The sequence below is a fragment of the Oncorhynchus mykiss genome, chromosome 6, assembly GCF_057628025.1.
Source record: "Oncorhynchus mykiss isolate SJ-2025 chromosome 6, ASM5762802v1, whole genome shotgun sequence".
In the NCBI taxonomy this organism is placed as follows: domain Eukaryota; kingdom Metazoa; phylum Chordata; class Actinopteri; order Salmoniformes; family Salmonidae; genus Oncorhynchus; species Oncorhynchus mykiss.
The window spans coordinates 81,481,013-81,769,370 of NC_143027.1; the positions used below are offsets into that span (position 1 = coordinate 81,481,013).

General features: G+C 44.0%; 9 protein-coding genes, 1 long non-coding RNA gene and 1 pseudogene across 25 annotated transcripts in view; 5 read left to right on the forward strand and 6 right to left on the reverse strand.

The window, feature by feature from the left end:
- The window catches only part of LOC110526974 (inositol hexakisphosphate and diphosphoinositol-pentakisphosphate kinase 1), a 51,828-nt gene extending 10,093 nt beyond the window's left edge, over positions 1-41,735 (forward strand). For 2 of the 9 annotated variants that reach the window (XM_090239056.1, XM_090239055.1), the window contains exons 3-31: positions 723-918; positions 1,367-1,457; positions 1,940-2,025; positions 6,965-7,119; positions 11,439-11,540; positions 11,677-11,838; positions 12,419-12,540; positions 13,365-13,466; positions 13,739-13,825; positions 14,120-14,195; positions 15,154-15,266; positions 15,813-15,898; positions 16,559-16,684; positions 16,767-16,888; positions 16,976-17,158; positions 17,865-18,006; positions 18,505-18,728; positions 20,044-20,171; positions 20,423-20,537; positions 20,645-20,752; positions 20,833-20,949; positions 21,428-21,568; positions 21,910-22,003; positions 25,657-25,782; positions 28,256-28,318; positions 33,091-33,270; positions 36,471-36,608; positions 36,802-36,915; positions 37,583-41,735. In XM_090239056.1, coding sequence (XP_090095182.1) covers positions 723-918; positions 1,367-1,457; positions 1,940-2,025; positions 6,965-7,119; positions 11,439-11,540; positions 11,677-11,838; positions 12,419-12,540; positions 13,365-13,466; positions 13,739-13,825; positions 14,120-14,195; positions 15,154-15,266; positions 15,813-15,898; positions 16,559-16,684; positions 16,767-16,888; positions 16,976-17,158; positions 17,865-18,006; positions 18,505-18,728; positions 20,044-20,171; positions 20,423-20,537; positions 20,645-20,752; positions 20,833-20,949; positions 21,428-21,568; positions 21,910-22,003; positions 25,657-25,782; positions 28,256-28,318; positions 33,091-33,270; positions 36,471-36,608; positions 36,802-36,915; positions 37,583-38,223 — 4,140 coding nt within the window. In that variant the 3' untranslated portion in view covers positions 38,224-41,735. Of the gene's footprint in view, positions 1-722; positions 919-1,366; positions 1,458-1,939; positions 2,026-6,964; positions 7,120-11,438; positions 11,541-11,676; positions 11,839-12,418; positions 12,541-13,364; positions 13,467-13,738; positions 13,826-14,119; positions 14,196-15,153; positions 15,267-15,812; positions 15,899-16,558; positions 16,685-16,766; positions 16,889-16,975; positions 17,159-17,864; positions 18,007-18,504; positions 18,729-20,043; positions 20,172-20,422; positions 20,538-20,644; positions 20,753-20,832; positions 20,950-21,427; positions 21,569-21,909; positions 22,004-25,656; positions 25,783-28,255; positions 28,319-31,923; positions 31,981-33,090; positions 33,271-36,470; positions 36,609-36,801; positions 36,938-37,582 lie in introns of all 9 variants that reach the window. The other 7 variants (XM_090239062.1, XM_090239061.1, XM_090239063.1 and 4 more) reach the window with 6 other exon arrangements.
- Positions 41,736-50,002: 8,267 nt separating this feature from the next.
- LOC110506834 (microtubule-associated protein 1A) lies at positions 50,003-114,678 on the reverse strand. 2 transcript variants are annotated; one of them, XM_090239053.1, is made up of 7 exons: positions 114,423-114,678; positions 113,105-113,206; positions 64,983-65,065; positions 64,637-64,777; positions 56,535-64,347; positions 56,035-56,261; positions 50,003-54,672 (listed from the first exon to the last, which is right to left on the reverse strand). In XM_090239053.1, the coding sequence occupies exons 1-7, from the start codon at positions 114,673-114,675 to the stop codon at positions 54,517-54,519; spliced, it is 8,775 nt and encodes a 2,924-aa protein (XP_090095179.1). In that variant the 5' UTR covers positions 114,676-114,678; the 3' UTR covers positions 50,003-54,516. The 2 variants fall into 2 exon arrangements, with proteins under 2 accessions (XP_090095179.1, XP_090095180.1); XM_090239054.1 differs by lacking the exons at positions 113,105-113,206; positions 114,423-114,678 and adding an exon at positions 85,827-86,016.
- Positions 110,689-116,422, forward strand: LOC149983124 (uncharacterized). The gene is made up of 2 exons (XR_016496899.1): positions 110,689-111,397; positions 114,447-116,422. It is a non-coding gene; the product is annotated as an uncharacterized LOC149983124 (long non-coding RNA).
- An 8,253-nt stretch (positions 116,423-124,675) lies between these two features.
- Positions 124,676-128,153, reverse strand: LOC110506149 (uncharacterized). Its single transcript, XM_036981131.2, has 2 exons — positions 128,021-128,153; positions 124,676-126,396 (listed from the first exon to the last, which is right to left on the reverse strand). The coding sequence occupies exon 2, from the start codon at positions 125,993-125,995 to the stop codon at positions 124,742-124,744; it is 1,254 nt and encodes a 417-aa protein (XP_036837026.2). The 5' UTR covers positions 125,996-126,396; positions 128,021-128,153; the 3' UTR covers positions 124,676-124,741.
- On the forward strand, positions 127,557-193,089 carry LOC110506150 (TP53-binding protein 1). 6 transcript variants are annotated; one of them, XM_090239065.1, is made up of 29 exons: positions 127,557-127,618; positions 128,009-128,229; positions 129,212-129,299; positions 129,906-129,954; positions 130,305-130,372; positions 130,561-130,689; positions 131,075-131,135; positions 132,006-132,181; positions 132,420-132,546; positions 133,857-133,948; positions 134,045-134,226; positions 135,172-136,597; positions 138,547-138,663; positions 139,070-139,261; positions 140,052-140,118; positions 143,531-143,650; positions 146,760-147,117; positions 147,433-147,501; positions 147,951-148,103; positions 148,244-148,467; positions 149,195-149,365; positions 150,438-150,829; positions 151,568-151,837; positions 152,807-152,959; positions 188,614-188,802; positions 189,489-189,583; positions 191,453-191,649; positions 192,186-192,322; positions 192,637-193,089. In XM_090239065.1, the coding sequence occupies exons 2-29, from the start codon at positions 128,047-128,049 to the stop codon at positions 192,831-192,833; spliced, it is 5,682 nt and encodes a 1,893-aa protein (XP_090095191.1). In that variant the 5' UTR covers positions 127,557-127,618; positions 128,009-128,046; the 3' UTR covers positions 192,834-193,089. The 6 variants fall into 6 exon arrangements, with proteins under 6 accessions (XP_090095191.1, XP_090095193.1, XP_090095195.1 ...); XM_090239067.1 differs by having other exon boundaries at positions 143,546-143,650; XM_090239069.1 differs by lacking the exon at positions 149,195-149,365.
- On the reverse strand, positions 193,079-216,472 carry LOC110506838 (tubulin, gamma complex associated protein 4). Its single transcript, XM_090239072.1, has 18 exons — positions 216,162-216,472; positions 215,664-215,792; positions 214,119-214,241; positions 213,975-214,028; positions 213,268-213,324; positions 212,425-212,504; positions 211,879-212,080; positions 211,119-211,284; positions 210,620-210,744; positions 210,362-210,412; positions 210,034-210,139; positions 209,541-209,648; positions 207,780-207,924; positions 204,115-204,292; positions 203,421-203,555; positions 202,958-203,074; positions 202,679-202,818; positions 193,079-193,423 (listed from the first exon to the last, which is right to left on the reverse strand). Exons 1-18 carry the CDS (start codon positions 216,237-216,239, stop codon positions 193,417-193,419), a joined length of 2,001 nt encoding a protein of 666 aa, XP_090095198.1. The 5' UTR covers positions 216,240-216,472; the 3' UTR covers positions 193,079-193,416.
- A 48-nt stretch (positions 216,473-216,520) lies between these two features.
- cdkn2aip (CDKN2A interacting protein) lies at positions 216,521-221,807 on the forward strand. The gene is made up of 4 exons (XM_036981132.2): positions 216,521-216,645; positions 217,502-217,751; positions 218,331-218,446; positions 219,138-221,807. The coding sequence occupies exons 2-4, from the start codon at positions 217,504-217,506 to the stop codon at positions 219,677-219,679; spliced, it is 906 nt and encodes a 301-aa protein (XP_036837027.1). The 5' UTR covers positions 216,521-216,645; positions 217,502-217,503; the 3' UTR covers positions 219,680-221,807.
- Positions 221,808-226,123: 4,316 nt separating this feature from the next.
- Positions 226,124-227,260, reverse strand: LOC110519456 (cocaine- and amphetamine-regulated transcript protein). The gene is made up of 3 exons (XM_021596562.3): positions 226,943-227,260; positions 226,732-226,815; positions 226,124-226,485 (listed from the first exon to the last, which is right to left on the reverse strand). The coding sequence occupies exons 1-3, from the start codon at positions 227,105-227,107 to the stop codon at positions 226,378-226,380; spliced, it is 357 nt and encodes a 118-aa protein (XP_021452237.3). The 5' UTR covers positions 227,108-227,260; the 3' UTR covers positions 226,124-226,377.
- Positions 227,261-259,372: 32,112 nt separating this feature from the next.
- LOC149983125 (tripartite motif-containing protein 29-like) lies at positions 259,373-262,283 on the reverse strand (annotated as a pseudogene). The gene is made up of 2 exons (XR_016496964.1): positions 261,589-262,283; positions 259,373-259,780 (listed from the first exon to the last, which is right to left on the reverse strand). The product of XR_016496964.1 is annotated as a tripartite motif-containing protein 29-like (transcript).
- Positions 262,284-271,062: 8,779 nt separating this feature from the next.
- On the reverse strand, positions 271,063-273,884 carry LOC118944568 (cocaine- and amphetamine-regulated transcript protein-like). The gene is made up of 3 exons (XM_036964584.2): positions 273,417-273,884; positions 272,729-272,806; positions 271,063-271,572 (listed from the first exon to the last, which is right to left on the reverse strand). Exons 1-3 carry the CDS (start codon positions 273,552-273,554, stop codon positions 271,465-271,467), a joined length of 324 nt encoding a protein of 107 aa, XP_036820479.1. The 5' UTR covers positions 273,555-273,884; the 3' UTR covers positions 271,063-271,464.
- A 5,017-nt stretch (positions 273,885-278,901) lies between these two features.
- The window catches only part of LOC110506160 (ras GTPase-activating-like protein IQGAP1), a 66,097-nt gene continuing 56,640 nt past the window's right edge, over positions 278,902-288,358 (forward strand). The window contains exons 1-2 of the mRNA XM_090239074.1: positions 278,902-279,250; positions 281,838-281,940. Coding sequence (XP_090095200.1) covers positions 279,205-279,250; positions 281,838-281,940 — 149 coding nt within the window. The 5' untranslated portion in view covers positions 278,902-279,204. The remainder of the gene's footprint in view (positions 279,251-281,837; positions 281,941-288,358) is intronic.

Consider the following 288,358-nt stretch of genomic DNA (forward strand, 5'->3'; position numbering starts at 1 on the left):
ATGACTCCAAGCATACTTCCAAAGTTGTGGCAAAATGGCTTAAGGACAACAAAGTCAATGTATTGGAGAGGCCATCACACAGTCCTGACCTCAATCCTATAGTAAATTTGTGGTCAGAACTGAGAAAGCGTGTGCGAGCAAGGAGACCTACAAACCTGACTCAGTTACACCAGCTCTGTCAGGAGGAATGGGACACAACTTATTGTGGGAAGTTTGTTTTGAGGCTACCTGAAACGTTTGACACAAGTTAAACAATTTAAAGGCAATTCTACCAAATACTAATTGATCGTATGTCAACTTCTGACCCACTGGGAATTTGATGAAAGAAATAAAAGCTGAAATAAATAATTCTCTCTATTATTATTCTGGCATATCACATTCTTAAAATAAAGTGTTGATCCTAGCTGACCAGGGAATAATTTACTAGGATTAAATGTCAGGAATTGTGAAAAACTGAGTTTAAATGTATTTGGCTAAGGTGTATTTAAACTTCTGACTTCAACTGTAGATACCATCACATTGGAGGCTACAGATATTAGGGCTAATTCCACAGCACAAGATCATGTAAGACATCATGAGACTACTCAACTGTAAAGCACTTTTGTGACAACTGTTGAACCATTTCATTGACTAGTTGGTTGACTGGTTGTAAAGCTACTCAAGACTGTCGTCAATAGACAAAGTAGCCTAACTCAATAAAGTGATCTCCCCCCCCCTCTCAGCCTCCGGAGCGACAGATCGTGGTGGGCATCTGTTCCATGATGAAGAAGTCCAAGTCAAAGCCCATGACCCAGATTCTGGAGCGTCTGTGCAGGTTTGAGTACATCACTGTGGTCATCTTCCCTGAGGACGTCATTCTCAACGAGCCCGTGGACAAATGGCCCCTGTGTGACTGCCTCGTCTCCTTCCACTCCAAAGGTGGAACACACACACACACACACACACCAACTCTGTTCGCTGATGAAATAACTGTATTCAACTTAATTACCCCACCCATTATTCTATAGTCCAAAAAGTGATTACACATATTTAAACACAGTCACATGCACACTACATCATACACACACACAGACAGCCCGTTCTCGTACCACGCTGTGTCAGCATTACTCGTCTTCAACCCATCTTGAGTAATTCTGTCTGACACCACAAACAGCCTGTTTTGACTAATGTGACTAAATTTGCTACCATTGATTTTAGCAAAGTGTTGGAGAAACCCAGTTGAACAATGTTTGCCCACTCATTTCAATTTCTTTCACCTGTCTGTCTTCATTAATGTGTCCCATTCTTGCCCCTGGCGAAGTTTACACATACTGTGTAGCCTGCGTATAGGATTTGCTAACAGTTGGTGTTGCATTTGAATTTGTAGGATTCCCGCTGGACAAGGCAGTGAGCTACGCCAATCTCCGAAACCCACTGCTCATCAATGACCTGAACACACAGTACTACATACAGGACAGGTACAACCAAAACTAGAGATGCATACTGTAGGGTTGTCATGACAACAGTATCACAATACTCTGATTTAGAAGTATCATGGCAAGCTAATAAAACAAGAAGCAGACTTCATTTCTTGAGGAAAACAGTCCTGATGTTGGGAAACAAACGGCCTTATTCTGTTACCCAGAGTCACGTGTTTATTATCCAAGTAATAAGACACAATATTTACCATATTTGCCATGTATCGGGACAACCCTAGCGTTCTATATAGAGGGGTGTAGCTATCACAGAGCATCATGGTTAATACTGTGCTGTTCTGGAGGTCTTATGTGGAATAATGATGTTATATTATGGTGATTACTGGTGGTGATGTGTGACCAGCATTGTTTGGACTGGTGTCACGTGGTGATGTGTGCTGCCTTCGATATATAGCGTTCATGTTAAGTGAGATGGCTGACTCTCTCACTTGAATGCTGAATGTTATGTTTTGTCTGTTTTGTAGGAGGGAGGTATATCGTATCCTGCAGCAGGAAGGCATCGATCTGCCACGCTACGCTGTGCTGAACCGCGACCCAGATAAACCAGACGGTCAGTGTGTGTTCCCCATAGGTCAAGCGTTGACTGTCCCATCAGGAATGGTCAATATTCTGTCCCTGTCGCCTCTACTGGTGCTATAGCTTTCTTGTCACTCTTAACTTTGTACTGTTTTCACAATACTGAGCCAAGCTGTACTGTACTGTGTTGGGCTGGCCTGGTTATCCATCCACCACAGTTGCTGGAACTCTGCTGGAAAGGACAATGTGAAAATAAAATAACTGAGCCAGTACAGTTCTTGTTCTCGGCCCTGTAGTGTAAATCAGTCATTAGGGTTCGAAGATAACTGGGCGTGTTCAGCAGGGCACTATGTTTTAGAACGTTTTGATAGAAATACATACACTTCCGTTCAAAAGTTTGGGGTCACTTAGAAATGTCCTTGTTTTTTTGAAAGGAAAGCCATTTTTTTGTCCATTTAAAATAACATAAAATTGATCAGAAATACAGTGTAGACATTGTTAATGTTGTAAACGACTATTGTAGCTGGAAATGTTATTTACATGTTTAAAAAATAAATAAATGGAATATCTACATAGGCGTACAGAGGCCCATTATCAGCAACCATCACTCCTGTGTTCCAATGCCACGTTGTTAGCTAATCCAAGTTTAGTATTTGAAAAGGCTAATTGATCATTAGAAAACCCTTTTGCAATTGTTAGCACAGCTGAAAACTGTTGTGCTGTTTAAAGAAGCAATAGAACTGGCCTTCTTTAGACTAGTTGAGTATTTAGAGCATCTTTCTTTCTTCTGAAACTCGTCAGTCTCTTTTTGTTCTGAGAAATGAAAGCTATTCCATGCGAGAAATTGCCAAGAAACTGAAGATCTCGTACAACGCTGTGTACTACTCCCTTCACAGAACACCGCAAACGGGCTATAACCAGAATAGAAAGAGGATTGGGAGGCCCGGTGCACAACTGAGCAAGAGGACAAGTACATTAGTGTCTAGTTTGAGAAACAGACACCTCACAAGTCCTCAACTGGCAGCTTCATTAATTAGTACCTGCAAAACACCAGTCTCAATGGCAACAGTGAAGAGGCGACTCTGGGATGCTGGCCTTCTAGGCAGCGTTGCAAAGAAAAAGCCATGTCTCAGACTGGCCAATAAAAATAAAAGATTAAGACGGGCAAAATAACAAATCAAAATCAAATGTATTTATATAACCCTTCGTACATCAGCTGATATCTCAAAGTGCTGTACAGAAACCCAGCCTAAAACCCCAAACAGCAAGCAATGCAGGTGTTGAAGCACGTTGGCTAGAAAAAACTCCCTAGAAAGGCCAAAACCTAGGAAGAAACCTAGAGAGGAACCAGGCAATGAGGGGTGGCCAGTCCTCTTCTGGCTGTGCCGGGTGGAGATTATAACAGAACATGGCCAAAATGTTAATTTTTTTATTTTTATTTTACCTTTATTTAACTAGGCATGTCAGTTAAGAACAAATTCTTATTTTCAATGACGGCCTAGGAACAGTGGGTTAACTGCCTGTTCAGGCAGTTACTAGTCCAGCGCTCTAACCACTAGCTTGTCAGCTCGGCTACCAGCATGGTCCCACTAGGCTACCAGCATGGTCAAATAATAGGTCTGGGACAGGTAGCACGTCCGGTGAACAGGTCAGGATTCCATAGCCACAGGCAGAACAGTTGAAACTGGAGCAGCAGCACTGCCAGGTGGACTGGGGACAGCAAGGAGTCATCATGCCAGGTATTCCTGAGGCATGGTCCTAGGGCTCAGGTCCTCCGAGAGAGAGAAAGAGAGAATTAGAGAGAGCATACTTAAATTCATACAGGATACCGGATAAGACAGGAGAAGTACTCCAGATGTAACAAACTGACCCTTGGCCCCGACACAATCTACTGCAGCATAAATACTGGAGGCTGAGACGGGAGGGGTCAGGAGACACTGTGGCCCCATCCGATGATACCCCCGAACAGACACTGGACAGAGGAACACACACACCTCCCAATTCATCGAGCCATGGACTCTACAAGGTGTCTAAAGCGTTCCACAGGAATGCTGGCCCGTTGTCTCACAGTTCAGATGCTCCCTTACTTACCCCTGTGCGTCTTAGGCAGGATGTATTTCTCACTACTTACGTAGTGTTGTATTCTCCCCAGGAACTTATACAGTATATCATATAGAACAAACATCACATCTCTGACATGTGGAATAAGGAATCATGTAAGCTCCATTTCTGACACATTTTTTTCAACGTTCCCCAAATGACTGATTGGTTGAAATAAGTTGATAATAAGAAGATTAAGGGAGCTGTAATGTTAGATTTCAGTGCAGCCTTTTGATATTATTGACCCTAACCTGTTGAAAAAAATATGTGTTATGGCTTTCAACCTTAGCTCTGAATCCACAATATGGCAATCTATCTAATAGAACTCAAAGGGTTTGACACTTCCATTAAAGAAAACATGTAAAGTGTGGTGTACCGCAGGGCAGCTCTCTAGGCCCTTTACTCTTTTCTAATTTTTCCAATGACCTGCCACTGGCATTAAACAAAGCATGTGTGTCCATGTATGCTGATGATTCAACCATATACACCTCAGCAACCACAGCTAATGAAGTCACTGAAACGCTTAGCAAAGAGTTGCAGTCTGTTTTGGAATGGGTGGCCAGTAATAAACTGGTCCTGGACATCTCTACAACTTAGCGCATTGTATTTGGTACAACTCATTCCCTAAGTTCTAGACCTCAACTGAATCTGGTAATGAATGGTGTGGTTGTTGAGGAGACTAAATTACTTGGCGCTACCTTATATTGTAAACTGTTATAGTCAAAACCTGTAGATTCAATGGTTGTAAAGATGGTGAGAGGTTTGTCTGTAATAAAGAGATGCTCTACTTTTTTGACACCACACTCTAAAAAGACAGTTCTGCAGGCTCTAGTTTAGTCTAATCTTGATTATTGTCCAGTGCTGCAAGGAAAGACCTAGTTAAGCTGCAGCTGGCCCAGAACAGAGCGGCACGTTTTGCTCTTCATTGTAACCAGAGGGCTGATATAAATATTATGCATGCCAGTCTCTCTTGGCTAAGAATTAAGGGTAGACTGACTGCATTACTTATTTTTATGTGAAACAATGTGTTGAAAATTCCAAATTGTTTGCATAGTCGACTTACACACACACACTTTACCCACCAGACATGCCAACAGGGGTCTTTTCACAGTCCCTTAAATCAAGACAAAATTAAAAGTGTATAGCATTATGGAGAGCCATTATTGCATGGAACTCTGTTCCATCTCATATTGCTCAAATAAACAGCAAACCTTTTTATTTATTATTTTTATTTTTTATAAACGATTAAAGGAACGCCTTTCCCCTATTTGACCTAAATAGTTTGTGTGTGCACTGATATGTAGGCTACATGTGCCTTTTTTAAACAAAAGAGCAAGATTCATTTTGAAAACGGAAGCCGGTCATCATGTCACCAGAAAAAGACCCTCAATATTTATTGGAAAGGAGCATCAAGCGCATCACTGCACTTTCACCACCCTGTGAAATTCATCAACTTATTTCATCTGTAGCCTAATACACTGCAGGCTTTCCCATGTCGTAGTGGGAGGACCACACAGTCATTGTGACTTCAAATTATGGGTATTATATGTTTGCGCATAAAGGTTTTTCCTCTGCAATTTCTCGCATAATACATTTTACAGACATACAAATATCTCACTTTGTCTAGCGAATCTTGTTTTGTCGACATTTGAAAAATGAACCAACAAATTAACAGTTTTCTTCAGGCCTGTTGTGACTTTTTTTAAATTTGTCTGACATACTTTACTCGCATAAAAAGGTTGGATGGAAACCTGGTTATAGTCAGAGAAAGAATAAAACCACTTTCCAGTGAGGTCTCGGTTTTTCTCTCTTAAACACCAGACAGACTTCTCCAGCCTTAGAACAACACTGCCTTGGGAGGATGTCGGACAATGTCCCAAATGGCACCCTTTTCCCTTCATCCCAATGGGCCCTGGTCAAAGGTAGTGCACTATATAGGGAATAGGGTGCCATTTGGGACACTGACTTGATTTACTTTGGTTGAGGTTGAGCATTCTGTGATTATATCTGAGTGTGGTGACGTGACTTGGAGGCCATTCATTTTCTCTTTTAATGCTCTGATTGAACACAGTCCCGCAAGGTAGAGTTCACTAGATGGGTTAGGTCTTCTTCATCCCTGATGGGTGTAATGGCGGTAGAATAGCGACCTCAATTTACAGTTTAAAAGTCACGCCAGTAGATGTAACAACGAGCTTGACCTTCATGACTAATGTTTGAACTTAGTCTATCAAGGTTCTGGTCTAATGCTTCTAAAATGTTACAACCCTTTCTCAGTAAAGGTAGTGAGTTAGTTAGTGTTATCATGATACTTGATTTTCAATGTCAAAAAAAGAACATGAAGCAGACTCCACTCAATGGTCCTTTTAAGAACCTGCTTTTTGTCAAATACTGTGTGCTGTAGCTTGAAGAGTAAACATGTGACCAGCTGTTAGTTTCTAACATTAGGACTCTGATTTCCTCAGGGAATTCAGTCTGCTCAATGTTTTGTTTGCTTGCCATGATACTTTGAGAATTCTGATAAAACAACACTATTCAGTGTATGAGGGCATGGTTGTACGGACTGTCAATGGTATACTAAGACATGTAATTGTCTGTTTTTGAAACGGGTACTATAATGTACAGGTTCAACTGGTTGAATCCTACTATTTACAGTTGAAAGGGTTGACCATCGTCTGAATATGACGATGAACTGACAATATGCACCTGGTTCGTATTTACTACAAACTGAATGGAAGAAGTGGACCGAAACTAAGAGGGGCTACCTGAACTTGTCCAAAAAAACACATTTTCTTTGTACAATGTTTTCTGTTGCAAAACATTTAGCTGCGGTGTGCAATAATGAAAACAACTTTGTGTTGGTGTGTCTTCCCCAGAGTGTAACCTGGTCGAGGGAGAAGACCATGTGGAGGTGAATGGGGAGGTGTTCCCTAAACCCTTTGTGGAGAAACCCGTCTGTGCTGAAGACCACAACGTCTACATCTACTACCCCACCTCAGCGGGAGGGGGAAGCCAGCGCCTCTTCAGAAAGGTCACATTCTGATCCCTAAGCCGTTAAACCCTTAAAAAAATGACCCCAATACGTTCCTCTGTCTAACCCACATGGGAAAGCCCCTGGGGTAGCTTTTTGACCAGGCTTCTTTCTCCCTCACACTTCCTCTCCTCCCTCAGCCCCAACTGAAGAGTTCCTCATAGCCATAATAGCACTTATTCTAAAGCACATTAAGGGTACTTAAATAGGCACTCACTCTGGCTGGGCTCATCAACAAGGCAGGAACACGATAACATTAGAGCTGTGTCGACACTTGACATGCAACCTCTGCTATCAGATTACGAAGATTGCATTGAAAAGACAGGTGGTCGTGTGGTCAGATTGCGTTCAGATCTGGCTGACCACTTCAGGAGTTGGTCAGGGATGTATTGTGGGTGGATTTCTCCTCAGTCTGGACGCAATCAGGCTACCGAAAGCGCATACAGTGGGTAACGTCATCAGCAGTCTGCCCACAGGTCTCCAGAAATGGTGTGTTTTTTGGAGCGAGAGGCACCTTTTTTCATTAAACATTGGAGGAAATGCATTCTTAGCATGTGAGGAACGTGTTTGCTGGCTTCAAATGCTAGCCAGCTAGCTTATTTAGAAAACATATTTTTGGTTTGGCTAGAGTTATGCTAACCTCTTTGCAATCCCTTTAACGTTGCTTTCTGGCTAGTTAGAGGTTAGCTACAGTAGTTGGCTACTGCCATCCAGTTGTTGTTATCAGATTTAGCCAGTTCCACCGTTTGCAGAATTAATACATGCTTTTGAATATTACGTGGGAAAAGGGAATCCAGACACAATGTGGACACGGTAGACACATTTAAATGGAGGTCTAGAATTCCATGGTCAGAACTCTAATCACAATACAAAAGCTGCATGTGTAACAGTATAAGTTTAGACCGTCCCCTCGCCCATACCCGGGCGCGAACCAGGGACCCTCTGCACACATCAACAACAGTCACCCACGAAGCATCGTTACCCATCGCTCCACAAAAGCCGCGGCCCTTGCAGAGCAAGGGGAACAACTACTTCAAGGTCTCAGAGCAAGTGACGTCACCGATTGAAACGCTATTTAGCGCACACTGCTAACTAAGCTAGCCGTTTCACATCCGTTACACATGAACTGTCAAGTGTAGACACGGCCTAGGTTTTATCTAGTCTGCGTCCCAAATGGCACCCTATTCCCAATATAGTGCGACACTTATGACCAGAGCCCTATGGGCCCCTGTAGTGCACTACATAGGGAAGCAGGGTGCCATTTGTTATGCAAACCTCCTATTCTGACAGTGGGAGGAGAACAACCATCACTTTACTACAACAGTATTTTCAAACGAAGAAACGGAACCTGTTATTTTCTGATCTGACGGATGGTCCGGATTCAGTTATCACCTGTTATGCTACTGCCAGTAGGGTATAACACACACCGTGCATTCGGAAAGTATTCAGACCCCTTGAGTTTTACCACATTTTGTTATCTTGCAACCATATTCTAAAATGGATTAATTACTCCCCCCCCCCCCCATCAATCTACACACACACTGCCCCATAATGACATAGTGAAAACAGGTTTTTAGAAATTTGTGCAAATGTATAATAAAAAAAATATGCTTTATTTACAAGCATGCAGACCCTTTGCTATAAGACTCGAAATTGAGCTTTGGTGCATCCTGTTCCGTTGATCATCCATGAGATGTCTCTACAACTTGATTGGAGTCCACCTGTCGTAAATTCCATTTATTGGACATGATTTGGAAAGGCACACGCCTGTCTATACAAGGTCCTACAGTTGACAGTACATGTCAGAGCAAAAGCTTAGCCATTAGGTTGAAGGAATTGTTCGTAGAGCTCTGAGGTAGGATTGTTTCAAGGCACAGATCTGGGGAAGGGTACCAAAACATTTCTGGATAAAGTTTGGAACCAAGAATCTTCCTAGACCTGGCTGCCTGGCCAAACTTAGCAATCGGGGGCAAAGGGTCTTGGTCAGGGAGGTGACCAAGAACCCGATGGTCACTCTGACAGAGCTCCAGAGTTCCTCTGTGTAGATGGGAGAACCTTCCAGAAGGACAACCATTTCTGCAGCACTCCACCGATAAGGCCTTTATGGTAGAGTGGCCAGATGGAAGCCACTCCTCAGTAAAAGGCACATGACAGCCCACTTGGAGTTTGCCAAAAGGCACCTAAATGACTCTGACCATGAGAAACCAGATTGAACTCTTTGGCCTGAGTGCCAAGCATCACGTCTGTAGGAAACCTGGCACCATCCTACGGTAAAGTATGGTGGTAGCAGCATCATGCTGTGGGGATGTTTTTCAGTGGCAAGGACTGGGAGTCTAGTCAGGATCGAGGGAAAGATAAACGGAGCAAAGTACAGAGATCCTTGATGAAAACCTACTCCAGAGTGCTTAGGACCTCAGACTGGGGCAACGGTTCACCTTCCAACAGGACAAAGACCCTAAGCACACAGCCTGGAGAGACCTGAAAATAGCTGTGTAGCAATGCTCCCCATCCAACCTGACAGAGCTTGAGAGGATCTGCAGAGAAGAATGGGAGAAACTCTCCAAATACTGGTGTGCCACGCTTGTAGCATCATACCCAATAAGACTCGAGGCTGTAATCGCTGCCAAAGGAACTTCAACAAAGTTAGGGGTCTGAATACTTATGCAATTGTGATATTTCATTTTTTTTATTATTAAACTTTTTTCTTTGTCATTATGGGGTATTGTGTGTAGATTGAGGGGAATTTAAAAAAATATATTTTAGAATGAAGCCGTTACCTAAGAAAACGTGGAAAAAGTCAAGGGGTCTGAATACTTTCCGAATGCACTGTAGATGATAGAACTAACGGTCATGTAAAGATGGTTTAGTTTTTTGTGTCTTTAGTCATAACATTCTTAAAGGGGTACTTCAAGATTTTGGCAATGAAGCCCTTTTTCAGATGAACTCGTGGATGAAAAAAAATATTCTCTGCATGCATTTTGAAGGAACTTGCTAACATTACCAATATAGTTTTAGCGCAATGACTGGAAGTCTATGGTAACTGATAGCATGCTAGGTTATACCATAGACTTTTAGTCATTGTGCTAATGCTAGTCTCTTGAATTTCTTTCATACTTGATGTAGAGACTTTTAAAAATGGTATCCATGAGTTCATCTGACTCTGGGGAATTAGATAAAGGGTTTCATTACCAAAAATCCAAAGTATCCCGTCCCTCACAGTTGTTTTAAATACTGCCTGAACTGTGATACTTTCAGTCAACTATTATGTTTTCTATATCTAGCTATATTCTATTGGGCTGTTTCCCAGACACAGATTAAGCCTTGTCCTGAACTAAAGAGCAAGCACTTTTTAATCCAAGGATGTATTCACTAGGAATGAAACGGAACCAAGCCGACTGGAATGGAACGAAACTGGGATGGACCAACCTTTAGTTTCAAAACATCGTCCGACACTTTGCTACGGTGTGCAACTAATGAATTCACCCCAGGACTAGGTTTCGTCTGGAAAAACGTCCCGATAGAATATAGCTATCGTGATTGGCTCTATATGTTCCATATTCTATTTGTATGTGTTTAACTGTACACACCAGTTGCTTGATTATGACAACTGCCAGGCTTACCTCCTGCTCTATTAACAGGCTCTGAGGTGAAACGTCATCTAGGTACAGATCTTGGATCAACTCCCCAATCATAACCTTAACCATTAGTGGGGAAAATGCAAAACTGACCCAAGATCAGCGTCTTCCCCTTACAATAGTAATACATAGTCCTCCAAATATACAACAGCAAATTATATTTGACTCAGTCTGTTTTATTCACTGTGATCTCACCTAACATTCTCAGAGGGCTTTTGGGACTTTCATAAAACGGACCAATGTTTTTTTGTCAGGATTTATAACCATTCGATCCCAATAGCTGATTTTATCACACACATTATTAGCATCCCAGTCGACTGTAGTAAGCTGCTCTGTGTTCTTCCTCTGAAATGGAATAGATCATAAGTGATGTGCAACACTGTCTACTGATGAATGAACCCTAGTCTCTTTCTTTGACTCTGGTTACAGTTGAGTATTATGGCGGACGTTCATTCAGTCCTAATGTTATCCTATCGTGTGAAGAGCAGCGTTTCCCAAGTGTTTAGTCCACTGGGCGCCTGTTGGTGGGTGGTTTTATTCTGAGTTGTAGAATAATTGGTCTGTTTAGTTGGTGGTTCACACCAACAGCTTTCAGTTGATCACAGAGCTAAAGGAGTTTGGGAACCACTGCTGTAGACAGTACGTAGTTCTCCCAGTTCTGACGCTGTTGCCTCTGTCCTGTAGATCGGGAGCCGGAGCAGTGTGTACTCACCAGAGAGCAACGTGAGGAAGACTGGCTCCTACATCTACGAAGAGTTCATGCCAACGGACGGGACGGACGTTAAGGTGTGTGTTATGCGTTTGTCAGTCTGTATTTCTGTGTGTCTGTCTGTATCTATGCATGTTTGTTTATTTGTCTTATGCGAGTGCACTGTGTGTGTGTGTGTGTGTGTACTAAATCTCCATGTGTATGTGTCCTCAGGTGTATACGGTGGGGCCTGACTATGCCCACGCTGAGGCCAGGAAGTCTCCTGCCCTGGACGGGAAGGTGGAGAGAGACAGCGAGGGGAAGGAGATCCGCTACCCCGTCATGCTCACCGCCATGGAGAAACTAGTGGCCCGCAAGGTCTGCCTGGCATTCAAGGTCAGTTATGTCTCAGTTGGTTGTGGGTTCGATTCCCATGTGGTGCTGAATAGATTGCCACATTATACTGAATAGCCGATAGGTGTGAACTATTTACTGCTCTGGATAAAATCTACATCAAGTGCCTCTGGGTAGGGGCTATGGGTCAACGTGCAATTGGTCATTGATTTGCCCCTCTTCTATTTAATGAGCTGGTACACAGTTCAGACCTGGATTCAAATGCTATTTTAGATACCCTATCTGTGCTTGCCTGTTGCAATGGAACCAATAGAAAAGTGCAAACCCCACCCACCTAGCACCCCAGGCAGGCTAAAGAAAGGACTTAAAAAAAAGAACCCAGGTCTGACGTACTGTAGCTCCAGGCAGCCTGTTGAGTGCACTCTCAACTTGATCGATCACTTTGATAAGGGAAGTGACAAGAGAAAACAGAACAGAGGCTGAGGTCATATAAAGGAGAATCAACAAATACAGACCCTCAATAAGTACATTTTCCCCCTCTTACCCTGATTTATATTCTTGATAATGCCACCCCCAATTACACTACATGTCATTACTATCTGACTGTCTTTTCCCCCTGCAGCAAACAGTGTGTGGCTTTGACCTTCTCCGAGCCAACGGTCACTCCTACGTCTGTGACGTCAACGGCTTCAGCTTCGTCAAGAACTCCATGAAGTACTACGACGACTGTGCCAAGATCCTGGGGTACGATGTGCCAGAGGGCTATTTCGGTCATATTGTGTTTTCATAGGGTTACATTATGCCAGGGCTATGCCGGTTCTGACTCCTGGTCCAACAGGGGCATAGTGTTCTGACTCCTGGTCCAACAGGGGCATAGTGTTCTGACTCCTGGTCCAACAGGGGCATAGTGTTCTGACTCCTGGTCCAACAGGGGCATAGTGGTTTGAGTCCTTGTCCAACAGGGACATAGTGGTTTGAGTCCTTGTCCAACGGGCATAGTGGTCTGACTCTTGGTCCAACAGGGGCAGACTTCAGATCCACCCCTGCTGTAGCACAACTGATTAGACTAATTGTGGTCTTTGTTGAAGACTGGTTATTTGAGTTTAGTGTTGGTGCTAGTTTGTAAATTAACCTGGCACCCTCCAGGATCAAGGTTGCCCCACCCCCTTCTGTAAGCCAATAACAACTAGTCCAGATCAGCACAAACTGATTAAAGGTAGCCTAGGGTGTTTGGGACAGCTGATCCTGAATCATTTCAAGTTTTTTTTTTTTGTGATTTTTAGCAGACGCTCTTGTCCAGAGCGACATGTAGTTAGTGAATTCATCTTAAGATAGCTAGGTAGAACAACCACATTTCAGTCATAGTAAGAACATGTTTCCTCAATAAAGTAGCTATCAGCAATGTCAGTGGGGAAACAAATGGTACTACAGATGACTTGCTATTATTATCTCACTAGTTACATAGAAGTTAATAATCCGTCAGAAGATCCAGATGTTGGTAAATGTTGACTGTATGTTAACCATAATGTATTTCTATGATGTGAACTGTGTTTCCTTGTCCTCTGCAGTAATATAGTGATGAGGGAGCTAGCTCCTCAGTTCCACATCCCCTGGTCCATCCCCACTGAGGCTGAGGACATCCCCATCGTCCCAACCACATCTGGCACCATGTGAGTCTTACACACACAGACTAGTATGTAAGTGCATATGATCGGTAAAACGTTGCCAAGACAAACTTGTAGGCGCAAAAACTTTGAGGTAGACAAATGTACAGTTTTACTGTAGCCGCAACATCAAAACCACTGCTGTCTCAAAGATATTTGGCTTCACTGTGAAGTTTCTGCTTATTTAGACATGCCAGTGATGGGGTAAAAGTCATTACCCCGACTTACCATCATTGTTCACTCATATTCCTTTTTACTGTCACATTCCTTCCAATCAGGATGGAGTTACGCTGTGTCATCGCAATAATCCGCCACGGAGACCGAACTCCTAAACAAAAGATGAAGATGGAAGTGCGGAATCCCATGTGAGTTCTTTGGTAACCCTGTATGTAAAGTCTAGGTGTAATGCCTTAGATGTCATGATCGTCAAGGACCCCTTAATTGTGTTTAACATTTTTAATTGAACCTTTATTTAACTCTTTTAAATCTTTAAACCGTGTCATTAATCCTGACAAATTACCAGTCATTAAGTTTCATGACATCCACTGTTCCATGACGACTCGGCAGGTAGCCTATTGGCCATTAACCGAAACGTCAAAAACAATTTATATATATATATATTTTTGGTATAAAATACAATGTCTTTCTCTCTTCAATAGGTTTTTTGAATTGTTTGACAAATACGGGGGTTACAAGACAGGGAAATTGAAGCTGAAGAAGCCAAAACAACTGCAGGTAACTAAATAGAATGAGCGACCAACAAAGCCACACGAGAAGAGGGCATTATAGTTTCAGCGTTTCAGTACAAAGGCCTTTCTGGTCTTGAGAGGCTTTTGTACTGGAAGGTTGATATTATACAAACTATATCCTCTTTCCTTGTTTATTCTATAGTATGTAGCCCTTTAGGGGATATACTTCACTGTTGTTCTTTATTTTACTCACTTTAGCCAAGTAATAAATCAATTCCTGTCACATGTTTGTGTGAATCTCATTTTACATGGCTGACTTTACGTAACTTTTTAACTGTACTTGTCCATGTGTTTGTGTTAACCACGAGACTGTGGAAATAATTTCCTCCTTGGAGGAGGACAATACGCATGGAAAGTGGATTAGTGTACGTCACATTTTGGTCAAATGTAAACACAACTGTGGCCACTTCGTCATTTTTGGAAACGTGTTACGGTAGCTAGCGCATGAGTGTAACGTGTTACGGTAGCTAGCGCATGAGTGTAGGAGGGATTGTTAACTAACTGTAAATAATACATCTGGCTAGCTTACTTACAGATGCGGTCAAATATATTGGCACTCTTGCATGATTCACTTTCTTCTAAAATCTGTTAATTGTTGTTTTGTTTACATGTGTGTGTTTGATTAACAACTGCATAGGATCAAGAAGAAGAAAACAATTGTAAATTGCGTTTTTTCTCTTCATTTGACTACATCTGTACTTAGTAAGATATAACTAACTTGGCTAAATGTGGGTTGAAAGAATTCACTTACTTAGTTAGCTATCGCACCGCTCTTTGATCGCAAATGTATCAATTCCTGTGTTTAGATGGTCGAAGCCGTATGTAGGAATCCCATTTTGTTTGTGTAAACCACAAGACTGTTCAAATAATTTCCTCAAAGTAATACATTCTATTCCATCTCTCTGATGGCTTTGTCATTTTGTCCATTTCCTTTGTGTGGTTAGGAGGTACTGGACATAGCTCGGCAACTGTTGCTAGAACTGGGTGATGGAAGAGAAGACTGCGAGATCGAAGAGAAGAAATCCAAGCTGGAGCAGCTGAAGACCGTTCTGGAGATGTGAGTGACATGTCTAACTAGGCCAATGTGTTATTAGGCACACAATCTCACCTGGGGCTTCTTGACTTTCTGGGCCATCGTAGTTCTATCGAAATGTCATCAAAACTAGATTGCGGAAAAATATGAACTGGACAACGCACATAATGTCCAGTTTTGTCTGTGCAATCACAAAGCTGTAAAGTAGTGTATGGAACCTGTAGGTTAGTCCAATCAGATGTAATTCTTAGACATTTGAAAGATTGAGGAAGAGTGAATCAGTTCTCTTTGAACTGGTAACTAGTTTATGATGATGACAAATGATCTACAAGCAGCCAGAACAAAGTTGAGGCTGTTAAAAAAAAATGTCAGTGACTAACTGGTTCTGCATTCAACAACACTATCATTGCGTAGTCCCTGATTTCCAGGCACGTTTTGGCTAGCTAGACAATGGCAAGTTGGCTGAAACAGACAGACTGACACCCAGGCTATTCAATGCATGATTGACTGAACATGGATGACAGTCATAACACATGGTTCTCCCTTTTTTTCTATTCCTGTCTTTTCCAGGTATGGCCACTTTTCTGGGATCAACAGAAAAGTGCAGATCACCTACCTGCCCCACGGGCAGCCCAAAACATCCAGCGAGGAGGAAGGTAGGAAGCAGGAAACGGGGAAACGGAGGAAGCATTTCACCTCTACTGCTTAGATCATAAGGGGGCAGCTTTCCCCCAGCCACCAGCACCATGTACTATATGTCTGAGTTGTATTTGTGGAAAAGGTGTTCCATCGTAAAACGTCCCTTACGCGCCAAGCCTCCAGCAAGCATCAGTGTCTTATGGTAGCCAGATATCACTTGACATTCCAGCATAAACACTGGTCTCTAGTAAGAGCTGGGTATCAGTTTCTCCTCACATGAACACATCAAATTGCGACTCTGCTCCAGTTCATAGTCATTGTTTCTCTATCTAGCGCTAGACGTTTGAGCCCTGCATGACAAAAACACTGTCGGTATTGCCAATTAGTGAGTTTTATCACAGAGTGGTAGGTAGGTTATCTGTAGTTACTTTTGCGTAATCTTCATTTTTTTCATTTTGTAACAAATGCTTTGTGTGCTAATTGTAACAAAAGTGTTGTCAATTTTAAAATGTGCTATCAGTGATAGGAATTGTATTAAATGCCTGAGTACAATACGTACTGGTCTCCAACCAAACTCAACTTCACACACAGTTAAAGCCAGCCTGGGCATTCAATTGAGGTTTTACGATACGTAGGATTGAATTGATTGCTAGTTAAGCTGATGTGTTGTTCCACAGACACACGTAAGGAGTGCCCTTCTCTGCTGCTGGTGTTGAAGTGGGGAGGGGAGCTGACCCCAGCAGGCAGGGTACAGGCTGAAGAGCTGGGCAGGGCCTTCCGCTGCATGTACCCCGGAGGACAAGGTGAGAGACACACACACACCAAAACACTGTTGCCAACTATGTTCTCTGAAAAAAAACATTTGATCATTGTCTGTCGTTCTAGGAGACTATGCTGGGTTCCCTGGCTGCGGGTTGCTACGGTTACACAGCACGTACCGACACGACCTCAAGATCTATGCGTCTGACGAGGGCCGAGTGCAGATGACTGCCGCAGCTTTCGCCAAGGTAACCACTTAAGCGTCACAGGGGTCAGAGGTTAGAGGTCAAAGCTCTTTGTGTGTAAATGTGTTTACCTGAGTGTTTGCCTGGCAGGGTCTGCTGGCGTTAGAGGGAGAGTTGACGCCCATCCTTGTGCAGATGGTGAAGAGTGCCAACATGAACGGCCTGCTGGACAACGACAGTGACTCGCTTAGCGGCTGCCAGCACCGCGTCAAGGCCCGTCTCCACGAGATCATGCAGAAAGACCAGGAGTTCACAGAGGAGGACTACGATAGGGTAATTGATTTTATTGAATTCCTGCTCAGCCAATCACCAAGTGGAACTGACCTGGGTAGTGTTCATGGCACACCGTAGCAAAACTGCTTTTGTGCCTCAGGTATCAAACTCAGGTCGTCTGTGTGCCCTAGCCTAGGCATTAGCTTGGGGAGCTAACATGAGTGTTATCAGGCCTAGGCATTAACTTGGGGTGCTGACATGAGTCTTATCAGGAAAGCATGGGTAGATCACCATACTTACCTCCATTACAGACACAAGCTGTGAAAAAGAAAAAGGCATTGTTACAAAGTCTAAAGTAAATCTAGCCTCCGGAAGGGCTTATTCCTAATGAGGTTTGGAAACGGAACAAACTCCCTTTTCCACAAATCCTTTCTGAAGCTTTTAGTTTCCTTTTTAATGCGTCTTACTGAATGGGAAGGGACAGAAGCTAGGCTAAATCAAGCTAGAGCTAGGCCAAATCAAGCTGGAGCTAGGCTAAATCAAGCTGGAGCTAGGCTAAATCATACATGAGTGAGATGATGTATAGAAACTAGTAATTGCTACAGGAGGGTGGAAATTGTTCTACAATGTTATTGCTCTGCTCTTTGGTCATTCTGGGCTTTGTAATTGGTTGTAATGAAAGCAAAGCAGATTTAGATGTTTTAAGCTGTTCATTATTGCATAATGTTCTTTAGCGAGTTGTGTGTGTGTGTGTCCATCCATCCAGCTGGCCCCTACAGGTGCATCCTCTGTGCTTAACTCTATGAGAATTGTGGAGAACCCTGTGATGACATGTGACCAGGTCTACACACTCATCCAGAGTCTCACCTCCCAGATACGCAAGAGACTAGAGGACCCCAAATCTGCAGGTACACCCTTATGTTAACATAGTATAGCACTGTGATGGTGTTATTTCAGCTCGGTACAATGTTGAACGCTAACCATACATTGGCAATCAATACAGCACAAGGCGAGGTGGATCTGCTGCTACTCTCTGTTATCATCTATGCATAGTCACTTTAATAACTCTACCTACATGTACATATTTCCTCGAGTAACCGGTGCCCCCGCACCTTGACTCTGTACCAGTACCCCCTGTATATAGTTTCGCTATTGTTATTTTACTGCTGCTCTTTAATTACTTTTATTTCTTATTCGTTTTTTTAATTTTTTAACCGCGTTGTTGGTTTGGGGCTTGTAAGTAAGCATTTCACTGTAAGGTCTACCTACACCTGTTGTATTCAATGCATGTGACTAATACAATTTGATTTGATCTGTACCAATCCCAGACTACTGTGTTTCTCCTACCTGCCCTCTACTTCCTCTTCTCCTCCATCTCCTTTTCTTCCTCTCCTCCTGACCGTCAGACCTGCAGCTGTACCACAGTGAGACTCTGGAGCTGATGCTCCAACGCTGGTCCAAGCTGGAGCGGGACTTCCGGATGAAGAGCGGCCGCTACGACATCAGCAAGATCCCGGATATCTATGACTGCGTGAAGTACGACGTGCAGCACAACGCCACGCTGGGCCTGGAGGACACACTGGAGCTGTTCAGGCTGTCCCGAGCCCTTGCCGACATCATCATACCACAGGTGAGGGAGGGAGGAAAGGAGGGGTGGAGTGGATGGAATGGTGAGTGGAGAGAGGGGTGGGTGGATAGATGGAGTGGAGAGAGGTGGGTGGGAGGGTGCGTGCATGGATGTTTGGAAAGATGGATGGATGGATGGATACTCTGCAGCTGTTCAGATTGTCACACCCCCTCACTGATATTATCATACCACAAATGAGAGAGGGAGAGTTGGGTGGGTCAGTTCTAAGCGGTAGATGGATACTCTGCAGCTGTTCAGATTGTCACACGCCCTCACTGATATTATCATACCACAGATGAGAGAGGGAGAGTTGGGTGGGTCAGTTCTAAACGGTAGATGGATACTCTGGAGCTGTTCAGATTGTCACACGCCCTCACTGATATTATCATACCACAAATGAGAGAGGGAGAGTTGGGTGGGTCAGTTCTAAGCGGTAGGTGGATACTCTGCAGCTGTTCAGATTGTCACACGCCCTCACTGATATTATCATACCACAGATGAGAGAGGGAGAGTTGGGTGGGTCAGTTCTAAGCGGTAGATGGATACTCTGGAGCTGTTCAGATTGTCACACGCCCTCACTGATATTATCATACCACAAATGAGAGAGGGAGAGTTGGGTGGGTCAGTTCTAAGCGGTAGGTGGATACTCTGCAGCTGTTCAGATTGTCACACGCCCTCACTGATATTATCATACCACAGATGAGAGAGGGAGAGTTGGGTGGGTCAGTTCTAAGCGGTAGATGGATACTCTGGAGCTGTTCAGATTGTCACACGCCCTCACTGATATTATCATACCACAGATGAGAGAGGGAGAGTTGGGTGGGTCAGTTGTAAACGGTAGATGGATACTCTGCAGCTGTTCAGATTGTCACACGCCCTCGCTGATATTATCATACCACAGATGAGAGAGGGAGAGTTGCGTGGGTCAGTTGTAAGCGGTAGGTGGATACTCTGGAGCTGTTCAGATTGGCACATGCCCTCGCTGATATTATCATACCACAGATGAGAGAGGGAGAGTTGCGTGGGTCAGTTGTAAGCGGTAGGTGGATACTCTGGAGCTGTTCAGATTGGCACATGCCCTCACTGATATTATCATACCACAGATGAGAGAGGGAGAGTTGGGTGGGTCAGTTGTAAGCGGTAGATGGATACTCTGGAACTCCACAGGCTGTCAGAGGCTCTGGCTGACATCCTCATACCTACTGTTGATGGATACCAGTCACTGTTTATATGCTCCCAGACTTTGTATATAGCAACGCTCTGACCACTGTGTGTCTTAGGCAGGGAGTAATTCTCACGACTTGTGTATTCTCCTCAGGAATACGGCATTAACAAAGTGGAGAAGCTGGACATAGCGTACGCCTACTGCCTACCTCTGGTCAAGAAGATCCAGCTGGACCTCCAGAGGACCCACGAGGATGAGTCAGTCAACAAACTCCATCCACTGTGAGTCTTGACTCGCAGGGCAGCAATAGTCAAGTTGCACCTAGACGCTGATTTAAGGTCAGTTGCGTTTCCTCTCTCTGAATGGTTAAGATTTGGAAAGGGTGAGCTGATCCTAGATCTGCATCTAAAGGCAACTGCAACATGAAGTTGTAGCTCAGTCAATTATGTCCCACATATGTCTTTGTTCACACGGCCCATGTTTGACGGCAACTTAAATAAAACATTGATGTTCTGTTTCTCTGGCGACTCAGGTACTCTCGAGGAGTGATGTCACCAGGTCGCCACGTGCGGACACGTCTGTACTTCACCAGCGAGAGTCACGTCCATTCTCTACTCAGCACCTTCCGCTACGGAGGCCTGCTCGACGTAAGCACACAACTACCACAGAGGAACTACGGTTACCTAGAACTACATTTCCCTGAACAACAGCAACAGAACTACATTTGATCCAATAATTGGTGTGTGTGTGACAGGAGGAGAAGGATCAGCAGTGGAAGCGGGCGATGGACTACCTTGGTGCCGTTTCTGAACTCAACTACATGACCCAGATAGTTATCATGCTGTATGAGGACAACAACAAGGTAGTGGTGTGTGTGTTTCTGTAGTAGGTGTGTGTCTGTTTCCCTTTCTTTCACTAAGCCCTCTCTGTGCTGTCCCTCAGGACCCGTCGTCAGAGGAGCGTTTCCATGTGGAGCTTCACTTCAGCCCTGGGGTCAAAGGTTGCGAGGAGGAGGAGAAAGCACCAATGGGCTTCGGCTTCCGCCCCGCTTCCGCAGAGGTAAGTGTTTAATGTCTGGTCCTAATGTTAATCTAATAGGATGTTTTCACATATGAAAGTCACTACCCTGGTTTGGTTTTGAGGAATTTCTGAGAATTCTACAAAATATGTTATGGTTTAACAAGAACTGAAAATAACCGTTTCACGGTGCAATTTGCAAGATGTACATTCTACATGACTTAGCAAGCTAGCTTGTTTACAACGGGCAGAAGTTTAACCCTACTCGGGCTGCCATGGCACAAAGCCTGGTACTCTGGTCTTGGATTCATTCAACCAAGGTTTGTTTGAGTTTCACACATGCTTTATAGCGCGGATCAGGGTACCAACCAATCTAGCTTCCGGATCATACAGGGAAATGTGAAAGTGCCCATAGGGGTACATCAATGCCCTGTGAAGTGTGTGGGTATGGTATATTGTGTTTTTTAAATGTGTTGTGTGCACGCGCCCCATGTCTGTGGCACCCTTCTTCCTGGTTCAGAATGATCAGAAACAGACAGACCCCGGCAGCTTGGAGGATCTATCACGTGACGAGCCCGACCGGGCACTACCACTCTCTGAGCCAATGGGCATCCACCGGAGATCCCCTCTGATTCGCAACCGCAAGACTGGGTCTATGGAGGTAAAATCTCTCTCTCACACACACACATACACAACCTTCTATTGTCAATAAAGCCAGAGGTAGGAGTAGTTGTAGTGATATTAGTGGCAGCAGCAGTGAAAGATGAGACAAGGATTGCAAGCATATTTTGACTATAGAGATATACTATAAGACTTTTGTGTTCCGTGAGTTAGGATGCAGCCATAAGCCAGGGCTTTCCTGCTGTGTTGTTGCTCTGAGTTACCTCTGTCTGGCAGAGGTCACATGTGGTCCTTCAGTCTGGCAGCCAGTGATGGAGATCTGTGTATGGTGTCAAATGCTCTGAATTTGCTCCTTACCATATAATGTGTGTGTCACCCCAGGTCCTGTCGGAGACATCTTCATCCAAAGCAGGCAGCTACCGTCTCTTCCCCTCCTGCTCTCGCCAGTCCCCTGAGATGAAGCAGAGTGGTCTAGGTGGGTGTCTCCTTCCTCCCTGCTCCCTAACACGCTCAGATCTAGGATTAGTTTCCCCTCCCCAATCCTAGCCTTAACCGTTAGTGGGGGGAATGCAAAATGAACCTAAGAGCAGCGTCTAAGGGCAACTTTACCCAATCCTTCCCTTACACTGTAGCTATGGCAACTGTGTTTACCTATATCACCCCAACTGTCATTAAAACCTATGGTGGTAGAGGGAGGGGTGGCATTGGTGCTCTCACTGTCTATTTCTGATAGAAATCAACCTGGAGTTAGATACTGTGCTAGAGGCCTAGCTAGGTACTAGTCCCGTGTATCTCTGTTGGTAGAGCATGGCGCTTGCAACGCTAGTGTTGTGGGTTTGATTCCCACGGGGGACCGGTATGAAAATGTATGCACTCACTACTGCTCTGGATAAGAGCGTCTGCTAAATTACTAAAATGTCAAATGTACTATGGACAATAGTACAGGCCTAGCTAGGCACATACGGACCATGCTAGAGGCCTAGCTACTGTAGGTACATACGGACCATGCTAGAGGCCTAGCTACTGTAGGTACATACGGACCATGCTAGAGGCCTAGCTACTGTAGGTACATACGGACCATTCTAGAGGCATAGCTACTGTAGGTACATACGGACCATTCTAGAGGCCTAGCTACTGTAGGTACATATGGACCATCCTCGAGGCCTATCTACTGTAGGTACATATGGACCATCCTCGAGGCCTATCTACTGTAGGTACATACGGACCATGCTAGAGGCCTAGCTAGGTACATACGGACCATCCTAGAGGCCTAGCTACTGTAGGTACATACGGACCATGCTTGAGGCCTAGCTACTGTAGGTACATACGGACCATGCTAGAGGCCTAGCTACTGTAGGTACATACGGACCATGCTAGAGGCCTAGCTACTGTAGGTACATACGGACCATGCTAGAGGCCTAGCTACTGTAGGTACATACGGACCATGCTAGAGGCCTAGCTACTGTAGGTACATACGGACCATGCTAGAGGCCTAGCTACTGTAGGTACATACGGACCATGCTAGAGGCCTAGCTACTGTAGGTACATACGGACCATGCTAGAGGCCTAGCTACTGTAGGTACATACGGACCATGCTAGAGGCCTAGCTACTGTAGGTACATACGGACCATGCTAGAGGCCTAGCTAGGTACATACGGACCATGCTAGAGGCCTAGCTACTGTAGGTACATACGGACCATGCTAGAGGCCTAGCTACTGTAGGTACATACGGACCATGCTCGAGGCCTAGCTACTGTAGGTACATACGGACCATGCTAGAGGCCTAGCTACTGTAGGTACATACGGACCATGCTAGAGGCCTAGCTACTGTAGGTACATACGGACCATGCTAGAGGCCTAGCTACTGTAGGTACATACGGACCATGCTAGAGGCCTAGCTACTGTAGGTACATACGGACCATGCTAGAGGCCTAGCTACTGTAGGTACATACGGACCATGCTCGAGGCCTAGCTACTGTAGGTACATACGGACCATGCTAGAGGCCTAGCTACTGTAGGTACATACGGACCATTCTAGAGGCATAGCTACTGTAGGTACATACGGACCATGCTAGAGGCCTAGCTAGGTACATACGGACCATGCTCGAGGCCTAGCTACTGTAGGTACATACGGACCATGCTAGAGGCCTAGCTACTGTAGGTACATACGGACCATGCTAGAGGCCTAGCTACTGTAGGTACATACGGACCATGCTCGAGGCCTAGCTACTGTAGGTACATACGGACCATGCTAGAGGCCTAGCTACTGTAGGTACATACGGACCATGCTAGAGGCCTAGCTACTGTAGGTACATACGGACCATTCTAGAGGCCTAGCTACTGTAGGTACATACGGACCATGCTAGAGGCCTAGCTACTGTAGGTACATACGGACCATGCTCGAGGCCTAGCTACTGTAGGTACATACGGACCATGCTCGAGGCCTAGCTACTGTAGGTACATACGGACCATGCTAGAGGCCTAGCTACTGTAGGTACATACGGACCATGCTAGAGGCCTAGCTACTGTAGGTACATATGGACCATGCTCGAGGCCTATTCAAGTGGTAGCCAGGTTTTTGGTTTTAAGATTGTAGGGATGTGTAGTTATCTTGTCACTGATTTTCTTTTCTTTTTTTATCAGAGTTTTGGTAAAAATGTATGTTTTTATGATTAACCATCCTAATGACAATTCTTTTGAGTTTCCAAGTGCATCTACTCAAATTTAGGATTTTCTAACAATTGAGAAACTTACTTTGAACTTACTGGTTTGAATGCTAATATTAGCTTCATAACATTGAATCAGCTGGGCCACGGTCATGAACACCATATTAGGAAGGAATAGGGTTCAATTTTCTCAATGGTGTTTTCCTGCTTTTTAAATGGAGGTCAATGGAGAAAGATTTTTAAAACTGATTGAATGGCTATTTTTACCAGGTAGGCACCAGCAACTTAAGTAAATAAATTACACATAACCAAGAATCACTTGCCTCCAACCAATTTAATTAGAATTGTGTAATTTAGTCCAGGCCATAATTATTTATTTTACAAAAGAAGACAATTAGATTTTTCACTTCAAAGTAAAATTATGTGCAGTTGTAAACTAAACAAAAACACGTGTGCACAAAAAATGTCAACTTATTTTAGAAGAAATAGTGAAGCGTGCAAAGCTGCCAATATATTTGACCGCATCTGTGTAACTAGGAAGTGACATGTACCGACTTAAACCCATTTCACACCACTCATCTGAGCCAAGCTGAGCCATGCTGGCCTGGTTTACGCACCCACCATAGTTGCTGGAACTGTGCTGGAAAAGAACATCACAATCTAAATATAATGATAATATTCCATTTAGCAGATTTTATCCAAGGTGACTTACAGTACAGTGAGTGCCTCCATTTCTTATGCGTGTGTGTGATACCTTTAGGAATTGATCCTACGACCTTGACATTGCTAGCGTCACTCCCTTACCAGCTGAACCATATATTATCAGAGCTAGTAAGGTCTGGTCGGAGCGCTATTGTGAAAAGGGTATTAAATAAGCCTAGTGGCTCATAATAAGTCTATTTACAGTAGTTCCCTTGGCCTTGCATAGGTTAGGAGTCGGGATGTTGAATGACCTTGGTATGGGGAGTCATGTGACTACTACACCTGGGTTCAAACACTATTTGAAATCTTGCAAATACTTGTGGTGTTAGCTCTAGTCTGCCTAGAGATGTACGCGGTTGTATTTATACATTTTTTTAATTTAATCTTTATTTAACTAGGCAAGTCAGTTAAGAACAAATTCTTATTTACAATGACGGCCTAGGAACAGTGCCTTGTGCCTTGTTTGGGGGTAGAACGACAGATCTTTACCTTGTTAGCTCTGGGATTCAATCTATCAACCTTTGGTTACTGGCCCAATGCTCTAACCACTAGGCTACCTGCCGCCCACGGTTTCCACTTTAAAATGGTTCTGTTGGTTCCTTTGCGCCAGACAAGCTCAACAAGCCCAGATACCGTATTTGATAGGATTTCAACCCAGCTCTGCTAAGTACCTCTCTCCCCTCATGCTAACTGAGTCAGAGCATTGTTTGAATAACTGCATGTTGTGTTGTGGTGACTAAATCCCCCACCGCTCCCACAGGATCTCAGTGTGCGGGACTCTTCAGCACCACTGTCCTGGGAGGCTCCTCTAGCGCCCCCAACCTGCAGGACTACGCACGCACACACCGGAAAAAGTTCTCCTCAGGCAGCCTGTCCTATAAAGACGGTATGTGGCCAAGATCCTGTTTCTAATTCCTCTAGCCTAGAGAGAGACACAGTGGATGGGTATTGTTAGACCTGGGGTGGGCAACCCTGGTCCTGCATACCCTGTGGCTATCTAGGACCATGGTTGTCTAACCCTGCATTAGACTGCTGGCCACCAGACCTCCATACCATCCCTCACATTGCATAGTCGCACACCAAGCAGGGCAGGATTCCCTTCACCTTGGTTCTTTTCACACTACTGAGCTGAACCGTACTGAGCCAAACTAAGCTGAGCTGGTCACATCCACCGTAGTTGCTGGAACCATGCTGTAAAGGAGAAATATGAAAATAAATTATCCAAGCCAGCACAGTTCGGGTCGGCACGATAGTGTGAAAATGGTCATTTCTAGCCAGTAGCCAAGTTGTTGTTGTCTTGCCAAGACCACGATGCAGCCTGCATTGATACACGTAGAAACGGTGTGGCACCCAGGTTAAGGAGCTTTGACATTTTTGGAATATGGAACATAAGTTTGTCAGATGACAATGGCATTTCTTCCTTAAAGACTAGCAAAGCACAAAGCCTGAAAAGATCAATTGGGGCCACAAGGTAGTAGCCACAGCTGAACATATTCCCTTAGAAACCCTGACCTAAACCACATGTTATACCACTGGTGTGATCTCATATTTGTTGCATGGTTCATATATGTTTCACATGGTCTTACAACTATTTACACGCAATAAGGCTAACGGAACACTTATCTAACTCACTACTGTAGGTATCCTGCCTCCTTCAATATCAACCTGCTGGCACATAGTGCTGCAGTATAATTAAGAAATATCTGTATAGACTTCATGTGAAATATCTGTAGTGCTTCCATATCAAGTGTCCAGTAGAAACTAGGCTAAATGTCAAAGCTGTATAAATTATCTTCAGTTGAATGGAGAAAAAAATAATCTGTAGGCCTATTTATAATGTTGACTTGTAAGACATTCTAAATGGACTTGTAAGATTTATTTATATAAATATGTATGTTTTCAAATTATTTCTAGAACGTTCCCATGGTTTCCTGATCAGAGTTGAATGTATTTATGAGACTCGGTCAGCAGATGGCTCTGGAGCTCTAGTAGAAAGTCCCAGTAGTTGATTTAGCAGAAGTCCCATTCAATGATGAGCACAGTATGCCATTGTCCATACTCTTACTTGGCCATGTTTGCTCTTACAATACGCACATATTTGCATATATGCACATATTTGCGCTGATATCACGACGCACACATATGAGTGATTAGGCCATTCTGTATTTGGATCTGTTTGAGCCTAAATGACAGTTTTTTTTTTGTTTTTTTATGGAGAGGACGCCCTCGTCATTAATTGCTGTCATTGACGGTCAAGAGATGCCATTTTGTGTTTACCTGTACATACCAACTTTACGTAGCGCTCAAGCTTTTGAGTTGTTCATTGTCTTTTGTGTTGTCTAAACCAGCAGACATGGGACGACAAAGCTGTCTGTAGTTGGCTGTCCACATGGTGTCACTGTGATGTTGTCATAGCTGTTTTCCTATTGGGCTGCCATCTTCTCGGTTGTCTTGTTGCGTCTCACTCAGTGTCGAGTCACACTCATCATGTCTGCTGTTCCATTAAGTCTATCATTTGCGTCCTTACTCTTGTTACTGATCATGAAAACATCTGAATCGGAGATCACTGTGATCTTTGGTGTTCTCATACATAGTCCCTTTTGAAGAACCTATATTGACATGATTAGTGCTTGTGTGTGCGTGCATGTGTTTGTGAAGCTGGCCTTCCAGAAACATGATGTTGTTGAGCAGTACTTTGCTGCTGTCAGTCTTGATGCTTTTTTACTTCGAACAATACTCCAAGCTTTTGATATAGTTTGCCCAGCACCGTGGCACACCTGGAGGGCTGATAACCTAATTCACAATGGAATGGGCAAGCTAAATCAAATGCACCATATCTCCTCCTGTATTTGGGATGCAACACATCTGAAGGGAGTGGTTGGTGTTGGGGGCGTGTATAGGCCTACATCATAATTGTTGAGAAGTTGTCAAGATGGGAAATGGGTTTTTGTCTTCCTTTTTTGTCTTCCATCTCCTACATTTCCAGCCGTCTCATTTCGTCCTGTCACCATGAGAGATTTTCATCCAATGTGCCTGTAATTTGACCTTGAAAGTGTCCGCACTTCAAACACACATGTCAATTATAGCCCATCTAGCATGTTCCTACAAAAGATCCTGTCTGTCCCTCTTATGTCCCTTTTTAATCTTAACTCCTCTTAGAACCACAAACACTTCACATGGAGTAACTTGTGGACTTTTCTGCTATGGCCCCTAACTGCTTCCCACTGTACCGAACGCCAGAAACTCTTCTTGAAATAGTTAACACCCCTCCCACCAAGACCTCCAGTGTACACACACAAACCCTTTGCAGGTGTTCTGTGACCGATGGTAACACTAGTGACCTTTCTCTATTTCCTCAGAGTTGTTGTCTATGCCGGCAGTAAAGAGATTTTCTGTGTCGTTTGCAAAGCATCCGACTAATGGTACGTCTGCTTCTTTCCGGTATATTTCCACTTCTCCACCTCCGTTTGTCTTGCATGTCTTTGGAAATCTCTCTTTATTTGTACATTTCGGTTCTACTTCACGTGGCCGTTACTACCATGTTTCCCAACCCTCTGGGGTTTTTAGTTTTTCTGCTGCCTTCCCATTCACTTTATCACTACCCCACATTCTCTTTGTTACAACATGGTCACCCTCACCTAATGATTCAAAGTTTGTCAGTGAAGTGTGTGTGTGTGTGTGTATACACACACACATCTATTATTTATGTTGACGATGTGTATTGAAACCATCTCTTGAAAACACCAACCAAAAACCCTCACCAACTCCTAACCCTTCCCCTGTTTCTTGTGACTTCAGTCCCCACTATTCTCATGTAATATTCTGCATTGGCAACCTAAGCTACAACTTATACCCTACACTTTTGAATAGGTGACTGGATAACTGAATAAACTGTCTTGACTGGGACAGAACGATTGGCGGTTACTGCTAAACGGGGAAAGGGTTCATGTGGTTTTTTAGTTTTTTGTTTTGTACCAGGTATGGTTGTCATGATATGGATGAATCTGCATATGACCAATGTGTTTTGATTGAAATACCTAGCTCATTGTTTTCCAGGACCTTTTTCAGTACCTTGGGCTTTTGAACACTTTCCTTGAGACACCGGTTATATTCACTGGGTAGTGGGCACCAAACAGAAGTCAAATGTTTTTAAACAGAAAACGAGAATTCTAATCACTCTTCTGTTTTCTGAAAATATGTTCCTCCTGGTTGGGTCTACAAGCTATGTAGTGAACGTTTAAACATGATCATTATATTGGAGGGGTTTAGACATTTTCTTTGCAACACTGTCAAGGAAGAACTGGTTTTCAAGATAAATTTTGGAAGCTCCTTTATCCAAAGTGTGCATAATTTTTTGTGCAAGTACCCCCAGGAAGAATCAAACCCACACTCCAGGCACCATGCTCTACCAAATAAGCCACACAGGCAACTACAACACAAAACAGACTGCTGTGTATCAACTGTATATTTCAGAGGGTCTATGTAGTGTATACTGCAGGGCTCTCCAACCCTGCTGTAGGTTTTCATTCCAACCCTAATATAACACACCTGGAATTAAGGCTTGTATTTACGGTCTTGCATTCGTTGCAGTCAGGAGGAACTCCATGTCCAATGCTGAAAAATGATAATTAGATTGACACATGAAAACAGTAGATTACCTGCTCTGAGCACACTTCACACTCTGGGGTCCAGTATTCTGACTGTAGGGATGTTGGTTAGGGACAGGTGTACTTTGCCACTGCCTGTGGGGTCCAGTATTCTGACTGTAGGGATGTTGGTTAGGGACAGGTGTACTTTGCCACTGCCTGTGGGGTCCAGTATTCTGACTGTAGGGATGTTGGTTAGGGACAGGTGTACTTGGCCACTGCCTGTGGGGTCCAGTATTCTGACTGTAGGGATGTTGGTTAGGGACAGGTGTACTTTGCCACTGCCTGTGGGGTCCAGTATTCTGACTGTAGGGATGTTGGTTAGGGACAGGTGTACTTGGGTAACTGCCTGTGGGGTCCAGTATTCTGACTGTAGGGATGTTGGTTTGGGACAGGTGTACTTTGCCACTGCCTGTGGGGTCCAGTATTCTGACTGTAGGGATGTTGGTTAGGGACAGGTGTACTTTGCCACTGCCTGTGGGGTCCAGTATTCTGACTGTAGGGATGTTGGTTAGGGACAGGTGTACTTGGGTAACTGCCTGTGGGTTCCAGTATTCTGACTGTAGGGATGTTGGTTAGGGACAGGTGTACTTTGCCACTGCCTGTGGGGTCCAGTATTCTGACTGTAGGGGATGTTGGTTAGGGACAGGTGTACTTTGCCACTGCCTGTGGGGTCCAGTATTCTGACTGTAGGGATGTTGGTTAGGGACAGGTGTACTTTGCCACTGCCTGTGGGGTCCAGTATTCTGACTGTAGGGGATGTTGGTTAGGGACAGGTGTACTTGGGTAACTGCCTGTGGGGTCCAGTATTCTGACTGTAGGGATGTTGGTTAGGGACAGGTGTACTTGGGTAACTGCCTGTGGGGTCCAGTATTCTGACTGTAGGGATGTTGGTTAGGGACAGGTGTACTTTGCCACTGCCTGTGGGGTCCAGTATTCTGACTGTAGGGATGTTGGTTAGGGACAGGTGTACTTGGGTAACTGCCTGTGGGGTCCAGTATTCTGACTGTAGGGGATGTTGGTTAGGGACAGGTGTACTTTACCACTGCCTGTGGGGTCCAGTATTCTGACTGTAGGGATGTTGGTTAGGGACAGGTGTACTTTGCCACTGCCTGTGGGGTCCAGTATTCTGACTGTAGGGGATGTTGGTTAGGGACAGGTGTACTTTGCCACTGCCTGTGGGGTCCAGTATTCTGACTGTAGGGGATGTTGGTTAGGGACAGGTGTACTTTGCCACTGCCTGTGGGGTCCAGTATTCTGACTGTAGGGATGTTGGTTAGGGACAGGTGTACTTTGCCACTGCCTGTGGGGTCCAGTATTCTGACTGTAGGGATGTTGGTTAGGGACAGGTGTACTTTGCCACTGCCTGTGGGGTCCAGTATTCTGACTGTAGGGGATGTTGGTTAGGGACAGGTGTACTTTGCCACTGCCTGTGGTGTCCAGTATTCTGACTGTAGGGGATGTTGGTTAGGGACAGGTGTACTTTGCCACTGCCTGTGGGGTCCAGTATTCTGACTGTAGGGGATGTTGGTTAGGGACAGGTTGTACTTTGGTAACTGCCTGTGGGGTCCAGTATTCTGACTGTAGGGATGTTGGTTAGGGACAGGTGTACTTTGCCACTGACTGTAGGGGATGTTGGTTAGGGACAGGTGTACATGGGTAACTGCCACCATTGGAGCCAACGCTGCTGGAGAGCAGAGCCACTTCTGGAGAGTAGCAGGTTCTGGAGAAGACCACCTGTTCATTTGGACTGTGTATTATATACTGCGCTGCCTATGGGATCTCAAAGCAGAAGTTGAAATACTGTACATAGTCTGTCTGTTTAGGACTACTAGGATATTCAGTCCAGTTCAATGAGAGATGGCCGTGGTCCTTTGTTTTATGGCTACTTAGGGAATAGGAACCCATCACAGCCAGAAAAGGTGAGGAATATATTCTGCAATGGTTATAAAAAAGAAATGCATTCCTATGTCCGATTTTTGTTTTGGATTCCAAAAATAAAAAAAGATTTTCTGCTCTTTTCACTAATGGAAAATGTCTGCCTCTTGTTATATTTTCCAGTTTTTTAGTAGTTTTTTGGATAAGAGCGTCATCATATCCTGTATTTGCACAAAATACTTGTCTGCTTGCTATACAACCACTAGAAAATGTGTGTATGCATGGCCTAAAGTTTGCGGGGAGGTAAGGAAAACTCTCACTCATATTTCGGGGTATATTTTGTGCATACCAAACGTTTATAAATGAGGGCCCTAAAATGTAATTCCAGTACATGAACACAGCACCTAATTGCTTTTATGGGATTTTTTTAATGACAGTCATTTCATTTTAAGCAACTTGAAGCATGTCAATTCACAACTGTGTGTATATATTGACTTTGATAGGGACACAGGATGACACGTGTGCTGTGGCTGTTCCCCCTCTGTGGTGGCCTGTGTCAGGTACAGTAATGAATGAGGCTAAGGTTTACATCCAACTGCAGCTTTATGCAACCTGTCAAACAGGATTGATTGTACAAAATGATTGTGACACGGCAGAAAACGCTATGCACGCTGGACCGCTTTCGTGTAGTGTGTTTTTATTGGACACCAGATTGAGTTCTTTTCTCTCTAGGATTTGAATGTATTCACAATGACACAAACATATTTGACATATCTAAGCATGTGTCGCTCCACGTCTCAGCGTTTTGAACATCTTCAGTTCTATCACAAATGCTCCTATGTGGTCTCTCAACTTGAAACTAGTCAATGCTGTTAAAAAATGAAATGCATTAAATACAAACGCAATATTGACATTTCCTCTGTGGATTTTCATTGGATTTGTTTTTCTGTCTTCTAAACCTATAGATTGTATCCCAGAGCTTTTTCCGTAACCAAGATGAGATTGCAGTGGAGCCATGTGATACGCTATTCTGTCTTTTGGAGTTTGAGGCGTTTCTCTCTGTCAATGCTGGGGACAGTTGGATGGAGCAGATTTTGCTGAGGTCTTTGTGCAAACCTGTGGGATGATTGGGTTGGATGGGGTCTGCTGAATGTTGCTTGAAGCTTTTTGCCATTTCTGGTAGCTGGTCCAGAGCATGGAGGAATGGAATGGTTGACAGGAGAAGGTTGGCTGTTAGAAATAGCAGTAATTTACTGTACCTCCAAGTCACCCATCTCTGTCCACACAATGGGTGATACCTCTCCTCCCTCCCAGTCACTCCTTTCTGTCCGCACAATGGGTGATACCTCTCCCCCTCCTGCCAGTCTCCCCCTCTGTCCACACAATGGGTGATACCTCTTCTTTGTCCTTCCCCCCCATTACCTCTGCTGTGTCATTCATCCACTCCCTCTCCTAATTTTACCCCCCCCCTTACTGTCCTTCTTTCCTCTCTTCCCCCTCTACTTTCTATCCTCCTATTCCTCTCTTCCCCCTCTACTTTCTATCCTCCTATTCCTCTCATCTTCTTCCCTCATCCTTTATGGTCATCCTCTGCCTCCCCTCCTCCTTCCATCTCCGCCTCCCCTGCTCCATCCGTCCTATCCTCTCTCCTCCTGTTCCTCCTTCCCCAGAGCCCTTGGAGGAGCACCACGTGGCCCAGCTGTTGAGGCGCTTCTCCACTGATGCCAGCCTGTGCCGCCCTCTCTCTCTGGACGGGGCGCTGGCCCACCACCTCAACCAGTGCTCCTACCACCTCCGCCTCTTCCGTAACTGGCTCATCTCTGGCCAAGACCCCCTAGAGTACTTCTACGGTCAGCCCCCCAGCCCCTCTTCAACCCCCTGCCCTCCTATGCCCTTTAAACCCTCTGCTGTACTGCTTGCAGATCTGAGGTTTGGTTTGGTACTGGTGTGCTGCTAGTTACTGCCGCCGCAGTTGACTTTTGCCGCTTTGCCTTCGGGGGTTTGTTTGACGCATGCTTGCCTGAGACTTTTGGGAGAGCGGCTTGTCATTGGTGTGGTTTGGCTTTTTCAGGTGTCTTGCATTAGTTATCTTAACTGAATCTTATTTCCTCCCTGCAGTTCAGTTCTTATTTGATCTTGCTTCTTTTTAGTGCTAATGGTCTTAATTTGAGTGACTGTTGCCAACGTAGATCTTTTGAACCAGGACCTGGCTGCAGTTTGGAATGTAGCTGAGCTAGTGGATGGATGTTGTCAGATGCTGTTTGTCTGAAATTAAACCCATTGTGTTGTATAAAACTGCACAGCCTGTGACTAGATCACTTGTCTGAGATTAAACAACTACCGAGGTATTACTAGAAAATGGCAATTACATATCAACTAGTTTCTGGTTATAATGACATTAGTTCAACCAGTTTTGCCCACTAGGATGTTCCTGATACAACATACTCAAACCGTGTGGCAGTTCAATTTTGCATAGTAACGGCATCCCTGTCTGGTTGGTGTAGACTTTGGTTAATGCTTTTCTATCCAATAGAGTGAACTTGGTTGTAAACTGTTTTTCGCGATTGATGTGAAATGTACACGGATTGCAGTGAACAGTGAATGGATGGTCTATCAACTGGACTGATTTGATGCTTTGTAGACACCTTGGGCTGTATGATCTGAAGTGTTCCGGTGCTTTACTGACTGTCAATAAGACCCGTTTCACACTACTGAGTCGAGCTGAACTGTACTGCCCTGGTTACACATCCACCATAGTGGCCGAAAAAGACAGTGAAGAAAATATTCAAACCAGTACAGTTGGGGTCGGTGCAGTAGTGTGAAAGACAGCGTGCATGTCTGTCCTGCTTCCTGGATATGGTTCGAGTCGTGTGTCCACTACAATGGATAAAAATGTGTTGTACAGTAGACAGAAAGCGTACCCAAACTCGCTTCAACCCAGCCTGGACAAAAAAGGGAATCGAGTGCTCGACTGAGGGACTGGAAAATCCCAAATAGCTTTTCTTACCCCAGGACACTTCAGCAGGTGACAATATATAAAAAGGAGCGCTCTGTGTCTGCATTGATCTGAGTATGTATTTATTTATGGGACATACGTCGGCTTTGGGGGCCTTCTTCAGAGACTTGGGTAGGAAACCCACCTATATAGCTGAGCCATGATTAATACTCACGTAGTGCCGTGTGATCGCATCTTTACTCTCCTGTTAGTGTCCTGGGGTAAGGGATGCTTTTTGTGTTGTACAGTCGTCTTGAATGAGATGTGTCTTGTACAGTAGCAGTCAAAAGTTTGAACACACCTACTCATTCAAGGGTTTTTCTTTATTCTGCTGTCCAACTCATCCCAAACCATCTCAATTGGTTTGAGGTTGGGGGGTTGTGGAGGCCAGGTCATCTGATGCAGCACTTCATCACTCTCTTTCTTGGTTAAATAGCCCCTACACAGCCCGGAGGTGTGGCCTGGGTCATTGTCCTGTTGAAAAACAAATTATAGTCCCACTAAGCGCAAACCAGATGTCGCTGCAGAATGCTGTGGTAGCCATGCTGGTTAAGTGTACCTTGAATTCTACATTTATCACAGACAGTGTCACAAGTAAAGCAACCCACACCACCTCCTCCATGCTTCACAGTGGGAACCACACATGCAGGGATCATCTGTTCACCTAATCTGCTTCTCACAAAGACACTGCGGTTAGAACCAAAAATCTTAAATTTGGACTCATCAGACCAAAGGGCATATTTCCACTGGTCTAATGTCTATTGCTTGTGTTTCTTGTCCCAAGCAAGTCTCTTATTATTATTATTATTATTATTATTATTATTATTATTATTATTATTATTATTATTATTGGTGTCCATTAGTAGTGGTTTCTTTGCAGCAATTCGACCATGAAGGCCTGATTCACGCAGTCACCTCTGAACAGTCAATGTTGAGATGTGTCTGTTACTTGAACTATGTGAAGCATTTATTTGGGCTGCAATTTCGGAGCCTGGTAACTCTTATGAACTTATCCTCTGCAGTAGAGGTAACTCTGGATCTTCCTTTCCTGTGGCGGTCCTCATGAGAACCAGTTTCACCATAGTGCTTGGTGGTTTTTGCGACAGCACTTGAAGAAACTTTCTAAGTTCTTGAAATTTTCCGCTTTGACTGGCCTTCATGTCTTAAGGTAACGATGGGGACTGTCTTTTCTTTCTTCTTTTTCTTTCTTCTTTTCTGTTTCTCTTTGCTTATTTGAGCTGTTCTTGCCATAATATGGAATTGGTCTTTTGCCAAATAGGGCTATCTTCTGTATACCTCTCCTACCTTGTCACAAAACAACTGATTGGCTCAAATGCGTTAAGAAGGAAAGAAATTCCACAAATGAACTTTTTAACAAGGCACACCTGTTAATTGAAATGCATTCCAGGTGACTACCTCATGAATCTGGTTGGCAGAATGCCAAGAGTGTGCAAAGTTGTCATCAAGACAAAGAGTGGCTACTTTGAAGAATCTCAAACATAAAATACATTTTAATTTGTTCAACACTTTTTTGGTTGCTACATGATCCCATATGTGTTATTTCATAGTTTTAATGTCTTCACTATTATTCTACAATGTAAAAAATGAAAAACCCTGGAATAAGGTGTGTCCAAACTTCTGACTCCTCCTGTATGTGGTTACATGAATCAGACATGTCCAGTGTCTGCCCCCAGTATTGTTTGTGTGGAAACCAACCGTAGCAGAAATACACCATAATATTAGGGCAGTGTTCACCTTCCACCTCTAGTTCCAGAGAGTTACCCGGTGTGCAGGCTTTGGTTCCAGCCCAGTACTAACAAGCAAATGGAACTCTTTGTGATCAGCTGATGATAGTGCAGGGCTGGAACAAAGAACTAGGACGGCCGGTGATGACTGCAGTAGGGTGAGTGACTGGCCTTGGGGACTGGGGAGGTGGTTTTGGCTGTAGTAGTGGTCCTGCCTGCTCCAGAGACCCCTCTAACCACCTCTCCTAGCCCAGTCTGACTGAAGGATGGTGGGGCTGCGGGCCTGGGTCTTTCCCCTCTCTGACTGCAGGCTTTGAAGGCTGCTCCATGGTGCCCTCCATCTACCCACTGGAGACGTTGCACAACTCGCTGTCCCTCAAGCAGGTGGATGAGTTCATCACCGCCGTGTGTGAGACTGGTGGAGATGCCCACTCCAGGACCACAAGAGGTAATGGACTGTTACACACACACACAGGAAAACCACATGGAAATGTCTTGACTTGACAGATATAAGATATCACTGGTTAATGAAACGCTTACTGGATCACAGTCCTGTGTCAACCGCTCTCCTCCTCACAGTCCTGTGTCAACCGCTCTCCTCCTCACAGTCCTGTGTCAACCGCTCTCCTCTCTCCTCACAGCTCTGTCGGCCATGTTTGACTCTCAGAACCAGCCGTCGGTGGACTCCTACATGCCTCAGAGAGTCCTCTCCTCCTCCGTATCCCCCCGACAGCGCTCTGACAGACCTCCCTGGTGTGAGTGTCCATTCTCTTTCATGTAATTCATTTACCTTTTTAGTTTGACCGGTTAAGTTGTTTTTAGAGTTGCAATGGAGTATTTGAGAGTGTTGATTTGGGTTGGTATCTAGCATCAAATGACTGTCAGTAGGTCTTATTCTGGTGTGTGTACATGTACATTCCAAAAAGTGTTTATTAGAAGTTGGACTTGAAATTTCTCATTTTAAAGCTTACATGTAATTGCCTACCACAGTATCCCTAGACTCCACTGTCTGTGGGCTATTTAAAGTGATTTACTACTACAGTGGCCCACCACAGCCTGTGTTGACTATCTGGGTTTCCAACCCTCTCCCACCGCTGTCTTCTATCCTCTTCTGTAAACCACTTATTTCCTGATTTTCAGAGGTGTGATCAAGGACAGAAACGTTCTGTGTTTTAATGGTGGTTTTGTTCTAAGTGAAATCCCCAGGTACCATTTTCCTTAGCGGTGGGTAGGTTTGGCTTTTTTATGTGCTAACTAGCTCACAGTTCTTTCCTCTCTGGTCATGTCTTTCCCTGCACTCAATTGTAACCTATTAGCCACAATTTCAATATGATTAACATTACCTTAGTAAACATAATTGAATTGATAGATGACTGATTGCTTGGTACATTGATTAATTGATCATTTGTTTGGTCTCTGCAGACAGCAGCGGTCCATCCAGTACAGTGTCCAGCGCTGGCCCCTCCTCCCCCACCACGGCAGACGCCTCCCCCCATTTTAGCTTCAGCGACAAGACGCCCTTCACCCCCGAGAACAGCGAGGAGATCCACTCCTGCCATCACAACACAGTTCAGCAAGCCTCTACTGCTGGCCCCCAAACCCCCAAATTCTCCAATCCCACCAGCCCCATGGAGGACCCGACCACCCCCTGCCAGACACCCCCAGAAGACAATCCTGAGGCACCAGCCACCCCCAGCCACCTGCCCCTGAGTGGAAACTCTGAATCAAGGCAAGAGGAGCCAGGCGAGTCCCCTGCTTCAACTGAGGCCACTTGCGGTGAAGTTCCAGACCTCAGCCAATTGAGCCCGTCATCTTCCCCCCTGGCAGACCTCTCTCTGGGCCTTTTGGATGGATACCTCCCCGGTTCTCTCCCGGTGCTCCTGGAGCTCAGAGAGAGCGGCAGTGAGGCAGGATCCAGCGCACAGACGCCCCAGTCCCCAGAGGGGCCTGATGAGTTCTTTGACACCCAGGAGACAGTGGAGATGTGGAGGGGCAGCACGGGGAGCCTCCCCCATCCTGGGACGTCACTGGAAGTGGGAGCCCCTCACGCGTCAGAGCCCTAGGTGGGGGCTCAGAGAACCAGAGAAGGAGCCTAGGTCTTCTAAGAGGCTAGAAGGAAGTAAGGTAGAACTTCTAGGGGGCTGGAAGGAGGCTTCCAGGAAGCCCTTCAAAAACTCTCCTCTGCCAGTTCCATATGGTGAACCCCCAGTGGAGCATTCTAGTGACCTAGTCTTAGACCAAGGCCCTGTGGCTTGTAACTTATGTCTGGTGAATAGTGGATCGGGCTGCTGCTTCTTAGTGCTTCTCTACCCTGGTCGTGTTCATGAGGCACAGAAACTGAGAAAAAGGGAGAGTACTTCCTTTGACTTGTCCATTAAGATACGCGCATTTTCCATTTCCGTTACATAATGAACACGACCCCAGTCCCTATCCCACAGCTGTCTGTGAACCAGCCGTTGTAGGAGAACTCAGTGTGACCATAGAACTACCACAGAGTACAGTACAACATCCTTATCATGACTGTCATGTATGGATGTTTTTGTCCCTGTGTCCGATAGAAAGCCACTTGTTCTGAAGTGAACCTTTGTTGCTGGTGTAAACAGTCTATAATGGGTGACATCTTCTATCCACTGAACAGCCCTCAGTGTGCCCCATCTTCTATCCACTGAACAGCCCTCAGTGTGCCCCATCTTCTATCCACTGAACAGCCCTCAGTGTGCCCCATCTTCTATCCACTGAACAGCCCTCAGTGTGCCCCATCTTCTATCCACTGAACAGCCCTCAGTGTGCCCCATCTTCTATCCACTGAACAGCCCTCAGTGTGCCCCATCTTCTATCCACTGAACAGCCCTCAGTGTGCCCCATCTTCTATCCACTGAACAGCCCTCAGTGTGCCCCATCTTCTATCCACTGAACAGCCCTCAGTGTGCACCATCTTCTATCCACTGAACAGCCCTCAGTGTGCACCATCTTCTATCCACTGAACAGCCCTCAGTGTGCCCCATCTTCTATCCACTGAACAGCCCTCAGTGTGCACCATCTTCTATCCACTGAACAGCCCTCAGTGTGCACCATCTTCTATCCACTGAACAGCCCTCAGTGTACACCATCTTCTATCCACTGAACAGCCCTCAGTGTACACCATCTTCTATCCACTGAACAGCCCTCAGTGTGCACCATCTTCTATCCACTGAACAGCCCTCAGTGTGCACCATCTTCTATCCACTGAACAGCCCTCAGTGTACACCATCTTCTATCCACTGAACAGCCCTCAGTGTACACCATCTTCTATCCACTGAACAGCCCTCAGTGTGCACCATCTTCTATCCACTGAACAGCCCTCAGTGTACACCATTGTGGAGATCTCGCCAAAAATAACTGAAACAACATTTCAATTTGACAGGTGGGCTCGCATATTGCATCATGTACATCGCTACATACATACCGTTTACTATAGCTAGAATTGCAGCATGTCCACCAACTCATGGACATTGTAAAATAAGATGGTTTGAGAGACATCTCATTTCAAGTAGTGTGAGTAATACATTTATTTTTCCTGCTGGGAAATGTACATGTCAAAATGTCATCAAGTCGTTTTGAAATGCATTTTCAGTTGGCAACTTTATTGCAGTATATTGAAATCATGGTCTTGTCACACATTGAAATGATAAATGCACCACATGACTGGTCTGTGACATTTCATCAAACAGAAGATGTCACCCTGTGTGTCTCCCCAGTTCTCCTATTCTAGGCTCTCCTCTCCCTGTGATGGTCTGTAACACCGTAAAGGTCTGTTCACTTGATATGCGCCACAACTGTATTGCATCGAGCCAACAATAGCCACGGTAGGCTCTTTCTTGTTACTCTGTTCTTGCGCTGCACCCGACCAAGCAGCGCTCCACACCTTGTGCCAATCAAGTGAACAGGCCTTAGAAACTCCTGACTAGCAGCTGAGGTCTTTTCTTAGGGGTAAAGAAGATCTCCACTACATGTGTGGTGAGATTTATTATTTCCGTTTCCTCTTTTGAGATTCAATATACTCATCCGAGCCTGGTCCCCCACTGCACAGATGTAGGATCTTAATTTGAACCAGTTTGCTACAGCAGGAAAATCATCCTGCAGGAACTGGAAATGTAGATTATTATTAATGGACATTTTTGTAAGGAGTCATTTGATACATTTTAGGTGGAAATCACAAACTTCAGAATCCCTTTTAAACATCAAATACACTACACAATTTACATTTCCTGCATTGCAGGAAAGTTCTCCTGCAACATCGTGATCAAATGAAGATCTTACATCTATGTGCTGTAGCTAGCTCTTCTATTGTTGTCAAGCCATACATGTTGTCACGACAATGAACGCAAACACACAGGAGTTGGCTAAAGCACAAACGGACTGGAGCACCAGGCTACTATCCCTGTAGCCCCTAGTCACTTCCCCTAGCCCCTAGTCACTTCCCCTAGCCCCTGAAGGACCTGCATAGGAGGGAGCAGTACTCTACTGACTGTAAAAAATAATCCACGTTTGATTCGATCACAACTTGTGCACTGCTTTTTTTTTTTGCCAAATTCCTTAAACCTTAACTACCACTTTAATATAAGTAATCATATAGAAACCATATGAGGAGAGACCTATATTTAACTTTGAATGACTCCTAGTGAGGTGATATTTTTAATGCAGAGCCATCAGATTTATTAACAGTTTTAACTTGTATCATAGCAACTGTATATTTTTGTAAAAGATCACCTCAAACATTACTGTATTAAGCAATCTTTTTTTTTCACTGAACAAAGGAGGTCGGGGTATTTTTGGATGGTTCTCTGTGGTTCCATTGCGTTAGACAGTTTTTGTTGCAGGGCCTGTGGACTGTTATCTGTGTGTGTGTGTGTGAGAGAGAGAGTAAATGAGATTCTGTATTTGACTATTGGGGTTGGTACAGTCGTATTGTGATGTACTGTAGAGATGATTATTTCTGTCACGTAACACAATTTCATGTCAGTCAAAGAATGAACAACACTGCTGCTGCATAGAAGCAACATTAACACTGTAATCTGTCATTGTTTCAGTGGACATGTACAGATGTGTCAAAATCTAAACAATGAAACTATATCTGATTGTGTGTAATACCTCTGGTCTGTGTCTCTGGCCTACAGTAGTGGTTAGTGTTGTCTGTTGTAAAGTGTTTGCAACTTTCATCTGCAATTCAGGATGCTAAACTACACTGAAATGCTATATCTGTTTGGTTTGGAAAGTGTGATTCATTTTGAGTCAACTTTTTGAAGGAGATGGAAAGTGAGTAGATAAAATGAAATAGCATAATGAAGAATTCCCTGTTTAGCTGCTATGCACTTCTAAACTCTTCATGAAGGCTTTACGAATGAAAAATGCACTTAAATGCTTTTGGAGCTCTCAGTGATTTCAGCCTTTTAACTTAAAAGATTCAGCTGAGAAAACGCACTCTGCTTTAATTTCTATGCTATTTGCTGTGTGGGGTAATCGGCTCTATGGTTTCTACAAATGCAGCTTTATTTCTCTCAATGATGTTCTGAATAAAATGTCCTGTGAAATGATATTTCTCCCTCTGTGTGGATTTGACTTGCATGGCATGTGAGTACATGGCTGTCTGAGGAATGACTGGCCTTTTCATATAACCAGGCTTTTCCTGTTTTATATTTGTGAGCATCTGGCCGGTACACAACGATTCCACAGCAACCAAAAGACAGTATGGTGGATTGTACTTGCAGTACATAGCAACCCTTTACCAGCAGATAACAATATGGTTTACATTGACAATGCTTTTGTCTAGATAACATAGCTCAAATCATATATTCATAAAAATGTCATCTAAATTGTGATTTGAATTGGTATGTTGGTGGCAGCGAGCGGCGGGTTATTGACTGATTGGGTCTACAGGGGTGCATCCTCACCCCTTTTTACGTTGACAGTATTTCCCATCCCCCAGTAGGTCAGTGACGTGAGCACTAGCATTTTGTTAATGGTGTCATACAGCCCAGTAATGTCATTGGGGCAACAACTGCCAGATGCCTCGTGCAACAGGGGCCTGTTCAATGAAACAGAATGTTCTGATAAAAATGTGTTGTCTCATGTACCATTGTCATGTATACCAAACAAAAATATAAACGCAACATGTAAAGTGTTGGTCCCATTTTCATGAGCTGAAATGAAACAACTAAAACCAGATAAAAAGTAATGGAACAATTACATTTTGTAAATACGATAGTCTTAGAGAACAAACGATCAGGGTTCTTCTAAAATGTAAGGAATGGCATTGAATTTGTTCCAATATTTGAGTCACTCAGATACTCTAAGAACAAGGCAAAGCCATGAGAAAATGTGTATTATTGAAGAAAATTGGCTTTAAAACTGAATGTGTTCTCAGCCGCATGGTGCGGCAGGTAGCCTAGTGGTTCGAGCGTGGGGACAGTAACCAGCAGGTAGCCTAGTGGTTAGAGCGTGGGGACAGTAACCAGCAGGTAGCCTAGTGGTTAGAGCGTGGGGACAGTAACCAGCAGGTAGCCTAGTGGTTAGAGCGTGGGGACAGTAACCAGCAGGTAGCCTAGTGGTTAGAGCGTGGGGACAGTAACCAGCAGGTAGCCTAGTGGTTAGAGCGTGGGGACAGTAACCAGCAGGTAGCCTAGTGGTTAGAGCGTGGGGACAGTAACCAGCAGGTAGCCTAGTGGTTAGAGCGTGGGGACAGTAACCAGCAGGTAGCCTAGTGGTTAGAGCGTGGGGACAGTAACCAGCAGGTAGCCTAGTGGTTAGAGCGTGGGGACAGTAACCAGCAGGTAGCCTAGTGGTTAGAGCGTGGGGACAGTAACCAGCAGGTAGCCTAGTGGTTAGAGCGTGGGGACAGTAACCAGCAGGTAGCCTAGTGGTTAGAGCGTGGGGACAGTAACCAGCAGGTAGCCTAGTGGTTAGAGTGTGGGGACAGTAACCAGCAGGTAGCCTAGTGGTTAGAGCGTGGGGACAGTAACCAGCAGGTAGCCTAGTGGTTAGAGCGTGGGGACAGTAACCAGCAGGTAGCCTAGTGGTTAGAGCGTGGGGACAGTAACCAGCAGGTAGCCTAGTGGTTAGAGTGTGGGGACAGTAACCAGCAGGTAGCCTAGTGGTTAGAGCGTGGGGACAGTAACCAGCAGGTAGCCTAGTGGTTAGAGCGTGGGGACAGTAACCAGCAGGTAGCCTAGTGGTTAGAGCGTGGGGACAGTAACCAGCAGGTAGCCTAGTGGTTAGAGCGTGGGGACAGTAACCAGCAGGTAGCCTAGTGGTTAGAGCGTGGGGACAGTAACCAGCAGGTAGCCTAGTGGTTAGAGCGTGGGGACAGTAACCAGCAGGTAGCCTAGTGGTTAGAGCGTGGGGACAGTAACCAGCAGGTAGCCTAGTGGTTAGAGTGTGGGGACAGTAACCAGCAGGTAGCCTAGTGGTTAGAGCGTGGGGACAGTAACCAGCAGGTAGCCTAGTGGTTAGAGCGTGGGGACAGTAACCAGCAGGTAGCCTAGTGGTTAGAGCGTGGGGACAGTAACCAGCAGGTAGCCTAGTGGTTAGAGTGTGGGGACAGTAACCAGCAGGTAGCCTAGTGGTTAGAGCGTGGGGACAGTAACCAGCAGGTAGCCTAGTGGTTAGAGTGTGGGGACAGTAACCAGCAGGTAGCCTAGTGGTTAGAGCGTGGGGACAGTAACCAGCAGGTAGCCTAGTGGTTAGAGCGTGGGGACAGTAACCAGCAGGTAGCCTAGTGGTTAGAGCGTGGGGACAGTAACCAGCAGGTGGACTAGTGGTTAGAGTGTTGGGCCAGTAACCAGCAGGTAGCCTAGTGGTTAGAGCGTGGGGACAGTAACCAGCAGGTAGCCTAGTGGTTAGAGCGTGGGGACAGTAACCAGCAGGTAGCCTAGTGGTTAGAGCGTGGGGACAGTAACCAGCAGGTAGCCTAGTGGTTAGAGCGTGGGGACAGTAACTGGAAGGTTGCTGGATCAAATCCCTGAGTCAAAATCTGTCGTTCTGCCCCTGAGCAAGGCACTGTTCCCCAGGGGCCGAAGACGTGGATGTTGATTATGGCAGCCCCCTCACACCTCTGATTCAGAGGGGTTGGGTTGAATGCGGAAGACATATTTCACTTGAATACGTTGTTGGGCAACTGACTAGGTATCCCCCCTTTCACAAAATGTGTAGAATTGCAGCAAACTATCTTTAAAAAAAAGCAACATTTTGTCTCATTCTGAATGCAACCTCCCAGAATAGAGCCGACAATTGATCAGATACATTCTCCAGAGCTGTGTCCACGGAAGTGAGGAGGCTGGTAAAACCAATAACCCAACATGTGAACTCATTCAAACACTGCATGCTGGCAGTGCGAAGACCATTTTTGTTGTGTGCTTTACCCCGTTAGCCTCCATATGCAGATTTGATTGAATAAGGCCTCTGAGTGACTTGGCTGAAAAAGAAAGTGGAAGCTTGTGAGACGTTCTTTAATCGAAGTGCAAATCACGAACGCTGCAGTAGGGATTCTATTGATTGCCTCTGCTCCCTTTGTCTATCTGTGAGGCTGTGATTGTGTTAGCAGGAGACAGACTGCTCATAATGATTTCCACCAAGGCTGTGTCTGTCTCCTGCCTGAGAGAAATGGCGAGAAAGGGGTGGAGAGAGGCCATCTGGTGGGAAAGGCCAGCAGCGCTAGCTAGCTACTGTCTGTAGCTAGCTCTTTGTTCTTTACACAAGTTCAATGATGACTCAGAAACCAATCCAGCATTAATCTGTTGCTATGACATTAACCCTCGCTCGTTGCTGCCACTATAGAGAGGTCGGAGTAGACCGCTGTACAAACGCTGGAGGGAGGAAAAGTAATAACATGTTATTAGGTGCGGCAGGTAGCCTAGTGGTTAGAGCGTTGGGACAGTAACCAGCCGGTAGCCTAGTGGTTAGAGTGTTGGGTCAGTAACCGAAAGGTTGCTAGATCGAATCCCCGAGCTGACAAGGTAAAAATCTGTTGTTCTGCCCCTCAAGGCAGTTAACCCACTGTTCCTGAGCCGTCATTGTAAATAAGAATTTGTTCTTAACTGACTTGCCTAGTTAAATAAAGGTTACATTAAAAATAACCACGACATCGTCCAATTTAATATCAATAAAAGCCTTTATCCCTTGAAATGCTGCCAGCTGCTGACTCAGCAGTCCAATGCATTTAACTGTAAGTGTTAACAGCAGGGAGGTGAGTTAGTTTCCGTCTAGTGCTCTGTATTGTCCTCATTGCTCCATTGAGAGTAGTCAGGTGGGTCGTTCTTCAATTGCTATGGAATTTTGAAAGAAATGTACTTACCTTTCCAATTCCAAATATGGTAGCAAAATTACTTTCTTTTAACAATGCATAAACAAAGTTTAGCAGTATAAAGGACTTGCATTATGTTTTATCATTGATAACCAGTTCAATACTCTGGTCAGCAGGAAAAAATGATGTTGGAAACATCCTAAAAAGGTCTTTAGGGACATCCTGAGCCGGGAACTAGATAAAAACCTCTAGGAGACTAAGACAGAGCGTTCTAAAAACGTGACATTACCCCATTGCCCAGTACTGACAGTTGGAACACAAACACACAGGAACACTGCTCCACATTCATTCCATTTCAGAAAAGAGAGGAGAAAAGGAAGAACAGGCTCCGGCTACATCTGTTGGTCCTACTACATCGAGCTCATGTGACCCTGCGGATGATGTCATAATTGTTGCCATTCAGCGTGTGCCAGCTGGGGTATTCAACAGATCGCTGCTCATTCGCCAGCCGCTCAAAGCACGGATTGTACCCCGAGTTCGCCTCAAGACAATGGCTGATAAATTGTGTAAGCACAGTGGCAGAGTATTTGATCAGATCAATTCAGGCACAATCTAGACCTATTCCAAATACTAATTATACAGATCGAATAACTGCTCTGTTGTAGATTAACTATCTTTCCACCATGTCAGTTTTACAATGTTAACACTCATCACTGTAACTGATCTCAGTGACAGTAGAAAAAAAGGGCCTTACTGCCTTCAACATTACATCCCTTGCCCAAATTGTGGAAATTCCCCCCACCCTCCTAAAGACAGACACTGATGTGCTGCCAAGGCTGGCCAATCTGCACATTGTCCCCCTGTCCAGACCTCCTTTCATATGCAGAGGGAGATTATTCAGGGTTCAGTCTCCCCTTCTTCACCACAGCATGACATCATCCCTAAATTCACTGTGACATAATCCCCAAATTCACCATGACATCATCCTTAATTCACCATGACATCATCCCCAAATTCACAGGCATGTTGGGATACAGACGTGGGGTCCTCAGCCAGTGCTATTATACACAAGGCTATATGGCTGTGTCCCAATTCTCCCCCATCTCCTGAAATGTGCACTTTCTCACATGGATTTAACAAGGTCAGATTTGCGCCATTTAAAAAATAAATTATTTCACCTTTTATTTAACCAGGTAGGCCAGTTGAGAACAAGTTCTCATTTACAACTGCGACCTGGTCAAGTCTAAGCAAAGCAGTGCGACAAAAACACAGCGTTACACATGGGATAAATAAACGTACAGTCAATAACACAATAGAAACATCTATATACAGTGTGTGCAAATATAGTAAGACTAGGGAGGTAAGGCAATAAATAGGCCATAGTGGCGAAATAATTACAATTTAGCATTAACACTGGGGTAATAGATGTGCAGATGATGATGTGCAAGAAGAGATACTGGGGTGCAAAAGAGCAAAAAAATAACAATATGGGGAGGAGGTAGTTGGGTGGGCTATTTAAAGATGGGCTTGTGTACAGGTGCAGTGATCGGTAAGCTGCTCTGGAAGCTTCAGTGACTTTTGCAATTCGTTCCAGTCATTGGCAGCAGAGAACTGGAAGGAAAGGCGGCCAAAGTAGCTGTTGGCTTTGGGGATGATCAGTGAAATATAACTGCTGTAGCGCGTGCTACAGGTGGCCAGTAAGCTGAGATAAGGCGGGGCTTTACCTAGCAAAGATTACCTGTAGCCAGTGAGTTTGGCGATGGATATGTAGCGAGGGCCAGCCAATGAGAGCATACAGGTCGCAGTGGTGGGTAGTATATGAGGCTTTAGTGACAAAGCGAATGGCACTGTGATAGACTACATCCAATTTGCTGGGTAGAGTTTCGGAGGCTATTTTGTAAATGACATCGCCGAAGTCGAGGATCGGTGGGATAGTCTTATGAGGGTATGTTTGGCAGCATAAGTGAAAGATGCTTTGTTGCGAAATAGGAAGCCGATTCTAAATTACATTTTTGATTGGAGATGCTTAATGTGAGTCTGGAAGGAGAGTTTACAGTCTAACCAGACACCTAGGTATTTGTAGTTGTCCACATATTCTAAGTCAGAACCGTCCAGAGTAGTGATGCTAGTCGGGCGGGTGGGTGCAGGCAGCGATTGGTTGAATAGCATGCATTTAGTTTTACTAGCATTTAAAAGCAGTTTGAGGCCACGGAAGGAGTGTTGTATGGCATTGAAGTTCGTTTGGAGATTTGTTAACACAGTGTCCAAGGAAGAGCCAGATGTATACAGAATGGTGTCGTATGCGTAGAGGTGGATCAGAGAATCACCAGCAGCAAGAGCGACATCATCATTGATATATACAGAGAAAAGAGTCGGCCCAAGAATTGAACCCTGTGGCACCCCAGAGACTGCCAGAGGTCCGGACAACAGGCCCTCCGATTTGACACACTGAACTCTATCTGAGAAGTAGTTGGTAAACCAGGTGAGGCAGTCATTTGAGAAACCAAGGCATTTTAGTCTGCCGATAAGAATGCAGTGATTGACAGAGTCGAAAGCCTTGGCCAGGTCGATGAAGACGGCTGCACAGTACTGTCTTTTATCGATGGCGGTTATGGTATCGTTTAGGACCTTGTGCGTGGCTGAGGTGCACCCATGACCAGCTCGGAAACTAGATTGCAGATCGGAGAAGATACGGTGGGATTCGAAATGGTCGGTGATCTGTTTAACTTGGCTTTCGAAGACTTTAGAAAGGCAGGGCAGGATGGATATAGGTCTGTAACAGTATGGGTCTAGTGTCTCCTCCTTTTGAAGAGCTTTAGGGATCTCAGATGATACAAAAGAGAGGTTGAACAGGCTAGTAATAGGGGTTGCAACAGTTGCGGCGGATAATTTTAGAAAGCGAGGGTACAGATTGTCTAGCCCAGCTGATTTGTAGGGGTCAAGATTTTGCAGCTCTTTTAGAACATCAGCTATCTGGATTTGGGTGAAGGAGAAGCGGGGGGAGCTTGGACTAGTTGATCCAGGGGGTGCAGAGCTGTTGGCCGGGGTAGGGTTAGCCAGGTGGAAAGCATGGCCGGCCGTAGAAAAATGCTTATTTAAATTTTCGATTATCGTAGATTTATCTGTGGCGACAGTGTTTCCTAGCCACAGTGCAGTGGGCAGCTGGGAAAATTTGGGGAATTAGTCATACAGGATGCAAATTTCTGTTAGGAAAGCAAAGGCTAGCTTTTTCAAACTGATTGGTTCCTGACTTTCCTGAAAAGTTGCATATCGCGGGGGCTATTCGATGCTAATGCAGTAAGCCACAGGATGTTTTTGTACTGATCAAGGGCAGTCAAGTCAGGAGTGAACCAGGGGCTATATCTGTTCTTAGTTCTACATTTTTTGAATGGGGCATGCTTATTTAAGATGGTGAGGAAAGCACTTTTAAAGAACAACCAGGCATCCTCTACTTACGGGATGAGGTCAATATCCTTCCAGGATACCCCGGCCAGGTCGATTAGAAAGGCCTGCTCGCTGAAGTATTTTAGGGAGTGTTTGACAGTGATGAGGTGTGGTCGTTTGACCGCAGACCCATTACGGAAGCAGGCAATGAGGCAGTGATCGCTGAGATCCTGGTTGAAGACAGCAGAGGTGTATTTGGAGGGCAAATTGGTCAGGAGGATATCTATGCGGGGGCCCATGTTTACGGATTTAGGGTTGTACCTGGTGGGTTCCTTGATCATTTGTGAGAGATTGAGGGCATCTAGCTTAGATTGTAGGACGACCGGGGTGTTAAGCATATCCCAGTTTAGGTCACCTAACAGTACGAACTCTGAAGATAGATGGGGGGCAATCAATTCACATATGGTGTCCAGGGCACAGCTGGGGGGTCTATAACAAGTGGCAACAGTGAGAGACTTATTTCTGGAAAGGTGGATTTTTAAAACTAGAAGCTCGAACTGTTTGGGCACAGACCTGGATAGTAAGACAGAACTCTTCAGGATATCTCTGCAGTAGATTGCAACTCCGCCCCCTTTACCAGTTCTATCTTGATGGAAAATGTTGTAGTTGGGGATAGAAATTTCAGAATTTTTGGTGGCCTTCCTAAGCCAGGATTCAGACCAGGCAAGGACATCTGGGTTGGTGGAGTGTGCTAAAGCAGTGAACAAAACAAACTTAGGGAGGACGCTTCTGATGTTAACATGCATGAAACCAAGGCTTTTGCGGTTACAGAAGTCAACAAATGAGAGCGCCTGGGGAATAGGTGTAGTACTGGGAGTTACAGGACCTGGGTTAACCTCTACATCACCAGAGGAGGAGTAGCATAAGGGTATGGCTAAAGGCTATAAGAACTGGTCGTCTAGTGCGTTGGGAACAGAGAATAAAAGGAGCAGATTTCTGGGCGTGGTAGAATAGATTTAGGGCATAATGTACTGAAAAGGGTATGGTAGGATGTGAGTACAGTGGAGGTAAACCTAGGCATTGAATTCAACATTTGTATTTATTATGGATCCTCATTAGCTACTGCCAAGGTATCCAGGCACTCATTTCAGAAGTTACCTGAAATCAGACACAGTTGAGGCTTTTTGTATTCTTCAATACATGTTTTATTGATGATCACCACACTTTCCCCCTTTGACAATAAATCTGCTGAAGTTCTATGTTCCTAAAGATAGATAGAGAAGTATATTGCACTTAAAACAAAAGATTTAAGAACAGTCATGAAGCTTGCAAAAAGAAAGAGGAAAGCGATCCCAACGCCTTCCTTCCAGCACAGCCAGTGGAGGCAAGACGACGACCTTGCACCAGCCTTCCCCATACCATCCACAGTTAGCTTTTTAAATATGCATCTTTTAAAATAGCCTTTCTATTTTATTCATTTTTAAACTATTACCTACAGGATTAGAACCAATAAGGTAGCATGCACAGACAAGCAGAGTTTATTGGAATGATGGACAATCTTCATGAGGATTTTCTACATCAGGATTCTGAGGAGTTTTGGAGAATTCAACTGAATTATTATTTTTGCACAATACATTGTTACTGTTTTTGTTCTTAGTTTTTTTTATTTGGAAAAATTCACTGTGTGAACCATTATAAATACCCAGATATAAAATGTATTGATATAGTGATCCGAGTCACTATCTGGCAGTCAGTTTTGTGTGTTGTGGTTTGTGTATGTCTATGAATACAATGTTAATTCTAGTCTTCAGAATGACGCTGACATGAGTTAACAGTTGATGTCTCTGTTAAGACAACCTTGAAGTCAAAGACCACAGGAAAACTGGTTAAATTACAGCACAGGAAGATTGAGCATCTTCTCATATAGTTGCTGAGATATAAAGGGATACTGTTGTTCTGAATCCCATTCTCTACATGAAAGCCAATTGCAAGCACTGGAAAATGATCCAATCTTTGTTATACAGAATGTTCTCTCAGCTAAACAATATAGCAGGCATGTTAGTTTCCCTTTGACTGTTAGTAAGACAGTTAGTTACCTGTACGGTCAAAAATCAGTCTCTTAAAATGTAGAACTTGTCCAGTTTTCTTTAATCAATCGCTGACTAATTAATTCCCCTCGTTTCTCAGGGCAACCATTAGAAATAGACAGACTTCAGACAAGAGTAAGGAAATAAAATAACAGACATTCTGCCCTAAAAATAAGTTTGATATGCACTGTATTCACACACAATAGAGGAGACAGTCTGACTTTGACTGACAACCCTTTTGAGTTGATGGAGCAGAAATATATACAACTACTAACTAGTATGTCACCAAGGCAACCAAGATATCAATGTCCTCCACGGAGAACGTAAAGGTTAATCTGCTTCTTCACATTCGGATCAGCTGGATCACTCAGAACTAGCCTGGTTAAACCTCTCAGTATTGTTATCGCAGCCTGGTTAACAGACAGAGCAGTTCTGTCTCAGAACTAACCTGGTTAAACCTCTCAGTATTGTTATCGCAGCCTGGTTAACAGACAGAGCAGTTCTGTCTCAGAACTAACCTGGTTAAACCTCTCAGTATTGTTATCGCAGCCTGGTTAACAGACAGAGCAGTTCTGTCTCAGAACTACTCTCTCTGATAATCTACATGGTCCGGTACATTTGAGCATCGGCAACGAGAAGAAAAAGACATTGCTGGATTCAAAGCATGTTTACTGAAAGCATTTGACAATTCATTCTATTTTCTTTGTCTCTATGATATTACTTACGTGTGTGTGCCATATGTGTCTCAGAAAAACTGGAATACATTGCTGAATATTCTGATTGGCCTCAAAGATTGCGCAATGGTACAATTTGTCTAGACCCTCGAACAAGGCATGTTATAATTTGTTCTTTGTAAGCCTCAACTCAATGTCATGATGCAATAAAATGGAATTAAAACATGTCTCTTTGTCTCGTTTTCTAACAGTTAGTTTCTAACAATCTACTTAGTTAGTCCCAATTCACAGTAAAACTAAAGGATACAATTAAACTGTGCACACAAATGAAAACCCATCTTAAATAACACTGAAAATTACATTCTAGACACACTGACTATAATCACATAAAATCAAAAGCAAATTGTACATTTTGTCTTTAAAAACATTCCAAGGCATTGAGTCAAGGTGAATGTGGTAGAGCAAAAACCTTTTGGCCTCTGGTCCCAAAGTTAACGATTCTAAAACAGCCCTAGAGCAGAACACCTATTTCCCTTTCCATGGGCATCATAAGGATGAATAAAATAATTCAACTCAATAGGAAATAACACGTCTGTCTGTGAGTTAACATTTCCAACAAAGCTCTCTCTTTTTCTGATTAAAAATGACTGCTTTTGTGTTAAAGAACATAAACACAATTGGTAGAAATCCCAAATTAGAGTATTTTCATATGATGAGGCCTAAAAGTTCTTAGAATAAGGGTTTGATCACAGTTGGTTCTTGTTAAGTTGTTTGATCATTTGTGCTTCATGTTCACTATCGCCGACAGAGAATATCAGACCCTGTGATCACTGACTGGTAAACGAACCATGTTAGTTTGCTAAGTAGGATGTGCAAATCATATTTTTGGACCTTTGCTTTTAGTTTAGTGATCATACTACAACACTGACCTGCCCACCTAGCCACTACTTTACCATGGCAACCCATCCTCCATGTCTGCACCAAACATGCCATGATGAGAACATTCTAATCTGCATCTTGAAGCTTTCAGTGCCAACATGGCGTTCGTTCAAATTCTGAGACTGAAACGGTGTTTGCTGAACACTGAATATCTATGGCTTTGCCACAAGGGCCATTTCAAGCATCTGAGTCTTCCTTGAACATACGACAGGACAGAAAGGCACATGTGGGTGACAGTCAAACCTCTATCATCTATGGAACCGCCCCACACTGTTCATCAACGTTTCATCAACGTGGTCTTAATGCACGGCGCAAACACCTCACAGACAAGTCTTCAGACACTCAATCAAACTATTACCCTGTACAGGTGATGAGCCATGAGCTCACAACCACATGGTCCTATTGCTGTAGTCATAACCAGGTTAGGTATGACTGCTCCAAATGGCACCCTATTCCCTATACAGTACACTACCGTAAGGCTCTGGTCAAAAGAAGTACACTACATAGGGAATAGGGTGCCGTTTGGGACGATACCATGATGGTCATAGCTGGAGTACATACCACTAGTCTACACTATCTTCACCAAGGGTCAATACTAAATGTGAGAATAATCATATAATCTGTGATACCTTCCCAAAGTGTGGACCTACTCCAGTTCCCAGACAGTGTCGCTCTGTAGCTCTGTAGTTAAATAGCGGAGGGTTGTTGTCTTTACGTTGCGTAACATCTTTTAACCTGACAGCCTCCTTTCTATCAATGAGTTCATGAACACAAACCAGCTGCTTAAGCTATTTGTCATTTAGAAAGCCACACTATTCAAAGCCAATGTGTAATGCTTACAGTATGTTATACATGCGTATAAATGCTATGACGAGGAAGTAGTACATTGAATGTAGCAACATTGCAACCTGACATACAGTCATGAAAATGTTGCAATGAGAGTATTCTCCTTTCCTTTCACACAATAGCATACGTTGGCTTGGTCCAAGATATGTTTGTGGATGCAAGCTTGGAAAATAAATGCAAGGGAAATCTACTGTGCATGTTGTATATTGTACAATATACACCAGCCCTGTTCAACAGATCCGGATGTGTTCTGGCTGGGAACATTCTCAAAAGACTTCACTTTACAACCAGACAACACTGATAGTTCTGATTTACTGTACGCAGTATGGCGCTTGAGAAATCCATTCAAAGTGAATTTCACCTTGCAGAAATTACATGAAAACTGAATGGCACACACAAAACCTTTGAGAATGACTCGATTTGTTTTTTCCACCCTATTCTACTACAAACATAATTATTCGACATCTAAAAGACTCTTAGAGACAATCTACTTAGAATATCATCTATGTCAATGTGTCAATATTAGGCACAAAGTTCAATGAGTGGCACGTGGATGAGAAAAGTACCATTGGCATTAGCATGGTGTATTCAGTTCTACAAAACATATAAACACTAAAGTACAAAATGTGTTTTGATGTTGTAACTTCTTTAAACAAAGATTAAGTCTGTTGTTGATGACTCTAACATTATAATAGGGCATACTTGTGCATGAGTTATGCCTATTAGAAGAAAATCTGTCTTACCTTGAAGGAAACAGTAACCATTGCCTGGACATTTTGCCTGGATTTCTACCGTATGCACAACCATACTTGTTTCCTTGAATAAACCTTATAATTATAGTAGAGGAGCGTTAAAGTCTGAAGAGCACCTTTATAATACAAACAATGACACTAACCATAATCAAACGTGTGGTTGTTGAATATCTCTGTGTCTAAAATGACACCCTACTCCACATACAGTCCAGTGCACTACTTTAGACCAGAGATGGTAGCTGTAAGACCAATAGGGTGTAATTTGAGATGTACTGTTATGATTTACCGTAAGAAATAAATCCCTAGAAAAGGCAGATCCAAAATATTTAAACAGACAGACTGAACCAGGGGAGCTGTGTGTTGTCCTATTACAGAGGGGAAGAGAGGGGGGTGGGGCTTAAAATTCGATCTTGCAGGCGGGGAAAGACTCATCCTGCATGACCACGGTGCTGCTGGAGGCCAGGACCATGATGTTTAGCTCCTGTTGCCGTTCATGGGTTTGCTGGTACCACTCCCGAGTCACATCTGTGTCATGGGTGGGAATCAACGTCACCTGCAAGAGAGAGAGTGAGAGGCAGAGAGATTGAGGTAATGGATAGAGGTAGGAGGAAGAAAGGAGGAAAATCAGAGGAGAAGAAGATGGGGAGAGCATTAGAGAGAGAAGGGAGAGATGAAAAGGAGTAGGGGGAAAGATGGGAGATGGTGATTTAATCAGGTGTTAAAGCAGACAAAAAAATCCCATGACTGAAACTGAAGTCCATCTCAGATGGATTGTCTGGGGCCAAGTTCATTTCCCCTTTCATGAAAAAAGTCATGACCATCGTGCTTTTATGGAAAGAGGATCATTTTGAACATGTATTAAACTACGAGTTTGATCAATTCTAGTCCCCTTGATCTGCAGGCCCATAAAAGGTCCTGTCCCTTGGTCTATATTACCAGATGTGCTATTAACAATAAGCTTTATCACCTGTGGCCCACCTGATGCAGCATAGTGTCTACACATACATAGGCTGAAGTATGGGGTTTATCATCTGTATTTACCCCATTGGACACAACATCCTGATTGATATTATTATTATTTATAATTATTGTTAATAATTATTCATTATTATTAAATCGGAAAAATCTGTTTTATTTCTTGGTTTCTATTGCAAAGTATGTCATTGTCCCTTTAAGAGCTCTGTTGCACAGCTGTGCCTAAACCATAAGAGCTCTGTTGCACAGCTGTGGCTAAACCATAAGAGCTCTGTTGCACAGCTGTGCCTAAACCATAAGAGCTCTGTTGCACAGCTGTGCCTAAACCATAAGAGCTCTGTTGCACAGCTGTGCCTAAAACATGCTTGAAACTCAGGTTGTAACTGCATTTTTTAAATGATGCCACACTGGCAATTGTGGGAGTAGGGAAATAAATGTGGCAGCAATGGAAAGCTGGGATTCCCCTCTCTTTAAACAAAAGCCCAAACTGCTTTCTGAAGTGTTTTCCCCACGCTTGCATTAACAATGGTTGTGCATTGACTGCTTGTCAGAATACGTTTCCCTCCCTATGGCTCTCGCAACTTAAATGCTCATCGAGAGGAATATTTCTCCCGCATAGAACACACAACAACAAGCCGTCCAGGTAAATAGGTAAACTATTCTACTATGGGGTTGTCTGATTGTTTTAACAACACCATTACATGGCAGAAATAGTAGCACTGGTTCCATCCTGAGTAATAAATTAGAGGCTTTGAATTCATTTGCAAGGAGCAACAGTAGGCTACACTCCGCTGTTTGAGTTGAGCGCCACAGGTAGTCAGGTGTGCTAGTTAGTTAGTTCATTAAGATGCATAGGGAGTGAATGTCATGCACAGGTGATGTATTGATCCATCAACTGAATGATTGAGCTCCATCTAATTCTATGGTAGTGATTTGTTACCTGTAGGTTGGATCCCCACTGGGCTTTGCCCTCCAGTAGAGCATCCAGGACCACTCGGCTGGGCTCGTCATTGCCCACATCGTTCCCGCTCACCACGTAGTATGCAGAACGGACGCGTTTGAAGAACTCCTGGTCCACGTTCTTAGAACTGCAGTGGTTGGGGATGTAGGCCAAGTCTACGTAGATAGGAGGGCCTTGGGGAACCACGGAACTGGACCTCTGAGAGCCTAGGGGGAAGGAAAGATGTTTCCATGCAATTTGATGCTTTCCACAAGATCGCTGGTTTAAACTCTGCTCCAACAGCTTATTTCCTCTCTCTCCCCTCCTTTCCTCAATCACTTTCCACAGCCTAGCAGCCTTGACTTAGCCTGGTCCCAGATCTGTTTGTGCTATGTTGTGCAATGTGTAATGCACTGTGCTGTATATTACTAGTCATTTTATGAATAACATAATAATACGATTGTTGAATAAATATACTGTATAATGGGAACCATTGTTACCTGAGGTGCTCTTAACTCCGTTGGCCACCCTGCCGGCGTTGTAGCTGGACCTGGAGAGGTCATCGTCTCTGGAGCCCTGTCCGTCTGACAGATGGGACATCCTCAAGCTCTTCTCTGTCTCCTTCTTCTTCAGCGAGGCGCTGCGAGGGGATGGCAACTGCTTCACTGGCATGGGGGACCGCTTGCGGCGAGCCGGAGATGCCGACTTGGGTTTCCCTGTCTTCCGCACGCCTTTCATCTTGGGGTCCTTCTTGAGGGGCGACTCTGAGGTTGCCCGGTTCTGGTCATTGGCCAGAGCGTCGGGGTCCACCATGCAGACGTCGGGGTGAGGGGGGTTGGGGAAGGGGTCCATGAGGGGGGCGGGAGGGGGGTCCCGGGGGCTAATCCTGGAGGAGGAGGAGGAAGAGGAGTGATGGTGGCCCCCTCCCATCGTGGAGAACTTATCCACAGGCAGGTACTCAGTGTCCTCGTCCGAGTCCATGTTGCTGTTGCCCGTGATGAAGGGGCACTCCTTTGTCCCTGGGGGAACGTCTGAATCTGACTGCGACGGTATAGACTCGCTGTCGGAGGTTGGGGGGGTGTCTTCTCTGGCTAACCCCAGCCCAGCCGTCCCGGCGTGGGGGACCGAGCCGCCCTGGAAATGGGGGTGGTGGGGCTGTTTGTTGGCTCTCTTCTTGACTGACAGGTCATGTTCGTCCCCTTCCTGCGATTGGTCGCTCCTGCGTCCCCGCTCCTCGTCTTCCTCATCGCTGGACTGCTGTTGCATACTGGGATTGATGAAGGAGGGCGAGAGGTCTCCCTTGCGGTGCCTGTGTTCCGAGGAGGAGTAGCCAGGGGAGGCTTTGGAGGAGGACGTGGAGGAGGAGGCGCCCATTTCAGGAGGGAGTTCCAGGTCGCTGTCATCATCATCATCTCTTCCTCCTGCTTCTCCTCGGCACGACGTCTCCGTGTAGAAGGGGGAGCCGAAGGTGTGATCAGTGGAGGAGAGGGAGAGCGGGCGGGCGGGGCACTCAGGTTCCATTTCGCATTCCTCCTCAAACTCGTCCTCGTGGCGGTAATGAGGCGGGGAGTCGCCAGGAACCATGTCCATCTGGGGCTTCTGCATGTTCCACTCATAGGAGCCCCTCACCTTTTTCTCCTCAGCTGTACCCAGACCTGGGCTCACGCAGCTGGCTGCCGGCCCTGCACTGATGGGGGAGCTCATGCTGCTGACCTCCATGGGACCATTGACTGTGTCTGGCTTGGTGGGTAGCAGAGAGGAGGGTATGTACGAGGTGAGCACATCAGGGAGACCAGCGCCATCTATCTTACCTGAAGTGGTGATGCTGCTGCCGTGTTTTTCGGAGAAGGACAGGCCCATCTCACGCATGTAACCTTCCTCGTCATCCTCTTCCTCAGTACTGTCAGAGTTTTCAAAGTAATGTTTGCCTGTTGAGTCAGGCCGTGGGGACGAGGTGACACCAAACAAACCCATGGCGATGGCATCCTTCTCCTTGGGTGACTGGGAGAAAGGCCCATAACCCCCTGCAGCCTGCAGCTTGGACTCATCCGCCCATTCCGGTTTATAGAAGCAGTCCGACTGGGGGCTTTTGTTCACAACACTTCCTTCCATCGAGGCAACATGCTCCTTTTTGTCTTCCGAGGAGGAAGCGGAGGAGTGTGAGTGGAAAGGTTTGATCTCCTCAAAGGGGCTGTGAGGAGAGAAGCGGGCCAGCCTGGAGGTGGATTCTGCGGTGGTGGTGGTGGCCATCGTCATCTGCTTCTCCGAAACCTCCAGGTACTCGTTCTTAACCATCCCGCAGGAACTGGAAAAGGGGGAGGAGTCCATGGCCGGGGAGTGTTCCTCTTTAAAGGAGGAGTGTTTGTCTTTAAAGGAGGCGTGTTCATCTTTAAAGGAGGCGTGTTCATCTTTAAAGGAGGCGTGTTCCTCTTTAAAGGAGGAGTGTTCATCTTTAAAGGAAGCGTGTTTGTCTTTAAAGGAGGCGTGTTCATCTTTAAAGGAGGCGTGTTCATCTTTAAAGGAGCCGTGTTCATCTTTAAAGGAGGTGTGTTCATCTTTAAAGGAGGCGTGTTCATCTTTAAAGGAGGCGTGTTCATCTTTAAAGGAGGTGTGTTCATCTTTAAAGGAGGCATGTTCATCTTTAAAGGAGCCGTGTTCATCTTTAAAGGAGGAGTACTCGAAGCCGGCACTGTCTGTATCGTGTTTGAAGATGTGGTCGGAGGCGTTGGCTGGGGTCTCCAGCTCCTCGCCAAACTGCCGGCTGGTGGAGAGTGACGGACCGGACGTAGAGGAGGAGTAGCTGTAGGAAGAGGAGGACGAATATGCCGTGGCAGAGGTGGTGGTGTAGTGGAAGCCTGATGAGACTCCTACTGTGTCTCCTGTTTTCTTACCACCGTCAGCTCTCTCACTGTGGAAATAGTCATCTTTTCCCTCTTTGTCCTTCATCTGGCTGGACTGAAATGTGTCTTTCTCCCCACCGTAAGAATAATCAAACCCAGAGGAGTACCCAGAGAACGCTGTGGCGCCCATGTCACCTTTGCAGGTGGTGGAAGAAGGTGGTGAAGTCGGCTTCGCCTGGCTGTTGTAACCGTAGCCTGCCATGGAAACCATAAACTCTGGCTCATTCGAGCTCATGCCGTCTGATGAAATCGGCTTTGCCTGGCTGTGTGTGTCACGCTCTTTGTTGTACTCCTCATCATCGTCATCATCGTCATCATCATCCATGTCGGCACCCTCATCCTCAGACTTCTCTCCAAGTTTGGCTGGGGATTTAGTTGTTATCACCTCATCAGGGAGTTTGGAGTCTGTGAAATCTGTCTCTTTTGAGCTCATGCCGTCTGGTGAAGTCGGCTTCGCCTGGCTGTTGTAACCATAGCCGGCCATGGAAACCATAAACTCTGGCTCTTTCGAGCTCAAGCGGTCTGGTGAAGTCGGCTTTGCCTGACTACTGTAACCATCTGCACATTTATTTAGTACATCCCTCTCTTTGTTGTACTCCTCCTCATCATCCTCATCATCATCCTCATCATCATCCATGTCGGCACCCTCGTCCTCAAACGTCTCTCCAAGTTTGGCTGGGGATTTAGTTGTTATCCCCTCATCAGGGAGTTTGGAGTCTGTGAAATCTGTCTCTTTTGAGCTCACACAGTCTGGTGAAGTCGGTTTTGCCTGACTGTTGTAACCATAGCCGGCCATGGAAACCATAAACTCTGGCTCTTCTGTGCTCATGCTGTCTGGTGAAGTCGGCTTTGTCTGACTGTTGTAACCGTAGCCAGCCATCGAAACCATAAACTGGGGCTGTTTTGAGCTCACACCATCGATGAATGGACTCTTGACTTCCTTTTCCGATTTCTCTTTGGCACCTTTCTCCATGTCTGAGTCAATAGCATCCTCCTCTTCATCGTCCTCATCCTCTTCTTCATCATCTTCTTCATCATAATCATCGTAGTCTTCCTCATCCCTGGCTGTTAGCTTCCTCATGTCTATCTCCAGTTCCACCTCTTTGTCATGGTAGCTCATTGAAGAGGGTTTGGCTGCATTACTACCTGTTACAGAGGTGTAATCACTGTGAACTTTATAAGGGGAGGAGTCTCTCTCTGATGATAAGGATGTGGTTGAAGCCTCTGGTCTATCAGCCATTGATGGGAATCTGCTCTCTCTGCTGTATCCACGTGGCTCACTTATCTTCTCTATTGATTCAGAGCCATGGAGCCATGGAAAGGGGGAAGAGGAAGAGGAGGAGGAAGATACATCTTTTCCATGAGAGCTAGTGAAACCCTCCTTGTCTGAGGGGAAAGCGGAGTCCTTTTTCTGTGTGTCCATCTCCTTCATACTGTCCTTCCCCATTTTTTCTGACTGGTCCTTCTGATAACTGGTTTTGTTGTCATAGATATCACTGTAAGAGAAAGTCTTGCCGTGTACATATGGGGTGTCCTGTCTTATTTCTTCTTCTGAGCGTTTCTCTCTACCCTCTCGCTCCGGGAAGTCATACAGATTGAACTGGACACTTTTCTCTGGCTCTTTCAAAGTTACATGGTTCTTTTTTCTGGATAATGCTGCATCCTTTTTGTCATCTTCAGAGTCCAATTTACTTTGCTCTACTGATAAAGCTCTAGACCCTGTTCCACTTGGTTGAACAACATCATCTTCATCATCTTCCTCCACCTCGTCTTGCTCGTCGGAATGCATGATCTGGGGTTTGGTTGTTTGCTCCACGTAACCAGAGAACTGTGTCTCGTCTGTCAACCCCGGTTTATTCTGCAGATACTTGGACTTGATGTCATCCTCTGCTAGTCCTTTGTCCCTCTCAGACAACTTCTCTTCTTGAGGTGATTCATCGTCCAAGAACCTACCCTCCTTCTGTTCCAAATACTTAGCTTTAACACAGGGTTTGAGATCCCTTTTCTCATAATAGTCATCATCATCATCATCATCCTCATCTGATTCTTCAAAGGGGGTCTTGTCACCAGAAAGCCCCATTTTATGGAGCTCAGTTTCAGTGTTGTCCATTTTGTTGTTTTTCTTCTCCTCTGTGGGGGAGTAGCCACTGCTGATGGGGACCGACTGGGTGGGTGAGGCCAGTTTCCCGGTGCTGTCGCCTGGGCTAAGACATCTCTCTTCACCTTCAAACATGGTACTAGGCTTAAACCCGCTGGAGAAAGAGGGAGGAGAGGGAGGTGCAAAGGCAGTGGAGGGGGATTTATCCTTGTCCTGGAGCAACATGGCTGCCGTCGCCTGCTCGTAGCCCTCTTGGAGTTTCCCCAAGGGGATATCAACGTTGGGAGTCTGGTCCTCGTCTTCATCGTCCTCTTCGTCATACTCCTCATGGACGGGTTTGGTCTTCCTCCCAGCCTCCATCTCGGTAACAAAAGGCTGGTACTCCTTTGAAGGAGGAGAACTGAAGTTCTTGTCCTCCTCCAGGGAGGAGGTGGGAGAGATGGTTCCAGCCGAGTGGAGGTAGTCCTTCCCGTGGGTGGCCTCGGTGCGGTAGGGGATGCTATTGACCGTGTCCAGGTGAAGAGAGCTCCTCCCTGTCTCTGTCTCTGTCTGCGGGGCGGTCACAGATGCGATGGACTGGTCGTCCGCCATGGAAGTGGCGAACGAGGACAGTTTATCGTACTCTGTGATGGACGTGGCTGAGGAGATGTGCTCTTCCTCGGCGAGCGGAGCTGTGATGATGCTTGGATAGGCTGCCAACACTGGGTCATGTCTTCCCACAAAGCCTTTGGCTTTGAAGTCTGAGGCGTCAGACGTAGCCGAGGCTCTCATCTCCCTAACACCATACACAGAGTCAAAGGATCCTGGAACGTCGGGAACGGTGATGTCACAGGAAGCAACGTCGTAGCGGAGGTGTGGGATCCTGTCCTCGGGTTCTTCATGGATCTCCTCATCGGAGATGGTCTGTTCCGTTTCGGAATAAGCGGGAATAGTCTCATCTTGGATGAAGGACACTTGCTCAGAGGCAGCGGTAGTGGTTTGTCCAGAGGCGACTGCGGTTGAAAACGATTTAAAGTCGGTTGACTTGGTGTCCCATTCTTTTTTATCTTTTTCTGAGTTGTATTTATCCTCATAATCCTCAATTCCCTCCAGATCTGCTTTTTCGATAACGTCACCCTCCTCTTCTGAGCTGACACTCTTCTTCGAATTCATGTCTCCCTTAGTAGAGTAGTCGTCGTCGTCTTTCTCCATTTCATCCTCATATTTCCTATCCATGCCAGCATTTCTTTTAATGTCCTGCCATTTCCCGACATCTGCACCTTTCTTTAGTACATCACTCTCTTTATTGTACTCTTCCCCATCATCATCACCATCATCCATGTCAGCACCCTCATCCTCAAACTTCTCTCCAAGATTGGCTGGGGATTTAGTTGTTATTCCCTCATCAGGGAGTTTGGAGTCTGTGAAAGCTGGACTTCCAGACATGACATCATTCTGAATGGGTTCACTCCCTAGCTTCGAGAGCTCATCTCGTTTTAAAGCTTCGAAGTCCTTGGTGAGGTCTTCTGGAGAGGATACAACGGACCCGTCTGCCAAAGCAGCAGCGGATTTTGGGGGGGCTTTCTTTGGGACAGACTTTTTCTCAGCTGTTTTCTCTTTGACCGGTTTGGCTGTTATGTTTTTGTCAGTCTTGTCCGTCTTGGGTTTGGCCTGTGTCTTGTTTGCCTTATGGAGGGTTTTCCTGACTTCTGGGGTAAAGGGTTTCAGGTCTGGTTTGGTGATCTTCCTCAGCTCTGGCTTACTCAGATCCTTCTTTTTCTCCTCCTTCACTGCTTTTGTTTCTTTTTTCTCCTCTTTTTTAGCAGTATCATCTTTCTTCACTTCGCGTTTGTTGTCCTCTTTCTTTACTTTACTGATCTCTTTCTTCTCTTTGTCCTTTTTCTCCTCCATCTTAGATGGTCGTTCCTTGGAGTGTTTCCTCAGTGTTTTCTCCTTGGACAGCTTCTTTCTCTCCAGTTTGGCTGCTTCGGGTACTGCCTCACTGTTTTGTTGTTGTTTGGTGGCTTTGGTGGATTTGGTAGCTTTGGCGCTCTCACTCTTCACCTTCTTCTCCTTCTTCTCCTCTTTCTTTTCAATTTTGTTCTCTTTAGCCGAGTCATTCTTGGACTCCTCTTCCTGCCCTTTAGCTTCCTTCTTGCTGGCTTTTGAGGCCAACTGTGTTTTGGTGGAAGATTTCAGGCTCTCCTTGCTTTCTGTTCTTGATCTCATCTTTGTTTGTTTTATGATTGGAGGCGGGGCCCCAGAGGATATGTCTTTCTGAGTGGCTACTGGGTAGCGCAGGAAGTCCAGGTGCTTCAGCTTTTCAAGCCCCTCCAAGATTTTGTTCTGCGGTGCATTTCCAGGGAACAGCACCCTGACTATCTTCTCTGTTGGACTATGCGGGATCCATACGATAAGAGCTGTTACTGAGGTCAAGTAAGGGACGGATATTTCTCCTTCTTTGCCATTGGACATCACAATCCCAGTCTTGGCCTTACTGTTCCCAGCCCACTTCTGCATAAGGAACTGCATCTCCTTGCTTTCCTTCACAGGGTTCAGAATGTACATGTCTAGCTTGCCAACGCCCAGCTTGTGGAAAAGCGTGATGGGCTCAATGGTGTTGCTAACGACCCTGTAAAGAGGTTCTGACTTGATGCCAAGCTTGTTGAGATACTGCAGTGTGAGGGATGCCTCCTCGATGCTCCGTTTGACCTTTAGCGTGGACTCAGGCATTCGTAGCTTCTCGGGGACGTTGAAGAACACCACACCGAGCTCGGGCGAGATCAGGTTCTTCATCCAGTCACCGTATGTGTTGGAGCCGCCAGATCCCTGGGACTGCTCCTCCTCCTGCTCAGCAATCTTCCTCTGGAGCAGCCCGTTGATGCCTGGGAGGTTGTCCGCCCCAATGTGGGTCAGCAGGACTGAGTCTATCCTGTCCAAGTGCCTGACCAGCTTCCAGAAACAGGACCTGCGTTCGGACCCTCCATCCACCAGGATGTTGAATCCGTTCACGGCGAACAGGGCAGAGTCACCCCTCCCTCCGGGGAAGATGTAGCAGCAGGGCTTGGATAGCTTCAGGAAACCACCCGAGGTGGGCGGTTCCAGGTTGTCAAAGGGTGACGGGACGTCCACCGTCTCCGAGACGTACTCTGTGAACTCCGCGACTCCCTCCATGTCAGGAAGCGTGGGCTCAGGGTTTAGGCGGTATTCCAGAAGGTTCTGGAGGTGCTGCTGCTCCTGGCTGTGGCCCAGTGAGCTCCAGCCCCCGTCTCCCAGGCACGATACTGTTAGCCTGGGCCGCTGGTCCGATGCTGAGTTGGACAGGACCTCAGTCACCTGGAGGTCAGACCACAACACAACATAAACATACTGTTAGACATAGCTTATGTAAAGAAACATATTTTAATAGCAAGTATACCTATTTATCAAAACAATATTTTATTTGAGCATATAACAAGAACATATTTAAATGAATCAACCCCTCCCTAAAATAAAAGAATCACACATATTGATTGAGAGAGTCAAGTCTGGATACTACTAACATAACAACAGAGTAACTAAACAGTGTAGTCTATACAGTGTAACGTCAACTTATAGTAAAGTAATGATGAACAGTTGATCTTACTCCAGGATCAGAGATGATGTCAGAGAAGTGTCTCCAGGTGAAGGCTCCACCCTGCAGTGTGATGTCACCTCCCTGCTCAGAGCTCTGGCCACTTAGGACTAGTAGCTTGTGTCCAGCAGAGTCAGTGACCAGAGAACGGATCTGGACGGGAGGAGGAGAGGGACAAATAGAAGAAAAAATGACATTAGTGGATTATCATCACAGTTGATTGACCTCATCAGTAAGCAGTATCTTTTCAAAAAAGGTTTCCATTGAGAAACTTCAACCGTACCATATTTTGTGTATAAAGGTGGTTTCTGTGAAGGCAAAAGCCCTCAGTTGTCTGATATGTCTGGGTCACACCTACCTCTGAAGCAGTAGTTTCCTCTGACGGGTTCACCAACACAACTGTCTCAAGGACATCACTCTTGTACTGCAGGGTCCTCTGTCCTGGAGAGGAAACAAACACAACAAAACACAGGGATAAGAATGATTAAACAACTAAAACAACAGTTCAGTCAGTAGTCAACGTTCCTACAATATTTCTGTGCGTGGAAATACTAAATATTGTAACAATCCTCGCTACATAAGGCATGTTACAATTCCCACCAAGTGGCTTAACCCTAATGATGCAATGGGTAGGGTGTTTGCCTTTCTCGCCAGTGACCTGGGTTCGCTCCCCTGCACCACTGTTCACTATAATACTGCTTAGAATGCTGCATGTGAAAATAGACTAGACTTATAATTGAGGAATTGTATTATGTGGTGATGTGATAAGCCTTAAGCATTGAGGGTCCATTAAGGAACATGACCAGCAGTTTAACATGTGAGACCTCATGTTTTCCATGATAAGGAGATAGCTAGAAATGTACTGCAGTGATGAGTAACTTAGTCAAATGACAGTACAAAACCATTGGAAAGCAAAACCAGAGAACATGGATCAGAATGATCCTCTGCAACCGTGCTTTAATATTATTGGAAGCGTAGACGCCATAAGTATTGTGGCCCATCATTATTGTTATTATTAGTAGTAGTAGTATTACCATTATTATTATGATAATTATTGTGATTATTATGATTATGATGATGACGATGATTATTATTCTTGCTATAAGATGAGTGTTCCTACAGTGTCTGACAGGGACACTTCCAGGGTGCACTGCAAGTCTACAGCGGCATCACGGCAGACAGGGCTGTCTGTGAATTTCGCATATTAGACAAGCCAATTAACAAAAACACCAAAACGCTGGGGCTGTATGAAAACTTGGCTGAAACCGATTACTGATAATACAACATCTGGGCTTCTAGCATTAGTCAAACACAATTAGCTGCAGACTAACACTGTGAGCCATACACAGGCTTCCCCTCCCTCCAAGGTCCCCTCACTCGCCATCCTATTTCCTCTCTGTTAATGTCTTGAACCCGTATATACATTCTCTTCCATGCCACGTAAACAACAACAATATTGCAAAAGCCTGATTAGCTGCAGCCTGCAAACCCCATTGGCTGTTGCCATGGGGATGCTAAGCTAGCTAGCTATGTTGCCGCTGGCTGAGTTACACTGACCCACTCTTGGCTATGGGAGACGCATTGCAGCATTTCTGAGGGGGAGGGAGGGAGGGACAGGAGGGAGGGAGGGCCAGACGTGCTGCATGGGAGAATAGACAGCAGAGTAACACAGGAGGAGACAGCAACTGCCAAGGCAGCAGTAGAAGCAGCATCCTGATCCTGCATGCAGGTGCTTCATCAGGGAAACTATTTTTAGCACAAAATGGTTTACTGGCTCATCTCCAACTGGAAGAATATGAGAGGGGTTTAATATCATGGGTGTTTTTTTCTTCACTGCAGAGGGGAAGCAAGGGCATTATGAGGGAAATAGATGGAAGACGGAAGGAGAATGACGTCTTGTTATCCAGGGGTTACGTGTAAGGTCAAAAAAATACGCCTCACCCACATAAACGAGATGCACAAGCTACCGCCACGGGTGACATTTAACACTAATAGCTTTTTCAGCATCTGTGCCTAGTACCAGCTGATGACTTCCTCAAATTATGAGCTAGTTTGTGCTTACAAATGACCAGAATGTGCTCTGTAGTGTGTACTTATCAAGTAAGCAGCACATATTGGCCTAGTTTTGGAGATTTATTTGTAGTTTTAGTTTCACGTTCGGCTCCAAAAAAGGCTAACTGCTGTAATTTGCTCAGCTGCCGAGAAAGTAAATAGAGTGGAATGAATTGTGTTGAACCTCAGGAGACTGGGGTTCCGTCCAAAATGGTACCCTATTCCCTATATAGTTGACTACTTTTGACCAGGCTTAAGGCTCTGGTCAAAAGTAGTAAATAGGGAAAAGGGAGCCATTTGGGACTTATGTTGGGATTGTGAGTGTTAGAATAACAATGCCAGCGGAAAGGCCAATGTGTGTACATTTTCATGCTGGATGAATACACTACAGGAAGAACAACAGTGGCAAATCAGACATTTTTACTTTTTCAAATGAAGCGTGGAACTTCTCTAATGTGAATGTCAATGATACTGGAGGAGCCTGGTAATGTTCACTGAGGGCTAATTCTCAAAAACTACCCACCAAACTCTCAATACACTAACGCTGGATACAATAGACTACAGTTTTTGACTACGAGTGGCAATGTCTTTGGGGATTGAGTTAACTGGTAAATGTTTAAATCACATACGCAATATTACGCACCCACCTTACACAAATACACATGCACCCACACACACACCTTTTTCTGTTACAAAGGGCTCACGAACTCAAGGTACAGTATATAACGTAAACTCACCCCATTCCGTACAAATGTGCTTAACCGCAACATCCAAACGAGGCTTCAAAGAAAACTAATGGGACTGTAGCGACTCTGTTGACTTCAAAATCGGGGGTGTGAACTAGGTTTCTATTCAAGCGTTGATCGACATGGTAACGGCTCTATAGTATTGGAGAAAAGTTGAAAAAACAGACCCTCAGTTACATCTAGACGTGTCATGTCGTAACGTACAGCACGCATAAAACAACTATTTCTGTCTTACAATCTCTCTCCACCAGGTGTAGCACTTCTCTCATCCTTTAAAAACAAGAAATGGACAGTGACGGGGGTAAGGGGGATACCTAGTCATTTTTTTGCGTCATCATTGCATGTGATCATCATTCTCAAAGCCGCTGTTTACTTCTAAGATCACTTTAGCACCGCCCTAAAAACCCGATTCAAATCCGACACAAACCTTCAAATAGGTATGTAATGACAGATTATATAAACTCTTTATAGTGTTTTATTTACATTTTAGAGGCAATAAGGTGATAAGTTGGACAGATCGAGTGAAAAAAAGCAGTTTTCCCACACATCTCCTCTCCTTCTCACTACCACGCATTAGTTTCGCTTCCCCACCCGCCATTTTTAAAAAGACCCGACGGGGCTCATTGCCTGCTTGAATTATGCAGAAACGGGCAGTGTTTAGGTCATGCAATTGATTCTGTTGGAAAGGGGAGAAATTGTGCTTTACAATGGTATTGACATTACAGTTGATCTGGAAGTATTACGTTTTTGGGTTGCTAGAATAAGGGCAATTGTACGGACCAAGGCGATGTACGAGTTTACGTGAGTTTACATTAGAGGCAAAATGTATTCACTATTTCTAAAAAGCTGTTCCTGTTGTGTCTTCTGTTACAAGGGACATACCAGGGGTCCAAGAGGTTAAGCTGCATGAGGAAACACAATCATGCTTTGAGCCTTTTCCTCACCCACATAGGGTCTATAAAATTCCCGGTCTGTTATTCTGCCCATGGGGTCTCATTCAATGAGCAGGGCCCTGTATCTGAGAGGATCAACCTTATCTCTACAATCAAATTGAAAATCACCAGGATAGCTCGGCCACTGTATGACCTCCAGATGTGTCTTCTTCACAGAGAATAATAGAAAGCGCACAATAGCATCACTTCCTGATCTCGGAAAAACACTCTCACCCACTGACATTGAGAATGAAGACAACACAGAGATAGAAATGTCCAACAATGTAATCCACAGACACAGCAGAGATTTGATTTGATTTGATTAGGATCTCTTTTAGTCCTCATTCTGACTAATCTTCCAAGAGTCCTCGAACATTAAAATACAATTTATAATACAATCACATTTTCTCATATAACAAAGTGTTACAAACAGCAGACATAATACCCTGCCTTACTGATCAGATAAATACTCTAACAGTGTGAAAAGATTGGTTCCTTCATCTACCATGGTCCTGCACAACCTTCCAATGTATTATATTTAAATGCTTCTAAAGTATTGTTTGAATTTATATATTGAAACGTTTCTGGTTTGCTAAATTCTTCCATTTCTTTAATGCTCTGAATCTAAATGTTATTTTGCCCACTTCTCTTTTCTCCTGGGATAACACATACAGTAGATGACTAACAATCTATTCCTAATATTGTCTGTCTCTTACCAACTGAATACTGTTGTGAATGGAGTTTGGCCGTTTTAAATGGGGGAAAGAAACATGTTTTTTTGTATTATCTTGTTGATTAATGAGCACCCAAGAGCATTGTGCATGACTACAACAGAATAATCATATCTCCACCTTAAAGCAATCCTTGCTGCTTTATTCTGTGCAATCTGCAGCCTCCTAATTTCACTTGCTGATGCATTTTCCCAGAACACAGAACAGTGGTCACCTGACTCCCAATTAATGCTTGGGTTATTTGCTTAAGAATCTTTCCCGGTAAATATTTAGCTATCCTTCTGATCATGCATGCATATATATATATTTTTTTACATAGATTAGTTATTTGAGACAACCATGATAAGCAGTTGTCTAGCTGCACGCCTAGTAGTTTGGTTTCTGCCACTTCCTCAATTTGTACTCCCCCATACTTATTTGCATCCCATGTTGTGTTGGCCTTTTCCCGGTGGAACAGACCAACATAACTTTGGTTTTCTTGGCGTTCAAAAAAGTTTGTTCCAGCAAACCCACTCCCTGATATTTCCCATATCTACTTGTAGACCTTGCTGTACCTGTTGAACCGATTGTCTTACTGTATAAGTTGTTGTATCATCTGTAAATATAGTAGCTTGAGATAAGGCATAAGGAAGATTGTTGGTATATACTTTGTATTAAGTAAAGAAGTGGCCCAAGGCAGCTGCCCTGCGTTATTCCACATGGTAAAGCACGAGGGGAAGAAAACGACCCAGTGATATAGGTTAACTGTTTCCTGTTAGTTAGATATGACTGTACCCAATTCAATGCTGCCTCCCTAAACCCATAATGCAATATTTTTGTCAAAAGTATTTCATGATCCACTAAATCAAATGAAATGCTGCACTGAAATCTAAAAATAGTACACCCACATACCTGCCATTATCTGCCATTATCCATAGCATTGAGCCACTGGTCAGTCATGTCAGTGGAATGTTTTTGCTGTAATCAAATCAGAGGGATGGTTCAGGTGATATTCCACCCACACTCTGTATGCCATGGGCTCTCCAACCATGTTACTGCAACTACACAGTGCTTCATTTGGGAAACCAAGTTAAATCTGTTTGTGAACATCGATGGTAACATGTTTTCACAACAAAACATATTTCATTAAACTGTTGACAGACCCTCTCTCTGCGTGCTTGAGAAAGGAATTGTCACGTTGGGTGAAGGATCGGGAGACAGGCGCAGGAATGCGTATTATTTGTTTTATTTCACCCAAATGACAGCGTGCCATGTAAAAGCACGGGGACGAAGACCAAACAAACACGTATACAGACCCCCAAAAAAGAGGAGTAGCTCGAATAAATACACAAGCGCACAATGATACCACACGGGACGAGACCCGTAATCATCTGCGCAAAACAAGCAGCACGAAAGCCAAAACAACAAGGCACAGGTACTCACAGGCAAAACAGACATTGGAACAATAATCGACAGCCCAATGGAAACCAAAGGGCAAATTTATACAACTACAATCAGGGAAATTGGGACCAGGTGTGCGTAATGACACAGGTCCGGAGGGATCCGTGACAGGAATGAAGGAGAGATGGGAGGAGATGGAAACACACGGTGGTGAGATATTCTTTAGGCAATTGTAGGCTAACTCTGTAAGCCGCCCTGCACAATCAATGAACCAACAGCATTGCCTTGGCCTATACGTTCTTTCCCAGACTCATGGATAGAAGGTTTGGAGGGTAGCACAAGGTCCATCCAGTATGCAGAATAATACAGTCCACACTCAAAGGCGATTACTAGAATTTGTTTCATTTTGGAGTACGTTAGACCAATTATGTACCAATGACATCTTAAATCAGTTTTTTGTAATGTTTTTCTGCCGTGCATAATATGCGGTAGGGTATGTATTGTATAACGGCACAATCGTTATTTCAATTCCGTTTTTTCCCTGGGCTCATAGATAGGCCTGTGCGTATGTACGTATGTGTGTTTTGAATGAATCATCAACTTAGAAAGCACTATCCATTTTATTTAGTTAGGCTCTGAAACAGCGTCCATAACGACCATAACGACCATGTTTTCCTCTCAGTTTCAACCCGTTACTGAACATCTTTCTTCAAATGGATCAATCACAGAAAGGTGAGTTTTATAAGTAAAATACGGTTGTGATGATAAGTGTTTGATGTGATTCTGAATTGCATTTGCATTGATGTCAGAGTGGTTAGAGGTGGTTAGAGGGACAATAGAGCCCTGGGTACCAGGCCATTAGGACCTGATGGAGGGACAATAGAGCCCTGGGTACCAGGCCATTAGGACCTGATGGAGGGACAATAGAGCCCTGGGTACCAGGCCATTAGGACCTGATGGAGGGACAATAGAGCCCTGAGTTCCCGCCCATTAGGACCTGATGGAGGGACAATAGAGCCCTGAGAACCAGGCCATTAGGAGCTGATGGAGGGACAATAGAGCCCTGAGTACCAGGCCATTAGGACCTGATGGAGGGACAATAGAGCCCTGAGTACCAGGCCATTAGGACCTGATAGAGGGACAATAGAGCCCTGAGTACCAAGCCATTAGGACCTGATGGAGGGACAATAGAGCCCTGAGTACCATACAATAGAGCCCTGAGTACCAGGCCATTAGGACCTGATGGAGGGACAATAGAGCCCTGAGAACCAGGCTATTAGGACCTGATGGAGGGATAATAGAGCCCTGAGTACCAGACAATAGAGCCCTTAGTACCAGGCCATTAGGACCTGATGGAGGGACAATAGAGCCCTGAGTACCAAGCCATTAGGACCTGATGGAGGGACAATAGAGCCCTGAGTACCATACAATAGAGCCCTGAGTACCAGGCCATTAGGACCTGATGGGGGGACAATAGAGCCCTGAGAACCAGGCCATTAGGACCTGATGGAGGGACAATAGAGCCCTTAGTACCAGGCCATTAGGACCTGATGGAGGGACAATAGAGCCCTGAGTACCAAGCCATTAGGACCTGATGGAGGGACAATAGAGCCCTGAGTACCATACAATAGAGCCCTGAGTACCAGGCCATTAGGACCTGATGGAGGGACAATAGAGCCCCGAGTACCCGGCCATTAGGACCTGATGGAGGGACAATAGAGCCCGGAGTACCAGGCCATTAGCAACCTGACGGTCATTAGCAAGTTGTGTGCTACCAACGCATGTCCAGAATGCATAAGAGGAAATTACCGTGACTCAACAGTCACATGGAATTTTTCTGCGGTCATGACTCATGACTGCCGGTGTGGCGGTAATACGGCCACCGCAACAGCCCCAGTTCTATATCCTTTCAAATGCCGGTTTCCATTTTCTCTCGGCTTGGCTGCAGGGGAGGCAGAGAAGCCTGACAATGGCGCTGTTGGCTGTAACGAATTCAGCTGCTGTAACAAACATGGGAGTGTAATAGGTGAGACGACCACTGTCTCCCTCTTCTTTCCTTTGTGTTAGAAGTGCCTCCGACTGAGATTCAACAGGTACTGAGGCTGAGCTGACTGTCTGAATATTCAAACATTAACATTCAACTTCCTCCCCCAGCTGGATCTACTTGATATGCTGATTGCCAAAACATCTGAGAGACAAAAAAATATGCTTACTGAGGAGAACACTTATATAACGCAAAAAAACAAGGACCTGCTTAAAATCATAATAACATCATACTGATGTTAACCTTTTACACTCCTGTGAATTGACCTATATGGATAGGGATAAATTGAAATGTTTCTTACAGAAGAAATATGAAAAGCAAATGCATAACCATGGTAGCAATTGAAAGGGAACAGTTTGGAGATTATGGGGAAATGATTAGACCAAAGGTGAGTACACAAAAGTTCACCTGACACGAGACTGAATCCAAACATTGATCCAAACATGATTTCATGGGCATTTTACCTTTTCTGTACTTTTTGCAGAATTTTGTTGATAACGAAATCAGAAAATACTAAATTCAGAGAAACAGATGGTAATTTTGGTGCACATAGAAATGAGTCATGTCATGAGTGCATTCAGGTTCTCTCACAATAAACAAACATTGGTTTGTTCTGTTCAGAACAACCCAGGGTATGATGCCATGTCATCTTGTAACTGAACATCAAACATAGTGATTATAAACGTTGACACTGTATATGACATTAGTTTTTTATTCAGAAATGTGAAGTGCACATTTGGACTGTATGACATCAAAGCAGTATTTATTATAATCCTCAACGTCTCATCTTTCAAAATACATTGAGTCCTCTTCATTTACAGCATTTACCCTCACACAGACAATAAAAAGTTGCCCAATTAGCGGGAGGCGCGTTGCTCAAGTTCAGAACAGCAGTCAGTCAAAACACATACAGAGCTGTGAAGCGCAGAGCCTGAGCTCTGTACAGCCACTATGTTCCAAATCTGCCATTTTGAACCCGTATACGGGTGTGAAGGGCAGAGCCTGAGCTCTGTACAGCCACTATGTTCCAAATCTGCCATTTTGAACCTGTATACGGGTGTGAAGGGCAGAGCCTGAGCTCTGTACAGCCACTATGTTCCAAATCTGCCATTTTGAACCCGCATGCGGGTGTGAAGCGCAGAGCCTGAGCTCTGTACAGCCACTATGTTCCAAATCTGCCATTTTGAACCCGCATACAGATGTGAAGGGCTACTGAAAGATGTCGTGCTCTGATTAGTCCAAAAGACTAATTAACATTTCCAACCCAATAATTATCAAGTCCAAGGACAATCTCCAGCTAAGCCTCTTCCTCTTCATGGAAAATGGGCCTGTGAGCCCACATCAGACCTGGGTTCAGATTCTATTTCAAATCATTTCAGATACGTTATCTCTGCTTCTTTGACCTTGTCTGGCTTAATGGACCAATAGAATAGTCCCAGAACTGCTATACCTGCCCATCTGGCACCTTAGGCAGGCTAGAGCAAAAGATATCAAATAGAATTCGAACCCAGGTCTCGCCCCCCACACCAGCCTGCAGAGACAGCCACATTATTTGAAAGTGTATCCTTCCTCCCCCTTCTTTGACATAACCACTGACTAGAAAGGACTGGACAGGTGAAATCTGTGGTGAAGTCCTTGCGTTCACCTGTAAAACCATGTTTAATACATGATTACTTCAATGAAGGGAGGAAGGGAGCATACAGACTCACACAGCCCATCAAACACATTCTTCAGGCTCAGATATTCGGTCTGATATTAATAAAGGGTAGGATGAAGTAACCCTTATACAGATGTAGGATCTTAATTTCAGCTAGTTTGCCACAGCAGGGAAATAATCCTGCAGCAACAGGACATTTGAATTAATATGTGGATTATAAATAATGCACATTTTTGTAAGGGTTGATACATTTTTCTTTGGGCTATATCAAGTCTGAAATGGAAAATAACAAACTTTAGAACTTTAAATTAAAATACACTACAAGTTTGCAAGGAAACTTCTCAACAAAAAAAGAGTCATCAAATTAAGATCCTACATCTGTATGATGATCTGTGGTCAGCTTTCAATTGTCCCATCTAATGGTTAAGGTTGGGATTGTGGAAGAGTAAGTTGATCATAGATAGATCATAGTCCATGTGGGTGACTGTCACCCAGAGCATCATAGTAAAGCAAGGAGTACAACTGTTAGATGGAGTACAACAGTATTTGTTCTACAGGTGAATACTCTTATGCTTTTATTACTCAGTTGGAACTCTTGACTATGTTTAGCAGATGCTTTCATCCTCCTGTAGCTTGATAACTCACCCTGGAAGAGAGCATCTGTTAAATAAATGATATGTAAATATGGGGTGGGTTGTAGTGGGTCCATTCTATAGGCCGAAGCCTCTTATGGCTCTGGAAAAACATGTCTGTGTCCAAATTGCACCATATCCTCTATATAGTGCACTACTTTTAACATGGGCCATAGAGCTCTGGTCACAAGTAGTGCACTATGTATGGAATAGGGGGCCATTTGGGATGTACTGAGGGTCTAATTAGAATGGTGTCAGGCTCAGAGCTGATCCTATTGTCCAGCTAACACCCTACTCTAACACTGTATAGTAAACACACTGAGGGTGTTTTGATTAACTGTATATGCATGATTCTATTCCTCCGCTCACTGTGTTGTCACATCATGACACATGATATGGACAGTGTAACAATGATATATAGCTAAGGTCTTATACAACCTAAAATACAGGTAACTGCCAGAATAAAGGAAACACTAACATAGTGTCTTAATAGGGCTTGGGCCACAACGAGCCAACAGAACAGCTTCAGTGAGCCTTGGCATAGATTCTACAAGTGTCTGGAACTCTATTGGAAGGATACGAACCTATTCTTCCACAAGAAATTCCTTCATTTTGTTGTTTTGTTCATGGTGATGTAAAACGCTGTCTCAGGCACTGATCCAGATTCTCCCATATGTGTTCATGTGGGTTGAGATCTGGTGACTGAGACACACACTCACACTCACACACACACACACACACACACACACACACACACACACACACACACACACACACACACACACACACACACACACACACACACACACCCTTTAAACCCTCTATGCTTCTTTGAGACCCCTCTTTTAAAGTCACTTAGATGTCTTTTCTAGCCATGGTAGCCAAAATAACGATCAACTGGGCATTTTCTTACATGACACATGGGATGTTTAAATTGCTTAATTAACTCAGGAACCACACCTGTATCGAAGCACCTGCTTTCAATATACTTTGCATCCCTCATTTACTCAAGTGTTTACTTTATTTTGGAAGTTACCTGCATATCTACCATAGCCTACTTATGCCACTGCCAGTATTCATTTTGGATGTTTTGGGGTTGTTAATCTCTCGTGGACAGACACACGTAGCATATTTTAGCGTCTCTAAACAGATTGTGCGATGCGACAACTAACGAGGAACATTGTTCCGCTGGATTTTCGTCACTGATCATTTGGACAAATCACAATTTTGAATTTCAGAAGGGAAGGGAACATTTGGCCCATAGACTTTCCAGAAACATGCAGAGAGAGGGGGGTGGTGCTAAGGCCCTGCTTCTGCTGCTTGTTCTAGTATATTTTGTAATATGTCACCCCCCCCCCCCCCCCCCAGAACTAAATCGTGTAGCTGGCGCAAGATTTTGGTTCTGGGTTGGCCAGATTAGTGGGTTGGAGATTCAATCTTTTTTTTCTGATTGAAAGACACAGCCATACTGCTGTATATCCAGAGATGTAAAGCTCAGTGCCAAGCTCTTCCTAATCCATCCCCAAAGAGCAATAGCTGGCCTTCTAGTAGGTAAACATTTAATCCCTCAAAACTGCATTATCTGCGCATCTGAAGTCCATAAAAAATGATTATCATCATTTGTGGGATCCAGATAAATTGCTTTTCGAGGGCAGCTTAAGGTTTCTGCATTAGTTTATTCCCCAATCATAACATGAGTACTTTTGTTGTAAATAACAAAATGCCCCTCATTAGATATTGCTCCTCTCACTTTCAGAACCATGGACAGCGGCATTTGCAACATTCTTTACGTCGCATCACAAGGGAAGTTATGGCTGATTAAAGTCAACATTGTTACGTTCAACCCTATCACTTTCATAGTCACTTTTTATCACCATTTTCTTCATTTAACCTCTTGAGATGGAAATGTTTTTATGAAGTTGAACATGTGCTCTTTATGACAGAATGTTAAAATTAGGTGAAATAAAGAGTTATTTTATAAAATTACTCTGCCCAAAAGGTACTCTATTCTGAAATGAGCCAAATAGTGAGCAGATATTTATTTTATTTTCAGGAACTGGAGGTTGTGTAATGGATCTCACTCTCCTCTTCTGAGGAGGAGTAGCGAGAAGGATCGGAGGACCAATGCGCAGCGTGGTAAGAGTCCATAATGTTTCATCAAAATCAGCACTGAAATACAAAACAACAAACGTGAATAAACGACACAAACAAAACAGTCCCGTGTGGCACAAACACTGACAATAAACACCCACAACTCAAAAGTGAAACCAGGCTACCTAAGTATGATTCTCAATCAGGGACAACGATTGACAGCTGCCTCTGATTGAGAACCATTCTAGGCCGAACACAGAAATCCCAAATTATAGAAAAACTAACATAGACAACCCACCCAACTCACACCCTGACCATACTAAAACAAAGATATAACAACAGAACTAAGGTCAGAACGTGACAGGGTGAGCACAGGGTGACTGCACTAGGCCACGTGTAAGGCTTTTCTGATGTGACAGTGTGTTGTTTGCCAGAGTTGTTTGATGACTAAACATAATAGAATATAGCCAAGGAAGCAGTTTAGGCTATTTTGCTGAGTCAAAGTGTGAAGGAGACATACCTTTATGTGAAAGACACTGGGCTCTATTACTAAATAATTCATGCAAAGATTGTGTCATTTTCTACTGTGACAAAAGCTGAAATAATATTTAGCAATTAAGTATTGTATACAAATGCTTACAAACACAGACATATATCCTTGTTGGTGATAGAGGTTTATATTTGAGTTGAGTAGCAATGCAATCATTCTGAAAGAACTCTACACAGTCAGACTTCCATAACATTCCTTTCATAAAAGCTGCAAATGATCAATCTCATTCTAGCTAATTATTGCCCTAATTCATCCAGTAAATTACAGGCCAGGCAGGAAGCCATTTTGTGTCTTCGCTGCCATGCTGATGGACATAAAAAGGATGTGTTACCAAAACAACGTTTTGCTGGCTCCATCTCATGCCCTTCTCTTTTTAAAAGAGCAATAAAATCCAGCCAAAGCCTTGGACTCACCACTTGATAAACACAAGTGAGATGTCTAAGAGTGAGTTGGTGATGGGAAGGCGGGTGGGGGAGTCAGCAACGGCCCTCCACAAGGCGTCAAGGAATAAGAGAGAGAGAGAGAGAGAGAGAGAGATAACTCAGCCTCTGACTGATGGCTGATGGGTGATGGCTGATGGGTGATGGGAAGGTGGGTGGGGGAGTGAGCAACGGCCCTCCACAAGGCGTCAAGGGATAGAAGATGAGAGAGAGACAGAGAGAGAGAGAGAGAGAGGGGAGAGAGAGAGAGAGAGAGAGAGAGAGAGAGAGAGAGAGAGAGAGAGAGAGAGAGGGGGAGAGACAGAGAGAGAGAGACAGAGTAAGAGAGAGAGAGAGAAAGAGATACAGAGAGAGAGAGAGAGAGAGATAGAGAGAGAGAGAGAGAGAGAGAGAGAGAGAGAGAGAGATAGCTCAGCCTCTGACTGATGGGTGATGGGTGAGCTTCAGGCTGCATCTCAAATTACACTCTATTCTCTTTATAGTGCACCTCTATTGAACAGGGTGCATAGCGCTCTGGTCTAAAGTAGTGCACTATATAGGGAATAGGGCCTTTTGGAATGCACAACAATAACAGAGATGCATTTTTTCTGCCCACTCATCGCTGAGTTGAGTCCAGCAACTCTTGATGTGCTCTTATGCCACCTGAGCGATGTCAACTGTGAGCATTTGGCCTGGCAGCAAAGGCAAGAGGATTTGTGTGTGCATTTGTACACTGAGTATACAAAACATTAAGAACATCTGCTCTTTCTATGACATAGATTGACCAGGTGAATCCAGGTCAAAGCTATGATCCCTTATTGATGTCACTTGTGAAATCCACTCCAACCAGTGTAGATGAAGGGGAGGAGACAGGATAAATAAGTATTTTAAAGCCTTGAGACAATTGAGACATGGATTGTCTATAGTGTGCATTCAGAGGGTGAATGGGCAAGACGAAAGGTGCCAGGCACAACGTTTTGTGTCAAGAACTGCAACGCTGCTGGGTTTTTCATGCTCAACAATTTCCCATGTGCATCAAGAATGGTCCACCACCCAAAGGACATCCAGCCAAATTGACACAACTGTGGGAAGCATTGGAGTCAACATGGGCCTGCATCCCTGTGGAATGCTTCGGACACCTTGTAGAGTCCATGCTGTTCTGAGGGCAAAAGGGGCATACAATTCAATTAGGAAGGTGTTCCTAATATTTGGTATGCTCAGGGTATACACATTTGTGTGTATGTCTACATTTGTGAGTGTGTGTGTGTGTGTGTGTGTGTGTGTGTGTGTGTGTGTGTGTGTGTGTGTGTGTGTGTGTGTGTGTGTGTGTGTGTGTGTGTGTGTGTGTGTGTGTGTGTGTGTGTGAACTGCAGTGGCAACACTAGGCCATGTCCAATGTATTGTATGTAATGTTCTCTGACTCCGTGGGCAGGATTCTCCTAGAACCCTGCTTCACCACACATTGCATGCAATGTTGAGTGGGTGAGAAACGTTGCTTGCGGCCATTCCAGAGAAGGATTTACATAACTCTGAATAAATGGTACAGATAACATAGAGGACAATGACAATATTTGCTGAATGAATACAATACTCAGAAAACCAGGCATAGATCAAACATTGCCATTGCTCACTAAATCAAAAAGAAAATGACACTTTTTGGCAGCATACCTAGCAAACCAAAAACATTCCCTGGACATTAGGTGAAATTCCCATTAACATTCCCTATATCAGTGTGTGGGTATGCCTTTCAAATACTTAATATTCCAGTCACATATTATATCACAACACTAGCAGCATTGATGAATGGCATGCCCTTGATATGACCTGAGGGGTCCTGAGGGGTCCATCACTGCCCATATGGGGTTGATGGGAGAGGAATGGGGGTAAAGAATGAGGGGGTGGATCCATACAGTCATTGGGTTTACCCCCTACTAAGTGTCACACTACCAGAGGTGTGGCTACCTCTTAGTGGCAGTATGGAGCAGGATAATTCAGAGTACCTGATAATTCTCTCCTGTTCTCTGCTTAATCAATTAGACCCCTGCTCCATCACCCTGTCATATAACTAGCTGGCTCAGGAGAACCTATAGGGGACACACAGCTCGGGGAGACTACTATCAGGGAAATCACATACTAGGACGCAAAGCAATGACGGACTGCAAGTGTAAACAAAGGAGTGTACTCCCCCCAGCACTCACACACTTCAGTCAACTAATTGGTCAGCGAAGGCAAGTTAAACCCCAACAACAACTGTTCCCTGGGCACCGATGACATGGACGTTGATTAAGGCAGCTCCCCAGAATGGCTGGGTTAAATGCGGAAGACACATTTCGGTTGAATGCATTCAGTTGTACAACTACTAGGTATCTCCTTTTCCCCAAATGATCCGGTCACTGTAATAACCATTCGAATAGCAACAACAACAAAAACATGCACATTTTCTCCTCTTCTCTGCTCGTGACTGCATGTGCTGCTGCGTCAGGGAGGGGGGCATCGCCTAGGCAGCCAAAGACTTGTTTTCTACAACAACTTGCTTGTTTCAGCAAGGAGCAACGTTGTAGAGTTCACGTTACAGCAGAAACGGACTCATCCTCATGAATGCCCGGCCGTCATGATGGTTATTTTATTTTAATGACGATCTTCATCCATAACCGTCTGTTACAGGATTAGAAATGAATTGTTCCAGACATAATTGTTATATTCTTAAAGCTGCAATATGTGACTTTTTGGGTGACCCTCCAAATTCACATAGAAATGTGAGTTATAGATCTACATACTTATTGAAAGCAAGTCTAAGAATTCGTATATCTGTTCTATGTGTACAATTTCTATGGTACCTGTTCTTAAGTTTTGTTTTTGCATCTTTTTCGGATTTGTACACCAGTTTCAAACAGCTGGAAGTACAATATTTTGGGTTGTTGAAAATATATTTCACAGCGGCTTAGAAGGTACAATGATTTAATATACTTGTTATTAGAATTTTAGCAAACAGGAAATGGTGGACGATTTCTGCATAGTGCATCTTTAAATGGAATAAACACAGACCTAGTGTCGATAATCCTGATTAGATTCATATCTGTAAGAGATCAATAACTCAAACACCGTCAGTGTGAAGAGGCTGTGGGCAACAACCACGCATCTCACCTTAATCACCGCTCAACGAAAACTAAGCGACGCAATTGCAACCAACAGGCAGAATTTAACCCAAACTATGTGTTATCGCTGATTTTTTTTAAACCCAACTAACAGGGGATTACATGCACCTGCATGCTAAAATCATCTTGATTTCAACCAAAAACCCACAAAAATTAAGTAGCAGATGAGCAGATCTCCTGTTGTTGCCATGCTACTTGATTAGACTACAATTTAATTTGATTAGAAAATAGATTATATAACTCAATCACGATTGGCTTGATCTAGTTCCACATTTTATATGTGGACAGTTCAGGGATATTTTATTTTCCTTTTTGAATGGCCATGCTTTATTAGACAAGTTGTAATTAATGGATTACATAAATGACAAATTAAAAAGTAATATGAGTTTTCCATTGATATAACCTGTATGATGATATTGATATAACCTGTATGATATATTGATATAACCTGTATGATGATATTGATATAACCTGTATGATATATTGATATAACCTGTATGATGATATTGATATAACCTGTATGATATATTGATATAACCTGTATGATATATTGATATAACCTGTATGATGATATTGATATAACCTGTATGATATATTGATATAACCTGTATGATATATTGATATAACCTGTATGATATATTGATATAACCTGTATGATGATATTGATATAACCTGTCTGATATATTGATATAACCTGTATGATGATATTGATATAACCTGTCTGATATATTGATATAACCTGTATGATGATATTGATATAACCTGTATGATATATTGATATAACCTGTATGATATATTGATATAACCTGTATGATGATATTGATATAACCTGTATGATATATTGATATAACCTGTCTGATATATTGATATAACCTGTATGATGATATTGATATAACCTGTATGATATATTGATATAACCTGTATGATATATTGATATAACCTGTATGATATATTGATATAACCTGTATGATGATATTGATATAACCTGTATGATATATTGATATAACCTGTATGATGATATTGATATAACCTGTATGATATATTGATATAACCTGTATGATATATTGATATAACCTGTATGATGATATTGATATAACCTGTATGATATATTGATATAACCTGTATGATATATTGATATAACCTGTATGATGATATTGATATAACCTGTATGATATATTGATATAACCTGTATGATGATATTGATATAACCTGTATGATATATTGATATAACCTGTATGATATATTGATATAACCTGTATGATATATTGATATAACCTGTATGATATATTGATATAACCTGTATGATATATTGTTGATATAACCTGTATGATATATTGATATAACCTGTATGATGATATTGATATAACCTGTATGATATATTGATATAACCTTTATGATATATTGATATAACCTGTATGATGTATTGATATAACCTGTATGATGATATTGATATAACCTGTCTGATATATTGATATAACCTGTATGATATATTGATATAACCTGTATGATATATTGATATAACCTGTATGATATATTGATATAACCTGTCTGATATATTGATATAACATGTATGATATATTGATATAACCTGTATGATGATATTGATATAACCTGTATGATGATATTGATATAACCTGTCTGATATATTGATATAACCTGTATGATGATATTGATATAACCTGTATGATATATTGATATAACCTGTATGATATATTGATATAACCTGTATGATGTATTGATATAACCTGTATGATGATATTGATATAACCTGTCTGATATATTGATATAACCTGTATGATATATTGATATAACCTGTATGATATATTGATATAACCTGTATGATATATTGATATAACCTGTATGATATATTGATATAACCTGTATGATGATATTGATATAACCTGTATGATGATATTGATATAACCTGTATGATATATTGATATAACCTGTATGATATATTGATATAACCTGTATGATGATATTGATATAACCTGTATGATGATATTGATATAACCTGTATGATGATATTGATATAACCTGTATAATGATATTGATATAACCTGTATGATATATTGATATAACCTGTATAATGATATTGATATAACCTGTATGATATATTGATATAACCTGTATGATGATATTGATATAACCTGTATGATGATATTGATATAACCTGTATGATATATTGATATAACCTGTATGATATATTGATATAACCTGTATGATATATTGATATAACCTGTATGATGATATTGATATAACCTGTATGATATATTGATATAACCTGTATGATGATATTGATATAACCTGTATGATGATATTGATATAACCTGTATGATATATTGATATAACCTGTATGATGATATTGATATAACCTGTATGATGATATTGATATAACCTGTATGATATATTGATATAACCTGTATGATATATTGATATAACCTGTATGATATATTGATATAACCTGTATGATATATTGATATAACCTGTATGATATATTGATATAACCTGCATGATGATATTGATATAACCTGTATGATGATATTGCCACAGTATAAATGCTGTCTTAAATGAGAAATTACTTTTTTTTAGTTGTACATTTAAATCACCTTTGAGTCTGCTCAATCACCAGGTTTTTTTTATTGATAATTTAAAAGATAATTCCCTGTAGAGGGTGAAAATCTAAAGCTCAGCTTTTAGGGAGCAGGAAATGTTGGAAGCAAGCAATTGAGATCAGCTGTGCTGGGGATTACAATATTGTTTACAATGATTTTTCTTGTCAGAGTGCACTTACCAGACATTTATATCATGAAAGACACTTGGTGGGATAGCTCAGAGAGAATAAAACTGTTGATAGGCTGCAAAGTTTCTGAATATGAGACATATAAAACCAGTTAGCACATCTTGCCCCTCCTTAAAGATCTTGGTTTTGGAACTGAAAGTATGTCTGTGTGGCAAATGGCACCCTATTCCCTATGTAGTACACTTCTTTTGATGATGCACTAGGGAATATGGTGCCATTTGGGATGTAGACTAGGAAACACTGACCCAGTGTCACAGGTGTGGCATACTCAAGAGTTAATAGCTTTCATATAGGGCACCAAATGGGACACACCTACAGATGTTGGATCTTAATTTGACCAGTATTGTAGCAGCAAAAGAAAACTTCTGCAACAGGATTTTAATGTTTAGTCCATAACATTGTTTGATCGGTGGTTAGGCTATTAGCTGGCCAAAATTAGGCTACATGAAAAGTGCAATACTATGTGTAAGTGCAGGTTTTCAGTGAATTTATGTAAATCATGAAGTTCATCTGCAGGAAAATTGTCAGTGAAAAAAGAGTGATCAAATTAAGATCCTACACCTATGGAGGTCACTATGTTCTCTGTCATGGTATCTGCTTATTGGACACTGAGATAGGCCTGAGATGATGGTTCTATTAAGAAGAGAAAGAACCCATAACTGATATGAACCATGTATGTCCAAAAAAGGTAATTCCACTAAAAGCAAGAAAACGTTTAATGAGTAAATGTCTGCAATAAACTAGGCCTGCTCATTGTATTTAATATGACTACATGGACTCTACGATGTATGATCCTCAGGTGTGTCTTTGCCTTTGGGAAATAGACATTTTCACTATTGGTTTCTTCTGGTTTCTTTCAGAAGCCTATTCAGAATTGATATGCAGTCTAAATTCCAATAATAACAATGATATGATTCTTAGTATATACTAAAGTATTATCCAGGCTCTATAACTACAGTACCAGACCTAGAATGAAACCATTTCAGCCATGCACATCCTTGTTTTCACTGTGATTGTTGCATTTTAGTGTCATTCAAAGCGCCCTGTCCTACTCAAAGACATATCTATTTATGTAGCCTTGTCGTGTAGTGTATACCTACAAATATGCTGCTGTGTTGACGTAACATTCTTTCTGTGGAATGAAAGGAATGGCAGCATGTCAAGAAGCATCTACACTGCATTTTGATGCACAGTGGGTTACTTCGGTTTGTGATTCATAGACCATTCGGTTTTTATTTTGGTTATGAAACTCCGCTGCTGCCTGGGCCTACAGGTCGGCAGATACGCTGTTTATAGACGGTTGGATAAATCTCATCGACATTTGGGTCACCCAATTCTTCTCGTCCGAATTACCCGCAAGACAGCGCCATATCTTGACACTTCGTTAATCATGCTGTGGACCAACATCTTCGACATATTGTAGTGCTCGTGTCTAATAAGGGTGGTGAATATGCCTATTTTTGTGCTTTTCAAAATCGGTATATTTCACATAGCCTAAACTACATCGCCATCGTTTTATCCCTTTTAAAATCTACCTGTTATGTGAAATAGGCTATCATTCACATTTCCATACAGAGCTGCTTCATCCTAGTCTGTGTTTTTCATACAGGCCTTTAGCTCTTAAAACCGGGTGTAATATTAACAAACGGGCAAATACCCAAATGTGTTAATCCTTCCTTTCCTATGCAATCGGATTCGGGATTCCTCCACGGTCTCTATACGCAGGGCCAGAGTAGCGATAGCTTTTTTTCAAATTTAGACTACTACAATAACCTACAAAATATAATTATATTGTATTTCATTTTGACCGTACAAATAGAGAACACAAGGCATCTTCACTGACACGCAATCCAAATCAATGCAGAATATACTAGCCTACCATTACTGTCCAGTAGGCTAATTCCTTTTTTTAGGAAGGAACCATGCAGTCCCGCGAGGTATAGAACATCGGAAATATGACATGACACAAATAGGCTATGGAGGTAAAATACATATTCCACTAACACCTACCTTCTGTGATGCTGGGGAGAGAGCGCGGCACGAAGGGTAGCGAACGGGGAGTGAGAAATCTCGTAGTGTCATTTGAGTGTGCGTGGGGCTGTGGGCGAGTGAGTGAGTGGGAGGGGCACCAATGTGAGAGAATATTGAACTTGTCGATAGAAGGCTGTACGGTATGGTAAAACATTGACCCAACCGAGCCGGTGTTCGGCCGATGGTCAGGGACAAGCTCAGTGCCCCAGCAGACATTTAACCCTTTTCACTGGCAGAGAGAGGAGTGTGGCCATTGACTAGCCAGTATTTTCAGAAATACATTCTTATCTGTCTCGTATCTACGGCACGATCAGAGCATGTAATTAAATGTATATTATTATATATCTCTACGCCCCAGTGTGCCCGGGCCTAATCTTGGTTAACCCAGAACTAAAACCTAGAGTCATTTAGTCAGAATCTGGCCATCAGAGATTAGCTCAGACCCAGGCACATTTTTAGTACCCACTTCTGTTAAGGGGTCCCTCCTTTCCATATACTAAACATCACGTTCTTGTTTTTTCTTGGACATGACAGTCTGGAACTCATTAGTGGTACTGGCTCTCATTTTATAACACACTGAAACAAACACAGGTCCAAGATCTAAAGGGGAGGCAATCAAATATTAAACGATAGGTTAGTGAACCGCCATCGAGAACCATTCATAATCTGCCGTAAAGGTGCTTTTCAAAGATGACAATTACAAGTAGCAAAAATACTGAGAAACAGAGACACCCATTTCAGATCCAGTCAAAGGTTCTGGTTCTGTATTCATATCTGTGTTTTAGTTTCCCTCCATCAGCCCGACTGTATGTGTGCTACTGTACTGAAGGCCGTATCTGCTAAAATGTGCTGTTGGCAGCCAATTCCCTTTCTGATGGGGATTTAGCATTAGTCCACAGGCTCAGTAATCAGTGTTGTGTGTGTGTGTCTGTATGTGTCTGTCTGTGGGTAAGTGAGTGCATGCAAGTGAGCAAATGTGTCTGTGTTCGTATTGGTGTGTGTGTGTGTCAGTCTTGGATCAATACAGCCAATGAAATGTTGGGCTGGATGGAGAGGAGAGAGGGGTGTGAGACAGACAAACCCCTCACAAACCAGCTCTCCAACTCCCTGTCAGATTAACAATCTTTGTATGCGTCCCAAATCGCACCCTATTCCCTAGCTATGTAGTGCACTACTTTTGACCAATGCACTACCTTGACCAGGTCTAAAGTAGTGTACTATATAAGGAATATGGTGTGATTTGGGACACAACCATTCTCATTACCCCTAAATGGCTGGTATGCATCAGCTGCTGGAGTGGGTACACACAACTACTGAAGGACCTGAAAACAAGATTGGTCATCAAGCTTCAAAATATCTCCCAATCTACCCTGAGCCCTGGCCCTGTTATATCCAAACACCCAATCTACCCTGAGCCCTGGCCCTGTTATATCCAAACATCCAATCTACCCTGAGCCCTGACCCTGTTTATATCCAAACATCCAATCTGCCCTGAGCCTGTTTATATCCAAACATCCAATCTACCCTGAGCCCTGACCCTGTTTATATCCAAACATCCAATCTACCCTGAGCACTGACCCTGTTATATCCAAACATCCAATCTGCCCTGAGCCCTGACCCTGTTTATATCCAAACATCCATTCTACCCTGAGCCCTGGCCCTGTTATATCCAAACATCCAATCTGCCCTGAGCCCTGACCCTGTTTATATCCAAACATCCAATCTACCCTGAGCCCTGGCCCTGTTATATCCAAACATCCAATCTGCCCTGAGCCCTGACCCTGTTTATATCCAAACATCCAATCTACCCTGAGCCCTGGCCCTGTTATATCCAAACATCCAATCTACCCTGAGCCCTGAGCCTGTTTATATCCAAACATCCATTCTACCCTGAGCCCTGGCCCTGTTATATCCAAACATCCAATCTGCCCTGAGCCCTGACCCTGTTTATATCCAAACATCCAATCTACCCTGAGCCCTGGCCCTGTTATATCCAAACATCCAATCTGCCCTGAGCCCTGACCCTGTTTATATCCAAACATCCAATCTACCCTGAGCCCTGGCCCTGTTATATCCAAACATCCAATCTACCCTGAGCCCTGACCCTGTATATATCCAAACACCCAATCTACCCTGAGCCCTGACCCCGTTTATATCCAAACACCCAATCTACCCTGAGCCCTGACCCTGTTTATATCCAAACATCCAATCTACCCTGAGCCCTGACCCCGTTTATATCCAAACATCCAATCTGCCCTGACCCTGTTATATCCAAACATCCAATCTACCCTGAGCCCTGACCCTGTTTATATCCAAACAGCCAATCTGCCCTGAGCCCTGGCCCTGTTATATCCAAACATCCAATCTACCCTGAGCCCTGGCCCTGTTATATCCAAACATCCAATCTACCCTGAGCCCTGGCCCTGTTATATCCAAACATCCAATCTACCCTGAGCCCTGACCCTGTTATATCCAAACATCCAACCTAGCCTGAGGCCTGACCCCGTTTATATCCAAACATCCAATCTACCCTGAGCCCTGATCCCGTTTATATCCAAACATCCAATCTGCCCTGAGCCTGTTTATATCCAAACATCCAATCTACCCTGAGCCCTGACCCTGTATATATCCAAACACCCAATCTACCCTGAGCCCTGACCCTGTTTATATCCAAACATGCAATCTACCCTGAGCCCTGATCCCGTTTATATCCAAACATCCAATCTACCCTGAGCCCTGACCCTGTTTATATCCAAACATCCAATCTACCCTGAGCCCTGACCCTGTGTAGCATTTCGCTACACTCGCATTAACATCTGCTAACCATGTGTATGTGACAAATACATTTGATTTGATTTGTTTATATCCAAACATCCAATCTGCCCTGACCCTGTTTATATCCAAACATCCAATCTACCCTGAGCCCTGAGCCTGTTTATCTCCAAACATCCAATCTGCCCTGAGCCCTGACCCTGTTTATATCCAAACATCCAATCTACCCTGAGCCCTGACCCTGTTTATATCCAAACATCCAATCTACCCTGAGCACTGACCCTGTTTATATCCAAACATCCAATCTACCCTGAGCACTGACCCTGTTTATCTCCAAACATCCAATCTGCCCTGAGCCTGTTTATATCCAAACATCCAATCTACCCTGAGCACTGACCCTGTTTATCTCCAAACATCCAATCAGCCTGTTGATGAATGCTCCCAGTCCCAGGTGGCTCTGGTCGTCATTTAATTTCCCATCCCAGCAACATGGTGTCTTGATTACCATCTTATTGGTTATTGCAGCGACCCTTCCCACACCACTCTGTTGAACTGGATGGTTGGGTCTAGGTGGGGGGAGGAGAAAAGCCTGCACTGCGATTGGCTCATATATAATCATCTAAATGATACACATATTGTATCCTACCATTGTGTTGGATAAAATACAAATAAGTAATACATAATATTCAATAAAAACATAATGATCACCTCAATAACCTAATAGTCCGGACTCCTTTTCCTGGAGTGTTTGTAGAGCTATAGTCATCATAACATTGTTAGAGATGTAAGACTCTATAGGACCTCTTTTAATAAATACAGTGGAAATGGTCTGTCGTGGGTAGAATGATGCTGATGGGAGGGGATGGGCTGGACCAGTGGAAATGGTCTGTCGTGGGTAGTGTGATGCTGATTGGAGGGGATTAGCTGGACTAGTGGAAATGGTCTGTAGTGAGTAGAGTGATGCTGATGGGAGGGGATTAGCTGGACTAGTGGAAATGGCCTGTCGTGGGTAGTGTGATGCTGATTGGAGGGGATTAGCTGGACTAGTGGAAATGGTCTGTAGTGAGTAGAGTGATGCTGATGGGAGGGGATGAGCTGGACTAGTGGAAATGGCCTGTCGTGGGTAGAGTGAAGCTGAATGGGAAGGGATGGGCTGGACTAGTGGAAATGGCCTGTCGTGGGTAGAGTGATGCTGATGGGAGGGGATGAGCTGGACTAGTGGAAATGGCCTGTCGTGGGTAGTGTGATGCTGAAGGGAAGGGATGGGCTGGACTAGTGGAAATGGCCTGTCGTGGGTAGAGTGATGCTGATGGGAGGGGATTAGCTGGACTAGTGGAAATGGTCTGTAGTGAGTAGAGTGATGCTGATGGGAGGGGATTAGCTGGACTAGTGGAAATGGTCTGTTGTGGGTAGAGTGATGCTGAAGGGAAGGGATGGGCTGGACTAGTGGAAATGGTCTGTAGTGAGTAGAGTGATGCTGATGGGAGGGGATTAGCTGGACTAGTGGAAATGGCCTGTCGTGGGTAGAGTGATGCTGATGGGAGGGGATTAGCTGGACTAGTGGAAATGGTCTGTAGTGAGTAGAGTGATGCTGATGGGAGGGGATGAGCTGGACTAGTGGAAATGGTCTGTTGTGGGTAGAGTGATGCTGAAGGGAAGGGATGGGCTGGACTAGTGGAAATGGCCTGCCGTGGGTAGAGTGATGCTGATGGGAGGGGATTAGCTGGACTAGTGGAAATGGTCTGTAGTGAGTAGAGTGATGCTGATGGGAGGGGATGGGCTGGACTAGTGGAAATGGCCTGTCGTAGGTAGAGTGATGCTGATTGGAGGGGATGGGCTGGACTAGTGGAAATGGCCTGTCGTGGGTAGAGTGATGCTGATTGGAGGGGATGAGCTGGACTAGTGGAAATGGTTTGTCGTGGGTAGTGTGATGCTGATTGGAGGGGATGAGCTGGACTAGTGGAAATGGTCTGTCGTGGGTAGTGTGATGCTGAATAGGAGGGGATGGGCTGGACTAGTGGAAATGGCCTGTCATGGGTAGTGTGATGCTGAAGGGAGGGGATGGGCTGGACTAGTGGAAATGTCTTGTCGTGGGTAGTGTGATGCTGAATGGGAAGGAATGGGCTGGACCAGTGTAAATGGCCTGTCGTGGGTAGTGTGATGCTGAAGGGAGGGGATGGGCTGGACTAGTGGAAATGGTCTGTCGTGGGTAGTGTGATGCTGAAGGGAGGGGATGGGCTGGACTAGTGGAAATTGCCTGTCGTGGGTAATGTGATGCTGAAGGGAGGGGATGGGCTGGACTAGTGGAAATGGTCTGTTGTGGGTAGTGTGATGCTGAAGGAAGGGGATTTATTTATTTTTTTTATTATTATTTTTTTTCACCTTTATTTAACCAGGTAGGCTAGTTGAGAACAAGTTCTCATTTGCAACTGCGACCTGGCCAAGATAAGGCATTGCAGTGTGAACAGACAACACAGAGTTACACATGGAGTAAACAATTAACAAGTCAATAACACAGTAGAAAAAAGGGGAGTCTATATATACATTGTGTGCAAAAGGCATGAGAAGGTAGGCAAATAATTACAATTATGCAGATTAACACTGGAGTGATAAATGATCAGATGGTTATGTACAGGTAGAGATATTGGTGTGCAAAAGAGCAGAAAAATAAATAAAGAAAAACAGTATGGGGATGAGGTAGGTGAAAATGGGTGGGCTATTTACCAATAGACTATGTACAGCTGCAGCGATCGGTTAGCTGCTCAGATAGCAGATGTTTGAAGTTGGTGAGGGAGATAAAAGTCTCCAACTTCAGCGATTTTTGCAATTCGTTCCAGTCACAGGCAGCAGAGAACTGGAACGAAAGGCGGCCAAATGAGGTGTTGGCTTTAGGGATGATCAGTGAGATACACCTGCTGGAGCGCGTGCTACGGATGGGTGTTGCCATCGTAACCAGTGAACTGAGATAAGGCGGAGCTTTACCTAGCATGGACTTGTAGATGACCTGGAGCCAGTGGGTCTGGCGACGAATATGTAGCGAGGGCCAGCCGACTAGAGCATACAAGTCGCAGTGGTGGGTGGTATAAGGTGCTTTAGTGACAAAACGGATGGCACTGTGATAAACTGCATCCAGTTTGCTGAGTAGAGTGTTGGAAGCAATTTTGTAGATGACATCGCCGAAGTCGAGGATCGGTAGGATAGTCAGTTTTACTAGGGTAAGTTTGGCGGCGTGAGTGAAGGAGGCTTTGTTGCGGAATAGAAAGCCGACTCTTGATTTGATTTTCGATTGGAGATGTTTGATATGGGTCTGGAAGGAGAGTTTAGAGTCTAGCCAGACACCTAGGTACTTATAGATGTCCACATATTCAAGGTCGGAACCATCCAGGGTGGTGATGCTGGTCAGGTGTGCGGGTGCAGGCAGCGAACGGTTGAAAAGCATGCATTTGGTTTTACTAGCGTTTAAGAGCAGTTGGAGGCCACGGAAGGAGTGCTGTATGGCATTGAAGCTCGTTTGGAGGTTAGATAGCACAGTGTCCAAGGACGGGCCGGAAGTATATAGAATGGTGTCGTCTGCGTAGAGGTGGATCAGGGAATCGCCCGCAGCATGAGAAACATCATTGATATATACAGAGAAAAGAGTCGGCCCGAGAATTGAACCCTGTGGCACCCCCATAAAGACTGCCAGAGGACCGGACAGCATGCCCTCCGATTTGACACACTGAACTCTGTCTGCAAAGTAATTGGTGAACCAGGCAAGGCAGTCATCCGAAAAACCGAGGCTACTGAGTCTGCCGATAAGAATACGGTGATTGACAGAGTCGAAAGCCTTGGCAAGGTCTATGAAGACGGCTGCACAGTACTGTCTTTTATCGATGGCGGTTATGATATCGTTTAGTACCTTGAGCGTGGCTGAGGTACACCCGTGACCGGCTCGGGATGGGCTGGACTAGTGGAAATGGTCTGTCGTGGGTAGTGTGATGCTGATGGGAGGGGATGAGCTGGACTAGTGGAAATGGTCTGTCGTGGGTAGTGTGATGCTGAAGGGAGAGGATGGGCTGGACTAGTGGAAATGGCCTGTCGTGGGTAGTGTGATGCTGATGGGAGGGGATGAGCTGGACTAGTGGAAATGGTCTGTCATGGGTAGTGTGATGCTGAAGGGAGGGGATGGGCTGGACTAGTGTGAAGGGACTTTCAGCTGTGACTCAAGCAGCAGCTGCTGGGTGGGACAGCCCAGACTGAAATAGATTCACAGTGCCACAACATCCACACTTACACTTGGCATAGAGGGGGAGAGAGAGAGAGTGAGTATGGGAAAGGGAGAGAAAGCGATGTATGGGAAAGATAGAGAGTGGGAAAGAGAGAGAGAGAGAGAACAGATAAGCATAGGCAGGAGATAGATAACGCTAGAGAGAGAGGGTTTGTGTATGTGTTCACGTGTGAGTGTGTGTAAGAAAGAGAGAGAGAGAGAGAGAGATAATACAATTCCATGGACCAATTTGAAGTGCCTCTGTCTCACAGTAGGAAAGGCAGTTTCGACATTGTACACTGTCTCTGTTTTGACTGGATTATAACATGACTATTCTCTGATGTAAAAATAGTCTTCAACAATGGGTTCTGGGAAATAAAAGCAATCCTACAGAGGGACAATATTAAATAATATTACTACTTGGGAATTACAATGAATATCTCTATCGGTTCTTCCTGTATTTTATCAGCAGATCACCCCAGTATCGATGCAAAGAATAGTGAGGTATTACTATTACTGGAGCCTGTAACTTCATGTTAATTACAGTTAACGTGTTTTATATACATTGTATGTTGTGAGCAGAATCTTTTGCTATAACCCCATCTCTCTCCCGATTGAAATTCATGCAGAGTACTAACAACACCCAGGGCTGGCTATAGGCTACAATACCGTACAACTGCATCACCTCAAATGAGTTATGGGCTAGTTCTAACCTCAGACAACTGTTAGAGCACAGATCAACCTGCCCGCCACACCCTTTCCTCCAGACAGACATGCTGCTTCTCTCCTTTATGAATTATCTCAGCTATTCCGTCCTTCTTCCTCCTCCCTCCCCTCCTTACCATCCCTCAATCCCTCCAACATACACACTTCTGAATGCCCAGACAGACAGACAGACAGACAGACAGACACAGACAGACAGACAGACAGACAGACACACACACACACACACACACACGGCAGCTGGCCAAGGTCAGTGGGCTGTCCACAGCGTGTATGTGTTTCTGAGAGGCTGAAGCATTAACACCCTCTCTATAAACAGTAAAGTCAAATCAGAATAGTTTTCAACTGTTGTTTTGTAATTGGATCCTATCAACTGTGATTCCATGGGGGAATTACTGTCATTTGTCTCTTCCAAGTATACAGATCAGAGAGTTAAGGGGCAGGGTGGTGTGATATTCTTTATTTTACAATCCCAAGATAAATATATTTAAAAATATGTGCGTTATCCAGAGCCATATACTATAAATACAACTCTGGTTATAACCATTAGTTAACCATGAGTTAATAATTAGTTATTGATTAGTTAACATTAGTTAATCATTAGTTAACCACTAATGAACTATTAGTTAATCATTAGTTAACCATTAGTTAACCATTCATTAATTATGAGTTGACCATTAGTTAGCCATTAGTGAACTATTAGTTAATTATTCGTTAACCATTAGTTAACTACTAGTTAACCATTAGTTAACTATTTGTTTTGTAATCTGAAGTCTTTTAGTCTTTTCTTCTGTAGAGAGTGTCACTGACCGAAGTGGGTGTTACTCATGGAGATTCTTTAGTCAGAATAGAATATCCCATTGTTCAACTGTCCCAGGGTCTCCTTTATGAAATGTTCTTAGACTTATAGAACCTTTTCTGTGTACAATAGTTTCTTAAAATATGAGAAAATCAGGTTTATATAATGGATACACCGATGAATAAAGTTGTGTTGTTCACAAATTAGCATTTATAAATTACACAATTTCATTCAAATTTTTCACACAATTTCATTCACATTGTTGCTATCTATGGATGAAGGTTTTTATAAATGCGTCCCCAGGACCCTTAAGCTGCTATTTCTGAGCTCAGATCCTATTGTCTGTCTGTATGGTCTTGTCCTTCTCTAAAGACATCCTAACTTCTGTTTCCATCAGATTTCTCTATTGACTGGGCCCAGCCCCTCTGGCTGACATCAGAACCTGGGTAGGATTTGTGTGTGTGTGTATATACATGTGTGCCTTCCTGTATGTGTGTATGCGTACTTTAGCGTGTGTGTGTGTGTGTGTGCATGGTGCAGCACCCAGCAGAGCAACAGATCAAAGGGACCGGACCAGAGGAGACTCTCTCTGCTGATCTACGGTCCTCGGTCCTCCTCATGTGTCGACTGCAGGGGACCAGAGGAGCAGATCAATAACCGGACTCTGAATTATTAATCAGACGTTATAATGCTGAAAAGACTGATGATGTCTTCACGAGGACTGGGATTTTACCAGAGTGATACGTTTTTGACAGTACGGCACTTAACAATGATTAAAAACCTAACGGCATGCTCTATAATGACTCTATGTCTTTGTCCCAAATAGCAACCTATTTCCTATAGTGCACTACTTAGACCAGGGTTTTTTCCCATAGCCTGTAGTCAATAACTTACAGTAACGGTAATGTAGAGGTAAGTAGATTTATATGATTGTAATTGAGCACTAAATACACTGTGTGGATATGAGTGAGCTTTACATTACATTTTTTAAGTAATGTATTTGAATGAATAGCGAAGGCATGGGCTCTTTGTTAGTCCATTTTTCTGCTTCCTATCTCCTTGCCTCCTTTTCAACTGTAGTGGAGGAGAAAGTCCCTCAGACCTTCTCATCCAATGCCTTTTGAGAAGGAGGCAAGACGAGAGGATGTGAGGAATCGAGGAAGGATACATCGAAAAAGAGCCATGGTGATTTGAATAAAGCTGTGAATAAACTAGAATAGAAATCAATGTAGCTGTAGATGCAGTGGAGGAAAAAGTACCCAAATGTCATACTTGAGTAAAAGTAAAGATACCTTGATAGAAAATGACTCAAGTAAAAGTGAACGTCACTCAGGAAATATTACTTGATTAAAATTCTAAAAGTATCGGATTTTAAATATACTTAAGTATCAAAAGTAAAAGTACAATTATAATCATTTAAAATTCCTAATATTACGCAAACCAGATGGCACCATTTTATTTTGTATTATTTGTATTACAGATAGCCAGGGGTACACTTCAACACTGACAACATTACAAATGAAGCATGTGTGTTTATTGAATCAGAGATCAGAGACAGTAAGGGAGGTACTCTTCATAGGTGTGTGAATTAGACAATGTTTTTGTCCTGCTAAGAATACAAAATGTAATAGTACTTTTGGGTGTCAGGGAAAATGTATGTAGCTAAAACTACATCATTGTCATTAGGAATGTAGTAAAGTAAAAGTAAAAGTTGTCAAAAATAAAAATAGTAAAGTAAAGATACCCCAAAAAACAACTTAAGTAGTACTTTAAAGTATTTTTACTTAAGTACTTTACACCACTATGTAGATGTTGTATAGAAAAAACAAGAACCGGCCACTATAGAACAGGAATCATTCTGGCGTTCTACCCGGTCAGCATTATGATCAAACAGTAGAATGGAGGGAGAGGTAGAAGGAAAGTGTGATCATGGTGTTATAAAATGACATCTCAAAGCCAGAGAAAGACAGCTTTACTGACACCGTGATACCATGTCACATAGTGAGGTTTGTCTGCGTTCCCAAAGGAGGGTGTTTGTTTGTGTCTGTGCGTGTCTGTGTGTGTACGTGAGTGTACGTGCGTGCATGCGTGCATATGTGAATTCATACACAGCAGCCTCACTAAAGGCTGTGGGTGTGTGTGTGTGTGTGTGTGTGTGTGTGTTTATGTGTGTGTGTGTGTGTGTGTGTGTTTATGTGTGTGTGTGTGTGTTTATGTGTGTGTGTGTGTGTGTGTGTGTGTGTGTGTGTGTGTGTGTGTGTGTGTGTGTGTGTGTGTGTGTGTGTGTGTGTGTGTGTGTGTGTGTGTGTGTGTGTGTGTTCTAATGAGCTGGGGTTTAAATGTGGAGCTCAGCTCTTCTGTGTCAGCCTCTCTTCTCTGGCGGCCATCCATCCCTCATCACTTCCTGCCTGTCGCTTCCCCTGGTTACAGTGTCCGTTATTCCTCAGACGCCCAGTCAGCACTGCAGGTGCTGTGTGTGTGTGTCATATTGCGTAGCATCTCAACATTTTAAAGATGCTTCCTCACTGATTTAGTGGTCCTTATTTCCCAGAAAGACAGACGGATAGATATAGAGACAAACAGGCAGAAACAGACAGACAGAGAGACAAACTGACAGACAGAAAGAGAGACAGACATACAGACGAACAGACAGACAGACGGACCGACGAACAGACAGACAGACGGACGGACGGGCGGCCAAACAGAGAGACAGAGAGACCGACAGACAGACAGAGAGACAGAGAGATGGACAGACAGAGAGACGGACAGACAGACGGACGGACGGACGGACGGACAAACAGAGAGACAGAGAGACGGACAGACAGAGAGACCGATAGACAGACAGACAGAGAGATGGACAGACAGAGAGACCGACAGACAGACAAACAGAGAGACAGAGAGACGGACAGACAGAGAGACAGACAGACGGACAGAGAGGCAGATGGACAGACAGAGAGAGAGACAGTCGATCAGTCGATCTCTCAATCCCTCAATATGCAATCAGTTAGTGGATAACATAGGGAAGGAGTTCCAGACATGTCGTCTCCAACAGCATTGAGCTCCACTGCCACTATTGGCTCCAGTTCCCCTGAGAGCTCCTCCAGAACGGTGAGGATGGAGACAGCCCGGCTTTGTGTTTACGCCATCAGTCTGTACTGTAGCACTGTTGATCCTTAATTCATTGAGCGGTGTGGTGGTGACAGCTGTGTGTGTGAAGACCGCCCCTGCCTCCCCTGGCCCTCGCTCCTTTCCCCTCCTCTCCCCCTGCCTCCCCCTCCTCTCCCCCTTGCCTACCCTCCTCTCCCCTCCTCTCCCCCTGCCTCCCCCTCCTCTCCCCCTTGCCTACCCTCCTCTCCCTTCTTCTCCCCCCTACGTCCCCCTCCTCTCCCCCTGCTTACCATCTTCTCCTCTCCTCTCTCCCCTGCCTCCCCTCCTCTCCCCTCTTCTCCTCCAGGACAGTAAGTGATTGTCTATGTTACCAGATTCTCCCTGAGCAACATCAGTCAGAGGTTGTGTCCCAAATGGCACCCTATTCCCTATATAGTGCACTACTTTTGACAAGCAGAGCCATATGGGCCCTGGTCAAAAGTAGTGCACAACATAGAGAATATGGTTCCATTTGGGACACAGACAGTCAGTCCATGGTAAAGGAAGTAATACAGTAGACTGATATTCACTTACTAATGAGCAGACGATGACGGGTAGGTTGATTACATACGTGAATGTGCTGGTGTCCATTTCATCGTGACGTTATGCTGTCTGTCAATTAAAATGAATCTAAACCATTTGAAATGAGGGGGTGTTGTTTATGCTATCTCATGGAACACTCCTAGACGTTACAAGCCGAAGTAGAAAGAATGACAACAAATGGTCGGTAAGAGGAGACAAGGAACTATGTCCCCTTAATCATGTTTGGCCACTTCCTTGCTGGTTGCATCTCAAAGACAGCGCCCGAGGCTTGACATAATAAAAATAATGAACTCAATAAGGAATTAATCAAATGTGATGTGGGTTTTCGTTTAACGCCTGGTTGTCTCACTAGCCAACAGACTCCATCACCAGCATGACCTCTACTGTCACACTGAAGCAGATCATTACATCTCCACACAGAGACACCACTGACCTCTCTGTCTCTAGGAGTCTGTCTGTCTGTCTGTCTGTCTGTCTGTCTGTCTGTCTGTCTGTCTGTCTGTCTGTCTGTCTGTCTGTCTGTCTGTCTGTCTGTCTGTCTGTCTCTCTCTCTCTCTCTCTGTCTGTCTGTCTGTCTGTCTGTCTGTCTGTCTGTCTGTCTGTCTGTCTCTCTCTCTGTGTCTGTCTGTCTGTCTCTCTCTCTGTGTCTCTCTCTCTGTGTCTGTCTGTCTGTCTGTCTGTCTGTCTGTCTGTCTGTCTGTCTGTCTGTCTGTCTGTCTGTCTGTCTGTCTGTCTCTCTCTCTCTCTCTCTCTCTCTCTCTCTCTCTCTCTCTCTCTCTCTCTCTCTCTCTCTCTCTCTCTCTCTCTCTCTCTCTCTCTCTCTCTCTCTCTCTCTCTCTCTCTCTCTCTCTCTCTCTCTCTCTCTCTCTCTCTCTCTCTCTCTCTCTCTCTCTCTCTCTCTCTCTCTCTCTCTCTCTCTCTCTCTCTCTCTCTCTCTCTCTCTCTCTCTCTCTCTCTCTCTCTCTCTCTCTCTCTCTCTCTCTCTCTCTCTCTCTCTCTCTCTCTCTCTCTCTCTCTCTCTCTCTCTCTCTCTCTCTCTCTCTCTCTCTCTCTCTCTCTCTCTCTCTCTCTCTCTCTCTCTCTCTCTCTCTCTCTCTCTCTCTCTCTCTCTCTCTCTGTGTGTGTGTTGGAAACCGTGGCTGATTTCAAATCAAATTGTATTAGTCACGTGCCGAAAACAACAGACCTTACAATGAAATGCTTACTTACGAGCCCCTAACCAACAATACAGTTTAAAAAATAACAGACCTTACAATGAAATGCTTACTTACGAGCCCCTAACTAACAATGCAGTTTTAAAAAATAACAGACCTTACAATGAAATGCTTACTTACGAGCCCCTAACCAACAATGCAGTTAAAAAAAAATAACAGACCTTACAATGAAATGCTTACTTACGAGCCCATAACCAACAATGCAGTTTAAAAAAATAACAGACCTTACAATGAAATGCTTACTTACGAGCCCCTAACCAACAATGCAGTTTAAAAAAATAACAGACCTTACAGTGAAATGCTTACTTACGAGCCCCTAACCAACAATGCAGTTTAAAAAAATAACAGACCTTACAGTGAAATGCTTACTTACGAGCCCCTAAACAACAATGCAGTTTAAAAAAATATGAATAAGAATAAGAAATAAGATTAATAAGATTAAGTGCCATCTCCCCCTGCCCTCCGTGATCCTCCATGGTCCCTACCAAGACTAGCCAGCCTTCCATGTCTGCCAGGGAGAACCTTAGCCTGGGGGAGTCTGTCTGTAAGGCAGTGGGGTATTCATGGATCAACCAATGGTTAAAGCATAGTCATGCAGGTAAACTATAGTCACTAGTGCTGTTACAGTAAACACTATGTTGCAATTCTGACTCTGACTCTGACTCTGAGTCCATTTTTCAGATGTATGTTTGGCAGTGAGGGATAAATACAGACACGTTAGTCAGTAGGAGAAAACCTTTCTGTTTCTGTCACTGCGACCACACCACTCCACATGCTGCAAGACAGAAATCTCACACAGAAAACAAACATTCCTAAGTACTGCTTTAAACTGGATCTATCACGACACAAGATGAGACCCAGATGCAGACACAGGAGGCAAATGGTTGGAGTCTTACAATCTTTATTAATCCAAAGGGGTAGGCAAGAGAATGGTCGTGGACAGGCAAAAAGGTCAAAACCAGATGAGAGTCCAGACGACTGGCACAGAGAGACAGGAGACACAGGGATAAATACACTGGCACAGAGAGACAGGAGACACAGGGATAAATACACTGGGGAAAATAATCAGCACCTGGAGGGGGTGGAGACAATCACAAGGACAGGTGAAACAGATCAGGACGTGACAGGATCTGCTTTAGCTGAATTAAAAAGGTAGCACTCAGCCAAACTGGATATCTGGTGATATCTGGTGAGGAAGGGCCTCGACTGATATAGCTGTGTTCCTTGGTATCCTTGTACCATGTAGCGCCAGCTGTGTCAGCGGTCCTGTCTAGTTGAGTCAGTGGTCATATCGAGTTGAGTCAGTGGTCCTGTCTAGGTGTGTCAGCAGTCCTGTCTAGTTGAGTCAATGGTCTTGTCTAGGTGTGTCAGCAGTCCTGTCTAATTGAGTCAGCAGTCTTATCTAGTTGAGTCAGTGGTCCTGTCTAGGTGTGTCAGCAGTCCCGTCTAATTGAGTCAGCAGTCCTATCTAGTTGAGTTAGTGGTCCTGTCTAGGTGTGTCAGCAGTCCTGTCTAATTGAGTCAGCAGTCCTATCTAGTTGAGTCAGTGGCCTGTCTAGGTGTGTCAGCAGTCCTGTCTAATTGAGTCAGCAGTCCTATCTAGTTGAGTCAGTGGCCTGTCTAGGTGTGTCAGCAGTCCTGTCTAATTGAGTCAGCAGTCCTATCTAGTTGAGTCAGTGGCCTGTCTAGGTGTCCTTATTTTACATCTCTACATCTCTTGTTACTATTAGATGTCTGGTTAGACTGTAAACTCTCCTTCCAGACTCACATTAAGCATCTCCAAATCAACAAAGCCTCCTTCACTCATGCTGCCAAACATACCCTCGTAAAACTGTCTAATCCTTCACTACGGCGATGTCATTTACAAAATAGCAAATTTGATGCAGTCTATCACAGTGCCATCTGTTTTGTCACCAAAGCCCCATACACTACCCACCACTGCGACCTGTATGCTCTCGTTGGCTGGTCCTCTCTACATATTTGTCGCCAAACCCACTGGCTCCAGGTCATCTATAAGTCTTTGCTAGGTAAAGCTCCACCTTATCTCAGCTCACTGGTCACCATAGCAACAACTACTCGTAGCACACTCTCCAGCAGTTCTATTTCACTGGTCATCCCCAAAGCCAACACTGCCTTTTGCCTCCGTTTCTTTCAAGTTCTCTGATGCCAATGAGTGGAACGAATTGCAAAAATCACTGAAGTTGGAGACTTATATCTCCCTCACTAACTTTAAGTGTCAGCTGTCAGAGCAGCTTACCGATCACTGCAGCTGTACACAGCCCATCTGTAAATAGCCCATCCAACCAATTACCTACCTCATCCCCATATTTGTTTTGTTTTTCTGCACTTTTGCACACCAGTATTTCTACTTGCACATCCTCATCTGCACATATATCACTCCAGTGTAAATTGCTAAATTGTAATTACTTCGCCACTATTAGCCTATTTATTGCCTTACCTCCTTACTTAATTTGCACACGCTGTATACAGATGTTTTTATTGTGTTATTGACTGTACGTTTGTTTATCCCATGTGTAACTCTGTGTTGTCTGTTCACACTGCTTTACTTTATCTTGGCCAGGTCGCAGTTTTAAATGAGAACTTGTTATCAACTGGCCTACCTGGTTAAATAAAGGTGAAATATATATATTTTTTAAAATGGTACCAGTGTGGAAGCATCGATGTACTGTATCTTTCTCCCACCATACTACAGGTATGAAGGCTCTGACCTGGGAATGGTATGATCTGGATCTAAATCCATCTTTCTTTTCTCAGGAACTGGAGCTGTCCAGCTGTTTCAGTCCTCCATACACGCTCTTCAGAAAATATTCTATGGGCGAAGTAATACTAAAATGAGGAAAAGAGATGCACAACAAATATATAGGGGCAATAGATTTATCCAGAAATCGGGGAATGATTAGGCTACACTGATGATGATTCTATCTGTCCAGCAAAATCAACAATTTATTTGAGAAACCACAATCTTTTGGGTAAGACCCTTCAGACCTTAGTACACACTTCAGTTGATAGCCAATCACAAGTGAAGTGTGCTTCCTTCAGCCCCTTGTTAGCATAATGATTGTATTAATCTGCAGATTTACACATGAAGCCAAATGGCAGTTCAAAACTGAAATGCCAAAATGCCAAAGCCAATAATAATGAAGCATTTGCTTTATATTGAATTGCCATTGTCCTCCATGAGAGGCTGGGTATTTACACATGCCTGAGACAGTCGAGACGGCCATGATGACTATGCACTACTCTACCAGGCAGCTCAGTATTAGTATTCTAGTCACAGACGAGGGAGGGAGAGAATGAGGGAGAGGAGAAGAGGAAGGAGGAGGGAGAGAAGGGGGGCACAAGCAACATAAGCTATTGACTGCTCCTGCATTATCTTGAAAGCACAGAGAGTGATTTTCCACAAAAGAAGTAGCAGTCTCTCTTCTGTCCAACAGGTTAAGGCAAGTTGACAATAGTTTTAATTGTCTGAAATGCAGTGGACCAATTGAATTGCAACAACAAATGGCAACAAGCTGAATTACTAGCACAGGTGACACTGAAAAGAGCATAACAAACAACACTGACAAATAAAAATCTAATTGAAAGTTTGTGTGAGCATGGAGTAGCTCTCAGTAATGGGACCTGGCATGTTCTTTTGGTTAGAGATGATCGAGGCAGACACTTCTACGTCTCTCTCTCTCTCTCTCTCTCTCTCTCTCTCTCTCTCTCTCCATCCTCTCTCTACCTCTCCTTTTCTCTATTTCTCTCTCCCTCTCTCCCTCTCCTTTTCTCTTTCTCTCTCCCTCTCTCTCTCTCATTTTCTCTGTCTCTCTCACTCACTATGTCCCTGTACAGTTCTCTCACTCTCCCTACAGCCTCCTGCTAGAAACAAACTGTCAATCATCCTATGTGTGATGTGTTTATTAACAAGATGATTCTCAGGAAGATGACTCTAGACTGTTCTGACTTAGAATACGTGGACAACTATAAATACCTAGGTGTCTGGCTAGACTGTAAAATCTCCTTCCAGACTCACATTACGCATCGCCAATCCAAAGTTAAATCTAGAATTGGCTTCCTATTTAGCAACAAAGCCTCCTTCACTCATGCTGCCAAACATACCCTCGTAAAACTGACTATCCTACCAATCCTTGACTTTGGCGATGTCATTTACAAAATAGTCTCCAACACTCTACTCGGCAAATTTGATGCAGTCTATCACAGTGTCGACCCAAACTGTACTGTGCTGTCTCAGATATTTTCATTTCACCTTGTCCTTTACATAATGGTTCTACTTTAGCAACAATGGTGGATATGTAACCAGCTCAGTAAAGCACTAAAGTCCAGCTCAGCTTTGTTCAGCTCAGCTCAGCTTTGTTCAGCTCAGCTCAGCTCGGTTCAGCTCAGCTCAGCTCGGTTCAGCTCAGCTCAGCTCGGTTCAGCTCAGCTCGGTTCAGCTCAGCTCAGCTCGGTTCAGCTCAGCTCGGTTCAGCTCAGCTCGGTTCAGCTCAGCTCAGCTCGGTTCAGCTCAGCTCGGTTCAGCTCAGCTCAGCTCGGTTCAGCTCAGCTCGGTTCAGCTCAGCTCAGCTCGGTTCAGCTCAGCTCGGTTCAGCTCAGCTCGGTTCAGCTCAGCTCAGCTCGGTTCAGCTCAGCTCGGTTCAGCTCAGCTCGGTTCAGCTCAGCTCAGCTCGGTTCAGCTCAGCTCAGCTCGGTTCAGCTCAGCTCGGTTCAGCTCAGCTCAGCTCGGTTCAGCTCAGCTCGGTTCAGCTCAGCTCGGTTCAGCTCAGCTCAGCTCGGTTCAGCTCAGCTCGGTTCAGCTCAGCTCGGTTCAGCTCAGCTCAGCTCGGTTCAGCTCAGCTCAGCTCGGTTCAGCTCGGTTCAGCTCAGCTCAGTTCGGTTCAGCTCAGCTCAGCTCGGTTCAGCTCAGCTCAGCTCGGTTCAGCTCAGCTCGGTTCAGCTCAGCTCAGCTCGGTTCAGCTCAGCTCAGCTCGGTTCAGCTCAGCTCGGTTCAGCCCAGTAGTTTGAAAAGGGAAATAGACATTGAACATTTTGGCATGAATAGAAATCTCTTGTCCCAGTTAGTTTTTTATTTACCTCAGTAAGGTCTTACATATGGTTTAGGCATTGATGATCACTGTCTTGTCTGTATAATTATGATCTACAGTAACATCTTCTTCCACATGAGTGTGGATGAAGGGAAAGATACGAAGGAGAGGAGGCATATTTAGACTATATTTAGACTATTGAGTTGCACCCCATCATGACCTTAGAGAGTCCATCCTGGTTAGGGTGGGGTTGACAGGAAAGGAGCGATAGCTCGGCAGAGGACTACTGAAGAGCAGTGACACACACACAAACACAGACACACACACTCTCTCTCTCCTAGTTTCACTGCATTCAACGTCAAATCGATTTATCCTCTGTGACCTTTCTAAGCCAATGAGAGTCATTTCACGTAATTCCCACCTTCTTCCCACAAGGCTCACTGCTTACTGGTCTGTGAAAGGACTTTCCTAAGGGTCTAATGGAGACCCAGTCAACTTCACACACAATACGAAAAACCAATACACCATGAAATAAAACACAATACATTTCTGGGTACAGTAAATGACCTATAGGAAGCAGAACATACTTCTGACTGAAACAAGCACCCATTTACTGCTATATAGATATGTATTACTATATTCATTATTATGTCATTTGCTCAGCGCCTTCAAATTGTATTGGTCACATTCACGTGATTAGCAGATGTTATTGTGGGTGTAGCGAAACGCTTGTTCTTCTAGCTCTGACAGTGCAGTAATATCTAACAAGTAATATCTAACAAATTACACAACATATACCCAATACACACAAATTGAAGTAGGAATGAATTAAGACTATATACTGTACATATGGACGAGCGATGTCAGAGCGGAACGGACTAAGATACAGTAGAATAGTTCTACTGAATAGTTCTACCTTCCTGTGACATCGGTTGCTGTAGGTGTCATGGAGGGCGGGTAGTTTGCCCCTGGTGATGCGCTGGGCAGGTCGCACCACCCTCTGGAGAGCCTTGCGGTTGTGGGCGGTGCAGTTGCCGTACCAAGCGGTGATAAAGCCCGACAGGATGCTTTCAATTGTGCATCTATAAAGGTTTGTGAGGGTTTTAGGTGACAAGACAAATTTCTTTAGTCTCCTGAGGTTGAAGAGGCTCTGTTGCGCCTTCTTCACCACACTGTCTGTGTGGGTGGTCCATTTCAGTTTGTCAGTGATGTGTACGCCAAGGAACTTGAAGCTTTGATTGATCCCTCTCTCATATTCATCCAAACCAGTGGAGTGAGTCAGACTCGCCTGAGATTTTCGGTCACCGTGGTAACATCGCCTTAGGGGAGCACTGTCCCAACCCAGAAGAAATTAGTCATTGTGATGAATTGATTCCCCCTAACCCTTTAACCAACATCTCTGCAGGGATCCAAATCATGATGACAGTTAAAGAAACACATCTGATATTTCTGGAATTATCTGTTTTCCTTTGGTGTCAGGATCATTGTTAGCCTCCAATACTGTACATACAACACATGTTTTGTATTCACAGATAATTCTGAATGAGAGCGTCCGCTAAATGACTAAATGTAAATGTGTGTCTTATAAGAGCTGGTTTGGAACAGACACTTATTCTTAGGTATCTCTTGATGTTGTTGGCCTATTTGAAGTGCTGACTGTGGGGCAAAGCCTTTGAACCTGACCTTCTAAACCCATTTTATGTTGAGAGATCTGTAGGGACCCTTAAAGGCTGAATATCCATAGTTCTCTCTCTACTTAAACATTAGAGACTTCCCTGTAGCCTCACATTCTATGTATGTCTCTTTCTCTCTCTACCCCGTCCCTTGCTCTCTTTCTCTCCCCCACTCCCTCTGTATCCTCTTCTCTTTCTTCCTCCAGAAGTTGGTCCTTCCCTCCCTCTTCCTCTCTTTTACACACACCACAGGGTCTTTTCCCACTGCCAAGTGACAGAGACAGCCGCACAGCGCCTCTCCCTGGCTTTAAAGTCCCATAGTCCTCTGGGACTCTGCACTCAGACTCTGTTTCTTCCTGCCTCATTCTGGACACCCATCTCATTCATCTGTAGTTTATGCTTTCTACCATTTGAGTCCTCTCACATTCTCTGGAGTTGGGGGGTGGGGGGGGGGGGGGGTAAGAAAACATGGTTCATATTCAATCAAAAGAAGAGAAGGGCTGAATGGTCATACAAAGTGTTGCACAACGTTTTAACGAGTGCAAGGCTGTAGTGTGGTCATCCGCAGTGCTACTTAAATCATTTAGAAGGATCAACTATAAACACAATTTATTATAACAATATGATCATCTTTAACAAAACTGGCAAGCATTGGTGCTCTTAATCTCTGTACACATCCAAACACAATCTGAACCAAATCCTCAGATTCTCACTTTCTATATTTGGCCAGCGCTTCTGGTGCAGTGATTAAACTACACACTTCAATTTCCTGGCAGTGTTGATTTAACTCTGCTAGAGCAAACACACCTCCATTCACACGGGTGATGAACTGTTTAGCATGGCAGGTATTCAACTGCATTTTCTATCAAACCTGAGAATGTATTAGATAACAATTCACCTGAGTGAGGCCCTCGTTCATGTACTTTATCTGGTTGTCTAAAAGGAACCAATGAACTGAGAGGTTGTAGTTATGACGGTGTGTGCCACATGATGTATTCTTTAGGATGATCATCAGTGAACACTAGTTCCTATAACATATTTAGTGGTAGAGAGAGGAATGGAATCAAGAAATACATCAGAAAACAGATCAGAACCTTTGACAGGGGTGTTCAAATCTTACCCTACGACGTCCGGACAACTGCTGCTTTTCTGTTCAAAAAGGTGCTATCTAAAACCTAAACGGGTTCTTCGTCTGTCCACATAGGAGAACCCTTTGAAGCACCATTTTTGGTTCCATGTAGAACCTTCTTGGGTTCCATGTAAAACCACAAAGGGTTCTACATGGAACCAAAAAGGTTTCTACCTGAGGTTCTTCTATGGGGACAGCTGAAGAACCCCTTTGGAAACCTTTTTTCTAAGAGTGTACCTGAAAATGACTTGCACCCACCTGGTATCCCAGGTCTAAATCAGTCCTACTCCCTGATTAGAGGGGAAGAATGAAAGAAAAGCTGTGGAACTGGCTTCGAGGTATAAATGATCATTTGAGGGACCTATACTGAGCATTAATGCAGCACTAAGCATCATTTCAGTTAGTTAGCTTGACTAGTTCTAGTCAGATGATACAGCTAACCTGCATACTGTACACATGAGACAACACATTTAATATACAGCAGTTACCAAACACAGTCCTGGGGAGCCCAAACCTTCTGTTTGTTATTCCCTAGCACTACTGTACACAGCTCATTCAAATAATCAAAGCATGATGATGAGTTCATTATTGGAATCAGCTGTGTCGTGTTAGAGCAAAACCCTAGGACTAAGTTTGGAAACACTGACGTACAAGGTGATAAACTGAAGAACATACAAGGTGATAAACTGAAGAACATACAAGGTGATAAACTGAAGAACATACAATGTGATAAACTGAAGAACATACAAGGTGATAAACTGAAGAACATACAAGGTGATAAACTGAAGAACATTCAAGGTAATAAACTGAAGAACATACAATGTGATAAACTGAAGAACATACAAGGTGATAAACTGAAGAACATACAAGGTGATAAACTGAAGAACATACAAGGTGATAAACTGAAGAACATACAATGTGATAAACTGAAGAACATACAAGGTGATAAACTGAAGAACATACAAGGTGATAAACTGAAGAACATACAAGGTGATAAACTGAAGAACATACAAGGTGATAAACTGAAGAACATACAAGGTGATAAACTGAAGAACATACAAGGTGATAAACTGAAGAACATACAAGGTGATAAACTGAATAATATAGAAGCTCTCTCTTATTGTCCCTGCTGTGTTCTGGCACTTGCCAGTAACAGTCTATGGGGGTCTGCCAGTAACAGTCTATGGGGGTCTGCCAGTAACAGTCAATGGGAGTCTGCCAGTAACAGTCTATGGGGGTCTGCCAGCAACAGTCTATGTTGGTCTAACAGTAGCAGTTTGTTGGAGTCCGCCAGTAACAATCTATGGTGGTTTGCCAGTAGTAGTCTATGGGGGTCTGCCAGTAGCAGTCTATGGGGGTCTGCCAGTAGTAGTATATGGGGGTCTACCAGTAGTAGTCTATGGGGGTCTACCAGTAGCCGTCTATGGGGGTCTACCAGTAGCCGTCTATTAGGGTCTGCCAGTAGTAGTCTATGGGGGTCTGCCAGTGGTAGTCTATGGGGGTCTACCAGTAGCCGTCTATGGGGGTCTACCAGTAGCAGTCTGGGGGTCTGCCAGTAACAATCTATGGTGGTCTGCCGGTAACAGTCTATGAGGGTCTGCCAGTAGCCGTCTATTAGGGTCTGCCAGTAGCAGACTATGGTGGTCTGCCAGTAGCAGTCTATGGGGTTATTCCAGTAACAGTCTATGGGGGTCTAACAGTAGCAGTTTATTGGAGTCCGCCAGTAACAATCTATGGTGGTCTGCCAGTAGTATTCTATGGGGGTCTGCCAGTATCAGTCTATGGGGGTCTGCCAGTAGCCGTCTATGGGGGTCTGCCAGTAGTAGTCTATGGGGGTCTAACAGTAGCAGTTTGTTGGAGTCCGCCAGTAACAATCTATGGTGGTCTGCCAGTAGTAGTCTATGGGGGTCTGCCAGTAGTAGTCTATGGGGGTCTGCCAGTAGTAGTCTATGGGGGTCTGCCAGTATCAGTCTATGGGGGTCTGCCAGTAGTAGTCTATGGTGGTCTAACAGTAGCAGTTTGTTGGAGTCCGCCAGTAACAATCTATGGTGGTTTGCCAGTAGTAGTCTATGGGGGTCTGCCAGTAGCAGTTTATTGGAGTCCGCCAGTAACAATCTATGGTGGTCTGTCAGTAGTAGTCTATGGGGGTCTGCCAGTAGTAGTCTATGGGGGTCTACCAGTAGCCGTCTATTAGGGTCTGCCAGTAGTAGTCTATGGGGGTCTACCAGTAGCCGTCTATGGGGTTCTACCAGTAGCAGTCTGGGGGTCTGCCAGTAACAATCTATGGTGGTCTGCCGGTAACAGTCTATGGGGGTCTGCCAGTAGCCGTCTATAGGGGTCTGAATGTAACAGAACACTAAGCAGTAACAACACAGGAACCCACCGCTGAGTTGAGGTCTTATTCAGTGCTGGCAAGGGTTAATGGTAATGCCACCTGCCAACCTCAGAAATATGGTGTCTTTCTCAAAGCAAAGCCTGGATCCAAGGCTGGGCTGGAGCAGGTCTGAGTTATTGCTCTCTGCCTGAAAACAGGGGGCTCAGGGTGAGCGATGCTATTTTATGCAGACCTCAGCACTGGCGCCTACAAGCCCCATCGTGCTTTAGTCAAGCTTCACTCACCCAAAGAGAGAGAGAGAGTGTGTAGAAGAGAGAGAGAGAGAGAAGAGAGAGAGGTGGGAGGTGGGAGGGAGAGAGATGAGAGATGGTATGTAAGAGGGAGAGAGAGAAAGTAGGGAGTGTGCAAAGAGAGAGGGACTGTGAGAATAAATCAAATGAGGTGGTGAGATGGAGGATGACAGAAAGAGAGAGGTGAGAAGGAGGCATTTAATTACTGGTAAAATCCTCATTAGTGTAGGACATTGTTTTGTTCATGAGAGAGCTGCAAGTATAGAGGGAGAGTAATAATGTAGGGATGTAAGATAGAGGGGGACAACAAGCAAGGAAAATATAGGAGATAAAACTGTCAGAGAGACAGATAGAGAGATCCAGGTAGGTAAAACAGTCAAGTAAAGGAATAAGTGTTTGTCAGGTGTTGACAGACAGAGTACCCAAAACAGGCACAGTGCATCCTAATCAAATGGATTTGGATTGGTGGATTGGTCCAATAGCAACCTGATGTGAGATTATGTAGAGATGGAGGATCAAACAGCGGTATGCAAATGGTGAGCTGTCAGACAAGACATGTAGTCTGGCATACCAAACTAGAACGTCGCTGTGCTCAGTATTCAAATCCACTTCCTGAGGGACAGAGGCTATCATCTTTCCCCATGTAAAAATGTGTTTGTCATGTATGCCCCCCCACTCACACACCTTTTATATTCACCTCAGTAGGATAGGGTTGTGTGTATGACTTGCTTTAGGTTTCACTTCGGTTCTCAATAGATTTATTTTTATCAAAGCCTTGCAGGGTTATGGTATTTATTTTTAGGTAAGACATATTTTATACCCCCATCATTCATATTCCAACCCCTTTAGACAGAGCTGTACAGTCCCAAGTGGCACTCTATTCCTTTTATAGTGCACTTCTTTTGATCAGGGCTCTCTGATCTGAGTAGTGCACCAAAGTAGTGCAGCTGATGGACAGGTCCACCAGCTGGTCCAACGTGAGGGTGGTGTCTCGGCAGGCCAACCCCCGATGGACGTCCTCGTGCAGACTGCACCGGTAGTGATCGATCAGGTCCCTGTCGTTCCATACCGCGCTGGCGGCCAGGGTCCGGAAGTCCAAAGCGAAATCCTGCGCGCTGCTTGCCCTCTACGTTAGGTGGAACAGACGTTCACCCGCTGCTCGACCCTCAGGCGGGTGGTCAAAAACTAACCGAAAGCGGCGGGTGAACTCTGCGTAATGGTCCAATGCTGCGTCTCCTTCACTCCATACGGCATTTCTTATTCCAGGGCTTTGCCTGAGAGACAGGTGATGAGGGCGGACACGCTCTCACGTCCCGAAGGAGCCGGGTGGACAGTCGCAAGGTAGAGCTCCAGCTGGAGTAGGAACCCCTGGCATCCGGCAGCCGTCCCATCATACTCCATCGGGAGCGTGAGCCGAATCCCGCTGGGACCGGGTGAAGGAGGGGTGGACAGTGGGTCCTGCTGTAGTGGGGCTGGTGGAGGCGCTGGACGACCTCCTCCTCTCTCACAACAATCCATCGTTTGCAGCACGCGATCCATGGCTGTGCCCAGACGTTGCAACATGGTGGCGTGCTGCTGGACGCGCTCCTCTACTGCCACAGGGAGGGCGTCTGCTCCTGCTGACTCCATTCCAGGTGAGTAATTCTGTCATGCGGTCTGTGTGTAGCTGGTGTAGAGGAGTCAGGTCGCAGGACAGCAGATATGAGTAAATAAACTTACTTTACTCAAAATATACAAATGCGATACAATAAAGAGAGCCCACATTAACGGACCGTACTACATACAAACAATTACTCACAAACAGACATGCTGGAACAGAGGCTTAAATAATGAACAAGTAATAGGGGAATTGAAACCAGGTGTGTAAGACGAAGACAAACCAAATGGAAAATGAAAAGTGGATCGGCGATGGCTAGAAGACCGGTGACGTCGACCGCCGAATGCCGCCCGAACAAGGAGAGGGACCGTCTTCGGCGGAAGTCGTGACTATGGCAGAACTGAAAAAACGTGTGCGAGCAAGGAGGCCTACAAACCTTACTCAGTTACACCAGCTCTGTCAGGAGGAATGGGCCAAAATTCAACCCCATTTATTGTAGGAAGCTTGTGGAAGGCTACCTGAAATGTTTGACCCAAGTTAAACAATTTAAAGGCAATGCTAATAAATACTAACTGAATGTATGTAAACTTCTGACCCACTGGGATTGTGATGAAAGAAATAAAAGCTGAAATAAATCATTCTCTCTACTATTATTCTGACATTTCACATTCTTAAAATAAAGTGGTGATCCTAACTGACCTAAAACAGGGTATTTTTACTAGGATTAAATATCAGGAATTGTGAAAAACTGAGTTTAAATGTATTTGGCTAAGGTGTATGTAAACTTCCCACTTCAACTGTACGTAATCAAGGCATTTTTTATTTGTTATTAATTTCAATAATGTTCTATCCTTTTTCCTTCATTTTGAAAATGTTAAGCAGGTTGTGTAGATTCATTTTTTAGATTTAATTTTAAGTCAGCAAAATGTGACAACTGTGCAAGGAGTGTGTAGACTTTCACTAGGCACTGTAGATGTGTATATGTGTCCTTCAGCAGTCAAACCGCAGACAGACAGCCAGGTGGATGTCAATGATAAGGCCCCTCCCTGCAAGTTCTTGCAGCAACTAACTACAGCTCTGAAAGAACCCTGTTCTTTGGCCGAAGTGTTGGTAAAAAAAAAACACAGCAGTAGAGATGAGTGTGCGACTTCCTTTTAGAGCCCTTTAAGGAACCAGGGCTCTGGTCAAAAGTAGTGCACCAAATAGGGAATAGGGTACTATTTGGGACGTAACCCATGAATTCTCAAACGGCTCCTGTCACCAGGAGCAAAACCTTTCAAAAGCTAGTTAGTGTAATAACAGAGCAAAGCTGTCCAGACGGCATCAGGGCTGATGTATCAACTTTTTATCGATTAGGCTCATAAGGAGGAAATATGAGGAAACGTTACATCTGTTTTTCAGCTTTTTCTGTAAAATGTGGTAAACACACAAACCAAGCAGACATGACACACAGAAACACTAGACTCAAGACAATGGGATGACACTGTTCGTCAGTTCCTCTCCTCTCGTTAGTATGTATGTTTGAGATTGACTGACTATATTGCAGTTGGACTGCTCAGAATCACTGATCGACAAATTCCCTTGCATCCTGAAAAAGGACTCATTATGTGATCAAGATGAGTGATTCTGCGCCTCGCCTTCCTCAAACTGATCCCTTTGAACGTGCTAATTTATTGCAAGGTCCGTTTGTCTATGTGAGTTGTGCAACCCCAAACTGTCACCTTTGATCCTGAACAGGACTGACCTTTGACCTCTGAGGAGAACTGGGCAGAGTGTCGCGTCGCGAAGAGCTGTAGCTCTCTGTTCAGGTCGCACAGAGTCAGATCGATGTCCCACGACCGCAGTCCTGTTAACACACAATAACAAATGTAGCATGATGCACTACATGACCCATAATGCTCTGTAACTATACAACAAACTGTTGGAGTGGAGGGGCCTGTCTAGGGTCTGATTTCTATTGCGTGACCAAATGAACATGACCCTGCTGGTTGTTATTGCTCCTTGGCACTGATTGGTAGATTTCTACTAATAGGCTGGAGAGGGAACACACCTGTCTTTCACCATCTGCTGAATCAAAGGCATGGAATAAAAACCATTAAACACCATGGCCTTCGACCACTGAGCTGATAACCCCTAATGTACAATAACATCGGAAAATGACTGGGTTGGGAAATAACCTCTTGTAGGAAGATGATTGTTATTAATATTGGCAGTTATATGTTGAACCTAATTACGCCCCCTGTAAACAGTGAGCTACTCAGTATGCAAGCTGTTTCCCTGAATGATGCCAGTTCTTATTTAATAGAGTGTCTATTGAGTCAGGAAGAGACATCAGGGCAGGGTTTGTTTTTTGTCTTGATTGGCCAGTGTGTTGCCTCCATGCACAACAGTATTCAATGACCCGTCACACTTTTCTCTAGAATAATTTAACATCACATTCACATCATGTTTTTTTTGTCTGGAATGATTTCCTTTCATCTATATTCCAGTGTTTCAGATAACCCAGTAGGGCCTACTGATTGCACATTTGCAAATTCTTAGTTATTCTAGCCAACTGCAATAACTATGGAGAATAATCCATTGCAAACTATAAAGAGTAATTCAACCCTTTATACCAGAAACCATTCAGGATCTCACATACAGTAGAATAGTTTTGTGTTGCGTATTGCTATATTCAGCCATATAGGGGGCTATACATCTGGTGCAGTGTCCTCTATGTATGCGTTACCAAACAGCTCTGTTCAATGTGAAATCCAACCCACTCATGCTGCAGCCTACGTTAGAGATGTAGTCGTCATCCGCTCCCTTTTAGATCCGCTGCAACGGATGAATTAGATGACAATATTCCTAACAGTCACAGCTTGTTCTAAAAAACTCTTTGGTTTGACTTTTGTCGTACATTTGAATATTGCAAGTGCAGGCCAATGCATAGGGGTCAAGCCTCTGACATTTAAACAAACTACATTTTTACATAAAACAAAATCTTTGTGGGCAATCTTGAACTTCAACAGTTTAGAAAGATGTGTAAAGACTTATAATACCCAGTCAAGTAGCCCACTCACCCTGTTTTATGTGTTTTTTGGCAGACTGAAGGTGGTGGTCCGTTGAGATTTCTCCGATAACTATCAGCATATAAAATCTCCCGTGGTTGAACGGCGGTCTGGTCCTATGGTGCTGTCCACGGTGCTGAAAGGGTAGGGCGGGCTCGCGCTGCTCCTCCGTCTCTCCTGGCGCTACAGAGAGCGATGCTGCTGCCACGGGGATTTCCATGGCAACAGCACGATGAGTGGAAGCTGGGTCCTTTTCCATCTCCATGACAACTGCATCCGGTGGCAGCACAGTGCATGAGGGATGGCTGGGGGGAGGACCAGTGGGTGTGGCTCGTGAGAGGGACGCGATTTGATTGGTGCAGGGTTATGTGGCTATTTGATGTCACAGCACGCCATTGGCCAAATCCGACATGGGGATTATGATAATGTTTATCAAGTTTATCTGAATCGACTGTCTTGTATAGGTAGTGGTTGTGATGATGATGATGAGTGGTATACTACATGGTCCTCCTCATTTGTTACATAGCTGTAAACCACCAGCATTAGGCCTACTACAACTAGTGCTGTAGTTTCCTAATAGGCATACTACAACTAGTGCTGTAGTTTCCTAATAGGCATACTACAACTAGTGCTGTAGTTTCCTAATAGGTCTACTACAACTAATCCTGTAGTTTCCTAATAGGCATACTACAACTAGTGCTGTAGTTTCCTAATAGGTCTACTACAACTAGTCCTGTAGTTTCCTAATAGGCCTACTACAACTAGTGCTGTAGTTTCCTAATAGGTCTACTACAACTAGTCCTGTAGTTTCCTAATAGGCCTACTACAACTAGTGCTGTAGTTTCCTAATAGGTCTACTACAACTAGTCCTGTAGTTTCCTAATAGGCCTACTACAACTAGTGCTGTAGTTTCCTAATAGGTCTACTACAACTAGTCCTGTAGTTTCCTAATAGGCATACTACAACTAGTGCTGTAGTTTCCTAATAGGCATACTACAACTAGTGCTGTAGTTTCCTAATAGGTCTACTACAACTAGTGCTGTAGATTCCTAATAGGCCTACTACAACTAGTGCTGTAGTTTCCTAATAGGCCTACTACAACTAGTCCTGTAGATTCCTAATAGGCCTACTACAACTAGTCCTGTAATTTCCTAATAGGCCTACTACAACTAGTCCTGTAGTTTCCTAATATACCTACTACAACTAGTGCTGTAGTTTCCTAATAGGCCTACTAAAACTAGTCCTGTAGTTTCCTAATAGGCCTACTACAACTAGTCCTGTAGATTCCTAATAGGCCTACTACAACTAATCCTGTAGTTTCCTAATAGGCCTACTACAACTAGTCCTGTAGTTTCCTAATATACCTACTACAACTAGTGCTGTAGTTTCCTAATAGGCCTACTACAACTAGTCCTGTAGTTTCCTAATAGGCCTACGCATCAAATATCTCAGGGAACAGGTGTTCCTGTAAGACTGTCTTTGATATATCTGGATCTAGAGGAACTGAAGTTGTTTCTCTGGAATAAATAGGTGTATTTATATCCCTGTCTCTGGATGTACCACCAGGAGATGTTTCCAGTAGGCTTCCACACTGACACCTCTTTGTTCCCTCCCTGAACACAACAACCCTTCATCTGTGCAGAGACGTTCACAACAAAAGGCCTCAGAGACAAAGTGGAATAGAATATGTTTTTGTACAATGTTAATGTATTTGATTATCTCCTAAAATAGCTGGAAAATAACCAAATTAGCTACAGAGGGGAAAAGCTGGCATGAAATTACCTGAAAATTGGAGAATGTTGATTGAGTTCTCCACTTGCCATGTTTTATAACAGGAAACTCAGTTGTTGTGGGACATAAATGATCTTGAATCAGGATGCATATTAGCCTACATGTACAGTTGAAGTACATTGACCTTTACTTTGGAAACTGAGAACTAAATGAATAGTAAGACTTCATTCTTTTCACCTTTGATTGACGACAATGAATTAAAAGGGTTGTTTGTCCTGATAGTAGATCGTGTAACTCATATAGTCACCCTATGACAGAAACATTCAGGTAGAGATGAAATTCAGCGCCAGAATATGAACATTTATTTCAGATTTCGATCTGTTTGATTGTCATTTTAAGGCCATTTTGAAATTATAATTTAAAGACCAAAATCACTGTTTGACTTTAACCCTTATAGTTGACACTATTGTACTATAGGTGCAGTTTCTATGTCTGGTAATTACAGCGTATAGGTGGTTTAGGAGCTATATGACCAGGAGCTTTACGTCATATAATCTCCCTGGAGAGTACTATGCACTGTACCAAACAGACCAATCTGGGCAATTATCCAAGAAAGAACAGGAGAGAGAGGGTGGAGGACAGGACTGGAGAGATTTGGGGAGTAAAACAAAGATTTACACAATTTGTGATGTCATGCTCAGCATTTGAACAGCTATCTCAGAACATAAATAATTGCTGAGTTATAAATACATTCTCCCCATGGAGGTTTTGTTTGACAACCTATACCACATGACCTAATCTGAATATGAAGGGACGTCTCGTTTTTTCATCATTCACTTGATTGGTCTCTGATCTGACGTTCAATATCTGACTGTATTATACACGTATGAATAGTTGAACATTGAGCGTTGAAAGGACACAGCAAATCGGGAAGAGGTTGTATTAGTATTTAGTATTTTATAAGTATCTCCATTAGCTGTTGCCAAGGCAGCTGCTACTCTTCCTGAGGTCCAAACAGGAACAAATCAACACATCACAAAAAATCTAAACAACAGTCTACATCATAAATAAAACAAAACATCACAACAAAACAAAATAACAGTCTACATCATAAATAAAACATCCCAACAAAACAAGTCTACATCATAAATAAAACAATACATCACAACAAAACAAAACAACAGTCTACATCATAAATGAAACAACACATCACAACAAAACAACAGTCTACATCATAAATAAAACAATACATCACAACAAAACAAAACAACAGTCTACATCATAAATGAAACAAAACATCACAACAAAACAAAATAACAGTCTACATCATAAATAAAACATCCCAACAAAACAAGTCTACATCATAAATAAAACAATACATCACAACAAAACAACAGTCTACATCATAAATAAAACAATACATCACAACAAAACAACAGTCTACATCATAAATAAAACAATACATCACAACAAAACAACAGTCTACATCATAAATAAAACAAAACATCAAAACAAAACAACAGTCTACATCATAAATAAAACAAAACATCACAACAAAACAATAGTCTACATCATAAATAAAACATCCCAACAAAACAAGTCTACATCATAAATAAAACAATACATCAAAACAAAACAACAGTCTACATCATAAATAAAACAAAACATCACAACAAAACAACAGTCTACATCATAAATAAAACAATACATCACAACAAAACAACAGTCTACATCATAAATAAAACATCCCAACAAAACAAGTCTACATCATAAATAAAACAATACATCACAACAAAACAAAACAACAGTCTACATCATAAATAAAACAAAACATCACAACAAAACAATAGTCTACATCATAAATAAAACATCCCAACAAAACAAGTCTACATCATAAATAAAACAATACATCACAACAAAACAATAGTCTACATCATAAATAAAACATCCCAACAAAACAAGTCTACATCATAAATAAAACAATACATCACAACAAAACAACAGTCTACATCATAAATAAAACAATACATCACAACAAAACAACAGTCTACATCATAAATAAAACATCACAACAAAACAATAGTCTACATCATAAATAAAACAATACATCACAACAAAACAATAGTCTACATCATAAATAAAACATCACAACAAAACAATAGTCTACATCATAAATAAAACAATACATCACAACAAAACAATAGTCTACATCATAAATAAAACAATACATCACAACAAAACAATAGTCTACATCATAAATAAAACAACAATCACACAAGACATTGTGCAATATACACATGTTCACCACTCCACCATTACAAATATACAATATCAAATGTACAATATTACAACAATACCATTTTTAAAATGTGTGTGTGTGTGTCTTTTGATCTTACTTTGACATGAAGTATGATCAGAAAAAGTTTGTTGATGGTGAAGTGAGAATTTAAATACAAAGAAAGCAATATTTGTAAACAATTAGTAAACAGGAAGCAGTAGGCCTATAGCCATTCATTGTCTTTTCACATGGTGGCATTTTATTCACCCTAGCCTTCCTTCTTCGACACATTTACATGTGCATGGATGCTCTCACCTTATATATCTACCAAGCACACCACAGTGTGCTTTAGGTTACTCTAAGGCTGCTGTGTTTGGGAGGTGCCTGTCAGATGGTGACGTCTCCCACAGCAGTGAGAGATGGCTGGGGTTGTTAATACACCACGTCCCTGCTCTGGAGTAAATCTCCCTCCTCTCAGCAGGACAGTGTTTGTGTCCCAAATGGTACCCTATTCCCTATTTAGTGTACTACTTTTAACCAGAGCCCATAGTGAAAAGTAGTGCACTATGTAGGAAATAGGTTTCCATTTGGGACACAGCCTGCCAGTGTTACATCCCTCAATGAGTCAGCACTCCTATCGATCTCACACTGAGACAGGCCTGAGCCAAAGATCCTCTAAAACTGAACCTGCTGTGCTTGAGAACAAGAGTATCTACTGCCCTCTGTAGGACTACATGAGAACCCTTTTGGTTTGATTGCTTTAAAAAGATTTCTTAAGAATAAGTGTAATATTAAGTCCATTGGTTTACTAATAGACAAATCAGTACCGTAAATTAAAATATTAATGTTCATTTTCTTACATCATTTCTCTAAATGAAGTAAACGACTGTTACAATGTTGATTGGTATGCAGGATGTTTCAGAATCTGGTTTAGGTTGTACACAGTTAAAGCACAGACCAAAACCAACATATTGGTGTGACAAGTTGAAATGTTTTTAAAACAGTCCCGTAGGCCAGTAGACTCTTATAAGCTCTTAGCTTGTGAGATCAGGATGGTTCGTACGTGGCTAGTAGGCCAGTGGTTCCCAACCCTTTTCAGTTACTGTACAACCAACTGAATTTTTCTCTGCCAGGAGTACCCCTGAAGTACCCCGTCATATGCATTTTACCAGTAGACCCATGGTCTCATGGTACAGATTCAGATTCAGAGTGTTTAATAGTCACGTGTACAGGGTTACAGGTGTGATGGCAGGGTACAGTGTTTAATAGTCACATGTACAGGGTTACAGGTGTGATGGCAGGGTACAGTGTTTAATAGTCACATGTACAGGGTTACAGGTGTGATGGCAGGGTACAGTGTTTAATAGTCACATGTACAGGGTTACAGGTGTGATGGCAGGGTACAGTGTTTAATAGTCACATGTACAGGGTTACAGGTGTGATGGCAGGGTACAGTCTTTAATAGTCACATGTACAGGGTTGCAGGTGTGATGCAGGGTACAGTGTTTAATAGTCACATGTACAGGGTTACAGGTGTGATGGCAGGGTACAGTGTTTAATAGTCACGTGTACAGGGTTACAGGTGTGATTGCAGGATACAGTGTTTAATAGTCACATGTACAGGGTTACAGGTGTGATTACAGGATACAGTGTTTAATAGTCACATGTACAGGGTTACAGGTGTGATGGCAGGGTACAGTGTTTAATAGTCACATGTACAGGGTTACAGGTGTGATGCAGGGTACAGTGTTTAATAGTCACATGTACAGGGTTACAGGTGTGATGGCAGGGTACAGTGAATATCTTAGGCTTTGAGCTCCAACATGCAGGACTAAGTGAAATACAATAACGAAAATGGTAATAAAACAACAACAATAGTAATAGAAATAGCACTATATAATAATAACAACTGTAGCAGTGATGAATAAATAAATGTCCATGGGTTGGCGGCAGAGTAAAGACTGTTGAGGGTGTGTGGGGAATGACCACAGGGGGAGCAGCAACATGATCATTGAGGGGGTGTGGGGAATGACCACAAGGGGAGCCGCAGCATGATCATTGAGGGGGTGTGGGGAATGACCACAGGGGGAGCAGCAACATGATCATTGAGGGCGTGTGGGGAATGACCACAGGGGGAGCAGCAGCATGATCATTGAGGGCGTGTGGGGAATGACCATAGGGGGAGCAGCAGCATGATCATTGAGGGTGTGTGGGGAATGACCATAGGGGGAGCAGCAGCATGATCATTGAGGGGGTGTGGGGAACAAGTGAAAAAAAAACAATACAAATTATTATAACAAAAATCTAGAATATATACTGAGCAAAAATATAAATGCAACATGGTCCCATGTTTCATGAGCTGAAATAAAAGATCCCAGAAATTGTCCATTTGCAACAAAAAAAAAGAATAGCTTATTTCTCAAAAATGTTGAGCACAAATTTAATTACATCCCTGTTAGTGAGCATTTCTCCTTTGCCAAGATAATCCATCCACCTGACAGGGGTGGCATATCAAGAAGCTGATTAAACAGTATGATCATTACATAGGTGCACCTTGTCATGATGCTCCTGTACTGCCCGTGTCTGAGTGATTGAAGAGGGGAGAACAGGGCATGGCTTGGATGTCTGGGGTCTCTGGTGATGTTCTTAGCTTTTCTGCGACACCTGGTGTCGTAGGTGTCCTGTAGGGCAGGCAGTGTGCATCCAATGGTGTGTTCGGCTACATGTATCACCCTCTGAAAAGCCTTGCGGTCCGCAGTGGTACAGTTGCTGTACCAGACTGTGATATAGCCCGACAGTATGCTCTCGATGGTGCTCATGTAGAACACTATGAGGATCCTCAGGGACAGGACGTATTTCTTCAGCATCCTGAGGTTGAAGAGTTGCTGTCGTGCCTTCTTCACCACGGTGTCCATGTGGTTAGAGCATTTGACCTTCTCTGAGATATGTACGCCAAGGAATCTGAAGTTATTAACAGTCTCCACTGTGGACCCGTTGATGAGGATGGGGGCGTGTCCAGCCTGGTTCCTCCCGAAGTCCAGACTCAGCTCCTTTGTTCAGCTAACATTGAGGGAGAGGTTGTTTACCTGGCACCACACCGTCAGAGTGCCTACCTCCTCCCTGTTGGCTGTATTGTCGTTGTTGGTAATCACGCCTACTACTGTTGTGTCGTCAGCGAACTTGATGATGGAGTTGGAACTGTGTGAGGACCCTCAAGTACCCCTGTGGATATGCCAAGTACCCCCAGGGTCCTAGTACCCCTGGTTGAGCACCCTAGATTTTACAATTCTAAAATCAGTGAATCAGACAGCCTAAATACATTGAATAAATTGGATTCTCAAACTTGAGCTGTCCCAGTAGGCTACATCATATTTTCTTCTGGATTAGATATTCCATAAACCTGTACCATACAGCTAATGACAGTACAGAATAGTTATAGAACCAACCACAATATAGAACCAACCACAGCATTACCCTACTTGTATTATTTTAGTGCACATTTTTGTTAATGCTGACTTTGCCAAAAGTGATGAAAATATAGCCTAACATAATTACATGATCAACATTTTAGATGTATTAAAAGTAATCCCAGTCCCACAATAAATAACACATGTGTTGTCCTGCACTTTTAGAAGAAACAAAGTTCCAAAAGGGGTCTTTGGCTGGCCACATAGGAGAACCCTTTTTTGTTCCAGGTAGAACCCTCCGTGGGAATAGTTCTAGATTGAACCTAAAAGGGTTATACCTAGAACCAAAAAGGGTTATTCAAAGTGTTTTCCTATGGGGACAGTCGAATACCCCTTTTAAGTTCTAGATGGCACCTTTTTTTCTAAGAGTGTGCGCACCTCAGCACCTACATGCACTAATTATGCCAACATGTTAAAAATGCCATTGCATCTTTAAGTGGTAGTGTCTGTATCCACACCCTCCCTGTCTTCCTGGAAAAGAGAGGAGGAGGGGGGGGGGGGGGGGGGCGAGAGAGAGAGATGTGAACGCAGTCAACGCGCACCGTTATTGCTGCAAAGGGGGCAAAACAAATCTCATACTTTCTGCTTGCAAAAGAGGAAATCAACTTTTCAGGTAAAGCAATAGTTTGTACTTTCTAGCGCCTAATACATTTTGGAGGGAAACGTGTCATCATATAGGCCTATTTGAGCATCAATGTCACTGGTTCGTGTTCAAGGACAGGTTCAGAATAGTGTCTTGCGTTTGGATTTTCGTTCTCCAGCTGCTGCGCATTTCATATTTTCGGTTCCAACTCAACTGGTCAGCTTGGCGATATGACGCGCCAGCACGATGCACCGCACCGTGTACGTATGTGTCGCCTATAGCCATATGATTTCCATATCAGTGGTGCTGTGTTTAGGGTTGGGCTTGAAGAAAAGTATGCACGATCTAATGCTGTTGTTCCGTTATTTTTTTTTTTTTAAATTAAAATAGGTAAATCATATTTATGTATAGGCTAGCTTATTTGAAACATTTTGATTAAAAATTTTATGCATATATTATATATTGTTTATCAACGAAATTAGGCTATAAATAATATCAGCTCATGAGGTTGAATGCTGTCCAAGGACAACCCAAAATGTGTCATCTTCATTGCAGGGTAGGAGTGTATTATGGGTGCCTCAATAATGTGCCAAAGATAGCCTACTTGTGATTGCTATTGAGTTGTACTGGCTCAAAAACATTTCTGTGCTGCATGTAGATACACGTTTAAACAAATCTAATAATTTGAATAAACTATCTCAGCCTAAGCTATTCATTCCCATGCTACACTAAGGGAACGATCATACGCTGTTCTTTCTCAGCTGAGGTGGTTTATGAAGACTCAGAGTGCCAGTGGGTCAACTAGACTCAAGGTTCTCTGTGTTAAGATGTAAAGACTAAAGACCTTGTTATAAATACTTATTTCAATAGTTGCCATAGCATCACTAATGGACTTGGTGTCCTCTGACAAAAAATAAGTGAGACATTTCAGAGTCAATTCACTGAGGATGTGGGAATTTGTATAAAGCGTTTTCCTACATTCAAACATCAAGCCCTTTTCTGTGGCCTCTCTTAGAATGAGATACAAATGTGCCTATGGTAGCATTTTAAATGGCACCCTATTCCCTAGCCATTTCAGACACAGCACATGTCTGGGTAGATGATAGTAGATTATATAGTGGAAACTATCAGTAACCGTAATGTACCATCCTACATCTGATCCAATTGATTTCATTAGGCACACATAGGTAAGCAACTGCATGCTGATTACATACTTGGTTAGAGATAAATGCTAAATGTCCTGGGTCTTGATGCATGAGAAATATTTTCTAATGCCGCCCTACTTTTGTGAGGAACAGATTGTGGCGTCACCATAGAAACAGAGGGAGGTTAAAGTAGTCCTGAGTATCCATGGGACTGGTTTGATTAAACAGATAGTTCACCTATGTCATGAAATTAAATGAAAAGAAGTCCATGTTAGACGAGACAGCAATCCACACATTGATTTTGTTTACATAGCCAGGGCTGCCACGGTGCCACCAGATGCAAACGTTGGCAATCTTTACCCTAACAAACTGGCTGAGTGAATGAACTCCAGGCATACAGGAATCCTGTTAAAATAACTTGAAATAAAATAATTCATCTATGTACAGATTATATACCTAGTATATTATGCTCAAAATGTGTGTATGAGTTATTTCACTCAGCTCCCTTATGGAAAGACTATCCACCTTTGGTTTCACTTCTAACATGCTCATAATGGGGAGAGCCAGCAGGAATTCACTTCTAACGTGCTCATAATGGAGAGAGCCAGTAGGAATTCACTTCTAACGTGCTCATAATGGAGAGAGCCAGCAGGAATTCACTTCTAACGTGCTCATAATGGAGAGAGCCAGCAGGAATTCACTTCTAACGTGCTCATAATGGAGAGAGCCAGCAGGAATTCACTTCTAACGTGCTCATAACGGGGAGAGCCAGCAGGAAGGAGATGAGGAAAAAGAGGCCCTTTCATAGCCACCGACAGGTCTGATTGGAGTGCCATGTTATAATGATGGATTGCATTTAGGTTTTTTACCAGTGTCTCAAGCACTTCATATTCTGGGGGCAGCTCACCCCATCTATACAACTGCTATTGAACACAGCCTGTGACTAACCCTAACCTAACCCAGTGTCCAGTATCCACACATCACTCCTTCAAAGCTCCACTCTACCACATGTAGCCGATACATCAACCAAAGTTCAAATATACATTGTCAGTCATATTATATTTTTTTACTCCCAACAAACTGTTTATTACAAGAAAATGCAAACATCATTGCAGATATTGTGTAACCTAACTCTCCAGACAGAGGATCTCTTCTTCTTCTGTTGGGTTGTAGAAGGCAGCTGTGTGCTGTTGGGAGATCGAGGGGAATGAGGGATGCGATGGCTGACGGGGTAAACTCTGATCCGTTAACACCTTCTCTATCATACAAAGGTTTCCTGAGAGCCCCCTCGACTTCCTGTCCTCCTTCCGAATGTTCCGGAGCATGCTGGTTATCTGGCGCCGGCACTTGACCCAGTCTTTACCACATTGACGCATGTCTAAACGACGAAACTTGGTGACAAACTGTCTTATGGCAGAAAGTTTGTCCGGGTCCAGTTTGTTAAGGCCCAGTGCAGGAATGCCCTTGAGATTGCTGGTGGCGAGTTCACATTGGGAGAAGACCGCGTGTAGAAGGTATTGCACTGTTGCCCTAGGCGTCTGAAACTTGTGTGCGGTTCTAATTGTGCTTGCAGGAAGACGCACATTCCACTTCATGTAGCCCAGCCAAAGCAACTCATCCCTCTCTGTGTGTGTTATGCTTCTCTGAATTTGTTTGCCTGCAACAGGTGTCCTTTGAGCTGACAGAGGAGTCTTCTGTAAAGGCTCAGCAGTGGTTTGGCTGCCAGGCAGATGGTTCGTCATTAGGTGGCTTTCTACTACGGCTTTGGCAAGCTGGATAGTTTTATCCTTGGGGACATGAATTGGCAACCTGCGAGAGACATTGGTCACTTTGTCTTGACTAGCCAAGGGGCTACAGATTTCTATTTGGACCTGTTGCTCTGCTTCCTTAATCGACATTTGATCATAGTCCACCTCAACCTTCACAAAACATGACTCCTCAACCTTCACAGAACATTGGTTGTTGGTTTTGGCAAGCTGGATAGGTTTATCCTTGGTTACCTGACTTGGGGGCCTGGGGGCTACCACCCCGGTGAGTGACATTGTGTTGACTATCTGGATGGGTTTATGCTGAGCTAACAGACATGGTCGCCTGGTGGCCTTCATAATGTTGCTATGCTGGGTAGGTTTATCCTGGGAGACATGGGTCACTTTGTCCTGACTAGCCAAGGGGCTACAAAGTTCTATTTGGACCTGTTGTTCCTCTTCCTTAATCAACACTTGATCATAGTCCCCCTCAACCTTCACAGGACAAAGCTCCTCAACCTTCACAGAACATAACCCCTCAACCTCCATAAGACAGGGCTCCTCAACCATCCCAGTACATTGTTGGTTCATACCATTTGGTTTAGCCATGCTTGGCACTTCTCTCACTGTATGCATTTGATTGTCTCTGTCTGTAAAGGTGTCAACAAAGAGAGAGGATTGAGATGTGTTATATTTGTAAAAGTCTCTCTCCGCCCTGAGATTGACAGCTTCGACTTGCAGAGCATCATGCCTGGACTGCAAATAATTTAAGGACTTCCTCAGGACCTCACACGATACACAGGTGCCCAGGTCCTGCTCTTCAGTTTCTTCTGTGGTGTCAGCATAACTGTCCCTCAGGTCAGCACCTCCAACCTCACTAAGGTCAAGGCACTTCTTCTTCTTCACTGCCCTGTCATAGCTCTGCAGGTTTCTTTTCCCTTCTGTCTGAGCTGTGTTCGGACTCAAGGCATCGTCCTCTGGGCGAAGGAAGAGGGATGGGGCAAAGTCAGGGTGGTCCGGATGTAGGTTTGGTTTTTCTGAAATATGAACTCAAATTAGATTTCAGTCTCTTCAGACAGACACTTAAATTATTGCACTGGAAATGTGGTGTTCTATGCAGTTGCCTGTGTGAACTGTCTGACAGTTTACCGTACATCACTTCCTTCATGAAAACTCTGTAGCTTGCTAGCTCTTTGTCGGGAAGCCAACCACTGTCATAGGAAATGCATCAAATTGACTGGCCAGCAGATCGACCAGCTTGCTTACAGCTGCACTAGGGTCAGACAGGCTTGTTTAGATTAGAAATGGCTTGTATAATGTACCTCAATCCAGGGATGGAAAATGAGTTGTTCTCCGAATTGTCCCATCATCCCAACTGTTACACCGAGAAGTTTGAGCTGCTATTTTTTTGTTGCATTTGTTCAATCTTCTAGGTGTAACAGTTGGGACAATGGGCCAATTCGGAGAACAACGCATTTCTCATCCCTGGATTGAGGTATGTTTTCCATGCCATACCTCACCCCCCTCAATTGTCTTAATCTACACCGGAAGCCTGTCCTATCCTAGCGCAGCTGTAAGCAAGCAGGTAGGGTCTGTTGGCTACGAACTGACCATCAACTTACTTAAAACAAAGTGCCTCCCACAAATGCGAGAGGAGGTAGTGGGGTGCCAGTCGTTTCCCATTTGGAGTACCAATTTACCACCCAAACGGGAAGGCAGATCTGGTTCGGGGTTTTCAATCTTCACCATTTTTATCCAAGTTTTCCTTTGATTTTGAGCAATTTCGTTCTCTCCAGTAGGGAATCGGAAAAACCCTAACCCTCCTCCTTTCCGATATTGGGCCTTGCACCCCCAAACACAACATTGCATTTTGAAGGTCCGTAGCTAGGTGTTCAATTCTGGTTAACGACGTTAACTAACTAGCATTAGATGGTTAGCTAAGCTGTCGTATGTTTATGCCAAATATTTCCCCTGTGAATGCGTTTGCGGGTTTCCGATTTCGAAGTTCTGCTGCCAGAACAGCCTTGTTTACAAATGTTACGATTTCGTGAAATATAGCTAGCTGTAGAGTATGACGCTAGTAGTTTTGCTGTTTTATGTTTTACTCAGCAAGCGTCTCAAACCGCGTATTCAAACTGTTTTGGTATGACGACAGAGCCAGAAGCGTCCCAGATAAATCATAACCATCCTTATGTGTAGTTTTACGGCGAAAGGGGGATGGGCTAATGAAATGATTGGGCTAGTTGTTGGACCTCCAAGGTAAACTAGCTATGCCAAAAGGACACCAGCTCAAATTGTGGTTGCAATCGTAATTCGTATTTTTTTTAGCAGACTAGCTAGCTAAGTGAATAAATATTATACATGGCTGTTTTTTTATGGACTAACTAGTGTGCTCAACGTTTTGCTCTCAGTCATGTGCTGTGCTCTCACTTCCTAAACGTAGCTAGGCTAACTCGTTATCGGTAGCTAGCTTGTTAGACTAGCAAATTCTGTTATGGTCTTCTAACTAGCTATTTATCGGAAAGAGGACTGCAAGTCCATGGCACCAGACGGATCGATTCAGTTATTATATTGATCATGTTTACCTAACACTCGGGCAGTTGTTCCTATAATATATTCCTATAATATTCGCTCTTTGTTTTGGCGCAGCAGCTACGCTACCTGCTGTCCTTGCATGCCATAACCCGATGGATCCTAGCGGAAGTGACCTGGATTCGAGTCTGCCCCATGCAGAGAACCCGTGCTTGATCGTGGAGGACTCCCAGCCCGACAGTGCGGCACTGGAGGACGACCCGGACAGTAGCTACCGCGCCTTGCTCGCCCGCCGCTTGTCCAGCCTGCAGCCTGCCACCTCCCACAGCCCTGTACTGGTGAGTAGCACCGTGTAGAGACAGCGGGAGGTAACGAGTGAAGATGGGCTTGAATCAGCAGCTGTGGTTACAGTTACAGTAAACCTCCTGTGCCAAAATGATCCATGTCTACTGGCAGGAGTAGTACCGTAGATGAAGAGAGAGAGCCATAACGTTAGATTAAAATATCTCTAGGATATATATGACTGGGGGCTTGGGAGGTTGCCCATCTGTAGAATTACTTTGCCCTACTTGCACCAATGTCACTTGATGTATCCATAATTCTATGCAAAGATGGTCATTTCTGACTGCAGCGTGGGTATCGGGAGAGTAGCCCCCGAGGACAGCCAGCCAGAGCAGGGCTTGAACCAGCGACTCGGAGGGCAAGTACGCTAACGTTGCATCCTGTAACATAAAGGTCTAGAGATCTTTTGAGAGGCTGTAATATGCTTTTCAGTCATACAGGGAGGGGAGACGATAGGGGTATTGTTTTTGTCAGTTCCTCCTAGCCTGGTAACAGATCAGTTTGTGTTTTTGCCCACTCCATTGTCAAGCAAGAAAGCAGAAATAGACTGTCACCCAGGCTAAGTTCCTCCTGCTACCTTAGTTTGTTGTCCGATGACCTCAATGGAACTTTGGGACATATCAACTTAGGTTGTGACATGACATTACTTACTTACTTATAAGTCTTTACAACTGATCTAGGACTGGTTTTGTTGTGAAGCTCATATTCATTCATGTTAGAAGTCTGGGGATAACAGATCTCAAGTCAGTTGTCAAAAGCAAAAAATATCACTTGGCTCAATTTGAATCCATTTAAGATGCATCCCTCCATCCTACCTGCCATGGAGTCAATACTGACACAATTGGATAGGTGACAGCAGGGTTTTCATCAAATAATCCAGTCATGTCAGATCAGTACTTGTCCTACTTCATGGGAAGGAGTGATACCTGTTGTTCTAATATGAACAGGGCCACTGAATCCAGCCTTCTCTCTCCCCAGGAGCTGATGTCCTCTCCGGCAGGAAACCGATACTCCGAGACAGACAGCCAATCAGAGAGGGTCCAGAACAACAATCACAACGGGCCAGGTTGGTCTCTCAAACTGTGACCACAAAGGACAGAGATTGGATACCTGGGGCCGTATGTATAAGGCATCTCAGAGAACGAGTGCTGCCCCCCCCCCTCTCCATGTAATCCTATTCACTGGGATCTAAAAGGCCAAACTGATCCTAAATCAGCACTCCTACTCTGATACGTTTGATACATACGACACCTCACCATTTGAAGCTGTGGTTCTCTGTATGTGACTGCTGTGATGAGTATCCTTGCCTGGGACCTGAAGAGTTGCATTGGGTTTTTTAGTGGGATAATGCACTCTTATGGTGTGCAGAAAACTCGTGTTCGAACCCTGCCGCTTACATAGATTTGGAACATTTAGTGGGGTGTTGGTCACTCCTATAGCAAACTAATGTACCCTCACAAACACTAAAAGTCCAGGCTGCTAAGTTAAGGGCACAGAAAATATTAAGTGTGAAATGTAAACTCTGGTTTCAACCATTGCAGCCATTATCATAGTAATAACAATGATATAGCCTATTGATAGCGCTGGTAACATTGAAAGCAGTTGATAGCATTTGTCTCCCCATAGCAGACATTGTGTTCTGTCTTAAACCTATTGAATGTATTTCCTTTAGTCAACCAGGAGGAAAGTCAAGTCCTAGAAGTTTGCTCCAATACAAGGAGGTAGGTACTAGGATAACATTGTCACCAAGATGCAGTGAATTGAAGCGTTTGTAAGAGCATTGAGACAGCCAGCTGAGATGTTTGAGAAGTATGCTGCATTCCAAATGGACCCTGGCCCCTGTCTACTACCTAGACAATACTGTAGATCTGAGAGGATTGGATAGGTGGACGCAATATGGTGATATTTCCACCTAACCAATCAGAAGGCAAGATGACTCTATAACGCTTATATCTTTCCAATCACCTCCAATCTACAGAGGTAGCTAGGTTGTAGGGGGCAGGCTAGGGGTCGGTTTGGAATTCAGCAATAGTCTGCTTTACGTTGACATCTTGATCCCTGAAACCATCAGGTGTTCTACAGAAGACATGGCCACGGAGTCTGGGGCGGACTCCACTACACACTGCGCCCAGCCTGAAGGTATGAGCAGTTTTTAACAGAGAAAGAAATAACCATCTGAGACATGTCTCTGAGATAATATACTGTAGCTGTGTAAGTTTTGAAATGCTCCATCAAATGCTCTTGTTGGAAACAAGAGATCAGAATCACCAGATCAGTATTGCATTTTATGAATCATGATTTTGAGCTGTATGTTGTGTGTATTTTAGGGGGAGTGTCCAAGTTAGATTTTCTGGAGCTTTCTGAGAGCCAGGGTCCGGGTGAAGTGGTGGGGAACAGTCAGGAGGAGGAGGGCCCTACTGCTGCCCAGACAGACAGCCAGAGACACAACCAGCCAGGTAACAATACTAAGTTATCTTTACTTCTCTTGAGTCCATGGTCATGTTTAGTAGGTGGAAAACCATTTTAAATGGGGAGAAACAGGGTGGTACTACCTGGGTCGTATTCATTAGGCAACAAACTGAACTTCTGAGGAAATAGGAAAGGAACTACCTGAACTTGTCCAGTAAGAAATGAGCTTTTATTTAATTTTCTGTTGCAAAATGTTTTGCTACAGTGTGCCTAATGAATATGACCCTGAACATGTCCATGAAGAATAAGAACACAGACTTATTTTTATTTTACATTGCAAAATGTTTTGCTACAGTGAATTGGACCCAGTTGAAATCTTGACCAAAGTGAAACATGTATTTTGTTGACTTGTCATTGTTTTGTTGTCACTAGGTGAACAGAAGAACACAACCAGGGGCTTGCCTTCAGGCAGTCAGGACAGAAAATCCAAGAGGTGAGAATATCCATATCCAGGATGCGTACCTACAAGATCATATTTCGTCATAAAGCCTCCAGTGCAGTCCAAAATATGATTTCCTGTGTTTTATATACATTTCATCATTGTCTGGTTTGAATAATCCTGAGATTGTGAAAATTATGATGATGCCCTTTTAGCGTAAGAGTTGTTTGAAAAGGCCGCCTGAAATTTCTGCCTGTTTTGGTGGGATGGAGTTTTCACCTGCCTGGTGACATCACCGGGAGGTTAATTAGTTAACTTTTTTCTGAAAAGCCATTTTTGTTTCTTCTGACCATTTTAATTGAAAACATTCACAGTAAGATACTTAATTGTTACCCAGAAATGATTTGATATTGAGATCAAAACGGCTGCATTGGGCCTTTTAATAAGAAGGGTTGAATCTGAACATGAAAAGTGCACACCTTAATTGGAAGATTCACGTGAATCACACATTGATGTTAGTGGGACATTGGTAGTCATTTTATAAAGCTAGGATTCGGCCCCAAAATGATCAATCCATACCTCACAGATTTACACATGCTAGATGAGGCATAAGGACAGTGTTTAAATCTTAAGAAGTTTGACGTTAAGACTTTGACACCACATCAGTATCATGTTGTATTTCTCTTTGTGCTCAATCCCAAATCGACTCCTAGACAATATCTTATGCACATGTGGAGCTCTGGGAAGATTTGATAGATGTAAGCAATATGGTAATGAGTCTAAGTTGCCCAATAGGCTAGGTGGAATGTTCACCATATTGCTTTACACATCAACTTCTCTCACATCTCCAGAAGTAAATAAAAGGTCTAAGCGTTGATTTGGAATTGTGCATGAGTTAAATAAAGTGCCTGGTTCTTGCCCCAGGTCGGAGGTGAGCTCTAGCAGCTCGTCGGAGCCCCTGGGTCGTGCCGGCCGGGAACTGAGTGTCCAGGCTTTGCTCCACTCCCAGGGCCTGCAGGCCTCCGAGGACCAGGGTCCTAAAGGGGAAGACTCTGAGCTGCTGTCCTCTCAGGAGGACCTCTTCGACACTGACAAGACAGGTGGGCCATCCATCTATCCACCCATCCAAACTATCTGTCTGTGTTATAGACATATACTGCCAGGGCTTACAGCACTTCTCCAGTTTGAGCAGCTCTTGTTGGAAGAGGTTAAAACAAGTGTAGTCTGTTGTTCACAAAACAATTTGAAGGCGAGCAGTCACAACTGTTATCAACAGTTGACATGAAGAATTGATCACAAAATTAACAGATGATAATGGAGTTCTCTCTCTCTCTGTAGGCACAGGGGTGGACAGCACAATGTCAGAGGCAGAGAACCAAGGTGTGCCCACCCTGACCCCTGCCCACACCCTGCGTCTGCTGCATCTCTCTGGGCAGGGCACCCTGGTGCAGGAGAGCCTCTCCCAGTAAGACCTCTCGCCTCAACACTATACTGCACACTCCCACTGAGTTGCAGGGATACAAGCTAGTCACCTTTCGGTGAAATTTGCCGTTTTGAAGCCAAAATAGGTGACCTACATGATTCATGTAGATCAGATGAGAAAAGTTTGGGGGGGGTTGGATCACTACTGGCTGTAACGATCGAGTGATGCGCGTTTGGAGCAATACTGTCTGTATCCAAGGCTCAGCAGATCGTTTACATAACAATAGAATGCAGCGCAGCACGCGACTGAAGAAAGAGGAGACAAACAATTTACTAGTTACAGCATCGGCGCGCGCTCTGGAAAAGCAGCGCGTCAATTATAGCAGCGCGCCCCCTGAACGAGAAAGAAGAGGTACGTTAGGCAAGAAGCCTGATCACGGGGTGAGAAGGTGATGAAGCAATTGAGTTTATGGTGTGAAAATTTGCTTGCTAATAAAGTCAGACAGCTAACGTTAGCTAGCTAACATTAGTAACCTAACCAATTCGCTATAGTATTAACTAATATTCGACTCCTTGCCGTTCCTCAAATTATAACGCGTTAGTTGCTTACTGGACCCTGGAAATCTGTGAAATGTTAACTAATGTTTCTCCTCTACAGTATGTGGTTAATTTTCAGAATGAAAATAGAGGTGAAAGGAACACGACACTTTCCCTCTCACTTTTCCTGGCACATTGTAGAACAGATGTCCACAGGCAGAAAGTGTACAATGTAACACTATTCAGAGTAGCCCAAAGATGTTGTGTTGAACTTGACAGTAACATATGTGTGTGAGTGAGGGAGGATTCTATATTTTTTTACTCAGTGAAAGTTATTTTTGCACACATAACCTTGTGCACTTGATCACTTGATCGATGTATATATTGGCCACTATAATAGAGCAAAAATCAAATGAAACAAACAGGCATTATATTTCTACTTTAAGCAGATTTTTTCCCAAGTGCAATATTTATACTGATCATGTAGATCATATTATTTGTTGTTTTTAATTAGTTAAAACCTGCATTTCCCCCTGGCAGGGATTTTTTTTTGCATGTTTCAGTGCAAATAAAAAGTGTCACCTTTTTGGGCCCATCACGAGTTTGCATCCCTGGAGTAGTTGGCCTGTTGTTTGGGTTGGCCTGGGTTGTGTTCAGTAGGACAATAGGAACATCTGTGTTCCAATCGGTCAAGTTGAGGTAGTACTTTACCATTTCAAAACGTTTTGTCCCTACTGAACACAGCCAGCGATTCTGTTTTGTCCTCATCAGAGGAAGAATGATTGTTGCATTCATCTTTGCCTTCCCTTCCTATAGAAACTCTGAGTTTGTAGCACCCACCCAGGAAAACTTGAGCCAAACACCTTTCATCGTCCCCAATTCACCGACAGGACAAGAAAATGAACTGGGTAACTAAACTTTCTTTTATCCAGTTGACATGTCAGTTGTTTTAGTTTCTATTCTGAAAAATAGAACTCAGTGATAGACTTCTGGTAACCCCGCAGGTGCCGACGAATCAATGGACACGTCTATGCCTCCGGAGGACCAATCGGATGGTAAGGAGGAGGAGCCAATGGACCCAGCTCCTAAGTCACACCCCTCGGCATCCACCCCAGTATCCCAGAACTCCCCAGGTTTTGTGTTGGAGAGGACCCTCTCTCTGCCTACCCAGCCTGAGTTATCTCATGTACGTATCTTTAATCCATTGACCAGATAGTGGGGAAAAAATAGATTCAGTTAGCACTGAACTCAATGGCCGTGTCCGGTTATCCGTTTTTGCGTACTAAATAGTAGGCTGTTTGGGAATGTGAAAAATATCATATTTTATAGTGAGTCATTTCGAAAATGTAGTTTGCTTTAAATGCCTGGATGTCATATGCATGGCTTTTCATGTAGTAGGAACTCAGAACAATGTGTGTTTGACAACAGCTGATAATCATGTAAGGGTTTGGGCTGTACCAAAATGAAAGCATGGTGGGGAACAACCAAATTGTGCATTAGATGACGTCTTCTCAGTATGGATGAGCCTAGTATTATTTTTTGACAGTTTAGTCATTTAGCAGACGCTCTTGTCCAGAGTGACATACAGTTAGTGGATTAATCTTAAGATAGCTAGGTGGAACAACCACAAGTACATGTTTCCTCAAGTCTGACACACAGTATGTTGCTTACGGCGTATGTTTTTACTAAACAGTTTCTTCTAAATAGTATGATTATATACTTTTAGAGAGTATTAGGCAATAATGAAGTCTCTACATTTTTCTGTACACAACTTTCACCTTTGAATGTAACTATATCTATATATTTTTTTAATTTAAATTTTAGTGGTTTAGCAGACACACTTGTCCAGAGTGACTCACAGTATTGAGTGCATACATTTTCCTACAATTTTTTTCTCCTCTCGTGGCAATTGAACCCACAACCCTGGCGTTGCAAGTGCCGTGCTCTACCAACTGAGCCACATGGTACCACATAAATGGAGACCAGGGATCTACCCTTATCTCTCTTTATTCTTCCCTTATTATGGATTATGTTTTTTTTTATGATGATCAAGAATCTCATTATTCAATCAGGTTAAGTCCTATAGGTTCATAAAACACCAATTTAGTTTCTTTTTTTTCCCTTTCCAAAGGATGTATTTGTCCCAACCCAGAGCCAAGAGGCTGGAAGCAGTAGCATAGCTCCACAAGAGACGCACAGCAGGAAAGTGACATCATCATCCCAACCCACAGCCCTGGATTCAAGCTCACCCAAGATGGCCGCTGCACCCGCCCAGTCCAAAGCACCCACAACAACTGACCGAGAACACTCTGTGATTGATTCTTTCCAACTAGAGCTGTCTGTGAATACTCAGAGCTGTAGTCTGGCCCAGCAGGCTTCCATGCAGGCTGGAGGGAAGGATGTCGAGGAGGACAGTCAGGCTACACAGATAGAAGAAGGTCTGGACGGACGCCTACGGATAGACACCAGTGACTCTGTGATTTCACGTAACAGCCAGAAGAGGGAAAGTAACGGGGTCCCCTCCGACCCAAAAACACCTGCTATTTTGCCTAAAGTTCCTCAGGTGCCTGACATACTGAAGACTAGCGGGGAAAGTACCAGGAGAGAGGAATGTAGCACTTCACAGAAGTCTGACACGCACAAACAGACAACCTTGAATGTACGCAACGTGAATATAGGCGACGATGGTATCAATGTGACCAAAACAGATAGTTCTCAGAAGCAGGATGCCAAGGCCTCTTCCCCCTCTCCTTCTTCCCAACAGAAGCTTGAAACCATAGACTTATTCACCCCTAGCAGCTGTGTGCAGGAGACGCCTTCTTCCTCGAATAGCGCTGCCTGTAGTTTAGCCTCCCTGTCTCAGTCTCAATCCCAGTCTGTTTTCCCACAGAGGTCTCACGTGGGATCAGTGAAGGCTCTCTCTCCGAGTCCAGGTGTTTGTGTAGACTCCAGAAGAGATGGAGGAGGAAGGAGAGACATAGGAGAAGCAGGAGGAGGGGGAAGCCCGACGAGCTCACAGAAAAACCGGGACCCGTCTAAATCCATACAGTCTTTATCGCAGGAGCATGGAGGCACTGCTACCAACAGCCCAAAGGAGAAAAACAAAGCAGATGAAGAAGGGATGGAGGAGGGGGGAGAGAAGCAGCACGACAGCACGTTGGGGCCCGAGGGCTCAGGCCTCTATCTGTCTCTCTCCCAGAGCCAGGTGCTTTCTCCAGAGCCCATGGAGGAAGAAGAGGAGGAAAAAATAGGGAAGTTCCCTGTCTCGCACTCCAGTAGCGAGGGAGGAGTAGGAGAGGAGGAGAGCTGCAGCAGCATCATTGTGCTGGAGGAGAGTGAGAGGAGCTCCCAGCTACTGGAGAAGGAAGTGAAGTCGCCGTCTAACATGGGCACGTCTCAGCCAGTGGCAAGCCGGCGGGGGTCAGTGTCGTCCAATGGCACAGGGTCACAGCTGAAGGACACCCAGCTGGTACCAATCGGACTCACCCAGGCTGATAAGGAAGGGTCTAGGGAAGCAGAGGGGCTCCGAGACAAGAGCCTCAGTGACAGCTCTGGAGGTGAGAGGCCTAGATGCCTGTGGAGATATCAGGTGACTCAATAGCATTTCCTTGATTCCTTGTGTCCTCTCTTCTTTCTTTCCTTCTCAAAACACATTGTAGGAAAAGATCAGAGGGGAGGAACCTCAGACCTTCTTCCCTCACCTCCAATGCGTTTTGAGGAGCGAGGACACAAGGAAACGATGAAAGACTATTAAGAATACATGAATTAGATAGAAGTTTGTTTTTGTCCAATATATTACGTGTAGACCGAGGTTGGGGGATGGGGTGGGTCACCAGGGGTATGTTGGGGGATGGGGGGGCATCAGGGGTATGTTTGGGATGGTGGTGGGGGGGAACACCAGGGGTATGTTTAGGATGGGGTGGTGGGGAACACCAGGGGTATTTTTTCGATGGGGTGGTGGGGAACACCAGGGGTATGTTTGGGATGGGGTGGAACACCAGGGGTATGTTTAGGATGGGGTGGAACACCAGGGGTATGTTTGGGATGGGGTGGAACACCAGTGGTATGTTTAGGATGGGGTGGTGGGGAACACCAGGGGTATGTTTTCGATGGGGTGGTGGGGAACACCAGGGGTATGTTTTCGATGGGGTGGTGGGGAACACCAGGGGTATGTTTAGGATGGGGTGGTGGGGAACACCAGGGGTATGTTTAGGATGGGGTGGTGGGGAACACCAGGGGTATGTTTTCGATGGGGTGGCGGGGAACACCAGGGGTATGTGTGGGATGGGGTGGGGTAGGTCACCAGGCGTATGTGTGGGATGGGGTGGGGTAGGTCACCAGGCGTATGTGTGGGATGGGGTGGGGTAGGTCACCAGGCGTATGTGTGGGATGGGGTGGGGTAGGTCACCAGGGGTATGTGTGGGATGGGGTGTTGCTCTTGCTGTGTGGGATGGGGTGGGGTAGGTCACCAAGGGTATGTGTGGGATGGGGTGTTGCTCTTGCTGTGTGGGATGGGGTGGGGTAGGTCACCAGGGGTATGTGTGGGATGGGGTGTTGCTCTTGCTGTGTGGGATGGGGTGTTGCTCTAGCTGTGTGGGATGGGGTGGGGTAGGTCACCAAGGGTATGTGTGGGATGGGGTGTTGCTCTTGCTGTGTGGGATGGGGTGGGGTAGGTCACCAGGGGTATGTTTGGGATGGGGTGGAACACCAGGGGTATGTTTAGGATGGGGTGGAACACCAGGGGTATGTTTGGGATGGGGTGGAACACCAGGGGTATGTTTAGGATGGGGTGGTGGGGAACACCAGGGGTATGTTTTCGATGGGGTGGCGGGGAACACCAGGGGTATGTGTGGGATGGGGTGGGGTAGGTCACCAGGCATATGTGTGGGATGGGGTGGGGTAGGTCACCAGGCGTATGTGTGGGATGGGGTGGGGTAGGTCACCAGGGGTATGTGTGGGATGGGGTGTTGCTCTTGCTGTGTGGGATGGGGTGGGGTAGGTCACCAGGGGTATGTGTGGGATGGGGTGTTGCTCTTGCTGTGTGGGATGGGGTGGGGTAGGTCACCAGGGGTATGTGTGGGATGGGGTGTTGCTCTTGCTGTATGGGGTGGGGTAGGTCACCAGGGGTATGTGTGGGATGGGGTGTTGCTCTTGCTGTGTGGGATGGGGGGGTTGTTCAAAAACGTGTATTTTTGCTTATTGATTTAACAGCTTTTGAAGTGATTCCATAAATAAGTAGACACTTCCCCCCCCATGTGCTTGCTTGCTGACCACTGATAGCTGAAAGATTTGATAGATTTTCATCTAGTTTGCTTTCATGTGTCCTAGTCCCTTCAGATCAGTGGCCATGAAGGGAAGGTGGTGATAAAAGACTCAGCCAACTCTATTGAATTCAAAGTGTTTTGTCCCTGCAGTAAATCCATTGGGCTACCAGGAGCCTGTCGTCATTTCAGTCTGTTCAGAGATCGTAATGGTTTTTGTTTGTATTAATATTTGTCCTCTGCAGAGATTCCATTCCACTTCACTCTCCCCAAAGAAGGCGAGCTGATTGGCCCTCCTGTGAGTGCCACTCCCCCTCTGATCAGCCAGTTGAAGCAGACACCAAGACACAGCACTCCGATTGGTGGGTTCCTCCCCCTCAAGAAATACTATCAACTGGCTCTCTCCATAGCCAGCTTTACCATGTGAACTGAAGCAAAGTATTCTAACCACCAACCTATATAGTCTCACACATCACTTCACACTCACTCTCTATCCCACACACACACACACACACACACTCACACTCGCCCTCATACATCAACACACACTCACCCTCTCTCTCCGATTCACCCATTCAGGTACACACACACACACACACACATACTCTCTCTCTTTGTCGCACCCACCCCCTTTACACAAACACAGTTGTTCTCCCAGTCACCTCACCTCATTCCAATATCATGGTTCGCTAGTAGGATCCCCCAGAGAGGCTCTAATCTGAGCCAGATTACATCGTGGTGGTTGTTAACTCTTTTTGTTTTCCTCAGACATGACTTCCTTCTCTGAGAAGTCCGCGGCGGTGGGTGATGTTTCCACGGAGACGGCGATGGCGACCAGTGAAATCACGGCGGGGGAGAGTGGCGAGGACACGGCCGACGGGGCTGATGGGAAACTGAGTTTGCGGATGAAGCTGGTGACCCCTGTGGAGGAGGGCAGCTCAGAACACTTCAGCCTGCAGAGTAAGAGCTGTTATAGGCCGATTATTAATGTGTTGTTACCACATTATTCAAAGAACAGAAATAGGACAGCACTCCGGTAAATAAACTTACATTTACATTTTTATTGCCGCACAAACGTTTGGGGTATGAGCCCTTCAGCGTGCAAGGCAATGGCAATCAATGTCACAACAAGACCACACAGGTGGGTGTAATTCTAAATTGCCAGTCAGTACTGGCCCAGTGGAGATCCCAGCAGAGGGAGCTGTGGGGGAAACATGACAATCAAATAAAGATCCACAAGACAAAGACATTATGGTGTCATTACCTAAGTGTTTGGCCTGTTTAGAACCTACAAAAGACAATAAAAATAACATTCCTCATTAAGGCCTGCTGGGTTACCACGTTATTACCAATGGAATAGGAATTATAGCTGTTGTAATGGTTTATATTCCAATGTCTGCTTATAAACGTGATATGACCACGTATGTGACCTTTTTGTTTGCCTATGGATGTTCAAGACATCTGTATGTTATTTTCTTGTGAATCTGTGTGTTGATACCATGGAGGGACGGTACAGATGGTACGGTGGTCCATAGAAAATGCAAACAGCATCAAACAATATCCAACAACTGTGTACATAGAATTAAAAGGGTTTCATGTGACTACTGAAGCGTATCCATTGATGTATGGAAATGTGACATCTGCTGACTCTCACACCTTTACTGCAAGAATAGACGTCTCAGTTTGTTTGTTGATTTCTTTTGTTCAACCCCCCAAAACACCAAATTAAACACTTTTCTTTTCCTCCCAGAGCCACCGCAATCAGACGAGGAAGGCTCTGTCTCCAAGGTTACCACCGTTGTCAAGGCTGTAACCAGGTAACCCGCTTTGGTTTCTATGCAAAGCAGCCCGATTTCAGGCTTTTTCCCCTGCCTGGGATTTGACTGTGTCCCAAATGGATTCCTACATCTCATTATCACGATTCAGCTTCATTTAATATTATTTAGTTTACATTTTAGTCATTTAGCAGACACTCTTATCCAGAGCCACTTACAGTAGTGTGTGTGCATACATTTTCATACTTTTTTCATACTGGGATGCCTTTTTGTTCACAACTCTGTACCCCAAATAAGAGCACTGTTGAGAATATTATAGAATAATGTGTATATATACAAAGATGCTTAATACAGTATGTTACAACTGTCAGTGAATGATCATGGCTGACATTTGCATTTATTTGCATATATTTAAATGTATTTACGTATACATGTATTACCTGACTTTGTCAGGTCATTTGGTTTCCATGGTTTGTATCAACTCAAACCAAAGTTTATTTGTCACGTGCGTCGAATACAACATTTCACTGTAGACCTTACAGGGAAATGCTTACTTACAGGCTTTAACCAATAGTGCAAAAAAGGTGTTAGGTGAACAATGGGTAGGTAAAGAAATAAAACAACAGTAAAAAGACAGGCTATATACAGTAGCGAGGCCATAAAAGTAGCGAGGCTACATACAGACACCGGTTAGTCAGGCTGATTGAGGTAGTATGTACATATGGTTAAAGTGACTATGCACATATGATGAACAGAGAGTAGCAGTGGTGTAAAAGAAGGGTTGGTGGGTGGCGGGACACAATGCAGATCGCCTGGTTAGCCAATGTGCAGGAGCACTGGTTGGTCGGCCCAATTGAGGTAGTATGTACATGAATATATACAGTGGGGCAAAAATGTATTTAGTCAGCCAACAATTGTGCAAGTTCTCCGGGAGAAAAAAAAAAATAAATAACCATTTTTGCCCCCACTGTAGTTAAAGTGACTATGCATATATGATAAACAGAGGGTAGTAGCAGCGTAAAAAGGGGGTTTGGGGGGGACACACAATGCAAATAGTCCGGGTAGCCATTTGATGACCTGTTCATGAGTCTTATGGCTTGGGGGTGTAGACTTGGCACTTCGGTACCGCTTGCCATGCAGTAGTAGAGAGAACAGTCTATGACTGGGGTCTTTGACCATTTTTAGGGCCTTCCTCTGACACCGCCTGGTGTAGAGTTCCTGGATGGCAGGCAGCTTAGCCCCAGTGATGTACTGGGCCGTACGCACTACCCTCTGAAAGTGTCTTGCAGGCAGAGGCCGAGCAATTGCCGTACCAGGCAGTGATGCAACCAGTCAAGTCAGGATGCTCTCGATGTTGCAGCTGTAGAACCTTTTTAGGATCTGAGGACCCATGCCATATCTTTTTAGTTTCCTGAGGGGGAATAGGTTTGTCGTGCCCTCTTCACGACTGTCTTGGTGTGTTTGGACCATTCTAGTTTGTTGTTGATGTGGATGGACACCAAGGAACCTGCTCCACTACAGCCCCGTCGATGAGAATGGGGGCGTGCTCGGTCCTCCTTTTCCTGTAGTCCACAATCATCTCCTTAGTCTTGGTTATGTTGAGGGATAGGTTGTTATTCTGGCACCACCCGGTCAGGTCTCTGACCTCCCTATAGGCTGTCTCGTCGTTGTCGGTGATCAGGTGTTCACTGTTGTGTTATCTGCAAACTTAATGAGGGTGTTGGAGTTGTGCCTGGCCGTGCAGTCGTGGGTGAACAGGTAGTACAGGAGGGGACTGAGCACGTACCCCTGTGGAACTCCAGTGTTGAGGATCAGCTTGGCAGATGTGTTGCTACCTACCCTCACCACCTGGGGGCGTCCCGTCAGGATGTCCAGGATCCAGTTGCAGAGGGAGGTGTTTAGTCCCAGGATCCTTAGCTTAGTGATGAGCTTTGAGGGTACTATGGTGTTGAATGCTGAGCTGTAGTCAATGAATAGCATTCTCACATAAGTGTTCCTTTTGTCGAGGTGGGAAAGGGCAGTGTGGAGTGCAATAGAGATTGTATATTCTGTGGATCTGTTTGGGCGGTATGCAAATTGGAGTGGGTCTAATGTTTCTGGGATAATGGTGTTGATGTGAGCCATTACCAACCTTTCAAAGCATTTTGTGGCTACGGACGTGAGTGCTACGGGTCTGTAGTCGTTTAGGCAGGTTGCCTTTGTGATCTTGGGCACAGGGACTATGGTGGTCTGCTTGAAACATGTTGGTATTACAGACTCAATCAGGGACATGTTGAAAATGTTAGTGAAGACACCTGTCAGTTGGCCAGCACATGCCCGGAGCACACGTCCTGGTAAACCGTCTGGCCCCGCAGTCTTGTGTATGTTGACCTGTTTAAAGGTCTTGCTCACGTCGGCTACGGAGAGCGTGATCACACAGTCGTCCGGAACAGCTGATGCTCTCATGCATGCCTCGAAGCGAGCATAGAAGTGATTTAGCTCGTCTGGTAGGCTTGGGTCACTGGGCAGCTCGCAGTTGTGCTTCCCTTTGTAGTCTGTAGTAGTTTGCAAGCCCTGCCATATAAGACAAGTGTCGGAGCCGGTGTAGTATGATTCAATCTTAGCCTTGTATTGACGCTTTGCCTGTTTGATGGTTCGTTGCAGGGCATAGCAGGATTTCTTGTAAGCTTCCGGGTTAGAGTCCCGCACCTTGAAAGCGGCAGCTCTACCCTTTAGCTCAGCGCGAATGTTGCCTGTAATCCATGGCTTCTGGTTGGGGTATGTACGTACAGTCACTGGGGACGACATCCTCGATGCACTTATTGATAAAGCCAGTGACTGATGTGGTGTACTCCTCAATGCCATCGCAAGAATCCCGGAACATGTTCCAGTCTGTGATAGCAAAACAGTCCTGTAGTTTAGCATTTGCTTCATCTGACCACTTTTTTTTATAGACTGAGTCACTGGTGCTTCCTGCTTTAATTTTTGCTTGTAAGCAGGAATCAGGAGGATAGAGTTGTGGTCGGATTTACCAAATGGAGGGAGAGCTTGGTACACGCCTCTGTGTGTGGAGTACAGGTGATCTAGAATTTTTTTCCCCCTCTGGTTGCACATTTAACATGTTGATAGAAATTTGGTGGAACTGATTTAAGTTTCCCTGCATTAGTCTCCAGCCACTAGGAGCGCCGTCTCTGGGTGAGTGGTGAGTGCTCATCCTTTTACCATGCACAGTTGAGTTGACACTCGGGTTACGAAAGTAGTTTTGAATTCGCTGGGGGGTTGCTGGTGTCAGTATCCTAGATGCCGACTCCTGACGTTTTGCCTTCTGGTAAGGGACTGCTCAGGGTGTCTCCGCGTGTGTCTCAGGGGGTTTGGTTCTAGTATAAAGACACATTTCCGTTCTTCCCCAAGGAAATGGAGAATACTGCATTGCAAGGCAATTTCATGACATACTATTGGCTTGTTGTATGACCAGTGTCCCTGTCCCCAGCCCCCTGCCCAGCCCCTCTGTGTTCAGCAGGGTGAGGGAGGCCCACAGACAGGTGATGGAGGACCAGGCCGAGGCCCATCCCAGTGACCCTGGAACCCCTGTCAGGTAAACAACGTGTATGGCCTCTGACATGGGTTGTGTTCATCAGGTCAGTGTGGCACAACATTTAAAAAATGTTGCGCAATGCAAACCTTAAAACGAGCGTTTCTTAGTGGACAAATTTGGATTGTAGGCTACCTCCCAGTTTCGGACTGATCTCTTCGGTTGCATGATACGGATATTTCTTTTCAGCACGCCTTCGAAATCTAACGTTTGTCTCTGAGCATTTGGTGCCAACCTGAAGTATAGTCAGTTGATTCCCAGTATAATAGCTCCCCCTGCTGGCTGAAATGAGAGCCTTATAGTAACACAAGCCAAATGTCTATTGTGGCCTCAGAGTATCCCTTCTGTTTTAAAGTCCTGTAAAACTTAAATTAAACCTAGTCTCAAATAGCAGCTTGTCCATTTTAAAAGCCGGGCAGTGGCACACATTTCAGCAAATATACGCCTGTTTCAAATAAACGCTGGGTCTAAATGAATTGTTTACAAGGTTTCATGTTTGATTTGTTACATTGAATAATTCAGTAATGACTAGAAAAAGTTATGTCAGTCATCTGTTTTAATCAGCAGTAAGAAACTGCTAGCCGTTGGCTGCAACCCGCTGAGAACTGCTAGCTAACTGGCAAACACAAAAACAGTCAACTCCTGGAGTACAGAACCCTAGAAATCGGCTGATCGCACACTAGTGGCGAAAGTAAGAACTGCCAAAATTGCACAGTCAAATAGGAGAATAATTATACTTTTTTTTTCTTAAAGTAGAGGCATACTAAGACAGAAATGTGACAGTGTGTAAATGATAACACATTAGTGCAGAAAATGAAGAACATTTATTAAAATGCTAGAAGTGAATTAACTATGCAAGTGAGCAAAAGCTGTGTGCATTATTAAGGAAATAGTTGTTTAGCTCAAATAGTCGCCTGTCTCTAATAAGCGCCTGTTGTGTTGAGTGATTTTAAGCAAATAAACACCCATGCTATTAATTAGAGTTTCATGGTATGTCCGATTGGGATAAACAAGGGACATTAATTGTCTGCTCCAATCTTGTGTCCATTTGACCTTGACAACCCTCTACCTGTCCTGGTATATCTTTAGAATTCAGGAAGTAGGTTGAGTGTGTGTGCGTGCGTGTGAGAGAGACCTACTTCTCTGCTATTTTGGGTACCATTCATGCCCCCTTAGAGAGATGGAGGCTCTGTTTGGTTTTGTCCTGTCGAGGTGTTATAACAAGGTCTTTTTCAAGGTGTCCACACAACACACCACAGCCCTAGTTGGACCTGCTTCTCTGTCCTACCATTACAGGACTACAGAGGCAATATTGAAACCTTTATTAACGTTTGGCAAAGGATGATATCAGCCCTTCTATAAGTTTATATACATTGCTTTCAGAACGTATTCAAACCCCTTGACTTTCTCCACATTATGTTGTGTTACAGCTTGAATTTAAAATTAATTAAATGTATCTTTTTTGTCACCAGCCTACACGCAATACCCCGTAATGTCAAAGGGGAATTCTGACTTTTTACATTTTAACAAATTCATTAAAAATGGAACGCTGAAATGTCTTGAGTCAATAAGTATTCAACCCCTTTGTTATGGAAAGCCTAAATAAGTTCAGGAGTAAAAATGTGCTGAACAAGTCACATAATAAGTTGCATGGACTCACTCTGTGTGCAATAATAGTGGTGAACATAATTTTTAATGACTACCTCATCTCTGTACCCCACTCATACAATTGTCTGTAAGGTCCCTCAGTTGAGCATAACATTTCAGACAGATTCAACCACCAGGGAGGTTTTCCAATGCCTCGCCAAGGTCACCTATTGGTAGATGGGTAAAAAAAAGAAAGAAAAAAGCAGACATTGAATATCCCTTTGAGCATGGTGAAGTTATTAATTACACTTTGGATGGTGTATCAATACATCCAGTCACTACAAAGATATAGCTGTCCTTCCTAACTCAGTTTCCGGAGAGGAAGGAAACTGCTCAGGGATTTCACCATGGGGAGGCCAATGTTGACTATAAAACAGTTAGTTTCATGGCTGTGATAGAAAACTGAGGATGGATCAACAACATTGTAGCTACTCCACAATACTAACCTAAATGACAGAGTGAAAAATAGGAAGCCTGTACAGAATACAAATATTCCAAAACATGCATCCTCTTTGCAATAAGGTACTAAAGTAATACTGCTAAAAATGTGGCAAAGCAATTCACTGTTTGTCCTGAATACAAAGTGATATGTTTGGGGCAAATCCAATATAACACATTACTGAGTACCGCTCTATTTCAGTCATTGTGCTGGCTGTTATGGGTATGCTTCAGGACTGGGGAGTTTTTCAGGATAAAAAATAAACGTAATGAAGCTAAGCGCAGGGAAAATCCTAGAGGAAAACCTGGTTCAGTCTGCTTTCCACCAGACACTGGGAGATGAATTCACCTTTTAGCAGGACAATAACCTAAAATACAAGGCCAAATCTACATCGGAGTTGCTTACCAAGAAGACAGTGAATGTTCCTGAGTGGGCGAGTTACAGTTTTGACTTAAATCTACGGCAAGACCTGAAAATGGTTGTCTAGCAATGATCAACAACCAATTTGACGGAGCTTGAAGAATTATGAAAATAATAATGTGCAAATGTTGCACAATCCAGGTGTGGAAAGCTCTTAGAGATTTACCCAGAAAGACTCACAGATGTAATCACTTCCAACGGTGCTTCTACAAAGTATTGACTCAGGGGTGTGAGTACTTATGTAAATGAGAGCTGTCTGTTTTTAATTTTCAAAAGTTTCAAAAAATATGTTTTCGCTTTGTTTGTGTGTAGATGGGTGAGAAAACAAATGTATTTAATCCATTTTTATTTCCGGCTGTAACACAACAACATGTGGAATAATTTAAGGGATATGAATACTTTCTGAAGGCACGGTATATTTATATGTGCATACATGTATTTCTATTAGTCCTGAAAGTGCTTTACAGTGTAGGGACTCACCCCATCCATGTGTAGCGCCCCTCTGGGTGATGCACGGCAGCCATTTTGGCTCTTGAACGCTCACCACACAATGAAAGTGGTTGATTGTGACATTGACATATGAAATGTCTCTCTCACCTTTCACAGAGGGGAACTGTTCAGCTCACCCTCACAGCAGAAAAGCTCCCAAAGACCCTCCATCCCCTCTCTCTCCCTGGAATGCATCAGCCTCCCCAACAACCAATCCGAGCCCCTCTCCAGCCCCCGCCAGGAAGTGAAGCATACGTTGCCATTGGGGCTCAGAGAGAAAGAGCCTCCTGCTGAACCATCCACCCCAGGCCATCCAGCAGTGAAAACACCACAAAAAGGCACCGCAGCTGGGGATAGAGAGCCGTGTGGGCCCCCGGAGCCATCCACCCCCACCAGAGCCGCTGCCATCAGACAGAGGGCCGTGTCCCAGCAGACAAGCTTTGACAACACCATCTCTCCCAGTTCACCCAGTAAGGTAAGAGCCACTGGGTTAGCTACAAGGATATGGTTGATCATTTTGCAAGGGTATAGAAAGTGATGAGATTCCTGTCCGTTATTCTTCTAGCCTAACCAACATTCCCCCCCCCCCCCCCCCCCCTTGTTCTCTCTTTCTTTTCATCAATCTTACTTGTCTCATGTTCTCCTGTTTTGTTGTTTCTCTCTCACTCCCTTCATCCACCTTGCCTGTCTCATGTCCTGCTGTTTTGTCGCCCCCCTCCCTCTTTCTTACTCTCTTCATCCAACCTTGCTTGTCTCATGTGTCCTTTTGCTTCCTCCTCTCTGACTCTAGCTTTGTCAGAGAGTGGCGTTTCAGCAGACCAGTTTTGAAGCGGCTGGCCCCAGGTCTCCAGCAGCCAGCGTAAGGGTCCTTAGTTACCTCCTGTCCTTCTTACAATGTCAAAATGGAACAATAATAACATGTCCGAATAACAGAAACAACCATTGTCCCTTCTGCTAGCCCCTACTCCTTAACGGTTAGCAGATCAAGATTGGCATCCTGTTTGAAATTCAATTCATAAATTGACAATTGCTTATTGTATTTTATGATTTTTATCTCTGACAGAATATAAAACTGGAGTGACCTTGTAGCAGATCAAGGGCTGAATGTATCAAACGTCTCAGGGGTGCTGATCTAGGATCTGGTCCAACCTGCCCATGTAATCTTATTCATTATGATCTCTGAGGCACAACTGATCCTAGATCAGCACTTCTGCTCTGAGATACTTGATACATACACCCATCAGGGGCTGTAAGCGAATAACGCATTCTGAGGGTCAAGGGTTAACTCCACCCCCTTCTGTGTGACAGGGCGAGCCAGAGACCCCACCCTCGAGGGCAGCTGCTGGTCCCGCCCATCGCAGACACGTGCGGACCATTCAGGAAGTGCGGACGACGGTCACACGCATCATCACAGACGTGTACTACGAGGACGGGAGAGAGGTGGACTGTAAGGTCACTGAGGTGGGGACCAAGCCATTTAGCTCATAGACCTTTCAACTCTTTCTTTTTGACATTGATTACGCCTCACTGTTGCTGTGTGTGTGTGTGTGTGTGTGTGTGTGTGTGTGTGTGTGTGTGTGTGTGTTCTTTCTCTTCCTCAGGAGTCGGAGGAGCCGGTGGTGGACAGCCGTGTGTTGGAAAGCGACATCTCTCCGTGTCGCACCGGCAGTTCCATGACCTCCGGTGACCTGGGTGATGTCAGCTCTCTGTCCTCCAAAGCTTCCAGCCTGCAGCACAGCTCCGGGGGCACCAGCATAGTCACGGGTCCTGCCCAGAGGGGCCCCGAGTTTATCATGCCTCCCAGCCGAGGGGCCAAGTCTGTCAGGTACTGTAATGGACATGGGTTTGAATTGGATTGTATTTTTTTTAAATGATGCATGCAGTTAATTTCCTGATCTGAATTTACCTTTTCCGTCTAGTGACTGCCTTCTGCCTTCTTGTAATGAGTGGCCCTCAGTCTAGTCTTCTGTAACATGATCTATCTATATCCATGCTCTAACACTATTTATTGTGCTTATTTCTTAGTCTTAATCTCTGTTGTCTTTGCACGCACATTTTCACACCTGTCAACAACAAACATCAGAGAAACAAAATAATTCCTATACTAACAAGGGTTCAGTATCTAAGTACCCTCTTAACCATAGAAATAGAATTACTAGAAGTGACATTCTATGTCTATGCTTTTAACCACTCTTACGTGTTGACCGGTATGCATGCATATGTCAGTCTTTGACTTTGTCCACTGTCTAACTACCCCTCCGCCACAACCCCCCAACCCAACACCCAGATAAGTTATTCTAAGGCCCTATCCACAACTGCTCCCCTAGATGGACCAACCCATATGGTCACAATAGGGGTATCCATCAGCTGCCCCATTTCTGCTGTACTGACCGTCCTTCTGTTGGTAGAACTTGGCTTGGCCATAGATCTAGGATCAGCTAACCCTCCCCAACCCTAACCTCAACCATCATAAGGAAAAATATAAAACTGACCTTAGTTCAGCTTTTATGGGATGATTCATCCTTCCCTGTCCCTTACCTCTATGTCTGCAGCCCCAGGAGGGGGAGTGGGCCACAGCAGAGGGGCCACAGGGGTCAAACGGCAGGGTCAGAGTTCATGAGAGAGAGAGTTCAAGGACTCCATGGGTCACGGGCCTTCACCCCATTGACGCCCCGCGGAAGAGCCAGGAGGGGCAGACCTCCGTCCCGCTCACCCCTGTCCAGGTGAGCCCTGTCTAGGGACGTCACTGGAGCTGTAGTGGGTCAGAGTTTCAGAAACACCTAGTGACATCATCAAAAGCAGACATTAGGTGCATGAACAAACACAACTACATCCACGCCAGCACGTACGTAGCCAATTGTGCCTTCCCAAAATAGTAATGCAACGCGATTCAACCGGTGTGCAACGCATGGGAGTTGGTTGCTTCCCGACATCATTCAGCATTCTAAAACATGTGTGGGTGCGTGTACATTTTTTCCAACCTTTCGGCTTCCATTTTGAAAACAAGTCAACCTGAGATGAGACACTGAGATAGTTTAATGAAACCTTAGAATTGAGTACAGAAATTGAACATTTTGGGTTCCTAGCTTTAGAACAAGGATCCTCCATCCTGCTGTTTCTAGAGAGCTGCAGTAGCCCAGGTATTTGTTCCAGACCATTGTCTCTCCAATCCCACAGGGTCCCTGCTGACATTATCCTTTCCTTTCTTCACTAATCATCTCAACGCAACACAGCTGTCTCCTTTTCCTGTCTTCACTAATCATCTCAATGCAACACAGCTGTCTCCTTTTCCTGTCTTCACTAATCATCTCAATGCAACACAGCTGTCTCCTTTTCCTGTCTTCACTAATCATCTCAATGCAACACAGCTGTCTCCTTTTCCTGTCTTCACTAATCATCTCAATGCAACACAGCTGTCTCCTTTTCCTGTCTTCACTAATCATCTCAATGCAACACAGCTGTCTCCTTTTCCTGTCTTCACTAATCATCTCAATGCAACACAGCTGTCTCCTTTTCCTGTCTTCACTAATCATCTCAATGCAACACAGCTGTCTCCTTTTCCTGTCTTCACTAATCGTCTCAATGCAACACAGCTGTCCCTGTCTAACATTTCTTATTGACTAAAAGGAGCCCAGACTTTAAAGCACTACTTGAAGAAATGTGCAGTATATAGAACATGACTGGTCTGTTCCACTGGAGGAGTAACGCTGATCTGTTCTTTACATAACGTTTCTAAACATATGTCTGTAATGTTCAAAATGTTCATGGTGCTCTTTGTCCTATTGACTCTCTCAGGGGTGCCGGCGTCCCTCGTGCCAATGCCCGCGGCCAACCACTGTCCTCCTCCGAGGATGAGCCCTACACCCGCCTGTGTCCCACCCCGCACATCCCAGACAGCCCAGCGGTCCCCAGCCACTCCTCCACGTCTCTCCTCACCACCATTTCCCAAGATGAAAGCAGCCCAGCTGGGAGCAGCTTCGTGGGGCTTCGCGTGGTGGCCAAGTGGTCCAGCAACGGCTACTTCTACTCAGGCCGCATCACCAAGGACCTGGGCGAGGGGCGTTACCGGCTGCTCTTCGATGACAGCTATGAGTGCGAGGTCACGGGCAAGGACATCCTGCTGTGCGACCCCATCCCCCTGGACACTGAGGTCACGGCACTGCTGGAGGACGAGTACTTCAGCACAGGTGATTATGCGTTCAAAACTGGGAACTCTGAAAAATATGAGGTCAAATCATGACGTCAGTGATCTTCAGGTCGGAAAGTCGGAGCTCTAGAAATAGACCTGAGTTGGAATGACCGTTCAAATAGATTTTTCCCAGTCCAAGCTCGTTTTCTTTCCTCCTTCCCAGTAGTTTTGAAAGCAATAAAGTCGGAAGTCAGAGAGTTCCCAGTTGTTTTGAAAGCGGCATGAGAAGGGGAAAAGAGAGGACAGATTGTTTGCACTCCCAAAGTTTCCACTTGAACAATCCCTGACATGGATGTAAAAGCATATGATTGGTTTGGTGTAAGCTTTCTCCCATGGTTAAACGCATGACGGGGAGTGTGAAAACACGTGTGGATAATCTGGACGCAGGACAGGAGAGGACAGGAGAAGAGAGAATGGGGTTGGAATGGGTTTGGAGTGGAGGATAGAGAAATAAGACAATTCGAGTCTCAACACAGACCCATGGCTGAGAAGAGGTCAGGCTGTCACTGGAAACTCATTTCCCTTCATGTGGTTGGCCCTTTTCCCAATTCTGTCTTTAAATGGAAAATAAATTGGTGATCCTGACTCTCCACAAATGTAATGGATCTTCAGTGGAATGTTAACGTCAGTGTACTGTAGTCTCTCTTCAATTGACTGTTGTTTTTCTCCATGTAGCTGATATGATGCAAATTTGACTGCTTATCAACCCTTCTCTGGCTTTGCGTTGTCTCCCCAGGTCGAGTGAAGGACTACAAGAAGGAGGGCGAGGACTTGTTCTACAGTGTGGAGAAGCAGGGCCAGACTACAGCTGTAGAGAGGGAGGGCCAGACTACAGCTGTAGAGAGGGAGGGCCAGACTACAGCCACTACAGCTGTAGAGAGGCAGTGGTACAGCCGCAGTTCTGTCATCCTGACCATGGAGCAAGGCAACAGGCTGAGAGAACAGTACGGCCTGGGACCCTACGAGCCCTCCACACCCCTTGCCAAGGCCTCTGATATCAGCCTGGGTAAGACAACCACAAAGCTTTGAGGATTGACTAAGTGAGAACCATATAGCCGTGCCCTGGCAAGAACCACAAGTACCCTTTCCACACTGAGCCGAGATGTACTCCACTGGCCTGGTTACGCTAACACAATAGTTGCTGGAACTCTTCTGGAAAGGACAGTGTGAAACTAAATGATTGGACCTAGCACAGTAGCATACCACCCAGCATCCCACTGCTGGCAGGGTTGGTCCTGGGTGGTCCCTGGATGGGAGACCAGATGCGACGAAGTGGTGTAAGAGGGCCAGTAGGAGGTACTCTTTTCTCTGGTCTAAAGAAATAATAAAAAATATCCCAATGCCCCAGGGCAGTGATTGGGGACATTGCCCTGTGTAGTGTAGGGTGCCGTCTTTCGGATGGGACGTTAAACGGGTGTCCTGACTCTCTGTGGTCACTAAAAGATCCCATGGCACTTATTATAAGAGTAGGGGTGTTAACCCTGGTGTCCTGGCTAAATTCCCAATCTGACCCTCATACCATCATGACCACCTAATCATCCCCAGCTTCCAATTGGCTCATTCATCTCCACTTCTCTCCCCTGTAACTATTACCCTGGTCGTTGCTGTAGATGAGAATGTGTTCTCAGTCAACTTACCCGGTTAAATAAAAACAGTACAGGTTGGGTTGGCATGATAATGTTAAAATGGTATAATGTGAGCACCGCCCAATAAGGAAATATATTACATTACTCCTCTTAAGTTTGAGTTGAGTCATCTCTACGTTTCACATAGCTTGATAAAGACTCCCAAGTCCCTGTGAAAACAGTGATTCCTTCATACAGGAAGAATCTGCTGAGTGTTTCATCAAACAGAAGTGGGGTTAAATGTTAGTCATTTCCGTGTCAAGTGTGATGACGTGTGACATTGCTGTGCCCGCCCCCACAGATTGAAGTAGAGATATCATGAGTACATTCTATGGCGCTGTCTTCCACAGATAACCTGGTGGAGGGGAAGAGGAGACGCAGGGGGATCACAGGGGGGGCCAGCCCCCTCACCCCTGGCCCCTCTGGGAAGAGGAAGCTGATCAGCTCTGAGGACAGGGACAGGACCCCGGCTAAGCGAGGCCGCAGAGGGGGAGCCAGAGCCGGTACGGAGACCAAGTCACCCTAAACTTGACACCATACCTTAACCCTGACCCTACACCTAACCTCTGTGTCCAAGCCTAAACTCTCAACTGTAACCTCTAACATTTAGGTTCAACTTAAATGTCAACCCAAAACCTAAAATGCCCACCTCCAACCCCAGTCTATTTAACACTAAGCCACAGCCCTAACCTCAACCTCAGTAACACTAAGCCACAGCCCTAACCTCAACCTTGGAGCATAGATCACTGAGCAAACCATACAGACCTGACCCCAGAACCGTGGACTGAGAGCCCTTGGTGATGGTTTGGATAGGTGGAAGCATTTTATACATTCTAGAAATGTGTTTCTATATTTATTAACATAATTGGTCTCAGTGGGGTGCAGAATTTTCAGACTGCTGCAATGTACATTTTAACTATTTATTAATACAATTGGTTTTAGTCAGTATTGGTCGTTTTTATGAATGTAATTATGAACTATAAGAGCAGGGCACGCATTGAAAATGTAATGGTTTTTTTAACACCATTTTTTTAATAAAGATTTGGATATTTGAAATTATTTTCTGTAAAGAGTATTCTTAGTATTGCTAGCTCTCTATAGAGATTACAGTATATAACCAGTCATAAAGCCTTTGAGTTTGTATTCAGACCCACAGACATTTTTGACTACCACAGTGCACTGCAACCACCACCCTCTCCTTATAATATAATAATATATGCCATTTAGTAGACGCTTTTATCCAAAGCTACTTAGTCATGCGTGCATACTGCATACATTTTATGTACGAGGTGGCAGGTAGCCTGGTGGTAGAGTGTTGGACTAGTAACCGAAAGGTTGCAAGATCGAATCCCTGAGCTGACAAGGTAAAAACTCTGTCGTTCTGCCCAAGAACAAGGCAGTTAACCCACTGTTCCTAGGCTGTCATTGAAAATAAGAATTTGTTCTTAACTGACTTTCCTAGTTAAAGGTCAAATAAAAAAATGTTTTCTTTAAAACGGGTGGTCCTGGAAATTGAAACCACTATCCTGGCGTTGCAAGTGCCATGCTTTACCAACGGAGCGACAGAGGACCTTAGGCTGAGTTGGTATGTGAATAACTATTAATAGACTTGGTGTTGGTCCACATGTGTAAAGGTGTGTTTTTATATTATCCACTGAATATCAGAGGGGTGTCTCCATAAACCTTTCACTCCTTTGAACCGCGCACGGATCCCAAAAACTTGTTTTGAGTGACGGCAGACAATGTTTCATGACATTGAGAGAAGTGTCAAGTCAAACCTGTTTTCCTTTAGTTGTTTGAAGAGCTGAACCTCATGTTTTACTGTACCGGTGGTGTTTGAAGAGCTGAACCTCATGTTTTACTGCACCGGTGGTGTTTGAAGAGCTGAACCTCATGTTTTACTGTACTGGTGGTGTTTGAAGAGCTGAACCTCATGTTTTACTGCACTGGTGGTGTTTGAAGGGCTGAACCTCATGTTTTACTGCACTGGTGGTGTTTGAAGAGCTGAACCTCATGTTTTACTGTACTGGTGATGTTTCAAGGGCTGAACCTCATGTTTTACTGTACTGGTGGTGTTTGAAGGGCTGAACCTCATGTTTTACTGTACTGGTGGTGTTTGAAGAGCTGAACCTCATGTTTTACTGCACTGGTGGTGTTTGAAGAGCTGAACCTCATGTTTTACTGTACTGGTGGTGTTTGAAGAGCTGAACCTCATGTTTTACTGCACTGGTGGTGTTTGAAGGGCTGAACCTCATGTTTTACTGCACTGGTGGTGTTTGAAGAGCTGAACCTCATGTTTTACTGTACTGGTGGTGTTTCAAGGGCTGAACCTCATGTTTTACTGTACCGGTGGTGTTTGAAGGGCTGAACCTCATGTTTTACTGCACTGGTGGTGTTTGAAGGGCTGAACCTCATGTTTTACTGCACCGGTGGTGTTTGAAGAGCTGAACCTCATGTTTTACTGTACTGGTGGTGTTTGAAGAGCTGAACCTCATGTTTTACTGCACCGGTGGTGTTTGAAGGGCTGAACCTCATGTTTTACTGTACTGGTGGTGTTTGAAGGGCTGAACCTCATGTTTTACTGTACTGGTGGTGTTTGAAGGGCTGAACCTCATGTGTTACTGTACTGGTGGTGTTTGAAGGGCTGAACCTCATGTTTTACTGCACTGGTGGTGTTTGAAGGGCTGAACCTCATGTTTTACTGCACCGGTGGTGTTTGAAGAGCTGAACCTCATGTTTTACTGTACTGGTGGTGTTTGAAGGGCTGAACCTCATGTTTTACTGCACCGGTGGTGTTTGAAGAGCTGAACCTCATGTTTTACTGCACCGGTGGTGTTTGAAGAGCTGAACCTCATGTTTTACTGTACTGGTGGTGTTTGAAGAGCTGAACCTCATGTTTTACTGCACCGGTGGTGTTTGAAGAGCTGAACCTCATGTTTTACTGTACTGGTGGTGTTTGAAGAGCTGAACCTCATGTTTTACTGTACTGGTGGTGTTTGAAGGGCTGAACCTCATGTTTTACTGTACTGGTGGTGTTTGAAGAGCTGAACCTCATGTTTTACTGTACTGGTGGTGTTTGAAGAGCTGAACCTCATGTTTTACTGTACTGGTGGTGTTTGAAGGGCTGAACCTCATGTTTTACTGTACTGGTGGTGTTTGAAGGGCTGAACCTCATGTTTTACTGTACTGGTGGTGTTTGAAGGGCTGAACCTCATGTTTTACTGCACCGGTGGTGTTTGAAGGGCTGAACCTCATGTTTTACTGTACTGGTGGTGTTTGAAGAGCTGAACCTCATGTTTTACTGCACCGGTGGTGTTTGAAGGGCTGAACCTCATGTTTTACTGCACCGGTGGTGTTTGAAGGGCTGAACCTCATGTTTTACTGTACTGGTGGTGTTTGAAGAGCTGAACCTCATGTTTTACTGTACTGGTGGTGTTTGAAGGGCTGAACCTCATGTTTTACTTCACCGGTGGTGTTTGAAGGGCTGAACCTCATGTTTTACTGCACCGGTGGTGTTTGAAGAGCTGAACCTCATGTTTTACTGTAATGGTGGTGTTTGAAGAGCTGAACCTCATGTTTTACTGTACTGGTGGTGTTTGAAGAGCTGAACCTCATGTTTTACTGTACTGGTGGTGTTTGAAGGGCTGAACCTCATGTTTTACTGTACTGGTGGTGTTTGAAGGGCTGAACCTCATGTGTTACTGTACTGGTGGTGTTTGAAGGGCTGAACCTCATGTTTTACTGTACTGGTGGTGTTTGAAGAGCTGAACCTCATGTTTTACTGCACTGGTGGTGTTTGAAGAGCTGAACCTCATGTTTTACTGTACTGGTGGTGTTTGAAGAGCTGAACCTCATGTTTTACTGCACTGGTGGTGTTTGAAGGGCTGAACCTCATGTTTTACTGTACTGGTGGTGTTTGAAGGGCTGAACCTCATGTTTTACTGCACTGGTGGTGTTTGAAGGGCTGAACCTCATGTGTTACTGTACTGGTGGTGTTTGAAGGGCTGAACCTCATGTTTTACTGTACTGGTGGTGTTTGAAGAGCTGAACCTCATGTTTTACTGCACTGGTGGTGTTTGAAGAGCTGAACCTCATGTTTTACTGTACTGGTGGTGTTTGAAGAGCTGAACCTCATGTTTTACTGCACTGGTGGTGTTTGAAGGGCTGAACCTCATGTTTTACTGCACCGGTGGTGTTTGAAGGGCTGAACCTCATGTTTTACTGTACTGGTGGTGTTTGAAGGGCTGAACCTCATGTGTTACTGTACTGGTGGTGTTTGAAGAGCTGAACCTCATGTTTTACTGTACTGGTGATGTTTCAAGGGCTGAACCTCATGTTTTACTGTACCGGTGGTGTTTCAAGGGCTGAACCTCATGTTTTACTGTACTGGTGGTGTTTGAAGGGCTGAACCTCATGTTTTACTGCACTGGTGGTGTTTGAAGGGCTGAACCTCATGTTTTACTGCAACGGTGGTGTTTGAAGAGCTGAACCTCATGTTTTACTGTACTGGTGGTGTTTGAAGAGCTGAACCTCATGTTTTACTGTACTGGTGGTGTTTGAAGGGCTGAACCTCATGTTTTACTGCACTGGTGGTGTTTGAAGGGCTGAACCTCATGTTTTACTGCACCGGTGGTGTTTGAAGGGCTGAACCTCATGTTTTACTGTACTGGTGGTGTTTGAAGGGCTGAACCTCATGTTTTACTGTACTGGTGGTGTTTGAAGGGCTGAACCTCATGTGTTACTGTACTGGTGGTGTTTGAAGGGCTGAACCTCATGTTTTACTGTACTGGTGGTGTTTGAAGAGCTGAACCTCATGTTTTACTGCACTGGTGGTGTTTGAAGAGCTGAACCTCATGTTTTACTGTACTGGTGGTGTTTGAAGAGCTGAACCTCATGTTTTACTGCACTGGTGGTGTTTGAAGAGCTGAACCTCATGTTTTACTGTACTGGTGATGTTTCAAGGGCTGAACCTCATGTTTTACTGTACCGGTGGTGTTTCAAGGGCTGAACCTCATGTTTTACTGTACTGGTGGTGTTTGAAGGGCTGAACCTCATGTTTTACTGCACTGGTGGTGTTTGAAGGGCTGAACCTCATGTTTTACTGCACCGGTGGTGTTTGAAGAGCTGAACCTCATGTTTTACTGTACTGGTGGTGTTTGAAGAGCTGAACCTCATGTTTTACTGTACTGGTGGTGTTTGAAGGGCTGAACCTCATGTTTTACTGCACCGGTGGTGTTTGAAGAGCTGAACCTCATGTTTTACTGTACTGGTGGTGTTTGAAGAGCTGAACCTCATGTTTTACTGTACTGGTGGTGTTTGAAGAGCTGAACCTCATGTTTTACTGCACCGGTGGTGTTTGAAGAGCTGAACCTCATGTTTTACTGTACTGGTGGTGTTTGAAGGGCTGAACCTCATGTTTTACTGTACTGGTGGTGTTTGAAGGGCTGAACCTCATGTTTTACTGCACTGGTGGTGTTTGAAGGGCTGAACCTCATGTTTTACTGTACTGGTGGTGTTTGAAGAGCTGAACCTCATGTTTTACTGCACCGGTGGTGTTTGAAGAGCTGAACCTCATGTTTTACTGTACTGGTGGTGTTTGAAGGGCTGAACCTCATGTTTTACTGCACCGGTGGTGTTTGAAGAGCTGAACCTCATGTTTTACTGTACTGGTGGTGTTTGAAGGGCTGAACCTCATGTTTTACTGCACCGGTGGTGTTTGAAGAGCTGAACCTCATGTTTTACTGCACCGGTGGTGTTTGAAGAGCTGAACCTCATGTTTTACTGTACTGGTGGTGTTTGAAGAGCTGAACCTCATGTTTTACTGCACCGGTGGTGTTTGAAGAGCTGAACCTCATGTTTTACTGTACTGGTGGTGTTTGAAGAGCTGAACCTCATGTTTTACTGTACTGGTGGTGTTTGAAGGGCTGAACCTCATGTTTTACTGTACTGGTGGTGTTTGAAGAGCTGAACCTCATGTTTTACTTCACCGGTGGTGTTTGAAGGGCTGAACCTCATGTTTTACTGTACTGGTGGTGTTTGAAGGGCTGAACCTCATGTTTTACTGTACTGGTGGTGTTTGAAGAGCTGAACCTCATGTTTTACTGTACTGGTGGTGTTTGAAGAGCTGAACCTCATGTTTTACTGTACTGGTGGTGTTTGAAGGGCTGAACCTCATGTTTTACTGTACTGGTGGTGTTTGAAGGGCTGAACCTCATGTTTTACTGCACCGGTGGTGTTTGAAGGGCTGAACCTCATGTTTTACTGTACTGGTGGTGTTTGAAGAGCTGAACCTCATGTTTTACTGCACCGGTGGTGTTTGAAGGGCTGAACCTCATGTTTTACTGCACCGGTGGTGTTTGAAGGGCTGAACCTCATGTTTTACTGTACTGGTGGTGTTTGAAGGGCTGAACCTCATGTTTTACTGCACCGGTGGTGTTTGAAGAGCTGAACCTCATGTTTTACTGCACCGGTGGTGTTTGAAGAGCTGAACCTCATGTTTTACTGCACTGGTGGTGTTTGAAGAGCTGAACCTCATGTTTTACTGTACTGGTGATGTTTCAAGGGCTGAACCTCATGTTTTACTGTACCGGTGGTGTTTCAAGGGCTGAACCTCATGTTTTACTGTACTGGTGGTGTTTGAAGGGCTGAACCTCATGTTTTACTGCACTGGTGGTGTTTGAAGGGCTGAACCTCATGTTTTACTGCACCGGTGGTGTTTGAAGAGCTGAACCTCATGTTTTACTGTACTGGTGGTGTTTGAAGAGCTGAACCTCATGTTTTACTGTACTGGTGGTGTTTGAAGGGCTGAACCTCATGTTTTACTGCACCGGTGGTGTTTGAAGAGCTGAACCTCATGTTTTACTGTACTGGTGGTGTTTGAAGAGCTGAACCTCATGTTTTACTGTACTGGTGGTGTTTGAAGAGCTGAACCTCATGTTTTACTGCACCGGTGGTGTTTGAAGAGCTGAACCTCATGTTTTACTGTACTGGTGGTGTTTGAAGGGCTGAACCTCATGTTTTACTGTACTGGTGGTGTTTGAAGGGCTGAACCTCATGTTTTACTGCACTGGTGGTGTTTGAAGGGCTGAACCTCATGTTTTACTGTACTGGTGGTGTTTGAAGAGCTGAACCTCATGTTTTACTGCACCGGTGGTGTTTGAAGAGCTGAACCTCATGTTTTACTGTACTGGTGGTGTTTGAAGGGCTGAACCTCATGTTTTACTGCACCGGTGGTGTTTGAAGAGCTGAACCTCATGTTTTACTGTACTGGTGGTGTTTGAAGGGCTGAACCTCATGTTTTACTGCACCGGTGGTGTTTGAAGAGCTGAACCTCATGTTTTACTGCACCGGTGGTGTTTGAAGAGCTGAACCTCATGTTTTACTGTACTGGTGGTGTTTGAAGAGCTGAACCTCATGTTTTACTGCACCGGTGGTGTTTGAAGAGCTGAACCTCATGTTTTACTGTACTGGTGGTGTTTGAAGAGCTGAACCTCATGTTTTACTGTACTGGTGGTGTTTGAAGGGCTGAACCTCATGTTTTACTGTACTGGTGGTGTTTGAAGAGCTGAACCTCATGTTTTACTTCACCGGTGGTGTTTGAAGGGCTGAACCTCATGTTTTACTGTACTGGTGGTGTTTGAAGGGCTGAACCTCATGTTTTACTGTACTGGTGGTGTTTGAAGAGCTGAACCTCATGTTTTACTGTACTGGTGGTGTTTGAAGAGCTGAACCTCATGTTTTACTGTACTGGTGGTGTTTGAAGGGCTGAACCTCATGTTTTACTGCACCGGTGGTGTTTGAAGGGCTGAACCTCATGTTTTACTGTACTGGTGGTGTTTGAAGAGCTGAACCTCATGTTTTACTGCACCGGTGGTGTTTGAAGGGCTGAACCTCATGTTTTACTGCACCGGTGGTGTTTGAAGGGCTGAACCTCATGTTTTACTGTACTGGTGGTGTTTGAAGAGCTGAACCTCATGTTTTACTTCACCGGTGGTGTTTGAAGGGCTGAACCTCATGTTTTACTGCACTGGTGGTGTTTGAAGAGCTGAACCTCATGTTTTACTGTACTGGTGGTGTTTGAAGAGCTGAACCTCATGTTTTACTGTACTGGTGGTGTTTGAAGGGCTGAACCTCATGTTTTACTGCACTGGTGGTGTTTGAAGGGCTGAACCTCATGTTTTACTGCACCGGTGGTGTTTGAAGAGCTGAACCTCATGTTTTACTGTACTGGTGGTGTTTGAAGAGCTGAACCTCATGTTTTACTGTACTGGTGGTGTTTGAAGAGCTGAACCTCATGTTTTACTGCACTGGTGGTGTTTGAAGGGCTGAACCTCATGTTTTACTGTACTGGTGGTGTTTGAAGGGCTGAACCTCATGTTTTACTGCACTGGTGGTGTTTGAAGGGCTGAACCTCATGTGTTACTGTACTGGTGGTGTTTGAAGGGCTGAACCTCATGTTTTACTGTACTGGTGGTGTTTGAAGAGCTGAACCTCATGTTTTACTGCACTGGTGGTGTTTGAAGAGCTGAACCTCATGTTTTACTGTACTGGTGGTGTTTGAAGAGCTGAACCTCATGTTTTACTGCACTGGTGGTGTTTGAAGGGCTGAACCTCATGTTTTACTGCACCGGTGGTGTTTGAAGGGCTGAACCTCATGTTTTACTGTACTGGTGGTGTTTGAAGGGCTGAACCTCATGTGTTACTGTACTGGTGGTGTTTGAAGAGCTGAACCTCATGTTTTACTGTACTGGTGATGTTTCAAGGGCTGAACCTCATGTTTTACTGTACCGGTGGTGTTTCAAGGGCTGAACCTCATGTTTTACTGTACTGGTGGTGTTTGAAGGGCTGAACCTCATGTGTTACTGTACTGGTGGTGTTTGAAGGGCTGAACCTCATGTTTTACTGTACTGGTGGTGTTTGAAGAGCTGAACCTCATGTTTTACTGCACTGGTGGTGTTTGAAGAGCTGAACCTCATGTTTTACTGTACTGGTGGTGTTTGAAGAGCTGAACCTCATGTTTTACTGTACTGGTGGTGTTTGAAGAGCTGAACCTCATGTTTTACTGCACCGGTGGTGTTTGAAGAGCTGAACCTCATGTTTTACTGTACTGGTGGTGTTTGAAGAGCTGAACCTCATGTTTTACTGTACTGGTGGTGTTTGAAGGGCTGAACCTCATGTTTTACTGTACTGGTGGTGTTTGAAGAGCTGAACCTCATGTTTTACTGTACTGGTGGTGTTTGAAGAGCTGAACCTCATGTTTTACTGTACTGGTGGTGTTTGAAGGGCTGAACCTCATGTTTTACTGTACTGGTGGTGTTTGAAGGGCTGAACCTCATGTTTTACTGTACTGGTGGTGTTTGAAGGGCTGAACCTCATGTTTTACTGCACCGGTGGTGTTTGAAGGGCTGAACCTCATGTTTTACTGTACTGGTGGTGTTTGAAGAGCTGAACCTCATGTTTTACTGCACCGGTGGTGTTTGAAGGGCTGAACCTCATGTTTTACTGCACCGGTGGTGTTTGAAGGGCTGAACCTCATGTTTTACTGTACTGGTGGTGTTTGAAGAGCTGAACCTCATGTTTTACTGTACTGGTGGTGTTTGAAGGGCTGAACCTCATGTTTTACTTCACCGGTGGTGTTTGAAGGGCTGAACCTCATGTTTTACTGCACCGGTGGTGTTTGAAGAGCTGAACCTCATGTTTTACTGTAATGGTGGTGTTTGAAGAGCTGAACCTCATGTTTTACTGTACTGGTGGTGTTTGAAGAGCTGAACCTCATGTTTTACTGTACTGGTGGTGTTTGAAGGGCTGAACCTCATGTTTTACTGTACTGGTGGTGTTTGAAGGGCTGAACCTCATGTGTTACTGTACTGGTGGTGTTTGAAGGGCTGAACCTCATGTTTTACTGTACTGGTGGTGTTTGAAGAGCTGAACCTCATGTTTTACTGCACTGGTGGTGTTTGAAGAGCTGAACCTCATGTTTTACTGTACTGGTGGTGTTTGAAGAGCTGAACCTCATGTTTTACTGCACTGGTGGTGTTTGAAGGGCTGAACCTCATGTTTTACTGTACTGGTGGTGTTTGAAGGGCTGAACCTCATGTTTTACTGCACTGGTGGTGTTTGAAGGGCTGAACCTCATGTGTTACTGTACTGGTGGTGTTTGAAGGGCTGAACCTCATGTTTTACTGTACTGGTGGTGTTTGAAGAGCTGAACCTCATGTTTTACTGTACTGGTGGTGTTTGAAGAGCTGAACCTCATGTTTTACTGCACTGGTGGTGTTTGAAGGGCTGAACCTCATGTTTTACTGTACTGGTGGTGTTTGAAGGGCTGAACCTCATGTTTTACTGTACTGGTGGTGTTTGAAGAGCTGAACCTCATGTTTTACTGTACTGGTGGTGTTTGAAGAGCTGAACCTCATGTTTTACTGCACTGGTGGTGTTTGAAGGGCTGAACCTCATGTTTTACTGCACCGGTGGTGTTTGAAGGGCTGAACCTCATGTTTTACTGTACTGGTGGTGTTTGAAGGGCTGAACCTCATGTGTTACTGTACTGGTGGTGTTTGAAGAGCTGAACCTCATGTTTTACTGTACTGGTGATGTTTCAAGGGCTGAACCTCATGTTTTACTGTACCGGTGGTGTTTCAAGGGCTGAACCTCATGTTTTACTGTACTGGTGGTGTTTGAAGGGCTGAACCTCATGTTTTACTGCACTGGTGGTGTTTGAAGGGCTGAACCTCATGTTTTACTGCACCGGTGGTGTTTGAAGAGCTGAACCTCATGTTTTACTGTACTGGTGGTGTTTGAAGAGCTGAACCTCATGTTTTACTGCACTGGTGGTGTTTGAAGGGCTGAACCTCATGTTTTACTGTACCGGTGGTGTTTCAAGGGCTGAACCTCATGTTTTACTGTACTGGTGGTGTTTGAAGGGCTGAACCTCATGTGTTACTGTACTGGTGGTGTTTGAAGGGCTGAACCTCATGTTTTACTGTACTGGTGGTGTTTGAAGAGCTGAACCTCATGTTTTACTGCACTGGTGGTGTTTGAAGAGCTGAACCTCATGTTTTACTGTACTGGTGGTGTTTGAAGAGCTGAACCTCATGTTTTACTGCACTGGTGGTGTTTGAAGGGCTGAACCTCATGTTTTACTGCACTGGTGGTGTTTGAAGAGCTGAACCTCATGTTTTACTGTACTGGTGATGTTTCAAGGGCTGAACCTCATGTTTTACTGTACCGGTGGTGTTTCAAGGGCTGAACCTCATGTTTTACTGTACTGGTGGTGTTTGAAGGGCTGAACCTCATGTTTTACTGCACTGGTGGTGTTTGAAGGGCTGAACCTCATGTTTTACTGCACCGGTGGTGTTTGAAGAGCTGAACCTCATGTTTTACTGTACTGGTGGTGTTTGAAGAGCTGAACCTCATGTTTTACTGTACTGGTGGTGTTTGAAGGGCTGAACCTCATGTTTTACTGCACCGGTGGTGTTTGAAGAGCTGAACCTCATGTTTTACTGTACTGGTGGTGTTTGAAGAGCTGAACCTCATGTTTTACTGTACTGGTGGTGTTTGAAGAGCTGAACCTCATGTTTTACTGCACCGGTGGTGTTTGAAGAGCTGAACCTCATGTTTTACTGTACTGGTGGTGTTTGAAGGGCTGAACCTCATGTTTTACTGTACTGGTGGTGTTTGAAGGGCTGAACCTCATGTTTTACTGCACTGGTGGTGTTTGAAGGGCTGAACCTCATGTTTTACTGTACTGGTGGTGTTTGAAGAGCTGAACCTCATGTTTTACTGCACCGGTGGTGTTTGAAGAGCTGAACCTCATGTTTTACTGTACTGGTGGTGTTTGAAGGGCTGAACCTCATGTTTTACTGCACCGGTGGTGTTTGAAGAGCTGAACCTCATGTTTTACTGTACTGGTGGTGTTTGAAGGGCTGAACCTCATGTTTTACTGCACCGGTGGTGTTTGAAGAGCTGAACCTCATGTTTTACTGCACCGGTGGTGTTTGAAGAGCTGAACCTCATGTTTTACTGTACTGGTGGTGTTTGAAGAGCTGAACCTCATGTTTTACTGCACCGGTGGTGTTTGAAGAGCTGAACCTCATGTTTTACTGTACTGGTGGTGTTTGAAGAGCTGAACCTCATGTTTTACTGTACTGGTGGTGTTTGAAGGGCTGAACCTCATGTTTTACTGTACTGGTGGTGTTTGAAGAGCTGAACCTCATGTTTTACTGTACTGGTGGTGTTTGAAGAGCTGAACCTCATGTTTTACTGCACTGGTGGTGTTTGAAGAGCTGAACCTCATGTTTTACTGTACTGGTGGTGTTTGAAGAGCTGAACCTCATGTTTTACTGTACTGGTGGTGTTTGAAGGGCTGAACCTCATGTTTTACTGCACTGGTGGTGTTTGAAGGGCTGAACCTCATGTTTTACTGCACCGGTGGTGTTTGAAGAGCTGAACCTCATGTTTTACTGTACTGGTGGTGTTTGAAGAGCTGAACCTCATGTTTTACTGTACTGGTGGTGTTTGAAGAGCTGAACCTCATGTTTTACTGCACTGGTGGTGTTTGAAGGGCTGAACCTCATGTTTTACTGTACTGGTGGTGTTTGAAGGGCTGAACCTCATGTTTTACTGCACTGGTGGTGTTTGAAGGGCTGAACCTCATGTGTTACTGTACTGGTGGTGTTTGAAGGGCTGAACCTCATGTTTTACTGTACTGGTGGTGTTTGAAGAGCTGAACCTCATGTTTTACTGCACTGGTGGTGTTTGAAGAGCTGAGCCTCATGTTTTACTGTACTGGTGGTGTTTGAAGAGCTGAACCTCATGTTTTACTGCACTGGTGGTGTTTGAAGGGCTGAACCTCATGTTTTACTGCACCGGTGGTGTTTGAAGGGCTGAACCTCATGTTTTACTGTACTGGTGGTGTTTGAAGGGCTGAACCTCATGTGTTACTGTACTGGTGGTGTTTGAAGAGCTGAACCTCATGTTTTACTGTACTGGTGATGTTTCAAGGGCTGAACCTCATGTTTTACTGTACCGGTGGTGTTTCAAGGGCTGAACCTCATGTTTTACTGTACTGGTGGTGTTTGAAGGGCTGAACCTCATGTTTTACTGCACTGGTGGTGTTTGAAGGGCTGAACCTCATGTTTTACTGCACCGGTGGTGTTTGAAGAGCTGAACCTCATGTTTTACTGTACTGGTGGTGTTTGAAGAGCTGAACCTCATGTTTTACTGTACTGGTGGTGTTTGAAGGGCTGAACCTCATGTTTTACTGCACTGGTGGTGTTTGAAGGGCTGAACCTCATGTTTTACTGCACCGGTGGTGTTTGAAGGGCTGAACCTCATGTTTTACTGTACTGGTGGTGTTTGAAGGGCTGAACCTCATGTTTTACTGTACTGGTGGTGTTTGAAGGGCTGAACCTCATGTGTTACTGTACTGGTGGTGTTTGAAGGGCTGAACCTCATGTTTTACTGTACTGGTGGTGTTTGAAGAGCTGAACCTCATGTTTTACTGCACTGGTGGTGTTTGAAGAGCTGAACCTCATGTTTTACTGTACTGGTGGTGTTTGAAGAGCTGAACCTCATGTTTTACTGCACTGGTGGTGTTTGAAGAGCTGAACCTCATGTTTTACTGCACCGGTGGTGTTTGAAGAGCTGAACCTCATGTTTTACTGTACTGGTGGTGTTTGAAGAGCTGAACCTCATGTTTTACTGCACCGGTGGTGTTTGAAGAGCTGAACCTCATGTTTTACTGTACTGGTGGTGTTTGAAGGGCTGAACCTCATGTTTTACTGCACCGGTGGTGTTTGAAGAGCTGAACCTCATGTTTTACTGTACTGGTGGTGTTTGAAGGGCTGAACCTCATGTTTTACTGCACCGGTGGTGTTTGAAGAGCTGAACCTCATGTTTTACTGCACCGGTGGTGTTTGAAGAGCTGAACCTCATGTTTTACTGTACTGGTGGTGTTTGAAGAGCTGAACCTCATGTTTTACTGCACCGGTGGTGTTTGAAGAGCTGAACCTCATGTTTTACTGTACTGGTGGTGTTTGAAGAGCTGAACCTCATGTTTTACTGTACTGGTGGTGTTTGAAGGGCTGAACCTCATGTTTTACTGCACTGGTGGTGTTTGAAGAGCTGAACCTCATGTTTTACTGTACTGGTGGTGTTTGAAGAGCTGAACCTCATGTTTTACTGTACTGGTGGTGTTTGAAGGGCTGAACCTCATGTTTTACTGCACTGGTGGTGTTTGAAGAGCTGAACCTCATGTTTTACTGTACTGGTGGTGTTTGAAGAGCTGAACCTCATGTTTTACTGCACTGGTGGTGTTTGAAGGGCTGAACCTCATGTTTTACTGCACCGGTGGTGTTTGAAGGGCTGAACCTCATGTTTTACTGTACTGGTGGTGTTTGAAGGGCTGAACCTCATGTGTTACTGTACTGGTGGTGTTTGAAGAGCTGAACCTCATGTTTTACTGTACTGGTGGTGTTTGAAGAGCTGAACCTCATGTTTTACTGTACTGGTGGTGTTTGAAGAGCTGAACCTCATGTTTTACTGCACTGGTGGTGTTTGAAGGGCTGAACCTCATGTTTTACTGCACTGGTGGTGTTTGAAGAGCTGAACCTCATGTTTTACTGTACTGGTGATGTTTGAAGGGCTGAACCTCATGTTTTACTGTACCGGTGGTGTTTCAAGGGCTGAACCTCATGTTTTACTGTACTGGTGGTGTTTGAAGGGCTGAACCTCATGTTTTACTGCACTGGTGGTGTTTGAAGGGCTGAACCTCATGTTTTACTGCACCAGTGGTGTTTGAAGAGCTGAACCTCATGTTTTACTGTACTGGTGGTGTTTGAAGAGCTGAACCTCATGTTTTACTGTACTGGTGGTGTTTGAAGGGCTGAACCTCATGTTTTACTGTACTGGTGGTGTTTGAAGAGCTGAACCTCATGTTTTACTGTACTGATGGTGTTTGAAGAGCTGAACCTCATGTTTTACTGTACTGGTGGTGTTTGAAGGGCTGAACCTCATGTTTTACTGTACTGGTGGTGTTTGAAGGGCTGAACCTCATGTTTTACTGTACTGGTGGTGTTTGAAGGGCTGAACCTCATGTTTTACTGCACCTGTGGTGTTTGAAGGGCTGAACCTCATGTTTTACTGTACTGGTGGTGTTTGAAGAGCTGAACCTCATGTTTTACTGCACCGGTGGTGTTTGAAGGGCTGAACCTCATGTTTTACTGCACCGGTGGTGTTTGAAGGGCTGAACCTCATGTTTTACTGTACTGGTGGTGTTTGAAGGGCTGAACCTCATGTTTTACTGCACTGGTGGTGTTTGAAGGGCTGAACCTCATGTTTTACTGTACTGGTGGTGTTTGAAGAGCTGAACCTCATGTTTTACTGTACTGGTGGTGTTTGAAGAGCTGAACCTCATGTTTTACTGCACCGGTGGTGTTTGAAGGGCTGAACCTCATGTTTTACTGCACCGGTGGTGTTTGAAGGGCTGAACCTCATGTTTTACTGTACTGGTGGTGTTTGAAGAGCTGAACCTCATGTTTTACTGTACTGGTGGTGTTTGAAGGGCTGAACCTCATGTTTTACTGTACTGGTGGTGTTTGAAGGGCTGAACCTCATGTTTTACTGCACTGGTGGTGTTTGAAGAGCTGAACCTCATGTTTTACTGTACTGGTGGTGTTTGAAGAGCTGAACCTCATGTTTTACTGTACTGGTGGTGTTTGAAGGGCTGAACCTCATGTTTTACTGCACTGGTGGTGTTTGAAGAGCTGAACCTCATGTTTTACTGTACTGGTGGTGTTTGAAGAGCTGAACCTCATGTTTTACTGCACTGGTGGTGTTTGAAGGGCTGAACCTCATGTTTTACTGCACCGGTGGTGTTTGAAGGGCTGAACCTCATGTTTTACTGTACTGGTGGTGTTTGAAGGGCTGAACCTCATGTGTTACTGTACTGGTGGTGTTTGAAGAGCTGAACCTCATGTTTTACTGTACTGGTGGTGTTTGAAGAGCTGAACCTCATGTTTTACTGTACTGGTGGTGTTTGAAGAGCTGAACCTCATGTTTTACTGCACTGGTGGTGTTTGAAGGGCTGAACCTCATGTTTTACTGCACTGGTGGTGTTTGAAGAGCTGAACCTCATGTTTTACTGTACTGGTGATGTTTGAAGGGCTGAACCTCATGTTTTACTGTACCGGTGGTGTTTCAAGGGCTGAACCTCATGTTTTACTGTACTGGTGGTGTTTGAAGGGCTGAACCTCATGTTTTACTGCACTGGTGGTGTTTGAAGGGCTGAACCTCATGTTTTACTGCACCGGTGGTGTTTGAAGAGCTGAACCTCATGTTTTACTGTACTGGTGGTGTTTGAAGAGCTGAACCTCATGTTTTACTGTACTGGTGGTGTTTGAAGGGCTGAACCTCATGTTTTACTGTACTGGTGGTGTTTGAAGAGCTGAACCTCATGTTTTACTGTACTGATGGTGTTTGAAGAGCTGAACCTCATGTTTTACTGTACTGGTGGTGTTTGAAGGGCTGAACCTCATGTTTTACTGTACTGGTGGTGTTTGAAGGGCTGAACCTCATGTTTTACTGTACTGGTGGTGTTTGAAGGGCTGAACCTCATGTTTTACTGCACCGGTGGTGTTTGAAGGGCTGAACCTCATGTTTTACTGTACTGGTGGTGTTTGAAGAGCTGAACCTCATGTTTTACTGCACCGGTGGTGTTTGAAGGGCTGAACCTCATGTTTTACTGCACCGGTGGTGTTTGAAGGGCTGAACCTCATGTTTTACTGTACTGGTGGTGTTTGAAGGGCTGAACCTCATGTTTTACTGTACTGGTGGTGTTTGAAGGGCTGAACCTCATGTGTTACTGTACTGGTGGTGTTTGAAGGGCTGAACCTCATGTTTTACTGTACTGGTGGTGTTTGAAGAGCTGAACCTCATGTTTTACTGCACCGGTGGTGTTTGAAGAGCTGAACCTCATGTTTTACTGTACTGGTGGTGTTTGAAGAGCTGAACCTCATGTTTTACTGCACCGGTGGTGTTTGAAGAGCTGAACCTCATGTTTTACTGTACTGGTGGTGTTTGAAGAGCTGAACCTCATGTTTTACTGTACTGGTGGTGTTTGAAGGGCTGAACCTCATGTTTTACTGTACTGGTGGTGTTTGAAGAGCTGAACCTCATGTTTTACTGTACTGGTGGTGTTTGAAGAGCTGAACCTCATGTTTTACTGTACTGGTGGTGTTTGAAGGGCTGAACCTCATGTTTTACTGTACTGGTGGTGTTTGAAGGGCTGAACCTCATGTTTTACTGTACTGGTGGTGTTTGAAGGGCTGAACCTCATGTTTTACTGCACCGGTGGTGTTTGAAGGGCTGAACCTCATGTTTTACTGTACTGGTGGTGTTTGAAGAGCTGAACCTCATGTTTTACTGCACCGGTGGTGTTTGAAGGGCTGAACCTCATGTTTTACTGCACCGGTGGTGTTTGAAGGGCTGAACCTCATGTTTTACTGTACTGGTGGTGTTTGAAGAGCTGAACCTCATGTTTTACTGTACTGGTGGTGTTTGAAGGGCTGAACCTCATGTTTTACTTCACCGGTGGTGTTTGAAGGGCTGAACCTCATGTTTTACTGTACTGGTGGTGTTTGAAGGGCTGAACCTCATGTTTTACTGCACCGGTGGTGTTTGAAGAGCTGAACCTCATATTTTACTGCACCGGTGGTGTTTGAAGAGCTGAACCTCATGTTTTACTGTACTGGTGGTGTTTGAAGAGCTGAACCTCATGTTTTACTGTACTGGTGGTGTTTGAAGGGCTGAACCTCATGTTTTACTTCACCGGTGGTGTTTGAAGGGCTGAACCTCATGTTTTACTGTACTGGTGGTGTTTGAAGGGCTGAACCTCATGTTTTACTGCACTGGTGGTGTTTGAAGAGCTGAACCTCATGTTTTACTGTACTGGTGGTGTTTGAAGGGCTGAACCTCATGTTTTACTGTACTGGTGGTGTTTGAAGGGCTGAACCTCATGTTTTACTGCACTGGTGGTGTTTGAAGGGCTGAACCTCATGTTTTACTGCACCGGTGGTGTTTGAAGAGCTGAACCTCATGTTTTACTGTACTGGTGGTGTTTGAAGAGCTGAACCTCATGTTTTACTGTACTGGTGGTGTTTGAAGGGCTGAACCTCATGTTTTACTGTACTGGTGGTGTTTGAAGAGCTGAACCTCATGTTTTACTGTACTGGTGGTGTTTGAAGAGCTGAACCTCATGTTTTACTGTACTGGTGGTGTTTGAAGGGCTGAACCTCATGTTTTACTGTACTGGTGGTGTTTGAAGGGCTGAACCTCATGTGTTACTGTACTGGTGGTGTTTGAAGGGCTGAACCTCATGTTTTACTGTACTGGTGGTGTTTGAAGAGCTGAACCTCATGTTTTACTGCACCGGTGGTGTTTGAAGAGCTGAACCTCATGTTTTACTGTACTGGTGGTGTTTGAAGAGCTGAACCTCATGTTTTACTGCACCGGTGGTGTTTGAAGAGCTGAACCTCATGTTTTACTGTACTGGTGGTGTTTGAAGAGCTGAACCTCATGTTTTACTGTACTGGTGGTGTTTGAAGGGCTGAACCTCATGTTTTACTGTACTGGTGGTGTTTGAAGAGCTGAACCTCATGTTTTACTGTACTGGTGGTGTTTGAAGAGCTGAACCTCATGTTTTACTGTACTGGTGGTGTTTGAAGGGCTGAACCTCATGTTTTACTGTACTGGTGGTGTTTGAAGGGCTGAACCTCATGTTTTACTGTACTGGTGGTGTTTGAAGGGCTGAACCTCATGTTTTACTGCACCGGTGGTGTTTGAAGGGCTGAACCTCATGTTTTACTGTACTGGTGGTGTTTGAAGAGCTGAACCTCATGTTTTACTGCACCGGTGGTGTTTGAAGGGCTGAACCTCATGTTTTACTGCACCGGTGGTGTTTGAAGAGCTGAACCTCATGTTTTACTGCACCGGTGGTGTTTGAAGAGCTGAACCTCATGTTTTACTGTACTGGTGGTGTTTGAAGAGCTGAACCTCATGTTTTACTGTACTGGTGGTGTTTGAAGGGCTGAACCTCATGTTTTACTGTACTGGTGGTGTTTGAAGAGCTGAACCTCATGTTTTACTGTACTGGTGGTGTTTGAAGAGCTGAACCTCATGTTTTACTGTACTGGTGGTGTTTGAAGGGCTGAACCTCATGTTTTACTGTACTGGTGGTGTTTGAAGGGCTGAACCTCATGTTTTACTGTACTGGTGGTGTTTGAAGGGCTGAACCTCATGTTTTACTGCACTGGTGGTGTTTGAAGGGCTGAACCTCATGTTTTACTTCACCGGTGGTGTTTGAAGGGCTGAACCTCATGTTTTACTGTACTGGTGGTGTTTGAAGGGCTGAACCTCATGTTTTACTGCACTGGTGGTGTTTGAAGAGCTGAACCTCATGTTTTACTGTACTGGTGGTGTTTGAAGAGCTGAACCTCATGTTTTACTGTACTGGTGGTGTTTGAAGGGCTGAACCTCATGTTTTACTGCACTGGTGGTGTTTGAAGGGCTGAACCTCATGTTTTACTGCACCGGTGGTGTTTGAAGAGCTGAACCTCATGTTTTACTGTACTGGTGGTGTTTGAAGAGCTGAACCTCATGTTTTACTGTACTGGTGGTGTTTGAAGAGCTGAACCTCATGTTTTACTGTACTGGTGGTGTTTGAAGGGCTGAACCTCATGTTTTACTGTACTGGTGGTGTTTGAAGGGCTGAACCTCATGTTTTACTGTACTGGTGGTGTTTGAAGGGCTGAACCTCATGTTTTACTGCACCGGTGGTGTTTGAAGAGCTGAACCTCATGTTTTACTGCACCGGTGGTGTTTGAAGAGCTGAACCTCATGTTTTACTGTACTGGTGGTGTTTGAAGGGCTGAACCTCATGTTTTACTGCACCGGTGGTGTTTGAAGAGCTGAACCTCATGTTTTACTGTACTGGTGGTGTTTGAAGGGCTGAACCTCATGTTTTACTGCACCGGTGGTGTTTGAAGAGCTGAACCTCATGTTTTACTGCACCGGTGGTGTTTGAAGAGCTGAACCTCATGTTTTACTGTACTGGTGGTGTTTGAAGAGCTGAACCTCATGTTTTACTGTACTGGTGGTGTTTGAAGGGCTGAACCTCATGTTTTACTTCACCGGTGGTGTTTGAAGGGCTGAACCTCATGTTTTACTGTACTGGTGGTGTTTGAAGGGCTGAACCTCATGTTTTACTGCACTGGTGGTGTTTGAAGAGCTGAACCTCATGTTTTACTGTACTGGTGGTGTTTGAAGAGCTGAACCTCATGTTTTACTGTACTGGTGGTGTTTGAAGGGCTGAACCTCATGTTTTACTGCACTGGTGGTGTTTGAAGGGCTGAACCTCATGTTTTACTGTACTGGTGGTGTTTGAAGAGCTGAACCTCATGTTTTACTGTACTGGTGGTGTTTGAAGAGCTGAACCTCATGTTTTACTGTACTGGTGGTGTTTGAAGGGCTGAACCTCATGTTTTACTGTACTGGTGGTGTTTGAAGGGCTGAACCTCATGTTTTACTGTACTGGTGGTGTTTGAAGGGCTGAACCTCATGTTTTACTGTACTGGTGGTGTTTGAAGGGCTGAACCTCATGTTTTACTGCACTGGTGGTGTTTGAAGGGCTGAACCTCATGTTTTACTGTACTGGTGGTGTTTGAAGGGCTGAACCTCATGTTTTACTGCACCGGTGGTGTTTGAAGAGCTGAACCTCATGTTTTACTGCACCGGTGGTGTTTGAAGAGCTGAACCTCATGTTTTACTGTACTGGTGGTGTTTGAAGGGCTGAACCTCATGTTTTACTGCACCGGTGGTGTTTGAAGAGCTGAACCTCATGTTTTACTGTACTGGTGGTGTTTGAAGGGCTGAACCTCATGTTTACTGCACCGGTGGTGTTTGAAGAGCTGAACCTCATGTTTTACTGCACCGGTGGTGTTTGAAGAGCTGAACCTCATGTTTTACTGTACTGGTGGTGTTTGAAGAGCTGAACCTCATGTTTTACTGTACTGGTGGTGTTTGAAGGGCTGAACCTCATGTTTTACTGTACTGGTGGTGTTTGAAGAGCTGAACCTCATGTTTTACTGTACTGGTAGTGTTTGAAGAGCTGAACCTCATGTTTTACTGTACTGGTGGTGTTTGAAGGGCTGAACCTCATGTTTTACTGTACTGGTGGTGTTTGAAGGGCTGAACCTCATGTTTTACTGTACTGGTGGTGTTTGAAGAGCTGAACCTCATGTTTTACTGTACTGGTGGTGTTTGAAGGGCTGAACCTCATGTTTTACTGCACCGGTGGTGTTTGAAGGGCTGAACCTCATGTTTTACTGCACTGGTGGTGTTTGAAGAGCTGAACCTCATGTTTTACTGTACTGGTGGTGTTTGAAGGGCTGAACCTCATGTTTTACTGTACTGGTGGTGTTTGAAGGGCTGAACCTCATGTTTTACTGTACTGGTGGTGTTTGAAGAGCTGAACCTCATGTTTTACTGTACTGGTGGTGTTTGAAGGGCTGAACCTCATGTTTTACTGCACCGGTGGTGTTTGAAGGGCTGAACCTCATGTTTTACTGCACTGGTGGTGTTTGAAGAGCTGAACCTCATGTTTTACTGTACTGGTGGTGTTTGAAGGGCTGAACCTCATGTTTTACTGTACTGGTGGTGTTTGAAGGGCTGAACCTCATGTTTTACTGTACTGGTGGTGTTTGAAGGGCTGAACCTCATGTTTTACTGTACTGGTGGTGTTTGAAGAGCTGAACCTCATGTTTTACTGTACTGGTGGTGTTTGAAGGGCTGAACCTCATGTTTTACTGCACCGGTGGTGTTTGAATGGCTGAACCTCATGTTTTACTGTACTGGTGGCGTTTCAAGGGCTGAACCTCATGTTTTACTGCACCGGTGGTGTTTCAAGGGCTGAACCTCATGTTTTACTGTACTGGTGGTGTTTGAAGGGCTGAACCTCATGTTTTACTGCACCGGTGGTGTTTGAAGGGCTGAACCTCATGTTTTACTGTACTGGTGGTGTTTGAAGAGCTGAACCTCATGTTTTACTGTACTGGTGGTGTTTGAAGAGCTGAACCTCATGTTTTACTGTACTGGTGGTGTTTGAAGGGCTGAACCTCATGTTTTACTGCACTGGTGGTGTTTGAAGGGCTGAACCTCATGTTTTACTGTACTGGTGGTGTTTGAAGGGCTGAACCTCATGTTTTACTGCACCGGTGGTGTTTGAAGAGCTGAACCTCATGTTTTACTGCACCGGTGGTGTTTGAAGAGCTGAACCTCATGTTTTACTGTACTGGTGGTGTTTGAAGGGCTGAACCTCATGTTTTACTGTACTGGTGGTGTTTGAAGGGCTGAACCTCATGTTTTACTGCACCGGTGGTGTTTGAAGAGCTGAACCTCATGTTTTACTGCACCGGTGGTGTTTGAAGAGCTGAACCTCATGTTTTACTGTACTGGTGGTGTTTGAAGAGCTGAACCTCATGTTTTACTGTACTGGTGGTGTTTGAAGGGCTGAACCTCATGTTTTACTGCACTGGTGGTGTTTGAAGGGCTGAACCTCATGTTTTACTGTACTGGTGGTGTTTGAAGGGCTGAACCTCATGTTTTACTGTACTGGTGGTGTTTGAAGGGCTGAACCTCATGTTTTACTGCACTGGTGGTGTTTGAAGGGCTGAACCTCATGTTTTACTGTACTGGTGGTGTTTGAAGGGCTGAACCTCATGTTTTACTGCACCGGTGGTGTTTGAAGAGCTGAACCTCATGTTTTACTGCACCGGTGGTGTTTGAAGAGCTGAACCTCATGTTTTACTGTACTGGTGGTGTTTGAAGGGCTGAACCTCATGTTTTACTGCACCGGTGGTGTTTGAAGAGCTGAACCTCATGTTTTACTGTACTGGTGGTGTTTGAAGGGCTGAACCTCATGTTTACTGCACCGGTGGTGTTTGAAGAGCTGAACCTCATGTTTTACTGCACCGGTGGTGTTTGAAGAGCTGAACCTCATGTTTTACTGTACTGGTGGTGTTTGAAGAGCTGAACCTCATGTTTTACTGTACTGGTGGTGTTTGAAGGGCTGAACCTCATGTTTTACTGTACTGGTGGTGTTTGAAGAGCTGAACCTCATGTTTTACTGTACTGGTAGTGTTTGAAGAGCTGAACCTCATGTTTTACTGTACTGGTGGTGTTTGAAGGGCTGAACCTCATGTTTTACTGTACTGGTGGTGTTTGAAGGGCTGAACCTCATGTTTTACTGTACTGGTGGTGTTTGAAGAGCTGAACCTCATGTTTTACTGTACTGGTGGTGTTTGAAGGGCTGAACCTCATGTTTTACTGCACCGGTGGTGTTTGAAGGGCTGAACCTCATGTTTTACTGCACTGGTGGTGTTTGAAGAGCTGAACCTCATGTTTTACTGTACTGGTGGTGTTTGAAGGGCTGAACCTCATGTTTTACTGTACTGGTGGTGTTTGAAGGGCTGAACCTCATGTTTTACTGTACTGGTGGTGTTTGAAGAGCTGAACCTCATGTTTTACTGTACTGGTGGTGTTTGAAGGGCTGAACCTCATGTTTTACTGCACCGGTGGTGTTTGAATGGCTGAACCTCATGTTTTACTGTACTGGTGGCGTTTCAAGGGCTGAACCTCATGTTTTACTGCACCGGTGGTGTTTCAAGGGCTGAACCTCATGTTTTACTGTACTGGTGGTGTTTGAAGGGCTGAACCTCATGTTTTACTGCACCGGTGGTGTTTGAAGGGCTGAACCTCATGTTTTACTGTACTGGTGGTGTTTGAAGAGCTGAACCTCATGTTTTACTGTACTGGTGGTGTTTGAAGAGCTGAACCTCATGTTTTACTGTACTGGTGGTGTTTGAAGGGCTGAACCTCATGTTTTACTGCACTGGTGGTGTTTGAAGGGCTGAACCTCATGTTTTACTGCACCGGTGGTGTTTGAAGGGCTGAACCTCATGTTTTACTGTACTGGTGGTGTTTGAAGGGCTGAACCTCATGTTTTACTGTACTGGTGGTGTTTGAAGAGCTGAACCTCATGTTTTACTGTACTGGTGGTGTTTGAAGGGCTGAACCTCATGTTTTACTGTACTGGTGGTGTTTGAAGGGCTGAACCTCATGTTTTACTGTACTGGTGGTGTTTGAAGGGCTGAACCTCATGTTTTACTGCACTGGTGGTGTTTGAAGGGCTGAACCTCATGTTTTACTGTACTGGTGGTGTTTGAAGGGCTGAACCTCATGTTTTACTGCACCGGTGGTGTTTGAAGAGCTGAACCTCATGTTTTACTGCACCGGTGGTGTTTGAAGAGCTGAACCTCATGTTTTACTGTACTGGTGGTGTTTGAAGGGCTGAACCTCATGTTTTACTGTACTGGTGGTGTTTGAAGGGCTGAACCTCATGTTTTACTGCACCGGTGGTGTTTGAAGAGCTGAACCTCATGTTTTACTGCACCGGTGGTGTTTGAAGAGCTGAACCTCATGTTTTACTGTACTGGTGGTGTTTGAAGAGCTGAACCTCATGTTTTACTGTACTGGTGGTGTTTGAAGGGCTGAACCTCATGTTTTACTGCACTGGTGGTGTTTGAAGGGCTGAACCTCATGTTTTACTGTACTGGTGGTGTTTGAAGGGCTGAACCTCATGTTTTACTGCACCGGTGGTGTTTGAAGAGCTGAACCTCATGTTTTACTGCACCGGTGGTGTTTGAAGAGCTGAACCTCATGTTTTACTGTACTGGTGGTGTTTGAAGAGCTGAACCTCATGTTTTACTGTACTGGTGGTGTTTGAAGGGCTGAACCTCATGTTTTACTGCACTGGTGGTGTTTGAAGGGCTGAACCTCATGTTTTACTGTACTGGTGGTGTTTGAAGGGCTGAACCTCATGTTTACTGCACCGGTGGTGTTTGAAGAGCTGAACCTCATGTTTTACTGCACCGGTGGTGTTTGAAGAGCTGAACCTCATGTTTTACTGTACTGGTGGTGTTTGAAGAGCTGAACCTCATGTTTTACTGTACTGGTGGTGTTTGAAGGGCTGAACCTCATGTTTTACTGTACTGGTGGTGTTTGAAGAGCTGAACCTCATGTTTTACTGTACTGGTAGTGTTTGAAGAGCTGAACCTCATGTTTTACTGTACTGGTGGTGTTTGAAGGGCTGAACCTCATGTTTTACTGTACTGGTGGTGTTTGAAGGGCTGAACCTCATGTTTTACTGTACTGGTGGTGTTTGAAGAGCTGAACCTCATGTTTTACTGTACTGGTGGTGTTTGAAGGGCTGAACCTCATGTTTTACTGCACCGGTGGTGTTTGAAGGGCTGAACCTCATGTTTTACTGCACTGGTGGTGTTTGAAGAGCTGAACCTCATGTTTTACTGTACTGGTGGTGTTTGAAGGGCTGAACCTCATGTTTTACTGTACTGGTGGTGTTTGAAGGGCTGAACCTCATGTTTTACTGTACTGGTGGTGTTTGAAGAGCTGAACCTCATGTTTTACTGTACTGGTGGTGTTTGAAGGGCTGAACCTCATGTTTTACTGCACCGGTGGTGTTTGAATGGCTGAACCTCATGTTTTACTGTACTGGTGGCGTTTCAAGGGCTGAACCTCATGTTTTACTGCACCGGTGGTGTTTCAAGGGCTGAACCTCATGTTTTACTGTACTGGTGGTGTTTGAAGGGCTGAACCTCATGTTTTACTGCACCGGTGGTGTTTGAAGGGCTGAACCTCATGTTTTACTGTACTGGTGGTGTTTGAAGAGCTGAACCTCATGTTTTACTGTACTGGTGGTGTTTGAAGAGCTGAACCTCATGTTTTACTGTACTGGTGGTGTTTGAAGGGCTGAACCTCATGTTTTACTGCACTGGTGGTGTTTGAAGGGCTGAACCTCATGTTTTACTGCACCGGTGGTGTTTGAAGGGCTGAACCTCATGTTTTACTGTACTGGTGGTGTTTGAAGGGCTGAACCTCATGTTTTACTGTACTGGTGGTGTTTGAAGAGCTGAACCTCATGTTTTACTGTACTGGTGGTGTTTGAAGGGCTGAACCTCATGTTTTACTGTACTGGTGGTGTTTGAAGGGCTGAACCTCATGTTTTACTGTACTGGTGGTGTTTGAAGAGCTGAACCTCATGTTTTACTGTACTGGTGGTGTTTGAAGGGCTGAACCTCATGTTTTACTGTACTGGTGGTGTTTGAAGGGCTGAACCTCATGTTTTACTGTACTGGTGGTGTTTGAAGAGCTGAACCTCATGTTTTACTGTACTGGTGGTGTTTGAAGGGCTGAACCTCATGTTTTACTGCACCGGTGGTGTTTGAATGGCTGAACCTCATGTTTTACTGTACTGGTGGCGTTTCAAGGGCTGAACCTCATGTTTTACTGCACCGGTGGTGTTTCAAGGGCTGAACCTCATGTTTTACTGTACTGGTGGTGTTTGAAGGGCTGAACCTCATGTTTTACTGCACCGGTGGTGTTTGAAGGGCTGAACCTCATGTTTTACTGTACTGGTGGTGTTTGAAGAGCTGAACCTCATGTTTTACTGTACTGGTGGTGTTTGAAGAGCTGAACCTCATGTTTTACTGTACTGGTGGTGTTTGAAGGGCTGAACCTCATGTTTTACTGCACTGGTGGTGTTTGAAGGGCTGAACCTCATGTTTTACTGCACCGGTGGTGTTTGAAGGGCTGAACCTCATGTTTTACTGTACTGGTGGTGTTTGAAGGGCTGAACCTCATGTTTTACTGTACTGGTGGTGTTTGAAGAGCTGAACCTCATGTTTTACTGTACTGGTGGTGTTTGAAGGGCTGAACCTCATGTTTTACTGTACTGGTGGTGTTTGAAGGGCTGAACCTCATGTTTTACTGTACTGGTGGTGTTTGAAGGGCTGAACCTCATGTTTTACTGCACTGGTGGTGTTTGAAGGGCTGAACCTCATGTTTTACTGTACTGGTGGTGTTTGAAGGGCTGAACCTCATGTTTTACTGCACCGGTGGTGTTTGAAGAGCTGAACCTCATGTTTTACTGCACCGGTGGTGTTTGAAGAGCTGAACCTCATGTTTTACTGTACTGGTGGTGTTTGAAGGGCTGAACCTCATGTTTTACTGTACTGGTGGTGTTTGAAGGGCTGAACCTCATGTTTTACTGCACCGGTGGTGTTTGAAGAGCTGAACCTCATGTTTTACTGCACCGGTGGTGTTTGAAGAGCTGAACCTCATGTTTTACTGTACTGGTGGTGTTTGAAGAGCTGAACCTCATGTTTTACTGTACTGGTGGTGTTTGAAGGGCTGAACCTCATGTTTTACTGCACTGGTGGTGTTTGAAGGGCTGAACCTCATGTTTTACTGTACTGGTGGTGTTTGAAGGGCTGAACCTCATGTTTTACTGCACCGGTGGTGTTTGAAGAGCTGAACCTCATGTTTTACTGCACCGGTGGTGTTTGAAGAGCTGAACCTCATGTTTTACTGTACTGGTGGTGTTTGAAGGGCTGAACCTCATGTTTTACTGCACCGGTGGTGTTTGAAGAGCTGAACCTCATGTTTTACTGTACTGGTGGTGTTTGAAGGGCTGAACCTCATGTTTTACTGCACCGGTGGTGTTTGAAGAGCTGAACCTCATGTTTTACTGCACCGGTGGTGTTTGAAGAGCTGAACCTCATGTTTTACTGTACTGGTGGTGTTTGAAGAGCTGAACCTCATGTTTTACTGTACTGGTGGTGTTTGAAGGGCTGAACCTCATGTTTTACTGTACTGGTGGTGTTTGAAGAGCTGAACCTCATGTTTTACTGTACTGGTGGTGTTTGAAGGGCTGAACCTCATGTTTTACTGTACTGGTGGTGTTTGAAGGGCTGAACCTCATGTTTTACTGTACTGGTGGTGTTTGAAGAGCTGAACCTCATGTTTTACTGTACTGGTGGTGTTTGAAGGGCTGAACCTCATGTTTTACTGCACCGGTGGTGTTTGAATGGCTGAACCTCATGTTTTACTGTACTGGTGGCGTTTCAAGGGCTGAACCTCATGTTTTACTGCACCGGTGGTGTTTCAAGGGCTGAACCTCATGTTTTACTGTACTGGTGGTGTTTGAAGGGCTGAACCTCATGTTTTACTGCACCGGTGGTGTTTGAAGGGCTGAACCTCATGTTTTACTGTACTGGTGGTGTTTGAAGAGCTGAACCTCATGTTTTACTGTACTGGTGGTGTTTGAAGAGCTGAACCTCATGTTTTACTGTACTGGTGGTGTTTGAAGGGCTGAACCTCATGTTTTACTGCACTGGTGGTGTTTGAAGGGCTGAACCTCATGTTTTACTGCACCGGTGGTGTTTGAAGGGCTGAACCTCATGTTTTACTGTACTGGTGGTGTTTGAAGAGCTGAACCTCATGTTTTACTGTACTGGTGGTGTTTGAAGGGCTGAACCTCATGTTTTACTGCACTGGTGGTGTTTGAAGGGCTGAACCTCATGTTTTACTGCACCGGTGGTGTTTGAAGGGCTGAACCTCATGTTTTACTGTACTGGTGGTGTTTGAAGGACTGAACCTCATGTTTTACTGTACTGGTGGTGTTTGAAGGGCTGAACCTCATGTTTTACTGTACCGGTGGTGTTTGAAGGGCTGAACCTCATGTTTTACTGCACCGGTGGTGTTTGAAGGGCTGAACCTCATGTTTTACTGTACCGGTGGTGTTTGAAGGGCTGAACCTCATGTTTTACTGTACTGGTGGTGTTTGAAGAGCTGAACCTCATGTTTTACTGTACTGGTGGTGTTTGAAGGGCTGAACCTCATGTTTTACTTCACCGGTGGTGTTTGAAGGGCTGAACCTCATGTTTTACTGTACTGGTGGTGTTTGAAGGGCTGAACCTCATGTTTTACTGCACTGGTGGTGTTTGAAGGGCTGAACCTCATGTTTTACTGTACTGGTGGTGTTTGAAGAGCTGAACCTCATGTTTTACTGTACTGGTGGTGTTTGAAGGGCTGAACCTCATGTTTTACTGCACTGGTGGTGTTTGAAGAGCTGAACCTCATGTTTTACTGTACTGGTGGTGTTTGAAGAGCTGAACCTCATGTTTTACTGTACTGGTGGTGTTTGAAGGGCTGAACCTCATGTTTTACTGCACCGGTGGTGTTTGAAGGGCTGAACCTCATGTTTTACTGTACTGGTGGTGTTTGAAGAGCTGAACCTCATGTTTTACTGCACCGGTGGTGTTTGAAGGGCTGAACCTCATGTTTTACTGCACCGGTGGTGTTTGAAGGGCTGAACCTCATGTTTTACTGTACTGGTGGTGTTTGAAGAGCTGAACCTCATGTTTTACTGTACTGGTGGTGTTTGAAGGGCTGAACCTCATGTTTTACTTCACTGGTGGTGTTTGAAGGGCTGAACCTCATGTTTTACTGTACTGGTGGTGTTTGAAGGGCTGAACCTCATGTTTTACTGCACCGGTGGTGTTTGAAGAGCTGAACCTCATGTTTTACTGCACCGGTGGTGTTTGAAGAGCTGAACCTCATGTTTTACTGTACTGGTGGTGTTTGAAGAGCTGAACCTCATGTTTTACTGTACTGGTGGTGTTTGAAGGGCTGAACCTCATGTTTTACTTCACCGGTGGTGTTTGAAGGGCTGAACCTCATGTTTTACTGTACTGGTGGTGTTTGAAGGGCTGAACCTCATGTTTTACTGCACTGGTGGTGTTTGAAGAGCTGAACCTCATGTTTTACTGTACTGGTGGTGTTTGAAGAGCTGAACCTCATGTTTTACTGTACTGGTGGTGTTTGAAGGGCTGAACCTCATGTTTTACTGCACTGGTGGTGTTTGAAGGGCTGAACCTCATGTTTTACTGCACCGGTGGTGTTTGAAGAGCTGAACCTCATGTTTTACTGTACTGGTGGTGTTTGAAGAGCTGAACCTCATGTTTTACTGTACTGGTGGTGTTTGAAGAGCTGAACCTCATGTTTTACTGTACTGGTGGTGTTTGAAGGGCTGAACCTCATGTTTTACTGTACTGGTGGTGTTTGAAGGGCTGAACCTCATGTTTTACTGTACTGGTGGTGTTTGAAGGGCTGAACCTCATGTTTTACTGCACTGGTGGTGTTTGAAGGGCTGAACCTCATGTTTTACTGTACTGGTGGTGTTTGAAGGGCTGAACCTCATGTTTTACTGCACCGGTGGTGTTTGAAGAGCTGAACCTCATGTTTTACTGCACCGGTGGTGTTTGAAGAGCTGAACCTCATGTTTTACTGTACTGGTGGTGTTTGAAGGGCTGAACCTCATGTTTTACTGCACCGGTGGTGTTTGAAGAGCTGAACCTCATGTTTTACTGTACTGGTGGTGTTTGAAGGGCTGAACCTCATGTTTTACTGCACCGGTGGTGTTTGAAGAGCTGAACCTCATGTTTTACTGCACCGGTGGTGTTTGAAGAGCTGAACCTCATGTTTTACTGTACTGGTGGTGTTTGAAGAGCTGAACCTCATGTTTTACTGTACTGGTGGTGTTTGAAGGGCTGAACCTCATGTTTTACTGTACTGGTGGTGTTTGAAGAGCTGAACCTCATGTTTTACTGTACTGGTGGTGTTTGAAGAGCTGAACCTCATGTTTTACTGTACTGGTGGTGTTTGAAGGGCTGAACCTCATGTTTTACTGTACTGGTGGTGTTTGAAGGGCTGAACCTCATGTTTTACTGTACTGGTGGTGTTTGAAGGGCTGAACCTCATGTTTTACTGCACTGGTGGTGTTTGAAGGGCTGAACCTCATGTTTTACTTCACCGGTGGTGTTTGAAGGGCTGAACCTCATGTTTTACTGTACTGGTGGTGTTTGAAGGGCTGAACCTCATGTTTTACTGCACTGGTGGTGTTTGAAGAGCTGAACCTCATGTTTTACTGTACTGGTGGTGTTTGAAGAGCTGAACCTCATGTTTTACTGTACTGGTGGTGTTTGAAGGGCTGAACCTCATGTTTTACTGCACTGGTGGTGTTTGAAGGGCTGAACCTCATGTTTTACTGCACCGGTGGTGTTTGAAGAGCTGAACCTCATGTTTTACTGTACTGGTGGTGTTTGAAGAGCTGAACCTCATGTTTTACTGTACTGGTGGTGTTTGAAGAGCTGAACCTCATGTTTTACTGTACTGGTGGTGTTTGAAGGGCTGAACCTCATGTTTTACTGTACTGGTGGTGTTTGAAGGGCTGAACCTCATGTTTTACTGTACTGGTGGTGTTTGAAGGGCTGAACCTCATGTTTTACTGCACCGGTGGTGTTTGAAGAGCTGAACCTCATGTTTTACTGCACCGGTGGTGTTTGAAGAGCTGAACCTCATGTTTTACTGTACTGGTGGTGTTTGAAGGGCTGAACCTCATGTTTTACTGCACCGGTGGTGTTTGAAGAGCTGAACCTCATGTTTTACTGTACTGGTGGTGTTTGAAGGGCTGAACCTCATGTTTTACTGCACCGGTGGTGTTTGAAGAGCTGAACCTCATGTTTTACTGCACCGGTGGTGTTTGAAGAGCTGAACCTCATGTTTTACTGTACTGGTGGTGTTTGAAGAGCTGAACCTCATGTTTTACTGTACTGGTGGTGTTTGAAGGGCTGAACCTCATGTTTTACTGTACTGGTGGTGTTTGAAGAGCTGAACCTCATGTTTTACTGTACTGGTGGTGTTTGAAGAGCTGAACCTCATGTTTTACTGTACTGGTGGTGTTTGAAGGGCTGAACCTCATGTTTTACTGTACTGGTGGTGTTTGAAGGGCTGAACCTCATGTTTTACTGTACTGGTGGTGTTTGAAGGGCTGAACCTCATGTTTTACTGCACCGGTGGTGTTTGAAGAGCTGAACCTCATGTTTTACTGCACCGGTGGTGTTTGAAGAGCTGAACCTCATGTTTTACTGTACTGGTGGTGTTTGAAGAGCTGAACCTCATGTTTTACTGTACTGGTGGTGTTTGAAGGGCTGAACCTCATGTTTTACTTCACCGGTGGTGTTTGAAGGGCTGAACCTCATGTTTTACTGTACTGGTGGTGTTTGAAGGGCTGAACCTCATGTTTTACTGCACTGGTGGTGTTTGAAGAGCTGAACCTCATGTTTTACTGTACTGGTGGTGTTTGAAGAGCTGAACCTCATGTTTTACTGTACTGGTGGTGTTTGAAGGGCTGAACCTCATGTTTTACTGCACTGGTGGTGTTTGAAGGGCTGAACCTCATGTTTTACTGCACCGGTGGTGTTTGAAGAGCTGAACCTCATGTTTTACTGTACTGGTGGTGTTTGAAGAGCTGAACCTCATGTTTTACTGTACTGGTGGTGTTTGAAGAGCTGAACCTCATGTTTTACTGTACTGGTGGTGTTTGAAGGGCTGAACCTCATGTTTTACTGTACTGGTGGTGTTTGAAGGGCTGAACCTCATGTTTTACTGTACTGGTGGTGTTTGAAGGGCTGAACCTCATGTTTTACTGCACTGGTGGTGTTTGAAGGGCTGAACCTCATGTTTTACTGTACTGGTGGTGTTTGAAGGGCTGAACCTCATGTTTTACTGCACCGGTGGTGTTTGAAGAGCTGAACCTCATGTTTTACTGCACCGGTGGTGTTTGAAGAGCTGAACCTCATGTTTTACTGTACTGGTGGTGTTTGAAGGGCTGAACCTCATGTTTTACTGCACCGGTGGTGTTTGAAGAGCTGAACCTCATGTTTTACTGTACTGGTGGTGTTTGAAGGGCTGAACCTCATGTTTTACTGCACCGGTGGTGTTTGAAGAGCTGAACCTCATGTTTTACTGCACCGGTGGTGTTTGAAGAGCTGAACCTCATGTTTTACTGTACTGGTGGTGTTTGAAGAGCTGAACCTCATGTTTTACTGTACTGGTGGTGTTTGAAGGGCTGAACCTCATGTTTTACTGTACTGGTGGTGTTTGAAGAGCTGAACCTCATGTTTTACTGTACTGGTAGTGTTTGAAGAGCTGAACCTCATGTTTTACTGTACTGGTGGTGTTTGAAGGGCTGAACCTCATGTTTTACTGTACTGGTGGTGTTTGAAGGGCTGAACCTCATGTTTTACTGTACTGGTGGTGTTTGAAGAGCTGAACCTCATGTTTTACTGTACTGGTGGTGTTTGAAGGGCTGAACCTCATGTTTTACTGCACTGGTGGTGTTTGAAGAGCTGAACCTCATGTTTTACTGTACTGGTGGTGTTTGAAGGGCTGAACCTCATGTTTTACTGTACTGGTGGTGTTTGAAGGGCTGAACCTCATGTTTTACTGTACTGGTGGTGTTTGAAGAGCTGAACCTCATGTTTTACTGTACTGGTGGTGTTTGAAGGGCTGAACCTCATGTTTTACTGCACCGGTGGTGTTTGAATGGCTGAACCTCATGTTTTACTGTACTGGTGGCGTTTCAAGGGCTGAACCTCATGTTTTACTGCACCGGTGGTGTTTCAAGGGCTGAACCTCATGTTTTACTGTACTGGTGGTGTTTGAAGGGCTGAACCTCATGTTTTACTGCACCGGTGGTGTTTGAAGGGCTGAACCTCATGTTTTACTGTACTGGTGGTGTTTGAAGAGCTGAACCTCATGTTTTACTGTACTGGTGGTGTTTGAAGAGCTGAACCTCATGTTTTACTGTACTGGTGGTGTTTGAAGGGCTGAACCTCATGTTTTACTGCACTGGTGGTGTTTGAAGGGCTGAACCTCATGTTTTACTGCACCGGTGGTGTTTGAAGGGCTGAACCTCATGTTTTACTGTACTGGTGGTGTTTGAAGGGCTGAACCTCATGTTTTACTGTACTGGTGGTGTTTGAAGAGCTGAACCTCATGTTTTACTGTACTGGTGGTGTTTGAAGGGCTGAACCTCATGTTTTACTGTACTGGTGGTGTTTGAAGGGCTGAACCTCATGTTTTACTGTACTGGTGGTGTTTGAAGGGCTGAACCTCATGTTTTACTGCACTGGTGGTGTTTGAAGGGCTGAACCTCATGTTTTACTGTACTGGTGGTGTTTGAAGGGCTGAACCTCATGTTTTACTGCACCGGTGGTGTTTGAAGAGCTGAACCTCATGTTTTACTGCACCGGTGGTGTTTGAAGAGCTGAACCTCATGTTTTACTGTACTGGTGGTGTTTGAAGGGCTGAACCTCATGTTTTACTGCACCGGTGGTGTTTGAAGAGCTGAACCTCATGTTTTACTGTACTGGTGGTGTTTGAAGGGCTGAACCTCATGTTTTACTGCACCGGTGGTGTTTGAAGAGCTGAACCTCATGTTTTACTGCACCGGTGGTGTTTGAAGAGCTGAACCTCATGTTTTACTGTACTGGTGGTGTTTGAAGAGCTGAACCTCATGTTTTACTGTACTGGTGGTGTTTGAAGGGCTGAACCTCATGTTTTACTGTACTGGTGGTGTTTGAAGGGCTGAACCTCATGTTTTACTGTACTGGTGGTGTTTGAAGAGCTGAACCTCATGTTTTACTGTACTGGTGGTGTTTGAAGGGCTGAACCTCATGTTTTACTGCACCGGTGGTGTTTGAAGGGCTGAACCTCATGTTTTACTGCACTGGTGGTGTTTGAAGAGCTGAACCTCATGTTTTACTGTACTGGTGGTGTTTGAAGGGCTGAACCTCATGTTTTACTGTACTGGTGGTGTTTGAAGGGCTGAACCTCATGTTTTACTGTACTGGTGGTGTTTGAAGAGCTGAACCTCATGTTTTACTGTACTGGTGGTGTTTGAAGGGCTGAACCTCATGTTTTACTGCACCGGTGGTGTTTGAATGGCTGAACCTCATGTTTTACTGTACTGGTGGCGTTTCAAGGGCTGAACCTCATGTTTTACTGCACCGGTGGTGTTTCAAGGGCTGAACCTCATGTTTTACTGTACTGGTGGTGTTTGAAGGGCTGAACCTCATGTTTTACTGCACCGGTGGTGTTTGAAGGGCTGAACCTCATGTTTTACTGTACTGGTGGTGTTTGAAGAGCTGAACCTCATGTTTTACTGTACTGGTGGTGTTTGAAGAGCTGAACCTCATGTTTTACTGTACTGGTGGTGTTTGAAGGGCTGAACCTCATGTTTTACTGCACTGGTGGTGTTTGAAGGGCTGAACCTCATGTTTTACTGCACCGGTGGTGTTTGAAGGGCTGAACCTCATGTTTTACTGTACTGGTGGTGTTTGAAGAGCTGAACCTCATGTTTTACTGTACTGGTGGTGTTTGAAGGGCTGAACCTCATGTTTTACTGCACTGGTGGTGTTTGAAGGGCTGAACCTCATGTTTTACTGCACCGGTGGTGTTTGAAGGGCTGAACCTCATGTTTTACTGTACTGGTGGTGTTTGAAGGACTGAACCTCATGTTTTACTGTACTGGTGGTGTTTGAAGGGCTGAACCTCATGTTTTACTGTACCGGTGGTGTTTGAAGGGCTGAACCTCATGTTTTACTGCACCGGTGGTGTTTGAAGGGCTGAACCTCATGTTTTACTGTACCGGTGGTGTTTGAAGGGCTGAACCTCATGTTTTACTGTACTGGTGGTGTTTGAAGAGCTGAACCTCATGTTTTACTGTACTGGTGGTGTTTGAAGAGCTGAACCTCATGTTTTACTGTACTGGTGGTGTTTGAAGGGCTGAACCTCATGTTTTACTGCACCGGTGGTGTTTGAAGGGCTGAACCTCATGTTTTACTGTACTGGTGGTGTTTGAAGGGCTGAACCTCATGTTTTACTGTACTGGTGGTGTTTGAAGGGCTGAACCTCATGTTTTACTGCACCGGTGGTGTTTGAAGGGCTGAACCTCATGTTTTACTGTACTGGTGGTGTTTGAAGGGCTGAACCTCATGTTTTACTGTACTGGTGGTGTTTGAAGGGCTGAACCTCATGTTTTACTGTACTGGTGGTGTTTGAAGGGCTGAACCTCATGTTTTACTGTACTGGTGGTGTTTGAAGGGCTGAACCTCATGTTTTACTGCACCGGTGGTGTTCGTGTTCTTCCTCAGTCTGTTATAAAGCTCTTTTTCTTCATAGACCTTTTCTCTCTTGAAATACACAATTCCAGCTGTTTCATTGATGGGTTCTAATTTCTGCCGTCTCTCTCTTTCTCTTTTATTTCTCTCTCGCTCTCTCTCTGTGTATGTGTCTCTGATTGGGCGTCTGTATGTGTCCATCCATTCATTTTTCTCCACAGGTCAGCGGGTTGGTGTGTGTAACACCTCAGGCAGTGGCACCGACCTGCCCTGGGACCATAGTGACCTGGCGGAGACTCACGGCCCGCTGCCCCAGAGTGCATCTCTCTTCGTGGGCTTTGTCTTCATGCTGACCGCATCATCAGAGAGCGACCGCCAGACCAACCAGCCAATCAGCGATGGCGAGGAGGGTGAGAAGGCTATGGCCCAATCCCAAATCTACCCCTAAACCCTTGTGGAGATGGGAGAGGATTTGATTGGTATAAGCAATATGGTGAAACTCCATCTGCCCTATCAGAGGACAGGGTGGAGCTATAGTACTATCAAATTGCAAACACCTCTCAAATCCAGTCAGATCTCCACATGCATAGGGTCCAGGGGTTGATTCTGGATGGGACCCTTGTGTATTCCCAGACTGTGGAACACCCCTTAAAGGGATAGTTCATTCCAGTGTTCAAATTATACATTGTCTTTTGGGTGTCCACAACATTGAAATCTTTGACCTTTTGGGGGAGCCACACCTTTATATTTGAATTATTATGGGGTCTCTAATTTGATGTTCATTCCAATGTTAAAGTTTGACAGATCTTCATAAATCGGCGGAATCCTAACTTTGAGACTTTGGTGTTAATAATTGATGTCAATGGGAAACTTCCAAGAAACAAATGACTGAGTGTGTGGATCAAGTAAAAATTCTGCCCAGGAATCTGGTTAGTTTTAGGCAAAGGTCTTCCACAGTGGTCTGTGCAGCCTCAATGAAATGTATTTAATTCATTTAAGAGACACCGACATCCTTTTTTGTTTATCTAAATGACAGCTAAAGATCTCTCTGATTGTGTATGTTAACATGTTTTATGTTGTCCTTTCCCTCCAATAGAGTATGTGCAGACGGCCCCCTATCACAAACGCTACACTGAGACACAGCTGGAGGCCGGAGCAGGCTTCATCCTCAACGACTTCAACGAGGAACAGGTGACATGGAACACCCATAGAGAGAGAATTACTAGAGGGACAAAGCCTCTCATTTCACTGCAATTCTATTTCTATGAGCACACTTCTACAGCCATGTCAGTTCTCATGGAATATGGAGAGAGAAGCGACAGTAGGGAGGCATTACTGTATGTAGGCACACTACATCCTCTGCACCTACAGTTGAAGTTGGAAGTTTATGATGAAGCCTACACTTAGGTTGGAGTCATAAACTTGTTTTTCAACCACTCCACAAATTTCTTGTTAACAAACTATAGTTTTGGCAAGTCGGTTAGGACATCTACTTTGTGCATGACTAGTCATTTTCCCAACAGACAAATTATTTCACTTATAATTCACTGTATCACAATTTCAGTGGGTCAGAAGTTTACCTACACTAAGTTGATTGTGGATTTAAACAGCTTGGAAAATTCCAGAAAATTATGTCATGGCTTTAGAAGCTTCTGATAGGCTAATTGACATAATTTGAGTCAATTGGAGGTGTACCTGTGGATGTATTTCAAGGCCTACCTTTAAACTCAGTACCTCTTTACTTGACATCATGGAAAAATCAAAATAAATCACCCAAGACCTCAGAAGAAAAATTGTAGACCTCCACAAATCTGGTTCATCCTTGGGAGCAATTTCCAAACGCCTGAAGGTACCACTTTCATCTGAACAAACACCATGGGACAACGCAGCAGTCATACTGCTCAAGAAGGAGACGTGTTCTGTATATCCACAATAAAATGAGTCCTATATCGACATGACCTGAAAAGCCGCTCAGCAAGGAAGAAGCCACTGCTCCAAAACTGCCATAAAATAAGCCAGAATACGGTTAGCAAATGCATATGGGGACAAAGACCGTACTTTTTAAAGAAATGTCCTCTGGTCTGATGGGGAAAAAAAATAGAACTGTTTGGCCATAATGACCATCGTTATGTTAGGAGGAAAAAGGGGGATGCTTGCAAGCCAAAGAACACCATCCCAACTGTGAAGCACGAGGGTGGCAGCATCATGTTGTTGAGGGTGCTTTGCTGCAGGAGGGACTGATGCACTTCACAAAATAGATGGCATCATGAGGCAGGAAAATTATGTGGATATATTGAAGCAACATCTCAAGACATCAGAGACCAAGTTAAAGCTTGGTCTCAAATGGGTCTTCCAAATGGACAATGACACCAAGCATACTTCCAAAGTTGTGGCAAAATGGCTTAAGGACAACAAAGTCAAGGTATTGGAGTGGCCATCACAATGCCCTGACCTCAATCCCATAGAAAATTTGTGAGCAGAACTGAAAAAGCGTGTGTGAGCAAGGAGGCCTACAAACCTGACTCAGTTACACCAGCTCTGTCAGGAGGAATGGGCCAAATTGCCCCAACTTATTGTGGGAAGCTTGTGGAAGGCTACCCGAAACGTTTGACCCAAGTTAAACAATTTAAAGGCAATGCTACCAAATACTAATTGAGTGTATGTAAACTTCTGACCTACTGGAAATGTGATGAAAGAAATAAAAGCTTAAATAAATCACTCTACTATTATTCTGATATTTCACATTCTTAAAATGAAGTGGTGATCCTATCTGACCTAAGACAGGGAATTTTTACTAGGATTAAATGTCAGGAATTGTGAAAAACTGAGTTAAATGTATTTGGCTAAGGTGTATGTATACTTCTGACTTCAACTGTATATGTCACAGGAGGTAGTGCACTTGCTCTGTAAACAAAAGGTCCCTGGTTCAAGTTCCATTTCAGCATTCTTCCCTCAATTGTTCCACTAAAAGAATACAATGTTTAGCTTTCCTTCTACATATACAATTTCTAATATTGCCCATCGTGAAGTGTCCTCTCTTGTGATTCCCTCCCGCCGCAGTGCAAGGCGGCCTATCAGAGCCTGCTGATCACCGACCAGCATAGCCGAACCAGGAAGTACCTGCTGTGTGTGGCCAGTGGTGTGCCGTGTGTGTCTCACATCTGGGTGAGGGACTGTTGCAAGGAGGGCAAGCTGCTCAACTACAGGAACTACCTGCTGCCCGCCGGAGTGGGCCCTGACGAGCGCATAGTGGAATGGTGGGGATTGTAGTTGTTTATGTCCAAAAATTGTCAGACTACACCTGCCCCTATCATATAGGAATATTAATGCAGGCAATTTAAGTCGGCCCTCTCAAGTGACACAAATGTAAACACTGGTAGTCTACTATTATAATGGCATCCACAGTCTATCAATCAACCACATTTTATAAAACCCTTTTAACAATAGCAGTTGTCACAAAGTGCTTTACAGATACCCAGCCTAAAACCCCTTAGAGCAAGCAATGCATAAGCACCGTGGCTAGGAAAAACTCCCTGGAAAGGCAGGAACCTAGGAAGGAACCTAGAGAGGAACCAGGCTCTGAGGGGTGGCCAGTCCTCTGGATGTACCAGGTGGAGATTTTAAGAGTACTTGTGCCAGATGTGTTCAACTGTTCCTAGATGACCAGCAGGTCAAAACAAATAATCACGGTGGCTATAGAGTCCTGCATTCAAACTGAACAAAACACTTCAAGAATGAATATGGTCCTGGTGCTGAGGGGAATGCATTGAGTGCTTTTGTTTATTTTGATCAGGCATCCGCGCTGCAGCCCGTTTAAGGCCCTGCGGGTCCTGTTGGTATTTGAGGAGCCGGCGGAGCTGTGGTCTGAGCTGCTGATGATGAGTGGAGCTTCCTCTGTGAGACAGCATCAAGCAGAAAAGGACAGCTCTGGTACGTACAATACATGTTCTCCTGTCCCAGCACTGTGCTTGCAAATTAACTATCAAAACAAACATGTTGGTGTGTCTGTATGGTAACACCCCTAACACTTATTAGCCCTGAAGGTCACGGGTTCAATCCACCTTTTCCACTTTCTGTTCTCCTGCGTTACATTTTTGTCAAGCTAATGTTTCTAATCTTGATCCCTACACAACAAGTAGTTCAAGATGATCACTAGGTAACATTCTAGAGTAAAAGCCAAAAAGATGACAAATGCATGTTCTGGATGTCTGCTTTCATAACGCGTCTTATGTTTGCGTCAACAGACATTCCTGTGGGCAAGTTTGATGTGGTGGTCACAGACCGCACCTGTCCGCCATTGGTTCTGAAGAGTGTGACATCACAGGAAGTACCCATGGTGTCGCCCGAGTGGCTAATCCACAGTCTAATCTGTGGGGAGCGCCTGGGATACCATAGCAACCCCCAATATCGTCATGACTACACATCCCCACCCTCATCCTAATCCAAGCCTCCCTTCGCGCACATACAGGTTTATTGTAGGTAGATGATGCCCTTATCCTCAGATCTGGAATCAGTTTCCCAACTCGCAATCATTATGAGGGGTGATATCTGACCCTGTGTCAGTGCTTAGGAGCAACTTGTACCTACATACACACCGTCAACCACGTTAAATGTATTGTGTCAGTTCTATTGCATGCTACTGTATATAGTTTTAACCTGTCTGTTTTTATGGAATAATAAACTGACTTTCATTTTAATTATGGTTTATTTGTCTGTTTCTTCATGAAAAGGCACACACATTAATGATACAGTATTTACAATTTATACAAGCTCTGTTACTTACCCTATTGTATCTGATTGAAACAGCCTGTTCTCAAATCGGTTTGTGCTGTATAGCCAACTCATACAGAGCAAACCGATCTGGGACCAGGCTAGAGGAACCATACAGAATAATCATTGACACAATGGGGTTATGCAACAACATACTGATTTTCAAGTCCTTCCATCCGACTTGAAGATAAATGGTCTGGAACGCTTGTTACTGAAGACCTCATCTGAAAATCATCCTCCATTTTCTCTCCCAATCAGAAACTGCAAAGGAAGGCAAAATACAGGTATCAGTGTTGAGGGGTGTGCAGGGTTAAGTTCCCCCTAGACGCTGATCTTGGGTCAGTTTAGCATTTCCCCCACCAGAGCCGAGCAGCACTACGCAAGTTGCGTAGGGCCCCGCCTCCCCTCGTGTCAAAGCGGGTGTCAATGTTTACAACTTCGATGAGAGGAAGAAGTGGAACTATCCTTCTGGTCACGAAAGGAGAAAACACCATGAGAGTGAATTGCGGGATCAGCAATCGGGTAAACTTGTGTGCTCTCCAAATAACAGTAACGTTGATGTACTAGCTTGCAGTGCATCTCTCTAGTCTGTCTTGCTAACCTTGCTGGGCAGTGCATCTCCTGGTCTGTCTGTTGCTTGCCAGACAAATGAGAGAGTGAAATGCAAAGGAAAACAGTGTTTATAAACTGCAGCTCAGAAAAGATGTGCACGAAATTAAACTCACGCTTTCCAGCAGCAACCTCTGTAAAAGCCAGTCCAGACAATATATGGGTGTGATGGCACTCCTCATAGGCACACAATTTTAAAACAAGACAATGATTATCTAGTCTCTCAGTCAAGGTTTAGTTACAACTCTGGACTATTGATGTATATATTGAATTTAAAAGTTGATATACTGGGCAATATGGATGCACATCTCTCAGTAATAATAACCAAGTATTCAGCCAAGCCATAGTATAAATAGTATTTTCTATTTGAAAATGTATAAAAGGAAATCTGGGGAAGCCAGTTTGAATGAGCCTGATGCAGATGATAAAATTAATACTATTCATCTATAATTTACAGGTGCTATGCTTAAGTTTGTCAGTAGTGGAGATGCTGGATCATCAGTCAGTACAAGCACAGACTCCGTTGATCCACATCCAGCCTCAGCCAGAACTAGACCCTGTACAGCCGTCTTCAGCAAATACAAACACAGACCCAGTACTGCCGTCTTCAGCAAATACAAACACAGACCCAGTACTGCCGTCTTCAGCAAATACAAACACAGACCCAGTACTGTCGTCTTCAGCAAATACAAACACAGACCCAGTACAGCCGTCTTCAGCAAATACAAACACAGACCCAGTATTGCCGTCTTCAGCAAATACAAACACAGACCCAGTACTGCCGTCTTCAGCAAATACAAACACAGACCCAGTACTGCCGTCTTCAGCAAGTACTAACACAGACCCAATACAGCCGTCGTCGACAAGCACTAACACAGACCCAGGTGAAGTACAGGCAGCCTCAGCCAGTACTAGCACAACCAGAGGTGTACAGCCAGCATCAGATACAAGCAGCTCAGACCATAATAGAACAGTTGATGCTCCACCAAATAACCCAGCAGATTGGCCCCCAGTCTTAACAGACTTTATGAGGACTGAGTTGGTGCGCTGAGGTCCATTCAAACTAGGACTAGATTTTTCTTAACCTAAAGACAAGTCTAGAAGAGGTTTCCATCAGGCTTATTACAGAGACAGCTGTCAAATGGGGAAAGATGACCAGGAGCTGGCTAAATGGGGAAAAGATTACCAGGAGCTGGCTAATTGGGGAAAAGATTACCAGGAGCTGGCTAAATGGGGAAAAGATTACCAGGAGCTGGCTAAATAGGGAAAAGATTACCAGGAGCTGGCTAAATGGGGAAAAGATTACCAGGAGCTGGCTAAATGGGGAAAAGATTACCAGGAGCTGGCTAATTGGGGAAAAGATTACCAGGAGCTGGCTAAAATGGGGAAAAGATTACCAGGAGCTGGCTAATTGGGGAAAAGATTACCAGGAGCTGGCTAAATGGGGAAAAGATTACCAGGAGCTGGCTAAATGGGGAAAAGATTACCAGGAGCTGGCTAAATGGAGAAAAGATTTACCAGGAGCTGGCTAAATGGAGAAAAGATTACCAGGAGCTGGCTAAATGGAGAAAAGATTTACCAGGAGCTGGCTAAATGGGGAAAAGATTACCAGGAGCTGGCTTTCATAACCAAAAACACTGCATTGTTTTAGCTGTAAATTCTTTTTAACTAAAGACTACAAAATAATAAAGGAAGGCGTGAATGACTGGTCAAATATCAACGCCATTCTGAAACACCGTGAGGATAGTCCTGAACACAAACAATATGATTAAGTGGAGAGAACTTGATCTGCGCCTAAGTCGGGGACAGACTCTTGACCAGATACAAATGACAATTTTGGAGGCTGAAAGAAAGAGATGGCGAGATGTCTTTACACGTTTAATAAGTATCACCCAGTCTCTGGCTGAAAGAAACCTAGCATTCTGTGGTTCATCAGACAAACTCTTCCAACCAGAATGGAAACTTCCTAAAAGGAGGTTGAATTACTGGCAAAATTTGACCCCGTTATGGAAAATCATCTCAGCAAAATTAAAGATGGAGAGACACATGTTCATTACCTTGGGAAGCGCACACAGAATGAGCTGATACAGATTGTGAGTGACAAGATTCTAGAAGCAATGATGACTCAAAGTACTTCTCCATTATCTTGAACCTGACATTAGTCACCAGGAGCAAATGTCCATTATTCTGAGAAGCGTGGCTTTAAGGGAAAGCCAGAGATCAAGGTGCACTTCCTTGGCTTTGTGAATGTTGAGGTTACAACAGGCTTGAATCTGTGCACTGTCATCTTAGATAAGCTGAACGAGCTGAAGATTCCATTTGAAGATTGCAGAGGGCAAGCTTATGATAATGGGACCAACATGAAGGGCAAGCACCAAGGAGTAAAGCCAGACTGCTCCAAAAAAATCCCAGAGTCGTGTTCATCCCATGTGGCGCACCTACTCTAAACATTTGGGCATGTGCAAAAGCTCTTCACCTTATTTTCAGCTGGCACACAAAGATGGAGTGTTTTGAAGAAACACATGAACATAACCGAGTGACACAAGATGGGAGAGTAGGCTCCAAAGTCTTCATGCAATCAGGTATCAGGCTTCACAAGATGGGAGAGTAGGCTCCAAAGTCTTCATGCAATCAGGTATCAGGCTTCACAAGATGGGAGAGTAGGCTCCAAAGTCTTCATGCAATCAGGTATCAGGCTTCACAAGATGGGAGAGTAGGCTCCAAAGTCTTCATGCAATCAGGTATCAGACTTCTGAGGTTCGGGAGGCATTACTGGAAGCCAGACAGACGATCAACGATCCTATGGCCAAAGTGGAGGCACAAGCACTTGCAGAGGAAGTTGGGTCCTACCGCTTCTTGATTTGCTGTGTCGTATGGTGTGAGATACTGACAATAACAAACAAAGTGAACAAGCTCCTCCAATCCGCCTCAATGCAGTTGAATATTGCCGTGAATTTAATCTCAAATGCAAAGGCACCGGGAAACTGGATTCTCTGAGGCCCAGACAACAACATTTGTGAAGAAATTCATGTGGGGGCTTTTCTGAAAGAGAAGAGACAGAAACAGCAAGAGATATTTCAGCTACGAGGCTCCTGATGAACCAGTGACTGACGCACTGAAAAACCTTGAAGTCAACTACTTCAACATTGTGATCGACTCTGCTGTGACATCCACGGATGAGAGATTTGAAACACTCAACCAGGTGAAAACCAAATATGGAGTATTGCTGAACTTCAGTACTGCCTCTCAGATGTCCAGTGAATCTTAAGGCTCAGTGCATGGAAGTTAAACTCTCTAACCTTCAGAGATGTCTGTGACATCAGTGGAATGGATCTGGCACATGAGATTCAGAATGTACCTGATCTGCCATCAGATGACTGCCTTTCCTTTCTCTGTGAGAACAACCTGGAGGAGCTCTATCCTAACCTCTGGACGGCCCTAAGTACTGCAGTCACTCTACCAGTAACAGTAGAATCGGCAGAGAGGAGCTTTTCAAAATAAAAGCTCATCGAAAGCTACCTGAGGTCTTCCATGTCTCAGGAAGGTTTGGGTGGTCTGGCCATCATGACGTGGGGAAACACATGTCCTTTGATGACTTTGCATCAAGAATGAGCAGAAGAGGAATATTTTGATGGTAAGATTTGAATTCAAATGTTTGGACACTTAGTAACATTGTCAGATTGTATGGCAGAAGTGCATGTGTGTAAATGACTGCTTACATAACTATGTGACATACTTTCTCCATGTCTTCCAGACAGTCCAGATAGACTGGTGTCCATGCTGATGCTGAAAATGCCCAGGCTGTAGAGGGAACCTAAGTTAATCACACAGCTGTATAGGTTTTATTTGACTATTTTAAGACATATAGCTGCAGCCAGAGCCTATAGGCTTATGTTTACATTGTATAGACAAAGCTACATGTGAGGACTGGACTAATTACCAGGCAGCAGAGCCAAAGGTCACTGTTATATTGGATTATTTTCTACAATTTCTTATTTATGTTAATATTCAATTATCATAAGATTCTATAGAACATATATTAATTAAATATTGTTTGTTTATACCTCATTCTGTTCTGTATAGGTCTACTTATTCTTAGACTGACAGATGGAGCAAACTGTTTTAAAGGAGGGAGGATTGTAGTGGGAGCACTGGGGTGTCAGGTGTGACAATGGCAAATGGTTTACAGGTCAGGTAGGAGGGGCCCTTAGCAGAATTTTGCTTAGGGCCCCAGGGAGGACAGGACCGGCCGGCTCTGTTCCCCACGATTGGTTAGGATTGGTAGAGGGGGAGGTGATCGCATCATGTCAGGTCCCTCCCTACCTGCCCAGGGTGTAGTGTAGTGTCTTGTCAGGTCAATACCTGCCCAGGGTGTAGTGTAGTGTCTTGTCAGGTCAATACCTGCCCAGGGTGTAGTGTAGTGTCATGTCAGGTCAATACCTGCCCAGGGTGTAGTGTAGTGTCTTGTCAGGTCAATACCTGCCCAGGGTGTAGTGTAGTGTCATGTCAGGTCAATACCTGCCCAGGGTGTAGTGTCATGTCTGGTCCCTACCTGCCCAGGGTGTAGTGTAGTGTCATGTCTGGTCCCTACCTGCCCAGGGTGTAGTGTCATGTCTGGTCCCTACCTGCCCAGGGTGTAGTGTCATGTCTGGTCCCTACCTGCCCAGGGTGTAGTGTAGTGTCATGTCTGGTCCCTACCTGCCCAGGGTGCAGTGTAGTGTCATGTCTGGTCCCTACCTGCCCAGGGTGTAGTGTAGTGTCATGTCTGGTCCCTACATGCCCAGGGTGTAGTGTAGTGTCATGTCTGGTCCCTCCTGCCCAGGGTGTAGTGTAGTGTCATGTCTGGTCCCTGCCTGCCCAGGGTGTAGTGTAGTGTCATGTCTGGTCCCTACCTGCCCAGGGTGTAGTGTAGTGTCATGTCTGGTCCCTACCTGCCCAGGGTGTAGTGTAGTGTCATGTCTGGTCCCTACCTGCCCAGGGTGTAGTGTCATGTCTGGTCCCTACCTGCCCAGGGTGTAGTGTCATGTCTGGTCCCTACCTGCCCAGGGTGCAGTGTAGTGTCATGTCTGGTCCCTACCTGCCCAGGGTGTAGTGTAGTGTCATGTCTGGTCCCTACATGCCCAGGGTGCAGTGTAGTGTCATGTCTGGTCCCTACCTGCCCAGGGTGTAGTGTAGTGTCATGTCTGGTCCCTCCTGCCCAGGGTGTAGTGTAGTGTCATGTCTGGTCCCTACCTGCCCAGGGTGTAGTGTAGTGTCATGTCTGGTCCCTACCTGCCCAGTGTGTAGTGTAGTGTCATGTCTGGTCCCTACCTGCCCAGGGTGTAGTGTAGTGTCATGTCAGGTCCCTACCTGCCCAGGGTGTAGTGTAGTGTCATGTCAGGTCAATACCTGCCCAGGGTGCAGTGTAGTGTCATGTCTGGTCCCTACCTGCCCAGGGTGTAGTGTAGTGTCATGTCTGGTCCCTCCTGCCCAGGGTGTAGTGTAGTGTCATGTCTGGTCCCTACCTGCCCAGGGTGTAGTGTAGTGTCATGTCTGGTCCCTACCTGCCCAGTGTGTAGTGTAGTGTCATGTCTGGTCCCTACCTGCCCAGGGTGCAGTGTAGTGTCATGTCTGGTCCCTACCTGCCCAGGGTGTAGTGTAGTGTCATGTCTGGTCCCTCCTGCCCAGGGTGTAGTGTAGTGTCATGTCTGGTCCCTACCTGCCCAGGGTGTAGTGTAGTGTCATGTCTGGTCCCTACCTGCCCAGTGTGTAGTGTAGTGTCATGTCTGGTCCCTACCTGCCCAGGGTGTAGTGTAGTGTCATGTCAGGTCCCTACCTGCCCAGGGTGTAGTGTAGTGTCATGTCAGGTCAATACCTGCCCAGGGTGTAGTGTCATGTCTGGTCCCTACCTGCCCAGGGTGTAGTGTAGTGTCATGTCTGGTCCCTACCTGCCCAGGGTGTAGTGTCATGTCTGGTCCCTACCTGCCCAGGGTGTAGTGTCATGTCTGGTCCCTACCTGCCCAGGGTGTAGTGTAGTGTCATGTCTGGTCCCTACCTGCCCAGGGTGCAGTGTAGTGTCATGTCTGGTCCCTACCTGCCCAGGGTGTAGTGTAGTGTCATGTCTGGTCCCTACATGCCCAGGGTGTAGTGTAGTGTCATGTCTGGTCCCTCCTGCCCAGGGTGTAGTGTAGTGTCATGTCTGGTCCCTGCCTGCCCAGGGTGTAGTGTAGTGTCATGTCTGGTCCCTACCTGCCCAGTGTGTAGTGTAGTGTCATGTCTGGTCCCTACCTGCCCAGGGTGTAGTGTAGTGTCATGTCTGGTCCCTACCTGCCCAGGGTGTAGTGTAGTGTCATGTCTGGTCCCTACCTGCCCAGGGTGTAGTGTCATGTCTGGTCCCTACCTGCCCAGGGTGTAGTGTCATGTCTGGTCCCTACCTGCCCAGGGTGCAGTGTAGTGTCATGTCTGGTCCCTACCTGCCCAGGGTGTAGTGTAGTGTCATGTCTGGTCCCTACATGCCCAGGGTGCAGTGTAGTGTCATGTCTGGTCCCTACCTGCCCAGGGTGTAGTGTAGTGTCATGTCTGGTCCCTCCTGCCCAGGGTGTAGTGTAGTGTCATGTCTGGTCCCTACCTGCCCAGGGTGTAGTGTAGTGTCATGTCTGGTCCCTACCTGCCCAGTGTGTAGTGTAGTGTCATGTCTGGTCCCTACCTGCCCAGGGTGTAGTGTAGTGTCATGTCAGGTCCCTACCTGCCCAGGGTGTAGTGTAGTGTCATGTCAGGTCAATACCTGCCCAGGGTGCAGTGTAGTGTCATGTCTGGTCCCTACCTGCCCAGGGTGTAGTGTAGTGTCATGTCTGGTCCCTACCTGCCCAGGGTGCAGTGTAGTGTCATGTCTGGTCCCTACCTGCCCAGGGTGTAGTGTAGTGTCATGTCTGGTCCCTCCTGCCCAGGGTGTAGTGTAGTGTCATGTCTGGTCCCTACCTGCCCAGGGTGTAGTGTAGTGTCATGTCTGGTCCCTACCTGCCCAGGGTGTAGTGTAGTGTCATGTCTGGTCCCTCCTGCCCAGGGTGTAGTGTAGTGTCATGTCTGGTCCCTCCTGCCCAGGGTGTAGTGTAGTGTCATGTCTGGTCCCTCCTGCCCAGGGTGTAGTGTAGTGTCATGTCTGGTCCCTACCTGCCCAGGGTGCAGTGTAGTGTCATGTCTGGTCCCTACCTGCCCAGGGTGTAGTGTAGTGTCATGTCTGGTCCCTCCTGCCCAGGGTGTAGTGTAGTGTCATGTCTGGTCCCTACCTGCCCAGGGTGTAGTGTAGTGTCATGTCTGGTCCCTACCTGCCCAGTGTGTAGTGTAGTGTCATGTCTGGTCCCTACCTGCCCAGGGTGTAGTGTAGTGTCATGTCAGGTCCCTACCTGCCCAGGGTGTAGTGTAGTGTCATGTCAGGTCAATACCTGCCCAGGGTGTAGTGTAGTGTCATGTCTGGTCCCTACCTGCCCAGGGTGTAGTGTAGTGTCATGTCTGGTCCCTCCCTGCCCAGGGTGTAGTGTAGTGTCATGTCAGGTCAATACCTGCCCAGGGTGCAGTGTAGTGTCATGTCTGGTCCCTACCTGCCCAGGGTGCAGTGTAGTGTCATGTCTGGTCCTTACCTGCCCAGGGTGCAGTGTAGTGTCATGTCTGGTCCCTACCTGCCCAGGGTGTAGTGTAGTGTCATGTCTGGTCCCTACCTGCCCAGGGTGTAGTGTAGTGTCATGTCTGGTCCCTACCTGCCCAGTGTGTAGTGTAGTGTCATGTCTGGTCCCTACCTGCCCAGGGTGTAGTGTAGTGTCATATCAGGTCAATACCTGCCCAGGGTGCAGTGTAGTGTCATGTCTGGTCCTTACCTGCCCAGGGTGTAGTGTAGTGTCATGTCAGGTCCCTACCTGCCCAGGGTGTAGTGTAGTGTCATATCAGGTCAATACCTGCCCAGGGTGCAGTGTAGTGTCATGTCTGGTCCTTACCTGCCCAGGGTGTAGTGTAGTGTCATGTCAGGTCAATACCTGCCCAGGGTGCAGTGGTGTCATGTCTGGTCCCTCCCTGCCCAGGGTGTAGTGTAGTGTCATGTCAGGTCAATACCTGCCCAGGGTGTAGTGTAGTGTCATGTCTGGTCCTTACCTGCCCAGGGTGTAGTGTAGTGTCATGTCAGGTCAATACCTGCCCAGGGTGCAGTGTAGTGTCATGTCTGGTCCCTACCTGCCCAGGGTGCAGTGTAGTGTCATGTCTGGTCCCTACCTGCCCAGGGTGTAGTGTAGTGTCATGTCTGGTCCCTACCTGCCCAGGGTGTAGTGTAGTGTCATGTCAGGTCAATACCTGCCCAGGGTGCAGTGTAGTGTCATGTCTGGTCCTTACCTGCCCAGGGTGTAGTGTAGTGTCATGTCAGGTCAATACCTGCCCAGGGTGCAGTGGTGTCATGTCTGGTCCCTCCCTGCCCAGGGTGTAGTGTAGTGTCATGTCAGGTCCATACCTGCCCAGGGTGTAGTGTAGTGTCATGTCAGGTCAATACCTGCCCAGGGTGCAGTGTAGTGTCATGTCTGGTCCCTACCTGCCCAGGGTGTAGTGTAGTGTCATGTCTGGTCCCTCCTGCCCAGGGTGTAGTGTAGTGTCATGTCTGGTCCCTACCTGCCCAGGGTGTAGTGTAGTGTAGTGTCATGTCAGGTCAATACCTGCCCAGGGTGCAGTGGTGTCATGTCTGGTCCCTCCCTGCCCAGGGTGTAGTGTAGTGTAGTGTCATGTCAGGTCAATACCTGCCCAGGGTGCAGTGTAGTGTCATGTCTGGTCCCTACCTGCCCAGGGTGCAGTGTAGTGTCATGTCTGGTCCCTACCTGCCCAGGGTGCAGTGTAGTGTCATGTCTGGTCCCTACCTGCCCAGGGTGTAGTGTAGTGTCATGTCAGGTCCCCTACCTGCCCAGGGTGCCTCCTGACTGGGTGTAGTACTTGTTGTAGTCCAGCCTGAGCAGCAGCTGAGCCAGGTCAGAGTTGATCTGGTGGTTTCTGACACCTGACAGGATCTTGAAGAGCAGGAAGGACTGACGACTGAAACCCTGAAATTACAGATGAAGTACTTCATTGTTTGCATTGGCCATTTAGCACCAAAGACTACAAGCAATTACTATAATATAGTAATATAGGCGTGACAATGGGTGAAAGGTTATTGTTAGCAGTTCTAGCAGACAGCCTTACCTTGACCAAGATGTCCAGTTGGGCTGTTCCTCTCTCATCCAGCGGAGCCACGTTCTGGCTGACCAATGAGCAGAAGTTGTGACACAGCTCCAGGATCTCATTCAGACAGTGGAACACCTGGGATAGGAGAGAAGACATTAGACAAAATTCAAAAATGAATGGGAAACCATAGCTAAGTGGTCATTCAAGGCTGAATCCTAATTTGATAGTGTTGTTATGCATGATTAGCACTCAACACGCAATAACACGTTCAAGGTTGTCTTCATTTCAGTCGCGTTGTGCCATTGGGTCAAGTAAGTGGTTACCTGGTCAGGTAAGTGGTTACCTTGTCAGGAACCATATCAAAGTGACATGGCAATCTGATCATCTGCATAACGTGACTGCAATAAAGAAGACGTTGAAGTGGCCTTAAATTACTGCCACATTGTATTCACATCAAATGCTAATAAATTGAGACGCTAACTGGCTTGAGCAGGATGAAGGACTGTGCTAGCAGGTTGCTAAGGAAGTGGTCGTGGGCCAGCCGGATGCTCTCAAAGTCTCTGGTGGAGTTGATCTGCTGCAGCAGCTGAGAGAACTGAGACTCCAGCACGTCCACCTGAGAGAGGAGGGAGGAGAGAGGATGAGAGAGGAGCAGCACAGCCATGTTAGAAATATGGCACCAACAACAAGGTCATTCATAGCCTGGTCATAGGAATAGATGTGTTGTCTTGCCAACTCCTATGACCAACTTTGAGCTGGCTATACAGATATGGGACCAGTTTTGAAAGAGGGTCCGAGCAGCAAAAACAAATGTGCATTGTAGTTGTAGAACAAAGAAAGGAATGCTTGTTTGCATTAATATGGCCATGGTAAACTGAGTGTGGTGCATTGAGCCTCTCAAATTTCCTCCCAAAGCTGAATATGAACAGGTAAAAAAACTATACAGTCTTGTCTTTACTACTGCTCTCTATTCTTAAAAACAGACCAGATGCACTGTACAGTACTTAGTCTTTGGATGTACAGATGACACGTGGTTGTGGTTCCGTGTGGCTCAGTTGGTAGAGCATGGCACTTGGAAAGCCAGGGTTGTGGGTTCGATTCCCACGGGGGACAAGTATGAAAACGTATGCACTCACTGCTAAATGACACTTGTTATTTCCTGGAGATATAATCACCTGTAGGTAGTACTGCAGATTGTCCACCAGGAAAGCCATGTGGTTACGTAGCCTCCACTTGACAGCATCTGTCTGGTTGGATTTGAGGTGTTTCCTCTGCATCTGTAAAGCCCAGCAGTGCTGCAGCTCAGACTGCACCCGCCGCACACTCAGCAGGTAACGAAATATCACATTATACCTGGGAGACAGGACAGAGTCAGGGATATTACATTATACCAGGGAGACAGGACAGAGTCAGGGATATTACATTATACCTGGGAGTCAGGACAGAGTCAGGGATATTACATTATACCTGGGAGACAGGACAGAGTCAGGGATATTACATTATACCTGGGAGACAGGACAGAGTCAGGGATATTACATTATACCTGGGAGACAGGACAGAGTCAGGGATATTACATTATACCAGGGAGACAGGACAGAGTCAGGGATATTACATTATACCTGGGGGACAGGACAGAGTCAGGGATATTACATTATACCAGGGAGACAGGACAGAGTCAGGGATATTACATTATACCTGGGAGACAGGACAGAGTCAGGGATATTACATTATACCAGGGAGACAGGACAGAGTCAGGGATATTACATTATACCTGGGGGACAGGACAGAGTCAGGGATATTACATTATACCTGGGAGACAAGACAGAGTCAGGGATATTACATTATACCTGGGAGACAGGACAGAGTCAGGGATATTACATTATACCTGGGGGACAGGACAGAGTCAGGGATATTACATTATACCAGGGAGACAGGACAGAGTCAGGGATATTACATTATACCAGGGAGACAGGACAGAGTCAGGGATATCACATTATACCAGGGAGACAGGACAGAGTCAGGGATATTACATTATACCTGGGAGACAGGACAGAGTCAGGGATATTACATTATACCTGGGAGACAGGACAGAGTCAGGGATATTACATTATACCTGGGGGACAGGACAGAGTCAGGGATATTACATTATACCAGGGAGACAGGACAGAGTCAGGGATATTACATTATACCAGGGAGACAGGACAGAGTCAGGGATATTACATTATACCAGGGAGACAGGACAGAGTCAGGGATATTACATTATACCTGGGGGACAGGACAGAGTCAGGGATATTACATTATACCAGGGAGACAGGACAGAGTCAGGGATATTACATTATACCAGGGAGACAGGACAGAGTCAGGGATATTACATTATACCAGGGAGACAGGACAGAGTCAGGGATATTACATTATACCAGGGAGACAGGACAGAGTCAGGGATATTACATTATACCTGGGGGACAGGACAGAGTCAGGGATATTACATTATACCAGGGAGACAGGACAGAGTCAGGGATATTACATTATACCTGGGGGACAGGACAGAGTCAGGGATATTACATTATACCTGGGGGACAGGACAGAGTCAGGGATATTACATTATACCTGGGGGACAGGACAGAGTCAGGGATATTACATTATACCAGGGAGACAGGACAGAGTCAGGGATATTACATTATACCAGGGAGACAGGACAGAGTCAGGGATATTACATTATACCAGGGAGACAGGACAGAGTCAGGGATATTACATTATACCTGGGGGACAGGACAGAGTCAGGGATATTACATTATACCAGGGAGACAGGACAGAGTCAGGGATATTACATTATACCTGGGGGACAGGACAGAGTCAGGGATATTACATTATACCTGGGAGACAGGACAGAGTCAGGGATATTACATTATACCAGGGAGACAGGACAGAGTCAGGGATATTACATTATACCAGGGAGACAGGACAGAGTCAGGGATATTACATTATACCAGGGAGACAGGACAGAGTCAGGGATATTACATTATACCAGGGAGACAGGACAGAGTCAGGGATATTACATTATACCAGGGAGACAGGACAGAGTCAGGGATATTACATTATACCTGGGGGACAGGACACGGTCGTGAATATGCCATGACGATAGTGTCAGTTTCAGGAAGACTAGCTAAGACTGAATCGGACACAACTGATCATAAGGAAAATAAAAACAGTTATATATTATTTTTTTTAACCTTTATTTAACTAGGCAAGTCAGTTAAGAACAAATTCTTATTTACAATGACAGCCTAGAAACAGTGGGTTAACTGCCTGTTCAGGGGCAGAACAACAGATTTTTACCTTGTCAGCTCGGGGGTTTGAACTTGAAACCTTCCAGTTACTAGTCCAACGCTCTAACCACTAGGCTACCCTGCCGCCCCAAATATGATCAGAAAACTTGTGAGGAATGCAATACGAAAACATGACGGTACAAACAATGGTTATATACACTCACTGGCCAGTGTATTAGGTATACCCATCTAGTACTGGGTCAGACACCCCTTTGCCTCCAGAACAGCCCAAATTCACTTTTTTAGTTAATAACCAAATACAGACCTAAGAAACAACAACTTACAGATGCACACAATCAACGACTACATCTCCTCTGTCCAGACCCGCATGCTCACACCTCCATCCACAGTGCACTGTTGTTTACCACATGGCCTGAAACAGCACTGTTTTGTTTCTCTCAGTAGCCCCAGCTCTTTCAATATTTAAATAAGAAATCATTACGTTTTTCCAAGATGAGTTATGAGCCTGAATTCTTTGGGGAATGGATTCTACAAGCCGGAAATGTTCCACAGGGATGTTGTTCCATGCTGACATGATGGCACCATGCAGTTACTGCAGATTGGCTATGGTCTACTGTACCATTGACACCAGGCAGGATGGGTTCCATGGACTCATCCTACATCTGCCATCAACATGATGCAACAGGAACCGGGATTCGTCGGACCAGGCAATGTTTTTCCACTCCTCAATTGTCCAGTGTTGGTGATGGCCTGCCCACTGGAGCCACTCTTCCTGTTTTTACCTGTTAGGAGTGGAACCCAGTGTGGTCGTCTGCTGCAATAGCCCATCTGTGACAAAGGTTGGCGAGTTCTGCGTTCCGAGAAGCCGTACTGCAGACCACTGTTGTACTGCACCGTTATTTGCCTGTTTGTGGCCCAACTGTTAGATTGCATGATTCTTACCATTCTCCTTCAACCTCTCATCAACGAGCAGTTTTTGCCCACAGGACTGACACTGACTGGATGTTTTTTTGTTTGTCACACCATTCTCTGTAAACCCTAGACACTATTATGTGTGAAAAGCCCAGGAGGGCGGCCGTTTGTGAGATACTGGATCCGGCACGCCTGGCAGCGACGATCATACCAGTCACTTAGGTCAGTCATTTTGCCCATTCTAACGTTCAATCGAACAGTAACTGAATGCCTCAATGCCTGTCTACCTGCATTATATAGCAAGCCACAGACTCACTGTCTGTAGGAAGATCCATTTTCGTGAACGGGGTGGTGTACCTAATAAACTGGGAGTGTAATGTTTAAATATTCCATTGTCTGTTTGCACAAACATTTGCTAATGGATATCACTTCATGTTAAAGGTAGAGTCAGCAATGCACAAAGTAAAAAGCAATATTGTGTCGATTTCCACAACTACTAAGAGCATTGAAGCACGAGGCTAAAATTCTCCACTGTTACGGGTCCTGCAGCTATCACATTGGACCCTGGTCAAAAGTAGTGCACTATATAGGGAATAAGGGACCATTTGGGAGGCAGGCGTTGCCTGCTGTACAATACTCACTTCTCCAGAACGGCAGGGGTGAAGAGGATGTGCAGGGGCCACTGGACCTTGTAGGCCAAGCCCAGAGCAGCCCAGCCCGTAAGGGGCACCTCCCTGGGGGAGGACTCCTGTGGGGGAGTGGCCCCTTCCCTGGTCCCTGTGACATCTGAGAACACAATCATACCGTTAGCCACAGGATGGCTCCACACCAGAGTATGTCAGGAGAGTTGAGGCGTTTGAAATCTCACTCATGGAACGGTCTTAGTTAACCACTCTGCCGCTCAACATCCTTCCTCCTGCTCTGCTAAAAAAATATTTTTAAAACGCTCACAGGAACAAACAAATAAAAACTGCTGCTCCAAATTCACCCCATTCATTTTTTGGTTAAAAAGAATTTAACAAACACCCCATATACTTTTGTGACTATGTACCATTTGTTTTTGAAGTAGGCTGTCATAAGAAGGTTCAACATAGGCTACTAAACAAGCACCTACCTAGGTGATAGGTTGTGGCCACTGTGTTAAAAACAAGTAGCTTTTTCTCTAATTGATTGATGATCAGATACGTCAGTTGTAACTGGTTCTGTTGAACTAAAATTTTACACTTGATAGACAACTTTAGTAATGTTAAAAACTTAGACAATTTTTAACAATAGCCTATATAGAAACCAAAACGTCTCTGGTGCAGCTGCATGGCCACATTGGTTGTCTTGTCATCAATTATACAGCCTGTGACAGATTTCTTGGTCGACTCATATCAACATCTCTGTGCATTAGTGGTGGGGTAGGCTGAATAAATACAACACAACAGACCTTAATAAAAGAATGGTGATGAAGGAAATGAAAAATGGTGGACAGAGCATGGCCTGAGGTTGTGACTGAACAGTACCGGAGCGCAACTGGGATTCTCTCCAACGATCCTACATTTTTTTTTTATTTTTTTTTTTAATTCAGCCAAATAACACACTCCATTCCTCTCTCCACATACTCTGATCCACTCCATCACATTGTTCACAAGATGGCACACACTGGGTAGACCAGAACTTTGTGAAGAATAGTGCACTATTATGTGGATTAGGGTGCCAAGTTCAACAGCCTTCTTTTCTCGTCTGCTTTTAAAAAGATACCAGGTGACTTCCCAGTACACATCCATCAGATTGCCTTCTCTCATCTGGTGTTCCCAGGTTATAGCAGGAGAGATGAGGGAGAGATGACCAAGACAGGCATGTATAGACTGTCTTACAGTTAGCCACCAGATGGCAGCAACTGGTTACAAGAAAATATACTGGAGCACACAGCCGCCGGTCCCAATATGTTCCTTACCCCTTCCCCTTGGCCCTGACCTTTCCATGTTTACAGATCTGAATGGTATAAAAAGGTATAAGAAGTGTCATGGTGGACCTTCCGCCACATTACAGATCTGCAAACATGGAAGTTAAGTTAAGGCCATGGGGTAGTAGGGAGCAGACCTGTGTTCAAATACTATTTAGGGTATTTCAATGACTTTCAAAAGACATTTCAAAGTAAATATTTTCTTTGAAAATACAACTAGCTGAATATTGGAATGCATTTGGAAATACACTTAATGTATTGGCATGTATTACAAAATACACTGAAAATAAGTATTTCAAAAACAAATACTCATATGAACATGTACTGAGCCCAGGTCTAGTAGGGAGTGAAAAGAGAACTCTAAGCAGCTCTAGTTAAACATACAGTTAGATCTCCTAGACTCCTAGTAGAGGGTTTCTGCTCCAATGAAAAGCCACTCTGAGGAACAAACCTTTGCTCTCCTTCCCCTGGTAGTCGATGGTGAGGTGCAGGAGAGGCAGGAGGTTGTCGTCGTCCAACAACACCTTGTGGGCAGCCTGCTGAAAGGCCACATTTACGTCTGTGGAAGAAGGGATGGAGAAAACAGCCACTGTTAGATCCAAAGAATGACTGCAATACACATGAACCTGTTCATATTCTTCTGTACTGCATCCTTCCTTCCTTCCTTGGAATAACAACAATCAGAAATGACTGGGTTGGTGAAAGATATTTACTGGAACCCCTACTTTGACCTAGCCACAGTGTTAGATCAGTGATCACTTCAAGAAAGGGAGGAAGTTAGGATCCAGTTTAAACTGCATTTTTAAGTATTCCAAAAGGACCATGGTTTGTGATTGAATAAAGGGGGAATTTTCCATAAGATGAAGTAGGCCCTTAAGAGGTAGAATGCGCTATCAAGTTTAGATGTCTGTTAGAGTAAACTGATCCAGGATCTGTAAACATACCGTGTTCAGTGACAGCCGTGGGCGGGGTCTTGAGCATGTGCTGAGCGTGGTCAATGAACACCTGGTACAGCTCGCCACGGCCCAACAGGTAAAAGTCCTTTATGATCTACAGGGAAAGAGAAACGGGCGTGTTTGAGGGGTCAGCTTTAACAAGGCGAGGCACAGAATCACTCATCTTGATCACATAAGGAGTAGTTATTTGAGATGCAAGGGGATTTGTAGATACGTGATTCTCAGCAGTCCGACAGCAATGTAGTCGAGCTCAAACATGACCACTAACAATCTGAAATCAACTGTACTGTCACAGCTAGATAGTCCAAATACAAACCTTCAGTTGCCCCAGGAGATCAGATTCCTCCACCATTAATGTCCACAGGTGCTGCAAATAGAAGGATACATTCATTCACCAACTGTTGATTGGATTCACATACCGACGACTAATGTATGGAGTTATTGAGATGAATATGGCCCTAATATCAACTGAATAGAACAGGACCTTTTTGTCCAGCTGATAGTGGGAAGTTGCAGCAGACGTTACAAACACATATCTGACATTTCCTCAGATATGGTGAAGTGCGAAGCCCACCTCTGCCACGGTGCTGCGGATGCCGTCTATGAGGTTCTCAAAGTCCACTAGGCTGAAGAGGGGCTGCTGTTTGAGACGGTGCAGCTCTGTTGCAAACATGTCCTCCTGGTGCTTCAGTATAGAGCCTGGACACAAACACACACAGAGGGAGGAAAACATGATCCATCAAATCTTCCAAAATCTTTCATTCCAAGTTGAACGTGGATCTCCTGAAGTGATATTGTCGCAATATGTTACATTGAAGTAGTGCTTGGCGAGATAGTTCGTGATTTTTTTGTTGTTGAAGTTTTTAGAGAAGCGTAGCAACCAAAGCAAACCAAATAGATGCCAAAATCAGCAATAGTACTAATGGTGCTTACCTGAGTGAGGGTGAAAAGACAGAAAACGCCCCCTTTCTCCTCCCTCTACTGTTTCCCTACTGTAGCTAAATCCTTAACAAGTCAACGTGAAACGTAGCTACAGCTAATAACAAAGGTACATGTGTGGACCAGGTTCTCACCAGCTCTGGACGGGCTGTGGTTGTGGTTCTCAAACATCTGGACGGACTCCCCCACGAAGAGGATCTTCTCAGCCACGCGGATGGGGACGTAGGAGGGCAGCATCTCAGCCCGCAGAGAGAACTGCTGCAGGGACGGAGCCAGCATGTTCTCTTCCTCTATCAGCCTCTACAACAGAATACAGACAACAGCATCGTTCATTAGGGAACACAATGGAAAACATTTTCAAACAGAAAACCAAAATGAGCATGTCTTATTGGACCAGTCTGGGTACTCACTCCCTGTTTCAGTTAGTTTTTCCCTGCTTTGTGCCTTATGAACATGACCCAAATCAGCCTCCTGAAACTGACTGGAAGTACATACAGACTTTTAGATCTTATCCATCCTACAATCTTTACTCCAACAGTAGTGGTGCAAGCTTTACACTAACGCAAGCACTTCAAATCCAGGTGGACAGATAAAGTGCCAAGGTATGAAGTAGGATGAAATTACCCATAGACACTGATCTTAGGTCAGTTTTGCCTCCCCACCCGATATTTAAGTTTAGGATTTTGGGGAAGATATAAACTGAACCTGAAGCTGTGCCTAAGGAAACTTCTACCCGCCATCTCGCTAGATTCTGTAGTTCTCTCAGCTGGAAACATGGATGCAATTGACAATAGATGCTGATCTAGAATCAGTTTTTCCTCTTACCTTAGATCAGCCAGTTAAGATTTGAGGAAGATATAAGCTGATCCTGAATCTTAACATAAGAGCTCTCACCAGGTCCTGTAGTTCTTTCAGCTGTTTACCGCTGAGGCCTCCAATCCCCAGGTCCTCCTCGTCCTCCTCCTGGTTGGCGGCGGCCCCTCCAGCGCTGGGCCCCTGCTTCACATAGAACTCCTCACTCTGGTCCAGCAGCAGACCGTGCAGCATCCACGCCGCCAGCTGCTTGTACATCACCCCGTGGCACACCGCCAGGATCCTGTGTAGACAGACAGAGATAATTTATGTTGTGTTGCCCTAAGAAACACCAGCCAGGTATCAGTATAGATTCAAGTGTTTATGTGTAGGAGGGGATGACATGTGTCATGGGAATGATTTATCCAGGGGAGAAATAACTCATTTTAAAAAATACACACCCTGGGATCTTAATAACCCCTTCAGGTTTTGCCTGGAAATATGGCATGCATATTTCACTCTGCAGCATCAGTTTCAGGATGACACCACACATGCAGCATAGATCCAAGTAATAGCATAAACAATGCATAAAGCTTCTATATGAGGCTAACTTTACATTTGATTGAAAAAGTTGTGGCCGTAACTTACTTCTCCAGGGCCATGCGAACAGGGGGCAGACCTCCACAGCTGTGCTTGTACACCGTCTCCAGGATCTGACAGCCGTGGATCTAATTAGAACATACAGGATATGACCTCATTTCCATATTCCACACTAATTGATTCAACTGTGCCTACCCATGATGCACTCTGCTCTGAGCGCTGTGACAACTTTGCGCCCCTGTACCACAGCAGCCACCATGATGAACTTTAAATTGGTAGAAAGATGGTATTGTTACAGAAAAATTCTAAACTAAGTCACATCAGAAATGTGTTGACCTTTGAGAACACAAAGTTTTTGTAGAGCGCTATGGGTGTATGAAAAGTGCTTTATGAGTGTCTTAAATCATTTCCTCCAAAGTAATTGTGTTTGTGTGATTTCTCAGTCATATCATGCCCTTATCTTCTGGGACTGTATTGTCTCATCTCCATTGTAATGCCTTCACCTTCTGGGACTCTTGTCTTGTCTCCATTGTAATGCCCTTATCTTCTGGGACTGTCTCGTCTCCATTGTAATGCCCTTCCTTACCTTCTGGGACAGTCTCGTCTCCATTGTAATGCCCTTACCTTCTGGGACTGTATTGTCTCCATTGTAATGCCCTTACCTTCTGGGACTGTATCGTCTCCATTGTAATGCCCTTACCTTCTGGGACTGTATTGTCTCCATTGTAATGCCCTTACCTTCTGGGACTGTATTGTCTCCATTGTAATGCCCTTACCTTCTGGGACTGTATTGTCTCCATTGTAATGCCCTTACCTTCTGGGACTGTCTTGTCTCCATTGTAATGCCCTAACCTTCTGGGACTGTATTGGTCTCCATTGTAATGCCCTTACCTTCTGGGACTTTATTGTCTCCACCACCACCATAACAGAGGGAAACAGCAACTGAAACTGGAGAAGAACAACATGATTACATAAAATGACTAGGGTATATTGTTAAATTAATATTTTATTTCCTAATTACATTCATGACATATTGAAAGATACTGTGGATCTTATGACTGTAGGTGTGAAAGTTGACATTTAAAGATGGAATCCGCATTAGAGGAAACAGCACCACTGTCTGGATTGGATGCTGTGGATGAAAATCCAGCACTTGGAGAAAGAGGAAATTAGGAATATATGTATAATTAGTAAACTACATGTACAGTACATGTGAGCGAAAGTAGCAGTTGAAGTATTTTTGTCCGTTAGTTTACTCCAATCAGGGGAGGGGTGGAAGGGTGGCAGCGCCACTGTACACCCCCAGCACTTTGTTATTGTTTTTGTCTTGTGGATGAAATGGAGGTGAGGTGCGTCGAGCAGTGTGGTCAAAGAAAAAACGTGCAGTACATATTGTTCTGTTTTATCGCGTGCAAAGACGTTTGAGGGGGAAAAACAGTGTTTGTAGCTTGCAGTAACTTGTTTGTTGTTGTAATATCCTAAACTCTTTCACCATTAAGGATTACCGCTTTAAAGGTCTAAAACAATTAATTCTACTTCAAATGTACAACAAGCAAATCTAAATCAGAAAAACTAGTAAAAACAGTAACTGGCATTACCTGATCCAACATATAATTCACATGAGAAATGGAGAGATGCGGGTCGCCAAGAAACTGCAATGAAGAGGACAATAGTGGGATTTATTATGAATGTGCATTGTATTAATTAGTGCTACAGTGCATTTTGTAAATGATCTTCGGTACCTCTTGTTCGAGGTCCAGGAGAGCCTGTCTATAAGGCTGTAGCATGGAGTCCAGTCCCGTGCAGAAAGCCCGCAGGTAAACCCCATTGAGTCCGGCCTGGTTTGTCTGAATGGAGTGGTGCTCCTGCAAAGTACAATCACAGCTTGTTAAGACTATAGTATTTAGCTATATCTGATTAGTATTTGCTGTAATACTAGTACATCTTAATCTAAAAAACAACAACACATGGCACTCACTCTAAAGTTGGTTTAGATTCATTGTCACCGACTCTCACAGAATTTAACCAGTTAATCAGGATTAAAAATATAAACCCATCTAAGGGGAGGTTTCCCAGACACAGATTAAGTGTAATTCTGCACTAAAAACCATTTTCAATGGAGATTCTCCATTGAGTTCGCTTTTTATTCCAGAGAGGTATACTACGAATCAGGTTTGAGGAGTTAGCAAAGTAACTTTGTTCAACCTGGAATAACCGGTCAAGATGAAAGAGGCTCACCTTTTAGCCAGGTACATTTCTATGGCAATGAATCCTTCAGAACTAACCTGTTCTGGGGTAGGATAACTCAGGGCTTACTATATTTATCCTGAATGAAGTGTCTGATGCCACGTTAAATACAACTAGGAACACGGATAAATATGAGGTCAAATCATAACGTCAGTGATCTAAAGGTCAGAAAGTCTGACTTTTAGAAAAAGGCCCGAGTTGGAATTCCGAGTTGGATGATCATTCAAATCGATTTTTCCCCAGTCGGAGCTACATTTTTTTTACTTTCCAGTTGTTTAGAATGTACTGAAGTCGGAGATTTACGAGTTCCTAGATGTTTTGAGCGATTAAATATGTAATTAATCAAGCGTTTATGTAAAAATATATATATTAAGACACCCATCACATTACACATTTAGTAATGACAAGATGCATTTGAAGGTTCACCCACAGTAAAACTTTTGCATGACAAAAACATTTTTACTGATAGGATTGGGGAAAAAAGGTGCTTGTGTGCATAGATAAGCACACCAAAGCACATCAAAAACAGCATTATTAGCCTATTTCACATCATAGCCTGCTGAATTTGCAAGATAACTTATCTTTCATGTTAATTTCGGCAGAAATGAAAATGTGGCACTGACTCTCCCATTGATTGATGGTTTCAGCATTGTCTCAATGAAGAGTTTGGCGTTCGACCAGCAACATGCGACATGCCGCTGCTAGAGTTAGCGGCATGCGGACGAGCAACATCCACCGTTGTAGTACTGATGATGTATGAGCTGGAATGTGAAGCTAATTGAAGCTGGCTAGTTTTATAAAAGCCTGAGTATATCGAGCTTCAATCGTAGTTTTCCTCAAGTCTTCACCTTATTAAAAAGTAAGAGACAAGCAGGGAGAACATTGGAGACGGAACCCCAGATATCCTTCAACGGTCTCCTCGATTCCAAATCAAATCACATTTTATTGGTCACATTCACATTTTTAAGCAGATGTTATAACGAAGGAAGTGAGAAGAGGAAAATGCTTTTGGCACTCCATCTTCTGGGTATTTATCTCACCTGCTGGTGGACATGGCCTGTGTGTTGCTCTATGAACTCTGTGAAGCGAATGTAATCGGATCCCAGTTTGCAGAGGCGGTTCAGGACACTGGTCTCACTGGGATGGAGAAAGGGCAGGTCCTGGGAGACCTACAGGAGTAGCAGAGGTTCAGTTAACCCCTTACTCATAACTCCTTAACAGTGCATTCTTGAACTATGGTTCAGTTAGCTATATGTACATCGTGGAGTAAGGTTCAGTAGGATGCATGTCACACTTACTACCAGCCACTAAACAAAACTATAGTGAAGTGTACATACAGCAACAATAGAAAAAAAATAGTGATGGGTGCCAACAAAAGCAGAAAATAAAACAATTCATAAGGTTACTAGCTAGTTGCACTAGCTAGCTACTTGAGGGAAAAAAAATTCACATAGCTAGCCAGCTTCTTGCAGCGGTGTTTGTACTTTGTAGAGCTAGCTTTGTACTGTAGTTAGGTAGGTAACGTTATCCCGATATACCTGTAAACCTGTCCGTTTGTTCCATGTGAATATAGTCCCAGGGTATCCACTTAACGCCAACAAGAGCTCGTGAATCATTTTAATTAACTTAAAATCGTATATCAGGTCAAAGTTTACATAAATTGCACTGTTGAGCCTGTCATTCAATCACAACACTGCCGATTCTGTCGCCGCCGCAACCCGATGACGTGTCAATGACGAGAGTGAAGAATTATGGAAATTGTAGTCTTTCCTTTGGTTTCCACATAAGTTCATTAAACGTTTTCTTCCCTTGTACGATTGATTTAGCTACTGTAATGATCATTTTTTTCTATCTAAACCCCCCCAACATATATATAAATGATCTCGAAGTAGCTATATCTTTGATCAAAAACATGTGGTATCTGTTGTTGCGCAATCGTGTGGAAGTTGTAGTTCGACAGTCAACTTGTTTGCATCACTGGTCATGACTCATACAGCAACGGCGCTGCCTGGACAGTTTGAGGTTCGTTCTGAACTGTATATTTGCTATCAATAAAATATATTCTGCAACTTTCTTTGATATAGTTATCCAGTAAGGTATATGTTGCTCAAATAAAGCTAACGTTGGCGTAGTGCAGCCACCAACATACGTTTGTTGTGTTTGCTAGCTAGGCTAATACCCGGCGTTTGTTTTAAAGTCTTATGCTAATTCAATGCTAGCTAACTAGCTAGCCACATTGGAGGATGGCTAGCTATGTAAAATATATTAACCCGGTTGATGTTAAGTTACTCACCGAATGATATGTCTGATGATAAATTAGCTAGTAACAACAGAGACGGTAATGTTAGATAACTGGCATTGCAACAAACCAACATTGACTTCCGTAAACAAGCGGTTTTCTGATTTGGCCCTACTAACGTTACGTGATATTTGTTATGATATCTAAATCGCCCTCTTCCCACAATCTCGAAGTTGTTTGGTAGGCAGTGAGGACAATAATCACAAAGAATAGATGCCAGCAGTGACTTTAAAAGATGTCAGAAGACGACTACTTCAGCTTCTGTAGCGTTATAATATTCCCTCTTAACAAGCCGCTGCTGACAAATTGCAGGTGAAGGACTCTGGCTATAACCATATTTCTGGTGTTATAACTATCATAGAACAGCAACAGCTTCCAGTGCCTGATAAATCTGTTGATGCCGTGCCTCTAGAAAAACATGATAGACAGAGCACAAAACACACTGGCTTTACTTAGTGTGGTATATCATTTCCCATCAAATCAGCTGATTTGATTTGAGTCTTGAGTAGCCTGTTTTTGCCTCTAGTCACTGTAACACTGATATAGCCTAACACATTGTGTCTCTGCTCTGTGTTACAGTGATGGCGGAGGGGAGGAGTGGAGAGGACATTGTTTCAGAGTACCTGGACCAGAACCCCCACCTGGTCGAGTGGGTGGAGTCACTCCGAGGAGGGCATGAGACCAACAAGCAGTGGCATGCCAGACGAGAGTTTTTCCTGAGGAACATGGAGACGTTCCCCACAGTCCAGCCGGGCTTCCCCAGCCCCAGTCTGGACAGGCTGCTCTCACTGTCCATATGCTGGGCCAACCACATCTTCTTGGGCTGCAGGTATGTGTATTGTAGCCTGGTCCCAGATCTGTTTGTGCTGTCTTGTCAGCTAGATCTCAAACAGGCGATGTTTGAGAAATGGATAGAGGAACTTCGTTTTTTATGGATTTCGATGTGGAGCGTTACTGTAATATAATTTTCACACTTCACACAAAATGTATGCACATACTACTGTAAGTATATCTGGATAAAAGCATCTGTTAACTAGCGTATACTACAGAGACGAGCAGAGCTGCAATGGCCTGGTTATGCATCCATGAAAACCTGCTGGAAAGGACAGTGTGAGAAGAAAATATCCGAGCCAGCACAGTATATGGTTGGGGTCTGCACTGTTGATAGTGTGAAAATAGTATTAGTTAGAGTTATAATGGGGGGTGCTGCTGGTGTTCTTCAATAGCATCTGGTTTAAAATCGTTCAACACTAGAACATATACTCTCCAGTTTGGACCAACCAGAATGAACAACTACTACAGTATTCCAAAAAAGTAAACCAATGTAAAAACAAACAAACAAAACAGGAGACAAGGGTCAACTGTCCTAAAAGGAATTTAGTCTTCTTCTGACTGTGTTGTTTTGCAGATACCCTCAACCTGTCATGGACAGGATCAAGGAAATGGCAGAGGGAGTGGTTGTCAATGATGCTCCAGTTCGAAAGACCAGAGATGAAATCTTGGGGAAAGGAAAGAGGACTGCAGGTATGATGCTGAAATCCTACTGTATATTCAGTTGTGTACATACTTCTCATAACTAGTTTTTATTACTTTTTCCCCCTTCTAATTTTTATTAGTACTTGTTATTTAAGACTTTGTTTGACATTTGATCCTTGATTGATATTGTACTGCATTGTTGAAGAGAGGTAGCAAGTAAGTATTTCACTCTGTTTACACCTGTATCCTGTGCACTTGATCAATAAACGTTGATTTCATTTGAATTTGAAACTATTTAAAGTTTAGATTCCTTGTATAGTTTGGAGAGTCCAACTTTAAACGTTTTAATTGACGCTAATATTATAGCCCTACAAAAAAGAAATGTCCTGTCTTTGACCAATGGCCTGTCTTTGCTTCAGGGTTGTACAGTATTGTTAACTCATGGAAGTGATTCAGTACACTGAACGGCAATTACTGTGATGCTGTATATCCATTTCTGTATATTTGTGGGACAATTAAAGTGGGAAAAGTTCTGTATTTTTCCATCAAAATACTCTACATTGTTACGGTTAGATTAATCATACAGCAGTATTTTTTCTGCTGCTTTTGTTTTGGCCTTGAAGTAAACGCTGCCTATCCGACGCCTCCCTCACACCGCTGGAATCTGTCCTCTGCAGGTGAAGCCAGTGTTGCCGGGAAGAATCCCTACTCAGTTGTCTTTTATCTTGCTGATTCTCAGGGGGCGACGACGACAGCTGCGCCAAGCGGACCAAGCCTGGGAACCCCTTCAAGCAAGGCCCTCCCCCGCAGGCACCGGCCGAGCACCAGCCCTTCTTCAACCGCCTCTACAAGGCTGTGGCGTGGAAGCTGGTGTCGGCAGGGGGCTTCGGCCCCAACCTGGACCACTTTGAAATCCTGCGTGCCTGCACTGAGTCGTCCAAAGAGAGCCTGAGCTGCGTCTTTGTGCCCCTGAAGGACATCCCCGACCTGCCTGCGGCGCGCTCCCAGAAGGAGGGCCAGGTGTGCGAGCTGCGCTGCCAGACAGTCTATCTGGGCACGGGCTACGGGCGTGACGAGGCAGCCGCCAGGGCCATGGCATCCAAGGAGGCCCTCAAGGCCTTCCAGGGGCGCAAGGTGATGGTGAAGATCTGCCGGCGGCGGTTCAATGGTAGGGATGTAGAGGATCTGGTGCTGCTGGATGATCAGCCCAGGAACCCGGGCTTCCCTCCCGCTATCAGCTACCCCTTCCAGCCAGAGCAGCAGGGAGACGGGCCGTCGTAGCACAGCCATGGGTCATAGAGTATCCTCCGGGGGCCTTTCCAGGGTCATGTTCAGTAGGCATCAAAATGTAGTAAAATAGGGACGTAGGAATGGGGGTTTGAAATAATTTCACAATTTGAATAGTATAATGAATTTTTGTCAGATATTCGAAATACATGTGTTATTGTTATATTTTGTTTGTTAGTTTTTTTTTTTTTTACCTGAGCACTGCTGCGGGAGGGAGAGAGGCTGGCGCTCTATTGCTGCAGCTGCAGAGGGGGCGAACAGATGGATGGAGGGAGAGAGAGACACCAAGGCAATTCAATGTTATTTATTATCCTATATAACAGTGCCTGTCTTGACTGGAGTAGCCTAGAGAAGCTAGCCAGCTATAGCTAGCTAGGCTAATTGAGGCCACATGCTGAGCTTTTCCCCCAACCCCATTCAGATAAAACAACAGCCTACCTGTTGGTTGTTATTCTTTCTCATTTCGCTAAATTTTAATTCAGTAATTTTATTCCATCTTGCATTGCATAAGTAAACTTTCATTCCACTTGTTACACATTTGGCCTCTTTTCCACGTTGATTGGCCTACATAAACAACAAGCTACACATGGCTACCGGTCTTTTTATAAAAACAACATAAAAAAGTTAGTTTTATTAAATTAATAATTTGAAATTTCTCACAAAATGTTATACTCACACAAGTATTCGAATACTAACGTCTGTTGGAATATTCGAATAACCATGCACATCCCTAACTGGGAGGAACTACCTCTCCTGGTCCAATAATACGTGCTAATTTCAGTTTCTCGTTCCGAAAAGTTTTGCTACTGTGTTCCCTAATGAACACGGCCCTGGTATTTAGAAGTTGTGTGGGTTTGAATGGAGCTGCTCTATGAGTCATACAGTACCACTGAATGGATGGACTCAATGCATCACCACCACTTAGTAGTTTTTACGCTTTTATTATTCTTGAGGAGCGTATACCCAGTTCTTGTTCCATAGGTCATTTGGATTCCTTCAGAGTGGGGATGGTAAGAAGTTTAGTCCCTTTTAGTATCGGTTGTGCCTGTCTGCTGCCTACAACAATGGAGAAATGTACACACTTCGTAAGGGTGTGGTTCACAAAATGTCACCACATTTTCCCTCCCTTTGCTTGGGTCTATAGTCACGCCATGCACTTTCCTTCTACGTCCTCTAGCTCAGGGCTCCGGGGTGAAGTTCCCCATAGATCTAGGATCAGCTTCCTCTCCCTCAATCCTAACCTTAGCCATTAGTCAGGAAAATGCTAAACTGCCCCAGGATCAGCCTCTAGGTGCAACTTAACCCTACACCTAGCTCAGGACTATGGTGGATAGTGCGGCTGCACTGGGTCTGACCTTCAAGCCATTTAATCAGCTATCTGATTAACAACCCGACCACTAGACGAGGGACATTTCTCTACCGTTTATCAATACCGTTAATAACATGCAACTAATGAATCCTGTGTGGCTCGTCATTCGAGTTTTCTATTGATGCTTCAAATCTCCCTGAGTGATCACATTACAAATGTTATGCTTTTTTTGTTTAATGAAGTTACAAAGTTAGTCATGGAATGAGAATGAGGTATACTTTTGATAATTTAACACCGGCTCTCGTATTTAAAATGCACAAGTCCTCTGACAGAATCATTATTTCAACTGTTGTTTTCTGTTCACAGTAGAATGCATTGTCACTATTATAACTTGGTGTGTTTGTCTGAATACAAACGGAGGCATCTTGTTTAGTTGTTCTGCATGATGTAGATCTTGTTGATGATGGAACTTTGACATTCATTTAAAACCACTGTGTTCTATTTTGTGTGAGGAAAGCTGTTGAGAAAATGTCAGTTTTTGTTATGTTTCTGAATTGATTCAGTAATTCTAAAGGAGATGATTGGCGTTAAGCCAGGTTCATAGAATTGTATGACATGTTTGATAGTGCTTGAGTCTTTACATTCAAAAATCATCAATGGAAGATCGCTGCTGTAATGTTTTGCTTTTCAAAGCTGAATGATATGAAATGGGTTGCATTGATGTGTAAATGGCCACAATATTTAGTGACATTTTACATTTCTATGAGCGGTCCCTGTTTCTATATTTTTGTTAATAAAAATAATTTAAGAATGTTTGTCGTCCAATGATTGTCTCTTATCCACACTGACATGAAGAGGGTGAAACACATTTATCAAAGACAAGAACATAGATTAAGTCCCTATTATGGTAAGGTTAGGTTAGGCCATCAAGTCTTTGGGGTTTGAATTTTGATAGTTGTAGCCTTATTGATAATTGACTGATAGATTATTTCAATTCATCCATACAGATTTTGGAGAGGTGCAGGGGCCTGCCACACTGGGTGCCCGGGGAGCTGTTGTAGGGGATAAAGTGCCTTGCTCAAGGGCACAAGGGTTGCTGGATCGTCTCCCTAACCGCTAGGCTACCTGTCGCCCATGTAGTATGTCTCAAGCATAATGACTCAGGGTAATGAAAACACATGCTAGGATATATTTAAGCAATACGGCACGAGAGGGTATTGTATATGGCCAATATACCATGGCTAAGGGCTGATCTTAGGCACGACGCATCGCCTGGATACAGCCCTTAGCCATGGAATATTGGTCATATACCACAAACACCCGTGCTGCCTTATTGCTATTATAAACTGGTTACCAACATAACTAGAGCAGTAAAAATAAATGTTTTGTCATACCCGTGGTATACTGTCTGATATTCCACGGGTGTCAGCCAATCAGCATTCAGGGCTCGAAACAACCCAGTTCATAATAATCAGATAATGTTCTTGCCATCCGCTTTTTCTCATTACAGTCCTTAGAGTCTGCTACTGATTTACAAGTAATTGTGCCTAGTCACTCTCCCTGGCATCTTCATTACGTTCTTCTCTCAATAGCCGTAATAATAATGTAATAGATGCACCCATCAACATGCATTTTGAGTCACCCTTGGTCGGCTTCTTGTTCCCGCTTAATAGGTGTTAGTTACTTTACAAGCCAAGTCAAGTCCTTATAAATCGTGATTTAATTGGCATATTGGTGGCTGACCTCATCCTGACCCGCCGCTGTCTTGTGTCACCATCATAGTGTTTCCTTCAGGTTGTTGTAGTACTGCTGGAGAGTTAGTATGTGTTTACGCTACTCACAGCTAGTTAACTGTGGAATATGTTCCTTTAGATATACACTGAGTATACAAAACATTAAGAACACCTGCTGAATAGTAGGAAGGTGTTCCTAATGTTTGGTATACTCCGTGTATAATACTTAATGAGTGAAGGGAAAATGATGTTTTAGCACAGCATGGTTACAGACCATATGTATGTAGTGTGATTGTAACAACAAGGCGTTGAGGGTCCTTTGGAATGAACATTATTGGATGTGGTGGGGAATTTAATCTGATGGGAAAGTTTTCTGTACAACCCACAGATGGTGTTTCATAGATAGCGATAACACTCACACACATACATGAGTGCATCTGACCCTTGTCAATTTGATGAGTCAAATATTTTAATTGTACCTGTCTCACTCCCTATCAAATAAAGAGATATGCCAGAACTAGCAACAGAGCAAAATACTGCATGAAAGACAATGCTGTGTTTAGGTTATGTAAAGTTTATGTAAATAAGCCAGCTGCAGCATAATTTGCTATGTGACCTGATTTCTCTGGCTCTAAACAGCCCATTATTAACTACCATGTTTGTCCTCACATCTGAAGTGTCAGCCGATTAGTTATTTAAAGGCCCAGTGGAGTCAAAAAACAACCTTCTGCACAACAACACTCCCCACTCTGAGCCAACTCCTGTGCTCTGTTGGGTGAGACTTTTGAGCTTTGAGTGGCATGTGTTCTTTCACCGAAGATGAAGAGTTTGAGCATTGCCCTGGACAGAACTGAATGCACGCTGCCAGTGGCGTGTATTCATGGGTGGCAAGGAAAGCCAGGCTTCCCCCAAAAACGGACCAAGAAAAATAAAACAAATCTTGAGTCTCTATGTGTTTCATAATTTTCGAAACCACGCCCCTCTGTCTTGGTATATGTAGGCCCTCTATTTGATGCCCTCTGGTCCAAAAGAGTATGGCGATGTTGCTGCAAGCCAGCGAGCACCCTTGAATAAAAAAATATCAAATAATAGCTAATCAGCATTGAGCTAAACTGAGTGAGCTCAACTGTGAATGGTCCTGGCATTCCAAAAAAGGGTCAAGGGAAGCCAGTTAGGATTTGGCTTCACTCCTATCAAATCGCATTGAGAGCATAGGTCATTGACAGAAACAACCTGAATTGTTGCACCTCCTTTTGATTCCCTCCAGCGGCTAGCTAGCTAAAATTGTCCCTTTCCTTTAGGCCTATACAGTATATCACGGTCGCAAGGCATATGAACCAACAGATTATAGAGCAAACAACACAATTATCACAACATATAGGTTGTAACCGCTACTGTCTGTTACACAAACATGTTCAATCATAGAGACATGTACAGATATCACGCTTGTTGTTGGCCGACTTTTTTGGAGAAGTTAGATTTTATTTGTCTCCACTATTGACTTAACGTTGTTTATGACCAGGCTCTTTGCAGGAAAGTAAGTTTGATGTGCGTCAGTGCACGCTGTTAACATTGCCATCAGCAGGTAACTTTCAGATAATGGTCCTTTTTCCAGTCTCATTCATCATCACTGTCCCGAGTGGGCTTCTCTGTGTGTGCATCCATCAGACTATACTGTCAACCAGAGAGTTCCCAATTCCAGCGATCTATTCAATATGAATAAACATAAAGGAAACTAACGTATAGAGAAGTAACACCATGTGTGTGTATCACATGGTATGTGTGAAACTCACTCCCCAGACTGAAGTAGCCCCACTTATGACGCGACTGGTAAGATGCTTCGGCAGAGCGGTCACGTACGTTTGCAAGGAAAGGTCCTGGGCTTGAGCCTAGGTACGAGCCGATTCAGGAGGAAGCGGTACTTGCTAGGCAAGCTGCGTGAGGTCCGTTACAGGTGGTGCGGTGACCCAGATCTGCAGTTTCGCTCAGATCAATGCTGGGGACTGTGGTTGCTGTAGAGTAAGTTGGGGGGTGAATGTCGAAACTCACTCCTTAGCCTGAAGTTGTGCCGCTGAGGAGCTTGCTTTTCAGTAGCGCGACTGGTAAGACGATTCAGGAGGGCGGACAGTGTGTTTGAAAGGCAGGCGCCAAATAGACCGAAATAACATTCTGTGTTGTAGAATGCAACACAATCTAGAGGAAAAAGAAACACACACCTATTTAGGCGAGGTGCTGGCTAGCAGAGTGGAAAACTTGAAAATAAAGGAGAGCCGCACTCTAAGAGCTCAGATGCCCAACGTTTCGACAGGCAAACTGTCTTCACCAGGGTATGAACGCAACACATTCATTATTAATGAGACATGGGCCCATCGGAGAAGAGAGAGGAGAGGAATCAGAGAGACAGCCTGGAGAAGTGAGGGATGGAGGGATGGAGGTGGAGATCAACCGCAGTGGGAGAGCCTGGGAGGATGGGTAAATTTTAGCTATTTAGGTATGTGGTGTTGTAAGGCAATCCACAACTATGAACTATGACAGCAATCCCACCTCCTGCCTTACAACACCTGTCTCTGCGTCACCGATTGCATTTATGTAATTAGCTGATATGACCTCACAGCCTAACAATGTCCTACGATTCAGTCCTATGTTTGAATCAGATACACACACCTTGGTGTGATAATATGTGAGAGCATGTGTTCCAAATGGCAACCTATTCTCTATACACTGCTCTACTTATGACCAGAGCCCATCAACAACAACTTGATTTACAACATGTTTTGCAAACACCAACTGTCAGGTTTGTGAGCCACTTTGGGTGGAACAGAATGGAAAAATTCAAACCTGCTACTTTTGTGTTATTTCAGGAAATACTGTAATAAAAGGGTTTGCTTTCCTCTAACCGAGTAATGTTGGTTACCTCACAACAATGCAAAGACACCCCAAAAAAGCCTGGAGTGACACCAATGCTTCTATGGAAAAACACCACTAGGGAAATAGTTAAATAACACACTTTTTATTCACTTGAAAACCATAAAATATTCTCTACAAGTTGAACTATTGTGATTATATAACTTGTATTCATCTTAATGAAGGTCGTGTAAATGTCTACTGCTCTAAGTAAATACTATGTATTAGATTAAACTAATGTACATACACTACTGTTTTGTTTCTGTCCGACCATTTCTCCATTTGGCCTAAAAATGCTATTTCATTCTCAGTCCAGACAAGACTCAGCCCTCATGAATCCATGTACTTCATGACTAATATTATCGGTAGGTATTTTTTACTTCATGAGTTTGTAGGAAATAACCCATAACATTATCGCACACAGCATTGCGCATCATCTGTATGCATGTGGATCATGAAATTATTGGAGCAAAGAGAGACCACTCAGACTGCTTTACAAAACAAGATAGAGCGCTGTTTATTCATAGCACAACTCATTTTTGGTTACAGAAACATCCAGTTGAAAATAAAATATTTCATAAGTTCAAAATAAGCCTTTTTGGGGACAATCTCTCAGAATGCAACCTGTCACTCTCCGGATAATCGTATATTGTAGTATCATAACAATATTCCTATATCACATATCGTTCTGATGTAACAGTTTTAGTTTGCCATCAACTTCTAACTTACATTCAGACCAATTCAATTCACAAGCACTTGAGCAGGTAAGAGTTGCAGAAAGCTCCGCGAGGACAGTCGCACATTTTGCCGATTCTCGCGCCCTTTCTCACTGCGCACTGCTCTCCAACGTCGCACTGAAAAAAAGAAGATAGACAAAATAAGACCCTGTGTGACATTTTTGCCAACAGATGCAAAGGTCTGTGGGGCCATATCCACCTGTCACCACATCAGATCACATCATTCCCAAAACATGGCACATGAACGCATTTAGTGAAAGTTAAAATGTTGAAATGTAGTTTTACGCGCCAGTTTAGGCAATCCGTTTTTCGAAATATAGGTCGTTCCATGTTTAGAAGGTTCGTTCAAATTGTTAAATTTACCGTAGGGACTTGGCCGAATTTCTTTTCCCAGAATGGAAGTCTCTTGGTCTGCAGCTTTTTAAGAACGTCATGTAGTGCTCCAAGCTGTGGGAAATATTGACACATTAGAATGAGAAATCCTTCCAAAGCAGACCTTTCAAATAGACAAAAATCTAATGCTCATTAACCATTAAAGTCGCAGGTTTTACTTTTAGCCTAGATAGAAACTTACCAGTTGCTTTTCGTTGGTCAAATTCGGATCTTTGGGGTAGAAGTCTCTCACACTTCTTGTGTCGAAGTCCAGTTCGGAATCCGAGTAGTCAATTTCAGCACTAAGAACGATGGACAGCAACACCGCGCAAACCACCGCTCTGGTCCATAGCCTGGAGCTCTCCATGGTCCTAATGAGATTGCGCACAGTATAAGATATATTTCGTCTCCAAAAAGGTCCCGTTCTAATACTCCAGTTACCGCAATCCAAACACCTTTTATCTGTGTACCGCCGTGTCCGAAGTCTGTGACTTCCGTTGCGCCACCTTAACCATAGATTTTTCATGCGTAAGAGAGATGGCGTGGGTGAGTCATTACGTAAAGTTGGATGGCTTGTAATTGCTTAAAATTGTGGGCGCTCCTACAAGGCACAGATTACTCACTTTTTTTTCATTGACGACATGACATGTTTTCTATGAGATGGTACAGTGCCTTCGGAAAGAATTCAGACCCCTTGACTTTTTCCACATTTTGTAACGTTACAGCCTTATTCTAAAATGGATTAAATTGTTTCACCCCTCATCAATCTACACACAATACACCATAATGACAAAGCAAAAACAGTTTTTTTTTAATGTTTGCTCATTTATTAAAAAAAAATTAAATATCACATTTACATAAGTATTCAGACCCTTTACTCAGTACTTTGTTGAAGCACCTTTGGCAGGGATTACAGCCTCGAGTCTTCTTCGGTATGATGCTAAAAGCTTGGCACTCTGCAGATCCTCTAAAGCTCTGTCAGGTTGGATGGGGAGTGTTGCTGCACAGTTATTTTCCGTTCTCTTCATAGATGTTCGATCGGGTTCAAGGCCTTGGTTTTGCTGGGCCACTCAAGGACATTCAGAGACTTGTCCCGAAGCCACTCCTGCATTGCCTTTGCTGTGTGCTTAGGGTCATTGTCTTGTTGGAAGGTGAGCCTTCGCCCCAGTCTGAGGTCCTGAGCGCTCTGCAACAGGTTTTCATCAAGGATCTCTCTGTACTTTGCTCCGTTCATCTTTGCCTCGTTCCTGACTAGTCTCCCGGTCCCTGCCGCTGAAAAACATCCTCACGGCATGATGCTGCCACCACCATGCTTCACCATAGGGATGGTGCCAGGTTTCCTCCAGACGTGACACTTGGCATTCAGGCCAAAGAGTTCAATCTTGGTTTCATCAGACCAGAGAATCTTGTTTATCTTGGTCTGAGAGTCTTTAGGTGGCTTTTGGCAAACTCCAAGCGGGCTGTCATGTGCCTTTTACTGAGGAGTGGCTTTCGTCTGGCCACTCTACCATAAAGGCCTGATTGGTGGAGTGCTGCAGAGATGGTTGTCCTTCTGGAAGATTCTCCCATCTCCACAGAGGAACTCTAGAGCTCTGTCAGAGCAACCATCGGGTTCTTGGTCACCTCCCTAACGAATGCCCTTCTCCCTCAATTGCTCAGTTTGGCTGGGTGGCCAGCTCTAGGAAGAGTCTTGGTGGTTCAAAACTTATTCCATTTAAGAATGATGGAGGCCACTGTGTTCTTGGGGACCTTCAATGCTACAGAAATGTTTTTGTACCCTTCCCCAGAGCTGTGCCTCGACATAATCCTGTCTCGGAGCTCTACAGACAATTCCTTCGACCTCATGGCTTGGTTTTTTGCTCTGGCATGCACTGCCATCTGTGGGACCTTATATAGACAGGTGTGTGCCTTTTCAAATCATGTCCAATCAATTGAATTTACCACAGGTGGACTCCAATCAAGTTGTAGAAACATCTCAAGGATGATCAATGGAAACAGGATGCACCTGAGCTCAATTTCGAGTCTCATAGCAAAGGATCTGAATACTTATGTAAATAAGGTATTTCTGTTTTTTTTATTTTTAATGCATTTGCAAAAATGTCTAAAAACCTGTTTTCGCTTCGTCATTATGGAGCATTGTGTGTACATTGCTGAGATGTTTTTATTTCATTTATCCATTGTAGAATAAGGCTCAACAAAATGTGGAAAAGGCCAAGAGGTCTGAATACTTTCCGAAGCCACTGTTTGTACCAGAAAGACCACCCCCATATTCATGTTGGACGGGATGACGAGGTACATTTGGAGAGGGGTCATTTGTTGGCAGAGGAAAGACGGAAGAAAAAGCATGGCGCTTGCAACGCCAGGGTTGAGAGTTCGAATCTCACGCAGGACCAGTACAAAACGTATGTACTCACAACTGTAAGTCGCCCTAAATAATAGCGTCTGCTAAAGTACGTAAATAGTTACGCTATATCAGTGTAGGTGATTTTATCAAATGATTACACCAGTTTTATAGTGTATTTTGGACACATTACAGATTACACGTGAAAAAAAAATGTAGGACCATAGTTTTAGTTACCTCTGGTGCCAGGTGCTGTAAGTTTATGTCACATTTTCTCGCCAAATAATCATGGCATTCAGAAATCATCTTACGGCAAATATGTGACCCTGTCTTTGTGTGTCACCTCTCCCCTCGTTCTGTGAAGAAACTTGGTTGGGAAACAGACTGAACTGGTCAGAACTGCACATGACGCACTAGCCTACTCATCTTTAACCATTCTGGTGCATTAAGACAATTAACCACAACACAAGCATGGTTATCGTGTAGAGATGATCATTAGAAATATTGACACAGATCACAGACGGATATACTGTGTTGCTGTCTTGCTGTTACATTATGTTTTGTTCTTGATCATCTCGGTTTCTGACGGCAGCATCAAGTGTCTCCGGGTTCGGAGCTGGCTATTCACGAAACATCCGAGACATCTCTTTTGATCTCTTATTTCCGCGATATCCCAGTTTCCTGTCTGTCAGCCCGAGACGGAGATGAGGACTAGAGCGCTTTGATTGCGCTGGGGCTGCTGCGCGTTTGTGTGAGTCACTACTCCATTTTCCAATTACCGACTTAGACGCCGATAGGCCTATTAAAACATTTTTATTCACAGCAGATAAAAAAACATGTTTATTAGCAGTGGTGGAAACGTACCCAATTTGTCATGGGCAACTTTGTCTCAAGTAAAAGTGAAAGTCACCCAGTGAAATGCCACTTGAGTAAAAGTCTAAAAGTATCTGGTTTTAAATGTACTTAAGTAAAGTGGTGGAAAAAGTACACAATTGTCATACTTGAGTAAAAGTTTTTAAAAAAGAGAAAAAAGTAAATGATATTGGCTACATCAAATGTTTTAAATAAGCAAACCAGTTGGCACAATTTTCTTGTTGTTTAAAAAAAAATCAGGGACAGTCGGGTGCAGGTTTCTTACCGTTCCACTCAAGCCAATTTCAATAATTAATTTGTTATTATTTTTGATCGGTTTGCTTTGCTTTTATTGAACGTAGGCCTACACAAAGATGTCTGCATTTGTGTTGAGTTGTGATGTTTTGCATTGTGTTGTTGCCATGGTCTTATTCAACAACAAATCAGCTGCTAGGAGAGCTTCTCCTCTCATTCATATATTTCCTAACTAGACCCAACAACAAAGCACCAATTAACCTACAAATGGAGGGTCAAGGAAATTAAGCTTTTTATTGATCATGGAGGCAGCCAAAGCCAACCCACATTCTGGGATATTCAGATAATTAGAACCAGATTTCTGTCAGACCAAATAAATCAACCTTGGTGGTATACATAGGGCCTACTTCAATCCATCAATGTAGAAGGCGTCAGGTACTGACTGCAAAACTTAGTCTGGCTCTACTTTTTAGTGCAACAACAGTAGTTGTTCATATATGCTCCATATATGCTTTTTTAAATCTACAATTGAATGGGAAAGTTTCATTAGACAAGACTCCAATATTTGTATTGATCTGTCACACATAAAACACAAAAATTCCAACAAACAGAACAAACACAACAAACACAGTCAACACCACACAATGTCATATAAAGAGCTCCAGACCATGATATTGATTGATTGATTTTATTTTATGTTTGTTTGTGTTTAGGAGTGCAATAGGGAGGAGACAAGTGAAAATACAGTAGAAAAGTACAAGAGAGAGACAGGATCCAGGTTAAATGTTATCCAACTTGTTTGCCCTGAGTGAGGGATTCTGTTATGAAGGCACACTTCCTTTCTCAGCTCTTCTAAGAGACATCAAATCAAATCAAATCAAAATTATTTATATAGCCCTTCGTACATCAGCTGATATCTCAAAGTGCTGTACAGAAACCCAGCCTAAAACCCCAAACAGCAAGCAATGCAGGTGTAGAAGCACGGTGGCTAGGAAAAACTCCCTAGAAAGGCCAAAACCTAGGAAGAAACCTAGAGAGGAACCAGGCTATGTGGGGTGGCCAGTCCTCTTCTGGCTGTGCCGGGTGGAGATTATAACAGAACATGGCCAAGATGTTCAAATGTTCATAAATGACCAGCATGGTCAAATAATAATAATCACAGGCAGAACAGTTGAAACTGGAGCAGCAGCATGGCCAGGTGGACTGGGGACAGCAAGGAGTCATCATGCCCGGTAGTCCTGAGGCATGGTCCTAGGGCTCAGGTCCTCAGAGAGAGAGAAAGAAAGAGAGAAAGAGAGAATTAGAGAGAGCATACTTAAATTCACACAGGACACCGGATAAGACAGGAGAAGTACTCCAGATATAACAAACTGACCCTAGCCCCCCGACACATAAACTACTGCAGCATAAATACTGGAGGCTGAGACAGGAGGGGTCAGGAGACACTGTGGCCCCATCCGATGACACCCCCGGACAGGGCCAAACAGGAAGGATATAACCCCACCCACTTTGCCAAAGCACAGCCCCCACACCACTAGCCATGCATCTACACTGCAGCTGTCATCCACACGAAGAACACTATATACTGTATATTTACTGAACAAAAATATAAACGCAAAATGTGAAGTGTTTGTCCCATGTTTCATGAGCTGAAATAAAAGATCCCAGATATTTTCCATATGCACAAAAAGCTTATTTCTCTCCAATCTGGTGCACACATTTGTTTACATCTCTGTTTGTGAGCATTTCTCCTTTGCCAAGATTATCCATCCATCTGACAGGTGTGGCATATCAAAGGCTGATTAAACAGCGTGATCATTACACAGGCGCACCTTTTGCAGGGGACAATAAAAGTACCACGGATGTCTCAAGTTTTGAAGGAGCGTGCAATTGGCATGATGACTGCAGGAATGTCCACCAGAGCTGTTGCCAGAGAATTGAATGTTCATTTCTCTACCATAAGCTGGCTCCAACGTCGTTTTAGAGCCTCCACATCCGGCTTCTTTATCTGAGACCAGCCACCCAGACAGCTGATGAAACTAGGCAGTATTTTTGTGTGTAATAAAGTCCTTTTGTGGTGAAAACTAATTCTGATTTGCTGGGCCTGGCTCCCCAGTGGGTGGGCCTGGCTCCCAAGTGGGTGGGCATTTGCCCTCCCAGGCCTATCCGTGGCTTTGCCCCTGCCCTGTGAAATCCATAGATTAGGGCATAATTCATTAATTTCAATTGACTGATTTCCTTATATAAACTGCAACTCAGTAAGATGGTTGAAATTGTTCCATGTTGCGTTTACTGTTTTTCAGTATATATATATAGCTACATCTGTTCTTCATGCACACATTCCAGATAGAACTGCAGCCAAGTTGGAGGGTGAAGTTGCCCTAGAAACTGATCTTGGTCAGCTTTCCATTTCCTCACTAATGGTTAAGGTTAAGATTGGTGGAGTGGACACTGGATCTGTACCTAGGGGAAACTTCACCCTGGAGCCAGTTACAATCCACATTCATAGTCCACATTTTGCTGACCTGACAGAAAAGTTGTTAATTTTCCACTAATCCAAAACTTGTAATGAAATCCAAAACTTTCCAGGTTTCCAACACCCAGCAATAATTATGTTTGTTGCAGATACTAAATTAAAAGGCCATAACAATTGTTTGTGTGTGTGTGTTACAGCCTGTGGTGTGAGTGTGTGTGTGTGTGTGTGTGTGTGTGTGTGTGTGTGTGTGTGTGCGTGCATGTGTGTATTACTGCTTGTGTGAGTGTGTGTTACTGCCTGTGTGTGTTATTGCCTGCTTGTGTATCAATGTTGCCTTCCTGTCTTTGAAGAAAATTCCTAGCTGAAAGGCGCTGCTGTTGTGTAGGAGATCTCATCCTTCATTATTTCCTCCCTTAATTATCCCTTCCTCCCCTCTTCCTCCCCTCTTCCTTCTCTCTTCCTCCCCTCTTCCTTCCATCTTCCTCCTTTCTCCATTCTTTCTTCCTCCCCTCTTCCTTCCATCTTCCTCCCCTCTTTTTCCTTTCTTCATTCTCTCTTCCTCCCCTCTTCCTTCTCTCTTCCTCCCCTCTTCCTTCCATCTTCCTCCCCTCTTTTTCTCTTCTTCATTCTCTCTTCCTGCCCTCTTCCTTCCATCTCCCTCCCCTCTTCTTCCCCTCTTCTTCCCCTCTTCCTCCCCTCTTCCTCCCCTCTTCCTCCTCTCTTCATCCCATCTTCCTCCTTTCTCCCTAATAAGATCCCACTTCTGCTGTTGTTTGTCTTATCGAGACTCCCAAATCCTCCCTTTGTAGCCTTTCTCCCCTGTGTGTGCGTGTGCTTGCGTGTGTGTGTGCTTGCGTGTGTGTGTGTGCATGTGTGTGTGTGCATGCATGCGTGCATGTTTGTGTGTGTGTTTCAGTAGGGTCTAATTATCAAGCCAAAAAGGACTTTGCGATGCTGCCATTGATTCTACGTGGGAGTGGATGATTACGTCCTTCTCACCTCAGATATTTAAATGTTGTTTACTCTCTCACAGTAGAGGGCAATCATAAGATCTGGGCTCAAATGAACACAAAGAAGATGGCTGAATCCCAACTGGCAGCCTATTCCCTATATGGCTTTGCTCAAAAGTAGAGCACTATATATACAGTATAGGGAATGTGGTGCCATTTGGGACGCAGAGGAGAAGACAGCATCCTGCTCTGCACCCAGCTGCTGCGTCATGGCAGAGGGAGTTGGAACAAAGCTACAAATCTTGTCTTTCGTGGGAATAAACTTGGACTTGCGCCTCACGTCTTTCTTGAGAAGGTTCACTGTATGCTCACACACACACACACACGCGCGCACACGCACGCACACACACACACAAAGACACACACACACACACGCACACGCACACGCACACACACACACACACACACACACACACTTCTTTATCTGGATCCCCATCAGCTGATGCCGGGGTCCAATTCGTCTCTGATCTGTGAGTTGAGTTTTTAGTTCAGTTTAGTTTTATGTAGTATATGGCAGCTAAAAGCAGAGTTGCCAAAGTTACAACTTGTTTGGAAAGCTCTGGGAAAAGTAGACTTTCAATATATAAGAAAGTTAGACTGTCTCCTCTCTAACCTTCCTGTCTATTTCTGTGGAACCTCTTGAGCTTTGCTGTGGTGAAGCTGTGATTACCTGCACCACCAAGTCAAATCTGCTCTATCCTCATCTCTTCTCCATCTCCTCTCCTCTCCTTCATCTGCACTGATTGGAAAATACTTGGCAGGTGAAAACAATATGGTGGCTGCTCATCATTAGGCTGGCTTGCACCTGGTCAGTCCTTTCAGATAAGAGCAATCAAGGAGAGGAGATGAGGATAGAAGCGGTTATGGAGCGGGCCAAGAGCTTCAAGTTCCTTGGCATCCACATCACTAAGGACTTAACATGGTCCACACACACCCACACAGTCGTGAAGAGACCTGTTTGAACTTGTTATCAGTATAAAAGACACCTGTCCACAACCTCAAACAGTCACACTCCAAACTCCGCTATGGCCAAGACCAAAGAGCTGTCAAAGGACACCAGAAACAAAATTGTAGACCTGCACCAGGCTGGGAAGACTGAATCTGCAATAGGTAAGCAGCTTGGTTTGAAGAAATCAACTGTGGGAGCAATTATTAGGAAATGGAAGACATACAAGACCACTGATAATCTCCCTCGATCTGGGGCTCCACGCAAGATCTCACCCTGTGATCACAAGAACGGTGAGCAAAAATCCCAGAACCACACGGGGGGACCTAGTGAATGACCTGCAGAGAGCTGGGACCAAAGTAACAAAGCCTACCATCAGTAACACACTATGCCGCCAGGGACTCAAATCCTGCAGTGCCAGACGTGTCCCCCTGCTTAAGCCAGTACATGTCCAGGCCCGTCTGAAGTTTGCTAGAGAGCATTTGGATGATCCAGAAGAAGATTGGAAGAATGTCATATGGTCAGATGAAACCAAAATATAACTTTTTGGTAAAAACTCAACTCGTCGTGTTTAGAGGACAATGAATGGGGCCATGTATCGTGAGATTTTGAGTGAAAACCTCCTTCCATCAGCAAGGGCATTGAAGATGAAACGTGGCTGGGTCTTTCAGCATGACAGTGAACCAAAACACACCGCCCGGGCAACGAAGGAGTGGCTTCGTAAGAAGCATTTCAAGGTCCTGGAGTGGCCTAGCCAGTCTCCAGATCTCAACCCCATAGAAAATCTTTGGAGGGAGTTGAAAGTCCATGTTGCCCAGCAACAGCCCCAAAACATCACTGCTCTAGAGGAGATCTACATGGAGGAATGGGCCAAAATACCAGCAACAGTGTGTGAAAACCTTGTGAAGACTTACAGAAAACATTTGACCTCTGTCATTGCCAACAAAGGGTATATAACAAAGTATTGAGATAAAATTTTGTTTTTGACCAAATACTTATTTTCCACCATCATTTGCAAATAAATTCATAAAAAATCCTACAATGTGATTTTCTAGATTTTTTTCTCATTTTGTCTGTCATAGTTGAAGTGTACCTATGATGAAAATTACAGGCTTCTCTCATCTTTTTAAGTGGGAGAACTTGTACAATTGGTGGCTGACTAAATACTTTTTTGCCCCACTGTAGGTGGAGAGAGGAAAGAGAAAGGTGGAGAAAGGAGGGAGGGAGAAAAAGAAGGGGAGAGGTGGAGAGAGAAACAACATTAGTCTTATCAAGAGAGGAGAAGTGATCTCTGTCCAGTGCTATAATTACAGCTGGCCAATGCCACTGTCACCTACATGCTTCGTTAGTACAGGGCCCATCACTGCCACAACACGCTTTAATGGACCCTGATGTAGGAGAGGGAGGAGGAGGACACGAGGGCAAGGTGAAGCTGCTCCTCAGGTCGGTAAATTGTTCTGTGTCTGTGATCTTAACTTTTTCTCTTCCTCTCTATCTCGCTCTCGCTCTCTGTCTGTCTTTTCTCTCCTCGTATCTCTCTCCTCGTCTGTCATTCTGTCTTTGTCTCTCTTTCTCTGTTGTGCTCTGTCTCACTCTCTCCTTTCTCTCTCCCTCCCGTTCTCTCTCCCGTTCTCTCTCCCGTCCTCTATCTCCAATTTTAATGTCTTCAGGCCTCTAATTTCTTCAAGGTTTTTTTTGTCAATGAGAGTGCCAATCAACACACACACACACACACACACACACACACACACACACACACACACACACACACACACACACACACACACACACACACACACACACACACACACACACACACACAGGTTTTGTGTTGATACCAGCTGTGACTGACACCTAATTGGTAGATAGCAAGTGAGACAAGAGAAGCCATGTCCAAATCAAATCAAATCAAATTGTATTTGTCACATACACATGGTTAACAGACGTTAATGCGAGTGTAGTGAAATGCTTGTGCTTCTAGTTCCGACAGTGCAGTATTATCTAACAAGTAATCTAATGATTTCACAACAACTACCTTATACACACAATTGTAAAGGAATTAATACATATATGTACATATAAATATATGGATGAGCGATGGCTGAACGGCATAGGCAAGATGCAGTATATGGTATAGAGTACAGTATATACATATGAGATGAGTAATGTAGGGTATGTAAACATTATATAAAGTGGCATTGTTTAAAGTGACTAGTGATACATTTATTACATCCAATTTTGAATTATGAAGTGGCTCGAGACTCAGAATGTTGGCAGCAGCCACTCAATGTTAGTGACGGCTGTTTGAGATAGAAGCTGGCTGTTTGAGATAGAAGCTGTTTTTCAGTCTCTCGGTCCCAGCTTTGATGCACCTGTACAGACCTCGCCTTCTGGATGATAGCGAGGTGAACAGGCAGTGACTGGGGTGTTTGTTGTCCTTGATGATCTTTTTGGCCTTCCTGTGACATCGGGTGGTGTAGGTGTCCTGGAGGGCAGGTAGTTTGCCCCGGGTGATGCGTTGAGCAGACCTCACAACCCTCTGGAGAGCCTTACATTTGTGGGCGACAGGATGCTCTCGATTGTGCATCTGTAAAATTTTGTGTGTGTTTTTGGTGACAAGCCAAATTTCTTCAGCCTCCTGAGGCACTGTTGCGCCTTCTTCACCACGCTGTCTGTGTGGGTGGATTTCAGTTTGTCCGTGATGTGTACGCTGAGGAACTTAAAACCTTCCACCTTCTCCACTACTGTCCCGTCAATGTGGATGGGGGGCTGCTCCCTCTGCTGTTTCCTGAAGTCCACGATCTCCTTTGTTTTGGTGACTTGAGTGTGAGGTTATTTTCCTGACACCACACTCCGAGGGCCCTCACCTCCTCCCTGTAGGACGTCTCGTTGTTATTGGTAATCAAGCCTACCACTGTAGTCTGCAAACTTGATGATTGAATTGGAGGCGTGCATGGCCACGCAGTCATGGGTGAACAGGGAGTACAGGAGAGGGCTGAGAACGTACCCTTGTGGGGCCCCAGTGTTGAGGATCAGAGGGGGTTGTTTCCCACCCACCTGGGGGCATCCCCCTGAGCTGCATGCAACTGGAGCTCAGCATGTTAAATGCTGAGCTCCAGACGATGAACAGCATTCTTACATAGTCCTGTTGTCCAGATGGGTTAGGTCAGTGTGCAGTGTGATTGCGATTGCATCGTCTGTGGACCTATTGGGGCGGTAAACAAATTGGAGTGGGTCTAGGGTGTCAGGTAGGGCGGAGGTGATATGATCCTTGACTAGTTTCTCAAAGCACTTCATGATGACGGAAGTGAGTGCTACGGGCGATAGTCGTTTAGCTCAGTTACCTTAACTTTCTTGGGAACAGGAACAATGGTGGCCCTCTTGAAGCATGTGGGAACAGCAGACTGGGATAGGGATTGATTTAATATGTCCGTAAACACACCAGCCAGCTGGTCTGCGCATGCTCTTAGCATGCGGCTAGGGATGTCGTCTGGGACGGGCGTGTCTTGCGAGGGTTAACACGTTTAAATGTTTTACTCACGTTGGCTGCGGTGAAGGAGAGCCCGCAGGTTTTGGTAGCGGGCCGTGTTGGTGGCACTGTATTGTCCCCAAAGTGAGCAAAGAAGCTATTTAGTTTGTCTGGGAGCAAGACATCGGGGTCCACGACGGGGCTGGTTTTCTTTTTGTAGTCCATGATTGACTGTAGACCTTGCCACATACTTCTTGTGTCTGAGCCGTTGAATTGTGACTCTACTTTGTCTATATACTGATGCTTAGCTTGTTTGATTGCCTTGCGGAGGGAATAGCTACACTGTTTGTATTCGGTCATGTTTCCGGTCACCTTGCCCTGATTAAAAGCAGTGGTTTGTGCTTTCAATTTTGCATGAATGCTGCCATCCATCCACGGTTTCTGGTTGGGAAGGTTTTAATAGTCGCTGTGGGTACAACATCACCAATGCACTTGCTAATAGACTCGCTCACCGAATCAGCGTATACATCATTGTTGTTGTCGACGCTATCCGGAACATATCCCAGTCGACGTGATCGAAGCAATCTTGAAGCATGGAATCAGATTGGTCGGACCAGCGTTGAACAGACCTGAGCACGGGCGTTTCCTGTTTTAGTTTCTGTCTATAGGCTGGGAGCAACAAAAGTGAGTTGTGGTTAGATTTGCCCGAAAGGAGGGCAAGGGAGGGCTTTGTATGCATCGCGGGAATTTAGAGTAACAATAATCCAGGATTTTGCCAGCCCGGGTCGCACATTCGATATCCTGATCAAATTTAGGGAGGCTTGTTTTCAGATTAGCCTTGTTAAAATCCCCAGATGCAATGAATGCAGCCTCGGGATATGTGGTTTCCAGTTTACACAGAGTCCAATGAAGTTCTTTCAGGGCAGTCGAGGTGTGGGAGGGGATATACACCACTGTGATTATAATCGAAGAGAATTCTCTTGGTAGATGATGCGGTCGGCATTTGATTGTAAGGAATTCTAGGTCAGGTGAACAAAAGGACTTGAATTCCTGTATGTTGTTATGATCACACCACGACTCGTTAATCATAAGGCATACACCCCCGCCCTTCTTCTTACCAGAGACATGTTTGTTTCTGTCGTCGCGATGCGTGAAGAAACCAGGTGGCTGTACCGACTCTGATAACGTATCCTGAGTGAGCCATGTTTCCGTAAAGCAGAGAATGTTGCAATCTCTGATGTCTCTCTGGAAGGCAACCCTTGCTCGGATTTCGTCTACCTTGTTGTCAAGAGACTGGACGTTGGCGAGTAGTATACTCGGTACCGGTGGGCGATGTGCCTGTCTACGGAGCCTGACCAGAAGACCGCTCCATCTGCCCCTTCTGCGGCGCCGTTGTTTTGGGTCGCCTGCTGGGATCCGATCCATTGTCCTGGGTGGTGGACCAAACGGAGGATCCTCTTCGGGAAAGTCGTATTCCTGGTCATAATGTTGGTAAGTTGACGCTGCTCTTATATCCAATAGTTCCTCCCGGCTGTATGTAATAAGACTTAAGATTTCCTGGGGTAACAATGTAAGAAATAATATATATGACAAAATACGGCATAGTTTCCTAAGAATGTGATGCGAGGCGGCCATCTCTGTTGGTACCGGATGTAGTGCAGATAGATTAGTGCAGATATATGCACTAATGACGACTATGTTGGCATGCTCACATGGACAGCCAACAATTTCCTTTTCCAGAATGGGATGGCAAATTACTCAGACATCTGCAATAACTACAGCCTGGTGTCTGTGTGTATTATTTTCTGAGTAGTTGTCATGTCTATTGTGTTCTGAATGAATGACTCATAGGAGTAACTGCCCTGTTGTCTTAGTGCCAGTTTGAGCTGTGATTTAGACAGTGTTTTAAGGATCATCCCCCTCCTCTCTGTCTCTCTCTCTCTGTCTCTTTCTCTCTCTGTCTCTCTGTCTCTCTCTGTCTCTTTCTCTCTCTGTCTCTCTCTGTCTCTGTCTCTCTGTCTCTCTTTCTCTTTCTGTCTCTCTCACTTTCTGTTGCTTTCTCTCACTCTCTACACATAGAAAACAAAGCAGTGTATAGTTTCTGTGACTGCAGCGGAATGGTCTCTCGGGTCCTCCTCTTCTTTCTGATGACGTGGATGTTGATTAAGGTAGCCCTCCACACCTCCTCTTCTTTCTGATGACGTGGATGTTGATTAAGGTAGCCCTCCACACCTCCTCTTCTTTCTGATGACGTGGATGTTGATTAAGGTAGCCCTCCACACCTCCCCTTCTTTCTGATGACGTGGATGTTGATTAAGGTAGCCCTCCACACCTCCTCTTCTTTCTGATGACGTGGATGTTGATTAAGGTAGCCCTCCACACCTCCTCTTCTTTCTGATGACGTGGATGTTGATTAAGGTAGCCCTCCACACCTCCTCTTCTTTCTGATGACGTGGATGTTGATTAAGGTAGCCCTCCACACCTCCCCTTCTTTCTGATGACGTGGATGTTGATGAAGGTAGCCCTCCACACCTCCTCTTCTTTCTGATGACGTGGATGTTGATTAAGGTAGCCCTCCACACCTCCTCTTCTTTCTGGTGACGTGGATGTTGATTAAGGTAGCCCTCCACACCTCCTCTTCTTTCTGATGACGTGGATGTTGATTAAGGTAGCCCTCCACACCTCCTCTTCTTTCTGATGACGTGGATGTTGATTAAGGTAGCCCTCCACACCTCCCCTTCTTTCTGATGACGTGGATGTTGATGAAGGTAGCCCTCCACACCTCCTCTTCTTTCTGATGACGTGGATGTTGATTAAGGTAGCCCTCCACACCTCCTCTTCTTTCTGGTGACGTGGATGTTGATTAAGGTAGCCCTCCACACCTCCTCTTCTTTCTGATGACGTGGATGTTGATTAAGGTAGCCCTCCACACCTCCTCTTCTTTCTGATGACGTGGATGTTGATTAAGGTAGCCCTCCACACCTCCTCTTCTTTCTGATGACGTGGATGTTGATTAAGGTAGCCCTCCACACCTCCCCTTCTTTCTGATGACGTGGATGTTGATTAAGGTAGCCCTCCACACCTCCTCTTCTTTCTGATGACGTGGATGTTGATTAAGGTAGCCCTCCACACCTCTTCTTTCTGATGACGTGGATGTTGATTAAGGTAGCCCTCCACACCTCTCTGATTCAGAGGAGTTTGGTTAAATGTGGAAGACACATTTCAGTTGAATGCATTTATTTGTGCAACTGACTAGGTATCCCCTTTCCATCTCTTTCTGTTTCTCTCCCTCCCCCCTCTATTTCTCTCCCTATCTCTCTCCCACCCCCATATCCTCCCTGTGAATGACTGCTCTATATGTTTGTGAGAGTTTCACCTTTCCACAGTGGGGTCATATTAGTGTGTAGTCCAAACTGTTGGGACCCTACAGACAGAAGTTGACAGATCATCTGTACCGACTTCAGACGAGTCCCAAGACGCTTGTAGGGGTTGTAGAGTAAAACGGAGAACGCCATCGCGTTCATGAGTCTCCTCTTTCCATAATAGTTGTAGGCCAAACCGTTGGAATTCTACAGATGATTTTATTAGAAGACCGATTTTCAGGATGTCTCATGGTTTGACAAACTCCACTGTCAACTTTCAGCACAGATGCGGTGGATTGAGATGCATCCAACCCAAAAAAACAGATACTGTATCTCTAGTTTGAACTGACAGATTTTTATGGGGATTTTTGTATCATGCTAATTAGATTTCCGCGGGGGTGCGGACATCGACTTGAGGGGGTTAACTCATTTAGGAAAGGTTTTTGGGTATAAAAACATCTTGTTCATCTTATTAACTGCTAAACAAAATCGTGATTAGTTGTATTAGCTGGGCTGAAACAAAAGCTTGCACACCTTGCTCTCTTGGGTTGGTGACCAGTGATGTAGAGTAGATGGATGCGTGCTTGTTCATCTTATCAACTGTCCATCATAGTTGGGTTGGAACAAAAGCCTGCACACCAGTCCCACTGGGCACAGACGTCAGTTCAAGGTCTAGTTTTTAATTTACATTTCGTTGAGTTGTCAACTAACTTGAATAAAAATGTAAAAAATCACCATGTCATTGGATTTAGGTTAAAAGTTGGGGGTGGACCAACTTTAATATTGAAGATATTATCCGTTTGTAACGTTTGTCGTCTGGAAAAAGAGAGGAGGACCAATGAGCAGCGTGGTAAGTGTCCATTATTTGAATAAAACAACTGAACACCAAACAAAACAACAAAAATGACAAACAAACAGTCCTGTAAGGTGATGAAAAACACTAAACAGAAAAAAATGGGGAAAACAGGCTACCTAAGTATGATTCTCAATCAGAGACAGCGATCGACAGCTGCCTCTGATTGAGAACCATACCAGGCCAAACACAGAAATACAACAAAGAAAAATAATGTAGACTACAAACCCTGAATTCAAAGGCTGGTTGAAGCCGTTTATTGGAGATAATACACGGGCATACTGCCTGTATTGTAAGGCTGATTTCTATGCCAAACTTAGTGATGTAAAAAAACACATGACAACTCTAAAACATACTCAAAAGGCAAAGCCTTATAACAGCTCCACCCAAAACAAGCTGCCATTTATGGTTAAAAGAAAATGACTCTGAGGAAGTCTGAGGCCACCATGGCATTAGCTATCATTGAACACTGTTCCATCTTGACATGTGATATTGGAGATATTGGAGAAGCATGTAGAGCTGCTTTCTCAGACTCCACTGCTGCTACAACTTCAAAATGCACAGGACAAAGTGCACAGAAATTGTTAATGGTGTTCTAGCACCATACTTTCTGAAAAGTTGGTCGCAGATGTGGGTGACCAGCGTTTCAGCCTCTGAGTCCACGGATGTAAGTGTTTCTAAGTACCTGGGGGTTGTGATAAGGTACTTTAGTGACACAAAGCAGACAATTGTATCAACATTTCTGGGGCTTGTTGAGTTGGAGGAGATGCCAAATCTATAGCCCGTGCTGTTGTGGCTTTCCTGGAGAAGTGTTGTCTTAAAAAAGAGAAACTCCTGGGGAGAGGGACCGACAATGCCTCTTATGACGGGGATTAACAATGGGGTCCATAAAGTGCTGAAGGAGTATGGCCTCATATCTGGCTGGGTGTGCCACTCTCTGCAGCTTGCTGTAAGTCATGCTTCCAATGACACCATCCCTCGTAGCGTGGAGTACTTGGTACGAGAGACTCATAACTGGTTTTCAGTGTCTCCAAAGCGCAGGGAGGCCTACAAGACCATATATGAGACAATCAACTGTGGGGAGAAACCTTTACAGATAACCAAGGTGTGTGCCACGCGTTGGCTCTCCATTGAACCTGCGGTTTCAGCACAGTGGATCTGGGCTGATTCCAGCAGAGAGTCAGACTGGGCTGATGTCATGTGGCCAGAGTCTGGCCCGCCTTCGGCAGTATTAGTTATGGCTAGGATGCAGGGATTGAGCTCATGCCGAGTTATCTGGCCCAAATGTATTACTTGGGGCTCGGGCCGATTGTGCCTACTCTCTGGCAATATGATTACATGGGCTGCTTTATATAATTAACATTTAAATATTTATTTATTTTTCCATAAAATGGTAGTTCAAATAGAACGGATACGGAAGAAAACTACATTTAGATTTCAGCTTTGAAAGTCATTTTGCGCGTATTCAGTATGGCTACTAGTTGAGTTTAAACAGCCCCCTTGGGGGCACGTTTTGAACCTAGCTAATGAACAGCTGGAACCTAGCTAATGAACAGCTGGAACCTAGCTAATAAACAGCTGGAACCTAGCTAATGAACAACTGGAACATAGCTAATGAACAGCTGGAACATAGCTAATGAACAGTTTGAACATAGCTAATGAACAGTTGGAACATAGCTAATGAACAACTGGAACCTAGCTAATGAACAGCTGGAACCTAGCTAATGAACAGCTGGAACCTAGCTAATGAACAGCTGGAACCTAGCTAATGAACAGCTGGAACCTAGCTAATGAACAGCTGGAACCTAGCTAATGAACAGCTGGAACCTAGCTAATGAACAGCTGGAACACAGCTAATGAACAGCTGGAACACAGCTAATGAACAGCTGGAACCTAGCTAATGAACAGCTGGAACACAGCTAATGAACAGCTGGAACCTAGCTAATGAACAGCTGGAACACAGCTAATGAACAGCTGGAACCTAGCTAATGAACAGCTGGAACCTAGCTAATGAACAGCTGGAACATAGCTAATGAACAGCAAATGATGACAAGGGTGGTGTCTCAAATGGCACCCTACATAGTGCACTACTTTTGGCCAGAGCCAAATGAGTCCTGGGGAAAAGTAGTGCACTACATAGGTAATATGGTGCCATTTGGGAAGAAGATTACATCCACTATTGCTGACTGATTGGTTTGTTGTGCCTTGTACCTTACTGACGAGTGACAACATTTTTAACATTGTTCTGTTATTAAAGGTTCAATCTATATTAGTTACTGATGTTCAATGGTCATTTCAATTAATGATAAAGATATACCCATTGACTCCTGAAGAATATGGGGGCTCCCATTTTGGGGTGGGGGCCCCTGTTTTTCTGGAAAACATATGATAGATTGTGGCTTTAAGATATTAATAACTTCAGTGTAAACAAATGATTGAATACAAAGCATCAAACGTCTTTTCAAAAAAGAAAAGAAAGAAAACATGAAGAAGACGTCATCAGAACTAATCCAATTACATCCTCAGCGCTCTGCAACAACTGACCTTGAAAGCGAGGGAGGTAAACTTTAGATTGCGTAACATGCCCCGACTATGTTTATTACTCTCTTGTTTTTCTCCAACTGCCCCTTTTATCTTTTCTCTCAGATAACTTTGCCTTGAATCCTGACCCATTTCATGTTCTCAGGCTGCTGCTAAGGTCTTCCTGTCAAAACCAATCTCCTCACTTTTTGGAGATGGTTTTTTTCTTGTGCTTTAAATTTCTCTCTCATCTCTCTGTCCTCTCAAAATCTGGTAATCTCTTTCTGTGTTCTCTCTCTCCTCTCTCTCTCTCCCCTCTCTCGTTAAAACCCTCTGTATATTTGACATTATCTACGTCTTCAGTCCTGATGCATAATTCAGAAAGAAAGAAAAAGATGGCCTCTTTCACAGTCGAGTGGGTGGAGGCTATGATTAATGCTTAGCTTTGACAGCTACCGACATTAAATGATAACATTGAGATCTTTAAAGCCTGCCTAATAAAGCCAAACACCATCTGTTGAGATACTAAATGCGTGGGTAGGTAAAGTGTGTTTATAGCTGTGTGTTTGACAAGGCTTTATTATTCAGAATAATACTCGTCAAGAATGGAATGGCATATCATAAGAGCCTGCCTTGTTGGAATAGATAGACTTGTTAAATTGGGTTAAGCAGTTATTCCCTGGCCTCTTTCTAATAATGACAAAGAGGAAACAAGCAGCAACTCATGACAGAGAGAGAGAGACAGCGAGAGAGAGAAAGAAAAACAGAACGAGGGACAGTGAGAGAGAAAACGGGAGAGATACCTCCATCCACCCATTCCTTGTCCTCTCATCAGCCCTGAGGCAAATGGAGCAGTGGGGTTCATTGGATCAGTGCACATGTGTACACTCAGACCACCTCCCCTTGTCGGCCCTGCAGTCCCTCAGCACTGGCCTTGTGCGTCATCTTGAGGTAATTGAGGGTTCCAAGTTCGGAACCTTTCTGTCAGCCTCCACATCTTGGTATTATTATTATTGTTCCTAAAACGAACATGCTTATTTCTGTATTTGCACTATATGGAAACCTTGGCGTCACAGGAGGTTGGTGGCACCTTAATTGGGGAGGTCGGGCTCGTGGTAATGGCTAGAGCGGAATAAGTGGAATGGTATCAAATACGTCAAACACATGGTTTCCAGCAATCTCAGCACCCCTAGTTCCAGTGGCTATGGACAGTAGTAAACACAAACACAAACACACACACCTAAGCATTATGGGATGTTAATTGCTTCAAGGAAAGTTCCACCCAAAATCTTTTGATATTTATTTCATTAGTCCATTGTTGACAAAATGTTTAGTCCCATTTGTTCCGTTCCATCCATTATAATGAGCTGTCCTCCCCTCAGAGCCTCCTGTGCTTGGCATTGAGTGTGACATTAAACTTTTGTAATGTTGATGAAAATCTTCCTCTCCTTTCCTCGTCTGCAGCCTGCGCAGAAGTACGTACATGCACACACACACACACAAATGCACCACATGCTGTACATGCACGCACACACACACACACACACACACACACACACACACACACACACACACACACACACACACACACACGTGCACCCACACATTCACGAACACACAGACACACAAAACACACATGCACACACACGTGCACACCCACACACCACAATCTTTTTTCATTCACATAACCTTTCACATTCAAAGGTTCGGGCTCTCCACAGCACATTAAACACATGTGACAGGAGAGGTGACATGGAAGAAAATATAATAACATGATAAACACAATGTGTTGTGGTTAAGAAGACAAACAGTCACAGACTGACACACACACACAGAGACAGACAGACATACACACAGAGACAGACATACACACAGAGACAGACACACACACACACAGAGACAGACAGACACACACACAGAGACAGACAGACACACACACAGAGACAGACACACACACAGAATAAAATAGTATGGATTTACTATCAAAATAATGTTGTCAATGAAAATACAGGTAACTGACAAAATAATGGAAACACTTGAATAAATGAGGAATAGAACGTATATTGAAAGAAGGTGCTTCAACACAGGTATGGTTCCTGAGTTAATTCAAGGAAACAACACAGGTATGGTTCCTGAGTTAATCTAAGGAAAACTCCACCCAAAAACTATCTTGGAAACTTGAATGCTGACAAGCAAAACATTTTGGGACTATGTCAACAAAGGACTAATGAAACAATTACCAAAATATCATTTTTGGGTGGAACTTTCCTTTAAGCAATTAACATCCCATAATGCTTAGCGTCATATTTAAAAATTCCCAGTTGGTCATTATTTGGTTACCATGGCCAGAAGAGATCTCAGTGACTTTGAAAGAAGGGTCTCAAAGGAGCATAGGGTCTTTAAAGTGTGTGTGTGTGTGTGTGTGTGCGTGTGCGTGTGCGTGTGTGTGTGTGTGTGTGTGTGTGTGTGTGTGTGTCTCAGTCACCAGATCTTAACCCAACTGAACACATATGGGACATTCTGGAGCAGTGCCCGAGATAGCATTTTATACCACCATCAACAAAACAACAAAATTAAGGAATTTATAGTGGAAGAATAGTGTCATATCCTTCCAATAGAGTTCCAGACACTTGTAGAATCTATGCCAAGGTGCATTGAAGCTGTTCTGACAGCTTGTGGTGGCCAAGAGCAAATGGAATGGCATCAAACACCTGGAAACCATGTGTTGGATGTATTTAATACCATTCCACTGATTCCGCTCCAGTCATTACCCAAGCCCGTCCTCCCCAATTAAGGTGCCACCAACATCCTGTGAGTCACAGGTAAATTAATTGACTGGCCCTCCGATTTGTGTCAGGCCGAATAACGCTGTTTACCTACGACTATATCCATGATATAGCACTGCCTCTTGTGCCTTACTGCTAAATTCATTTATTTGGTTTTAGAAACACCCCTCAAGATGAATCAGTTCTGTCAAAATTCTAAAAAAGCACTCCCACATCTGAGTTAGCTTGATGCAAGTGTGGGGGAATCATTTAAAGAAAAAGAAAAACCTGCACACTGCTCTTACCAGTATCACTTCTGTGCCTCTTTAATCAGAAAACATCTTCAGCTTGCAGAAAGGGTCTGGAAAACATCGATTACCCCCTAAAACGTTTCCCACAAACCAGGGTTGTATTCTCCCATGTAAAACTGTCAGAACAAACATTCTAGGCAATTCCAAATGGAATGTCCTGCCACTTTTATAATAGCAATCCTTCAAACCCCTGTTTGAGTCAGTTATAAACCAAGTGAGCCGTAAGTAGACCAGGACAAACATTAGCCAACCCCAAGACACAGGAACTGACTAATGCCTAAGTTTCATTTGACATTTCAGTAATGAAACTTCCCCTGAGAGCTCAATTTCTAATCACACTGAAGGTGTTTGCGTTGAGTATTTCCATGGATATAAACTTTATTCCCCACTAATTGCCTTACCTTCCATCCCTTAAAATAACAAGCATTTATGGAAATGTCATTCTGAGTCATTGTAATTCTGATTAACTTCAAGGAAGCACCACCTACTCAGATATTGCCTTGGGACTTATTTTCCCCTGGAGGTAAACTGTGACAGGCAGTTGAACTGGGTCGTGTTCATTAGGCACCAAATCGAAGAAAACAGACTGAAAAGGGGAGGGACAACCTAATATTGTCCAATTAGAAACACTTGTTTTCGTTTTCCGTTGCTACCGGTACCTTAATTCAATTACCACAATGTTGCTGCTATGATAATGTGACCAATTCACACTAACCTTCATTAATTGCTTACTTTTGTTCCACAATTAAAGTCAAATCAAATCAAATGTATTTATATAGCCTTTCTTACATCAGCTGATATCTCAAAGTGCTGTACAGAAACCCAGCCTAAAACCCCCAACAGCAAGCAATGCAGATGTAGAAGCACGGTGGCTAGGAAAAACTCCCTAGAAAGGTCAAAACCTAGGAAGAAACCTAGAGAGGAACCAGGCTATGAGGGGTGGCCAGTCCTCTTCTGGCTGTGCCGGGTGGAGATTATAACAGAACATGGCCAAATATTCACAAATGACCAGCATGGTCAAATAATAATAATCACAGTAGTTGTCGAGGGTGCAACAGGTCAGCACCTCAGGAGTAAATGTCAGATGGCTTGAAAGTATTTTTTACCGCTCCTGCTGTCTCTAGAGAGTTGAAAACAGCAGGTCTGGGACAGGTAGCACGTCCGGTGAACAGGTCAGGGTTCCATAGCCGCAGGCAGAACAGTTGAAACTGGAGCAGCAGTACGGCCAGGTGGACTGAGGACAGCAAGGAGTCATCACGCCAGGTAGTCCTGAGGCATGGTCCTAGGGCTCAGGTCCTCCAAGAGAGAGAAAGAAAGAAAGAGAGAAAGAGAGAATTAGAGAGAGCATACATAAATTCACACAGGACACCGGATAAGACAGGAGAAATACTCCAGATATAACAGACTGACCCTAGCCCCTCGACACATAAACTACTGCAACATAAATACTGGAGGCTGAGACAGGAGGGGTCAGGAGACACTGTGGCCCCATCCGATGATACCCCCACACAGGGCCAAACAGGCAGAATATAACCCCACCCACTTTGCCAAAGCACAGCCCCCACACAGGGCCAAACAGGCAGGATATAACCCCACCCACTTTGCCAAAGCACAGCCCCCACACAGGGCCAAACAGGCAGGATATAACCCCACCCACTTTGCCAAAGCACAGCCCCCACACAGGGCCAAACAGGCAGGATATAACCCCACACACTTTGCCAAAGCACAGCTCCCACACAGGGCCAAACAGGCAGGATATAACCCCACCCACTTTGCCAAAGCACAGCCCCCACACAGGGCCAAACAGGCAGGATATAACCCCACCCACTTTGCCAAAGCACAGCCCCCACACAGGGCCAAACAGGCAGGATATAACCCCACCCACTTTGCCAAAGCACAGCCCCCACACAGGGCCAAACAGGCAGGATATAACCCCACCCACTTTGCCAAAGCACAGCCCCCACACAGGGCCAAACAGGCAGGATATAACCCCACCCACTTTGCCAAAGCACAGCCCCCACATCACAAAAGGCTCTGACTGGCCATTTGAATGGGTTATTTCTGACTAAGATGCTTGTGCCATCCTTACCCATTTTAAGTCAGATTGCCATTAGTTCATTGACTCTGGCAAGGGAGAGTTGGGATCTGCAAAAAAACAGATTTCCAATTTACTCATGCATATTAATACACCCTTGCACATGTGTGAAATAGGACAAATATAAGCACCCATTGGATACTTATAGAGAGAGCAAAGGTCATGATATCAATCTGATCTGAGAACAGACAGGTCATGTGACTTTCTGCCAACCTGGAAGACTTGTTCGCTACACACTCTGAACTTCTCAATTGCATGCTCCTCGTGTCCTCTCTCTCTCCTCGTCTCCTTCTCAAAACCCATTGGAGGAGAAGGTCAGAGGGTTTTGAAGAGGAAACAGGACTCAAGAAGTATGCAATTGAGATCCTATAAATGTAGACCTTCTAAATAGAAAAATGATAATCTCTCCTCTCCTCAGGAGAAAGATCTCCTGTTCTTTCCTGTTTATTCCAGTCCAGTCCCTTCTTAGCAATGCAGTTGAAGGAAATTAGACATGGAGCCATTTAGAGTATTGAAATACCATTGGACTGACCACAGGGGTAAAACCGCAACAATCAATCGCCCGCAGCCACCTCATATCTACTCCATTCACTCACTTTATCGATCATTCTCCACTGACTCACTGGGAAAAACCTAAGCCCTCAAGATAAAGTCCTCGTCCAACAAGCCTCCAAAGTAATTAGAGACAGTAAATAATTTATATCGAGAGAGAGGTGTTTATTAGAGTTCCTATAATGACTTGCATTATTCACGTAGACCCAGGTATTGAGGTAATGTCTTACTTTCACAATGTCTTACAGTCACATTAGAATCATTTCTGGGTTTGGGGAATTACCCCTGGCCCCAGAGGTCGTTAGTGACCTGGTTTAATCTCCTCTACTTGGCTTTGATGGAAGACCATGGCTGCGTGTTCCAAATGGCACCCTATTATGTACATAGTGCACTACTTTTATCTCGGCCAAAACTAGTGCACTAGGGAATAGGATGCCATTTGGCCCACAGTCCACGTTTCAGACTGCAGACACTTTCTGTCTGGTGGGAAATATAGTTGGACGGACGGCGCCCAGAGAGAGAAAGACAAGAACAAAGTGGCCATTGATTAAAGTGAATCACATGATTAAAACCAAAATGTCTTAATTTGCTTTTGGCGAGTGAAAAAAGCAACAAATTGGTCTTTGCCAATCGCCATTCATTTAAAATGTAACATCAATTAAAACATGATAAAAGGTAGACCAATACTTCTGCCAAGCCTTTTATAATTGGTATAAACAGAAACTCATTTAAAATACAGTAAGGGAACTTTAAACATGCATGCACAGTCACAGCATAATCCTACAACTCATTTAAAATACAGTAAGGGAACTTTAAACATGCATGCACAGTCACAGCATAATCCTACAACTCATTTAAAATACAGTAAGGGGAACTTTAAACATGCATGCACAGTCTCAGCATAATCCTACAACTCATTTAAAATACAGTAAGGGGAACTTTAAACATGCATGCACAGTCACAGCATAATCCTACAACTAATTTCAAATACAGTAAGGGGAACTTTAAACATGCATGCACAGTCACATCATAATCCTACAACTCATTTAAAATACAGTAAGGGGAACTTTAAACATGCATGCACAGTCACATCATAATCCTACAACTCATTTAAAATACAGTAAGGGAACTTTAAACATGCATGCACAGTCACAGCATAATCCTACAACTCATTTAAAATACAGTAAGGGGAACTTTAAACATGCATGCACAGTCACAGCATAATCCTACAACTGATTTCAAATACAGTAAGGGGAACTTTAAACATGCATGCACAGTCACAGCATAATTCTACAACTAATTTAAAATACAGTAAGGGAACTTTAAACATGCATGCACAGTCACATCATAATCCTACAACTCATTTAAAATACAGTAAAGGAACTTTAAACATGCATGCACAGTCACAGCATAATTCTACAACTCATTTAAAATACAGTAAGGGGAACTTTAAACATGCATGCACAGTCACATCATAATCCTACAACTCATTTAAAATACAGTAAAGGAACTTTAAACATGCATGCACAGTCACAGCATAATCCTACAACTCATTTCAAATACAGTAAGGGAACTTTAAACATGCATGCACAGTCACATCATAATCCTACAACTCATTTAAAATACAGTAAGGGGAACTTTAAACATGCATGCACAGTCACAGCATAATCCTACAACTCATTTAAAATACAGTAAAGGAACTTTAAACATGCATGCACAGTCACAGCAGAATCCTACAACTCATTTAAAATACAGTAAGGGAACTTTAAACATGCATGCACAGTCACAGCATAATCCTACAACTCATTTAAAATACAGTAAAGGAACTTTAAACATGCATGCACAGTCACAGCATAATCCTACAACTCATTTCAAATACAGTAAGGGAACTTTAAACATGCATGCACAGTCACAGCATAATCCTACAACTCATTTAAAATACAGTAAAGGAACTTTAAACATGCATGCACAGTCACAGCAGAATCCTACAACTCATTTAAAATACAGTAAGGGAACTTTAAACATGCATGCACAGTCACAGCATAATCCTACAACTCATTTCAAATACAGTAAGGGAACTTTAAACATGCATGCACAGTCACAGCATAATCCTACAACTAATTTCTCCAGTGTCAGTGATATAGATTCTGAATCCTGTTATATTCTTTTATATTCTTACAAGGTAACTTCAGTATTTTTGGATTTTGCATTTTAATTACCTACTCAGACAAACGAATGGATAGCATTTTTATGTCTCTGCCTGCAGCTACTATCTACTAGCCAGCTCCTTTCAAAAGCAGGGACAAACTTAAATATACCTAAAGCATGACAAAACTGTTTTGTCCAAATAAGTAGCTCTCATTTGTCACTTTTTGTCCTTTCTTGTCAAAAGTAGTTTTCCTCAACATTTGACATCTTTCTAACCTGATGAGACTCAGCAAAATACACGTTTGTTTTAATGTTGTTTTATGTTTGGGGTGGATTTTTTTTGGAATACATATATTTATTTATTTTGTATTGTATGAGCACCATAGTAGAAATAAGTAATTGTTTGACAGTAAATCTGAAAACTGTGGGTACAGTAGGCATAAACATAGTTGCTAGCTCTGCTGTCCACTACAGAAGACATTTATAAACAAGCTTTTATTTAGTTCTCATTTAATGTGGAAAAAAGATCACCAAACTATTCCTGGGATAATTGCTTACTAAAAGAAATTTGAATAACAAAGTCAAAAAATATATAATTACACAATAACACACACCTTTCTTCATACCATAAAATATGCTAATTGTGTTGGCAGCCATTTTAAAAAACCAGAAGGAGAAAATGATCCAGGTCACACATGTGATATCACTGAAAAGCCCAGAATGTCCTCTCAAAGGTACAGCAGTACTTAACACAGTGGCATGTATGGCCTTAGAGATGCGGAACAACAACGAATGTCCGCTAGAGAGGACATAAATTCATTGCTGGGTCTCAGGATGATATCAGTACTTTCTAAGTTCACTAACATCTGGTGATTTCTCTCTTGGTCTAAGGTATATTTAATAACCAAAGACCGCCATCTATTGGTCAAAAAACAGAATACAGCAACTCAGACTATACAATGAATAGCAGCAACAGTATAATTGAAACCAATCACTTTTGAAGATGGATCAACCAAAATGTAATGTTCTTAATATTTTAGAGAAATGACTTGGTTTGTAAAGCCTTGTTTATAAATATCCTACTTTTTAAGATATTAGTAGTGGTAAGCAATTAGTGCTTTTTGAGGTGGGTTCAGTTTCGGTTAGAATAGGTTATACAAAAATAATCATGGTTTTCTGGTTGACACAAAAAAAAACATGATGGTAGTGACTGCAAATGACTGCTAATCACTTATTAACCCTAATTTATTCACATGACTTTAACAAAATATTTCAGTTGCTGTGTATATTACATTTGTTTTATTTGATGACTTTATTATTTCATTCCAAGTCTTTATAGAGCTGCTGTCTATGCAGTCTGACAAAATGTTGTATTTCTTCAAAGTAAATAAGACATACTTTTCTGACTGCGGAATACCAACTATCAATCACTTTGATAATGTATTTTCAGGTAGAGACACCTAGTGAAGCAAAAGCTGTGTTATTGTCTCTTCCGTAGCAGGCAGAAAAGAAACACAGACAAGTAGATGCACAATGGATTATGGTAATTGAAGTTAATTACCACGTGTTATGCTATGTGGAATATTGGCCTGTTGGAAACTACAACTCCCTACTACATCACACAGTTCAGGCTTGATTTGATGTATCCATAGAGAAACTGTGTAACGTGTGCAATGAGCTCACAGAAAAAAAAGGATATGTTATTCTATATATATATCAATAAGAACATTATATAGGACTATTGAATATGATTGTAACTATCTACTTTACTTACAGTATGTCAGGTTAGAAAGAAACAAAGTTATGTCAAAAAAGTAGACATAAAGTGAAGAACTTGAGAACTTAAATACACACAATACAATGCAGGACTCCTGAGTGGTGCAGCGGTCTAAGGCACTGCATCTCAGTGCAAGAGGTGCCACTGCAGTCTCTGGTTTGAATCTGGGCTGCATCACATCCGGCTGTGATTGTGAGTCCCATAGGGTGGCGCACAATTGGCCCAGCGTCGTCCGGATTTGGCCCGGGGTAGGCTGTCATTGTAAATAAGAATTTGTTCTTAACTGAATTGCCTAGTTAAATAAAGGTTACATTTAAAAAGTGGCAGTGGGGTACATTCATTAGACTGAAGCGTTCACATACCGTATAACAGACAGTTGTGCCCCCAGCAGAACCAGCTGTCACAGAGTGCTGTGCAGCATATGGAGGCCTGGAAGTGGCTGATGGATAGTCTTGCCAATCAGAAAAGTGATCCAGCCCAAGAGGCCTAAACTGCTTATCTGGTTATCCCAGACCACAGAAGCAGCAGTGACAGAGGAAGAAGCCCATGACCGATACATCAGATGAGGCGTCTGGCAACAGGTGGCAGCAGAGCAGCCAGCCAGAGTGAAGGAGGAGACCTCAGCTCATCCAAGCACTTCCTCAGTAGCCACCTCAGCCAGAAAGAAGAGGGATGTAGTCACTGCTGTTCACTCATACTGATATGGATACATCAGAATTGTGGTCAATTCCATTTCAATTCAGTCAATTCTGGAAGTAAACTGAAATTCCAATTCTAAACGTACTCCTAGAGAGGCATTAAGGAAAATTGGAATTTAAATTATAGTTTACTTCCTGAATTGACTGAATTGAAAAGGAATTGACCGCAGCCGAGGCAAACAAACATGAGCATACATTAGTCAGTCATGTGTTTTTATTTACCATTTAGATTTGAGTTACATTTATGTAAAAGTAATGATTGTCATGAGCGATTAGAAGCACAGCGCATCAAAATGGCCCTGATAGCAAAAGAGCAGGGTTTTTCAACCATTTGTTGCCCAGGGACCCCTCCCAGGAAAACTGGCAACCCAGGGACTGCCATCATTATGTTAGCAAAACAATTTCACGTCTTGTATTATCATCAGGTGAATGATAATGACAAGGAGAAGTAGTTAACAATTTAGAATGAATACATTTGGTGGTGCGGTTCTAGCAGGTATTTACATATTGTCACGTTCTGACCTCTATTTCTGTTGTTTTGTATTTATTTAGTATGGTCAGGGCGTGAGTTGGGTGGGCAGTCTATGTTTGTTTTTCTATGTTTTGGGGCATTTCTATGTTTTCGGCCTAGTATGGTTCTCAATCAGAGGCAGGTGTCATTAGTTGTCTCTGATTGAGAATCATACTTAGGTAGCCTGGGTTTCACTGTGTGTTTGTGGGTGATTGTTCCTGTCACTGTGTTTGTTGTCACAGGATAGGACTGTTTTGCGTTTTCACATTTCTTGTTTTGTTAGTTTGTTCATGTGTAGTGATTTATTAAAACATGAATAACCACCACGCTGCGCTTTGGTCCGCTTCTCTTCCTCCTACAGACGAACGCCCTTACACATATTTCCATTATGGAAAGCCTACTCTCTGAAGTGTGCATGTGCAGTAACTCCACTAGCCACATCACTCCAAAAACATTTTTTCCCTAACTTTTAGAAAGGGTCAAGTCTACAAAACAGTGCACTCTGTTCACAACAGATTATAGTTTTGGGAGCAGAAAACACTTGCAGAATATTTGGCCAAATTTAATCTAGCTCCATCTCCCACTTCACGCCAGGGGACTTCCTCTCATCACCATATTTGGTGGTGAGTGGATGTTCTAAATGGAAGCTTCAGATTTATACATCCGTTGTAACATCTGTCTCCGACTTCTATCTGTGTTATAATTGGAAGAGGAAGTGTAAACTCTAACAGTCTATTAGCTAGAAAGGTAACTCCAAACACATTTCAACTAAGAGCAGTTATAGCTGGTTAAACAAATGTGTTGGCAAAAATGGATGTTCAAGTCAAGAAAGCTTACCAGCAGCCCTCTCACGCGTGCTTTTTCAAAGCCTATGTTAGATACTGCAGTGAGTGTATTGACTCCAACGAGTAATTTGGTCAATATTAGGAGTTGAGAAATAAGATATTCTCTTATTTTCTACTGTAGGTATGCAAGTCAAAATGTGTTCTGTTGTTACTAGAGATATTCATAAAAACATTGAAATATGTTTAGTTTTTTTATTCATATTTTCGCGGACCCCTGGTTGAATACCTCGGCCATAGAGTGGTAAAATATCACTCAATGGAGTGACTGTGTAAAAACCAACTAGCTTTTATTAAAAAAACAATAAGGATCCGGACCAGGAAACACAATCAAAAGAATGTTGGCTCGTACTGGTCAGGGGTGAGTTTCCCAAAAACCTAAAGATCATGTTCAGCATTAAGATCATCATTCCTTAATTGCCTACCAATCTTAAAGCTATGTGCTGTAGTCTTAGTCTATTACCTCATCAGTGTAAGATATGAAGCCTATTTCTCCTCTTTACTGTTGTTCCCCTCAGGTGGACTGGGATAGCTGACAAATTATTACATCTGTGAAACACACTAAAAGACACAAACCATAAAATATGAAAGATGACCTTGCTGAGCCACCCTGTTGTGGCATCATACCTCACATACATATTTGTAATCTAAGGTGCTCTATATTGCATTTATGTCACACTGTGAACAGAGGTTTCTCCCACAGGCACAATCACATGAAAATTCTTCCTATCTATGCTATCGAAGAAACAAGAAAGGGAAATGTATTAAAAATGCCTACAGTCCATGCACTTTCAAATCCAATTGGATTTTTCAAATGGATGCATTCTTTGTTATTTCAAAGCTCAATCTGCTCACTATGATAGTACAGAAGGGTATTAAATTACTTTTTAGACACAGAGGCTATACAGTACCTGACGGATCATTTGCCTAAGTTACTTTCATTAGAGCCCGGCAGGTGTCATTTGAATGGTTTAACGTTTGCTCTGAGAGTACATTGGAACATTGAAAGGCAGTGCATGATGGGAAACCAACTCTAACAGGTATATTAATACATAATGTTTGTTTAATCTCAGATCGACGTGTGAGATAATACTTTCTATAAAATGTTCATCGTGACTTGTGATTAAAAGGCATAGTTAAAACCTTTTAAAGGGATAATTTACATTTGTCAAAGTTTTTCAGATCTCAAACCTTATCTAAAGAGTGAAGGTCATATGCACGTCATTTATTGCGTAGGTAGATGTACACCAGGAGGCCTTGCCATCCCAAATGAACAGTAAAAAATGTATACCATAAATCCAATATTAGGACATTCTCAGCAACTGAGTGTACATTTACCTTCACCACCAGCTGAGTGTACATTTACCTTCACCACCAGCTGAGTGTACATTTACCTTCACCACCAGCAGAGTGTACATTTACCTTCACCACCAGCTGAGTGTACATTTACCTTCACCACCAGCTGAGTATACATTTACCTTCACCACCAGCTGAGTGTACATTTACCTTCACCACCAGCTGAGTGTACATTTACCTTCACCACCAGCAGAGTGTACATTTACCTTCACCACCAGCTGAGTGTACATTTACCTTCACCACCAGCTGAGTATACATTTACCTTCACCACCAGCTGAGTGTACATTTACCTTCACCACCAGCTGAGTGTACATTTACCTTCACCACCAGCTGAGTGTACATTTACCTTCACCACCAGCTGAGTGTACATTTACCTTCACCACCAGCTGAGTGTACATTTACCTTCACCACCAGCTGAGTATACATTTACCTTCACCACCAGCTGAGTGTACATTTACCTTCACCACCAGCAGAGGACAAAATCTGCTTTCCTTAAGTATTTATTTTGTATAATTCCATATCATTTGGTTAAATGACTATTATGTAAACTTTAAAACATTAGACAAGAAGAGCTAAGGGTCTATCTTTTCCTGAATAAATTCTGCTGTATTAAAACTTCTCTTTGTTGACAGTTGTTTGTGACGCAGTTACACAAGATTATGGTTCTGGCTTTCCGAGATTACATTAAAACTCATTAACCTAATTAGACTCTACATGGCATTGAATTACCGGCTTTGTCGCAAATGGTATCCTATTCCCTCTCCCCTATTTGGGACGTACTAACAGTCTTCTTTAATTCCATTACAATGTTTACGAAAGACTGGCTTATCACACCCTATGGAAATGAATAACACAATGTAATTCATTTTGCCACATGTATCTGTGCTGTAGAAATGGCTTTGAAAATTGAATAACCATATTATCCAAGTCACAAACCTCAATATCCGAGGGCTGTGCAATCCAAGCAAAGCAGGCCTTGTTAAATTAGTTAAAAATAAAGAGAGACTCTTTGTATAAACTCCCAGTCATTTATTGGGTAAACCACCAACGTTTCAGCATCAGCTTACCTTCTGCAAGGTCTTTTCTTATTAAATGCCTTGTTACCAATGAATCAGAGATACTCTGAACCTTTTTATCAATATATGTGGCCTAAATGTCAAGACCTCTCGGGAGAAGTATTGTCTAAGGGGAAGCTATAGTATTGCCTGCAGAATGGGCAGAACAAACATTTCATATGAATTTCCAAAACACGGGGAAAAGTGAAGGGCGAAGATAGAAGCCTTACTGTAAGTGATATCATTCTCCAACTGGTCAGTTAACCCTTTACGGATACATTTCATTTCTTTCATGCTCCGTAAGAGATGCAGAAAACTGTTCATGTCAAAAGGTTCACATACCACCAGCTTATCAGAAGTTAAGTTGTTGGACGATGGTGGTCTTGTGAAACGCTGTGGTTTAGGCCTGCTTGAAGCTCACTCTTCTCTGGGGTGGGACTGCAGTATGGGGACAGCATTGACTTCTGCCGATATCTTCACCGCTTCCTATTCACAGTAGCTCTCCAGCTGCCTCTTGAGTTCTGAGACAGATTCCTTCACTGTCTTAAAATCACAAGGATGGTGGCAGGTAACTCTTCAGATACGGGGGGGGGGGGGGGGGGGGGTACTATGGTCTTTGAACCTCTGAAGGAACAGGATGTTGTCCTCAGTGTTTGAGAACTGCTCCATCTCAGCATGTCTCCTCCTGAGCTCAGTCACTTCCTGCTCCAGTTGCTCCAGGAGTCCTTCAGCCTGACTCACTTCATCCTTCTCCTGGGCTCTGATCAGCTCCTTCACTTCAGAGTGCCTTCTCTCAATGGAGAGAATCAGCTCAGTAAAGATCTTCTCACTGTCGTCCACTGCTGCCTGTGCAGATCGTTGTTAAGATACACAGAAAAGGAAGATGGATACATTTCAACCAGCCCACTCACTCACCCCGGACATGTAAATATTATAGACTTAATACACTGAGTGTACAAAACATTAGGAACACCATTCCTAATATTGAGTTGCACCACCTTTTGCCCTCAGAACAGACTCAATTTGTTGGGGCATGGACTCTACAAGGTGTCTAAAGCGTTCCACAGGGATGTTGGCCCATATTGACTCCAATGCTTCCCACAGTTGTGTCAAGTTGGCTGGATGTCCTTTGGGTGGTGGACCATTCTTGATATGCATGGGAAACTGTTGAGTGTGAAAAACCCATCAACTCAAACTGGTGCAACTGGCACCTACTACCATACCCCATTCAAAGGCACTTAAATATTTTGTCTTGATCATTCACCCTCTGAATGGCACACATACACAATTAATGTCTCCATTTTCTACAGGCTTAAAAATCCTTATTTAACCTGTCTCCTCCCCTTCATCTACACTGATTGAAGTGGATTTACCAAGTGACATCAATAAGGGATCATAGCTTTCACCTGGATTCACCTGGTCAGTCTATGTCATGGAAAGAGCAGGTGTTCCTAATGTACACTCAGTGTACATAGACATATACTGTATATTTATACTATAAATGTGTGCCTAGTATGCATGAATTCCCACAGAAAGTGAAAAACTGGTTTTATAGAACAGCAAGGATGTAACCGCTTGTGAACCATTCTTTTGTTGATTAGTTATAACTGTTCTTTATAACTTTTTTAAAGCAAATCTAGAGAGTGGGACTGATGCTGCAAATCAGCACATTGCTAAAGCTTGATGGTGCAATGCATCTGACGGTTAATGATTCAATGTGTTAATGTTATATTTTCCTTGTTTCTGTCCCGAATAAAATACATATCTATTAACCAGATAGTTTGGTTCCTGGATGCTGATTGGCTGAAACAGCATTCCTGCCGTGTATTTCATTCAGACAATATACCACGGGTATGACACAAAACGACTTGTTTATTGTTATATTTATGATGGTAACCTATTTATAATAGCAATAAGGCACCTCAGGGGTTTGTGGTATATGGCCAATATACCACCACTAAGGCCTGTATCCAAGCTCCCCACTGACAGTTATGCCTAAAAACAGCCCTTAGGCGTGATATATTGGCCAATATACCGAAACTCCTCAGGCCTTATTGCTTAAGTCTAATAGAGCTCCCCAGCTTGTTTTAAAAACGCGGAAATGAGTTACCTCTGGTTTGTTCAGTCTTTCCTATGGGGAAAATTACTGCGGAAAGAATAAACGCCGAAAATAAGGTTTGAGGTTAGCACAGACTTAGGAGATGTTACAGGTTTTTGTCACACCCTGATCTGTTTCACCTGTCTTTGTGCACGTCTCCACCCCCCTCCAGGTGTCGCCCATCTTCCCCATTATCCCCTGGGTATTTATACCTGTATTAACTTTTTTCTTCGACCTTGTCTGCATCTAGGTCATACCTGAAATGTGATAGTTTTGTTCTATGAGACAATACTAGTCAGTTAACATTAACTTTTATGAAGCCTTTACGTGCTTTTTATGACTACATAAAGGCTTAAATTCCCAAAAAGTGAAGTTAGCTTATGAAGATGAACTAAACTTAACCTAAGTCTGTTTACCACAGACATTATTTTTTAGAACTTATACAAATCCCTACATTAATTTTTCCTTAGGTTTTGTCCAACGAACCTGGCGGAGTTAGTGCCTACAAAAAGATGCCATTACTATTGCTCTCTATGTAGATGGTCCCAACACTCACCTTCAGAGAGTCCACAGCCTGTCTCAGCTTCTGCATCTCCTTCTTTATCTTCTGGATTCTCTGCAGGGATTTCTGTTGATTTCCCCTCACCTGCTTCTGTTTCTCAGTCCTTTCTCTTGTAGCTGAGACTGTATCATGGCCTTTATGTTTATCTATCATACACAGTAAACTTCCAGCAGTTTGTCATGATGAGAGCAGATCTTCTCCTGTAGTTGTGTGGAGGCTTCGACCAGGTTGTGCTTCTTAAAGGCAGGAGATTGATAGTGAGGCTGGAGGTGAGTCTCACAGTAAGAGGCCAGACACACCAGACAGGATTTGGGTATGAACTGAATAGGTCTATTCTTGTCAACAACAGCCAGTGCAAGAATCACACTCCACGTTTCCAGGTTCAGCATAACAATGTGCAGGAAAAGTAGCTTGAAGCAAAGTGTTTCTGCTCAGAACAGGTCTTGGGACAACTTGTCTGTCGGCACTCTGGGCAGCTGTAGACAGCCTTCAGATCATCCTGATCCCAACAGCCCTGAATACAGCCCATACAGTAGCTGTGTCCACAGGCAGTAGTTACCGGATCCTTCAGTAGATCTTTAAAAAATGCCTCTGCCATTTTGATACGGCACACTAACAAACTGTGCTGCCAAATAGGAGAGATAACTTTAGTTTTCCTTGTTTGTGCTGAGGAATAGGAGTGGCTGCCACATGGCTATTATGTAACTTCCTGCTTCTATGTGTGTGCAGAGTGCAATGTTCAGTCAGTGCCTACAGGGGGGCATTTGAGTTATCCTGCCCCTGTGTCTCTGTCTTTTCTTCTCTGGCTGAGACTGTTTCATCATGGCCTTTATGTTGATCCATCTTACACAGACAACAGATACACTGCTAATCGGTACGACAGTTAACCTCCAGCAGTTTGTCATGATGAGAGCAGATCTACTCCTGAAGACTGGCTGGCTTTGAGTTTTGCCTTAGTGCAGAGCAGAGGTCCCAATCCTCCTGGTCAGTGTCTTTCATGACTCAACAGAGGATTATGTACGTCCTGATCTCCAATAGACGGAATACACACACTACTGACCTGCTCTGTGCTACTACAGCACAGCATGGGAAGAGTTATACTGGTGAAAAGTCAATAGACTCAATGCAGGGGTAGGGGGAAGTCAGAGACACAGTTCTTTCTGCATAGTTCACTGGGGAAATGGGATGGCGGTATAACTATTCAGATACCCTAGAGAGGTGAAAGAGAATGGACCTTAAAACAGATGGAATACCCTAGTAACAGTGTCACGTCCTGACCTTAGTTCCTTTTTTACGTCTCTATTTTGGTTTGGTCTGGGCGAGAGTTGGGGTGGGCATTCTATGTTTTTCATTCTATGTTTTTCATCCTATGTTTTGTTCTGTGTGTTGTATTTCTATGTGTTTGGCTCGGTATGGTTCCCAATCAGAGGCTGCTGTCAATCGTTGTCTATGATGAGAACCATACTTAGGTAGCCTGTTCCCACCTGTGTTTGTGGGTTGTTGTTTCCTGTTTTGTGTTTTTTTCACCTTACAGGACTGTTTTGTGTCGTTCACTCTCTTTTGTCATTCAGTGTTCAGTTTATTTAATTAAATTCACTATGAACACTTACCACGCGGTGTGTTGGTCCGATGATTCCTATTCCTCATCATCAGACGAAGAGGAGAGCCGTTACAAACAGGAACACTAGTATCAGGAGAGATGTTTTCTTGCATTGGTAACTCTATTTTTAAGTCTGCTATAATATCCATCTGATATTCACTTAAAAATTACGTGGTTAAAAAGGTTAATTATATTATAATAAACCAATAATTACTTTTACATTTCTGGTGGATTCCTTACAACATCACTGTGAGCTACAGGTTATTCTATTTGACATTTGTCTAATCATTTTATTATTTCTATTTTTAGAATAACTTAATTTTTCCCGCTAAGGAACTTATTTTGTTTATATTTGAAGTATATATATAAATATATACATGTCTAATGCATGTGTATAATATTTACATATTGGGGTCCTGGTGAAAGCCGATTGAGTGGGCTGGTTGAAATGAATCCACCGTCTCTTTCTCTGTGTATCTTAAAAGCGCTCTGCACAGGCAGCAGTGAACGACAATGAGAAGATCTTTACTGAGCTGATTCTCTCCATTGAGAGAAGGCACTCTGAAGTGAAGGAGCTGATCAGAGCCCAGGAGAAGGATGAAGTGAGTCAGGCTGAAGGACTCCTGGAGCAACTGGAGCAGGAAGTGACTGAGCTCAGGAGGAGACATGCTGAGATGGAGCAGTTCTCACACACTGAGGACAACATCCAGTTCCTTCAGAGGTTCAAAGACCATAGTACCCCCCCCCCCCCCTGTGTCTGAAGAGTTACATGCCACCATCCTTAACCAAGGTTGTGATTTTAAGACAGTGAAGGAATCTGTCTCAGAACTCAAGAGGCAGCTGGAGAGCTACTGTGAGAAGGAAGCAATGAAGTTATCAACAGAAGTGAAAGCTGTCCACATACTGCAGTCAACCAAGCCTAGCATCGGAGACCAACAATACGCACAAATCTTAAAATACACTGTAATGTCAAAGTGGAAGATAAATTCAATTTTTTTTAAAGATAAGATACATGGACTCACTCTGTGTGAAATAATAAAGGATATAATTTCTTACCCTTCCTCTGTCCCCCACACATACAACATTAGTATGTCAAGTATTGAATTTCAAGCATAGATTCAACTACAAAGACCAGGGAGCTTTTTGAAAGCCTCATAAAGGAAGGCAATGATTGGTAGATGGGTAACAATAACAAATCAGACATTGAATATCTCTTTAAGCATGGTCAAGGTAATAATGATGCTGTGGATTATTTATTAAACCACCAAGACACATCAAAGATACAGTCATTCTTCTGAACTGAGCTGAAGGACAGGAGTGAAACTGCTCAGGGACGTCACCATGAGGCCATTGGTGATTTTAAAATATTTACAGAGTAAACTGAGGATGGATCAACAACATTGTAGTGACTCCACAATCATGACGTAAACGACGGAGTGAAAAGAAGAATACAAATATACAGAATATTCCAAAACATGCATCTTTTATCCAACAAGGCACTAAAGTAATACTGCAAAAAAACACTAAATGCACTAAATGCAAAGCCCTATTTATGATGCAAATCCAACACACCACTGAGTAACTGCCTCCTTATTTTCAAGCATGGTGGTGGCTGCATCATGGTATGGGTATGCTTGACATCAGCAAATACTTTGGAGTTTTTCAGGATAAGAAGAAACGGGATGGATCTATGCACAGGCAAAATTCTAGAGGAAAACCTTCTTCAGTCTGCTTTACACCAGACACTGGGAGAGGAATTCACCTTTCAGCAGGACAATAACCTACAACGCAAGGCCAAATATACACTGGAGTTGCCTACCAAGAAGACAGTGAATGTTCCTGAGTGGCCAAGTTACAGTTTTTTTCTTAAATCTGCTTGAAAATCTATGGCATGACTTGAAAATCGCTGTGTAGCCATGACCCCCAACATCTTGACAGAGCATGAAGCATTATGAGACATACCCAAGAAGACTCAAATCTATAATCGCTGCCATAGGTGTTTCTAACATGTATTGACTCAGGGAGCTGAATACTCATGCAACAACTATATTTTAGTTCATTTCTAACCATCTTTAAAATAAAATAAAAATGTATTCCACTTTCACATTACAGAGTATTTTGTGTAGATTGTTGACCAACAATTACAATTAAATCAATTTAAATCCCACTTTGTAGTACAATAAAATGTGAAGAATTCCAACGGGTATGAATACATCTGCAAGGTATTGATTCTTGAAGAATATTACTGATAGATGCCTCATGAGCTTAGTTTAACTGTCTTACCCCATCAGAACCCAGAATATAAACTTGTTTTACCTCAGTGTTTTTTAACAATGTAATTGCAAAGAAACACTGTACAAAAAGTGTACACAAACCCTGGTTCAAAACACAAATATAATAAGAATAACATGTGCTGTGTACTATGACACAACTTAAAGCCAGCCTGTCTTCAGGAGTAGATCTGCTCTCATCATGGCAAACTGCTGGAGGTTTACTGTCGCACCAATCAGCAGTGTATCTGGATCCACTGACTACTGCCTGTGGACACAGCTACTGTATGGGCTGTATTCAGGGCTGTTGGGATCAGGATGATCTGAAGGCTGTCTACAGCTGCCCAGAGTGCCGACAGACACGTTGTCCCAAGACCTGTTCTGAGCAGAAACACTTTGCTTGCTAAAGTGGTGGAGAAACTGAAAAATACTGCTCTTTGAATTGTTCCTCCTGCTCAATATCATAGCTACTTAAAATAACTAACAGTTCATTAACTGTAATCTGGGTTTCTGTATGATGATATACGTTTCATTAATCTTAAAATATGTACAGATTGTATGAAAATCGAAGATACAAATCAAAATTGTACTATATCCGTACAACGTGAAATGACTGTCCATTCTGATTCTAAGCAGGCAATAGTATAACCTTCCTGTAGACGCAATACTGCTTCTGCCACGTCCTGACCATAGAAAGTCTTTATTTTCTATGGGGGAGTAGGTCAGGGCGTGACTGGGGGGGTTAGTCTAGTTTATTCTTTCTTATGTGGGTGTTCTAGTTTTCATGTTTCTATGTTGGTGATTTGTATGATTCCCAATTAGAGGCAGCTGGTAATCGTTGTCTCTAATTGGGGATCATATTTAAGTAGTGTTTGTTCCCACCTGTGTTTGTGGGATATTGTGTTTTGAGTTAGTGCACGAAGCATCTCTGTAGTCACGGTTCGTTGTTAGTTTATTGTTTATTTGTCTTTGCTTAGTTTCACTTTCTAATAAATAATGTGGAACTCAACATCCGCTGCGTTTTGGTCCGACATTTATTCCAGCGAACGTGACAGCTTCTGCCAAGAAGTCTGGACTTTTATGGCACAGGAGCCAGTGTACTTGCCCTGTAACTACAGGCTTGCATGTTGAAGCTCCACTATGGCGGTTCCCCCTTGATCTCTACATTAGTGTTAGTCTGACAGACAGTGAGAGGATGGAACCCTGCCCCCACAGTCAGTATGATAGCCTCTCCTTACTTTAACATGATTAACACAGAGTCTCAGTCTGGTCCTTCCTGTCTCCATTGCTTTGACAGGAGCCCCGGCAGCATGACGGGTGTGACAGACGTTAGTGAACACACAGGTCCTGTTGTGTCCCATCACCAGACCCTCACCAGACCATCACTAGAACACTGATGTAATAAGAGGGGTTGAGAGAAAAAGAGACCCAGGCTGTGTTCAGGCAGATTGGAGCCACATCTATAGACACTGTATAGTGAGGCTAACTGAAGACAAACAGGATCAAATTAGAGAAACGAGGGTAGTAGTTGTCTGTCGGCCATCTTAGGATAAGTCAAGGCCAACTGTTTCATCAAAGATAAGTTGAGATGAGGCCAACATGTGGCAATGAATATTCACATACTTTCAAAGAGATAATTGCTGGAGAGAAGAAGATTGCAAAAAGTGCATTAAAATCATATATTTTGATTATTACAAAAGGTGCATTAAAATCTTATGTCCATAAAGAAGCCTGGAGCGCCTGGCGTTGCAGAAGGTTCTCCAGAATGCCTGGAGACATTCGTCTACATTTCAGCAAGGTATTGCACAAACTGTTTTGGTTGGGCAGTTAGTGTGATTGACCATGAGGAAGTCAGAGATTTCACCACCCCATTTGCATGCTATGTCTTCACAGGAAACAGAATGGATCTTACTTTTATCCTATATGAATATCATATATGAAATAGATTATTAGTCTTACATAAAACGTTCAATTTGTATTTGATTTTATATATTTTTGTACATACCTTTTGCAATAGAGAGAATGAGAGAGAGAGAAAGAGGAAGAGAGAGAGAAAGAGAAAGAGAAAGACAGAGAGCGCGCGAGAGAGAAAGAGATTCTCATTCACTTTAAGATACCCAATCTGGATGTCAGGATGCCTAGTTTCCCATCAACCAGATTCACATTTTTCTTGACACCTCCAATCCCAACAAATACATTTCTTCACATACACACACCAGACGCGCCACCACCCAGACGCATACATTACAATGACACCACTTAATAATGTATCGCTCACAGCAACAAATATCCGAAACAGAGCGACATTCAGCCATAAAGATGTATCATTATTGACATGGTTTTTTTTGCACACTGAAATGGTGCATCATGGTTGGAAAGGCAGTACCATGGGGTTTGTGCTTGACTCGCTATAATTTTCCCCCAAAGAAAGAAACCAAGGGATCTTTAAATGAGCCATGCTCTCTAACATTACTGTCCTTTTATGGACTTGTGGATGGAGACACTCTGAATTGCTGGGATGTGCACTCAATGCAGTCCGACAGCTAGGTTATGGCCCACTGTGTTTTATACCTGGTTTCAAGTAGTATTTTTTTTCTTTCAAATACATTGAGGGTTTGATTGAGCTTGGCTGGAGTGCCAGATGGGCAGAGGACACAGGGTTTGGACTTCTGGGACGATTTCATTGGTTCCATTAAGCCAGAAAAACTCAATCAAGTGCCGCTAAAGTATTTGAAAGGAAACCAAGACTGTTTGAACCCAAGTCCTTTCTGTTTAAAGATGTTGTGCATTTGAATGTTTGACCTTAATATTTACAGTAATGATGCATTATAAGAGGGTTTGGCTCATATCACAGCGGGAGGATATGGGTCAATTTCTGGTCACCGTGTGTAGTACTTAAGTGAAACAGTTTTGTGTGAATAAACAAACATTATACAGTGTGCAGAACCATGTGCACATGGCTCAATAACCATGGTATTGTGTGGAATGAGGGGTATCTACCAGGAATAAAAAGGACAGTCATTTATCCTAATCCATAAAATAGCTTCCATACTTTCCACTGTTGTAAATATGTGTAGGCATGACTGTCATTTTCACAACAACAACAAATTAAACTAATTGACACCATATTCAGTTACATTTCCAACTGAATTAGGCTGGGATACAATCCAAGGTGCGTTATAGAGTAACACACTGACAATGTGACTTTTAAAGGCAATTTTACAGACGTTTGCGGAGATCGCATTCATGGAAAACAATGTGCATGTTGGCTCAAGCATAAATGACCTTTAAAGGTCAAGTGCAATGCCCTGCTCTATAACATGGTTTGGATGGAATACCGGCCTAAGGCTATTGATCGCAGTAGTGTTTTCACTCAAAAGAGAAGGATGACACTGAACTTCACTACCTGAGTCAGGCTGCTAAACAAGATGGCCGACTTTCCCCATGTCACATACTTATTTTTCTTTGGTATTATGGCGGTCTGCTAACAAATGATATAGGTGCATGTCGCCACCTACTGTTTTGGCTGTATTTTAGCCTACTATTCTGTAATATGAATTAATTACACTTTGATAGAGAAAATAAATTCCCTACCAACTAACTCTACACCCATTAAAACCACTATTTCACTACTTTGGCCCTATCTGATCCTATCCCAGGCCAACAGCCTGGGAGAACGGGACACTATCATTCAAATCTGGGGCCTGAAAGGGAACTGCATCTTCAGACAACATTCACAGGAATTTTTCAGCAGATCCAGAAACATTTTCGCTGCATTCACAATTATGTAAAGTTTCTTTGATTTCTTGTTAGTTTGACTTGTACAATTGATCACCTGTGCAATAAACACAACAAAATCCACCTTCTTCACTATCAGTGCTTCAGGATCCCTCAACGGATGAACAACACTTTCTGCAGGCTGCGGGGCATCCAGTGCCATTTCTCCCTTCCGCTATTTGCGCTGCCTCTGCATAAGAGACCTGGTGAACAGCCCAGATTCTTGCTACTTCGACCTCCTTCACCCTGACAGGGCATTCCAGGAACGTGGTTCCCACCACAATTGCAACACCGTGTATCCACCGACCCTTCCACAACATATTTATTCCATCTGCACACACTTGCCACGTGGCCAAACTTTTTACATTAACAACACTGCAATGGTCTGTTCACAGAAGCTCTCACTGTGTATCTCATATACCCCAGCTTTACATCTGTGGGAAGAGATATTCCATCAAATAGCAATAGCACCGATAGGCTTTGCTCTTTCCTTCACCATACAGTTCAATCATCATACATCCATTACTCCTGGTACATTGTATATGTTCAGCCTCAATTTCCACCGCGACGCCAGACATTTGATCTGTTCCCTCTTCAGAAAATATCCACTTTGAATTCTACTCCGATAATTCAGAGAGATACAATGCACTTTCCTTTTGTTCTTCTGACACAACAAATCAACACCATACCGCTCCTGGTCACTTTGATTGACACCACCTTTTCCAGTGGGTCCTCCACCATCTCCTTGACTGATAATGGATCTCCCAAAAACACAGATTTTCCCATGAAACTAACTCCAACAAGGAACAGACCATTAATAGACCAAAGCCTGTCTTCATGAACAACTTTATCCCGTTTTTCTCCATTCCTCAACGTGACAGTTTTCCACTCATTTCCATTAACGTTACTTAACGCGTCATCCAACTCAGTGCTTCCTCTTCTGCCAACTTCCCCTCAGTTCGGAGGCCAAGAAGACGACCTTCCATGTCACATACTCCTTCACGTGTTTAAATGAAGGTGGGAAGCCGTAGTACTGACAGAATATTGGCACTGAAAATGACACCTCCTTTACACACAGCTCAGGCTACCAGTCATGCTGTACTGCCTTTTGTTACAGTGGCAAGCAAATAGGTGATGCAAATGTGTTTTGTTTGTGATACCCATGTAAATATTTGCTATGTCCAGGAGCAGCCGTCGGGTTACAGTTGTCTTATGGAACGATGGCATTGAGTTGTATTGACGTTTACTAGCAAACAGAACCATATCTAACCTCCTCATTAGTTTACATAATGGTTGGTTTCTCCTGTGCGCTGAAAGATGTCCTAAAAGGCAGGGTTGTGATTATTAGGCCATAACGTAGGAAAACATTTTGCAATGAAAACGTTTCTTATTGGACAAATTCAGATAGTCCTACCTCCCCGTTTTACTTTGTTTTCTTCAATGTTGTACCTAATGAACAACACCATGGGTCGTATTCTTTGGAGCACATCATAGCAAAATGCTCAGGTAGTCCCTCCCTCCCGTTTTCTTCATTATGAACACGACCCTGAGGTGAACATGTCCTGGATCAACACAGGACACTGGAATGTAGATAGACTGCGAGACTCACATAGACTGTGTTACATGATCATTCCAGCTATGACATTAAGAGACTATCGTAGATCTATGTCTTGAACTATTTTGTAATTGTGTTCTTAATGATAGCTGGAATGCATCATATCTTAAAGTGAATGATTTCTTTAAGTCACAGTTTGATCCCAAAAGGACCTTTTTGATTTTTGCATTGAGGTATTGAAATAAGAACAGTAAATCCACAACAAGTGAGATGACCAACATGTTTATTTGTTTGACAGTCTAGAGTGCACATGCTGTAAATGCTTTCTGGGTTACAGAACACCTCCATGCTCCTCTTTCAATGGAAAGGACTTTATCAAAGCACAAGGACAAAACAAGAAAACACTCAAGTGCCATAATGTTGGCCTACAGCATGTGGATGCTGCATATCCCTTGCGGTTGTGGACACAGTGGTTTGTCGCAAACTCCCCATATTCCCTAAATATTGCAATAATATTGACCAGAGCCCTTGGGGACATGGTCTAAAGTAGTGGGAATAGGGTATAATTTGGGATACAGGTGATGATACAAGTTGATGATGATATTCCTCTGTCTTGGCTGGAGCGTGGGATGTGGTGGTTCTAGTGAAGTGTTTCTCCTTGAGGGAGTTTAGAGACATTTGAGGAGGAAGGAGTTGCAGCTGCTGACTCTGCCACAGTCACAGAGCTTCCCAATGCGAGGTCCATGCCTCAAGGCACACCGGTCGCCCATGCCACACTGAGAGACCGAGAGAGAGTGAGGGAGGTGGGAGAGATAGATAGACGGAGAGAGAGAAAGAGATATATAGAGGAAACACAAAGTAGCTTTATCGCAAAACACAGTCCTTAACTAAAAAAAAAACATTTAATTAGGAGAGAAAGAGTTAGTTAGCGATGGTAATGAAAGTTCTAATTAGTTTGCTGTATGAATGAAGCGGTGTTCGCTGGTTCTTTAGACTCTTCCTCCTTTCAGTTAATTAGACTTAGGGACGCTATCTAGAATAGGCTGTATAATTGCACTCAAATCAAAGGCTGTTGGCATTTCTCCCCTTGCATTTAATTATACTGACAGCTTATACTCGTTAATTGGTTTTACATAAACTTTCAATTGAACTGCATTGAAATGGGGCCAGACTATAACACAGAGTGGGAGAAACATGGGGGGCTTAAAGGGGATGTTCAGGATTTTACAAAAAAAAAGCCAAATGCTCGTGACATCAAATAAAATATGGAGTTGATTTGAGTTGATTTCAGGTGATTTGGCCATTACAAAAAAAACAGCTCACATGCCACTATTATTGATTGTTAGCTTGTGGTGGCTAAAATAAGCTGAAATAGGGAATATTTCAAGAAAACCAAACCATGGATTAAAGCTTCTCCTGACCCATGGACTGCTTTCAGGGTGAGGAACTATCTAACATAAAGTTGTCAAATCCTAAACTTCCCCTTTAATAACAGGCATCCACATTTTGTTCCAAATAAATAAACTCCTATAATATATTTCAGCAATAAGGCCTGAGGGGGTGTGGTATATGGCCAATATACCATGGCTAAGGGCTGTTCTAATGCAAGACGCAACGCGGAGTGCTTGGACACAGCCATTAGCTGTGGTACATTGGCCATATATCACAAACCCCTAAAGTGCCTTATTGCTATTATAAACTGGCTACCAACTTAATTAGAGCAGTACAAGTAAATGTTTTGTCAGACCAATGGTATACTCTGATATACCACAGCTTTCAGCCAATCAGCATTCAGGGCTCAAACCACCCAGTTTATAACACCACTTTGATACTTGAAAAGTACTGAGGATTTTAAATGCAGTCATAACCTCCATTTGGTCAAAAATAACATTGGTAAAAGTTAGTTTTAAACAGGAACATATTAGGACTCACAGGAGGGATCATCCCTCTCTTCTCATTAGAAGGCAGACGGCTCTGCATCTTCACTAGAAGAGCCTCCATCGCATCCACCTGTGACACGGAGTAAAGGAAACAGGGTCAATGGAATTTCTCATTGCTTTTCTCAAGGGGAGTTTTCAAATCTATACTCCTATATGAGTGCAATTTCCCCATGAGTTTATGTACTACCTAACGACAATGTCAGTGTTATAGAGGCTATATTTTTGTTTCCAGAAGATCCTCTTGTGGAACTTTATCTCTTCAGGTGTCACATTTGACATTTAGCGATATGTTCCAGAGGTTCAACCAGGGATGGACATTAAATAAGATAGCCAGCTAGACCGAGGCCGGTACTTTTCAGACGGGCTAGTATAAATGTTGGTTTACTAGCCCGGCTGGCCAGTGGACTAAATCTTTAGCTCCATCCCTGTGTTTAACCATGGATAAAACTTATGGATAAATCGGATTCTCAAGGACACCTTTATCAGGACGAACTGCTGAATAAGGTTATGTTGACCATAGTACAATCATGGGCGAACGTTTAGATTGCATTTATATCTCGAATTATATTGACTTAGATTTATATATTAAATTGAGAACCTGTAGTGCATGAATATATAGATCAGGACCAACATGCCAGGGTAGCCTGAAACAACAAAAGTGATTCCCTATATGAACTTACAAGTTCTTTCTCTGCGGCCGCGGCAGAGTTCTGCGCGCCAAAGTCCTCTGCGGAAACTTCATGTGACGCCTGTCCTCGGCACATAACGGACATCAGACCGATACACAGCAGTCGGAGCAGCACTCCTGAGCTATCCATGGTTCTGATGCGGTGCGTGGTAAATGCTGTGCAGTCGTGGCGGCAATGAGAGAGCGCAGGGGATCAAAGTGGAGGGTCGGAAGTTCAGAGTGAGTAAATGTGCAACGGACTGCCGGACCTCTGCATTTATACTAGCGAGTAGCCCCGCCTGTAAGGTAATTTAGCTGGGTTTCAAGACCCATTGCGAGGAACTCCAGTCTTCAATGCATCTTGAATGGTTTGAAGGATGACTCTTAATTGTGTTATTTGAACTGGTGGGTTCAAATCCCACACGTTACACTTACATCCCATCACACGTTACACTTACATCCCATCACACGTTACACTTACATCCCATCACACGTTACACTTACATCCCATCACACGTTACACTTACATCCCATCACACGTTACACTTACATCCCATCACACGTTACACTTGCATCCCATCACACGTTACACTTACATCCCATCACACGTTACACTTACATCCCATCACACGTTACACTTACATCCCATCACACGTTACACTTACATCCCATCACACGTTACACTTACATCCCATCACACGTTACACTTACATCCCATCACACGTTACACTTGCATCCCATCACACGTTACACTTACATCCCATCACACGTTACACTTACATCCCATCACACGTTACACTTGCATCCCATCACACGTTACACTTGCATCCCATCACACGTTACACTTGCATCCCATCACACGTTACACTTGCATCCCATCACACGTTACACTTGCATCCCATCACACGTTACACTTGCATCCCATCACACGTTACACTTGCATCCCATCACACGTTTCACTTACATCCCATCACACGTTACACTTACATCCCATCACACGTTACACTTACATCCCATCACACGTCACACTTACATCCCATCACACGTTACTCTGGCATCCCATAGCTTCTTATTTTGTCAATTGTTCAGATTTAAACCCCCTCTATTTATAATTGTAGATTATGAAGTTGTTTTTCACTCTGTTGCAAGTCCCACCTCAATATATACCAATTACATTGCGTAAGGCAACTGTAGGCTATTAAATAAAATGTTCCTTGTAGGGGCCATTTCTCACGTTGAATGAGACAATTACAATCCCGCAATATAATTTCAACGGTGATTTTAACTGAGTTGGGGATCAATTGTGATTTCAACATAATTAAAATATCTAATCACTGATATCCATTACAAAACAACCCCGTGTCTCATTTTTCCTTCACAAACCTAATATACAGTGAAATAGAGAAGGACAATGTTCTAATACTGAAGCTAATATAACGATATAAAAGCTCCATTCCCCTTCGACTTTGACTTTATAAATTATTGCTCAGTTTACACAAAGATAATATACGTCATAAACAGTTGCATAAAAACACTTACCATACATAACACATAATACAGAACATACATAACACATAATATAGAACATACATAACACATAATACAGAACATACATAACACATAATACAGAACATACATAACACATAATACAGAATATACATAACACATAATACAGAACATACATAACACATAATACAGAACATACATAACACATAATACAGAACATACATAACACATAATACAGAACATACATAACACATAATACAGAACATACATAACACATAATACAGAACATACATAACACATAATACAGAACATACATAACACATAAAAACACTTACCATACATAACACATAATACAGAACATACATAACACATAATACAGAACATACATAACACATAATACAGAACATACATAACACATAAAAACACTTACCATACATAACACATAATACAGAACATACATAACACATAATACAGAACATACATAACACATAATACAGAACATACATAACACATAAAAACACTTACCATACATAACACATAATACAGAACATACATAACACATAATACAGAACATACATAACACATAATACAGAACATACATAACACATAATACAGAACATACATAACACATAATACAGAACATACATAACACATAAAAACACTTACCATACATAACACATAATACAGAACATACATAACACATAATACAGAACATACATAACACATAATACAGAACATACATAACACATAATACAGAACATACATAACACATAGTACAGAACATACATAACACATAATACAGAACATACATAAGTAATAATACAGAACATACATAACACATAATACAGAACATACAACAAGAATCATGATACAGTTCTTTCAGTGGGGGGGGGGGGGGAGGCACAGAGCCATTACAGCTTGGAAAATTGACGTCATGGCTTTAGAAGCTTCTGATAGGCAAATTTACTAAATTTGAGTCAATTGGAGGTGCACCTGTGGATCTATTTCAAGGCCTACCTTCAAACTCAGTGCCTCTTTGCTTGACATCATGGGGAAATCACAAGAAATCAGCCAAGTCCTCAGAAAACAATTTGTAGACTTCCACAAGTCTGGTCCATCCTTGGGAGAAATGTTCAAACACCTGAAGGTACCACGTTTATCTGTACAAACAATAGTACGCAAGTATAAACACCATGGGACCACGCAGCCGTCATACCACTCAGGAAGGAGGCGCGTTCTGTCTTCTAGAGATCAACGTACTTTGGTGCGAAAAGTGCAAATCAATCCCAGAACAACAGCAAAGAACCTTGTGAAGATGCTGGAGGAAACAGGTACAAAAGTATCTATAACCACAGTAGAATGAGCCCTATATTGAGATAACCTGAAAGGCCACTCAGCAAGGAAGAAGCCACTGCTCCAAAACCACCATAAAAAAGCCAGACTACGGTTTGCAACTGCGCATGGGGACAAAGATCGTACTTTTTGGAGAAATCTCCTCTGGTCTGATGAAATAAAAATAGAACTATTTGGCCATAATGACAATTGTTATTTTTGGAGGAAAAAGGGGGACGCTTGCAAGCCGAAGAACACCAACCCAACCATGAAGCACAGGGGTGGCAGCATCATGTTGTGGAGGTGCTTTGCTGCAGGATGGACTGGTGCACTTCACAAAATAGATGGTATCATGAGGGGAAATTATGTGGATATATTGAAGCAACATCTCAAGACATCAGTCAGGAAGTTAAAGCTTGGTTGCAATTGGGTCTTCCAAATGGACAATGACCCCAAGCATACTTCCAAAACTGTGGCAAAATGGCTTAAAGGACAACAAAGTCAAAGTATTGGAGTGGCCATCACAAAGCCCTGACCTCAATCCTATAGAACATTTGTGGGCAGAACTGAAGAAGCGTGTATGAGCAAGGAGGCCTACAAACCTGACTCAGTTACACCAGCTCTGTCAGGAGGAATGGGCCAAAATTCACCCAACTTATTTTGGGAAGCTTGAGGAAGGCTACCTGAAATGTTTGACCAAAGTTAATACATTTAAAGGCAATGCTACCAAATACTAATTGAGTGTATGTAAACTTCTAACCCACTGGGAATGTGATGAAATAAATAAAAGCTGAAATAAATAATTCTCTCTACTATTATTCTGACATTTCACATTCTTAAAATGAAGTGTTGATCCTAACTGACCTAAAACAGGGAATTTTTACTAGGATTAAATGTCAGGAATTGTGAAAAACTGAGTTTAAATGTATTTGGCTAAGGTGTATGTAAACTTCCGACTTCAACTGTATCTAACAATGACCTCTTATCGCTTCTGCAGTAGATAACCACCTTTGAACTGTGTTGCAGCTCGTTGCTTGTTGTCATTGTAGAGACATATTGCACAACGGTATTCCCAGGGAATAATGTCAAGTAGAAAACTCAGTAGTCTTAGAACAGCATTTACCAAATGTTGGGTAGAGACAAATAGGCTGTGGCTGATACCGTTTGAGTTTAAGCTTACATCGGAGTACTGGCTAGAACTGCAAACTGCAAACTTAACATGTGTAAATATTTGTATGAACACAACAAGATTCAACAACTGAGACAAACTGAACAAGTTCCATAGACATGTGACTAACAGAAATGGAAAAATGTGTCCCTGAACAAAGGGGGGGGTCAAAATCTGGTGTGGCCACCAGCTGCATTAAGTACTGCAGTGCATCTCCTCCTCATGGACTAAACCAGATTTGCCAGTTCTTGCTGTGAGATGTTACCCCACTCTTCCACCAAGGCACCTGCGAGTTCCTAGACATTTCTGATGGGAATGGCTCTAGCCCTCACCCTTAGATCCAACAGGTCCCAGACGTGCTCAATGGGATTGAGAGGCTCTTTGCTGGCCATGGCAGAACACTGACATTTCCTGTCTTGCAGGAAATCACGCACAGAACGAGCAATATGGCTGGTGGTATTGTCATGCTGGAGGGTCATGTCAGGATGAGCCTGCAGGAAGGTTACCACATGAGGGAGGAGGATGTCTTCTCTTAAATGTACAGCATTGAGATTGCCTGCAATGACAACAAGCTCAGTCCGATGATGCTGTGTCACACTGCCCCAGACCATGACGGACCCTCCACCTTCAAATCGATCCCGCTCCAGAGTACAGGCCTCATTGTAATGCTCATTCCTTCGACAATAAAGGCGAATCCGACCATCACCCCCAGTGATACAAAACCGCGGCTCGTCAGTGAAGAGCACTTTTTGCCAGTCCTGTCTGGTCCAGCGACGGTGGGTTTGTGCCCATAGGCGATGTTGTTGCCGGTGATGTCTGGTGAGGACCTGCCTTACAACAGGCCTACAAGCCCTCAGTCTGAGCACTGATTGTGCGTTCCTGGTGTAACTCGGGCAGTTGTTGTTGCCATCCTGTACCTGTCTGCAGGTGTGATGTTCGGATGTACCGATCCTGTGCAGGTGTTTTTACACGTGGTCTGCCACTGCGATGACGATCAGCTGTCCGTCCTGTGTCCCTGGAGCGCTGTCTTAGGCGTCTCACAGTACGGACATTGCAAGTTATTGCCCTGGCCACATCTGCATTCCTCATGCTTCCTTGCAGCATGCCTAAGGCACGTTCACGCAGATGAACAGGGACCCTGGGCATCTTTCTTTTGATGTTTTTTTTATGTTTTTCAGAGTCAGTAGAAAGGCCTCTTTAGTGTCCTAAGTTTTCATAACTGTGACCTTAATTGCCTACTGTCTGTAAGCTGTTAGTGTCTTAACGACCGTTCCAGAGGTGCATGTTCATTAATTGTTTATGGTTCATTGAACAAGCATGGTAAACAGTGTTTAAACCCTTTACAATCTGTGAATTTATTTGGATTTTTACGAATTATCTTTGAAAGACAGGGTCCTGGAAAAGGGACGTTTCTTATTTTCTGAGTTTAATCAGTGTCGATGCGTAGCGTGCCTTTAGGAAGGTTATTTCAGTGCCTGTAGTAGGCAGCAGAGGGCGCTGCGCCTGCAGTTTCGCCGAGTGGCTGCTGATGGGTGTTTCCTCGAACGCATACTTTAGGATTTAGGAAGGAACACACACCCCAGTGACATCAGTTAGGTTTGAAGAAGAAAAAAAGTCTCAGCTCTCGACTCAAACCGTGCAGTGGAGCAGCAAGGGGGCCGAGAGCGCCTTCCCGACTTTTTCAATTATATAGCCCGCAAAGAGAACTGGACGAAACTATAGGCTATCATCTCAACTACTATAACTTGACCTCGTCAACCCGGGGAGTGAGGATTATAACATTTATTCAGAGAATATGTCAACCTCAGACGAGGCAGACGGGCTTCGGCCGAGATATGGGTGTGAGTATCTAAAAACTTTTCCTGCTCGCTCACCTTGGGATCATATTTTACCTCCGTTTACAGAAGTTTAACAATTTAATTGTTTTAATCAATACATACATTTTCACAGGCGTTTTTTCTTCGTTCTATCTATATTCACATGTTTGACTTTGGTTAGACTTTTGACAGCGTGGTAGGTAGGCTTTGACTTCCGCGTTTTCATCTACATCGGCTACAATATTGCAATTTTACGTGGCTACATCGAATTAAATTAGCCCACATTGAATTTGGTCGATGCAATCCGGGATCCTTGAGACGTCATTGACGTAATAGAGTTTCAAATGGTTAGGTTTAGTCAAGGGTAAAGGTAGGGGTTAAGTTTTTAAGGTAGGGACGTCTATGGTAGGATCCGTATAGCACCAACTCATAAAATTTGGACATGTTTGCATTTTTCACAGTAAAGGATAAGGCGCTACATTGTTTTCTTATAGGGAATCTGAAGTAGCAAGACGATGCAATAGTTGAGTGGTTTACCTGGTCGATTCATTGACATCTATTGATGGCCTACTATAGTTTATTGATATGTGAACTAGTATCCATTGATCTTATCTTAATTAAAAACATTTACGTTCGGATATTGTCTTTTCCAATTATATTTTATAAAATAATTATAGCATTTTTGTATTGGTTTACATTTGTGATTTTTATGCACTTTGAAATGATTCTGTAATGAAAAGTTCTTTACAAATCTAATTTACTCGTTTTTAATTTTATTTATTCGTTATTATACCAGGTAAGTTGACTGAGAACATGTTCTCATTTACAGCAACGACCTGAATAGTTACAGGGGAGAGGAGGGGGATGAATGAGCCAATTGTACATTTGGGATTATTAGGTGACCGTGATGGTTTGAGGGCCAGATTGGGTATTTAGCCAGGACATCAGGGTTAACACCCCTACTCTTACGATAAGTGCCATGGGATCTTTTAGTGACCACAGAGAGTCAGGACACCTGTTTTACGTCCCATCCGAAAGACTGCACCCTACACAGGGCAGTCTCCCCAATCACTGCCCTGGGGTATTGGGATATTTTTTAGACCAGAGGAAAGAGTACCTCCTACTGGCCCTCCAACACCACTTCCAGCAGCACCTGGTCTCCCATCCAGGAACTAGACTTTCCTGAGGCAGTCAGTAGCCTTGGCTTAAGTGGGAACCATACCACTGTACTTGCTGGCTTGTCAACTGCTTTCAAGATTACTTCCACTGTAAATTACCAAGTTGTTTGATACATTTATTAGGCTAATAAATGAGATTAAGGCCGCACAATAATAATAATTGTAATCATAGTCAGTAGAATAAAACCCCACAATAAAATCCTGGAAATTGTAAGTGGCAATTTTTAGACTTTTCCATTCTCTAATGGTCACGTAGCCTAGGTTATAATGAATATGCTTGTTATTCAGAAGGCCTAGACATCACCAGAAGGAGCCTGAAACAATTAGCTCTTGTAATGCGAGTGCTCATGCCCACTTTTTTTTTCTCTCCCTCCCAGCTCTAAAAATATATTTCCAGCAACATTACCATGCAGGTCTCTTTAGCCTAGGCCAGTGGATCCCAACCAGGGGTACTTAGACCCCTGCTGGTACTTGGCCTATCCACAGGGGGTACTTGAGTTGACTCATGAGACCATAGGTCTACTGGTAAAATGCACACGAGGGGGTACTTCAGGGGTACTCCTGGCAGAGAGAAATTCAGTTGGTGGTAGAGTAACAGAAAAAGGTTGGGAACCAGCGGTCTAGACCCTAGCCTAGACCACAGAACTGTGAGCTACGAGCTTTGTTTACCTGCAGAATAGGTTTGATTTATTACGGTCTCTTCAGAGTTCTTTGAAAGAATGCCCATGCATTTCATTTGGCATATTTGCTAGATCACTTGAAGTGATAAAGACATTTTACACAGAAATAAAAAATGTCAAACAAACGCTGGAGATGTTTAAACAAAGTTTGCATAGACTAGCCTACATTTACCTAGCCTACATTTACCTACTGTGTAGTGAGTGACTAAAGCTAAGTTGTCCTCCCCGATCAGTAACCCTTGAATCATCTCATTATGTGGAACTGGCGGTGAGGCCAAGTTGTAACCAGACTGGGAGGGGATGGAGTAGCCTAGCGTTGAGGACAGTTCAACATGACAGCTGAGCTGAATCAGCCTGTCAATCAATCAACACATCATTTCTTGGGACTGTTTACATCTTTGTGATGGCGGCCAACACGACTATGTCAGTTGTGATATTCAGGATGGATGGGACAGTCTCTACCCCTCCTACATGCAGAATGAGAGAAGTCTGTCTCACTGTTCATTTGAAGGTTCTTGCATGTTATCTTGTTAATCGTCCCTACTTGTTTGTGTGTCTGCTAGTCTGTGTGTGTTTACTATAAATGTGAGTGTGAGCTAGACTCAACTCAGTGTGTGTACTGTGTATGTTTGTAAATGGAGTGTTTCTTGTACAGCTATGCTGAGCGAGCTAGTATTCACCTAGTGAGTGTTTCTTGTACAGCTATGCTGTTATGAGCGAGCTAGTATTCACCTAGTGGGTATTGTTTTCCAGCTGTTCTGGATGGTGTCGAGCGACTCACAGCAGAGGAGATGGACGAGAGGAGGCAGCAGAACATGGCCTACGAATACCTCTGTCATCTCGAGGAGGCTAAACGGTAAGACTGTGTTTTTCATTAGTTGGTAATTGCCTTTTCTTTTGGCTGGTATAAAAATGAATAAAAGCAGACAAATGTAAATTCTGCCGGATATGTACCTGGGGAGACTTCAACCCGCAGTAGGAAAGGAAGGGAAATGGCTCTCACCACAGTCTGTGAAGGACAGAGAATGCAAATAGTCTGCCATTGATCCACACTTCCAATGTGAGAGAATACAGAAGTGTTCTTAGGGAGTCTGGGGCCCTATAAGGAAACAGGGGCCATTGATCCACACTTCCAATGTGAGAGAATACAGAAGTGTTCTTAGGGAGTCTGGGGCCCTATAAGGAAACAGGGGCCATTGATCCACACTTCCAATGTGAGAGAATACAGAAGTGTTCTTAGGGAGTCTGGGGCCCTATAAGGAAACAGGGGCCATTGATCCACACTTCCAATGTGAGAGAATACAGAAGTGTTCTTAGGGAGTCTGGGGCCCTATAAGGAAACAGGGGCCATTGATCCACACTTCCAATGTGAGAGAATACAGAAGTGTTCTTAGGGAGTCTGGGGCCCTATAAGGAAACAGGGGCCCTGTTTCGTATTCTAGCTCCAGTGTTGCATCTCAGCTATTGCAATGGTGTTTGTTGTAATTGCTGTCATGGGCTTTACCTCAGAGTGTATCATAACATGTGGGTGAACTGCTCCCTATCGGACTTCCATGTTCAGACTTTAATTGCTTTATTCTTTTTTAGAGGAACAGATAGTTGGAATTCTCACATACTGCTGAGATCAACAATGGTTGGCAATGTGATCTTGAATAGAAAAGCTTAAGTGTTGTAGATTAAAACAAGGTTTAATGAGCGTCATGCAAGGTAAAGTGTGTGTGCGTGTGAATATCCTTGTTAATTTCCAGCACCTGGAATGGAACCTGTTGTTCTGGCCTGGTAGTACAAATGTCAGTATTTTCTGAAACGTTGACTTGTGTAAGGTTAGACATGTTTTTATGTCCATTTCAGTCATAGTGCTCCCTAGGTATCACATTTCATATCATGTTTGGACTGCCTTATTTGGTGGTCATTATCACTCTGCTATGTGTGTTAGCAACCCCTCTTGAGGTTGAGCTTTTTGTATGTGTGTTGAAACCTGCTTGCAATGCTGCAGTTTCCACATTGGATGTGCTGTTTACTTTCTCCCTGTATAACATGTGGTGCCAGAACTAACATGCTATACTCATTCATTAATACCTGCTCACTGTCATGTGATGTTTGAAGTGTTTCATATTGTAGAAGTATTGAAAAGTGTGTTTTGTCTGTTGTGGTGATCAGGCCTACAGGTTTATGCCTGAAGTAGCTAGTGGCCTAGGTTTTGAGAGGACTCTGACACACACCCATCCCCTAGGTCCCCCAGTGGACTCTCACACTCAGAAGAGGAAGGAGTGAACGAGACAGGAAGTGACTAAGTCCCTGTTGAGTTTAGTATCTTCCGCTGTTGCCACAGAAACCCCTGGTCGTCATAGCAACGGGTTCCGGTGTGAGTGTTTGTTTGACTGTATGTTGTGAAGATAAAACAGCAGTGGTACGCTGGTCTGTTGGGTCTTCCCCCTCTCCTGTGTTTTACCACTGTCTACTAGTTCTCTAAACATGGCTTGACAAATATATTGCTAAAGAGGTGAGAAGAGCCTTATGTCAGGGCCTAGGTCCTATGTTAAGTCTACGTACAGCGTTTTCCAAACACCTCTGAAGTTGTCTGTGGTTCTCTTGCAGTTCTGTCCCTACAGTATCTTTAGCAGTTGCGGTATCGCTAGCTGGTTAGCCTAGCACCAGAATGAGCGTTGTGTGGTGATGTCACCCTGCCTGAGAATTAAAGTAGTGTCACCCTTGCTCAACAGACTAGTTTGTTGTAGCGATTGGTTAGAAGTTACAATGCTGCTAATTGAGTGTGAATTGTGATGTTCTGTGAAGTGCAGAAAGCCCTGCGTTGACTCCCAGGTCAGGACAGAGACTGGACTTACTCTGTTATATATAATGAGACTCCAGCTCCTGATAGGTAGGTGCTTGTTGTTGTTGTACAGTGTCAGGCTGGGGAGACCATTGTGTTCCAAATGGCAACCCAGCCCATAGGGCTCTGGTCAAAAGTAGGGCACTATGTAGTGCACTAATGTAGGGAATATGGTGCCATTTGGGACACTAGAGAGAGCGAGAAAGTGAGTGTCAGGTGAAGGAGAGCGGCAGACAGGTGAGAACTATTAGCTTGTGAACACCTCAGCCTGGAGGCAAGGAATGCTTATGCTCATGAACGTGATGTGTGGTATGATGGGAATGCTTCTCACACAGATATGAACACACTGTGTATGTGGACATGTGAGTAATTACTCTCCCTGTCTCTCTTTCTCTGTCATATATGCAAAAAATGCCTTTTATCTGTACCAGTTATTTCCATGCATTGCAGTGTTTAGTTCTATAGCTGTCACTTCTGCCTGTAGATTATGATGGTATCAGAGGAGATATTTGAATATTGCTCATCTCTCACTGACTATTTGAGGAATTTCCTAGGTGGCCAATGACCAATATCTGTAGACATACTGTGAGAAATAGGCCTACAGTTGCTGAAGTAAGGTTGCAGGTTTATTGAAGAGTACAGTACTACTGTTTGTTCTTGTCTTTGTGACACAACAACCACGTGAACCTGTTTTTTCCTCTTCAACTTCTGTCTTCTTTAGTCTCGTTCTCTCCCTTTCTCTCTCAGTGGGAATGGTCTTTCCTGCATGTTATTTATTCCTTTACACGAGAGGCTGGCTGAGCTTTGTCTCTCTGTGGGAATGGTCTTTCCTGCATGTTATTTATTCCTTTACACGAGAGGCTGGCTGAGCTTTCTCTCTCTGTGGGAATGGTCTTTCCTGCATGTTATTTATTCCTTTACACGAGAGGCTGGCTGAGCTTTCTCTCTCTGTGGGAATGGTCTTTCCTGCATGTTATTTATTCCTTTACACGAGAGGCTGGCTGAGCTTTCTCTCTCTGTGGGAATGGTCTTTCCTGTTATTTATTCCTTTACACGAGAGGCTGGCTGAGCTTTCTCTCTCTGTGGGAATGGTCTTTCCTGTTATTTATTCCTTTACACGAGAGGCTGGCTGAGCTTTCTCTCTCTGTGGGAATGGTCTTTCCTGCATGTTACTTAATGCTTTACACGAGAGGCTGGCTGAGCTTTCTCTGCCTCCAATTCAATCTGAAACTACATCTGGAGAAAGTAGTTAGCAGTCAGCTTCTAGGGTAAAGTGGTGAAGATGCTCTGTAAGAGGGTTCTCCTTGGGTTCTCCTTGGGTTCCCCTTGGGTATAAAGAAAAGAAGGCTGATGCGTAACGTTAGTAAGTTGTACGACTGAATGCATTCAACAGTAATGTCTTCCTCATTTAACCCAACCCCTCTGAATCAGAGAGGTGTGGCGGGATGCCTTAATCGCCGTCCACGTCATCGGCGCCCAGGGGGCGGGTGTTGTTGGTGGTTAACTGCCTTGTTCAAGGGCAGAACAGCCTTGCTGGCTCTGGGATTCGAACAAGCAACCTTTTAGGTTACTGTCCTAATGCTCGTAACCAACGCTCTGACCACTAGGCAACCTGTGACCAGAATACCATCTCATTAGTTATGTTAGTCTGTATAGACATGACAAATAGATACTTACAGTTCAACTGTACATGTGCAACAATGGCTCAACTAAACTACATTGAACAAAAACAAAGCTAATTGAAACGTGCAGTTTAAGGCTCCACCTACTGCTTCCGCTCAGTGTGTTCAGTATTACTAGTGTCTGATTGTCCAATCCCATCCTGGTATGAGGACATGCAACATCAGGTGGCAGTTGGAGGGTGGATGAAATCTGAAGGCAACACCAGGTTCTGGTCTTGTCAGGTTTTGATTGGGTCGTGTTCACTAGGCACCAAATGGAAGAAAACGTGTTGGAACATTGAGGGATCAACATGGACTTCTACACCTGCATTGCTTGCTGTTTGGGGTTTTAGGCTGGGTTTATGTACAGCACTTTGAGATATCAGCTGATGTACGAAGGGCTATATAAATAAATTTGATTTGATTTGACTTGTCCAATAAGAAACTATCATTTTAGTTTTCTGTTTAAAAATGTTTCTGTTGTGCCCTAATGAACACAACCTTGGTAAACCAGCTCCTAACCCTGAATTGAAGAACTTCCCTCTGTCATCTTAAGCCTGTGAGCTGGCCCTGTGAGCTGGCCCTGTGAGCTGGCCCTGTGAGCTGGCCCTGTGAGCTGGCCCTGTGAGCTGGCCCTGTGAGCTGGCCCTGTGAGCTGGCCCTGTGAATAGACAGCGTAACACTTTCAGATGTTTTATTGTGTACTTGTGTCCTGTTAGAATGTGGGATAGTTTAAGATAAGGACCAGTTTGCCTTCCCCATTTTGTGTGTTTAGCCTACCCATCCACCCTCTACATGTATCAGCAGTAGTTGTGGAGGGGCCTACCTCCGTTTAACAGTTAAGGAGAGATGTGGATAGCTGGTACATGAGATTACTGGGAGATCTACCCTGTATATACCTGACCTAGCAGCACAGACCAACGATGAACCAGAGAGATCATTCTGAGAGGGAGATCATTCCTTAGTACATCTCAGAACTATGTAGTGCCCTTAATCCTCCTCCCTTCACTACAGTATATTATATACTCTCTCCACAGTACATCTCAGAACTATGTAGTGCTCTTAATCCTCCTCCCTTCACTACAGTATATTATATACTCACTCCACAGTACATCTCAGAACTATGTAGTGCTCTTAATCCTCCTCCCTTCACTACAGTATATTATATACTCACTCCACAGTACATCTCAGAACTATGTAGTGCTCTTAATCCTCCTCCCTTCACTACAGTATATTATATACTCACTCCACAGTACATCTCAGAACTATGTAGTGCTCTTAATCCTCCTCCCTTCACTACAGTATATTATATACTCACTCCACAGTACATCTCAGAACTATGTAGTGCTCTTAATCCTCCTCCCTTCACTACAGTATATTATATACTCACTCCACAGTACATCTCAGAACTATGTAGTGCTCTTAATCCTCCTCCCTTCACTACAGTATATTATATACTCACTCCACAGTACATCTCAGAACTATGTAGTGCTCTTAATCCTCCTCCCTTCACTACAGTATATTATATACTCACTCCACAGTACATCTCAGAACTATGTAGTGCTCTTAATCCTCCTCCCTTCACTACAGTATATTATATATTCACTCCACAGTACATCTCAGAACTATGTAGTGCTCTTAATCCTCCTCCCTTCACTACAGTATATTATATACTCTCTCCACAGTACATCTCAGAACTATGTAGTGCTGTTAATCCTCCTCCCTTCACTACAGTATATTATATACTCTCTCCACAGTACATCTCAGAACTATGTAGTGCTCTTAATCCTCCTCCCTTCACTACAGTATATTATATACTCTCTCCACAGTACATCTCAGAACTATGTAGTGCTCTTAATCCTCCTCCCTTCACTACAGTATATTATATATTCACTCCACAGTACATCTCAGAACTATGTAGTGCTCTTAATCCTCCTCCCTTCACTACAGTATATTATATACTCACTCCACAGTACATCTCAGAACTATGTAGTGCTCTTAATCCTCCTCCCTTCACTACAGTATATTATATACTCTCTCCACAGTACATCTCAGAACTATGTAGTGCTGTTAATCCTCCTCCCTTCACTACAGTATATTATATACTCTCTCCACAGTACATCTCAGAACTATGTAGTGCTGTTAATCCTCCTCCCTTCACTACAGTATATTATATACTCTCTCCACAGTACATCTCAGAACTATGTAGTGCTGTTAATCCTCCTCCCTTCACTACAGTATATTATATACTCACTCCACAGTACATCTCAGAACTATGTAGTGCTCTTAATCCTCCTCCCTTCACTACAGTATATTATATACTCACTCCACAGTACATCTCAGAACTATGTAGTGCTGTTAATCCTCCTCCCTTCACTACAGTATATTATATACTCACTCCACAGTACATCTCAGAACTATGTAGTGCTCTTAATCCTCCTCCCTTTACTACAGTATATTATATATTCACTCCACAGTACATCTCAGAACTATGTAGTGCTGTTAATCCTCCTCCCTTCACTACAGTATATTATATACTCACTCCACAGTACATCTCAGAACTATGTAGTGCTCTTAATCCTCCTCCCTTTACTACAGTATATTATATATTCACTCCACAGTACATCTCAGAACTATGTAGTGCTGTTAATCCTCCTCCCTTCACTACAGTATATTATATATTCACTCCACAGTACATCTCAGAACTATGTAGTGCTGTTAATCCTCCTCCCTTCACTACAGTATATTATATACTCACTCCACAGTACATCTCAGAACTA

Excerpts from the sequence above, each read along its gene's own strand:
- LOC110506149 (XM_036981131.2), bottom strand. The coding sequence starts at position 125,995 with ATGCATACAGTGAGAGAAGTGCCAAGCATGGCTAAACCAAATGGTATG.
- cdkn2aip (XM_036981132.2), top strand. The coding sequence starts at position 217,504 with ATGGCGGAGGGGAGGAGTGGAGAGGACATTGTTTCAGAGTACCTGGAC. Across the intron at positions 217,752-218,330 it reads CACATCTTCTTGGGCTGCAG|ATACCCTCAACCTGTCATGG; the intron begins GTATGTGTATTG and ends GTTGTTTTGCAG. Across the intron at positions 218,447-219,137 it reads GAAAGGAAAGAGGACTGCAG|GGGGCGACGACGACAGCTGC; the intron begins GTATGATGCTGA and ends GCTGATTCTCAG.
- LOC110506150 (XM_090239065.1), top strand. The coding sequence starts at position 128,047 with ATGGATCCTAGCGGAAGTGACCTGGATTCGAGTCTGCCCCATGCAGAG. Across the intron at positions 140,119-143,530 it reads GTTGTCAAGGCTGTAACCAG|TGTCCCTGTCCCCAGCCCCC; the intron begins GTAACCCGCTTT and ends TTGTATGACCAG. Across the intron at positions 143,651-146,759 it reads GACCCTGGAACCCCTGTCAG|AGGGGAACTGTTCAGCTCAC; the intron begins GTAAACAACGTG and ends CACCTTTCACAG.
- LOC110519456 (XM_021596562.3), bottom strand. The coding sequence starts at position 227,107 with ATGGAGAGCTCCAGGCTATGGACCAGAGCGGTGGTTTGCGCGGTGTTG. Across the intron at positions 226,816-226,942 it reads TGACCAACGAAAAGCAACTG|CTTGGAGCACTACATGACGT; the intron begins GTAAGTTTCTAT and ends TATTTCCCACAG. Across the intron at positions 226,486-226,731 it reads AATTCGGCCAAGTCCCTACG|TGCGACGTTGGAGAGCAGTG; the intron begins GTAAATTTAACA and ends TCTTTTTTTCAG.
- LOC110506834 (XM_090239053.1), bottom strand. The coding sequence starts at position 114,675 with ATGGAGATGGAAAAGGACCCAGCTTCCACTCATCGTGCTGTTGCCATG. Across the intron at positions 65,066-113,104 it reads GTTCTCCTCAGAGGTCAAAG|GACAGAGGACCCTGCAGTAC; the intron begins GTCAGTCCTGTT and ends TTTCCTCTCCAG. Across the intron at positions 54,673-56,034 it reads AGTGGGGATCCAACCTACAG|GTGACGTTGATTCCCACCCA; the intron begins GTAACAAATCAC and ends TCTCTCTTGCAG.
- LOC110506838 (XM_090239072.1), bottom strand. The coding sequence starts at position 216,239 with ATGATTCACGAGCTCTTGTTGGCGTTAAGTGGATACCCTGGGACTATA. Across the intron at positions 214,242-215,663 it reads CAGGCCATGTCCACCAGCAG|GAGCACCACTCCATTCAGAC; the intron begins GTGAGATAAATA and ends TGTACTTTGCAG. Across the intron at positions 211,285-211,878 it reads TGAAAGAACTACAGGACCTG|AGGCTGATAGAGGAAGAGAA; the intron begins GTGAGAGCTCTT and ends ATTCTGTTGTAG.
- LOC118944568 (XM_036964584.2), bottom strand. The coding sequence starts at position 273,554 with ATGGATAGCTCAGGAGTGCTGCTCCGACTGCTGTGTATCGGTCTGATG. Across the intron at positions 272,807-273,416 it reads CGGCCGCAGAGAAAGAACTT|GTGGATGCGATGGAGGCTCT; the intron begins GTAAGTTCATAT and ends TCCGTGTCACAG. Across the intron at positions 271,573-272,728 it reads AGAGAGGGATGATCCCTCCT|TGTGGCATGGGCGACCGGTG; the intron begins GTGAGTCCTAAT and ends TCGGTCTCTCAG.